The sequence below is a fragment of the Molossus molossus genome, unplaced genomic scaffold (assembly GCF_014108415.1).
Source record: "Molossus molossus isolate mMolMol1 unplaced genomic scaffold, mMolMol1.p scaffold_m16_p_14, whole genome shotgun sequence".
Taxonomy (NCBI): domain Eukaryota; kingdom Metazoa; phylum Chordata; class Mammalia; order Chiroptera; family Molossidae; genus Molossus; species Molossus molossus.
In genome coordinates this window covers 61,610,197-61,898,554 of record NW_023425349.1, presented here as the reverse complement: position 1 = coordinate 61,898,554, position 288,358 = coordinate 61,610,197, and positions in this window count along the sequence as shown.

Genomic DNA, 288,358 nt, shown 5'->3' with positions numbered 1-288,358 from the left:
GTACAATGGAAAGAGACAGGTTGGTCTCATGCCCATGTGTGTTGGACAAAAATCAGTAGAGATATCTCTGATGCGGAGGCACCCCTTGAGGAGCAAGGGGTCGCATCCCCACACCTGGTCCCCTAGCTTAGGGTTTCAGTGACAGGAAGAGTTGTCCCCATAACTTCTTGCTGTAAAAATCAGCTTGGATTGTGGCTGAGTGAGACAGAGGGCTACTAGAGCCTCAAATAGTTCCTCTTAAAGAGCCCATGCACAGGCTTACTCAGATTCATTCACTCTGAGTTCTAGTACTGCGGCACCAGAGATATATAGGGAATGAGCTAGAGGAGCAGCTTCTCTCAGAAGTGATGGCAGAGGCCATTGTTCCTTTTCTATGTCATTCCCCACAGAATCAGCAGGGGGGCACCATATTTAAGTCTCCATCAACTTTCTCTCAAACAAACAACAACTAGCCTCGGTGTGCCTCAGACCTCTTGCTAAGTGGCCCCAGGCCTGGCACTAGTGGCAGCCAGCCCTGGTTTGTAGCTTGACCTCTCCTGGGCACTTCCAAGCCCAGCACAAATAACCTGTGACCATCTACAGGTCACATTGTAGCTCATGCTGTGTGGTCCCAAGCAGGTGGAAGCTGACGTGGCCTGTACCTCCCTGGAAATCCCAGTGCCAGCAGACCCAGTGGATAGCTTCAGACCATGTCAAAGCATGACCCAACCAGCTCCACAAGGGGTGGACTCTGTGGGCACCAGAGCCCTGATAACATAAGTCTTCCTTCAAGGGGTTAGCCCCTGGTAGCTTATCCTCCACAGTGGTTAAAGCCAGTTCTCATAGTTAATAAGCCTGAGAGTAAATCCCTCAGATTGAGGTGCCAGTAGCAATCAAGGCTCAGCTACAGCAGGATGTTGTACACATCCCATACAGTGGTCATACCTGGAGTGCCCAGCTCAGGGTATCAGGAAGGCTTGAGGACTGGACTCCACTGGACACATACCACAAAAGGCCTCTCTATAGAGCCCTGGCAATGTAATATATAGAAACAAACACAGGGAGGCAAGCAAAATGAGAAGACAAAGAAATATGTCCCAAATAAAAGAATAGAATAGTCCTGGCAGGTTTGGCTCAGCAGTTAGAGCATTGGCCTGTGGTCTGGAGAGACCCAGGGGTTCCCGCTAAGGTTGCACTTTGTCCCCGGCCTTGGTTGGATTGCATGGGTGGCAACCACTCGATGTGTTCCTTTCACATCAATGTTTCTCTCTCTCTCCCCCTCCCACTCTATCTGAACAAAATATCAAAAAAAAAAAAAAAAGTCCATGGGTGAGGATAAAAAAAATAGGATAAAACTCTAGAAAAAGTACTAAACAAAATGGGACAAACAACCTACTGGATGCAGAGTTCAAAACACTGGTTATAAGGATGCTCAATGAACTTAGAGGAAAAGTGGATGAACTTAGTGAGAACTTCAAGATAGGAATCATAAAAGTGAAACTAGAAACCATAAAAAAGAACCAGTCAGAAATGAAGAATACATTAACTGAAATGAATATATTATAGGGAATCCACAGAGGAATAAATAAAGCAATTGATCAAATCAGAGATTTGGAACATAAAGTAGTAGAAAACACCCAATAAGAAGAGCAAAAAGAAAAAAGAGTGCAAAAAGGACAGTATAATGTGCCTCTGGGACAACTTCAAGAGTACCAAAATTCACATCATGTGGGTACTAGAAGGAGAAGAGAGAGAACAAGGAATTTAAAACCTATGTGACATGGAAGCATGGAACAGACTGATGAATCTCAGAGGGAAGGGGGGGCAGGAATAAGTTAACCAAAGAACATATATACATATATTCATAACCCATGGACACAGACAACAGTGCGATGAAGGCCTAGGGGGTACAGGAAAGGGGTGAAGGCAATCAATGGGGGAAAAAAGAGGGGACATCTGCAATACCTTCAACAATAAATATAAATTTTTTAAAAACTATATGAAAAAATAAAGACAGAAAACTATCCAAACCTAGTGAAAGAAATAGACATAAAGTCCAGGAAGCACAGCGAGTCCCAAACTAGATGAACACAAAGGGCCCACACTAAGACACATCATAATTAAAATGCCAAAGGTTAAAGACAAAGAGGGAATCTTAAAAGCAGTTAGTTACCTACAAGGGAGCTCCCATTAGACTGTCAGCTGTTGATCAACAGCAACTTTGCAGGCCAGAAAGGAATGGCAAGAAATATTCAAAGTGATGAAAAGCAAGGACCTACAACCAAAATTACCAGCAAAGCTATCATTTAGAACCAAGGACAGATAAAGAGCTTCCTAGACAAGATAAAACTAGCAGAGTTTATCATCATTAAACCAGTACTACAAGAAATGTTAAAGAGTCTTCTTAAGAAGAGGACGAAGAAAAACAAAAGATAAAAAAGTATGAATAATAAAATGTCATTAAATACATAGCTATCAACAATTACTTTAAATACAAATAATTTAAATGCTGTAACCAAAAAACATTTGGTGCTGAATGAATAACAAAATAAGACCTGCTGTCTACAAGAGACTGACTTCAGATTTAAAAATATACAGAGACTGAAAGTAAAGGGATGGAAAAATGTATTTCATGAAAATGGAAACAAACGAACAAATAAAAACTGGGGTAGCAATACTTATACCAGACAAAATAGATATAAAAAAAAAAAAGTAAATGAACAAGCAGGACAGAAACAGACACATAGATATAGAGAACATTTTGATAATTGCCAGATGGGAGGGATCTTGGGGGCAATGGTGAAAAAGGTGGAGTGATTAAGAAGTAAAACTTGGTAGTTACAGAATAGTCACAGGAATGTAAAGTATAGGGTAGGGAATATAGTCAATGATATTGTAATAACTATGTATCACCTCATATGAGTACTAGATTTATTTGGGTGAACATTAGTAAGTTATATAATGTCTAATCACTCGGTTGTACACCTGAAACTAATATAATATTGCCTGTCAACTGTAATTGAAAAACAAAAGATTATTTAAGTAAAAAAATAAATAGCCAGACTTAATGTTGTCCCTGACCGCTTTTAAGACTTTATGTAGTCTGGGTTCTCCAGAGAAATAAAATCATTTGGAGATAGATAGATAGATAGATAGATAGATAGATAGATAGATAGATAGATAGATAGATAGATAGATAGACACACACATACATACATACATACATACATACATACATAAGGATTTATTATAAGGAATTGGCTTAAGCAGTTTTGGAGGATAAGTCTCAGAATCTGCACTTGGCAAGCTGGAGACGCAGGAGAGCTAATGATGTAAATTCTTATCTGAGTCTGCAGGCAGTAGATGACCAATATTTTGGCTGGAAGACAGAGAGAGAAAATTATCTCTTTCTCTGCCTTTTTGTTGTATTCAGGCCTTCAATAGACTGAATGAGGCCCACCCACACTGGAGAGCTCAATCTGCTTTTACTCAGTCCACAGATTCAAATGTTAATATCATCCAGAAATAATCTCACAGACATACCCAAAGTAATGTGTAAGCAAATATTTGTCAAGTTGACACATGGCATGGACCATCAAGGTCCTCACAGAAATCATCCTAGTGAAACGAGAGAATGGAAAAGCATGACAAAGGAAACGCGAGTGAGAGGAGAGGCAACTCCCAGAGGGAATCCAGTCCGAGGTCCTCTTTCCTTGCCAGCAGGGCGGGACCAAAGTGAAAGGAAATCACTTCCAAGAGGACTTGTAGCTCTAACAGTGCCCTCTTACAATGTCGCTCTGTTGTCCAATTACTGACTCATCCTTAGAAGTAATTATTTTTTCTCTTTTTTCTTCCAGCGTTTTCTTTCTTCTCTTTCTTTCCTACAACTAAATATGAACGATTCCCTACTATGTGGTAGACACTCTCCTGGGCCCTGGGAGGGAATAAAACAAAAACAAAATAATGTTCCTGTGATTATGGAGCTGAGCATTCAGGGGGGGGGGGGGAGGAATGGGAAGGAGCAATCATTAACCAATAAATTATTATTAGTTAAAATTAACAGATATACCAGATGGTGGTGAATGCTATGGAAACAGATAAACTAAAAAAGAGGGATAGGAAGAGACAGAGAGAGAGAGAGAGAGAGAGAGATTGAATTTTAAGTAGTGTGGTAAGGAAAGGCTCTGCTATGAGGGGAGAGCATTCACAAATATATACTAATTTCTATTTAATTAACCAAGGTCAAAGGGAGACAAAAATTAATCAAGGGCAAAGAGAAAAAAAAATTTTTTCATTTACAGGTAGCATTTTAAATTAGAGCATTGTAAAATATATCATACTAATATATTTGTCTTGAGCTAGATATGAGCACAATCATGCTACATTAATAGATTTAATGCTTTTAGACACTGAAAAACTTCAGTGATTTATAATTATACCATTATTATGCTTCCTTCATTTCCACTGCCTTTTAGAACAATAGCAAGCACCATATATTCCATCCTGCCTTGTAGTTTTTAGAGAAGACACTCTATGTTACTTAATCATTTTCTTTCATGGTTTTCTTCCCATTTCTTCTTCTTTTTCTCTGCTTTAGGAAACATCATTAATTAATCTCTTAAACTCCATAAATAAGTAAAATAATATATTCACAGTGTAAATATTTTAAAACTTGGAAAAAAAACAAAAACATCTAGAGTCATTTGAGGAAGTTCTTTAGATACATTAAAACTAAAATGCTTCTAGCAAACTAATAGAAGATTTGAATATTCAAAAAGTAAGGATTACAATGCTTCTCTAGCTGGGATTTGGTTCCTACTGGCCATACTCAGAGCTGTGTGTCTTACGTCCCAGTTATCCCCGTGTTTCCTCAAGAGAAAGGGACTTCCTTGACATTACGGTTTGCCTATGTTAATTTGAAATCTCTCTTTTAAAAATATGAACAAATAGTATGTATTACCAAGTGCTTATAATTTAAATTCATTCTTTCATGTATCCTCCTTAATATATAGTTATTATAAGGCACATTGATACCATGTGTATTGTTAACTATACGTTGCTTTCTAGCCAAAATGTTCAAATCTTAATAACTTAGCAAAAGAATAGCATACTTACTATACTTATTCGTTGTGCACACATTCTAAATGTACTAAGATTATAAAAGAAAGAGCATGGTTGCCCAGCCAAGGCAAGGGGCCCTTCCAGGATGCCTTTGAGATATCAAGGATGAGGAAAATAGCAGAATCCAAATAAAATACCAAGGACTCATTCTTAAAATTATTAAAAATATTTCAAATTTTTTATAAAAAGATGGCTATACTGGTAGGTTAAAGAATATAATGTGAATATAATCTGAGGATTTATAATACTTTTCCTACTGGAACTTGATTGATTAGGGCTGCACTATCTATGTTATAGAAACATTATCTGTTCCTAGGAAAGGAATTAATCTTGCTATATATGTGAAACATTTTTAGTTTTTCGTAAAAAAGAAGTAAATGGAACAGAGAAACATTTACACCCACACAATTTACTGTCTTCAATAATACAAATTTGTAATTCTACTACCTTTATCAACATAACTTTATTACTCAAGGAAAATCTTACCCAGGAAGACAAAAGTGGTGATAAACTTAATTGTTTGTTTCAGGGACTTCTTGCAAAACACATTTAAATGAACATCAGACTGTACAACTTGATAACATCAAACAATTGTTTATTTTTGAAAACTCTTTGAATCCTCATATCAAAACCCTCCTTTTGCTTTTTCCATCAGTCCTAAACTATTGTACCAGAATACTTGCCCCATATGAATTAAGCCCCTGCATGGAAAAACGCGCTGTAAGCCAGATCCACAAAACTCATAAATAGCCTGACCTTGGCCTCCATGCTAAGACATTCCTAAGTCTCTGTCAAGGACATGCTCTGCTTCACTGTGTAACAATACACTCACTTTTGCCATATCCCCAGTTATTTTGTGGTATTGTCTGGGAGCTTATAATTGACAGAGATAAATTAGAACTGCTCATTTGCTCATTAGCATCTTGCTTTAACTTAAACTGTTCTTTGTCTCATCACTTTCCCCCCACCCATTTCACTGAGATATAATTGACATAAAACATTATATAAGCTAAGGTGTACAACATAATGGTTTGATGTATATATCTATTGTGAAATGATTACCACAGTAAGTTTAGTTAATATCAGTTACCTCACAACTTGTCTTTTTCTTATGATGAGAACTTTCAAGATCTACTGTCTTAGCCTCATCACTTTTTGTAACAGGGCACGTGTTTCAGATTGATTTTCCCATAAAGGTGATATGTTTGCATTCTATGCACATTTAATATTCCGTCCCTTCTCCAACTTCTTGCAACATCTTCAATCTCAATATCGCTCATCTTGAACATTTCTATCTCAGATGTGTTATGTATTTTGAAATACACTCTCTTTTTCCTGTCTTTGAGAACAGAGTTCTTTATTGCTTCTCAAAATTAATCTTAGAAATGTACCTTAGTAAAGTTGTTAAAAAAGTCGTCTTGGATTGGTGCCGCCCTGTTAATGTTCTCTCCCTCTGAAGTAGAGTGGGAGCAATTTCTGATGTGAAAAAAAAAAAAAAGGATTTGAACTTGGTTTTTCATTTTAACCATGTACGTATTTCTGTATGTATTTTTGAGAAATGGAGTGATATGATAAAAATGCTACCATAGGATTAGTGTAACCTTGTTGTGAACTGGGGAAGGGAGAATCAGGCCAGACATGGGCCATGGGCTGCAGTTTTCCATTCTCTGATCTATAGTCTTACCTTTAATTAGATTTGTATTAATAATCTGCATGTATTAATGAGCAGCTTTGTAGTCAGGGTACCTTCTAAATTCTAATGAGCATGATGATAACAATATCTAACATATATTTACACTGAAGTGTGCAGGTACCCTCAAAGAATTCAACATTATTTCTGTAATTCCCACAATGGCCTGACTTGTAGGAACTCAGAAGAGTAAACTGTGTTTCAGAAAGATTAACTAACTTGCCCAGTGAGGAGCGAAGAATTGAACCCAGGTCTTTAGGCAATAAACACTGAACCACTACCTACAAGGAAGAGGAAGAGCTGCCCCCTTGTTTTCATGGGACTTACATACTCTGTAAGAGGAGACACATACCAGCAGAACTGCTCTAATAAGCCAAAAAGCTAGAAACGCAGTTGTAGAGATTCACATTAAATGAAGTAGGGAGGATGAAATTTAGTTAGTCTAAAAGCTTAGCTGTCTCAACCTAGGCCCCAATTCTAGCTGGGTAAACAAGAATATACTGTTTCGTGTACTCACAACTGTAGACCTATTTTTGCCGGCCCAATAACGTACGCATATAACTTGTCAGATCTGCAATATAGCATACTAAACAAAACAATCTTTTGAGAAATCATCAGCCTCTTTCATACATTTTCACATCCAGAAGGATTACCATAAGCTGTTCAGTTATATCTGTTCACATTGGCTAACACTTAAAGAAATGAATCACTTGCAAGGTATAGCTTTCTAGCAAAAAATATGGTTTCCTTCTCCTTTTTCTAGCGGATTATTACCATTTTATAAGAAAAGTTTCTGTATATGTGTGTGCCATCATTATGAAAATAGGCCATAAATGTATACCTACTGGTTTAGAAACCCCATCATCAATAAACGAACTTCACTAAACAAATTAGTATTGGCAAAATCCCTGAGCATTTCTGATTATTTTCTAACAAGGTACAAACCTTATGAACTTAGAGCTGATTTTTTATTTCCCCTAAGGAAAACTCTTTGGTGAGCTGAAAGGATATTAAAGCTGTTAACAAATGCCATCTACTTGGAATTGTATAAACCAGTAGACTATTATTATAGATGGACTGTATGTATTAATCCATTTTTTATTTTATTCTGTTTTTTTTTTTTAAATAAATGAAAGGTTATTTGTAATATAACGATATTCAAAAGCATATGAATTCTGGCCCTGGCCAGAATTTGGCTCATCAGTTAGAGCATTGGCCTGTGGTCTGGAGAGACCTGGGTTCGGTTCCCGCTAAGAGCACGTACCTCAGTTGCAGTTTGTCCCCAGCCCTGGTTGGGTCGTGTGGGTGGCAACCACTTGATGTGTCCCTTTCACTTTGATGTTTCTCTCTCTGTCTCTTCCTCTCTCTCCCTCTCACTTTATCTGAACAAAAAACGAAAAAATGTCCTCAGGTGAGGATAAAAATAATTTTAAAAAGCATATGAATTCTGAAGAAAATGGAAATTTTCTCACAATTTACTTAGGTCTGTATGTGTGAATGACATTTCTCATGCATGCATTTGACGTTCATTCAATTATTATACTTTATGCATTTTAAAATTATAACCGAAGACCTTATTGGATATAAATACATCAAATAAAGCAATACTTTAATTTTATAATTATAAATTAAAATTCCAAACTACTTCCAGCAATGAAGCTTTCCTCAATCTAGATTAAGTCTGACATGTAACAGAGTCTTTTCTTGGTGAGAAGGGGTTGGGTGTTGAAATAGTTGCTTAAATGGTCATTGTAAGTAAACACTAAGAATTATATTGATAGGTAATAATGGTTATGGTCTGATGATTTTGCCAAAAAAATAATTGAATATTGTTCAGTTATTTTACCTGCTGAGGCCACTGAAGATGGCCAACTATTTTTCCGGGAAATCAGTAGCTGGTGATAGCACTTATGTCTTGCCATTCCCACTCACCATGGGGAGCCTGTGAGACCGTGAGATCAGAACGCACTCTGTGAACATCTTTAGTCTAATAATTTTCAAAATTTTTCTGACATTCCTTTTTTTGCTCACTCATGCTGATGTGTGAAAGCTAGATCTCACCTATGATTCTGTGTTGATTAAACGGAAACCACCTTAGAGAAAATTGAAACACACACATGAAGAGTGAAAATTCTCCCTTCACGGATATTCATAGCTAACGTTGCTGCATATGTACAGAACTCCACGCACCAGCAATATGTTTCATATCAGTTGCAGGTCTTTTGTTTTGCTTTTTTTTTCTTGTAATAGAATAGGTAATGGTAGGAAGGGGATTTTCCTATAGGATATGGTTGGATTTTCCTAGTTTCTAAAATCAGAAATGTTGTCGGGATTTCATACAGGACACAGTCAACCACAACTGTATTTACTCAAATCAAGACTATGAAACTTATGTAGATATGACATAACTATTTTTATTGTTTCTATCATTTTCCCTTTTACTCTACTATATTATTTGATATTTTACATAAATGTGAAATCATGACTAGATTGGATTATATTATGGCTTAAAAGTCCACTTAATCAGATCAAGAAAATATTTAATACATTTTAATTTTATAAAATTGTACACCTGAAACCTATATAATTTTATTAACTACTGTCACCCCAATAAATTCAGTAAATTAAAGAAATATATATGAGAGCTGCGGAAATTATAACTTTCTTATCCCATATATAAGTGCCAACGATTATTCTTATATCAAATTATATTTTACTCAAGATTTGTAATTTAGGAGAAATAATAACATTGGTAATTCTGAAGACTATGTTTTAGAACATGACACTTACTAGTCAGAAACATTGATCTAGCTAATGTGTTATATAATAGAGAATTTGTAAAATATTATAGTTTATGCTCTGACCAACGTGGCTCAGTTGGTTGGGTGTCATCCTACGCGCTGAAAGTTTGCCGATTCCATTCCTGGTCAGGGCACATGCCTGGGTTGTGGGCTTGATCCCCAGTAGGAGGTGTGCAGGAGGCAGCTGATTGATGTTTCCCTTTCACACAGATGATTCTCTCTCCCTTTCTCTCTCTCTAAAAAGAGTCAATAAAAAACTCTTTTAAATATTTATTCTGATAATGTTCATACAGTAATATAAGTTGATACAGTTTAATGGTATTAATATTCTTGGTACACAACAAGTATTCCTATCTTTAATTATGTATTTTATATTCTTATATTTTTTACATTTTCTGTTTCTATCCTCAAGCAATTGTTTTAAAATTTATTTGAATAAAATCATAACACTAATCAACTCAATTCTGAATTTCTGTAATTAAGTTTTACCAAACCATGTTATTGTTGAGTTCATTTTTATTTACTCATTTTTCTTTCCTACTTGGTGACATTAAACTATTGAGTTTCTATTTTATTGCATTCATTTGTAGATATACCCTGCTATTGCATCTTTATACATTTTATTTCTTAATCTTTTTTTTTCTATTTTTTTTTCTTTATTCATTTTAGAGAGAAAGGGAGAGAGTGAGAGAGTTAGAAATGGCATTAAGAGAGAACATCAATTGGCTGCCTCCTACATGCCCCCCCAACTAGGGATTTGGCCCACAACCTGGGCATGTGCCCTAACTGGAAATCAAACTGGTGACCTCTAGGTGCATGGGTCAATGCTCAACCACTGAACCACACTAGCCAGGCAAAACTTTCTTAATATTTAAATATAGTTGTATAAACTAATATATGTGAATGAGGAAGTTCTCAACCAGACATTTAGGACAGATGAAAAATTTTAGTATCAGTTGCTTTATTTCATTTTCTTATGTAGTGAATTAATTTATTTTTATACTTTGTGCTTTGACAACTGTAATTTTCTCTAATGTTTGCCCTGCTATTCTCATTGCGATATTATTATTTGTTTATTTTCTCCCCTCCGGGTCATGAACATTTACTTTTCTTGTTAATAGATATATAGGAAGTAAAATTAAATATCCCAAGTACCTATCACTTAAACAAAAGGATTATTTTAATTAAAAAGTTTCTTATTATATATCCATCATCAAAAAGAGATGCATCACAGCTTCTGACGGCTTTAGAAGTATGCCAAGGTCTCACAATTAAAATAGTGATCTAACATCTTACCATGGATACCTCATAGCATTGTCTCCGATTTCTTTTTTTGGAAGATTGGTTTCATAGTTTCTCCAGCACTTGCCTGCCAAGTCTATGCCCCTGGATAGTTAATCATTGGTTAATCAGACTTGTAATATAATTGCTCTTCTGATTTTTCACAAGCGAGGAGAGGTCATGACATTAGGTCAGTCCCAGATTGGCTCATACCATGGCCACAGGGTTTGGTGGACTTCACCCATGGAAGTGGAGGATGAGATTAAAGTGTCACCTCCCAGTACTGTTCTTCACTTAGTCCAGCCAGCTCTCCTCAGCACCGTAGAGGGCTGAGGAGGAGAGTCATATCCTAGCTGACTCTGTCAAAACACAAAGTAGTCTCCACAGAGACACTAACTGGCAAATGTGTATTTGGCCAGGGCTAAGGATCTGAGATTGGCCTTGCAAATGTGGGGCTTTTCCTACTTTCTGATATGAAAATATCTAATTATTAAGATTTAATATTTCATAGTTATCCCAAATATTCATAGATATTTCAAATGAGGAGCTAGAACATAAAATAATAATTTGTAGAATTTATACTCAATATTTAGCACTTGTCATTTATGTTCATTGGTTGATTTTTGATATATAGACCCCTCAAGTTTAAAGTCAAGCTGTATTTGTCAATAAATATATTTTGAGTGCTATGATTATTTAAACTGATGAACTAACATTGATAATTAAGCATAACATATTATTTTGAGAAAATAGATATAGAACAAAAATAAAAATAATAATAAAGAACTCATGCAATAACTCTCTTCCAGTGGTTCTTTACTGTTTTGAAAAAAGCATGAAAGTTTAAACTTTCTCTCAAGATGTTAAAAAATGCACCATCACATGTATTACACAGTTTCACAAAGAATATGCTGGTGCCTTGAATCCTACAAGTGCCTTGATACATCTATAATCATCCTCTCCTCTCTGCCCCTGGTTGAAAACCCCAGCTCCACCTGTTAAAATTATTGAAAATTTTTAATTAAAAAAAAATTTTAAGTGACAACTTTTTTTTAAAAAACCTGTCCTGAGGGTATATTTCTATTGATTTTTAGAGACAGAGAAAGGGAAAGGGAAGGAAGGAGAGAATGAGAGAAAAGGAGAGAGAGAGAGAAACATTGATTGGCAGCTTCCCATAGCAGTTGCCTCCAGTAGCACGCCGGCTGGAATTTGAACCTGCAAATTGAGTATGTGCCCTGACTGGGAATCAAACCAGTGACCCTTTGGTCTACAGGAGGACACTCCAACCAACTGAGCCGCACCACCCAGAGCTAAAGTGATTAAACTTTTAAAATTAAAATAATTTATGATTCGCCCAGCTTGTGTGGATCACTGGTTGAGCATCAACGCATGCACCAAGTGGTCATCAGTTCGATTTCCGATCAGGGCACATGCCCAGGTTGTGGACCAAATGCACAGTGGGGGGCATGCAGGAGGCTGTCAGTTGATGTTCTCTCTCACTGATGATTCTCTCTCTCTCTCTCTCTTTCTCTCACCCCCTTAATCTCTCTCTAAAATCAATAAAGAAAAAAATTTAAAAATAAATACAAAATAAAATAAATTATGATTAACTATTTATTTCTGTATGCTTAAATGTTTATATGATCCTTTTAACTTGGCTATTTAAAACATCAAGATTAACTTTTTTAGCCAATTGGTCTTTTAGTATATTTTTCTGATAACACACACATGCACACACACTTTGGCTTTATTTTTGTGCTTTCTTTTGTTTTTCTGTTATTAAAAAGTATAAATGTATCCTCATGTATATGGTCATGCGTGTTAGTGCTGCTGTATTTTAAAGTTTTTAGATTGACTGGGGAACTTAGCCTGAGAATAAAATTTTAGACCAGTTTTCCTCAGTAGTTTGTAAGGATTGTAAAACTGATCTGTGAGGAAGCAGGCCATTCATACAGTCAGAGAAGCACACCGGTTCACATAGATCGAATGGCTACAGAGAGACATTGTGAATGTCTAGAAGCCTACTCCTAAAGCTCTAAGGCAGTAAAGTCATTCACAGTTCTGAAGGCAAGAGAGGCCTTGGTATTGCTCCCACATTAGTTCACTGGAGGCCTTAGAAAATGCAGTGTCAATAAAATGAGATGAGTTTACGGTAGATTGGAAACTGTCAGAGATCGACTAAATAAGGTTGGAAAAATAATTTATTTGCACTAACAAATATGGTATTTCATTTATTTGGTAAAGATTTTTTCCTCTATGTAGATTAAGGAAAGGGAATAACTATATTCTTGTCAGGGTAACATTATTTACAACTTTTATGTTCATATACCCTGAAGTTAATAAAAAGATATTTTAGTGTGACTTTTACCACAAGGTGCTTTTACAGCTACTGCATAAATACTTTACATAACTTAGTGGATCTTCCCTTTTTCTCATCTTAAAAGTGAAAATTTTCATCTGATACCCAGTAGATAGGAAAACCTATCTCCAAATGTGTTCATGTTGTGATCACAGTTCAGGTTCAATTTACCCTTTAAACTATACCTTAAGCTTTGTGTATGGCTCTCTTTAGACTCTCAGGGACATCATCAAAAAGTTTAAGTGTTCTAAGTAATTTTTATCAGTTTTGCAACCTCAAGATATTTTTATGCATCCTCATACAATTATGTATTGCCTGGGTTTGTCCGTTAGCTAACCTGAATTTACCCAATTTGTATTTAAGATTTATTGCTTTACAAAACAATGGCTGGCCAATGATATACTATGTAAGGAATGGATACACCTTTTAAATTTTATACCCTTTGGTTTTTGAATTTTTCTCTTTCAAACCACGGTCATTTTATATGTCTGACTTTAGACTTAAGGCATATTTTGAAATCTCATATTGATTTCTTATAGGATAGTTAATTCCAGTTCTGTGTCTCCGGAATATGCTCAATTTCTATATTTAAACTTTATATTTAGGGCAATTAGATAAGTTAGAAAATATGATTATTAAAAATATATTAAAGTGAAAGTTTGATTTAAACCCAGGGCTCTGGAATAATTGGCAAATGTCTCATACTTACATATACCCTTATCAAAGTTGTACACATGAGAATTTTATTTTGTAAATTACTCAGAGTGTCCCTTTGTAAGTATAAAAAAATTAATTCTACATGATAAATTATCCAAAATGCATGTTTCTCAATCTTTTATTTTTATTATCCATCAAAGGAATCTTTTCTTAATTCTTTGAATATCCATGAAACTTACAAAACCGCAGATATACTGTTATATAATTGATATACAGTATATATTTGTTTACATAATGTGGTTTTCTGGATGGCCAGAAACTTCTCATATCTCAGATTTCTTGCCCTCAAGAACCAATACAATTCCTTTGAGAATGGTACTGTCCTCATTGGGAATGCATGTCCTTGACTATCTCTCAAGAGATTTCTTTTTTCAATTAATGTCTGCTTGATAGATTTACCCTTTGAGGGATTGCAGCAGATAAATTACTGCAGGTAAAATAGCACCTATCCCAGTCCTTGAGAAATTTATTATTTCCAGACATGATACTGCTGCGTTAAATAAAATAAAGTAGCATAGCTACAAGTGCAAAGTAAGATGGTTCAGAAAAAAAATTGAATGCATGGAGAACAAATGAGGGTCATTTTTAGGCAGAGAGTTAAAGCTTCCTGAAATATGAAAATCAAAGTATGTGACAACTCAAAAGTATTGATGGTAGGAGTTCTCATGGAGGGAAGGATGAGAAGAGCAACAACGTAATCATTAAGTAGGGATAACATTAAACACAGTGGCAGGAGTATAGGTGAAGTGTTTTATATTTAATATCTAAGCTAAATATCTAGGTCTAAAAAAATGAACAATATTAAGTTTTGATTAGGTCTTGACCTAATTGGAAATTGCTTTGGGGAGAAATAATTTAATGATAGCTATAGTGGATAGACTTGGATATGAAGCAGTATGTATATGGAGTAAAGACAGGAATTGGGGGAAGGAATGGGAATGCAAAGAAATATATCTGCATCACAGAAGAAACATGTATCCCCTAATTAAACGATCAGATCATTGCTTATGAGGGACCAAAGATATAAATATCTTAATTATAATGCTAGTGAAAACTAAGCAGGGACTAGAAAAACCACGTTTATAATTTCCACTTTTGAAAAATAAACTCAAGTTTAAAATGAATTCAATTTAGGAATTCAATTGCAATTTTAGTTTAGGGACGTTTTGATGACTAATCCTTTCAAACCTGCTAAATTTTCATCACTATTCCATTAATGTCTTTTACTCTGCCTCAACTGATATTGATACCATTGTAATTAGCTAGATATTAATAACAGGAAAAGAGCAAAGAGAAGGCCAGGTATTATAGACATGTTCCCTGCAAAACACTTGGGGGAGGGAACCATATTGGAAAGATAGATAGATAAGTACATGCCCAGTAAAGTTGGGGTCATATGGAGAAGATACTTGCCTGTCAATCACACCTGAGGACAGAAATGGTTGGCCAAAATGGGCGTGGTCACTCCAAGGGTGCAGAAATTTAAAATACATAATCTGTTGAACAAGGAGCTCGCACTGTTGTGCTTTCTGGACTCTTGGGACTCTTGTTGCTCAGGGCACGCTGTCTTGGTTCTCTTGCATTCACCTGTATAGCCCACGGCCCTGCGGACCCCACATGCAGTGAACTAATGGACTGAAGCTAGCCTGATGCTGAACCAGACCCAGCTCCAATATGGAAAGGAAACTCTGGACACTGGCCCTGCTTCTAGCTTTACTGAAACCCCGGCTATACTTTGTCTATGGCTAGACTAAGGAACATGGGACTTTGGAAACCCAGGGGTGAAATTCCATAGAAATAAAGCTTTCTATTATATCTCATCCTCCTGTAGTGGCCTCTGGAAATGTTTATTCCAGTGGTACCCCAAGAACCCCACCCCCAGCAGCAACTTGGAAAAATGAGGTACACTTCCCTCTGTTAATAATATAAAGTCAAAAGAATATTTTTACAGATTTATTTTATTTTTTACTTTGATCCCTCATGAATACATTTTGAAGTAACTTTTTTAATTATGGTGTTAGCATTGGCTTACCTATTATTAATTCACTAAAACCAGGAGTTACCTTAGTAAGAAGGAAAATAGTCAATTAATTGAGAAATTGTTTTATTTTACAGTTTAAAATACCCTTAGTATTGAATAGAGAAAATGATATAACCACATTAATAATTAACATTTATTAAAAATTTCTCTTTCTAAGTATTTGATATGTGTTATCTCCCTGAATCTTTACAACTGTCCTATTAGTGAGAACTAGTTGTATCCTCTTTAAGAGATGAGGCAACTGAATATTAGAGACTTTAATTGATTTGCCCAAGGACAGGGCTAGTACATAAGTGGAGGAGATAAGATTGAATTCATTCCCTCTGGCTTCTGTGAATATACATTTATATCCCAGTTCTGCTCTATAAAATATATAATAACTGAGTTTTTTCTCAAAAATGCAATTTTTGAGAGAATACTATTTTTAAAGTAAAAATCTGATTTTACTTTCCTACTTGTAGTGATTTAGGGGTGTCTATTGCCAACAGGATAAATCTAAGCTCCTTAAACTTTCATGTGAGGTCTTGCATGTTCTAATCCTACACATTGCATTAGCTATGCATTCTCCTGCTCACACGTTCTCTGTCCTCCCACTGCTCGTAGATTTTACCCTAGACACACTAAACTATTTTCTAGTTCCTTGAACATGGCATGATCTCAGTGCCTGAAACATCTTGCTCCCCCATATTTTCTATATAAATATTCCTAATCAGTCTTAAAAAGTAGTTCATGTATCACCTCTTCTCTAAAATCTTCCCTGAACCAGCCCCTACCCCGGCAGTTAATCTCTTCTTATTATTCTCCACATATCACATTCTTTTAAAAAATATTTTAAAATCAATGTTTAGAGAGAGAAGAAGGGAGAAGGAGAGAGAGAAACATGGACTTGTTGTTCCACTTATTTATGCATTCCTTGGTTGCTTCTTGCATGTGTCCTGCTGCCTGAGGATAGAACCTGCAATCTTGGTGTGTTGGGATGTCATTCTAAACAACTGAGCTGTCTGGCCATGGTCTCCATGTATCACTTTCTAATGAATTATATCATCAATAGATATTGTTGTTCCAGAATATATATGCCTTTATCAATGTTCTTAATGATAGTTTCATGCAAACTTTTCTTTTTTTATTCTCACCCAAGGACATTTTTCCATTTTTTTTCAGATAGAGTGGGAAGGAGAGAGAGGAAAAGAGGGAGAGAGAGAGAGAGAGAGAGAGAGAGAGAGAGAGAGAAACATCGACGTGAAAGGGACACATCGAGTGGCTGCCACCCGCATGACCAACCAGGGCCAGGAACACACTGCAACTGAGGTGTACGCGCCCCGAGTGGGAACTGAACCCGGGTCTCTCTGGACTGCAGACCGATGCTCTAACTGCTGAGCCAAACCTGCCAGGGTGACCTTTTCTTTATTTATATGCTCAGCATCCATGCTACTGCCTAAGCACATTATAGAAACTCAATCAGATTGTTTGCACTGAATATTAATATTTAAAATGTTTATGGTTCTTTTAAAAACAACAAAAATACACTTCAATATTAATCTCTTATTTTTGCTTAAGATCACTATTATTTTCTTTTAAATAATAACATACAAGTTTCAAACCATTTGATATAAAAGTGCTCAATAATGAAAATTTTAACATGGAAAAAATATCTAACCTTTTCCCATACTAAATCCAGTTTTATCAATTATCTCATATTTGCATATTCTTTTCTAATTTCCAAATCTCAGGATCTTCCAATTTGTTATAGTACAGGTCTTGATGTGTATATTTGATTTCTTGATATCACAGTCTTTGACAAGCATTCTTTGTTTTAGATAAAGACATCATCTCTGCAGGTAGCCATCTACTTGCAACTTCATTAGACAGCATGTTCTGTGGGAAACCCTGCAGAAGAGAAGTCTGAAATGTACTGAGCATGCTCTTTGTGCCATACACAATGTTGGGAGATTCCAGTGTGTGAGACAATATAGACTGTGGGTAAGAACACAACTTATGGCTCAGACAGCCTAACTCCTAGTTTCACTATTTCCTAGCAGTGTGACCTTACACAAGTTACTTACTCTCCTATGCCTCAATTTTCTCATCGCTAAAATGAGGATAATAATAGTATCCTCTTCATGGAATTGTTGTGAGAATTATATGATAGCCCTTTGACAAGGTCTTCATAATAAAGACACAATAAACATTAGTAGTTGCCATTGTGATGATCAAGATCATGATGATCATGATCATAACTAATATAAATTACTTCCTGTGATTCATCTGTGAAGTTGGTTAAAAGCAGGGTATTTCATTTGATTCTAAGCATCATCATGGAGTGAAATGTTTTTCATTTATCATTGTGTCCATAGTTTCAGGCTCAATATCCAGCAGATAGTAGGTGCTCATAGACCATTCTCGCTTCTGATGCCAATTGCAAGTTTGGGAGTCCCTAAGACCATCTTCATCCTTAATGATTCACTAGAAGTTTTGGTGGTACTCACTGAAAACTGTTATGCTTATGGTTATGATTTATTACAGCAAAAGGATACAGACTAACATAATCCAAGGGAAGAAGCACCTGGAGCAGAGTCGAGACAAGTTCATATTGTAAAGCTGCCAGTTGTCCCAGTGGAGTTATATACCTTGCTACTTTCTCCCAGCAATGACATATAACAATATACTGGACATATTGCCAACCAAGGAAGCTCACCCAAGCCTTGAGGTCCAGGGTTTTGGTTAGGTTCTGATCATATAGGTATAGTTGACTTTCTGAAGTTTTTAGTCCCTCCAGAAATTGAATTGATATTGCATGGCTCAAAGCTCCCACCATAAATCACACTGTTAGCATAGACTGTCAAGTGTTGTCCAAAGGCCCCAAATATACAAAGACATTCTTCAGTCAGGACATTCCAAGGCTTAGAGATTACCTTCTAGAACTGAGGATAAAAGCCATACCTCCTTTTTGGGCTAGATTAATACTTTACTACACAGTGTTGGAAACTAACTTTGAATTAATGAACTAGACTTTGAATCCAGGCAAGCAGAAAGAGAAAGAGAGAGAGTCAGATCCTCCCAAGGCTTAACACTGACTTAAGACTACTACACTGATTCTGATGTTCAGAGAGATTATAACAGACGATAGAATAGGGCAGTGAATCCAAGAATTCCTGTTTGTAAGTTATGTTTATAAGCTATAATAAATAAAAGGCTTTTGTACAAATAAATTGAGATAGAAAAGGTTATCACAAATCGATAGTTGTTTTTGTGACCCCTGTCATATTTTCTGTCGTAGTCACTAGGCTGATACATCTACAGCACAAGAAATAAAGAACACAAGTCATGCCTTGGCCCCACTCTTCCATATCTTCTTAGACTACAAGAAGAAAACTGAGTATAGCCCTGGCCAGATGACTCGGTTGGTTGAAACATCATCCCCATTCACCAAGGTTGCAGGTTTGATCCCAGTCAGGGCACACACAAGAATAAACCAATGAATGAATCAGTGAGTATAACAAGTTGATGTCTCTGTCTCTGTCTCTGTCTCTCTCTCTCTCAAATAAGTAGGGGGAAAAAAGTTAAAAAAATAACAGAACTGGAACTATGAATTGTGATTAACTATACCCTAATTTTCCCAGCTAGATCAAAGAACAATTCTGTAAGCCATTCCTGAAAGCTAAGTCCAACATCCCAGGGAAGAGGGCTCTTAGGAACCTCTGTTTTTATTTATTGACCCAGTTCTCCTCAAACTGGAATCAGAGAGAAATTAAGAAGTATACTTCTTAATTGTCTCGCTCAATTGATGCTCACTTTTCTCATGAACCTCCACAAATACTTATTTTAAACAACTGTAGTATGTATACATGAAAATGGTTAATATATTTGTGTATGTTTCTAGGTAAGCAGAGGGAGGCCAGAAAAATACTGTTTTGACTTGAGAGATGTTAGAATAATGTGAAATCTGTTCTAGCTCAGTGAATATTTAATTTTTTACCTGCTGCTAATGGATACATTGAAATATTTTCAAAACTGCCAGTTATGATTAATTAAGTATTGTTTGTTTTTTCTTTGTTCTCTCTTCAATAACGAAAGGACTGAGGTCAGAATTGTAATAGGCTATAATGGCAAAAACAACAATAATAATAATAGGTACCAAGTACAGAGCCTTTGTGCCTCATCACTTGCTGGGACATTTATATCTTGTTAGATTGGCACAATAAGTATGTGATAAATGTACTGTTAACATACCCAGTATGCAGCTAACAATACTGCCCTAAAAAAAAAAAAAAGAGTGATTTGACTCAAGTACGTATGTATTAACTCGTACAGCTAAGGTACATGACAGTTCTTGTTAAGCTTTCAATTTATACCTATTTACTTCCGTGGCCTTGCATAGAAAAATACCACGCTATTATTCCTGTAAGGGAGGGGCATGTTCCAGACAACAGTTAACCAGTGTAGTGTAGGGACAAGTGGTGTACATTTCTAAGCTACTTGCAAGGTTGCCCCATACAGACCTGTGGCTTCCCTGGCACATGCAAGATGTGCGACCAGCAGTTGTCTGGGAGGGTTATTTGGCTGAATATATCAAGAGCCTGATTTCAGGGCCTCAGGTATGGAGGAGGCTCCTGCAGGGTTAGCTATGTAATTTTGTTCTCAGCTCCCTTCAATCTATGCTGCCTCCCCACTGGGCCAATTTATACTGCAGTGTAAAGTAATGAACGGTTATAGTATCCCTGGGGAAAATCAGCAAGTTTTACTCAATATTGCATTACAGACAATTGTTATGTATACTTTCCCATTAGTCAGGTTGAGCAGACATAAATGAAATTCACAGATATTTCCCAAATCTCATTAGGACATCACTTTACCCTTATTTCCACCAAATCTTCTACTAGGTGGCTAGGAGATAACCATGCACCTTGATTTTAGTTTCAATGTCTTTGTAATTTTTTTTCTAGAATCTGGCAGAGGGATTAATAGGATTAAAGCTTATTTTGAAAGAATTGGCAGCAGAATAAAACTAGGGGACAAAAAGAAAGGATGATTAATAATTTAGATAATTAGGTACTAAATAAGCACTGTTATACAACCCTCCCCAAAAGTTCAATTCCAATAAACTGAGTAATCTTGAAGTATTACATGGTCAATTGCCTGGCCATCTTCCTCAACCTTCCCAGCATCCTTCCTGTTCAAAGCACAGATAATTTCTTCACCTACCTGTGATCATAACATTTCAGGAAAATTAAAATAACATCGCTATTTCTGGGATAAAATTTGGAGGCACCTGCATTTCTATTTAGACCACATTTATTTTAACTGAAACTACTCTTCATAAGTAAAAAAATAAAAATTTACCTTGCATTACCCTGGCCAGTGTGGCTCAGTTGGTTGCAGCCTTGTCTGGTGCACCAAGGTGGTGGCGGGTTCGATTTCCAGGCAGGGCACACACCTATGTTGTGGGTTCTATCCCCGGTGATTGGGGTGAGTATGGGTCAGGGTGTGTATAGGAGGCAACCGATGAATGTTTCTCTCTCTCTCTCTCTCTCTCTCTCTCTCTGTCTCCCTTTCCTTTCCTCTCTTTTTAAAATCAATAGAAATATATCCTTGGGTGAGGATTAGGGGGAAAAAAGGGGAGAAGGGTATACAAATCTGAAAACTTTTCATGCATAGGAATGCTGTCACACTCATGAGGGATTGGAACCCAAGATCAGAAAATCCAAAGGGGCCAGAAAATCATTTACTTCTCTCCTTCTCTTTATTTCTTCCTCTTAATATCCCTTTGCTTCTCTGGAACCACAGTGTTTCCGGGTGCTGTTACTTAGTCCATAGCCAGTTCATGGATTTCTTCTGGGTGTTGTACAGTTTTTACTGGTTTCTTTGCCTTTTTCATCTGTATTTTCTATTATTTCACTTCAATAACTTCTAAAAGAACTAGGCTCCTTATGTCAATGTAAATCCCTAGGAATGAGACTTGGTTAGGTCCCTTGGGTCAGCTCACGTATATGACTATCACACATTTGGTTGCGAGAGGCTGATCGTAGTATGTGGGATGGCAGAGCAACAATTAGTGATCAGCTGTGTACACACTGGCCTATCAAAGCATGAATATCTTTGATGTCAGTAATCATATTTTAGTTTTCATTGTTTCAACTGAAACTTGATACATTGCCGACTGAAAAAAATGACCGTGTGGCCAACTGCCCTTAGAAATCATGCAAAGTTGGAGGTTCCCAAGCAGACCTTTCAGCACTTATGATACAGTAGAAGAGCATATGTATATTGATGAAGTGCAGACAGCAGCACCCAGTGTCACTGACAGCTGGTCAGAATAATTGGTGTCACATAATGGGTTCAGTAAATGCACAGTTATGTTCATTAATACTATATTCTGTCAGTACCAAAGAACTATGATATGTTTGGAATAATCATCTTGATAAGTAGAATATTTTATATCTCTCAAGTATTTAATTTTTTTAAAGTCTGTATTAAGTTTATTATATTTATTTTCAAAAAGGTAAATAAAATTCTGCCTTAGGTGTTACAAAAGGCTATTTTTGTTAAAGGTTATTAACCCCATGACACTGTCATTATTAGGTTGTACTTGGTACTTGTTCAGGGAACTGTTGTATAGGTTATCTGTATTTGGAAATATATTGGGATTATGATTGTTCATGGTGCTCATTCTATTCATTCTGTTCTCTGCAGTCTCATTTAATTTATGTGGCAATTAGTTTTACTGACAAGGGATGTTAAACTTTGAGGGGTTAGATGCCTTTGACAGGATCATGTAGTTGCTAAGTAATGGTGTTAACCTTAAATACTCTTAACTTATAAGAAGGAGTATTCATTTGTTTCCCAGTCATTCAGGGTAGGTAGTTAAGTCAGTTATTTAAAAGTTGTAACTAATTAACTAAACCTGGCCTTTAAACTTTCAACTGAAAATAGGGCAAAAGAAAAGATAATTTTATTCACATAAAACAAATTAATATCTCTTCAAGGGTATGCCATAGTCAAGTGAAATGATCAGATTTGTGTTTATAATAAGTGCTTTGGAAACAGTGAAGAGAATAATTAAAAATTCCAAGATTTCCATGCTACTAAAAAAAGGAGACTATGGTAAAAAGTGTGTTAACTAGAAAATGTGGCCAATTAAAAGAAAATTCTCTATTTTACATGATTTGTCAATAGGGCACACTTGGTAGCTCAATTAATCAAATCCATGATAACAACTTACTCAGCCTTCATGTATGACCCACCAAGGCCTACCTTCCTTGTCTGTGCAAATGTATATGAAAATCTTGGATCTCTTACTACATGTCAAGTATCTTCAAAGATTTCTTGTTTTGTGGTTGTAACTATGAAAACAGTGAACTTGAAAACATATTTCTAATCAAGAAAGAAGTTGATTATGTAAATAACAAAAACTATCTAAATAAATGAAGTTTAATATCTGCCTAAATTTAAATTCTAATCCCAGAGAATTCTAGAAAATCATCAGTCCATTAACTGCTTAGTAAGATAAAACCTAAGAAGGAAGTTTGCTGAATTCAGCAATATTGATTAGGCTTTCGTTATCAATCTCAACCTGTACTAGTGCTCAAAAACACATAAATAAACAAAAGGATTTTAGGCAACTGACTTTATTAGTTTTTATTTTATAGACGTGTGCATTTTCTTTGAAATCAAAGGGAAAACAGTGCAATGGATACAGATCAGAACCCTGAAGATAATGGGCCTAATTTATTAACATCCTTATGAGATGGATCATAAGAAACACACACACATTCATAGCCTCTGCTCTCTGTGGTCTGGCCAAAAAGAAAAGACCAATTGTTGTTTCTTCTTTCATACATGTCTATTAGCTAATGAGCATATCTATTCTCTATAATGCTTCATCACCGTGGGATTTTTATCTTCAGATTTAAATGTTTTGTAATAAGTATATTGAGCATTAAGCTAGAACAGCAGGTTTCTGATGATCATCTATGTTGTAGTGTAAACCACAAACCCTCTTGTGAAGGCTAAGGGTGGGCATCAGGGGTTTAGTGTGGGAGCATTGGTGCAGCTGGTATCTGACTTGGAGCAGAGAGCAGGCAGGGCCTGATGTATAATAAAGTGAGGTCTGCATCCTGAGCCCTCCAAGTAGCAGAGCAGTGTTTGAGCTTCAGGAGTTTGAATCTTCCACTCCGAGTCAGATACCTGCTGCATCAATGCTCCCACACCAGACCCCTGGCACTCACCCTTCGCAGAATCTGCTCCACTCTTGCTAATGCAGCAAATGTCTATTTTTTTCCAAAGAAAATCTTCTGTCTCACATAGCCAGGATTTGCCCTTCCGTCTTAACAGCCCTCTTTGCAATCCTTTTTCTGTCTTTCTGCTGAACTCCTACTTACTCATAAAGCCTCAAGTTAGATATCACGTCCTGGAAGGATTCAGAGAGCTCTTCGTGGACTACCGTAAAATACTTTCTGTAAATCCCTGAGGGCAGTTTCTTCCTGTTATATCTTTTGTATCTATTCCCTCGGTATTTTCTTTGAAGGAAGAATTTTGGCTTACTCATTTTTATAATCACTGTATCTCATAAAGGGCAGAGATAATAAATTCCAAATATTAAATGAAGAATGAATAAAGGCATAGCTGGGGTACATTTTATGTCGTGGAGGTTTTGTTGCTCAAATTGGTCTGTTTTGGAGTGGAGCCGACTCTCCTTTACACAGTAATAAGGAGTTCTTATGTCATGAGGTGATATGAAATTGCCAATATTGAACAACCTAGACTTGCAGAAGCAACTATTTTAAATAGTTCAAACATGTAATCACATAGAATTAACCTGATCTTTATGTGGTTACTAACAAAACATATACTGTAGATATAGACTTATTCATGATTTAGTCTTTACTATGTGCTAGAAAAAGTTCTAAGCTCTAGGGATACAGCTGTAGCCAAATAATTGTATCTCCGAGCCTCATAGAATTTGCACTTTAGAAGAGGAGACAGAAATTTAACAGATGCCTATATAAATAATTTAAATCCAGTAGTGAAAAATGCTATGAAGAAGAAAAAAAGCATGATAGGGAAAGTAAGAGGCAGAAAGAATAATGTTTAAGGAAGTCTTCCCCAACAAGTAAACACCTTCATGAAGTATGGGGTGAGCTTTATGATGACCTGGAGGAAAAGCATTCTTGATAAAACATACGTCAAGTGTACAAAACCCAAGATGGCTTATATGGCAGTGAAAAATGTCTGAGAAATAGCCAAGAGTGAGATCATGTAAGGATTTTGGATAGTGGCCTGAGGATGATGGGAAGCCATTGCAGTTTGTACACAGGAGAGTTACATGATCTGATTTATGTTGGAGGAGATCATTCCAGCTACTAAGTGGCAACAAAACATTAGGGGACAGGGAAACCCACTAGAAACAGAGGTCCAGATAGTTAATAATTGTTGGGTGAGGTCTGTAGCAATGAGAGGTTTGGGAAATGGTCAGATTCCGGATATACGTTAAAGGACTAGCTCACAGGGATCTGCTGTTGACTGTCTCAGCTGTGAGAAAAGAAGAGCCAGGGACAGAAGGGAAGTATCCTTGTACTCTCAGTAGTGCCTTAGTGAAACGTGGAGTTTCTCTAGCATTCGAGGTCTAGGCAGATGTTTTCAGGTTAAGAATAAACTAGGGAGCAGAAGACCTACATCATATTAGGGGAGTCTATGACTATAATGGATCAAGACAAAAGTAAGACTATTCTTTGATCACATCCAAATGCAGATAAATACAGGGATATTGTCCAAACCACTAAAGTGACCAAACGTCCACCAATCCTACTGTGTGGCCACTTGAACAATCATAACTTTAGTTGTGCTTTGTCCTTTCTATCTTGCAGATAAGAATTATTCAGATATGTAAGAGTAGAATCACCCCTGTCTTCTAACTATATCAATCCAGAGAAAAAGTGTACTCTTTCTCCAAATAATTTAACATTTATATGTTTATTTCCATAAGCCTCTTACTGAGATACCCCAAAGTTTTACATGGTGAGCATTCTTCTCCATTGCAAAGGCAATAATCCAAATTTTACTCAACTAAACTGGTGGCCTTTGGCTGGGGGCTTTGACAGATATTGATAGTAGACCAATCATTTTATAACACCTTGGAAAATTTGGTTTTCCATTCATAAGCCTGAAAACCTACAGCAAGATCCATATTAAATCTTGTAGAAAAATATTTAATTTCAGGCTTACATCGAGAGCCTGCAACCATGAATCCCATGTACAAATCAGATGAAAGCAGGCCTGGGAGCAAATATACACCAAGGCATTTGCTATATTCGTACATGTGTTTAGTCTCAAGAACCTCGCTCTTCACTTGTTGCCTACTGTAAACAGAAAACTGTTTTCTCATCTCAGAGACAGAGCCAAAAATACTGTGTACATATTTTTTTTCCCAAGGAATTCCTTAAACGTCATAGGCAAACACTCATCACTGTTGAGATTAACTTGGGTTTCGCAAAGAGTGTTTGCATTCTCTAGAAAATGCCTGCTGTCTTGGCAAATTCTTAGGCAGGGATAAGGCTCCTTTGAACAGTTTTCTGTAAAGGGTATTGTTCAACTACTTTTACTCACCTGGGGAAGTGATGTCTTCCCAGGTTAATTCAGAGGAGGAGAGAGGAGGCTTCTCTCTTCCAGCCGGGTCTAACCCAGATTTCAAGCACCTCACGATGTGGTTCACTGAATACATTTAAGTGGAGGTGATGTGGTGAAAGTCAAGGGTTTGACCATCTAACACCTCATTCTGTGACTTGGGGTATGTCTTTTAACCATGGCAAATGATGATGCTCTTATCTGTGATGCAGATATAATTAAAGGAAGTATATGAAATAATGTATGAAAGTACTGTATATAGTAGTTAAGCTATATGTGTGTGTGTCCCTTATTGTTAGAACTATATTAACTTTCATGTTTGTTCCTAATGGTTAATTTATCTAAAATGTAATTGTAATTGTGAGCCACATAAAATTTTTAAAAGAAAAAAAAGATAATTAACACAAGCTCATAAAATATCAGCTGTGCATTGATTACAAAATCTCTGGACCCTCTAAATTAATAACAGAATCATTAAATCAAAATAGCCCCTGTCAGCAATGGGAAGTCCTACCTGTTTTCTTCTTCCAAAGGTGTTCTCAAAGGCAATGAAATTAGACCAGAAAAAAAAAAAAGGATTTGAAACACGCCACCAATTTAAAGTGAAATGGGAAAGCTGAAAAACTAATGTGCATATATAATTTTGCAAACTATTTTATGACTCATTGATTAAAATGATGTGGAGGCCCGGCTGGTATTGCTCACTGGTTGAGTGTCACCGGTTCGATTCCCAATCAGGGCACATGCCCAGGTTGTGGGCCAAATCCCCAATTGGGGGCATGAAGGAGGCGACCAATCAATGTTCTCCCTCATCAATGTTTCTATCTCTCTCTCCCTCTCCCTTCCTTTCTCTTTAAAATCACTAAAGGGGAAAAAAAATGATGTGGAGGTGAGAACAATGATGTGTAATATAGAGAAAGTCAAGGGTACAGAGTCAAAACAGACTCCAAGGCTATGTGTTCTGATTTGGGCGCAAGTCTTTTAACCATCTGAATGTAGATTTCTTTAGCTATATGACAGAGATAAGTAAATACAGTGCACAGAATATTAAATATGAACTATTTTATCCATTATAAAATACTATGGAGGTATTTATTGAAGAGTTCTTGGCTGTATGATAAAGAGAACAGCTCAGCATGGTGCCAAATTGCTCTGTGTGGATTTGGCCAGTGCAAATATTTAGCTTGAAGAGACTTCAGTTGAACTGGATGTTTCAAAAAATAGTTTGTAATGTTATATTAAAATAGTACTCTGATAGAAAGTAAGAGATCTAATTTTCAAAATGTCAAATCTGTTTCTAGGGAGTACTTCACACACTGGGAGAATCTCGCTGTGTCAGTAATATTTAAATGATTCACTGTTATTTGTAAACCTTTAATTGTGATAGCTAGCACAAAATAATATGTGAAAAATATGATTATATGCTTATCACTCTGGTTAATAGGGTTTACAGCCTCTATGTACACATAACAGCTGCTGGAGCAAGCCCTCAATTAATTTTACATAACAAGAGCAATTTTACACAATTACTTGAAAATCCTTGGCCATGTTCCATTTCTCTGACATAAACATATGGGCCAAAATCACAAGAAATGATTACTCCAATGGGATCTCTTGTAATAATAGTTATATTATAGTTAATATTTTTCCCAGGTTAAATCTTTCAACTTCTCTACAATCTCATTTGATGTTTAAAGGTTATATTCATATGGATAATACTTATTATTAATTATTATTAGAGCTAATATTTATTTTGTGCTTACTAAATTCCATACTCTCTGCTAAGCAATTCAAATGCAATACCTCCTTTCATCCTCACACTTCCTAAAGAATAGGTTCCAAAGATATGTTTTCTGTGAGGAGGAAACAAATTAAGCAAGGTTAGTAGCCTGTCCAGGGTCACAGTGGCAATAAGCAGAACCAGTAAACACCAGCTTGGCCTGTGTCTAAAGCTAATTTTCTTAATCACAAAGCATTCAGTTTCTTTTTGTCCCTATTCAAAGTGCTAGTTGTCAAAGCTAAATTCAGTACAAGCGTTTTTTTGTTTTTGTTTTTTTCTGACTATAATGACAAATTACTTTAAAATGCCTGTGTTTATTAGCGGTGACAATTAGTAACATCACTTAGGCACCATCAGCTATTTTTTGCTAATTATCCATTTAGAACTTCTTTCCACAAGTATTCATTAAACACCTACTATAGTCAGGCCTCTGTGCTCGAGTTGACATCTTTAGTCACTCCTCCTGCTGAGAAAGGCAGACCTGTCTTCTCTAGTCAGGAAGTATGTTTCTTTCTAATCATTTTATCTCATAATGTACTTCCTTCCCATTTGGGAAGGTAATAATTACAGTTGAGTCCAGATTGTATATATGACATCTATGAGTCTTCTAACCATATTCTTTGTGTTATCTTCCTATTCCCTTAAATGGCAAATGGCCATATCACAGCCTATATCACATTACCTTGTAATTTCTACATGTTTACCCATTGCCCTTTTAATCCATGAACTCCTCAAGGAGAGAGGTATGTTATTTATTTTTATGTTTTTAGCATGTAGATTATAATCATGTGTTTAGTGAATGACATTGTCTGAAAGAACAAATGAATAAACAAGTGGATGAATGAAATTCTAAGGTACACCAGAGAGTTTAGGATCGATACCTATGAGAATCCTAGGTTGAAGACACAAGACTTTTATTGCTGTGTTCAGTAGCGAGGAGCTCAGCTGGAAATGAGAGAAAGTGCCTCAGATGTGCCTAAGGTTCCATGTAGGGTGAGTCCTTTCGGAGGCTTCTACCTGTCATGTGCCAGGGCTCAGAGTGAATTGCACAATAACAAAAACGATGGTTAAAGTAATGGGCTTAACTGGGAAAATGTACTATTCGGGGGTCAGTAAGAGGGGAAGGCCGGCTTACTCAGGTCCGCTGTCATTTCCCGAGGAGGTCAGATGAGGCCTGGTCCCTCTGTGGAACACCTGGTTTACGGTGCACCCGCAGCCCAGGAAGGCTCTCCCTGGGAAGTGGATGAGACTAAGGGAACCCACGCCTTCTGCTCTGACTGAATCCTGGCTTGTACATTTTCCAGATGAAACCTGCTCCTTAACCCATATTTAGCCGTAGTGCCTAACTGGTAAACTACAAGATATTACCCATAGAAGGTGTAAGGAAAACAAAATTAACACGTGGTTCATTTTACTAAAATGACCATAGGCATTTTGAAGGCTTCCTACAGAGTTAGAGCACTGTGGTTCATGGCTGCTCTAATAAATTATCGCAAACTTAGTGGTTAAAACAACACAGATTTATTCTTATTTATCTGGAGGTAAGAAATCCAAAATGGGTTTCATGTAGGTAGGACTGCATTCCTTTCTAGAGACTCGTAGGGACAACCTGCCCTTGTCTCCTTGCCTTCTTCAGTCCATGAAGGCTATCCGCATTCCTTAGCTGGTGGCTCCTCCCGTCTTCAAAACCAGTGATGGATGATGGGGTCATTCCCATACTGTATCGCTGGGAAACAGGCTGTCTTCACCCCTCTTCCATCTTGTAAGGACCCTTCTGATTCCATTGATCCCACCAGGATAATCTTCCAATTCTAAGGTCAACTGATTAGCAACTTTAATTCCCTTTTACACTCACATCACATATCCACTGGTTTCGGGGATCTTCAGGTGGATATCCGTGAGGACCCGTTTTCCTGCCTGCCCTAGAGGTGTCTCTCTTCTCATCTGTCTGTGGCTCTGGTTTATGGAATTGGGGCTTTGTTATTAAGTTCTGCAAAGCATTGTGGCTGCCCCCAGCTAATAGGCTACAGCCTTCTGAGTTGTTTGCTGTGCACAGTCTCTGTGGGCAGCAAAATGAAATGCTCATTATCCCCAGACCTTAGTTACACCTTCCCCACGTGATGTAGATTTATGATTGGGGAGGAGAAGACATAGGGAAAAGGACTTTTCCCAGTATGAAGTTAGGCTGTAAAATAAGGAAACCGGGAGACCAAAATGTCCACTATATAGCAATGCGAGGGGGGAAAAGTCTGTTTCTATGGAGAAATGTGTCTGTTTGGGGTGAATAATGTCCCTCTACATGTGTGTGTTGGGTATCTGCCCCCTCAGGGTAAGTCAGAAATATAGGCTCACTATAAAACTTGGGTCTTAGCTTACCTCCTTCTGTTTCATCATATATAAAATATTTTAAATTCTGCATAATAAAGATATTCTGCTAAAATTGAATTTCATGATTTAAGTTTTTAAATTAAAAGAGAAAGTTTGAATATTAGGTCAGTTTATTTTTGTATCTTTTAAAGACAAATTTCAAAAGGTTTCAAAGGTAAATACTATGCTGACTTAGGTAGATAAATAATTGAAAGATAACTATTTTAAGAAAATGAAATATGTGATCTCCCTGTCAGTTTTCTTTTTTATATGTAAAAACTTAATTTTTGTTGTAATCATAAGATCGCAGTGTCTTAGGCTTTACTTTAAAGAAAAGAAATGAATGTTCAGATTATTAGCTATCTATCAACCCACCACAAGGGAATTTTATTGTAATAACCATCTGTGTGCCAGGCACCAAGCTGAACACTTCTCATATTTTTTGCCATTTATTCTTTATAATAAACTGTAAGTTAATTTTACCTATATTTTATAAGTGAATGAACTAAAGCTCTAAGGTATTAATTCCTTCATATTACATAGCATTTACATGAAAGCCAGGTCTCTCTGAGAAAAGAGAACCATCCCTATTCTACAACAATAATATACCCTGTATTTAGAAAATGATAGATTGAATGTATTCTTGTATTCTTCTAATTTAAATTATCAGTCACTGAAATGTACCACTCTTTTTCTTTGTCCCTCAGCATATAGATAAATATTTTCTGAATGAATGAATAAGATTTGTTATGTTCCCATCATTCATGATTTGAATGCCCCTCTGTATAGAACACATGCTAGAGGCTATAGGACAAAATAACTATTAACATGACTTTAATTCTTTGTGAAGAGTTTAAACTTCAGTGGAAAAGATAAGACACACACACACACACACACACACACACACACATACACACACGCTACCATTGCATGAGAGCGTATTGTATATTTTTCCCGTGAAAAGCACAAAGAACTTTAAAAGAGAGAGAAAGAGAATGAAACCGCTTTGGCTGGAGTGATCACCTTTTTTTTTTTTTTTAATTAATTTATTTTTTAATTAATTAATTTTTGTTACAGATGTTTCTCCTTTTTCCCCCACTGATTCCCCCCTCCTCCTCCTCCCTCCCTGCCCTGTCCCCAGTTTGTTGTTCATGTCCACTGTTCATGCATACATGCATATAAGTTCTATGGTTTATCTCTCCCCCAGCACGCACCCCCTCTTCTGGGGATTGTCAGTCTGTACCCCACTTCCACGCCTCTGGGACTACCCCAATTCTCAAACTGTTATGTTCATTATATTCCACAAATAAGTGAGATCATGATACTTGTCTTTCTCTGTTTGGCTTGTTTCACTTAGGATGATACTTTCCAGGTCCCTCTATGTCGTATCAAAGGATAAGAGATCTTTCTTTCTTACAGCTGCATAGTACTCCGTTGTGTATATGTACCACTTCTTTTTTATCCATTCGTCTACTGATGGACACTTGGGCTGTTTCCAGATCTTAGCTCTTGTAAATAGTGCTGCTACAAACATGGGGGTACAGATATTCTTTCTGATTGGTGTTTCAGGATTCTTAGGGTATATTCCTAGAAGTGGGATCACTGGGTCAAATGGAAGTTCAATTTTTAATTTTTTGAGGTAACTCCATATTGTTTTCCATAGTGGCTGCACCAGTCTGCATTCCCACCAGCAGTGTACTAGAGTCCCCTTTTCTCCACACCCTCGCCAACACTTGTTTGATGATTTGTTGATGGTGGCCATTCTGACAGGTGTGAGGTGATACCTCATTGTTGTTTTAATTTGCATCTCTCTGATGATTAGTGATGTTGAGCATTTCTTCATATATCTCTTAGCCATTTGTATGTCCTGTTTGGAGAGTTGTCTATTTAGTTCCTCTGCCCATTTTTTCTTTGGGTTCTTTGTCTTCCTTTTGTGGAGTTGTATGAGCACTCTCTATATATTGGACATTAACCCCTTATCTAATATATCATTGGCAATTATGCTCTCCCATGCAGTGGGTAGCCTATCCGTTTTGATGATTGTATCTTTCGCTGTGCAGAAGCTTTTGAGTTTGATTTAGTCCCATGTGTTCCTTTTCTCCTTTGTTTCTATTGCCTTAGGTGATGTATCAGTGAAAATTCTGCTGCCTATGATGTCTGAAATTTTGTTGCCTACAGTCTCTTCTAGGATTTTTATGGATTCATGAGTCACATTTAAGTCTTTTATCCATTTTGAGTTTATTCTTGTGTAGGGTGTAAGTTGATGGTCTAGTTTCATTTTTCTGCATGTAGCTGTCCAATTTTCCCAGCACCATTTATTAAAGAGGCTGTCCTTACTCCACTGTATGCTCTTGCCACCTTTGTCAAACATTAATTGAGCATATTGCCTTGGGTCCATTTCTGGGTTCTCTGTTCTGTTCCACTGGTCTATATGCCTGTTCTTGTGCCAGTACCAGGCTGTTTTGATTACAGTGGCTTTGTAGTATAACCTGAAATTTGGTAATGTGATCCCTCCAAATTTGTTCTTCCTTTTCAAGATTGCTGTGGCTATTCGAGGTCTTTTTTGGTTCCATAATTGAAGTACTTGTTCTAATCTGTGAAGTATGCCGTTGGTATTTTGATGGGGATAGCATTGAATCTATAGATTGCTTTGGGTAATATGGACATTTTAATGATGTTAATTCTCCCAATCCATGAACAGGGTATGTGCTTCCACTTTTTATATCTTCCTCTATTTCTTTTTTCAATGTCCTGTAGTTTTCTGTGAATAGGTCCTTTTTTCCTTTGGTTAAGTTTATTCCTAGGTATCTTAATTTTTTTGCTGCAATGGTAAATGGAATTGTTTTCTTAGTTTCTCTTTCTGCGAGTTCATCATTGATGTATAAGAATGCCATCGATTTCTTGACGTTAATTTTGTATCCTGCTATTTTGCCAAATTCATTTATTAAGTCTAGTAAATTTTTGATGGATTCTTTGGGGTTTTCTACATATAGTATCATGTCATCTGCAAATAATGACAGTTTCACTTCCTCCTTTCCACTTTGGATCCCGTTTATTTTTTCTTCCCGTCTGATTGCTGTGGTTAAGACTTCCAGTACTATGTTAAATAAGAGTGGTGAAAGTGCGCATTCTTGCCTTTTTCCTGTTCTTAAGGGAAATGCTTTTAGTTTTTGCCCATTGAGTATGATGTTGGCTGTAGGTCTTTCATATATGGCTTATATTATGTCTAGATATGATCCCTCTATTCCCACATTGCTGAGCGTTTTTATCAGAAATGGATGCTGGATTTTCTCGAAGGCTTTTTTGGCATCTATTGATATGATCATGTGGTTTTTATTCTTCATTTTATTTATGTGGTGTATCACGTTTATTGATTTGTGAATATTGTACCAGACTTGAATCCCTGGGATGAATCCCACTTGGTCATGGTGGATAATTTTTTTGGTGTATTGCTGGAGTCGATTTGCTAGTATTTTGTTCAGGATTTTGGCGTCTATGTTCATCAGGGATATTGGCCTGTAGTTTTCTTTCTTTGTAGTGTCTTTTTCTGGTTTTGGAATTAGAATTATGCTGGCTTCATAAAACAAGTTTGGAAGTGTTTCTTCTTCTTGAATTTTTTGAAATAGTTTGAGGAGAATGGGTGTTAGTTCTTCTTTGAATGTTCGGTGAAACTCCCCCATGAAGCCCTCCGGGCCTGGGCTTTTGTTTGCTGGGAGAGTCTTGATTACATCTTCAATTTCTTCTGTTGTCATTGGTCTGTTCAAGTTTTCTATCTCTTCCTGGTCCAGTTTTGGGAGATTATGTGTTTCTAAAAATTTGTCTATTTTGCTTAGATTGTCAAATTTGTTGCCATATAATTGTTCATAGTAGTTGTTAACGATCTTTTGTATTTCAGTGGTGTTGGTTGTTACTTCTCCTCTTTCATTTCTGATTTTGCGTATTTGGGTTCTCTCTCTTTGTTTCTTGGTGAGTCTAGCTAAGGGTCCATCAATCTTGTTTATCTTTTCGAAAAACCAGTTCTTTGTTTCATTGATCCTTTGAATTGTTTTTTTTGGTCTCTATGTTGTTTATTTCTGCTCTGATCTTTACTATTTCCTTCCTTCTACTTGCTCTGGGGTTTTCTTTTTGTTTGCTCTCTAGTTCTTTAAGTTGTGAGGTTAGATAGTCTATTAGACTTGTTTTTTGAGGTAGGCCTGTAGTGCTATGAACTTCCCTCTCAGAACTGCTTTTGCTACATCCCAGAGATTTTGTGTTGTTGTGTCTTCATTTTCATTGGTTTCCTGGAAGTTTTTGATTTCTTCCTTGACCTCCTCGGGGACCCATTCATTGTTTAATAATATGCTATTTAGCTTCCATGTGTTCAAATGTCTTTGTATGTTCTTGTTGCAATTGATTTCTAGTTTCATGCCATTGGTGATCACCTTTTTGAAGAAAAGGGTATTGGTCGTTCATTTTGAAGAACACCAAATATTGCAATGTGTAGACATGTGAGAAGGGACTGTAAGAGATTGGAAATCAACCGGAAGACCAGGACTGGTGAGCAGTACAGGTGGAAGAAGGAGAAATAGCATTGTGAGCCATCTACTTAGTAAACAGAAAGAGGAAAAGCCAAGAAGTGGGACTTTGAGACAAGACTGAGTTAAAAACCAAGGGAGAGTGCACATTTAAAATTTAAAAAAGAAATTCAAATTATGGTTTAAGAGATAAAAGCAACTATTTCTCACTTCATTAAAAAGATTAAGTTTTAGAAAATTTTTGAAATTCAAATTTACCTCTTTAAGAAGGAAAAGCAGCCTTTCTGACAAATGTAGAGGCTATTTCTCTATTTTTTTCAAAACTAATACATTTAAGTCCTGTATGCTTAGAGGGGCTTTGCTTTTATATCTTACATTGATAAACCTTGTTTCTTTATTTTTTCTTTTACTAATTTCTCAAATTCTTCTTCTTCTTCTTCTTCTTCTTCTTCTTCTTCTTCTTCTTCTTCTTCTTCTTCTTCTTTTTCTAATCCTCACCTGAGGATATTTTTCCATTGATTTTAAAGTGGGAGGGAGGGAGGGAGACAGAGAGAAAGAGAGAAACACAGATGTGAGAGAGACAAATTGATTAACTGCTTCCCACACAACCCAGACAGGGCTGGGAATAAAACCTGCAACCCAGGTTCATGCCCTTGACCAGGAATCAAACCCTGACTATTCGGCCTGCAGGCCGACACTCTAACTGCTGAGCCAAACAGGCTAGGGCTCACTTTTGTTCTCACTCCCCACCCCCACCCAGCAAACTGTGTAGTCCTCTATTCTGTTGACTAGGATTGGGGCCATCTTTTCTACCTTTTTCATTTCATAGGGATGTAAAATTCTTTATTTTTTTCTTAAAATTGTACTACAGTGTATTTTTAAAAAACATGATTTTACTCAAAATATGTGTTCTTGATTATGTTATTATTTTGTTTCTATCTTTTTTATCATGTGGAATGAGAAAGCTGTAAAGACTCCTAGAATGAGAAAGCTGTAAGGATACAGAACAATAACAATAAATCCGCCCTCTTTAATGAAGATTTCAAAATGATATTTTAAAACTGTCTTGGTAGGCTAAATATTCTTAAGATGGATAAAGTCTCTTTTTTTTTTCTTATGCTGTGATTATTATTTGTAGATGTTCGCATTTCCAAAATGATAATAGCTCATGCGTATTCTTCTTGTACAATCCTTTCTATTATACTAACTCCTGATTAGAGCCAGACAGTTGAATGCCTATGTATCTTTCAAAGTCTGTAGAATGACTGTGTCCTCAAATCTTATTACTAGAGATTTTGTCTTATCATTCAATGAATTGTGACTCACAAACAGTGCAGATGAAACACATTCAACACTGTAACTCTGTTGTACTGTGCTTCAATAATCTGTTATCATTTACTTACAATAGTGACTAAAAAAGAGAAGTGACTTAAAATAAGAACAGATGAACATGGGGACTGAATTGTGTTACAAAAGCAAGGTTCTTATGTGAGTGAAGCACTCGTCTTATCCATCATTTACATGGTATCTATTGTCAGGGAATTCTGCAGAGGAAGCATGAGATGTAGTCATGTTCCTTTAAATGCTTTATGAATGAGACAAGAAAATTAGGGCATGAGCATATGAACAGTAATAAAAATGAACGTACTGAAAAAATCTCTTTTGCCTAAAATTGCTTAGTTCTCAGGAATATTAAGTCCTTTAAGTTTAACAAATGTTTTAAAAGTGACAGTAACTTTTTACCTGGTAGTGTCATTTCTAAAACAAGCACACTTACAGCCCTTAATTAACCAATGTTTTACCTTTAAAAATAAATGAATAAACAGAGGGTATTTTGGTTGAGAATGTTTAGTCACCAAAATTAGAAAATTCATAGCTTCTACCATTTGTGAAGTAACTAAATACAAATCCAAACTAAGTGAGTATGTTCAGAATATGTTTACATGTACCCTTTTTATATGACATTTATGAAAAAATATAACCTATGTCTTGAGGCATCAGCGGCTTGTGAATACAAATGTGATCATATTAATAGTAGTGATCCAATATCAGTTGCTTTCCGTCTCCAATTTATTCAGAAGATCATCATTGCTGGGAGAAACAGGCAGACTGTTCCTCTCCCTTTTTCACACCACAGCTCCATACACGGGGCCCAGCTCAGATCCTCTTAGAGGCTTTTATTTATTTGTTTAAAGCCCCATTATAAGCCCTTGGCATTTTGTGCAAGGGCCATTATCTACCATTCTGGTTTGATTACACATGCTAATCAATGGATAGAAATAGATATCTTAAGGTTTCTTGAATACTGACTTTCTTAGATTTGTCTCAACTTGTTTCCTGTCACATGTATTACTATGATGGTTAACAAATGTATTTTAAACAAAGTTAAGGACATACTAGCCATGGGGATATGATGGTAACAAGTTATAATCTCTATTTTATCCTGTCTCACTGCATGGAAGCAGCAGCTCCCAGTTCAGTTTCTGGCTCAAGAATTCATGTGCCAGGTAATGCTTCAGTTGTGGAATTAAAAATGGTGATGACTTGTCTGTTCTCGTGGAGTCTAGAAGTTCCAGACAGACAAATGCAGTGCAGAGACACTGGAATGAGAAGTAAAGCATAGCATATTGAGGTAACTAGAAATAATTCAGTGTAGCTAGAGTGGTGCGTGTGTGTGTTAGCCTGCAGGAGGTAGAACACAGCCAAAGCTTGGCAGAGACGGGCTTTGAATGTCTTATTAGAAATGTGGAGATTTATGTGGAGTCAGTGAAATTAAATGACAGGGTCAGATTTTAGGTATTAGAAGGATCAATCTGCCATCATTGTAGAGCATTGAAGCCACCCAAACTGAGACTTAGAGACCAAATAAATATCTGCCTTAGACATGACAGTGGTAGTGGAGCAGAGAGATGAAGTGACTTCCTGGATTTGAATGATGAGGAGAGGGAGAAAACAGGAAATATTTAGGTTTCTTGTGTGTGAACAAGGAAGATGGTGGCACTGTTTCATGAGTTAAAACAGAAGGGAAGCATTTATCTAAACTTAGTGCATTACAGTAATTTTTTGATTTAGGTCTTATTGTTATCATATGCTACATGGGAAAACCTAAGAGCAACAGAGATTAATTAAATTATCCACCTATAACTCCACTAGCAAGATGTCTAGCTTTCATAATAAATTGCTTCTGTGTGTCCTAAGACCTACCATTTTCCCGCCACACAGATGCTATACAGATATAATAAATAAAAAAAACAAACAGACTCAAAGAATCTATAGAAGATCACTGTGTGTGATAAACAGTACCTAGTTTCCTGAAGACTTAAGTACTTACAAAAAGCGAGAAGAGCTTAGTGATTCCTCTTCTGTGCTAATATGTGTGTTTGTTAGATAGGTAACAGATTAGATTAACAGAACTTAAAATAGATACTTGGTTTCCCAGATGTCAGACTTGCAAGGAAATAATACTGCAGATCAAGGGCATACTATAAAGACCATAACTCGGTGCTTCCAGTCTCTGTAAATCTATCTGGCCCATTTCACTGTTAGGAAAGTGTGATAGGTAACAAGCCCATTGGCTGCAGTCAAATGGTCTGTGGAAGGCTCCTTTGACATAGCAATGAAGAAGCTGACTTACGAAGGGAATTGGGTGGTTAAATGAATTCCTTCTATTGCAGCAAAACCTTTGTATGTTTCCTAGGCAGCTAAAATATTTCAGAAACGGTGGCAGTTTAAGTGGCAAAGTGTTTTACAACTGAAATAAAAACACTCTTTTTAAAAAGGTGAGGTGTCGCCAGACAATACTAAAATGAGAAAAAGAAATGATTTTACTGAATGAGTAATTGCCCATGATGTGCAGTTGAGAGCATAATCAAAAATAATACAGGATTAAGGTGACTCCATTTTATTTGTATTTTAATTCTATTTTATTTAGTTGATTTAGTATTCTGCATCTCACAATTACAAAGTTGAACTTTATACTAATCTCCTTCTATTTTAAGCAGCTGGTGGATTTTTAAAATTCTCTACCATATGTCAATTCTCCTTGGAGTAACTGAGTGTTAAATCTACCTGTGAAAAACTATTTTCAATGTGTGAAGTGCATCTTTCAAACTGATAAAGATGATAAAATTATTCTGATCAGGGCATAATGGACCTGCCACAATTGAATTCAAATATACTTGGCACAGAATAGCAGGATATCAAACTAGAAAAAATGAAAGGTTGTTTGAATTTTTCAACTGGGATAATAAGGGTCTTAGAAATAATTTTACCATGTTTGTGTTCATATCTCAATCTTCAAACTGTTTTTAATCAGAAAGTACTAGGGCATTTTGTTTCAATGAATTTCATCACATTCCTGTAATTTCTCAATGTCATAAAATCCTAAATTAAATTTGATTAAACACAACTTTCTTTTTGAATAAAGGTTAGGAGACATGTGATGACATTTTTTTCTTTTAGTCAGGTGATATGAGAGACACCTCGTGGTGATTGTGGAAGGATATTTTTCTGAGGGTGCTTTGTTTTCAGAGGCTTGCTAAACCTGTGTATGTGAGGGAGCTAAAAATATCATGCCTAAAATTCAAGTGGATACAATATATTGAAAAACCATATTCAGAACCATCTTACTCTAATCGTTTCATCTTTGGTGTTTATATTGACCCAGAATCCAGTGTGTGTATTTTGCTCTAGTGGATCATTGATTTCCACAGAGTGTCCATGAAATCTTGAGTTTGCATAGCAAAGCCTTTTAAGAGAGACAGTGCTTCCTTATTGATATCATACTTTAACAAAATGCAACATCTCTATATGTTTCTTTGCGGTTCTCTTTAAAAATTAATTCAAAATCAAATTGGCAAAATAGCTTTCCCCCAAAAAGAGAAAAAAAGGTAAAGAAAAGGAGTCTTAGATTTTCTACCAATATTTTGCTTATATAAATAGAAGTTCTGTGATGAAAAATAAACAGACGTAAAATATGTTCTTCATAAAACACATAGGTATTTAGAAATTTCTAGATGGATTTGTGAGCAATTTATCACATGGTTTAAAAAAACACATTGCATGCTTGCAACATTCCTTATAGTAAACAAGCTAGAAACGTGGAAAAGTTGTAATGACCAACTCTCAAAGTAATGCAGAAAAATATTGTATGTAGTTTAAGCAAATACTTTAATTTTAACTCAGTTGCACTTTTAACATAACATGAATTGATTGAACATAAAATATCTTTATTTCTATAAACATTTCAAGTAGAATTTTATGCATGTAATATATTGGAAAGTTGGAATATGTGTATGATGTTGAAAAGTTTCTATCAAAAAAGCAAAAAATAAAATCTGACCTAACTGAACCTCAAGTATAATCATTTTTCAGTATTTACATAATGAAAATAAAATTGAGAAACATCTGCTCTGACAGAAAAAGTACATGGCCCTGCATTTAAATGGCACCAAAGAATAAATCACTTAATTAGCTCATGCTGTCCTGTCTAAGAAAATAAAGGGAAAATTTTCGGCCTGTCTTAATGTCAATAATAGTTTTTTTGGTTTTTTTCCCCCCAATCAACTGGTATAGTTTAATAGTATGGACACAATAGGTAACCAATCGTGTATTTCTTTTACATTGACCACTTAAAAATTCAGAATTAAGGTTGAGGCATATCTGTACAAGTAATTAGGATATCAAGGCATGCATTTAATGTATTAACATTACTTCTTAAATTTATCTGTTCTATAATTTCCCCCTCGCTCTAATTCCCTTATGCTGTGTATGTTAGCTCCTGTGTTAATGAAGAGAGTTCATAGTAGTTGCACTGTTCAGGCACAAGGCTTCCGGGATAGATGCAGCAGTGAAAGAAAGAGCAAAGTGGATGACATTAGCAGCCTGGCGAAGTAAGACATCCCTCCTTCATGTCCCTTCCTTGACAAAAATGTTTCATTCACACAGAGACAGCAATGCCTTTGTGGCAGCTACGGGATCCAGGACCATCTACTAAGGTTCTGGGGAAGAGCTTCGCTCACCTGTGCATTGAGTAATAGGCAGGTAGAACTCAGTCCTGGCTATGGACCCTGCACTGACCCATGAAACATCTTGGTTGTGGTCCAAGAGCCATGGGAAATCTTTATCTTAACAATGACCCACAGACAGGGAGCCTTTGCACTTCAGGTTTCCAGTGGAGAAGTTCTAGCACATCACTGGAACAGACTAACAAACAAACAAGTTTGGAATATGGAGAGAGTAAGACAATTTGACTTTTCCCACATCACCCCCTTCCCAAGGCAGTGCAGCTCAGGGCCAAGATTGATCTTCTCAGCCTGTGATTTCTCCCAGAGGGGTAGTGAGAGCACGCAAGCGAGTGCTCGGCTTCCCCGCTGCGAGGGATGCTGGCGAAGAAGACCGTTCCTTTCTTGCCCTTTCCAGAATACTGGATCATAAGCTACATGATTGGAGGTGGGGTGGGGGAGGCTGGGTGAGTAGCATATAGGACTTTCGAGACAATTAAAGGAAAACAGAATTTACTGTGTTGTGGACTCCATCAAGAAGCCTACCCATGAGCTGCTGGGGACAACTAGCCTGTGGATGCACCTATTGGTCCATGGACACTTGCAGTGCTCCTCATACCACACATACGCCCTGTGTATGGCTGGTTCCTTGAATCCACTCTTGATGGCAGCATGACTGAGGTTTGGCATATGGATAGCGAGCACGCACAGAAATCCAGCCAGAATTTAAGGGTTGGGGAGAGACCACAAACATGAACTTTAGTGGCAGTTTTAGGGGGAGAAAGGGGGCATCTGTCAGCACTCAGCATGCTATGTTGCAGAGAAGGCATGTAAGCATAAGAATTTTACCACAAGAGTGAGCAAGAAGCTTGCATCAGGTATGTCCACGTAGGGTCTGAAGAAGCCTCGGAATGCCTAGCAGAGCTGAATGGTGTTTCTCCCTTGAATTGAAAGAAATTAGTAGAATTGCCCGGCCAGTGTGGCTCAGATCCATGCACCAAGAGGTCACTGGTTTGAATCCCTGTCAGGGCACATGCCCAGGTTGAGGGCCCAATCCCCAGTGGGGGGCATACAGCAGGCAGCCAATCAATATTCTCTCTCATTGATTTTTCTGTCTCTCTCTCCCTCTCCCTTCCTCTCTCAAAATCAATAAAGGAAAAAAAAAAAAAGATAATTATGTGTGGTGATAGAGATGTTAAGTAAATCGACACTAATAATAACTTTGCAATGTATAAGGGTATAAAATCAACACCTTATACACCTTAAACTTATACAATGTTACATGTCAATTATACTTTAATAAAGCTGGAGAAAAACATAGAATACAGGTATATATCTGTAATCTGATAAGCACAATAAGATATTAACAACAATAATAAAATGGAACAATTATAATTACCTTATATTAATGGCTTTGGGGACAATATTAAGAAAAGTGAGGGTTAATTTAACACAGGCATTGAGACACCATGACAGTTGATCTGAAAGACACTACTAAGAAATACATTTTGTCATCACACATTAGCCACAACTAATCTCAACCTCTACCTACTACAACGTATTCTGAGGTATGTGGGATGCCAATGCTTCCTTCATTTGGTGACCATCACTTTCACTGCCACATTAGGTACTCGATGGGGTCTTTGGTGAAAGTGTTATGCAAATAAGAGTGTGTGACACTGTAACTAAAGGCAGAGAGCCAATAGTAGCGAAAAGTCCTAGAGACTTAAAAGAAATCTCCTTAGTATGTAACACATTTGAAACAAATGAAAGGATAAAATTCAAATTTAAAAGAGGATACGATAAACTAATCTCAATATTTAGAAAATTTTGACAAATAAGTGCTTCATATTTATTTTGAGTACTATCTCTTAATATCCTGAGGAGAATATCCAGGATTTTCAGAATCACTTAGTAAAGAATCTCAAAGGTTTTGAGAGAGTCTGTCATCACATATAACTTCACAAACTCTTCTCCTTGCAGGGAAAGTAACAAAGCAGAATTATTCATTGGGGATTATGGTGATAAAATATTCACAGTTCCTATTAAAGTTATAATGTGCCAGTTTTTAAATTACTGAACTATTCTGTTTGTTATTTCCAAGAGAATTTTATTAGCAAAGAGAGAACACACTAACATGATTTTGCTTTGGGATTCATCACATGTCTGATTAGAGTATATTTAAAAATAAATTTTGGCCCTGGCCGGTTTGGCTCAGCGGTTAGAGCGTCGGCCTGCGGTCCTGAGAGACCCAGGTTCGGTTCCCGCTAAGGGCACGTGCCTTGGTTGCAGTTTGTCCCCGGCCCTGGTCGGTTGTGCGGGTGGCAGCCACTCGATGTGTCCCTTTCACATCGATGTTTCTCTCTCTCTGTTCTTCTCCCCCCCCCCCACTGTACCTGAACAAAAAATGGAAAAATGTCCTCGGGTGAGGATGAAAAAATAATAATAATAATAAATTTTGGTTATCATCTTCTAACTTGTAATAAATAGGCTGAAATGACAATCAAGTGGTGTCAGGGTTATAAAATTTGGAGGACATGAAGGAATATTGTGACTTATGAAATTGTACCAGCAATGGACATAATGTAGACAGTAAAAAGAAACAAAAGGATCAGAGTTATATTTTTGAAATAGATTTAGTTTTGTGTGCATTGACTGACTCCCCCAAAGCATTCTGGAAATAATTTTAGCACACAGCATCACTTTGGTCCAACAACATAATAATATAAGTTCAGGGATCTACTTAGAAAGAAAACTTAGTCACTTACCCATGGAATACCCCTGTTAACTTTGATCTATCAATATCTGTCTTGTGAAGCAGAAAAACATAGTAGTATGTTTTTAACTTCAGTTATTGATTCTTCCAATTGACATGAAGGACGCAGTTGATATATGTAACCTAGATATGTAAGTCTGTAATTCCCAAAATTAAAAAAACATATTTAACTAGTTTAATATTTCTTTGCTGTGAAATAATTATATAAAATAAATTACCTGAGTTGCTTCAACCCAATATTTCAAAGCCTTTTCAAATTTTTTCAAATTGTTGAACACAGAGTAAATGTTCAGATCTGAAGATTTTGGTAACTGTTTGTACTTAGTAAGAGCTCACAAATTACTTTAGTATTGTTTTCAAATAGTCATACATACCAAGAAAATATATCAACTGATTGTAAAAAATGGATGTCCTAGTTATGAACTAAGGAGAGTTTCCTTTTTTTTAGTCAAGTGGGCCCTAACACAAGGAATGTGGAACTAGCAGATATTTGGAAAGCACAATCACAATGAATTACCACCACCCCCTTATTTAAGTTTTTTTTTTTTTTTTTTAGTCCTCACTGAGGACATGCTTATAGAGAGGAAAGGAGGGAGGGAAGGAGGAGAGAGAGAGAGAGAGAGAGAGAGAGAGAGAGAGAGATCTATCGGTTACCTTCTATACATGCCCCAGCCAGGGATTGAACCTGCAACTCAGGTTTGTGCCCTGACTGGGAATCAAACTGGCAACCTTTTGGTACACAGGACGAGGCCCCACCAACTAATCCACTCTGGCCAGGCCTCCCCCTTCTATAAAATGAACAGGAAGGGCCTGGTTGGTGTTGCTCAGTGGATTGAGTGTTGTCCCATGGACTGAGAGATTCTGCTTCACGTCCTGGTCAGGGCACATGCCTGGGTTGCTGGCTCAATCCCCAGTAGGGGGCGTACAGGAGAGAGCTGATTGATGTTTCTCACATCCAGGTTTCTATATCTCTCTCCTTTCCTCTTTCTCTAAAAAATCAATAAAAACATATTTTTAAAAAATGAACAGGGAGGAGGGAGAGGATTCTGAGCCCTGGCAGGATTAGGAGTTTCAGGTCTTCCTAAACCAGGTATTGATCTAGCAGTCTGTAAGGCCCTGAGGAATCTGGGGTCTAGTTCATCTGGTCAAGGGAGTGACAATCATTCTATGGATAGGTTTCAGCAGGTGGAGTGGCATGAGTATGGACCAGAGTGTTTGTCTTATTGAATTAGTCTTTCTCTGAAAGACCACCAAAGTGAGTGGATTGTCTAGTCATGGTGCTTATCAGGAGTAACCACATATTTATATGCACAATTAACCTCTTAATACAGCAACATCACTAGAACCAACCATAATCATAACTCATATTGCTCTTGCCCACAAATTCAAACATCTATAGTCTGACAAAATTTTATCACCTTGTGTATGACTTAGAGGCCACAATATCAGCTAATTTAAGAATGCTTTTGGTGACCAGAAAGAGAAACTTTTATAAGGAAGTATTTGCTTAGAGGACATAAGCCACTGAAGAGTTAGTTGTATTGAAATACATTGTAATCTGAAAATCAGTTGTAAAATTCTGTCAAAGTGCAGAAAACAATGAAAGTTATTTAAAAACATAAATAGGTTTTGAGTAGACTAAATTCACCTCGGTTCACCAAATGAAATCTCATATTCGAGTCTGTGAAATTGAATGCTTTAATCAAGTTTACACACAATCTAAGTTGGTTAACCTCATTTTTAACTTAATAGGTGTGTACTACCTTATATTGATTTTTATATAAAATGTATCAAGTTTAAACATTATGTATGCCTTTGGTTCTTACCTGTAGGCGTGTATCTAGTCATTTTGTGTAATGAGGTTTCATGCATATGAACATTAATGGGAACATTGTCTTATTGAAAATGCATGAAATGAGTAAAACTTACATTTATTCATTTTGCACTACACTGTGTGTGTGCTCACCTTGAGCCCGGCACTATGCTGGGCACTGAGGCTGTAATGGAACATGTAAAGCCTTAGAGCAAGAGGGTAGGCGGCAGAGCAGAAGGCAGAAGGAAAACGGCATAGGGTGAACAGTGTTAATGGTATACAATGATGAATTCAAGGTAAAAAGTACAAACAAGGATATGAGTGTCTCCTTTTACTAGTAAGTGGTATAACTACAATTCAGATAGGTATCATTGACAAACAAAATTTAAATTTCGTTAGAAATAGGTAAAATTTTCTGAAAACAAAAGGAAAATGAACAGAAACATGAACACATGTGACATGCTTCATGCTTTACACTCTAATCAGTAACAGTCAATCATGTAAACCTCCAAAGGACTGAGGCCAGTGACCTGTATAGTGTAGCATTCAACACATTGCTATTACTAATAAGAATACATGGTTATTCTATAAAGAGAGAAAAACCATATTCATTTCACTTTAAAAATTTGTTTATACATTAAGGCACAAAGAAATCACCATAAAATTTGCAAAGGACAAAAATGGATAAACTTTTATATGTGTAACAAAGAGGAAATGTTAACTATGAATTTATTTTCAAAATTTTTGTTATACTAAGCCATTATTCAGTCAAAAGAAATTATTTATTTATTCATTCACAACCTATCTAGGAAAAAGAAAATTAATGATACTACTCTATATCAAAGCCTCTAGGATACAGCCAAGGTTGAATACAAGCAAATTATAGCTTAAGCATGTTTTCAGTAAAAACCAAGAAAGAATAAAAATAAGCAAATTTCTACAAAATCAACCAAAAATCAGTGGATAGGACAGGCAATTTTAATAAAGCAGATGCATTAGTGCATTTCAGAATGGAACAAATCAAAACTCTATAGATTGTACTTAGATGAGTTTTCCCAATAAATAGGAAATTTACAAATAAAGTTCTAGGTAAACCTTAAACATTAAGTATTAAAAATGTAGGTGCTTTACATGTATTAAACATATTGAATATTTTGCCCTAAATGCACACACACACACTTATGCACACACACACACACACACCTATAAAATAAGATTCCAAAAGTTGTCAAACTATCTCAAATTGATTTTTAGCCCAAAAGTTCTACTCTTAATAATTTCTCAAAATGTTTCTTTCCTCATTAATCTGATAGTTGTGAAGACTATTTTCCTCAAGTAGGTGACTCTCATACAATTTATTCTTTAGTGTATGCTTAGACAATAATAGGTTCCCTCACTGAAATAACTAGCACTCAACTGAAACTAGCTTAGCTAATAACAAAAAAGGGGGAGAACACATCTGGGCTGGATGGGTTGCACACTTTGCTTTAGGAAGGACTACATCCAGGCCTTGAACACTTTGGTCATCATTTTCCCTTCCTTTCTCCCTCCCTCCCTCCCTTCCTTCCTTTCCTTCTTTCCATTTTTCATCTCTGCTTCTGATTTTGTATTGCCCACATCTTCTCCTACCACCATGGACTTCAACACTCCTCTTCCTGCCCACCCCTTCTCACAGTGAATGCGGTTGATAAAATGGTGGCTAAGCCATTAGTGTCATGTCCTCTGACTAAGAAATAGTTTGGTCATATCTGTGAACCAAGAAATAAAATAGATAACATAAGAGAATCAGGAAACAACATGGAATAAGACGTCTCACCAGCAGCACTGAGAGGAAGAAAGCAGCAGGTATATAATTCTGGAACGGACACCATATGCTCTTGAAATATTCCAAAGAAATGTTTTCTATTTTAAAATTATATTCTCAGCCAAGTTTTGAATCAAGTAAAATGATCTCTTTTCTTTGTGCTGTATTTCCAAAATTTACCTGCTGTGCATCTTTTTCAGATGTTCTGAGATCTCCTCCATAAAAAAGACAGAATGAACCAAGGAAGAGGGAGAGGTGACTTCAGGGAATAGGGTATCCATCAAAGAAGAGAGGAAAATAAAATTCCAAAATAATGATGACAGGAAGTCCTGAAATGACAGCTGCTCAACAGAGCTAGAGAAATAGCTAGTTCAGATTGGAGAAGGAGGATAATATTTTCTAAAGGGAGGAAAAGAATATATAACCAAGAGTGTTCTAAGTGGTACCAGAAAGTTTGGGGCCAATCTATTTTTTCAAATAAGATATGAAGAGCATGACAAAGCAGGAAGAAAAACTTGTATAAACAGAAAGAAATACAATTGTAGTGTACAGTCTGGCTCAGCTGTAAGCAATGTTTAGCCAACACTAATACCATAAACACTGAACAGTCACCTGACATGATTACATCATAATGCTGTAGTGGTGGAGTGGAGGAGATATAAATGTGAGTGAGCATGTATAAGATATTTAAATATTTATATTTTATGTTAATCAATATTTAACATTAAAAATTAAAAAGAATATAAGCTTATCACTTAGAAATATGAAGCTATATATATATACACACACATATATATAGAGAGAGAAGAGTGTGTGTATATATATGTGGTGTGTGTGTATATATATATATATATATATGCACTAAAAACATTGAAAAGTATGGTCACTGTAAAGCATGGATTGTATTAGATAGTTGAATGGGGGACTGCTCTTTTGCATTATAATTTCTGTTGTAAATTTAACTTTTATTTATTTATTTTTTTATCCTCACCCGAGGATACTTTTCCATTTTTTGTACAGATAGAGTGGGAGGGAGAGAAAGGAACAGAGAGAGAGAGAGAAACATCGACGTGAAGGGACACATCGAGTGGCTGCCACCCGCACGACCAACCAGGGCCGGGGACAAACTGCAACCAAAGTACGTGCCCTTAGCGGGAACCGAACCCGGGTCTCTCTGGACCGGACCGCAGGCCGACGCTCTAACCGCTGAGCCAAACTGGCCAGGGCGTAAATTTAACTTTTAAATGTCTTTACCTTTTTTATTTTAATAAAAATAATTTAATTAAATAATTCCTGTTTTAAAAAGAGACACATTTTCTACTAGCTTCATCAGACAGAAATACTGCCAACAGATCACATACCCAGCGCCTCTGAACACTCACTCAGAGCAGAGCAGGGGGTGGGGTTATTGATTGGGGAGAAACTCATTATATGTCTGCATTTGTGATCAAAGGGAAGAGCAGAGATCTTTTATTAAAAGACAGCAGCAAGGTGGGAGATGATCCTTTAGACTAATTTGAAAAAGACAGGCATATAGGAGAAATATGTTTTAATATTTAAGAAAACATGCTAGCATCTTAATATATTAAATATTTTTTAAGCATAGCATATTTTTGAGGATTTTGAAATGCAGTTAGATAAGTGAACCCTATTCTGTGTATATAAATTTTATAGGCAGACCTCAATGCAAATTGATTCTCGTTTAATTAATGGTTTGACTAGTCCAACTTATTTTAAAATTCTGCTTAAATGTTTCCCAAGGCCAAACATAGAAGTTTGGTAGAGAACTACAGTTGTCCCTCACCACTTCATGCTTCGACTTTCATGGCTTCACTCTATTGCGTTTTTTTTCAAATATATTCATTCAAAAGTTGATTAAGACAGTGAAAATGATACAGCGTGTGCTCAGTTGTCTGAGTCAATTATACACGCCTGTATTACAATTAAAATTACTGTACATATGGACTGTAGGTCTATGTATTTGAGCACCCCATGAATCCTTCAATGCCAGGTGCAACCACTAGAGCCTGGAACAGATTAACCGCGATAAACGAGGGATGACTGTATTTGATTTTTAGGTTGACGCAGAACAGTAAGCATTGTACTGTGTCCGTGAATAGTTACACTAAAAATAGAATAGCCCTAGGAGGGTAAAATATCTCATGGTATTAAAAGCTTCCATTACAAATTAAATACATGAACTCTCAGTTGAGATTTTTAGTGAGAATGGTTATGTGGCTAGTAGACATGTGTTATGCTTCTCCTCCTCTTTGATTACTCTGACATTTTTTGCAATGAGAAGAAAAAATAAGTCACAGGCTATAGAACATATGAAGAACAATGAAAATAAAGAATGTTCTGAAATATGTGGCTTGACAATGCTCTGCTGAGAAGCAGCATGGTGCGATTGCTGGAGTCTCTTGCTCAAGCCCTGTCTTTGCCATTCTGGGCTGTAGGTTCTCAGTCAGTGCACTTGATCTTTCTTCCCTTCAGTTTCAGCATGGCTAAAGAAGAAATTCTATTAGTGTCTGCCTCACACTGTGGCTATGAATATTTGAGGAAATAATACATGTAAAGTGTTAGGACCATGCTCGACATATAATTAAGCACTGACTGACTAGTAGCTATCATTGCTGCTCTTTTCTTACTCCTTTTGATATGACTTGCTAAATGTGCTTTCTTAAATCTTAACAGATTACTTTGTTGTTGTCGTTTGAAAAGATTCTGAAGTTGTGTAGTTCACTTCATGCTATTGTATTGGACAGTATTGTTGATTTATTTTTCATTGTTAGTGTCTGATCCAGAACCCTTTATCCCTGTGAAATACTCAGTTGGTACAGACAGGAACTGGGGTGAGTAGGCACCAGTCAGTAATTAGCACTTAAAAGAAGTAAATTAAAGGGACTGATATTCAGAAGAGAGGTGTTGCTACTAAATATGTGTGTTAAAATACCATGTAGAATCATTTCCACTGGCCTCATTCTTAGACATATTAGCAGACTTGGCTTTCAGAGGCATTTTTAGAGGCTTCTCAATACAATCACAGCTCTTCCTAGAAATAACAGCCAGACCTCAGCTTTGTTTTCTTTCTCTCTCTCTCCAGTCAGCCCCATAATTGCCAGCACACCCCTAGGACAAGGACACAAACTTTCAGGCTTCTGTCCTTGAAGTATACCTGTTATATCATGTTTAATGTTTTAGAAAAATAGATGCAATGTGCTAATTGAATACAGTACAAAGGATAATGGGACCCTAAGTCATTAAAATTGCTAAGAATTTTAGATAGTATTTGCAGGTGCCCAAATGCTTTCCAGGAGGTAAAATAGTTTGCACAAGTTTGAATATCTAGTAAATAACAAAATCAGAAATAGTATATGGATCTTTTGAGTACAACTTGAGCACAGTTTTTTAACATGTTGCATACCCAAGTTGAGACACGTAGTACCATGGCTTTAATTATTTTGTTTAAGTTTAGTAGATATAATAAAATATGCACATTCTCCACAACAAATACTACTTAAGCCACTAACATGAGTAAGATAACCTTGTCTTTTTGTGTTTTATTATTTCATCATGTCCTTCTGGCTAATTATTTATTTTCATGATCAAGAAAATTACTAATTAAATTAGGTTGATGGAAGTTTCTTCTATGATTCAACAAATGTCTGTATCATGATATGTTATGTATACTTTCTTTGCCATGCCAAACTAGGTCTAAATATGCCCAGGCTTTGTGCTATAACCTGAACATGATCATGTATGTCTGTGTACAGATTAGTCTAAGCTTAAGTACAAAGGTCTTTTCTGTTTCTAAGAAGTGAAACTAATATCTAGTGATCACAGTTTAACCTGAAGAGGGCAAATAATCTCTATTCAATTACAATACTTTTTGCTTTTTCTAATGTGACTCTGTCCTGCATTAAAACCATATTACTTTAATCATGTTGCTTTCATAGAAGCGTCTCTGATTGATTAGTTTAAATAAAATCTATTGGATTGAATTTATTTCTAGGAGAGTTGAGGATTAATTTATTGTCAATCATGGTTTATTTCACTTTGGTTTTTGAACTTAGAAAAGAAATAGAGAAAAAATTGATTTTATATATATATCATATGAATGTATATATATTTATTCTTATTGTATCCATAGGCAACAAGCCATCTCTAAGTCTCTCATTAGATATTTGTAGAAGATATTGTAACATCTGGTACCTCTGAGCCAGGTGACTTCCTTATATAGTATACTTACCATCCTTCATTCCTCATGAATTGTAAAATGAGTCTTGTTAATTATATACATTAATAGAACATTGTATATAGAAGAAAACTCATATTTTTCATGTTAAATATTTTAGGGAAGACTTACCAATATGTCTTAAGACAGTATATGCAATCTCTAAGGCTATTTTTGCTTGCGCTCAAACCACACTTTTCTGTAAAGCTGAGAATATACTTATTAACACCTGCTCTTACCTTTGGTTTTTTTCTAAGTACAGAGATAATGCTAACAAAATAACAAGAATAGTTGTTACTAATTAATCACCAGCAGCGTGCTGACATTTTATTGCTTATCTTCTAACAATCAAAATTCCCTGTAAAAGAGTCATTCATAACCCCATTTTACAAATATGTGAGCTGAAACAAGAGGTTAAGTATTTTCTTCAAAGATCCAGCCAAGGTCTGTCTGAATGTAAAGAGGTACCCTCTGCACCCCATTATATCTTTCTTAACAAAATAATTCTTTGAACACTTTGGATGTTTAGAGGAGAGGAGAATAAATGGAGTTAAAGGAAGGCTTCTTGGGTCCGTGAGAAAAATTTCTTATATCTACTAATCCCCCCACCTTCTCATTTTCTTCTTTTGTTCCTACTGATTTATCTTCTTTATCTCTTTCTACTTTTTCAATGATCGCACTTTAATTTTCCCTTTGGCTTATTGCTTATTTTCCTGGTTGGTTTCCAAGAGGAGTAACTTCCATCATTATATCACTTCAGTAAAACCGTTGTTCAGTTCCCATGGAGCTGTGTGTCACCCCAGTGGCACAGGCTAGCTTAAAGGGACCACAGTAGATAACATTGTGGGTAGGTGGGTGGGCATGCCCTTTCTTCTTACTATATTTCCCACTTCAAGAATGATCAAGATGATAACTTTCTGAACCTTTAAGAGCTTTTCATGAGGTAAATGTCAAGAATCTCTGTGTAGGGCTTTGGTGCAATTGAATTTTCTCCTTAATTCCTCACTAAATTGATCAGTTAAATGAAATGGTCTCATCATTACTCTACATAATAATTCGGGTTGTCACTAAGGAGGAGCTTCTCCGTACTGGAAGCCTATTTCTCTCAAGAGACCACAATTTATAAACTTCTTTGCTGCTGATCTTTCCCCCCTTTCTTGAAAATGAAATATCCATACAGAAAACATACAAATTATAAGTCTAAAACTTGATGAATTATAGCAAACTGATACCTGTGTATTCTTACCTACGTCAAAAAATAGGTCCACAAAGATGCCTTTTTGCCTCGTACTAAACAGTACGCCTCTAGTATTCCCTTCAAAGCTTAATATATATAGAAATATTTTCAAAAAGTTAATTTGTTAGATTATGAGGCTTTTAATGCATTCATACATGTGGCATCAAAACATGTCACAGGTGGTTGGGAGTAAATATGAACAAGAGAGGTCCTGTGCTGATAACTGCTCAAGCTGAGTTATGAGTAGATGAGTTATGAGTATATGGAGGTATAGTACTTCACTGTACTTTTGAGATTATTTGAAAATTTCCATGATTATAGTTATTAAAATATCAAAGATATAAAATACAGTAATTTTATATGTTGTCTTAGCATGTATCAGTAACAAAACCATTCAGTGTTATTTAACTACAGCCATTCACTAGTTTACATTACAGTTCTCTACTTTGCTCATCCCAAGACACTTAGCTAATAGATTTTTTTCCAGTTTCTCGTTCCAGGGTTTCTGGCTGTCTTGGGGAACAGAAGTAGTGCACATGTCAAACTAGTGCTGCATCACCATCTAGAGGTTGAGATGATAACTGCAAACCCCCTCACTTCCACGAGCCTTTCAAATAGAAGCCTTCCCATATGAATGTACATAGCTGTTTACATGAATATGGAAAAAAATAATCTGTTTGCTGTTGTCTCCAGTTGGGTATCCAGAAAGAGATCATAGCACAAAGCAGGAACAACCTGTGTTTACAGATGGCATAGAGTCACATACCAGCAGCTCTAGAGCATGTTTCTACCAAAGATGAGCCTCCCACATGTCAGACAGGCCACCTACACAAGGATCACAGCAGTGTCAGTGTTTTGTTTTTAGCACATTCTTGATAATAAAATCTATATTGAACTCAACGTGAATGGCTTTTATTTTCTCTTGGCAGTCAACGGCCTACACCAATTTGCCTTTGACTGTTTAGTCTATTCTCTTCTCTGGGTAGGCATGACTATGGGAATAGAGCAGACAATATTCTTGGAATTTATGAGTCTATTAATATATTTTTTACTCCCATTGTTATACTAGCTACAAATAATATAAGTTTTCATCCAAAAAGGAGATATTGTTGACATTAGGGTGTGTGAGGTGAAATGCTGTACTGTTATTTAATTATAATAAATCATATCATGTATGTTGATTATTCAATTATTTGTCCAAAAGTATTAAATATATTATTAATCTGAAATTATTGGTTAAGCCCAATTATTTATTTTCATCTTTTTTGTTTCAGAAAATATAACCTGAGCTCCTCCTATATAAAAAACAAAACAAAACTTTCTTATCTGCTAGAAAGCCATAATCTGGAAAGACCCATACAAAGTAAATTTAAAGTATAATAGGAAACTAGAAAGATAAAGTTGATTCTTCTAGTGAAGGTAGAAAAATGCTTTGCGTGCAAGGCTTCATCTTGAAAGATGAATAAAAATTGTCAAGCTAAAATGCAGACAAGGACATTCTGGACAGAACAAATATATATCTAATAAGAAGATTTTAAAGTCATTGTTGAAGTAAGAAGCTGAGGTAGCTTCTTGAAAAGAAATGGTTGAGACTGTGGCTTGAAACAGATGGTTAAATTAGAAATGGTTCTATATACCTCACTAGGTAGTTTGGGCTTAAATTTATAAGCAAGAATGGACAACATAGTTCTTTAAATTAGCAAGTCACAAGACTGTCTGTATGTGCTTCAGAAAAGCAAGTCTGAGGGGAAGTATCACAGAATAATTGGAGTCGTGAAAGTCATGAGAAGCTAGGAGGGTACTATAATAGTACAAAGGGCAGATGATGAGGACTTCAGCTGATGTTGCTTGCTAAGGTACAATTAATATTAGCAGGTGTATGACTAATATAATATGGGGAAAAAAAGAGAGGATTGTTGAGAATGTCTTTGAGGTTCATAATATACTAATGAGAAGATGGTACTATCATTATCCAACATAGGACTTCAGGGCAAAGGAACACTTTAGCGGAGGATTTTGACGTGTTTGCTTCTTTTTTACCATTGCAGAAAGCTGAGTGGGGAATTTAATATAAATTTGAACCATTATTTCTGAAAGTCCAGTGAGCGACAGAATATACAGATATCATCTGACGATAGAGGTAATAGATTAGTGTATTGTAGCAGAGCACGCTCAGTACAGCGTAGTGTGAGTCTAGGAGACTGCGTTGAAGCAGAAAGCCAGCCCTCTTTGCCCTCAGCATGGCCGGCCGCCCTTGGCACTCCTGAAGCCTTAATGATTCTAATTCTTAATTGAGTATTCATTTGCCACTTTTCTGTTGGCAATACTGTAAGTTGCTGGAATAAGTCTGATTCTTAAGGTTAATTGAAAATACAGTTGGATTAAATACTTTAAGTCTTTGGAAATTTTATATATTCTCCCTTAGAAATTCATGTTGGGAAATAGTTTGTTACAGTGGTTTAAGAGCACAGATTTTTGAGGCCAAACTGCCTCGGTTTGAAGCCTGGTTACTCTGTCAGTATGTGAGAGACCTTGGGTGACAAATTCAGTTGAGCTATGCCTTGGTTTTATCACCTATGGAATAGAGATAACAATAGTACTTATTCGTTGAGATGCTTGCATATTAAGCAGGCTAATATTCATATAACACAAAACAGTGTCTGGAACAAATTAAATGTAATGAAAGAGAGAGAGAAAAAAAACATTAATTTGTTGTTCCACTTATTTATGCATTCATTGGTTGGTTCTCTTGTGCCCTGACCAGGGATTGAACCCACAACCTGGTCCCATCGGCACGGAGCTCCAATCAACCAGCTACCCAGCAAGGGCCAGGTCTGTCATTTTCATTGCAAACATATAAAGGATCACTTTTCTTATTAGTTTATTTTAACAATTGTTATCTATTTAAACCCTGGAATGATTGATGAATCCCCAAAATCCAAAAACCACGTAGATATTCTGCCTTCTCCACTTTACTCTTAACTCTATGATAGCTTGGCTTTTAAAATTGTTAAATTTGTGTTTATTTGTGTTTAATCCATAGGGAAGAATATAAGAAAAACATTGACAGTTGGAGACATCCAAACAAAACCTCACAGTATGTCCCCCAGTAAAACTTGAAGAATTTCACATCCCATGTGACAATCATTCCAGTAGCAGTGAGAAATGCCACTTCTCAGTTTGTCCTAAAATAATGGCAGCAGTGTAAATGAGAAGGGGGATGTGTAAAAAAATAGAATCATGATATACATAATGTTTACATTCTCTGTTACTTGTTATGACTTTGAACTCATTTTGCTGAAATCTGAGTCACACCTCTCAGATGCTTAAGGACTTTGACACTCAGAGTTGTCCTTAGTCCAACAGTCTTGACCCCAACAGGCTTCATCCCAGACCCTCTGAGCTAATATCTACATTTTAACAAGATTTCCAAGTGATTATTTATAGATATTAAAAGTTGTCTGAACAATAAAATGGCAATGAATACATATCTATCAACAATTGAATCTAAAAATCAAAATAAATGAATAAGCAGAAAAGAAACAGACTCAGAGATACAGAAAACTTGCCAGATGGGAAGGGGTTATGGGGACAGGGGATAAAGGTGAACGGATTTAGATGTATCAATTAGCAGTTATAGTGTAGTCATGAGAGTGTAAAGTACAGCATAAGAAATATAGTCACTAATATTTTAATAACTGTGTTTGGTGTCAGATGGATATGAGATTTTTTGTGATGATCATGTAATAAGTTTTATAATGTCTAATCACTGAGGTGTATACCTGAAACTAATATAATATTGTATGTCAAGTGTAATTGAAAAATAAAAAATGATTTAAAAAATTTGAGAGTAACTGAGTAAGGACACCTGGAAATCAGTAATAGCTTAACAATAAATAAAGTTGTTGGAGAATAAACACAAAACAAACAACCCTCCTTGTAGCTCTACTTCTCTGAATTTCTGAAACAAACCTGCTTTATAACTATACAAATTATACTTATTTTAACTCCACAAATATTTATTAAGAATCTATTTTGTGCCAGCCACCTTTTTCTGAGTTCTAAAGATACAGTGCAAAACAAAATAGGCAAAGTTCTTTTACTGAAGGTATTAATATTTTAATGCTTTCCAAAAGAGCTAGAGGACATTTTTATTTAAGAGCAAAAATTAAAAGAAGTAAGCTTCTCCAGACATGTGGAATTTTCCTTGAAACACTTTTATATTTTTGTTTCTTGTGTAGCATTGCTCAGACTCTATAGCTGCTGAGTTATTGCTCAGATTCTGGGACCAGACTGCCTGGGTTAAAATCCTGACTCTTTGACTTAAGGCAAAACACTCAACCTTTCTGTTCCTCAGTTTCCTCATCAAAAAAAAGGAAAGAAACAGGACTGTCTACATTAGGGCATTGTTGTGAGAATCAATGGGCTTCATGTACAGAACTCAGGGCAGTTCCTGGCATTTGGGGGGCAATGTGAGAGGTGGTTACTGTTGTTGTTAGTGAAACATTATCAGTGGTGCCTTTCTCTTCTCTGAATATGAGTTTTAAGGAATCAGTTTAAATTTTGTTATTTGTGGAAAATCTGTAGTAAAACCAGTCACTGATGGATTTCCAAACATTTCCATTAGTGTTGACTAGATGTTGATGGAGAAGACAAACTTCTACAGATTTTATCCTGGGCTGAAAACCTGAACAAGAAGATACTGATTTTTAAACTCTTATTTGTTTCCTGAATTTTGCACAATTAGAAATCATTTCTTTTTTGTGCTCTGCACAGAGAAAGTGCATGTGCCCGTTTGATTTACTTTGTGCTTCACTCCCTTGCCCAAGCTCCTAAACTTTAAACCAGCTTACCCACTAGCCTAGTTTGTTGGTAAATGAGCAGGAAGTTAATTATTGCTTAGCTCGCTTTCATTTCTAATCTTTCCATGTACTTTAGTGAAATCTCTCCAAGTGATGACATTTTCCTTTTAAGTAGTATAATAATAAAAAAAACTAACAAAACTGGTGAGACCATCAAAGCAATCACATTGTGATTCTATCCACAGGAATTGCTTTTTCTTCTTATACCAGTGGAAGCAGGATTTCTTTCAATTAGTTCACAGTCCTTATTTGGAATGTTTACACATTTGGAATGTTTACTCCCGATGTAGCCTTTGCTTGAAATCAAGAACTTCAAGAACAATGTAAACCAGGTGTGTAGTATGTACAAGTGTATACAAGTTCACCACGGTCAGGGTTTGGCCCACCCCTGCCTCCCATTCCCTGCCCCAATTCCACCTGGTCACTGTGCCACTAAGAGCATTTTGTATCTTATCCCCACACCTTCATCTACACTAGCGGCTCTCAAAAAGTGTGGTCTGGGGATGAAACTTACTCAGGATATCTGTGAGGTCAAACTGTTTTTGTAACAGGGACCTGTGCGCCTTTTTCACTCTCATTCTCTTATAAGTGTACAGTGACCTTTTTCAGGAGGCTACATGTCACAATAGATCAAACGTAGAATCCACCAAATACATTAACTCAGACATAGGGATTTTCAAAAATGTAAAATAATCCCACTCTTCTCCTTTCTTCTGTGTTTAGAAAGATTTCAGTGAAAAATGTTTTTACATTAGCATTCAATGTGATTATTTTAATGAGTTCATAAAAATAAATGTTTTTAAAATGCTTAGTTTTAATTTATAGTCCAGTAACTATCACTAGGTAAAAACCATGTAAACAGAAGCTTTTAGGGGTCCTCAGTAATTATGACGAGTGTAAAGGGGTTCAAAGACCAAAATGTCTAATATCTTCTGGTCTACGCTGTTTCTTTGGCATGAGTGGGACAAGGGAGGAGCTGGTGTTGGGGTGGAGTCATTCCTCCCGTGTACTCGCTGACAGTGCTGTCCCTTCCCAGTGCTTTGCCTGTGCAGGGTGGGAGGGCAAGGCAGCAATAAAGGGAGTCAAAGGAAATATGAGATGCTGGGTGGCTATGTCTCCTCCTTTCTGGATCATCATGTGCCTACAGGATGGCATACAATGACATCAGACTTTTTTCCCGATTTAGTAAAATAAATAGAATAACAAAATTAATTGTAAGTGATTGTGACTAATTCTGTGAAGTACTTGAAGGAGGCTCTTTGAATGTAATATGAGTCAAAGTCCATGAATTTTATGGCAAAGAAACGGGTCAGTCTTTATGACAGGATCTGCTCTGAGTCCCCGTCCTCTTAGTGATCAAGAATCAGAAATCAAGGTTTTGGTCCCTAGTTTTATTCTACTACTAGGTATCTCACAAAAGTAAATATTTATCCATGTTTTAATCAGGATAAATAACGTGTATAATTATATAGAACTATATGCATGATAACTACTTCTCTGAATAAAAGACTAAAATATAAACTAATAAATCTGGAAAGGATCATTGAGAAAATATAAATGCTAGTATGTGTCCAAGATTACATACAGAGTTTCAACTTTAACTTTCAAAATAACATGCAATTTTTCCTATAATTTTGATAAATTATTCCATTAGCCTATAACACTCTTATTTTGGAGATACTAACAGTTTTATATTTATATCTCAACTTTTAAAACCATATCATTACCCATTCAGTTAACTGAGTACATTGATAAAAATCACAATATCCCCTGGTGTACACTAAAGTTGTGAAGCAGGATAATTTATGCAAATTACTTATAGAGTTAATATATGTTAAATATGTTTAATTACACTGCAGAACATAGTTCGCTGCAGCACACACAATTATTTTTAATTATAAAAACAGATATTTTGGAGATTTATGTTCAACCCATTGAGCTGCTAGTTAATATGCTTTTCTTCATTGCTTCCAAAAATAAAGAAAACATATTAATAACTTGTGCCAGAATCATCTTTGTACTGAAAAGCTTATGTGTATTTTATTGTTAACATTCTCCAAGATTTAAAAGCTACTATATGCTTTCTGGGCCTTCTTTAAAATACATACTTATTAGCATGAGATAGTAAGGAAACTAACAAAATAAACAACTTAAAGATGTAATAGTAATAATATTTACCTCTGGGGAGCAAAACTGAGGCGGATAAAGAGGAGGACAGCAACTTTTCTTTTAATTATAAGCTTTACTTTATGACTTAATTTGTAGTCATATAAATATTACTGTGATTAAAAAATTAAATGTGAGAAAATGCACCCATACTTACATAATAGTAAGGAACAATATTCACCCCCAAATCTTTCTGGTACTACATATTTTTGATATTTTGATTTATGTAGAAAGGATGGCTGAATGTTCAAATGTTGAAAACAGATCTACTGATATAAATAAACATACACATTTTCAGATTCTAGAAAAAATAGTCTTTTTATTGGTATTTTTTTTTACAATATGATATTAAGTACTACACTTACAATATATAAACAAACGCATATGGGCAACAAAATCGCATCTTAGCCAAACACATTTCAAAAATAATAAAGCGGTAACTTGATTTTTCAAGGCAAAGTGTAAGCTTACCACTGGCCTATGAACCTGGCTTGTGTACATCAAACCCCAATCCTGGCAGTTTCAAATTCTAATACAATTCTTACACAGAAAACGGTAAACTCCATGATTAGAAAGTGCATCATCTAATGAAGTTCAAACATATATACTTTTGATGGACTACTTTATTTAGTGACACTATCCTACTATTAAATAAACAAATAGTTATTTAGAGCACAGAATACAAATAAGTTAGTAAATAAAATTCCAGATTAAAGAATGTTTTATGTAGTGTGTGTATTTGTCTTAGTGTATACTGTACCAAGGGTGGAATAATATAATCAAATTAAATACAAGATATTTTTACAATTTTTATATCATAAAATCTATTTTTCTGATAAATCACTGTATGGAACATGATGCTAATACACAAAATTTCTCATAGTTAACCTACAGACAGTGCAACTGTTAACTGAGGAAGCTTTATGCACCAAAGAATGCCAAATGTGCAATTTAATTGAATGTTAAAATATTTAAAGGTTTCTTCAGTGATCAGTGAAATTATGTCCACAAGAAGGATGCCATGCCGAAGTAGCTCAGTTGGTTGAGCATAGTCCTGTGCACCAAAGATTCCAATCGATGTTTCTCTCTCTCTCTCTCTCTCTCTCTCTCTCTCTCTCTCTCCCTCTCTCTCTCCATGTACTTGGGTGAGGATTATAAAAAAAAAAAAAGGATATTATAAAAATAATAAAACTAGTACATTATTTATTTGCTATCTTTATTCCCAAGTAGATTTACTCTGAATTCTATTTATTCTACTTTGCATGATTAAAGGGAGTTGATTTTCTTTGGGAAGAATTTCTGAACAAAAATAGGATTTCTTGATGAAGACAAACCTGTGTTAATCTATTTTGTGACATTTCATCATCTCATGATTTTCTTTTGTTCCCTATACCTTGTTTTTTTGAATTTTATACATTAGGTTTCTAATGAGGTTTTTCTCGTCTAATTCTCCACTGTAGTAGGGGCTTTTGACTATAGAGCATTTGGAAATGGTTCATTATTGTTACTATGTCAATTCGTCAATATTACTGCATCTGTGGTTTTTGCATGGAAATGTCTTTCTGAATTCTTTCCACACTATTATCTTTCTATCTTTAATATAATTAAACACTAAATACAAACCTCTGATTAATAATAAAAAGTGTCCAGCGGTCATTCATGGACCTCTGCTGGGTTACCTCACATTAATGTCAGGGAACTTCCATTTCACCCTTGCATGCATCAAGTGTCTTTATCAGTGTTTTGTACATAGTAGGCATTTTTAGAATTATTTTAAAACAATCTTCCATTTCCAGTTGTCATAAAATGATGTAATAACACAAGGAATGCTTCTGGGCCCCTTGATGGCAAAGTCACCTGCTTAATCTTTGGCACAAAGATTTGGCATAAAGCAGACAGTTTCTAAGAGACAAATCATTTCCTAGAGGCACCTTCTCTGCCACTTGACTTCCTGCTGCCAGGGTTTCTGAAGTGCACTAATAGGCTTTTAGGAAGCCACACTAGCCTCTGGCCGGGCAGATTTGAGCTTGGTTCAAACAAACAAACAAAAAATCTGAAATGGAATTAAGTAGTTCTTTTTATTCATATATATACATACACATACACACACACACACACACACACACACACATACATATATATACACACAAACACACACACACACATATATATATATATATATATATGTTTTCATTGACTTTTTTAGAGAGAGAGGAAGGGAGAGAGACACTTCTATTGGTTGCCTCCTGCACGCCCCCTACTGGGGATGTAGCCCACAACCCCGACATGTACCCTGACTGGAAATCCTACTGGGACCTCTCAGTCCATGGGACAACATTGAATCCACTGAGCCCACACTGGCCCAGCAGTTTTCTCTATTCTTGAAAGGTCTCCTTTGACAATCAAAAAGAGAGATCAATTGAATTAATAATTTGACATGTGACTATATTCGGGTAATAGATATTACTATTTTTTTCTGAAAGTGTTGACACAATTCCCAGTGCACCTTTAATGTATTCTCTAAAACCACTGTAGATTAGCCTACTAAGCATAATTAGCAAAATTCTACCAATAATATTAACCTATATCTTAATATCTCAAATTTATATCTTAGTTAAGTAGGTATGTGATAGAGTTTCTTCCATTTTTCTATACTTTCTATATTTAAATATAAACTATGTTTATAAACTGTATCAGTTTATATTAGCATATAATTGAACCTAAGAAATATGGATATTTTGATTATTTCCCAAACCTGACTAAGAAAACATTTTGGATTTTGTTTGTTTGCTAACAAAGCAGGGAACTAAATTTTACTAAACAGGATAGAAAATAACAAGGTATATATTTCTCATTCATAAATTCTTCAACAAATCAGATGACGAGAAAATGCAAAAGTAGAAATAAAATATTTACAGATTTATTTTGCCAAAAGACCTTAGCTATTTTACCAAAATAAAATTTACCACAGTATAAATATATAATTATATATATTTCTAAGATAGCTGGTATTGTTTTCTGGATTACTTAACTAATAGAAATAATATAATATATTCATAAGCCTTTCAAGAAAGAATGTAAATTAATGTAGTGAACAAGTTTTAAAACTGGTCTTCCCATATGCCCACTACATGACAGTGGGACATAGGTTAAGGTCAGAGGAAGGTACCATGACCACTGTCAAAGTGATAATATCTACTATGCACACAAAGCTCACACAGTACACCTCACTCCCATGTCCTCCCTCCTCTCTACCAGAGTTATTTGATGCACATCCCATTCCTCACTGAAACATGACATGAAGATGGGGCTGACTAAGGAAATGAAGACATAATGTCAAACTAGCTATAGCCATATGTCATCATCTTCATAGGATTCCTTCCAGCAACATGACAGACAAGGCATCTCAAACCACCTCCCCAGTACAATCTGGATACAAAACAATTGCTGATTGAAATGCGGTAACCATTCCTGTAAACTCATGGTTGAGAGTCACAGAATTTCAGGAAAATCTCTGACAAAATCCTAGCAAGAAGAATCAAATGTGGCTCTTCTGGGCACATTTGTCAAAACCAGATTTGTGTTTTGCAGATTTGTCAACACTAGAAACCTAGAGACTTTGAGTGCTAAGGTTTATAAAGAGGGCAAGAGACATGATCTGTGGGATTTGAGGAATTCTACCCTAAACTAGATTGACTCTTATATATACTCCTACAAAAATGCACATATGCATACATTAGCATTTTAATAGTCAAAATTGGAGACATTCTAAATGTATCAAATGTCTGTCAGCATTTATATGCATATTGATATGCATAAATAAATACACATCATTAGATGCGTTCCATAGACATAAGGCTGAACAAATTGCAGAAGTATTCATAAAGAATGATACTATTTATATAAAGTATTAAAACAGCTAAACAACATTATTTCTTGTTTGGAGATATTTATATTTGTAGGTAAAAAAAAGTCTTGATTTTTAAGGAGTATAAGTTTATTTGGACTGTCTATTCTCATTTTTATTCTTTAAGAGGCTTTATATTAACGACTTTAGAATGTTGCCTCTGGAGGTTTTCGCTCATTCCCCATACTGCCCAAATCCTCTCTTCTCTGATGCTGAGGTTGAAGGGAGTGATAAGAGTTCATAGTATTGTTGAGGATAGAAGATAGTGAAATTAAAATAGTGTTTATTATGATAATGCAAACAAATTTATTGTTCAGTTCATACTGATGACTGAAAAGTACTATTGGGAAGTGGAGTAAACAAGCTCGGGGCTTGTCAAATGCCTGGGAAGGAAAATGTTTGGTTTTCTCATTAGTGGTTCCATGGGCATCATTGGACCATTACTGCATGTCTTTTCAGCATGTCTGTTCACAGAGACTGTTTAGCTGCAAATGTTAGGACCACTTCAACAACATTAACATGACCACAATTTCAAAACCCTTATTTTTAAGGATTTTTTTTTTTTTTATCCTCACCCGAGGACATTTTTCCATTTTTTGTTCAGGTAGAGTTAGAGGGAGAGAGAGGAAGAGAGAGAGAGAGAAACATCGACGTGAAAGGGATACATAGAATGGCTGCCACCGCACAACCAACCAGGGCTGGGGTGCCACAGAGGTATGCGCCCTTAGCGGGAACCGAACCCCGATCTCTCTGGACCGCAGGCCTACGCTCTAACCGCTGAGCCAAACTGGCCAGGGCGGAAAATATTTTTTAAAGAAGAATTTCACATATAAAGTTGTAACATAGCTCAGCATATAGGAAATTATTTTTTCAAAGATAGTTACAATATTTTGGATTCAAGTAAACAGGCTGATGAATTCAGTGAAAATTGGAATTTCTGATAAGTAGAGTCTTTAAAAAAAAAATTGCCATATGTGCCTTGCCCCACATACACAGCCAGTGTGGCCTATCAACTTTGAGAGGATTTTACTCAATTCTGAACTTTGTTGAATATAAGTAAATCCTTCAGGATATAAAAGATTGCAGCATTTAAGAATCTATGTTATAAATATTGTACAAGAGAAGCAGAGAAATAAGAGCTAATGTAAATTTCTCTAATGAAAATACTGTATAAAATTGTTTTATCCCAGTTGGTAAACCCTATACTTATCTTAATCACTTATGTAACACATTGAATATAAATATTATCGTGATGATGGTAATAAAAATGTGTCATTATCATATAATCAAATACTAATAGATTGTGAGAAAGGTGTATTTCCAACTCCTCAAAATGCTTGAGGAGGCAGTACAATCAATTACATATGCTCCTGGAATTATAATTCCACACACTCACACATGTGTAGCTATTAATTGTGGTGATCCATATTTTATTCCTTTAACCTTACATGTAAGACAATTGTCTGTTTTATATGCAGGACCTCAATTGCTCTGTCTACAGAGGTGATGTCAAATTTCGACTCGAATAGCAATAAATCATGTTAATTCAGCCCTAGTCAAGTGAAACATGGTAGAGAGGATGGAGAATGAATAGGAATGAAAATGGTCAAAACAAATTATGGCGTATAAGAAGTGCCCCCGTTGAAGTGATGCACTAATATTGGGTTAAGCACTTCCAGTTATGAAACAGGAACTCAGCTCAGCAGGAGTGTTCACATAATCATCATAATCTATTCATAGTTAAACAGGATCAACTAATTTTGTGTTTTGATTTTAGTAGTGTTTTCTTAGAAATGCCGTGAGTACAACTCAAGTAGTTTCAAAAAGAGGTGAAAATGGACCAGCTGCCAAAGGTTAGTGAGGAACAAATGGGCTGCTTTGGAAACACACGCAGAGGGCACAGATTGATGGAATAAGACCCCACCTTATTCTCTCTTCTTTCCACCACATTCTGTTCTCAAAGTCAGGCTTAATGAAGTTGGATTTACCTATCAATGCCTCCAAAATTAACCTATGTACCTAATATTGACTCAAATCTCAGTCTCACTTATAAACTGCTTTTCCCCTAAAGAGAGTTGCTGATCCATCTTTGCAGATCTGCATTTTTTAGTCTCTACCCTCACTATCAAAGTACCATCTGGAAAGTGAACATATGTATTATTTTGAATGTTTCTTTGCATTTCCTGTGTTCCCAAATATTGGTTCCTCAAAAAGCTTAATTAAAAAACAAAGGGAGAAATATGAGCCTTTTTTGTGCAAATCTGAACCAAAATTTTAGGAATCCCTTACTTGACAAATCAGATTTCAAATACCTGGGAGATGCTAACTCTTGGTTTCCCAGTATTATTTCCTGACTCACTTATAGCTTTTGATCCAAGCCTCTGCTTAGTTAAAGGGTATGAGTCCCAGCCATGACTGACTTCAACATGGCCATTTTGTACCCTGTAATCACTTCATGGCTTCAACATAATACCCTTTCTTAGGGATGGATAAGAGGTTCTATTTGAACAAATCCAGCCCCTTATTTAGAGACGTTTTGTGTGTAACTCTTAATCTCCATCAGAGTGTAATTGGGTGCTGAAAAAAACAGATTGGTTATTGTCAACTGTGTGACAAGCAGTGCAGAAAGCCAGGAAAAGACATGATTCATTGATTTTAATAATGTTCAGATGAACCATCCCAGAGAATATCATGCAAAATAAATATTATGTAATATAAAGGAAGTATTTTAGATACCAGAATTGTTTTGTAATGCCTACTTCTAAAACTGACATGGTCTGAATGTTGCTTTTTAGTTTATTTGACTGTATTTTACTGTAAAAGGAAATCATTTGCTGATTAATTGCTTAAACATTTATAAACTGATAAGACTGTCAAGGTACATCTTTCCTATGATAAATATAAAGAGGGAAATATATATATTCTGCAGACTTAATGTAATAGGTCTCTTTATTAATCCATAAAGTATTATCTAATCCAGGAATTTTCAACTGGTGTGCCACCGAATTTTTAAAACATGCAATATCTGGATATTTAGTCAGGGCTCTAACCTTCTTTTCTTTAGGCTGTCAAATAAAAAAGAAAAATGACAACAGCCAACATAATGATAGCCATCCGGTGTGAATGAATCAAAATTATACCTTTTTTGTTGGTGGTGTTAGATTGGCAAAAAGTATAATATATATTTTGGTGTGCTACAGAATTTTGTCAATTAGATTATGTGTATCATAAAGGAAAAGGTTGAAAATCTCTGGTCTAATCCATATTGTGCCATAGCCTATGAACTTGTACCACCCCCAGCTAATTCCACTTCTTCATCTGCCTTAACAAGCATCATTAGTATTTCTCTTTTTATTATTCAAAGGATAAAGGATCTGAAATGCTGAGTAGCTTTGTAGCAACATGATCCTGGAAATTTTCCAGTCTTACCAGGGTATATTTCTAGTGCCATCCAAATCCCATCTGCTTTTTTTTTTTTTTTTTTGCCCTTTTAAGATATACAGGTTTGTTCTCAATAAGTGAAACAGCTATATTAAATAATATTTCCTACATGGAAATAATGATGAGCTGGACTTCTAAACTGAACATTTTTTCTCTGTGAAGTGGCAAAAGAATAAAAGACTAGCATAAACCGAAAGAAAATATTTGCAAGACACCTCAGACAAAGGACTGTGTCTTAGGTCAGACTGCTATAACAGAATAAGACAGACTAGGTGGTTTAAACAGCAAACATTTCTCAGAGTTCTGGAGGCTTGGAAGTCTGAGATGAAGGATCTCTTTGAGGTTTCAGAATGCCAACTTCTTGTATTCTTGTAGCAGAGAAAGAGCAAGAAAATACCCTGGGTACCTTTTATAAGGACACTAATCCATTCATAAGGGCTCATCCTCATGAACTAATTAACTCTCAAAGGCTTCATCTTTTAATATCCTCACATTAGGGGTTAAGATTTCAATAAGTGAATTTTGGAAGGACACAAAAAATTCAGTTCACTGCAGGCTGTGATTCAAAACATATAAAGGACTCTTAAAAGCCAACAATAAGAAAACAAATAATCTTATTAAAATGAGCTAAAAACCTTAGAAGTTATCTCGCGAAAGAACATATGCAGATGGAACATAAGCATATGAAAAGATGTTCTACATATTTCATCAGGGAAATGCAAATTGAAACAATAAAAAGTACCTACATACCTATAAATGACCCAAATCCAGAACACTGATTGTACCTAATGCTCAGGAGGATATGGAGCCGTTGGAACTCTCATTCATCGCTGGTAAGAACACAAATGGTACAGCCACTCAGAAAGGTAGTTTGGCAGTTTCTTACAAAACTGTACATACTTTTACCATACCATGATCTAGCAGTCATGCTCTTTGGTTATTTACCCCAAGGAGTTGAAAATGTATGCCCACATAGAATTTGCACATGGATGTTTATAGCAGTTTCATTGATAAATGCCAAAACCTGGAAGCATCCATGTGTTCGTCAGTATGTGAATGAATAAATAAAATGTGGCACCTCAAGACAGTAGAATAGTATTTAGGGCCAGAGAGAAATGAACTCTCAAACTATGAAAAGACATGGAGGAACTTTAAATGCATACTACTAATGAAAGAAGCTAAATTTATAAGCCTACATACTGTATTATTTCAACTACATGACTTTCTGGGAAAGGCAAAACAATGTACATAATAAAAAGATCAGTGGTTAACAAGATTGGAGGGAGGGAGGAATTCATAGACTGACCACTATGAGTATTAGGGCAATGAAACTACTCTGTATGATTTCATCATAATGGATATGTATCATTATACATTTTTCCAAAATCATTGAATGTAGGATACCAATAGTGAGTCATAATGTATACTATAGACTTTGTATGATAAGGATGTGTTGATGTAGTTTCATGAATTAGAACAAAAGTATCACTTTGGTCAGCTCTGACTGGGGAGTTGATTTTTTGGGGAGGGTATACATGTTTTACCATAGGGAATAGGGGAAATCTGTGTACCATACCTTCCACTAAATTTTGCCGTGAACTTAATACTGCTCTAAAAAATAAAAGTCTATTAGAAAATTTTAAAATAACCCCTTAGGGAGCAAATAGTTTTATTTTATTTTACTTACTGTTTATTGAAAAGATACTGGAAATGGATGAAGGATTTGAATAGGCATTTTTTTTCTAAAGAAGATTTGCAAATGGCCAATAAGCACATAAGAAGAGGCTCACATTATTAGCCATTAGAGAATTGCTAATCAAAACTGTATTGAGATACCATTACAGACCCACTGAAATGGTTATAATTAAAAAGACAGAAAAAATCAAGTAATCCTGAGTATGTGGAGAAATTGGAATGCTCATACACATGCTCATGGGAATATAAATGGCACATCCACTTTGGAAAACAATTTGTCAGTTTCTCTAAATGATAAACATAGAGTTACCATATGATCCAGCAACTTCACTCCTAGGTATAAGCATGAGAAATGTAAACATACAGCCACAAAACTTGTACACAAATGTTTATAGTGTGGCTGCATTTCTTTCTGGGAGCTCTAGGGGAAATCTGTTTCCTGATCTTCTTCATTTTCTACAGCCCATTATGTTAACGGCTGGTAGAGCCTTTGTCAGATAGCATTGCTGAAATTCATACACTTCTACCTCTCTTTCTCACTTAAAAGAACCCTTATGATTACACTGGGAAAACCTGAATAATCCAGGATCATCTCCACCATCTCAAGTCAGCTGATCAGCAATTTAGTTCCATCTGCAACCTAATTCCCCCTTTGCCATGTGCTATAACATACTCATGGGTTCTCGGATTTAGAACATTGACATCATTAGGGGCAATCATTCTGCCTGCCAAAGATGACTCAGTTTTTCTATTTAATTTTTTTCATTTCGAAATGATCATTTTAAAATTAAGCCTCAATTCAGCAGATTTCACTTAAAAAAAATGGCCATTTATACATTTTTATGTTTTAAACTGTCATAAATTATTTTTTAATATAACAGCCCATTTTAAAGACACTCAAAAAATATTTAAGAACACGAAAACACTTTTATAATTATATCAAACAGAGATTTATATATATGCATTTGCGTGTAAGTGTTTGTGAATATTAATTTAGCAATTTATTTATTTAGAAATAACAGATGTGAACATAGACCACAGTGTGAGCTGGTATGATTTATCTACAGGGACTGGAATTAGAACTAGATAATATGTGTGTGTGTGTGTGTGTGTGTGTGTGTGTGCATGTGCATATTTGTGTGAATATATGCACATGCATTTTTATGCTTTTTCATATTTTAGTAATTGCATTTCACTCTCATTGTTAAAAAAATTAAAGAGAGTTTGAAACTGAAGAAATAATGCACCACATGCTATATGCAAATGAATGGGGTAAGCTATTTTTTGTTTTTAATAACGTGTAAAAGGGTGTATTTCTAATAAGGGATAAAAAGTTTTATATTGTGAGATATAACTGACCAAAAGCCTGCTATTAAGAATTGAGAGGCCCTGTTGTTGCTCAGAGGAAAAGAACTGTCCTGGTGATCAACACTAGGCATGGGGCAGTCTTTTAGCACTTGTAGTACGTGCTCGTCATTTCTGTTTTAAATCAGTAGGGTTCTATTTTTATCCCCTGACACTATTTTCTAACACTTCTTTTGCCAAAAATTAAATGGTGCTCTTAAAAATCTGGCTAACATTTCATGTTAAGAAAGAGGATCGTAGGTATATGTTATTGGCAGTTTTATATAATTTACAGTTAGAAGCTCAGACTGATTTCATATTGCCTTATAAAAAGCAATCGAAGAATAAAACCTGTAGGAAAAAAACAGAATGTACTCATGACAAGCTGGACTGGTCAGGGTCAGCCCCAAGGAAAAGCGTGGGGTGTAAAGAGAGGCAGGAGCAAGGAAGAGAAGCAACAAGCAGCTGGGTGGGAGTGGGGGCGTCTGTGGCTCGTGAGAAAGAAAGTGGACAAAGACTTCAGAGTGAGTGTGTGTTACAGCGAGGAAAAGAGGACACTTGTCTTCACCCCTGTGTATAGGATTTGACTACCTGACAGATATACGTATTTAAAAGTTTTTTTTTTTTTAATTTATTTTAATGACATCACAGTAATGCAGCACACAAAACTCAAACTCTGTTGCGACATTTCAAACAAATTGATAATCAGAGAGATGGACATACCCAAGTTAGTCAGAGTGCAACCGTTGCTATAAGGCCTCTGCAAGAGCACACATTCTGTGGAACTGTAGTCCCTCTCACTTTCAGATCCATACCTGTGCTTCAAATACTGTCTTCAACTCTAATCCTGGGACACTGACTTTAGAATGGAAAAGGGTACTGGCTCATCAGGGCATTGTTTTTAAACCTACTATTCAGCTATATTTTATATTTCTGGCGTTCTAATATCACTTATAGTTTAGGTAATATCATAAAACTATGGCACATACACTCTATGCTATATTAATTTAAATTACTATATCATCCATTTTTATAATGTGTCCAATCTTTATTTTGTTTTTCTGATATTTTATACACTTTTTTAAAATTTTAGACATTTTGGATCAGGTAGTTGACTGATTGATTAATGCATTTAAACATGAATTGAGTTCTCAGAATGAACCAAGTATTATGTTGAATCCTGGAAAAAACAAGCTCAATACACATATATTTTGCTTTCAAGGAGAAGTTCTTATTTCAGAGGATGTGAATTAAGAGCTAGGGGATGGATTGTGCTTCTAATCTGTCTTTTCATAGTTTCTTTCATGGACTTCTACTTATTTTTACATTGAAACATTTATTTCAACATTTTGATTCTAGAATACTATTTTGTTCTTTAAAATGCTATCATTGATTCTAATGTTTCATATTGAGTTGTTTGGTAAAATTGCTTTAATTTAATATAGTTTTGTAATGTCATATATAAAAGCTACTAAAAGATTACTCAAGCCCTGGCCGGTTTGGCTCAGCAGTTAGAGCATCAGCCTGCGGTCTGGAGAGACCCGGGTTTGGTTCCCACTAAGGGCACGTACCTCGGTTGCAGTTTGTCCCCGGCCCTGGTTGGTCGTGCGGGTGGCAGCCACTCGATGTGTCTCTTTCACATCGATGTTTCTCTCTCTCCCTCTCTTCCTCTCTCTCCCTTCCACTCTATCTGTGCAAAAAATGGAAAAATGTCCTCAGGTGAGGATAAAAAAAAAAAAAAAAAAGATTACTCAAAATTATCAAAATATATTTTCATGTGTAGATTAAAGTAAGAATTCTATTATGATTATTTATAACTCATAATAATAATTTTGATTAGTTTCTTTACCCAAGAAATAATTATTGAGCTCCTGCTTTGAGTTAGAAACTCTAGTGGATGATTGAACTTCATCAGTGTACAAAAAAAAAGAGAGAGAGAGAGTGAGAGAGAAAACAGATTATTCTTTTTGGCTTGAATCTTCACAAAACTTTCTTTCTAGGAGAGGTAGAGAAATGCAAGTAGGGCTCAGAAACAGAAAATTACATAATTGTACTACAATAAGAAAGATGAGAGATTTACTGGGTATAACAGCACCTAAAATAAATCTCTAACAGACAGGCCATAGCATCTGGGAATTGTTTTTTACATAATTCTGATGCTTGCTTGCTTTTTTAAAAATAAAAATTGTGGCATTTACAAGAGGTATGGGGATAAGGCTATTTAAATGAGAAAAATGCTTTATTTTAAAACAGTCATACCATATATATCATTATGCCTTTTTGAGAAATAGTGCTATTTTTCATTTGTTTTATAATAATTATTTAAATTAGAGTAGGAAATATACTATTGAGTAAACACCTAGTGGAATTTACAATTCAAAGGATTACTTAAATTGCTTTGCTTTAGTCTGTGAATGTCCCATTTCACTAGATAATTATGTAGGCATTTGTTGGAATTTATTACATATAAAATACCACATTGATGGAAAAGTTAAGACTAAACAAAATTATACCTTTAGGTAAGCATATTTCTTTATTTGAAGATAAAAATTAGGCTTTTTAAAGGATTATTCAAATAATTTGTCATGAAATATAACTATCCTGTGTTTTTCTAGCTTATAAATTAATTGCTTATATGTATTTCCTATTGCTTCAAAGATTCAGTAATACCCATTCTTCTTTGCTGTGTTGATGCCTTTATCATTTCTGAATTGATGCATATTTTTATCTTAAATATATAGAAATAGGAAGAGAAATAGGCCAGCAGCAATACTGAATTTTTAGAGCATTTGAGTGCTTATGTCCAAACGTGAAATTTCATCTGTATTCTACTTTATTAAAATTACTGTATTCTTTAGTTAACAAAGTAAACAAGTAAAGAGGATTTGTCACGTATAAATGACACAGAACAAAGTCAAAGGCATACTCATGATGTGGAGAGAAGTCAATATGGTCTGATGGTCTCCCAATAAAATGCATGTGAAGTCCATACTAATTAGCTTATAAATCAGACAGATACTTGAGTTTATTTGGGCCAGAAAGACTACCTACTGTCAAGCAATCAAGCACTACTCCTTTAATTGCAATTTATTCCAACAACCAGAATTTATTGATCCAGGCATTCACTTATGCCACAGCAGTATCATTATTTGACTTGATTTTAACAGCTTCTAAAGGTTAGAAAGTTAGAAACCACTGTGAAAGAGATCATTAAAAAGTTGAGTTGCTAACATTGCTTCACATTCTATGCTGAGCTGCACTACTATATATATGAAATTATATAAAAGGAGGAGAAAGGAACTAGTATTTATTAAGCACTTAATATGGTCTAGTGCTTTTTTATACAGAATAATACTTGAATTACAAAACACACAAAAGCGAGGAAAGTCAATGTTGTTATTTGCATTTTACAGATAAGCTACAGCTTAGAGAAGACAAGTAAATTTCTCAAAACTGTATATTTAAATGTTAAAGTGTTGGCAAGAGTGTGGAGAAAAGGGGACTCTAGTACACTGCTGGTGGGAATGCAGACTGGTGCAGCCACTATGGAAAACAATATGGTGTTACCTCAAAAAATTATAAATTGAACTTCCATTTGACCCAGTGATCCCACTTCTAGGAATATACCCTAAGAAGCCTGAAACACCAATCAGAAAAAATATATGTACCCCCTGTTTGTTGCAGCACTATTTACAATAGCTAAGATCTGGATACAGCCCAAATGCCTATCAGTAGACGAATGGATAAAAAAGCTGTGGTACATATACACAATGGAGTATTATGCAGCCACAAGAAAGAAAGATCTCTTATCCTTTGAAATGACATGGAGGGACCTGGAAAGTATTATCCTAAGAGAAACAAGCCAAACAGAGAAAGACAAGTATCATATGATCTCACTTACTTGTGGAATATAATGAACATACCTGACTGAGGAATGGGGTAGTCCCAGAGATGTGGAAGTGGGGTACAGACAGACAATCCCCAGAAGAGGAGGTTGTGGGGGAGAGATAAACCACAGAACTTATATGCATGTGTGCATGAACAGTGGACATGGACTACAAAGCTGGGGACAGGGCGGGGAGGGAATCAGTGGGGAAAAAAGGAGAAACATCTGTAACAAAAATAAATTAATTAATTAAAAATAAATAAATAGATGTTAAAATGATTTACCTGTCTCCAAAGCACATGTTCAATTTATTGTATAATTTCTTGCAAGATTTTGGCACACTGACCATTCTACAATATTGTGTGATCTTGACACACACTATGTGATATTGGATGAGTAACAACAGCTCATCCACATGACTTTTGTGCTAGGTATGGTCTTTAAAACATAAAACATCAATATCTAATATGTCTCATTTATTAGTTGTATTACTTTTCATAGCCCAGGATATTTTTTTCTTTATTGAAGCTTTAGAGTAGTGAAATTTCACAGCTAATTAGATAGTGTACACAGCATACCTGGAAGGTATAACTTTGATAGCTTCAAAGAAATTTTAGGAAATACTCAGTGAATATAAGAGTGGCTTTAAGTTTGGTATTTCATTTATTTTTCTCCTCCAAATTAAAGTGGCTATATGACTTAATTTAATTATTGACAATTAAAGATTACATGTATTAAGGTATGCAAATCAATAATTTGAAATAGATATACATTGTGAAACCTTCACCACAATCAAGCTAATCACTTCATATAGTTAGCATTTTTGTATGTATATATAGTGAAAACACTTAAGTTTTATACTTTTGGCAACTTTGAAGTCTATAATATAGTAGTAACAATAGCCACATTACTGTACATTAGACTTTTGAACACATTTATACTGTATAACTGAAACTCTATCCCCTGACCAGTATTTCCTTGTGTTCCACTCTCCCCAGTCTCTGCTAATCCCCATTCTATTCTCTGTTTGTATTAATTTGACATTTTGGAATTCATATATAATTTAGAACATGCAATATTTGTCCTTCTGCTTCTGGAATATTTCACTGCAGCATAAAGTCTCCAAGTTTATCCATAATGTCACAAATGTCAGGATTTCCTTCTCTTTTTTTTTAAGGTTGACTAAAAAATATGTGATATGCGTGTGCGTGTGTGTGTGGTCACATAGTCTTTCTGCATTCATCTGTCAATCTGTCATTATGGAAAAAACAGTATGAGTTTTCCTCAAAACATCAAAAATAGAACTACCTTATGATCTAGTATTTCACTTCTGGTATATATCCACAGTATACAAAAATAAATAGTTTGAAGAAATATCACTTTTATGATCATATCAGGATTTTTCACAATAGCAAAGATATGAAGACAACCTAACCAGCCCTCCATGTATGAATGGATACAGTTTGTCATTTCCGTTGAGCAGGTGTGGGGAGCGGGATGTCAGGTTGACATAAGTGACTGCATCTCAAATAAGAAAGCCATCTATAGATTGAAAGTAAACAAGTATAGTACGCATGCCCCACAATCCCTGCAAAGTAGCAGGTGCTTATCAAAGAAGTGATAAATAAATTGTAAGCATGTAAACTTGAAACACTGCGAACTGTGCAAAACAAATGACTTGCAAGAACTACCCAGAACTATATAAGCAGAGGCCATTGAAGAGGACTTTGCAGTCTGCCACACCCACACGTCTGATGCGGTGGCCATTGAGCTTCTGGGGTCTCCCTGTCTTGAGTGATAGCAGCAGACTGTGGGCACTCCAGCTGTGAACAGCCCCTACAGACACAGTCTGAGGACTCCCGTGCAGGATGAGGAACCAGACCAGTGACAGGAGGCAAGGCAAGGCTGGCCGGGACCGGGGCCACTCGAGGAGAACTCTTGGGACTCTCCGCTTACTCATGCCTGAGGAGCTGGAGGACCCTTGGGACTGTTGAGGCCTGGAGAATTTGTTAATGCTATATGACATTATGACATTTTGTGTGATGAATTGATTGAGGTCACTGATGCCCTGACTATTGAATGCTTTCAGATACACCTGTGTGAATAAAGTTGAGCTGCGTTGGTTTTCTGTGGGCTCCTTGTTGGGAGCCTAGTCCTCCAAGGAGGGGCCTAGGTGCCTGGCTTTGGCCAAACCGAATCTCAAGTATTTGGGGTTCCTGATGCCAAGTGACTTATAGGAAAAACTAGAAACACGGAGTGTAAAACCACTACTCATGTCAGAAGGTCCATGTGACTGACTAGCTATCACAGTTCTTCATGACTTCTCTGTAAGCACGTGACTAGATTTAAGCCAGGTTTAGTCTGGTGTACAGGAAGGGACCAACACATGTAGGCCCTGAAATTCCCCTTTGTATCATCTAGAGTAGCTCTGCTTTTCATGCTTTCTTTCTTTCTTTTATTATTATTTTTTTTACTTTTATAAATTTTATTTACATGGTAAATAAATGTCAATGATTTTTTTAAATTAAATTTAAAAATCATCGATCTAGTCCAATGTCCTCATTTTTTGCAGGTGAAGACATGGAGAATCAAAGAAGTAAAGGACCTGTCACAAAGTCACACTACTAGTAAGTAATGTCTGCAGATCTGGAATGAGATGTGGTACTGTTTGATCCAAGTTTTATCCATTGCATAATAAGTTTTTCATTTCAGGTACAGTGTTGAAATGTCTGTATTAAACTGTTTCCATTCCTGATTAGACCACATGTGGTCAATGACACTAATTAAATGTCACTGTGTTCACTTCTGCTGTATTCTTTGGAAGGTACTTAGAAAATGAGTTACAGTGTGTTCTTTTTAAGAAGAAAGAATGTAAACCATGAGGTAGTGCAGCAAAAGAAGAAAGCTGTCATTCATTTGAAGGCTTTCCATGTCCTAGGTACTGAGTCATTCCATTTAATTTTCACAAAAATGTTGTAAGAGAGATGGCTTTGTTCCTATTCTAGAAATCAGACAAAGCTCTAAGATGGTTGATTGTCCTAGTACATAGAGCAATTGATATCAGAGTTAATTTCAAATCTACATCTCTCCGACTTCAAGATCCCCACTTTTTGTACTATAAAATTCTGTACTTAAAGGCAGGGATCAACACAAATAGTATATAATTCTAAACTAGTGTGATATAACCAGTTGTACAATTCAGTGCATGGTGCAAGGTGCTAAGAGAAACTAAGTAGTGGAGGTCAATTTGGGTCGACACTGTAAAGATTGATGTGCTCTTGCTATTGACTCTCAACTAGCAATTCTTTTAAAGCATGTTACTATGAAGACATTAGATATAATGATATTTGTAAATGAGTGGAAAAATATTGGCAACACATATACATAATGACATTACTGCTAGAGACTGATAACTTGTCAAGATAACTAGAATGAGAGTTTAAAAAAGAGAGAAGCTTCACTTTAGCAGTTGGAATACGAATAGTTGTTAAAGTAAATGGCATTTTGAGTTGGTTGGGATATAGAAGTGTGGGGTTGGATACAATTTCTTTCAAGAGAAGAGTATGGGAAACATGGAGGTGGAAATGAGCTGGGAGATTTTACCAGTAAGGAACAGGCTAAATCATAGAATATCATAAGGAAGAATGAGACATTATTTCAGAAAGTTAGGCTGGGATCTTGTTGTTAGAAGTCTTGGAAGTCTGATCTAATAAAATATATTTTACCATATAAACAACAAGTAGTCATTGATAATGTTGGTCTTTCATTTTTATTTTGTGATTATTCATTGTTCCCATCTGTACAATGCTGTAGTCAGAACTGTGTCTTGGAAAATGTATGATAGCATTATGATGAGTGGACTACATGGGTAAAAAGTCAAAATTGAAGAGACCACGTAGTGAGTATAAAAAAATAATAATGGCAAACATCCCTACTTAATTTTTATCTGTTAAAGATAATAAGGTATCTCCCCTTCCCAGTAGCTGTAATTGTTATTGTCATAATTAGCTACTTAATATTAATAAAGTAAAGAAAGCAAAGGGGAGGCCAGACATTATAATGGTCATCTGGGCAACTTCACTAGGAAGCTAAAACTTCATGCTCCCCAGAGAACCATCGGCCTGTTCCCTGCAGGTCACTGGGAGAAGGGATGGATCAGAGGGGGAGATGGGCATGTGTGCATTGAAGTCCAGGTGACATAGGACAGCTGCTTGCCTGTCAGTCTAGCTTGGGGAACAATGGATTGGCTAGGGGGTGGGCCCTGTCAGAAGCATGTGGAATCTTGGAAAGTTAATTGGTTAAAGAAGCTCCAGGTTAAAATCCCCAGACAAAGGGTTCCCTCTTCTGTTCCCTCTCTGTTGTTCCCTCTGGTTCACTCTTGGTCCTCTCTTGCTCCATAACCCACACTCACCGTGTGCTCGCCTGCTTTCTCTCCATGGCTATGTGGCCTTAAGCAGCCACATGGCCCACGGCCGATGGACCCCGCTTGCAATGAATTGCAGCTGGGAGCACAAGCTAGCCAGTGCTGGACTGGACAGGACTTTAATGTGGAACAGAAATTCTGGGCTGTGTCCTTAATGCTGTCCCTGCTGAAGACAAGATTGGACTTCTTCCATGGTGAGACAGAGGCAATGGGTTCTTAGAGGGTAACCCCCTTAATTTTACAACATCAATAAAGCTTACCATGAAATCTCATCCTCCCATGGGCGCCTCAGGAAGTTATTTTCTTCATGATACCCCAAGAACTCCACTCCCACTGATAACATAATCCCTCAGATTTCTATAGTAACTTGAAGGAGAAAATGTTACTGATCTCTTATACTATGTTTTGTTTGTTTGTTTGTTTGTTTGTTTTTTATCCTCACCCGAGGATATTTTTCCATTTTTTGTACAGATAGAGTGGGAGGGAGAGAGAGGAAGGGAGAGAGAGAGAGAAACATCGACGTGAAGGGACACATCGAGTGGCTGCCACCCACACGACCAACCAGGGCCGGGGACAAACTGCAACCGAAGTACGTGCCCTTAGCAGGAACCGAACCCAGGTCTCTCCGGACCGCAGGTCGATGCTCTAACCGCTGAGCCAAACTGGCCAGGGCTCTTATACTATGTTTTAAGTCAGTCTTGCCTCAAAGAAACAAACATAAAATTCCATAGATTCAATATTCATTTTTCTTCAAATTGCCCCTTTCTTGATAAATATTTATTGAATAAATATGTAAGTTCCTTTTTTTTTCCATAGCAAATTACTTTACTTTTTCAAATTAAATGTATGGGGGTGATATTGGTTAATAAAATTGTGTGGGTTTCAAGTGTAGAATTCTAAAGTACATCATCTGTATATTGCATAAATCCTTTTCACTCTGCCTTGAAAAATTGCTGTTATGTAAAGGAGAGGATAGATGTCATGACAGTTGTTTATTATTACTAATGTTATTATCACTATTGTTCTAGAACCCTGTCTATACTTAGAGAAGTCTTTCTGAGTGAAAACTTCCTTGTGCTTTAAAGATTTCTGTTTACCTAATATTTGCACTCAGGTAAAAGAAGGGAAAAAGTAAGGGATATTTGTGTTTCTCCTAAGGGGCATAAACAAATAGGAACTAGCTATTATTCTAAAGCATTTTGATGGGATAACAAAGGAACCATAGTCATGAAAAGCTCCTTATGCAAATTAAGAATCATTTAGCTTCTTAAATGTCAACTGCTTGGTTTGATCACCCCTATAGGGAGACGAGAGACCTGAAAGTTCTCCTGTCCTTCTGTTAAATAAACAATACAAGGCAACTCCTGTTCTTAATTCCATTTTAAACACTCAGCACTTTCTTCGTTTTAGAGCTCTCTCTTCCAAGAATTATATGCATCCATGACCGAACGTGAACAATATCACCCCATACCCAGCTACTTTCCATGATCCCTCAAGTAATAGAAGCCACAGGCAGAACAATTTACTTTCTTCTTGCTTATTTAAATCCATACCTATGAAATGCTATTCAGACTTTTTTTTCTGTCTTGCATTATATATTTTATCCCAGACCCCCATTAGGAATTTAATTTATTTAATTTGCCTTTATGAAATGTATCTGCTAAATTCATTTCTTCTATATTGGGTCATTGTTCTGCTTTCTTAGAGAAAAAAAAAAAAATTTTTCCCTCCTACTCCAAACGTGGATTATCCCTCTCAAAGGCAATACTGCTGCCGTTAGAGATTTTTCTTGCTACACTGATACACATGAACATTTCTGAACTAAGAAAGCAGCACTTTGGTGTAGAGGATATGCAAGCCAGTCCTGCATATAAGATTTTACATTTTGTTTGGCCAGGTATTTGCAATGAAAAGGTGAGTTAGAGTTTTGGGTGGAAAGGAAAGTAGCAGGACACCTTTATTACAGATTTACCAACTTTTTTTTTTTGTCACTAATAAAAAGAAAACTTTCTTTTTAATCTTCTGTCATCTGGGTCAGATAAAAGATGGTCTGGAAATGATTTCCTTAACTGTTGGAACACTCATGCCCACTGACCCCAGGTTCTCTCCTTGTTCAGTTCTTTCTGCAACTGAATTTTGGCCAATGGGACATAGTTAAAGTTCTGTGCCCCATGCCCTGGCCCATACTGACCCCAAAATGATCTTCCAGTGCAGTTCTCCTGCAATAGCTTTGGGAGCCACAGAAAATCAGTGCTCTCCCCAAACGCTTCTGACTTCTGTTTCGTTTCTCTGACTACTCACTAATCCCCTTCCATCCAGATGCTGGGATTCAGTCTTGGGTTTCACCTATTTAAGGCTTAATATTGGTTAGAATTCTACAATATTTACTTAGCATTACGTATGCTGATTTAAATCACAAAGGCAAAAACAAACAAACAAAAACCAAGAACAAGGAATGATGCCCAGCTAGCCTTTTGCTGAGTGTAGCACATTTTATTTGTGTTTGCCTATTAGATTGACATAGACTTTTTATATGTTCTTTTGAGAAAGTTAGTTTGCCAGGAAGCAGAACCTACTAAATACTAAGCTCCAGTCATTTTAAGTGAGGCTTCCTACAGGAACAGAATTGAGGCACACAAAGTGAGGCTATTGGAAAGAGAAGGGATATTGAAACTAAAGCTTCGTGTCAATAACGTTTAAAGAATTCCAGGTTCCTGGAAGGAAGAGAAGCAATACTACATAAGTTCTGGGGGAAAAAAAGAGGAAGACGTTTAGAAGCATTTTCTTTGGAGTGGGAAGGGTTACCTTTTAAAATTTGATTAAAGTATAGCTATACTGGCCTATCAACTTATAATCTCTTTTCATAATTTTTATTAACTAAATCAAGACCCAGTTTCAGACTTTGTCCAATCTTTAGTTTACACCGACTTTTGTGTACAATACTTAGCTTTAGCACCTGGGCATCAATAACTCTATTTTGTGTACTAAACATGTATTTTTTTTATCACCATGTAAATTGTAGAAATCTACTATTTCATTTTGTATGTTAAAAATGAAAACCATAAAGACGTGTCGACTTTGATATGATCTCTGTAACATTTGGTGGAGGGAGAGACATTTTTTGTTATAACAGAAAATATCAGTGTCATTGCACTTAATGGATTGGTTCAAACGTGGGGAAGACAGAAGGCTGGGTCAGGTGCCCAGAGGTGGGAGCTGATGGCACAGCTGGCCCAGAAGCCTGGTTGGTTACAGCAAACTTCAACTGTGCAGAAGAAAGGACCAGCCATCTAGAACAGCGTTGTGCTTCTTGCTGTGATTTATTAGAAGTAGCAAACCACTTCAGAGTAAACTTGACATAAAATAATGTAGCATTCCTATGGCAAGTGAAATTCCATTGACTAAAAGGCAGGCTGAATTGGAAGATAAGCGATTACAGCCAAGCCTTTGCAGGGACGGAACGATCATAGGTGTCCTGGTGGGTGCCCTGAAAGTGGAGACCTTAATTAGAGAGGCTGCATTTCAAATCTCTCCCTAAGATTTCACCTTTTTTAAATGGAAGTAAATGTTGCCTCTCTTCCAGCCTCTCTGTATCCTGCACTCCTCAAAAGTGAAATTAGCACAGCAGATTCTACTTCATCAGGGCAGCCAATTAAATGGCTGAGGGTGTCTGCTTCTGTGTCGTTTTCAGAAACAATTGTATCATTAAGTCGCTAAAATTGTAGTGTCAGCAGTAAATAGAGCAAATAGCTGCCAAAGGGAGGAAAAATATGAACCATGCAGTTACTTTGATGTCTTCCTGCCCTGCCTTGCGGTGTCTATTGCTGAACAAGCTACAATCAAAATGCGAGGGAGCAAAGGCTAGTGCAGGGAGGAGCGTGGTGGCTTCATGCTCTTGCTGGGAGGCTCTGGCTGATCTCTCAGCTTCCACCAGAGCTTTTAGGCAGACCTCCTTAGTCAACGTTTCAGAACACAACATCCACTGCTCTGGCTTTTTTTCTCTCCAATTACTGTTCACTCATGGAATATACTCTCTCATCTCCTTATTTAAAAATTCATTCACTTATTTATTCAACAAATGGGCTGTTGAGCTCCCACCTTGTGCTAGGCACAAATCCAGCATAAGATCAGTGAACAAAACAGGCAGAAACCTCTGCGTTTAAGGAGATGGCTTGGAAGTAGTAGAAACAGACAATAAATTATATGCCTCATAAATCTGTCAATTATACGGTTGGGTAAGGGAAATCAAGAATCCGGGAATTGCAGCTTTTAATTGGGTAGACAGAATTTTGGGAGTGAGTGTTTAATGTGGTCCTGAGAGGCTCATAGGATAGTGGTTGATAACATACTTTGCCAGACTGCTGGGGTTGCTAATGCATCCAGCTCTGTCACTTACTAGTTTTGTGATCTTGGGAAACTTACTTTATTCCTCAAGACCTCAGTATCCCCATCTCAAATGTGGGGACAGTGTCAGTGCCTAATGAGTCTTATTGTATGTAAAGGAGTTGAAACATAGCATGTAGTACACAGTACATAGTACACACCGTGAGTACAAGAATTCTCTCTTGATTAATTTCTGAAGAGTGTATGCCTGAGACCTCTGAATGTGAAAACTCAAAGATTTTTCTTTTCTCCTCACTGATCTGAACGTCAGTTTCATGCTCATAAAAATTAAGATAGATTTTACCATTTAGAGCTGTTGTCAAGATTATAACAAACTTTGTATTATATATTCATAGGAGAGCCTTGTTCAATGTCATGTCTTCTCTTCTAGACCCAGTTGAAATGTAACAGCTTTGCATATCATCTCAGCTAGTGAAAATCTTAATTCCCCAAACATCACTCACGTTAGTTACCACATACCAGCTTGCCCTCCATGGAATTCCCTCGATTCTCAAACATCATGGATGATGAGGAACACCGCCATCATAACAGCAGCTTTTCAAAGAGAAAGTAAAAACACTCCCACATTAAATGCACCCATCAACTATATGACATGCCCTGATTTTTAAATGTGGACAATAAATGCATTATGGAATCAAGAAAATGTGATCGTTTCTGTTTACATTTTTCATTGCTGTTACTGTGTGATTAACTACTCTAGAAACTATGCAATCTTTTGAATCCTTCTCATTTCTTAACCCGCCACCTTACACATGGAAGGAGCTCAGTAAATACTTCCAAGACAATTGAATGGATGACTATATAATTCCTTAAACAAAAGAGTTGATTTAAGTCTATACATTGATGTTGAATGAAAGTGGGTTATGGTTTTTCAAGTAGGGGGCATTCTTCATTCAAAATTTCATAAAAATTACATATATATGTGTATATATATATATATATATAGAGAGAGAGAGAGAGAGAGAGACTTTTTAAAGCAATATACATGATGAACTTTGAAAAGATGTTTATTTCTGTTGATTGTATGATTGGTTAGGACTCTTTGATTGCAAGTTGGTGAAACTCAATTTGAACTAATGAGGAAAAGGGGACACTTTTCTGTGAGCATAGAGGATTCTAGAAGCATCGTGTAAAATGTAAAATTCAAGGGCAGGGATGCAGATGCAACGCTGCTCCTATTTCAGCAATGTGTTTATGAATCATCTCTCACTGTAAACAAACCACTCCCAGATGAGCGGCACAAAGCAGCCCGTGCCTCAGGATTTCAGATGGAGCAGAGGGGATGGTTTGCTTCTGTTCTGCAGTGTTAGGATCTCAGCTGGGAGAGTGGAGAAGCTGGCTTTCATTCATATCCTTAGGGGCTGCCCTCTCTTTTGTAAGCCCTCGCTGGCAGCCTCCTGCAGGCTAGTCGGGTTCTGCTCATGACCTTCTCAAGCCAAGTCCTTTGCGAGGTTTCTTCATTGCTGGGCCCAAGGACAATGTCACATAGCTTAGGTTTTTGTTGTAATAACGCCCATGTTCTATGATGTCTGTGTCAGTTTGTGTTTGGTCAGAGGAGCAGAATCACTATGATAATATGGGATAAGGATTTCATGATAGGGGTTTATAGAAGTTGGGGAGCCAATGGGATCTTGATATAGGCTGGTGCCTCTGCATCTGCTGTTGAGTCTGGAGTTGCTTTGCATTGGTTGGGCTGTTAGTCAGTGACCGGAGTGGAGGAGAGTAAGGACAAAGCTGGAACCCATGAGGATAAACTGGGACCTTGGAAGACAAACTGGAACTCGTGTGTTTCTCACCACCACTAATGCCGATGATACTCAGGGCCTGCAGGAGAGGTCAGGAGAGGTCAGCAGAGCTACAGTGCCCTCAACCCAAGCTCAGAGGACCTGAAGGAGCCTCCGTGCTGCCCTGTGCTGGTGATGTAAGTCAGCAGACCAGGGCACCTGCACACTGCCCCAGAGCCTGGCATCCTCTGCCCACAGGAAGGAGAAAAATGGCCCTCCCTCTGTACTTGCTAAATCATGTGTGGATTTCTCTTGCAGCCTAACTGGAAACCCTACAAGGAATGAAATGATGGGAAATGTAGTTCTAGTATAGCTAAGTGACTAGGTAAAAGACACCGCACGACCAACCAGGGCTGGGGACAACGCTCTAACCGCTGAGCCAAACCGGCCAGGGCTCAGGTGCCTAAGTTTTTAAAGCCTTACCTATAAGCAAGCCATTGAAAGTCTCACAGGAGCCCTGGCCAGTTTGCTCAGCGGTTAGAGCATTGGCCTGCGGTCCAGAGAGACCCGGGTTCGGTTCCCGCTAAGGGCACGTACCTCGGTTGCAGTTTGTCCCCGGCCCTGGTTGGTCGTGCGAGTGGCAGCCACTGGATGTGTCCCTTTTACGTCGATGTTCTCTTCCTCTCTCTCCCTCCCACTCTATCTGAACAAAAAATGGAAAAATGTCCTCAGGTGAGGATTAAAAAAAAAAAAAGAATAAAGTCTCACAGGAAAGATCTTGACAATCGCTGTGTTGACTTGATTCTAGGAGATAAAGAGGCTTCTAGGATAATTTTTCTCTTCTCTATGCACTTGTCTAAATTACTAACAAGTTCCTATGGGCAGAGAGAAGTTTGCAGCAGGTGTATGTGTCTGTGTGTGGGTGTGTGACTGTGTGCGGTGTGCGTATTAAAAATGAGACTCTTATACTGTCAAACCTTGAAAAAAATGTAGAGCCCTGGCCGGTTTGGCTCAGCGGCTGGAGCGTTGGCCTGCGGTACAGAGAAAAAAATGTAGAAATATTGCCTTAGTTTCCTCATTTTCTGCACCTCTTTCTTCTGTTTTTCCAGTTCTATAGTCTCTTATACATACACATTTTAAATTATAAAGTGTAATTCAATAGGCATCATGAAAACCTGAGTTTTTGCCTTAATATATATTAATATTCTTTGTGGAATGGCCCCAGGCTAGATAAATCACTGATTAATATGTTGGGCTATTAGAAGTCTTTAGGATTACTAAAATTTTCCTAATCTGTGTCGGGCCAATTAAATAAAGTTTTTCTTTTTTTTATGGTTGTTTTGTTTTTTAAATGGAAGCTAATCTACAGAGACAGTTTATATCAGGGAATGAAGAGGTCCTTTCCTCTGTCTCAGTTTAGTAGCAGGAAACTGTTATAATCAAGGCTCCAGAAAGTGTGGCTGCACAGTAATTTGTTCCCTGTTGCAAGGACTCAAGGACCATTCTCCCAAGAAATATTGAAGAGTGGGCTGGCTCTCTGCAGGAGCCCGGAGACTATCAGACAGTCATCAATGGGCCCTCTTGACAAGCCTGGTGTTGGTTTGAGTGCTGGATATTCACGTATTGACATAAAGGACAGAAAAAAAAAAAAAGATTGATTATTTTCTTGTAAATCCTTTCTCATGAGGTTTGGAAAGGGGGAAAATATTTTCAAACACACCTTTTGTGGATTTCCTGAGGTTTTGCAATGGAATGCTTTAGTTCTAATGCAAGCTGTAAGAAGTGCTTTAATAGCATTTACTTTATGCAAAAACTCTACACTCTGTTACATTTGTCCAGCAAGTGGCCTCTGAACCTATTGTCCTGATATGTAATATTCTAGAAATTAGTGCAAAATAGAGTTAGTTTCATTAAGTCTATGTTGTACATATAAATTTAAGACCGGAAAATAATTTCAGGTATTATAAATAATTAGGAAATGATAGAGAATAATATGTAGACACAAGCACATTTTAAAATGATTTATATCACAACTTAGAGTTAACCCACTGAGTGATAAATGATCTGGCTGTTTCAGATAAGTTAATTTTTTTATGATAATAGTATTTTATTTTAGGAGAAAGGTTCACATTAGCTTTAAAGAAAAATAAATGTATGGTTTAATTTTTTATTTACCAGGCTGTGAGAATTAGAGAATAAAAACATGCTGTCTTTATATATAGAAATATCTATACATCTATATATCTTTATATATAATATTTTATATATTTTTATAATATCTCAGTAATATGCTTACATAACATATGCAATGTACATTATGTGTGCCTGCTAACATGCCTAGAAGATAAACAGTGAAAGGTCAAACTAATTAAACATTATCTACAATAATCACAAAACTTGGGTTATTTAAACCTAGATTGTCAGTAGTGCGAATGTTTTCTACTACAGCACTTATTGATGTTTTGACTTTCCATCATTATATTGTATTCAAAAGAAATTTTAGATGGGAAGGAAGGACATTGCATTGTAATCTTAAATGGGAAATCAGACTGAATACATTCGAAGTAAAAAAAAAAGAATTTTGGCAGTATAGAGTGCATGTTTATATTTAGAAATATTCTAATATATACACACACACACACACATATAAAGAATGAAAGTGAATCCTGATAATACAATTTACAAGCAATTTTTCCTTCATACTTTTTCTTATTTCCTAGTTTCAAAAATTATTGTGTTTACTTTTACAATAAATATGCTAATAAGACCAAAATGAGAGACAATTTGAGAACAAAGAGTGCGCAGGAAATAAATTGTGAATCCTGTTAAGGACTGGATATAAGCAAAGGCAGTCTAAGCTAAAATAGTTTCCGTGATACAAAGTTGTATTTGTTTTTAATGATTAGTATATAAGTCAGTAGTAGGAAATTTAAGCTCTACCAAGAATATTTATCTTTCTAATTCCAGGATCTCATTACTACATTTGTAAACTGGTTTTCTATAGACAGATATTATGGCTTGTAGCAATGTCAGCCTATCTATAATGTGCTTTTGTTAATTTTCTCATGATATCTAATAACAACAACAAAAATTCAAATTTGAGATTTGCCTTGATTAGCATATTTTATACTATCCTATTCATTTTTATTATTTTGAATTAAGTTCTCTACTATGAGGGTACTTTGAACTTTGTTTAATTAATAAATTATTTTTCACAAGAAGAACATCAAATAAATGCCTTCCAAATATATCCTTAAGTCTCTGCATAATCAGATTTCTAACTGGCCAAGTAAGTACGGAAGACCTCCTTTTTTAATCTAAGCATTTTACCTTAATTATTTGGCAGCTTGTTATTAGGGAACACAAAAATTGCTGAGTCTAGCTGACAGATTTTCTTATTTGGATTAATTTTTTTTTTTTAATTTTCCACTCAAACATGGTACATTACTTTTTCATTTTGCTTTGTTTTGTGTTTTTAGCTTAGGGAAATGAGAAAATGTATGTTAAGGAAAGAAATATGTCTACCTTAGAATTAATCAGTGGTTCAAATTCAAGATTTGAACAAACTTTCTTTTTTGATATTTGTTCTAATATTTTCCTCAATATGAAAAGCTAATTGCCTTAAAGCAGCTTCTATTTGTTGCATAAAAATTATTACATGCTAGGTTGTGAATTTCATATTTGCTCTTCCCAGTTAAACGAATGAAAAATATACTTAATGTTTTATGAGCGTGGTACCATACATCAATAGTCAATAGTCTTTTTTTTTTTTTTTTTTTTTAACCTAGGCCAATATTTTTCTTTAGTCATTATGCTGAAACATCTGACAACAATTAACTAATTATTGTTGAATGTGAGATTAATCTCATAGGTTGTGAACAATATACTCAGCTAGAAATGTTGGTTGCTTCAGAAGGTTTGATTGTTGTTTGGTGTGTTCAAAAATAAAGATTTTCATTCAATGCCTCTTTATGTTCTTTGAGTTTCTCATAATAAAGCTTTCAGAGTAGCAAAGAATTTCAGCAATGTAAAAATAAATTTAGGGTACTGTTTAGCAGTGTGCATGTCCTTATTTACTGACATCTCTCTTTTTAATAATGGGATAAACATAATTTAGTGTTGTTTATGAAGATTATAGGGTTAAAAATTACATATAACCCAAAAAATAATCAGTAAAGTAATGTGTACTTACTCAGAATTTATGTTCCCCAAAACAAAAAGAAGTATGGCCAGAACAGAGATTTAAGTGCTACATTAGTATAATATAGCCTTTTTTGATTATCTAATGTGTGTGATCCTTGCATGTTCAAGTGTGGCTGGGATTATTACCAATAGTATTAGCACCACCCAAAAACTTGTTAGGAATTAAATATCAGGCTCCAGCCTAACCTATAGAAGTTACCTGCATTGCAACAAGACCCTCAGGTGATTTGGTGCATATTAAAGTTTGAGAAGCAGTTTCTAGAACACCTGTTCTCCATTTTGCACTAAGTAGTAGCTTGGAGACCAAGAAAGTAGCTTTGAAATCTAGAACCATCTGGCTGGCCTACGTATCCATTTTAATGCATAGTATTTGAATGACATGTCATTTAATCTGAGTCTCCTTCATAAAATGTGCTAATAACAAAGCCAACCAAAAATAGTTGTTATGAGCCTCATTTATGTAAATTAAAAAGAGGTGTTTTGCATATTAAGATTAGAGATATATTAGTATTATTTGTAATTCAGATGTCTTGTTGAATTGTATATTTTATTTTTGAATATTTCCAAAGTTTTGAGTAGGCCGCATGCAGATTTCTGGTAGTAGATCTTATAGTTGGTGAGGCCTCATTATTGGTACAGTATTTCAAAACTAGAGGTCTAAGCTATGTTTTCAAAATCTATTAATGGACAAGAAGACATTGAGTGCTTCTTTGAAAGCAAGGATTCTCAAAAGGGTCATCCTGATTACTGCAGATTCTATCTCAGAAAATGTGTGGCATTTGGGGAATATGAGGATTTTGGAGAGAAACGTATAAAGGCATTGCAGAAAACCCAGTCATCTGATTAAACAATGTGAGCAGCTCAATTCGACGTGGAATCAGTGGTGTGACAGCTGTTTCAGACAGAGAAACTCTGCATATTCATTTAATTGTGCTAACATTAGCAATGATAGCAACCTACCTATTGACCAAACAGGGAATATGCCTTGTCCTTGGATGTTTTCTTGCTGTGAAATCATATCCATTTAATTATCATTGATTATTTTTTGCATTAAAAAGAAATGATATTTTCTAAACTTGGTATGTTTAAAATCTTTGTTCAAATTAGTATCAATGAGACATTGTGTGAGATTTTAAAAATCTATGTTTATATTGGTTTAAATGTTTATTTTTTCAACTGAGAGAACAATCTATCAGCATATCTAGTACCTGGATATTCTTCTTACAATGGGTTGTGTATTGATAAACTCCTTTTGTAAATTCTGTATTCCTTCTCTTGTAAATAAGATTCAATCAATTCCCAGGATTATAGGAGAGCTCTCATACTTTAACCTAAAATTCTAGGAAAGTTCAGGAGGGGGCATTATAATTTACCAAGAGCTTGCTTTGTTTATAGAAAGACATGAATCAAAATATTTACCCATTTAAGTGATTCAAGTTCTGTTAACTTATTTCAATAAAAGGCAATCATCCAATGTATTTTTAATTTCTCTTAAAAAATTATACAAGTGCATTCTCTAGACTATTTCCTCCTTCTTTAGATGCTGGTCTGATCTACCCCTCTACATACAGTTTTAAAATCTTTTTTTTTTTTTTTTGCAAGGTCACTTGTAAACATATGTACATATGGTACAGTATAAAATCAGTATTTATTCTAGTTTGTCAGATTGGTCTAGGACAATGGAGAAATCCTTAGTTTATATTTGAAATAGTATAATTTGAGTGTTAGCTTGTAACCTCCTAACTCAGCTAGCAATGACGTCTCCCAAACACAGCTTATTTTATAACTAACTTTAGCTCTCATTTGTTGTTCTGTGCTTTTCATCACTTTTATTTTTACACACAGTTAGGATGTGCCAACACTGCACTATTTTATCATGCATAATCTTCTTTATGGGTCTGTCATGCATTAAACTGTCGGCAAGATGTTCATATTCATGGTTGTGAAGAGTACATGCTGGTCTTTCACATCCTGATCAGATATTTAATGGGGTTTTGGTTTGAGCTTGTTGGAAATAGTAATGTTAATAACCCTCACACAGTTTGTTCAGAACGTAATTTTTTCTCACTTCGTCTTTTCATATGAGTATGTTTTGATTCCTGGGACAGAGCCTCCACCATCCTTCATTTTCGTCATTATAGTTAAGGTTTCATTTACAGAGATGTGCATCTATTAACTGATAAGTGTTCCTTCTTGGCTTTTTCTGAGACATTTATTTCAAAGCTAAAATGCTTAAAAGAGTGAAGGGGGCCCTGGCCAGTTTGGCTCAGTGGTTAGAGCGTCGGCCTGCGGTCCAGAGAGTCCCGGGTTCGGTTCCCGTAAGGGCACGTACCTCAGTTGCAGTTTGTCCCCGGCCCTGGTTGGGTCGTACAGGTGGCAGCCACTCGATGTGCCCCTTTCACGTCGATGTTTCTTTCTCTCTCCCTCCCACTCTATCAGAACAAAAAATGAAAAAAAAATGTCCTCGGGTGAGGATAAAAAAAAAATAAAAGAGTGAAGGGGATTTATCTTTAGGCAAATTTGGAACATTTAATGTATGATGATATTGTGTAATGTTTTCACTGGGATCCTGTGAGTGCCTTAGGAGTTAATCAGTTCAGGCAGCTAGGTCTTGATTCTATGTACAGTTGTCCCTGGTTTATCGCGGTTAATCTGTCCCAGACTCTAGCAGTTGCACCTGGCGTTGGAGGATCCCTGGGGAGCTCGAATACATAGGCCGACAGTCCATACGTACAGTAATTTTAACTGTAATTGTAATACAGGGGTCTATAATTGACTCAGACAACCGAGTGTGCACTGTATCATTTTCACTGTCTCGATCAACTTTTTAATGAATGTGTTTGCGAAAACCGCAATAAAGTGAAGCCGCGAAAGTGGAAGGGCAAAGTGGCAGGGACGACTGTGTTGCTTACTTGAATGTCAACATCAAACATAAAGTTAGTGTATGAATATCCACCATAATTCCTTTTAAATCATTTAATAAACAAAAGTAAAGAGTTGCTTTTGTTTTAATAAAGATATGTTTCTACCTAGTTGACCCCCACTTTTAAGCTCCCACAAAGTCCTCCAGTTGCCCTAATTTAGGTTGAAGTCTATAGCCTAGCAGTCCCTGTACAACATTCTGTTTGGTCTTGCTCTGTCTTCCAATGTAATCTTATTTCTCTTGCCTTCCAAAACATGTTAAGCTTCTCTCAGTTTTTTTTTTGTTTTTTTTTTTTTGGACACCCTACATTTCTTTTCAGCTCTTTGTAGTTCTATTTTGTGTGTTTGTTGCACCTGTGGTTCAATCTGCTTTTATGATAATATTTTCAACCATTCTCTTGACCAATCCCCTTTCCCGTCTTCATATTCCAGCTTAAATCTTATTTCTGCAGAGAGGTTATTCTCTGATTCTACAGGTTCTGTTAGAATCATAAAGAATATACTTTTTATAGCAGATGATATTTCTCTTTGGAGCCATTATTATAATTGTAATTAGTTATTGGCTTCAATGATTATTAGTGTAAAGCCCATTATTTGACTAACATGCATGAAGGCTGAGGTTGGCTGAGGTTGTTTCCATCCAATGTTTAAGTGTTAACCACTATTCTGTACTATTCTGTACGAGTGAATAAGTGAATGGAAGAAGCTTCAAATAGCTGTGCTAAGTAGTAGTTTCTAAAAACCCATAAAGAGAAAACAATATAATTTGCATTTTAAGAATGTTATTAACATAAGGGATTGGCCCTGTCTGGTTGCTCAGTGGTTAGAGCATTGGCCCATGGACCAAAGAGTCTCTCTTGGGTTTGATTTCCTGTCAAGGGCATGTACCTGAGTTATAGGTTCAATCCCTGCCCACGTTGGGGTTGTGCAGGAGGCAGCCAATCGATGTGTCTCTCTCACATCAATATTTCTCTCTCTCCCTCTCTCTCCCCCTCCCTTTCTCCATTTCACTCTGTCTAAAATAAATGAATAAAATAAAATATCCTTGGGTGAGGATTAACAATAACAAAAAATGACATGGGATCACTGTGGGTTTTAGTGTTGAATGCCTTGGTAATCAGCTGAATTTCTGTACTAATAGAGAAATGATGTAATATCAGAAGATGCATGGTTTTTTGCAAAAGGTGTCTACCAAGCACATGACAAAGCAGTATCTTAAAATAATTTATCTTAACCTTTTAGAGGGAAACCTGGCCAAGCTTTGCTAAATTCTTTATCCTTATATTAATAAGGCTTAGTGTGATTAAGAGAGAGGATTTTCAAGCTTATGTAGTCAGCTCTTTTTTCCTCAGCCAAAGGCTTTGCTGACTTAGCAAGTCTGAGACATTATTTATCAATATTAAGTGCAGAACTATTCAGTTGCTAGTTTTTCATAATGCAGTGTATATGTGTAACTGAAACTGTTATTTATAATTGAACTTGATTTTTTAGACCTCCCTTGCTAAATAGCTGCATTGAGATGTAAATTATTCTGTAAAAAGTCAAGAGTTTAGAACATAAAGCAGAAATCCATACTAAGTAAAGATTTTAGAATCACAATTGACAAGCTACTTACTGATCCACTGAAATGTCAAATAATGCATTTCAGGCATTTTCATTAGAATTTCCATGGGAAATAACATTCGGTGGCTGGGAATAATTCACTGGAAAAATATATAATTCACTGATTGAACTGAGTACGTTGATAATACTATGAATTCAATTATAGAAGAAACGAAAATATGTAATTGCCAAATATTTCATCTAGAATCCCTGCCCTCACATCCTGTGTTATAGTCCTCAATTCTTGCATATTTTATCTCTCCTTCAGGATATCTCTTGAAATATGCTTTATTTCCAAAAAAACAAAAACAAAAAACAAAACAAAAAACTTTAGTGGTGAAAGGTTATTTTACATTATGTGTGATTCTCTTTGTAAAATAATTAAAGAAAAAAATCTCAATTCTACAACTTGGTGCCCCTTGCAAAAAAACAAAAAACAAAATTCGGAAACATTCTAAATTAACCTGATAACTGAGCTTGTACAGCGAGGGTCTAGAGATCACTCACGGAAGTTGTCAGCCACATCGTGGGGTAGATAGCACCTCACATGTATTATAAATTTCAGAAGTACTTATAAGTTAAAGGGAATTTCAAATGGGAAATCTAATGTAGTAACAGACTGTACACCACAGTATGAAACGATCACTAATTCATCCACAAAGGAGAAGGCTAAGTGCAGTTGTTTGCAAGCTTGGGGAGACAGAATGAGAAGGTAATTACAGTTTCAGAGACAGATTAATAATGCATTACAGCTTAGGTAGGCACTGTCCCCTGCCCATCCTTTTGAATCATCTTACAGTAGCTCATGCTGGTAGTTTGCCAACAGACACAGTGTGCTTTACCACCTTTATTTCTATTTTTCTATAAGAGTTGATCATAAGATTCTAAAAAAATAAGATAGAGGAGGAAAAGGAGAAAGAAAAAGCAGCTACAGCAACATGTTAGTTAGCCTGACACACAGCCCTCAGAAGTCTTCTTGCTGTGAAACTCAGCCTCGATCCAGATGTGTGAGTGCAGTCAGGCAGGCGTTGGGAGATGCCTAACAAGGATATGTACCTGCAGCGGAGTCGCTGTGTTGTGGTCATAGCAATTACAGATTAAGGATACTCAAGCAAGACATTAGGGCTAGCCTAGACCTCTGATGCTTTTCTGAGCAAACTCTGACTGTTCATCTTTTGACTTTTTCATATGTGAGAAAATTAACTGCCTTTATGTTGATGTCACTGTGGCTGACTTAACCAAATGTAGTCACTGCCAATCCCCACGGATGCAAACGTGTGAGGAATGGAAAAACAGCAACTGTCTCACCATTCTGCAAAGGCCATGACTTATAAGCACACACCTGTTCTGTCAAACAGTGGACCACACTTCACAAGTTTGACTTAGTTCCTTTGGGAAAAAGCAGTAGGAACTTAACACGTACAAGGTGTGTGAAATTGCAAACAGGCTATGTTTTAGATAGTTCATCAAGGAAGAGAGTTTCATACTCTGACTTAAATGCCACATGTAGATTGAAAATATGAGAAATGAAGCTGGAATTAGAAATATATTAGCTGCAGTCTGGCCGGTGTGGCTCAGTGGTTGAACGTTGACCCATGTGCCAAGAGGTCACCGATTCAAATCCCAGTCAGGGCACATGCCCAGGTTGTGGGCCAAATCCCCAGTGGGGGGCATGCAGGAGGCAGCCAGTTGATGTTCTCTCTCATCAATGTTTCTGTCTCTGTCTCTCACTCCCTCCCTCTCTAAAATCAATGAAGAAAAAAAAAAATTATTAAATAAAAAAAAATATTTTAATAATATAATCTTCAAATTTTCACAGTATCATTTAACAGGAGAAACTAATTCAAATCTAATTGCAAATAACAGCATAAAAATTGAACTTAATAAATTAGAAAGATAATATTGACAAGAATAGTCTCCTCAATTATTTTTTTTTTATTTTGTCCCTCTCTTAGACTGTAGATAGCCAAGCCTGTCACATTGGTGTTTCTAAAAAGCTCAGAATGTGAAGTTCTGTAGCTTGTATCACCAGGGAAATAAACCCACAGTGTATGGAATTACATTTTCCAAGTTATGCATTGGTAAACTGATAGGGATGTTTGTACAGAAAATAGAATGTGCTTGTTGTATGAATACATGTGTGTGTAGTTGTTTTTTGTTTATGTTTTATAGGTAGTTAGGACTATCTAAAGAAGACCCTGGGATTAGGATTAAAGTCTTTAATTAAAACATTCACCACAATGTAGATTGTTAGCTTCTTATTTACCTGAGAAATTATTTTCCTGTTATTGAATCTGTACTTATGATGCCAAGACAAAAATGTTCTAACTGCACCACTGAGATTTGTTACCTGTGTCTCCCCCGCCCCGTTTGCCCCCCTTTCCTCCGGTCATCACCAACCACACTGTTGTCTGTGCTGTGGGTTATGCATAGATAGAGTAATGTATTACTCATAAGTTTGATAGGAATTGCTGTTATTAGTGTGTGTATGGAAAAAGGTAAATGCATGTCAGAAAAGGTGCATTTAAAAAGCACCTAATTGCCCAGCCGGTGTGGCTCAGTTGGTTGAGCACTGTCCCATGCACCAAGACGTTGCCAGTTCAATTTTCATTCAGGTTACATGCCCAGGTTGTGGGCTTGATCCCCAGTAGAGGACATGCAGGAGGCAGCCAATCGATGATTCTCTCTGATGGATGTTTCTCTCTCTCTGTCCCTCTCTCTTTCTCTCTCTATAAAATCAATAAAAACATATTTTTATATGTATCTAATTAACATTCGAAGATTGTATTGATCTAAGGTAATATAATCTAATATATTTTGTATATATATAATATACGTACTATAATAAAATACAGTGTTAATGATCTAATATAATTTTAACATAAAACAGTGCATTTTCTAAGATAAATTAGACCAAAATAAAATTTTTCTCAACTTAAAAATGGTAAATATGAACAAAGATATCATTCCTGGTTCTCTTCATCCTTTTCCCATTCATATAGGAATAAGCAAATACTCTTATTTCTTTACTTGTTCTTATTTATTTTCTGTTATTCATCCACAGTGCTTGATCTCCAGTAACATGAAATATAATATGTAACCCACCCAGGCAAAGATCATTCCATGTTGGTATTTTTCTCAGTCATTTTCACTTTAAGTACTATTGTTATTATCATGGCAGTTATATTTTCCTAAATTTCAAAGGCCTTTAATGTCTATGATTGAAGACAACATGTTTGTTTGTTGAATTATTGGGAATACTGCACTATTACTTTTCTGTTTTGTAAAATAATTTACAGTGGTCATTATCATACCTATTTGGCATGTAATTCTAGGGTAATAGTCATCTGCTCTCTCTCTATCTGTATATCTGTATCTATCTATCTCTATCTGTCTCCTTATTTCTGTCTTTATCTATCTCTAACCCTGTCCTGTCTCCCATTTTTGGAATTATCCTGGCCTGGGTTTGTTCCCTTTACATAATTTAGCCAGATACGCCTCCAACTTATAGAGGAAAATATTAATTAGGTATTTGAGATTTTATCTTGAAATGAGGCTTACTTTGGAAATCTGACAATAATGTTAGAACATATAAGGAGTGTGACTAACAATGCTTTGAAGCTATTATGAAATATATTTCACCATTGTGGATTCAAACCCCCAAATAGTATGTTTAGCACACTTTGTGTTTTAAATTATCTCTTGTTTTCTTATAAATTTCAAAGTAGCTTATCTGGGCCCAGAAGAGATTCAGAAACTAACAAAATATGATGAAACAGATGCAGCATGAAGATGCAGCAAGGCCTGGGCAAGAATCAGCTCTGTGAATATACATCTATAAATGGCATAAGCTGCCAGCTAACAGCTGAGCCACTTTCTGGGGATCAAGCAGCTTGAGTGCAAAATTGGGAGAGGCTGCTGCAGGAGAGTTCATTCTTCTCCCTGTTTCCACGGGGCCTGTTGCTGCACCCTGCAGAACTGTAAAGGGCTGATGGCATAGAGTATGTTATAATTTTACTCACACACATTGTTTGTATTACCTTGTGGGAAAGTTTGAGGAGAAACTTAATGTCAAAGAAATTTATGATAGTAAGATTGAAACAGAAATAGAATGCAAGTACATTGTTGGGAATTTCCAGACATTTGGTTTTGAATTATTTCTGTATTACATATTATAAATTAAAAATAAACCCCTTACCCAGCCGGTGTAGCTCAGTGGTTGAGCATTAACCGATGCACCAAGAAGGTGCTGGTTCGATTCCTGGTCAGGGCACATGCCTGACCCCCAGTTGGGGGCCAATTAGTGTTCTCTCTCATCGATGTTTCTATCTCTCTCTCCTTCTCCCTTCCTCTTTCTCCAAAAATCAATAAAGAAAAAAAATGTATAAAAAATAAACCCTGCTACATGTTTAATACTTTAATTACATTTTTTCACGTCTACATCTATAAGTCCATATATACAGTATGATTTCAGAAGAGGTAAGTGTGTTGGTGACTCCAGTGGAATTAGGCCATTCATGATGCTGGTACATAGAATTTGCAAAAGTAAAATAATATTCTCCTGCTTTTCTTTAGATTTGTCTTATGCTAATTTGCATGTGTGCTGTACATCAGCTTCTCAAATCTATGGTTAACCTTATTTAAAAATATATATGTTATTGGGATGAATTTAATATGTTTAAATGATAAAATTAACATAAACATAAGACATTATTCTAGATGCTCATAAAAACAAATTATGATTACTGTATATTTTCTTGTCATGCAAATGAACTACATGTGCAGACATTTGAATGCCAACTTGGTATCGGTCTTTCTTTTCCATATGTTTGCAAATCTTTTCTACCTACTAACTCTCACACCATTTCCAGGTGCACAAGTTCCCATTAACCTGTCTCAGGACCCAGGAGTAGTTTATGACCAAGGCCTCAAATTCTGGAGCAATCCTACAATTCGGAAAGGGTGGTTGTGATACCGCACTATGTGGTATTGTCAAAAGAGACAGAACATAGAATTCAGAGATCAAAATGCCAATTCTGCCTCAACCATTTACTTAAAACATTTTTTAAATAATAGATGGTATCTTGGTCATTAAATAGTGTTGATTATTCCAGTTGCTCTCTTGAAAGTCTTCTCCCATGGCTTCCTGTATACTTGCGGTTCTTTCCCTATTTACCTCTACATCACTTTATCTCTCTCCTACTTATAATTTCTCATTGCCACTATGAAAACTGCAGTATATATGTGTGTGTGTGTGTGTGTGTGTGTGTACGTGCGCATGTGTACACAGAATTCAGAGATATACACACACACACACACACACGTACAATATATATTGAATTTATAATGTAATGTGTGTATGTATGCATGTGTTTCAGTCTTGAGTTCTCCAACTCCTGGACTGCATTTCAGGTTGGTTCCCAGCCTCCTCTGATAGTGCATGCCACCATGAACTCAAAGTTTCTGTGACAAGAACTACACTTACCATCTATTTCCCTGCCCAACATTACCTGATTTACTTTTGTTTAACTTGCCCTTGATATATCTCTCTTTATTCAGACTCAAAATAACATCACTTTACACTTTCTTTTTTAAAAGATATGTTTTTATTGATTTTTTAGAGAGGAAGGAAGAGAGAGAGAGATAGAAACATCCATGTGAGAGAGAAACATGGATCGGCTGCCTCCTGCTTGCCCCCTACTGAAGAATAGAACCCGCAACCCAGGCATGTACCCTGACCAGGAATCCAAGTAGGACTCCTACTCTCAATTCATGGGATGATGCTCAATGCACTGAGCCACACCGGCCAGGCTATTTTCTCTATGCTTTCAATCTCACTCTTCATATCTATTAAGATGACAAATCCCATTGATTCCATTTCTGAAACCTCTGGAAATTTTGCTCTTTTCATTCCAATAGTACCCCCCCTCTTTTTTTATGATCAAACACAATGATTTATTAAAATAAAATGTAAAAATGATTTTTGTACGTATGCTTTCAAATTTCAGACATGGGATCCAAGTAGTTTTCATAGAAAATACTGTAGCCAGGTATCAATTCCTTGCAACAAAATAAACTAATCCCCACCCCAGTCTCTAGCCAGGTTTTGCTACAGAATCAGCAAATCCACTCCCTCCCCCAACAACAACAAAAACACAAATTAGAACAAGACATTTTGCTAATATAACAATGACCAAGGTCCAAGTAATATCTTTTCCTGTAATATTGTAGTAATTCTCTATCTGGTCTTCACACTTATATTATTCCCTACATAAATGAACCCTGTAGGTATCTACCATATCAATATTTTCAGAGGATAATTATGATTGTCTCTTCCCTGCTCCATAACATTCAGAGTTCCCCCCGCCCACTAACCTCAAGATTAAAATGCAAATTCCTTTGGCTGAAACCAAACTTTTTTTCAACTTTATCTCTAACTCGGAGCTTCTTTCTCCACCACTTTTTCTTCATCTCCACTGATAAAATCACTGCAGCTCAGAGACCTACCCCTCTATGAATTTAAACAAAAAGTCACTGTAGTAAGAAGTAACCTTTCTAATCTCAACCACAAGAAGATGTTGCCTGTATCTTTCTTATGGCAGCTGTGACGATGGTCCTTGTAGATTTTATAAAGTCCCTTGCAGCATAGGAAGAAAAACTATTATGGAAGGTGTTAGTTTCTGGGAGGTATTAGTTTAGCTGAATTTTGATTGATGACTGGAATTCAACTCACAGAGAAAATGCATGAAAACATATTGGACCCAGAGGGAACAATACTTGCAAATGCATCAGAGTGGCATGTTCTGGGACCTGGAACTAGATTTCCATGCCTTATGTATACAGATATGGTGGGAGTTGATGCAGAACTCTAACCCTGTAGCTACAGAGAGACAGCTTTGTATCTCTTGCTAAGAAATGTTACTTCATGTTGATTAAGAGCTATTTGAAGGATTTTAAAATTTTCAATTCTATGATTAAAAGTTAATTTTGAAATAATCATCAATAGTTGTTGTATTTTGGGATAACCATACTAATGGCAGTGTAAAGTGAAGATAAACACAACTGGCATTTAGGTATTACTTTTATCATATGTATATACTGCCCTGTCCCCTGTCTCCCCACATGTTGTATATATTCATTTCAAGGTTTTCATTCTCTCTTTTTTTCACATTTCTAATTATTAGCTACAGTAACCTACATGAATAGTGCAAGGCAGATATAATCTAGGTTTTCCCCTTGAAGATGTGCTAAGCATCAGGATGCTTTCCTGGACGGAATTGTATAATGACAGAAATTCTGCTACTTGCCTCTTCTTAGCAGCACCTCTTCAAAATCCTGTCCCAATTTGGAGGTTACAAACTGTATACCCTGTATAGGAGACAGAAAGAATTTAGAGCACATACATCCAGTCACTATTTATAGTCATGATATGGCTGTTTTTCGTCAACCATCATGGGTCCATTAAGACCCTTGACAGACTAAATGATAGGCTTTGTTGTACTGCATATATCTTTATAATTAGCAAAAATGTTTATGTTCTGACAAAAGCAATGAAGATGACAAGGCATTTTTTATTTCATAAAATTACATTAGAAACCTTTCACATTTGTTCCTGAACCTTAGCACAAATGCAACAAAGTTTCTTTGTCCATGTCAGTGGAATTGCACCTTTGAACCCCATTCTTAGACTGTTTTTTGGTGACTTTCTACTTTAATTTTGTTTTTTTGTCTTGCTCTCACCCTTTTTATATTTTTCTCAAGTTTGTATAGTTAACACACATGTTTTAGAGAATTTATATTGATATATACTAGTATAACTAGTATGAGGTTATATACTAGATGGTTACATAAATGTAGAAATTAAGGATATTATTGGTCATTTGTTTTCCGTATCGGGCAAAGGATGTAGATGAATCTTTTCTTTAAAGAATTGATTTATAAATTTTTAAACTTCGAACACAAGTTGTTATAAAATGCCTAGAGTTTCTCTTTTGAAAATCCATTCTTAATCCAACAAAACTAGAAGGCAGCTATGTATTCTACTTCTATTAGTCATGATCAATACCTGCATATTCCTCCAATACTAAAATGCTGTTTTAATTGTATATGTGCTTACTTTACCTAGAACAAAATCAATCTTTTAAGATCAATGTTCTTTACAAAATAGGCTCAAGTGGATGAGGAAGAATGAATGGCTCAAATATGCAGAAAGAATTGACTGCCTTTTTATATCAATGTTAGTACAGGAGTATGTAATGAAAAATCAATTACAACATAAAATCTCATAATAGGCATTCAAGTGTTGTCTCATCAAATGCGAGTACAAAACAAAATCTGACTGCTGACTATATTCCATTTCACAAGACACAATTTTATTTTTATTTCCCTTAAGCAGGTGTCAGAGGTGCATAATAAAAGTGAGGTATGTAAGACCTTCTTTTGGTCATTGTGGGAGGTATCCAAGTAAGCAACTGCCACAAACAGATGTGTCTACGCATGTGGGAGGAAGGAAGAGAGAGAAAAGAAAGGTGGTAAATGAAACAACGAAACATTGTGATATGTCCCCCAGTGGTCATTCCTCATAAAAGTGTTTTTTATTGTATAAGTATTACTGTGAGCGGATTGGGAAATCCATTATGGTGAGCCTAGGTGTCCTCATACTGTAAATTGATCCTGTTGTATTCCCTGAAGTAGTATCTGATTACATAGGGAATGATACAACTACTATCAGTACCCTCTGTCTCTGCTGTCTCCTCTCTCTCTCTTCTCTCTCTTCTCTCTCTCACTCTTTCTCTCTCTCTCTCTCTCTGTCTCTCTCACACACATTTTCTTAGTAGTTGCACAGTGATGGTTGTATTTATGCCTACTGGAAATAAATTGTAGTTGTAGCAATATCTGATATACGCATAACTCTTTTCAGTTGGTTAGTTATATATGTTTTATTTTTCATGTGGTCCTCATCCTCTCAGCCAATCAATGTCTTCCACATAGTAGGCACTCATTGAATAAATGACACATTTATGAATGAAGAATTAAATGAGTATAAAAATAGCCCGATGAGATAGGCAATGAAATTGCATTTATCTTCATTTTGCAGATGAGCTGAGAGCAAGATAAAGATGTTATGAAGGTTACTTGGCAAAATGAGCAGCAGGGCCAAACTAATATTTTGGTTTACATTCCTAGAGCATATTGCATTTATGTTTAGATTTTCACCAATTTGTGAAACTGTCATTTATCTTTCAGGTACATATATTTATGTGCTTTAGTTCTTTCATAATCAGTAGGATGATTTGCTTTGCACTTGGAAGAAGTCACTGTGAAAGCTAAATATTTTTCCTCCAAGTTTAGAATATTAAGAAGGGAAAATCAGGACAGTATAAGAAAAACCATCCCCTCCACGAGGCGAAGGGAAGGCTAAGAATTGCATACTAAATTTAAAGTATAACATCATCTCCATAAAGCACAAGCAAAATAAAAAGCAAAAAAGAAACTGTGTAAATGTACTGAATTTGAATATCCAAAATTGGACCTTGCACCCACTTTTATGGGAAAGGAGCCAAGTGGAGAGTGCAGTAAAAATTGGTTCCCATTTGCTGCACATGCTGCGTCTGTGACAAAGATTTGAGAAGTATGTTCAGCAGGTGATTGGAAGAAGCAGCTTATTCTCAAAGCTATTTTGCACTTGACTGTCCTTTGCCCAGAGCAACAACATGTTAATGGAGAGACCATCATTGCAGTCTTTTGTGTTTAAGAATCATTCAGACTTGTCTGGATTCCAGTATAGTTGTTCTTGTTTGAAGACAGTGTTACAAGGATGTCTGTTCAGAAACGTATAAATATCCCAAAGGCTTATTGACAAATGGTAGGCAATGAAGCTTCAGCCTGAAGCTTTAGAGTCCATGGGGATTGTGGAAATATTTTCAGCAAACAGCTGGGCAAGATTCAAATTTCCATTCTCCTGTCCCTTTAAAACAACACTCTTCTTTTTCTTGTTTAATTGGCAGAGACTGTGTCATTTCCTTTTTTTCTTTTTTTTTTTGTCACATAGACAGTACTTTCTTCATCATCCTGTTTCCTAAACTTATAATTCATTTGGATAACATTGACTTCTGGAACTGGAATCAAGTTTGTACTTGTTTATCAAAATAGGAAAGGCTAGTAGTGATGATGGAGATTTATATTTTTTCTTTTGATATGCTCCTATACTACTAAAATTACATGACTGAAATCTATTTTTGTTTCAGTTTGTAGGAGTTGGGAAAAGGTGTATACATGTTTTAACATTTATTTGACTACACATTAGTGAATAATACATACATATTATATATATATATACTTTATATATATATACTTTATATATATATACTTTATATATATATACTATATATATATATATATATATATATACTTTTTTTTTTTTTTACTGCTTTTTCCCTTAAATGCCACATACATCTCTCCGCATACCATTTTTAGATTCCTGGGTTTGACCTTAAAACATATTCAAAGGGCCTGGCATGGATTCTTCTGATTTACACTATTCTTGCCTTATTTTAAGCCTCATACAGGACACTTGTATGCGTAAAAAGAGAATAATTTGTTAGTGAAACCTCATTTCACAATTGCAAAACTCCCCACCTTAATTGTGTGATGACTTATAGTGTCTCCATTTGTCTCAGTCAGTATTCGACTCCCGGCAAAATATTTCACTGAGAGCTGCATTCCTTGCTGCACTTTTGGAACAGAGGACAGGGGACAAAATCAATAGCACCCAGAGATCCGGCGTTAACACCACTCCGAATAATTTTGTCAAATATTAGGTTAGCCTGCAAAATTGGACCACTCTAAGTATGTTTTCTCTTTTCCTTTTAAATGTATTTCATTTCCAAACTTTTCTGGAGAAAATTAATGTTGACAAAAAACTATGTCGGTTACATTAAAAATGAAGAAGCTCTTGCCACAAAGGCATCATTTGAACTTCGAAAGAAGTACTTATGAAGTGGCTTTTCTAGAAAATGAAGTGATAATTTCTTTTGTTGTATACACATAGCAATTTTAAAATAAATGTTGGGAATGAAAGAAAAAATAAACAGGAAGAAAGATTTGAAGAAACAAAATAAATGGAGAAAAATTAATGCCAAGGACATCTTTATCTCCCCAAGTTCTCTTGATTTGTTAGTTTAAAAATTCAGGCTGAAAAAATTGTCTTTGAACTTCACTAACATATGCCTTTATCGCTATTGAGAATTGAATGCATGGCTTGGCAAGGAACATATCTGTCCTATAATTGGAACCAGTGGAACTCTTAATTTGGCAAATAGGCTTCCTGTTGAGTACTGGATCTTTCAGACAGTATTTCTTTTGGAACCTATCACATGTTCTTAAGTTTGATTTTTTTAGGGGAAGTAACTTGCCTTCTATTTTAAGGCACAAGCAATTACTTTACCTATCAGGATAAAAAAATCTATTAAAAAATATCACTAATAAAAGCTGATAAATAAAATAAAAAGGTGTTATTGGATTTAATAGTGATAAAAAATAGCTTAATGAGATATATTTTCATCACTTTAAAGGTTTTCTCTCTAGTGTAAGAACCCCCAAATTTAAAAACAACTTCAGACTGCATTTTTTGTGTTTTACATATGTTTTGTTTCTTTTGGGAACCTTCTTTCTGCTTAATGTTTTGGATAATTGCATTTATTCATGTGTGTATTCTTTAGCCCTGCTTGCTGTGGAATGGTGCCATAGGAAATGAAGGATGACCTGGAAATGCCTGAAATGTTTCCAAATCATTGGAGTAAAGCCCACATAACCAGAAGTAACCATTCAAGCAGATATTTGCCATATCAACATTCCTCTATCACTTTCTCACTGGTCTAATTCAATGGTTAAGGTTGAAAGTCTTGGTTTTACAAAACCTCAACACATAGCCAAGTATTAACTGTATTACTCCATATACATTCAATTTATTGATGGACAAATTGAGTATTGATTGATTGATTTGTTTATACCTGAATCTATTCTAGAATGTACATCAGCAACTTGTATATTTTTAGAGAATAACTGTTTACAGAAGTGGGCTGTCTCCAAACATTACACATCGGTATTACTGAATCTCACCCTAGTTAATCCACTTTCCTTCCTGGAAGGAAAACCTAGCCCAGATAGAGTATGTTTGCCTGAATCCTGTATTTATCTTGGAACTATAGGGCAACTGAAAGAGCATAGTCTAAGTCTATGCCTTGTAAGGGAGTATATAAAACTGGAGAACAAAATGATGAATTTATTTTTATTTAAAATACTCAAACATTAGGGTAAATAATGTTATAGATAGTTCCACAAATTAAAAAAAAAAAAAGAAATAAAATAAATTTTCTTATGTAAAGTCTCTTGAGATGTGCTCAGGATATTGTGGGGCCTCAAATTTACTGTACTTCATTATTACAAATTTATCAGTCAAAAAGTTTGAGTAGCATTGGTCTGAGTGGATGGGCATTATTATCTTAGTCTGTTCTCATGAAGATGGGAAATGCTACTTATTAAAAATAGAATAGATAAAGTCAGTGACTTTAGGAAAATTTGAAGAGATTGACGATGATTTAAGAGGAAACAAACAAACACAGGTCACAGTATTTATGTTCTTGCTGCCTCAGAAGCAAAGCCAGTGAGGACCGTGGTTGGAATTTGACTGTATTAAACAGAGTTCTACAGAGGCCACCCTGCTTATGTCTCACTCCCAGATACCTGCGGGTAGGGTTCTTTCCTGTGCTAACAATATTATTTAATTAAATAAATAGAAATTCATAGAATCTGAAAGTGAATTTTGAGCTGGAAAGAATGAAGTTGAGGATGAAATCATTGAGTTTGTCCACAAATGAAGCTAGTTGAGCGTGAACACTCTTAATCATCTGCATACAGCGTGAACTTCTTGTTTCTCCTCTGTCTGTGGTCCAAGTTCAGTGCAGAAAACCAGGCACAGGCTGTGTTGCTATGAGGTTCTATTCTTTGGAATCACTTTATAAAGAAAACTTAGACTGAGAAGCTACAGATTATTCTCTTGGTCAATGTGGACAGTTAGTCTTGAATTAGAGCAAGCAGCTAATTGCTGCTCTCCATGCCCAGAGAGTCAGCCTTTAAAGGCAGTGGCAATAGACATGTTAACATGTGCAAGGATTTTATAGACATAATCTGTGTATTAATTTTGGTAATCTAAACCTCACAAATCCAACCTCTCTTACTCTGACTCCTCTTAGATGTGCTTTTATTTTTAAAATGTCTAGCTGTAACTGAACTCTAATATAAGAAATTGAAGTATATGTTAGCCCTCTGCAACGTATCACAAAAGATAATTTTCAGTATGACACTCAATACTGTTTATAATAGACCCTGTGTAAAAAATATGCATGTTTTGTTATTATTTGGATAATTTCATACTTACAGATGATGAAACCTATGTAAGAAATTATATTTTCTTATTTGTTTTGACTGATAAGATACTCAGTGCTAAATCTATATTCAAAAATATAACTTGCTTTTTCAAGTTAGGGATCTGCTGTTCTTTAATCCCATTTTATATCTTTGTTTTGTTGGCCTCCAACTTTGGGTCTTATTTTGAATTGCTTTTATTGTAAATCATGTTATGCCCTTGAAAATAGACTATAAATAAATCAACTTAAAATAAGATCAAGGATGTAGATAATAGAGCATTATATTCAATCAATAAAGTTGATTGATCATCTCCTATGTGAAAAGCACTGTGAGAGACCAAGGATATCATCATGAGTAAGGAATCATCTATGATCATAAAGAAGTAAATCTACTTGTAGTTAGTGTTTTTATAAAGCTAAATCTTACTTTCAATGCTAGTATAACATATTACCACAGAATAAAACAATATAAATTCATTATCTCTTAGCTCTGTAGGTCAGAAGTGTGTGTTGGCTTGACTGGTTTTTTCCATTGGTTCTCAGGAGGCCAAAGTCAAGGCAATTGACTGTCTGGGCTCTTATCAGAGGACTATGGGGGAGAATCCTCTTTCAAGCTCATTCAGATGGTTGGCAGATTGAAGTTTCTGGGGGATTTTGACCTGAGTTCTTCATTTCTTTCTGGCTGTGACCTGGACGCCTTGCTCTGCTCCTCAAGGCCACCTGGATTCCTAGTCTTATAGTTCCCTTTCTATTTTCAAAACAGGAAAGGTATATAGCCTTCTCACACATCATATTTCCTTAACTCTACCTCTCTGCTTCAGCCAGAGAAAGTTTTCTGTATAAAAGACTCATGTGAATAGATGGGGCCCATTCAGCTAAAGATAGAACAGGATAATCTCCACATCATAAGGTCTATTACTTTACATCTGCAAAATCCCTCTGCCATATAAAGTAACATCTTTATAGGACTCAGGAATTAGAGTAGGGATCCATCATACTAAAGGAAACTCAGAGCATAAAAGCTTAGAACCAAAATAGGCTAAAGGGGGCTCACGTACAACATTGTTCATCATAGATAATGGAAGGAAAAACTTCTAAATCCTGGTGATTATATGGTATGAGAAGAACCTGTTCTTGTGTTGGAGTGAGCCTAAGAGAAAGCATCTTTCAGTCAAGCTGGTGGCATAGGACTGTTATATTTATTATTTTATATATTTTTTGGCTTATTACAAATACTTGAGGAACTGTTTCTTCTCTTACATTGGTTGTAGTTGATTTTCTTAGTAATCTCTCTGTGTGATAAAGGGAGGTAGTTCACTTCTCAGTGGATCTGGAGGTCATCCATAGCTTCGGTGAAATTAGAGTATATATGTTATGACTCATGTTCTTTTATAGCAACAAACTAATTTTACATCTTTAACTGTATAATTGAAGGGATAATTGAAGTCTTCAAATATCCAGAATTGCTTGATGCTCTTTGTTTTAAGAAAAAGAAAACAGATTATGGGACAAAAATATAAAGACATGTCGTTTTTTTTACTAAATATGTTATTCTTTAGAGTATGATAACCCAGAAAACCATGCAAGGATGTTCCATATGCCTGTCACTAAGATAATATATTCATACAATATCTTTTTAAACATTTTTCAACAATTTAAAGAGAGTTTTTTATCTTTTTCCCAGTATTATAAATAATCATAAATTAACTAAGTATAATTAATCTAACTAGAAAGTTACGCTGTTTTCATTAATATTTTACTTATCCTTAATAAAGATAAATAGATAAAAATTTATTTAATATACTCACATGGTGTTACAAGACCTATTCTTCCTTTTTTTTTTTAATCCTTACCCAAGGATATTTTCCTATTTATTTTCAGATAGAGTGGTTGGGAGAGAAAGGGAGAGAGAGAGAGAAACATTGATGTGAGAGGGACACATCGACTGCTTGCCTCCCACACGACAAATTACAACCGAGGTACACCCTTGGCTAGAATCAAACCTGTGACTCATTGGTCTGCGGGTCATAGCTCTGCTGCTAAGCCAAACCGGGCAGGTCTACAAGACCTACTCTTCATTATATTTATTAATTTAGCATTAGTAAATACAAACGCAATGTATTATTTATGGTACACATGTTCAAGATAGTAGTGTGAAATGAAAATAGCACTGAACTTAAATCAAAAGGTATAAATGTAAAACTATCGCATTTCTGCCCTGGCTGGTTTTGCTCAGTGGTTGGAGCATTGGCCCATGCACTGCACAGCCCTAGGTTTGATTCCAGGTCAAGGGCACATACCTGGGTTGCAGGACTGATCCCCGGTCAGGGTCGTGTAGGAGGCAGCCAATGGATGTGTCTCTCTCACACTGGTATTTCTCTATCTCCCTCACTCCCTCCCTTCCACTCTTGAAGATCGAAGGAAGAGAATCCTCAGGTGAGAATTGACAATAAATAAATAATAAAACAATCTCATTTCTGATGCACTCTAAGTCCATAATCTGCCTCTCAAATAATCTGAACATATTTATATATCACTATAAAAGAGAGCTTTAGATTAAAAAATTCTAAAGTCTTCTCATACTATAAATATCTAGAATTTTATCATATGGTAATGAAATGTCCAGGGAAATATATGAATAAAATAAAAACAAACTGTTATCTAAAGGATTTTTTAAGAGTTCAACTATTTCTCAGTTTAAAATGCAAATGCTTTCCAGACAAACAACGCTTTTAGATTGAGTTGATTTACAGTCATTATCCAAAATGGGGAAAAGACCACAAAAAGTAATTGTTTTTAATGGTTATTATACTTTAGCTTGTAACCACCCAATAATGTGACTTTTCTTCCTATCTTTCTGCCTCTTTCAAATTAGATGCTTTATCTTAATGGGAATTTTTTCTTCCTGTGTTTTCAATAGATGGGCATCTCTGTATTTATAACCACTGAACATTATCAAATTCATTTGAGGTTTAGCCTGCCTGATATCTCTCTAACTCTCTCTTGATAAACATGGGAAAAGAGGGAGAAAATGTTTCGGTAGTGTTTACTGAAAAACTCAGTATAAAAAGGAGGCATACATCATTTACTATCAAGGGACCGGATTTTGGTCAGAAGTTTCACATGTTTTGCAACAACATTGAAAGAGTTTCACAGATTCCTGGATTCTTCTCAAAGTTGATACTTATTAGAGAATATGCCACAAGTAATGGGAAAATCAGTGAGAATACATCACTTTTTAGATTGTGTGTTTACAGGAAGCAGATCACTGAGCCACCACAGTGAGAATGGCAGAAAACAAACAATATTGATTCTGTGTTGTTCTTAAGAATGGAGAATATTCTGACCAGATTAGTATTGAGATCTATCTAACTCCAAGTATCACCTTGGTCTCTCTGGAAAAGTCACCCTTGTAACGTGTGTGGTTGTTCTCTCTTCAAAAGGAACTAGAGTCATAATTCAAAACATTTTGAGTAGCATAATTTATGAGTAAATTTTTCAATACTTTTGAAAATGAATGTATGCTATGCTAAATTTGAGGAAAGGAGATTTGTAAAATTACTGCCTATCTTATGATGGACTGCATCTAAATGGATTTTATTTTATTAATTGTTTTTTCTTTGTTGATTTTAGAGAGAGAGAAGTAGGGAGAGGGAGAGAGAGATAGAAACATCAATGAGACAGAACATCAATTGGCCACATTCTACATGCTCCCCACTGGGGATTTGGCCCACAACCTGGGCATGTGCCCTGACTGGAAATTGAACCAGTGACTTCTTGGTGCGTGGGTCGATGCTCAACCACTGAGCCACACTGGCCTGGCCATTCTTTCACGTTAATGTTAGATTTTATAAACACTCAAGGAGCGCCCTTAACCTAACGATGGAGCAAGTGAATAAATAAAATTTATGTAACAAAATTTAGTACTCTGCAAGCTTGATTTTTCAGCCCTTTTGTTTATTCCTTGCTGAAGGATCTAAGCCTTTTGTCAAATGCTAGCTCCTTCACCTCCAAAACTTTGATAATATTCTATACCTTGAAACAGTTGCCATTATTGTTATTTTTTCATTGAACTATAGAGGACCAAATGCTACAATGTGAGTCTAGGAAAAGTAAAATAATTTTTTTACAAGATAAAGAAATAGTGAGTGTTCCAGCCTATGGTTCTTTCTGGGGATTCCCAGCACTTTGTTGAACTTTCTGGTTGTGATATTTCATTTTGATGTGGAATCTTTAAACACAGAATTTGAGGCCAGTGACTTTCATAGCAGCTACTCTGTAATCTTGGCTGTGCTGCTTACATTCTAACATTTAAAATAAGATGAGAAATACCTCCTGCGTAGGTGTCCTAATCAGTTTGGGCTGCTATAACAAAAATGCCAAAGACTAGGGGGCTTTAACCACCAAGATTGACTATGTCTCAAGCTCTGGAAAATGGCAATTGGAGATGAGGTTGCCAGCATAGCTGGGTTCTTGATGAGGGCTCACATTCTTCTTTACAGAGAGCTGCTCTCTTTCCATGTCTTCACATGTCAGAGGGAAAGATCTCTCTCTAAGATCTCTTCTTATAAGGACACTAATCTTATGCATGGGGATTCCACCTCTTATGACCTTATGACCTACGTCCCAAGTGCCCTACTTCCAAATACCAACATTCTAATTTGGGAGAAACACAAATATTCTGTCCATAGCAACAGTTTTCTTATTGGTATTTGTTTTATATGATTTATGTGTCTAATTTGTGAGAAATCATTCCTTTACTCAGAAAAAATTAAATGAACCTTTCAAAATAAGCAAGAATATCTGGAAAACAAAAGTGGGTCGTGTTGGCCACTATTAAGGTCATGTATTCCTTCATACAGTAATTAATATAACATCAGTTTATACACATGCGTAGTAGCTCTCAATAGGTGTCCTCACTCATCTGGCATTAAGTGGGAAAGACTGTATTTTAGGTGTTGAGGATTCAACAGTGAATGAAATACATTTATAGAGTTTATATCCATGGGAAGAGAGCCAGAAAGTCAAATGAATACGTTAATGTATGTCAGGTGCTAAAAATGATCAATAGCCCTGGCCGGTTTGGCTCAGCGGTTAGAGCGTCGGCCTGCGGTCCAGAGAGACCGGGGTTCGGTTCCCACTAAGGGCACGTACCTCAGTTGCAGTTTGTCCCCGGCCCTGGTTCGTCGTGCGGGTGGCAGCCACTCGATGTGTCCCTTTCACATCGATGTTTCTCTCTCTCTCTCTCTCCCTCCTGCTCTATCTGAACAAAGAATGAAAAAGTGTCCTCGGGTGAGGATTAAAAAAAAAAAAATCAATAAAAAGGAATACTTTGCCATATTTCCCTGCATTTCATTAGATTGTTCCAGAAAGCAGAAGCATTATACTTTCAAAAAGTGAAGGTGATTTTCTCTCTTATGTTACACATCAACCTGTGGGACATTGTGAATCCATTTCAGCTCTGGGCTTGTGTCTTCTTTCTTCTGGAATACAGGCTGTAGAGCTCATGTGGACTTTTAGACAACTTTGGAGAATTTGGCTTTTATTCTAAGACAGAAAAGGAGATAATAACATTTTTGAGAGGAGACGTGATCTGATCCATTGTCTATTTGTAAAGGATCATTCAGCTCTCTGCGTAGTATGGGTAGTATCAGGAAGAGCAGGTGCAGGCTAACAGTGTAGTGTTAGGAAAACGAAGCAGGGAGGATTGTGATGGAGGCACCAGGGCTGGAAGTGTGCTGACAGAGTATACGTGGGGGTGAGACAGAAATGCATTCAAGGTGGTTCCCCAGTATCTTTCTTTTGCGTAATTGAAAATATGGCAATACCTTCATTGAGATAGCTTTTAATGTTGGTTATATAAAATTGTGATAAATGCTTTAGTTCTCCCAGGGCTGTGATCAATACCTTAGAACTTCTAATAATATACATCCTAAAACTATTTAAAGTAATGGGGAGTTTAAGGCTACATTTGCATGGAGATGTAGGACAAGAGCCAGTAAAGTCAGCATAAAAGACAATCTACTGAACAAATTTTTGCCAGAGAAAATGGTCACCAATGCCACTGTGATAACCTGCACCTATACCATGCAGGACTGTGGTTATGTGGCATCAACATAGATTCATTTAATGGCCTGTTCACATCTTTCCATTTGTATTGATGTTGCCGATGGAAATGGGGCTCTTTCCCAGGGTTACAAGGAAAGCATTTCAAGGAACCACATATGGGACGGTGTGGTAAGATTTATTTGGGTAGAAACAGAAGGCTGTCCCCAGGTTCCCCATGTCCCATCTCAGTCGGCCCCACCATGAAGAATGTCCAACCTTGTCTTCATCAAGCCCAGAACAAAGGACGAGATCCAAACATTCTGAGCCATGCCGAAGCTTAGTCTTAGTCTGTCCCCATCCCTCTAGCATAGTCTGTTTCCAGCTGTGGTCCAGCTGGCGCTGTATCTGCCACAGGCCCCAGGCGCTGCTAGGACCACACAGTTGCTATGGAGAGAGAAAGAACAGACAAATGGGCGAGGGCAACGAGTGCACATAGAGAGAGGGAGAGAGGGAGGAAGAGATACAGACAGATGGGGGGGAGAGGGGGAGAGAGAGAGAGAGGGAAAGAGGGGGAGAGGGAGGGAGACAGACAGGGAAGAGAGAGAAACTTTTAAAGCTGGGATTATGTATTATCTTGGGCTTGGGAAGGACTAGGCACCCTTTCAAACTAACCTGTCAACTTCCCAATTTTCTGTGGGCCGGCATTGGGTCCTCCCCCTAACCAATCCATTTCCTAGATCTTTCGGGGTTCTGAGTCCCTTATCCAGTCTGATCCTTCCCCCAAGCTCCACAGACCAGCCTCTACGGTCACCATCTTGGATTCTACTGCACATGCGTCCTGCAGAGGAATTCCTCCGGCCGCTTTTATTCCTCTGCAGTTAATGAATCTCCCTGCCTTCTCAGGGGGGTAGGTCCCAAGGGCAGAGGATGCTCTGGAGAGTGTGTGAAGCTGTAACTTCCTAGTGAAGCAAGAAGGCTTATTGTCCAATTCAGCTCCCCAATTTAGCGGGCTTGATGTTTGATTCCTCTTGCCCCCTTTCTTTATAATATCTAACTTCCTATGCTAACATCATGTTCCTTTTGTTCCCAGAGAATTGCGTGGATTGCCCTTCTCTTGCTAATGAGCATGGGGCTCTTGGGGCACCACTGGAATAAGAATTTCCGGAGGCCCTCAGGGGAGGATGAGCTGTGGTAGAAGGCTTTATTTTCATGGAGTTACAGCCTTCAGTTTGCGAAGTGCCATTTCCCTTAAACATGTCCTGGAAAAGGTACAGCTGGGGCTTCTGCAGAGCTAGAGGTAAAGCCAGTGTCCAAAGTTCCCATTCCTTGGTGGGATTGAGTCCCATGAAGCATCAGACTAGTCACAGTCCATTAGTCCATTGGGTGGGGTCCACGTGGCTGTGGGCCAGGTGGTCAACTGCAGAGCCTAAGAACACCGCAAGCCAGGAGTCAGGAAAGAACAGCAAGAAAGAGAGAGCCCCTTTGTTTAAGAGTTTAAATATCTCAGATTCCGTGCCATTGCAGTGGCCACGCCTGTCCTGGCCAATGACCTGTTCCCAGGTGTGGCTGACAAGAAAGCATCTTCCCATGTCACTCAAACCGTACTGGGCATGCGTCTATATTGCCTTCCCTTTGCTCCTTTCCAGTGATTAATAACCAGGTTGCTACACCAGCATCACTATGGCTGCTACAACAAATTACCACAAATGTAGTGGCTTAACACAACACAAAATTAATAAATAATATTTTACAGTTCTGGAGGCCAGAAGTCTGAAAACAGTTTCACTGAGTAAAGTGAAGGTAAGTCCAGCGTCACCTTCCCTTCTGAGACGACAGAGGAATGTTTGTTACCTGGCTATTTCAGGATTGCAGAGCTATAGTCTCTGCGTTCCTTGGCCCCTGTCTCCTTCCTCCATCTTCAAAGCCAGAGGTGTAACATCTTCACACCTTTCTGTGCTTTCTTCACTTTATGATCTCCTCTCTGTGGAAAAACAAATCTCCTTCTCAGTGATTACTTTAATGTCCACCTAGATATTTCAGGATCATCTCCCCACCTCAGTGTCCTTAATGTAAGGATTTCACATCTGAAGAGTTTCTTTGTTCATATAAGAAAGGAAACATTCAAAGGTTACGAGGATTAGGATGTGGCTCCCTTTTGGACCCATAATTTAGGCTACAGGACGATCTTTCTCCTCTGCCTTCCACAGCCAGGTGGCTTCACCATTCAGATGCCGTCCATGGGCTGCACAATCGAGGAAGGACACGGAGACAGTCGTCTTCAGAGGAAGAAAAAGAGGCTACATCTGTGGAAGTGTCTCCCCTAGTACCTTTTCTTCAGAACTCAAGACTAATCACACTACATATTCATCCCTAAATAAATCGCTAATGGGGAGCAATTAATTCAGATTCCCTGAACAATTGCATTTGTTAGAAAAAATGGGTCAAACTGTTAGATGTTGTCAATACCAGATAAACAGCCAACATGAGGCATTTCTCGAGCATTAGCTTAGTGTTTCTATATTAAAAGAGTTTAATTCACATGCAGAAGTTTCTATAGGATTTTGTGCATGTGCATATGATTTTTTTTTTTTTTTTTTATCCTCACCCGAGGACATTTTTTCATTTTTTTTTTTGTTCAGGTAGAGTGGGAGGGAGAGAGAGGAACAGAGAGAGAGAGAAACATCGATGTGAAAGGAACACATCGAGTGGCTGCCACCCGCACGACCGACCAGGGCCGGGGACAAACTGCAACCGAGGCACGTGCCCTTAGCGGGAACCGAACCCGGGTCTCTCAGGACCGCAGGCCGACGCTCTAACCGCTGAGCCAAACCGGCCAGGGCTGCATATGATTTTTTTAATCATTTAATTATGAAATGAGCTAACACTAAATGCTTCATAATAACACTGACCCTTTGTGACCTTGACCCTTATTCATTATACTTCAGCATGTGTAGAATGCTACCTTTTAAAGTTTTCTTTTTTAATCTGTACTTAATGGATGCTAGATATTTTAAATGTTTTCTTTTTTTTTTTTAAATAACACATCTTCAGTGGTCTCATTGTTTAAAACCTGGATCAAATTGGAATGTCAGAAAGATTAATCCAATGTAGGAATCAATACTATTATTTCTTATCTTCTTAATCAACTTATATATCCTAATGTATTTTAGTGGAATCTGTCATTTCAAACATATGGAAGAAAGCAAAAGAGAATCTTTCCAATATTAAGCTGTGCAGTGATACAACTACAGCTTTCTCGTATATACTGTAATCCCCAAAGCAAACATCTGACATTTTCTTTCTTACGTTGGAAGCTGATTTATGGGTTTATGCCTGCATCAATGCTTCCTTTAGATCGCTGCAGTGTGAAAAAGGGTAAACCAGCCGGCTTCAGATTGTCTTTGTTAACAGTTCTAGAGAAATAAAAACCAGCCTGTCGTACAAAGGAAACAAGACAGAAGAGGTATGGGGAAGAAAAATCTTGACTTCTGTGGAATGAATGAACAGTATTTGGATGGCTGATAATGTGAAATGTGCTGCCAGCAGTAACTAGCAATCCCTGCATACTGCTGTCCTCACACACCTTTGGAGAGGCCCCTAGAGTTGATTTGAATATTGCAAATTCAGGAATATAACATGGTTATCCTGTCTCAAGAAAAGTTTTGACCAATAGCTCTTATTTTGGAATTTTATTAAGTGACAAGATTTTAGGATAAATTCAAGTTGACTAGAATGTCCACTTTTAATTTTCTCTGAAATGCATATGTGAAAATGTAACTGTAACCCTGTTTCCCCTGCCTCTCCTTGATACTCACACACACATCATAAGAGGTCTTTCTATCTCTAAACAGTCCTTAACAATTCATTTTTGGCCTCTCTTCTTACCTATTGCATTCTACTCTTCATTACAATTTGTTTTATGCATATCTTATTTCCATTACTATATTTTAAACTTTGTATGTATATATAGAGACAGTGTCTTGTATACAACAGGTAATTTAAAATATATATTGAATAAATGTTGGTTCCAAATCACAGTACAGTATTTCCTGTCCAGTCCCATTTTTACAGTGTCCTAATGAACTCGTGTGATGAATAAGAACCTGTCGACATAGAAGTCCTCTCCTGTTTGTTCTTTTCTCCATGCGTTCCTAGTTGAAGGCCAGGTGCCGTATTCGCATTAATGATCAGGGTGAAGGGGACTGTCCCTGCCAGGTTACTGCCAGTTCTTCAGATTTCAAAATGCAGTAACTTATCATTATCGTGGCTAAAGATGTGGTTTTAAAGGAATAATTTGTAGCATCTCTGATGTAAGATAGTTACAGCAATGTGAGCAAGGTGTTTGCCTCTGCTCACCTTCGCATCTCTAGCACCGGAGCTTGCTCCGTGGTTCACAGTAATAGGTGTGTATTGAATAGAAATGTTTTAAACTTTATCGCATGGTCTCTGGGAAAAGAGAAACTGAAACATGTTGAAGCTTCTAAGTTTATTTGAGCAAAACTTAATTTGCATTGGGCAGCTCCAAGCCAGAAGTGGTCAGGGGTGCCCCATGGACAGGAGCTCAGGGAGAGGCTTTTGCAGAGAAAAGGAGGAAGCGCAGTAAGGGAAGTAGTGGTTGGCCACAGCTTCAAGCCTAGTTGCTGTTTTCAGTTGCTTGTCCACAGGTTTTCCTTTCACAAGCTTGAAGCAGGTACTGACTTAAATTTGGGTTTGCTTATGTAGCGCACCCCCAGCTATAGCAACACTTGAGTCGAATGACCTCTTTGTTTAACTATTATAATTACTCTTAAATGACACTCTTTTCAAATTTGAATCTAGCCTGCTTTTCCAGAGACTATAAGAAATTAAAAAAAAAAAAAAAATAGAAGAAGGTCACAGAAATGCCCATCTTGATTCAGAGGATTTAAATTGGCATTGTTTTAGTTATCCCACATCATAAATTCCTTGTCATAGGACCGATACCTTGTCCTATGGTCAGTTTCCTTGAGGACAGATAAATATGAGACAGGACCCTCTATTACATATTTTCTTACAACTTTGTTTTAGCAACTCTGAAATAAACCCCCCCGGAAGAAAAAGAAAATGTTTTTCTTTTTTATTTTATTTTATTATTTTTTAAAATCCTCACCTGAGGATATTTTTTCCATTTTTCTTCAGATAGAATGGGAGAGAGAGGGAGAGAGAGGGAGAGGGGGGGAGAGAGAGAGAAACAGATGTGAGAGAAACACATCAACTGGTCGCTACCCAGGGCCGGGGATGAACTGCAACTGAGGTACGTGCCCTTGACCGGACTCGAACCCGTGACTCATTGGTCTGCGGGCCGAAGCTCTAACTGCTGAGCCAAATCGCCAGGGCAAGAAAATGGTTTTAGTTTTCCAGTTCTCGTCTGGGTTGTTGGCTATCTGTATTTTAGGAATTGTAAAGTAAATGAGGTGGTGAGGAAACATTCCGGCCAGAGACACTTTTAAATACCAAGTGCATGTCATTCCTGTCGAGTTTCGTTTTCCTCCTAATTCTTTAATTAGGATAAGAACTGCATCTCTTCAGCAAATTCCCCAGCTATTCGTTCCAGGCTTGCAGAGGACCTTGTATTTGCAGACGTCATATTTTATTTGTAATGGACTTGCCTGAATTGTGGGCTTTGTTCTTTCATCTTAGCCTTGAACACCAAGTGGTTCTAGGTTCTGTGTTCCTAAAAACAAAAGCTACATTGTGTCACCTTTTTTTTTTTTTTACTTGGGTCAATAAGTTAACAGAGAAACTGATGTTTTTCAGTTCTGTAGAGAAAATGGAAGAAATAATCTTATAATGTATTTGAGAATGGGAAATTGTAGGATTGTTTTTAAAACTAATGACTTGGGAGCTAAGTGAGGCATTAGCAACCACAAACAGAAAATGTTCCTTCTAAAATAGTTTTAATAGGATAATACAAACAAGTTTTTATTCCTTGTTTTTTTTTTCGTCAAAAATTTTAAGGAAATTTTAAGTTAATTAAACAAAAATTATTCCTAAAATAATGAAACCAAAATCAGCCACCATTCCCCTCCATGGATTTTGGAAGTAGAAGTCAGTTTGGTTTTTCTAAGTCTTCCTGTGGCCGGAGGGAAGAGGGAGCCAGATGCCTCTGCCACTCATGGTGGGGGTTCTTGCAACAGCTTTGGGAAATGAATTTTCTAAGACTCACATGGAAGAATGGATGGTTTTTATAGGTGTGGAATTACACTTCTGGGGTTGTAAAGTCCCATGTCCCTCAGTCCAGTCCTGGAAGAGGGGCAGTTGTGGGTTTAGCAAAGCAAAAAGCAAAGCCAGAGTCTAGAATGTTGGTTCCACGGTGCAGCTGTGTTCAGATTGGTATCAGTCCAGATTCAGTCCATTTGTCCATTGTGTGGGTCCCACATTGCTGCGGATGCATGGGGAAATTCAGGGCTGGCAGGCAGTTGGGAAAGGGCAGCAAGAGAGAGGGGGAGCAGAAGGACAGCTGCTTTGTCTAGGAGATTAAATATTCAAGTTTGGTGGCCCTTGAAGTGGCCACACCTATTTTGGCCACTGACTGTCTCCCAGGTGTGATGGACAAGTAGGCACCTCCCATCATTCAGATCCCACTGGGCATGCATCTAGACTGCCTTTGTCCAGACCCTGGAATATTAATTGCAAGCTTCCTGGTGAACAATAATAGCCAAGTCATTGTGCCAATAACATTCCAAAAGCGCTTTATGGTCAAGCTATTTAAAATATTGTAGAGTAAATTCTTGAACTCCTTTTTTTTAAAATTAATTTATTTTTGTTACAGATCTTTTTCCTCCATTGACACCCTCCTCCCATTCCTGCCATCTCCCCCAATTCTTGAATTCTTAATTGATTCATAATTGTCTCCTAACTTTGACTATAGGATTGCTCCAGTCAGTGTTGAATTTGAAGCTTCATAGGTTATTTTAAGTTCTAAAAACATAAATCATGCACCATGGTACTGGAGGAATAAAAATTGGGAGTCAGGAGAATAATGCCTCTTAGGAGATTAATTTTCCTCTATTTAGCAAAACCCTGTTGGTTATTTTGGCTGAAGAATAGCCTTTAGGATATTGTGCAGTGATCTAGGAGTGGCAAAGCAACAAAGCTTTCCTGCATAGGCAGTGCTCCTAAATTGGAACAGTTGTTTGTAAATGCATTAAATAATAAAAGAAAGGAAATCAGCGGTGGGAGGGACATGGCAGGACTTGGAGCCCACACAGAGAGGGTCACCAACAAAGACCTGTCCCGTGGAAGGGAGGATCGACTTCTGCAGCACTAGGTGGCTTCCTGCTTCTGCCTGTCACTGCATCTCGCCTGGCACCTGCCTGGTGCTGAGATCCTCCTGAGGGGAGTGTGAAGCCAGAGTCAGGACAGGTGCAGTAGCCATGGTGGCATCACATGTGGATTTTGTTTTTATGATGCTTAGAATCTCAAGAGGGCATAAGGTCATTTAACTAGAAACAGTCTGGAGGGCTGGATGCATGAGGAATATGACCCGTTCGGAGAGGATTCATTTGTGCTGCATTGTGCAGGTTTTACTATAAAGAGACACCAACTGAGTGAGTCTGAGAGTCAGTTTGGCTCCATGCACCGAGCCTCCTTACAAGACCAGGCTGGATCTCTGCCTAGTCTTTGGGGCACTTTGATCTAAAGGTAACCCACTCACACACACATACCATACCGCACAATGATCATGGCCCTGCCCTTGTCAATGACTACTCTAGACCCAAAGAAGGAATTTTCAGACCTGAACCATAAAATACCTGCTTGCAATGAACAATTAACAAGCCCCTGGATTAGATTAGAAAGGTGGTGACTTGGGTAGAACACCCTGACATAAGCAATGTTCTCTACTTTCATTCCTTTCCATGACTCTTTTTCTTGATAGCTAGCTAGCTAGATATTGCTATAGATAGCTTGATATGTATATAGGTACATACGTGGATATATAGACATTTGAATATATACACACATGCATAACACATATGTTTGTGTATTGTGTGTATTATAATGGTACACATGGCACAGAATAAAGTAACACAGAAGGAGCACTGGCCCCCACAATTCTTGACCAGCAATCCCACTTTCCGGAGGCCAATGCTGGTTTTCATTTCTTTCATGAATTACCTTTAAATAATAAACAAATATCTTTATTTCTCAATTTATCAACTTAGGATGGTAGCTTTTGACTTTCATCTATGAAAAATAACTGCTGTGCAATTATATTATCCTACTCACCTTCCTCATTCTTCTCAATATTGGATAGAGGGGTACTTTTTCTAATGAGTCTCTTAATTAATTTTGCATATTTTCATGCCTCATTTGAACTCGGTTTTCTGCACTGTCAATCTGGGCAGCATATTGAGCATCCCCGGTAGAGTAAATGAGAATACTAGTGCCCTTACTTTTTCAACGCTTACTTTTTCAACACTTCTCTTTACTTGCTACTCTTTACTTGTTTTCTGAAAGACTTACCTTTGCTTTTATATTTTCAAGTTAATTAAACATGTATTCTGTGTTCCTACCATATTTGAGTCATTAGTGCATTGTGTACATGTGGATCATGACCATGAAAACAAGCACTCAGAGTAGTATTGTTAGTTGCAGTAGGATGTAGGATTATGTATCCTTTTCAACAGTTTTAAGGTTAGGAACTTTTGTGTCAGGAATTTAAAAAAGATTGTCATTATTTTTGTCTCACTATGCTTTAATATTTGTTAAAGGATTTCATGTACACACAAGTCTGAAATTATAAGATATAAATTTATGTTTATATGGATTAAAATATATAACTATATATTTTGCACACATACACACACACACACACACACACACACACACCACGTGCCAGTTTCTTTCTACATATGTAGAAACAGATTAATTAACTAATTTAATTTTCTATTTAATCTTATTGAGTTTGACATCTATTATTATACATTTCATTCATGAAGATAATGAGTCCCAGGAATGATAAGTAACATGTCCAGTGTTAGAGAATTGGTGGATTACTGATAGCACTGGGATTCGAGCCCAGGAGTCTTGCTCCAAATGCTGTGATTTTGTTAATTATCATACAGTGTTACCATAAGAAGAATTACATTTGAATTTATGTGACAATATGGGTATTTTACCATAGACGATGAAATTTGGGTGAGATTAGGTAATATCTTGATGTACTGAATCTCTTCAAAGCATCTTTTTATATCTGTAATACAGGGGGAAATAAATCAAGACACAGTCATTTTGCAGAGACTTTCTTTGACATTTTTAATTTCTTTATTCTCTCATGTGAAAACAAATAAATTGTTTCTTTTGCCAATTCTGAGTTTTAAAACATTGCATTCTTGCAGCATCATGTAGAATTGATAAAAAAAACAAGTGTATTTGGGACTAAGTCATTTACATTTTATTTGAGAGCCTTTTTCAAGAGATACTTAGAGTTAATAACTGACAAAATCCTTTATTACAGTAATTAGTCCAATTAAAAGCAAATTCTTCCAGTAAGTAGTTAAAATGAAACATTAATAACTTTCATAAAATGTTCAAAATGATAATTGAAATTAAACATTAACACCATTTGAAATACTGTCCACAATGGAGTTCTTACGTAGAAAATTCATGCAGGTTATGTAGTAGACCATGTGCGAATTGGTGTGCAGAATTTTGAGATGAACCTTAACGCCCCACACCCTCATTGAGTGCCTCTCTCTTTTAGTTTCAGCTGGGCCTGCTACTGCGTCAGTCCATTGAAGGTGGCAAAGTGAAGGTATTTTTCCGATGTAATTCAAGTCCCTTATCAGGTGACTTTAAGTTAATGAAAAGGCAGGTTATCTGATGAACCTGACCCAATCAGTTGGGATCTTTCAAGGGGCTCAAGAAGTGAGAGACTGAAAGCTCAGGCACCCTCTCTTTCCTGCTGGACTCGAAGAAGCCGGGTTCTTTGAATTGTCCAGCTAAAATGAAGTGAATTCTGTTAACAACCACAGGAGCCTACAAGATCCCGAGCCTCAGATGAGATTGCAGCCCCAGTCAACACTTTGTTCTAGCCTTTTGAGACCCTAAGCTATGAACCAACTAAGCTGCACCTGTAGTTCAGACACACTGGATTATGAGATTAGAAAATGAATATTATTTTAAGCCTCGAATTTTGTGATAATTTATACACAGCCATAGAAAACTAATACAATGAACTCTTTGTTAGGGGGAAAAGAGTAAAATATTTTTTAATAAAATGTATTTCTAACTTCTATCACATTTCATCACATGCACAGACACACAAATACATGCTCCCATGCACGCACGACTCATGTATCTAACTCCTCAGAATTTGTAGTATGAAATCCAGTCTCAGTGATTATAGGTAAATAGTTCTAATAATCATAGAATTTTAGAATTAAGCAAAGAGCTGAGAATACATTTATCCTAAACTCTTTGATTTTTAGCTAAAAAAATAAGAGCTGCAGAAAGGTGAAGCACCAGCCCGCAGAGGAGTTGCTGGGTCGGAGAAGAGCCCAACCCGTGTCCCCAGAACCAGACCGAGTTTCCTCCTGGTACACGTTACCAGAGATAACTTGCAAAATCTAGTCAGATTGCACCTAACCCATACAGAATGGCAGATGACTCATCTTTATGGTGTGTAGAAATAAGATTCTATAATCTTACAATGAATGGGATTGAAAGGATTTTACTTCACAACATACACAAACCTAAAGATAATTAGGTCAATCAGCTGGATGTTTTTATCCTAAATGGCAGTTCTCAACGATTAACTGTACATTTTGACACCAAAGAGACAGTTTTAATCTCCTGCATGTCAATCAAGACCCAATCTCTATCTTCAGATGAATAGATTGCAGTGCGTGAACACATCAGGATGATTACACCATAGTGAAACAGTCACAGAAGAAATGCACAACACCAATAGACACATGAAAAGATGCTCCGAGTTGCCAATAACTAAATAAGTGCAAAGTAACAATCACAGCAAATATTTTCATTGTTCATTATTCAACAACTATTTATCGAATGCTTATTGTGTGTTAAGCACTTTGAGTTGCTTCCGAACATAAATAGCAAAAGCATTTTTCTTGCCATCTTGAACCTCACATTCTAACATTAGAAATAGACATTGAACAACAGATCACACAATTTTAATCTTATGATGTGATTTTGAGCTTGGGAAATTGGAGAATGGAGGTTTAATGGATGCATGAAATTAATGCTAAAGAGCAGGCATTAATGAATAGAAATGAATTCAATTTTGAACAGAGTTTGAAGGGGTTATGTGACATAGACAGATGGAAATAAGATAATAGATTTTGGGTGAGGAACCTGGAGGATTCTGTGAGTTACAAAGAATCCTTAGCTTGGGGAAAAATGGGATTTTTGCTAAATCTGCTTTTAACTTTATTTATATGTGAAGCACTTATGACTTTCCTTTAGGGTGTTGTTTTACAACCCTGACTACAATGTGATCATCATGCAACTTTAAAGGAACATTGATACTCACACTGTATTCCACAAAGAATCTGACTTACCTTTGAGGCGTCGGTTTTTTTTTAAGGTACTCAATGGCTTCAAGCAAGACTTGAGATCCATAACCTTTAGACATTTATTAGCTAACATTATGGTAGTTTATCTAGTACAGAATCTTAATATAATTTAAATTGAGAATTTCTTAGAGCAGCAATTTAGAATATAATAGAATAATAAATAAGTGTCCTGGGAAATATCCAATTCAACTCCTACAATTTATAAATGAATCTGAAGGCTAATCTTGTCTAAATTAATTATCTAGGGTAGAAAAGAAGCCTGGCTTTTTTCAGTTAAACCTATTTTAAACATAGCACATGTATGAAATACCATATTGAACAATTAAAACACATTCTTAATAAATAGGTCAGTGTTCACTGTGAGGCACATTGTTATGTAATTAGATGCTAATTCAATAACTCGTCCTATAAGGAACCACCATTTACTACTAAAATATGTATTTTATTGTCTGTATAACTTGAACCATAATGATACCTGACTTGTTTTTATTCATTCACAAATGTTTGAAACCATTTTTATTTATTATTAATTCATCAGAATATTTATTTAGTAGTTCACATTTAACCTAGTGCTTTTTATTTATTTTTTCTTAAATATTTTTATTGATTTTTAGAGAGAGAGTAAGGGAGGGGGAGAGAGAAACATCGTTAGGGTGGAACATGGACCCGCTGACTCCTGCAAGTCCCCTACTGGAGACTGAGCCTGCAACCCAGGCATGTGCCTTGACCCGGGAACCAACTCAACCTTTTGGTTCATAGGACGAGGCCCAGCCAGCTGAGCCACATGGGCCAGGGTTAACCTAATGCTTTTTAGTTATTTATTTTTAAACTCATTTTTATTGTTGAATGTATTACAGATGTTTCTTCCTTTTTAACCCATTGACACCCTTCTTCCCGATCCTGTCCCCCTCTGGCCTCCCCCACGCTATTGTTGGTGTCTATTGGTTATGCATGTATGCATAGAAGTTCTTTGGTTTTTCTCATCCCACACTCTCTCCCCCCTTTCCTTTGAGGTTCATCAGTCTAACAACCAATTTGTACTTCTTAATTCCTTCATCTTTTTCACACATTCCTCCAGCTTCACCAATCTGGCAAGCAACAAAAAATTCTCTGCATCTATGAGTCTGTTTCTGTTCTGCTTGCTCATTTTCTCTGTAGATTCGATTGTTGATAGATATGTATTAATTGCCATTTTATTGTTTATATTTTTGGGGTTTTTTTGCCTTCAAGAAGACCCTTCAACATTTCATATAATACTGGTTTGGTGGTGATGAATTCCTTTAGCTTTTTCTTGTCTGGGAAACTCTTTATATGTCCATCAATTTTAAATGATAGCTTTGCAGAGTAGAGTAGTCTTGATTGTAGGTCCTTGCTTTTCATCACTTTGAATATCTCTTGCCATTTCTTTCTGGCCTGCAAAATTTCTTTTGAGAAATCAGCTGACAGTCTTGAGACTGTCATGGGAGCTCCTTTGTAGGTAATGGACTGCTTTTTTCTGGCTGCTTTTAAGATTCTCTCTTTGTATTTAACCTTTGGCATCTTGATGATGATGTGTCTTGGTTCAAGTTGTTTGGGACTCTCTGTGCTTCCTGGACTTGTATGTCTGTTTCCCTTACCAAGTTAGGGAAGTTTTCTGTCATTATTGTCTCAAATAGGTTTTCAATTTCTGGCTCTCTCTCTTCTCCTTCAGGTACCCCTATGATGCGAATGTTGGCACACTTGAAATTGTACCAGAGGCTCCTTATACACTATCCTCATTTTTTTGGATTCTTTTTTCTTTTTGTCGTTCTGGTTGTGTGCTTTCTGCTCTTTTATATTCCAAATCGATGGTTTGCTTCTTGGCTTTACCCAGTCTCCTATTGATTCACTGTAAATTATTCTTTATTTCAGTTAGTGCATCCTTAATTTCTGTCTGGTCCTTTTTTATGTTGTTGATGTTCTCACTAAGTACCTCAAAGTTCTCCTAAAGTTCTTTGAAGGTCTCACTTTTTAAATACATGTACATATATGTCTACATATACAGCAGGATACATATAAATACATATATTTTTATACACAATCATTTCTGAGCTGGTGCAGGCTCCAGGGCCAACCTAAGAACTGTGGGGACTATGATGGGCATATAAATCAAATAAAGAAACACTTAATGCAATGCTTAGTACATAATATAGGAAAGTGATTACACAGTATGAGAAAGTAGTGTATCTCTAAGGTGAATCTACATGAATCACGTGTCTTATCATTTATTTAATTTAAAGAATTCACAGATAATTCTTATTTCCTCTGTGTGTAGGATACTAAGGAGATGATTTTCGTGATATGGATGCTTCAAGGAATTTACAATTTTCTTGGGAAAATTAGAGTATCATAAATGAAGAAAAACTACCAGACAAATGTGCTAAGTTATGTGTATAGTATATTGTTTTCAGATTAGTGGTCCTCAAATGTGATTCCTGAAACAACAGCAGCAGCTTCACCTGGGAGTTTGTTATAAATGCATATTTTGGGCCTCAACTCAGACCTGCTGAATCAGACATTCTGGTGTATGGACTGAGAAACAGTATCTTCAGGTGATTCTGATACGGTGAAAGTTTGGGAACTGTAGATCTTATCTTTTTTATTTCTACTATTTTAATTATCTGTACTTATTTTTACTCTAATTATTTTGAAATTGGTGGAGACTTGCTATGTGTTTTTCTTCAGTTGTATTAAGATATAATTGACACACAACACTGTATAAGTTTAAGGTATACAGCATAATGATTTGACTTACATATGTTGTGAAATGATTACCACAATATTTAGTTAACATCCAATATCTCATGTAGATAAAAAAGAGAAAAAAAGAAAATGGTTCCTTGTTATGAGAACCCAAGATTTATTTTCTTAACAACCTTCCTATATGCCATACAGCAGTGTTCACTCTAGTCAACGTGAGGTACAGCACATCCCTAGCATCTACTTCTGTTATTATCTGGAAGTTTGTACCTTTTGGTCGCCATTAGGCAACCCCTCCTGCTTTAAGCCCTCACCCCTGGTAACCACCAATCTGTCCTTTGTTTCTTTGACTTTTGGTGTTTGTTTTGTTCTATTTTGTGTTTTGAGATTATTCATGTAAATGAGATGTACTATTTGTCTTTCTCTGTCTGACTTATTTTGCTGAGCATAGTGCCCTCACATTCCATCCATGTTGAAAATGACAAGATTTTTGTCTCTTTTATGGCTGAATAATATTATTTACACACACACACACACACACACACATACATACACAATCAACTTCTATATCCATTCATCCAGCAATAGACACTTAGGTTTACAGCTCTTGTAATCAGTGCTGCTGTGAACATGGGCATACACGTAGCTCAGACATGGTGTTTTTGTTTCCTTTGGATTTCCAAAAGCAGAACTGCTAAATCATGTTGTAGTTCTGTTTATAATTTTTTGAGCAATCTTCATATTCTTTTTCAAAGTGGCTGCACCAGTTTGTAATCTCATTACTAGTGCTCAAGGGTTCCCTTTTCTGTACAATTAAACCAGCATTTGTTATCTCTTGGCCGTTGTAATAGGCCTGAGGTGGTATCTCACTGTGGTTTTGATTAGCATTTCTCTAATGATCAGTGAGGTCCAGCAACTTTTCATATACCTGTTGGCATTGCTGTATGGTTTTAGGCATCTTAGGATATGTAAATATTTTTTTCTGTTTAATTTTCTTCTCATCTTTCCAAGTATGCTTCTTTGAAGCAGGAAAAATCTCAAATCTCAGGTAATCAATAACTACTGGATTTAACTAAGTTTACTCTTCATTAGAAAAACTTTTTATAGAATTCTGAAAAAAAAAACACCTAGAGATATTTTAAAAATTCAAGACTTTTCAAGCTACACCCTCTGATTCAATTGACTCCCTTAATTATATCTATATAACTGTTCATCATAATCAACATATATGTAACAACAAAATTTATATTAAGTACAGAACGTGGCCTTTGTTCTCATAGTATCATAAGACACTGAAATCTAGGATTTAAAGAACTGAATAATTAGGTTGAAAGATGTGGTCAGCAGGGGGATTGTGGGCAGGATGGAATTCCCACTGCTCCTCAAAAGAGGATAAGACTCCACAGCTGAGGATAAGAGAACATTCCTAGACAAGAACATAGGAATGAAATGATAAAAGTATCAGGTTAGGGATACTCATGGTAAATTTTTTGCACTTCTTGACTATGACTTTTGAGACTAAAATATATATGTAGATTATTCTATCTACTCTACACCAATGATACAAAAGTCTAACATGAAAGATGAAAAGTATGTTGTAATTATTTTCTCATATATATTTTAATAACTTGTGTGATATGTGTGTCTGGGGGCTACAAGGAAATCAAAGTGCCCTTTTAAAGTACTTCTAAGGCACGTGGCCTGAGAACCAGTTCCCAGAATCTTATTGGAGATGGGTATAGATTCCATTTTACTCCACTATGTAGATGATTCTTTGAAGATCAAGCTAAGATACACAAAGTACAAGAATATCAATAGAGTGTATTTCAGTTTAATAATGAGGGTTTTCCTACTAGAGGGATGAAGTCTACAGTACAGTGTGAGTAAGAAAAATGTACCTGAAGTGATACAGTATGGCTCCACAGTTGTTTGGTTCCATTGGAATTGTGCTCCCTTCTCCCCAACCTTCATGTTTACCATGTCACACAGGACTTTGTATAGTGGTTGCACTCAACAAATGATTGTGTTTAATGAAGTATCATATCACCTTCTTGTACATTGTAAATGCATAGCTCTTTTTTCTATTGAAATTATAAATGTAAATATTTAAAATTTTTCATTTATGCCCTGGTCAGTTTGGCTCAGCGGTTAGAGCATCAGCCCTTGGACCAAAAAGGTCAGGTTCAATTCCGGTCAAGGGCACATACATCTGTTGCGGTTTGTCCCAGGCCCTGGTCAGAGTCATATGGGAGGCAACCAGTCAATGTGTTTCTCTCACATCAATGTTTCTCTCTCTCTTTCTCTCTTCCTCCCCCTCTCCCTTCCTCCCACTCTATCTGAAAAAAATCAATGGAAAAATATCCTCGGGTGAAGATTAAAACATAAAAATAATATATATATATATAAATTTTTATTTATAGTTTATAGACAATACTCCCTATATATAAAATTATGTTATTTTCACCTATAATTTTTGCAAATGTGGGAATTTACACAAATAAGTCACCTTTAACAATATATAGATTCCTAAAATTTTAGAGAATCAAAATATTTAAGTCAAATTAATTTAAAGAGTGTCTCTTTTATAAAAGTTAGTGAAACTAATTGCCTGGATGTAGTTTCATGGGGAACATCTGGTAGAATATACATTCTCTTACAAGTCTTGTATACCTTGACTTCTATGTTGCTACTTCAAATAGTCTTCATATATAAACCCCATTTCAGCATTTTACTGTGGCTGAAATAAAAAATAAATTCTAATAAAGCCATTAATAATCTGTTTTGATATTTAATGTACAAAAATGACCTTTCTGTTTGGGTGTGAAACTAGTGAAAATAAAAGTTCTTGTCAAGGTTTTTCCCCAAAATTTTATTTTACTTGTATTCTGTATGAGAAATGTAGAGTTTTTGAAATAGAGTTTCTGGAACTCTCTCTTACAAAATGTGGACACAAAAGTTTGGTAGGACAAGTTACCTAAAATGTACTTGTTCAGATATGTGAGATAACCTGCAGATGAGTCACCCTTGCACTTGGGTATGCTTGCTGTTGTGAACATTCACCAGCACAGGATGCACCCCATCAACATTTGGTTCAGGTGTTGAGACTGATGACACCACACACACACACACACACACACACACACACACCAAAAGTGTATAAAAAGCTTTATTCCTTGAAGAATCAGGTGAGGTAGATCAGGGCAGGCTCTTGACCCAAAATGCCTTGAGAGAGCACATAAAGGAGGTGGGCTTGGGTTTTCACTGTGGTTAGGGAGGGGAGCCAGGGTGAGGGTTATTGCCCTGTAAGTCAGGGCTTCATCGTTTGAACACCTATGGGTATCAAAGGATGAGCACCCAGGCCTTTTCTTTTTTGTTTGCCAAAACTGGGGAAGAAGCAGAAGAGAAGGTGGTGAGGTTAAATACTAGCAAGTGTAAAAAATCAAACACAAAGAATTTAGATGATTACACAATTTTTGCTCCTTTTTAAAAAATGAATAAAGTGGAAACATATGTTCTTGGCATTGAAACTTTCAGAAATTATTTCTGATTCTTCATGCTGGAAAGATAGTCTCAGAAAAAGTGAGTAGAGATCTATTGGTAATTATATCAGAAGCAAATTATGACCAGGAAGATGGCATCAGTCAAACTCAGAGAGCAGGGCATTTTAACTCCCAGCATCAGCTTACTTTTCACTTGCAAGTATTAAGCATTTTGTATCAGGCACACAGCTAATCATTTTATATTATTATCTTGTTCGAACTTAAACCAGGCATATATGTTAGGCTGTATGATTTTTCTCAATCTACAGTTAAGAAAACTTTCACTTAGAGAAGTAAAGGGATTTCCTTCCTTAAAGCTCTCATTGTGGACCAAGGTGTCCAGGCAGGCCTCACATGTGTGCAGTTAATCACTGTAGTTTTCTGCCTTCTGAAATTCTGAATTCTGATGGAAAATAAGTAAGGAACATGGATTTAACTAACTAGCAGAATAAATTGTGGAAAATGCATTGCACTTAATCTCTGGGACTTCAGCTGAGATCCAATTTTGAAGTAATAGAAACCTTCGTTATTTTATATTGTTTAGTATGTTTATAATTCAGGGTTTTGCTGTTGTTACTTTAAGATTTATATCAATTACTCCAATTACACTGAAGGTTCATGGGTTTGATTCCCAGTCGAGGGCATGTACCTGGGTTGCAGGTTCGATCTTGGGCATGTGCAGAGCAGGAGGCAGCAAATCCATGTGTCCCTCTCACATCAATGTTTCTCTCTCTCTCTCTCTCTCTCTCTCTCTCTCCCCCTACACATCCCTCCCCTGCCCCTTCACTCCTTTCCACTCTTTCACTAAAAATTAATGGAAAAAATATCCTTGGGTGAGGATGAACAAAAAAGATTAAAAAAAAAATTAAAAAAAAGAAGAGCAGAGATAGTCATGGTGATCTGGCCAACAACTAGAACTTGAGATGTCCCCACCCCCAATTCTTAAGCAGTTAGGGTTACTGTTTCCAAGGATGGGAATACTTTATTTTTCTAGACATAGGCCTGATACAATATATGTGCTCTTTAATTAATTCAGTAGGTGTATAATATACAAAAGTAAATTTTATAGGCTTAAAATTCATACCTTTATCTGCTATGAATTTTTATATTAGATTATAGAAGTACTTAGAGGCTAATGCAATGAATGTGTCTAAAGATTTGTTGCTCAAATGAATTTTTTTTACAATAATTTTAATGACTGTGTTGATTTACCAAGGTACTATGCATACTGAGATCTGATCATTTCTCAAATGGCTGGAATTAGTTATCACTTTCACCTACGTTCTATTTTAATGAGAAAGTCAGTTCCTCTTTTCTTGCCTTGGTCTTGGAGGTAAGTGAGAGGGGTATCAAAGGAAGGAGGGAAAGTGCAGAATTGTGCATTTGTGTCAGGTAGTTGGTAATGAGCTGACCCATGACATTTCCCAAGGAAAATTAAATATGCAAATGAAGCAGTGGCTGAATGAAAGGCTTTCCATGTGTTTAACATGAGATCCTCTGAAGAAATTATTTTTTAAATTACTATCTTATAATATTTATTTTTTCCACTCCTGTTACTCATTCCGATGGCTTTGCTGCAAAAGACTCAGAAGCGTATGTGTCCCAGTAGGCCTGCACCAAGCATTCGTACCGGGCCCCAGGGCCCCAGTGAAAGGGGCAAGATAACTGGAAATCTGTCAAATGTTGATAAACATACTCAGCTCGACAGCCTGAGACACAAAATAAGACACTTCATTTTGTGGCCCCAAGGCCCCATGTCCCATTTTGATTTTGAGGTTATTTAATCTAATCTAATTATAATACCCTTCGTGGATTTTGTCCAGGTGGACTAGCGCAAAATATTCCTAAATCATGTTGGACTTCTAGCTTTACCATTTCCTGGCTCCAAATTGCATCTGTCTGATTTGTTAAAGGGGCACTTTTCATGTTTCTATCAGTCATCCCCGGTAATTCTGGGAGAGGGGACCTTGACCTAAATGCTAGCAGACACTACTACCCCTATGTGACCTTGAAAGAGGAAGAGATGCTGCCTTCTTTATGATTGTCTATTCCTATAGTGAAATCGAATCTTGCCTTTATGTGTACTCCCAAAATAATACCGAGCATAACACTATTTACCAACACCAGCTTATATAACCAGTTATGAAGTATTTAATGTATACAGGCAATGAGATTTAATCTTCAAATAAGCCTATAGCATAAGAACATTAACTCTCTTTTTAACCAACGACAGAAATAAGTATTAAAGAAATTAAATACATAGTCTAAAGATGTGTTGCTTGAAAATAGTATATCTCTGCTTAAGGGCCACTTGGAGCCCATATGGTATTTTGTGCAAAAATAAAAATAAAATAAAATAAAGAGTTCTCTTTACTCGAGATACTTCTGTCTTTAAAAAACAGAACAGAAAGGTTTTATTGTAATCTATAATCTATGATGGCTATGTCATGGTGCTGTCTCCTTAGATACATTATCCTTGTGAAGTCAAGAATCTGCATAAATATTCATGGAAGCCCTTTTGGGATGTAAAACAAGTGCTCTGAGTTCAGAGACCTTCTGCTCAATTGTGCCACAAACTCAGAAATATCTCAGTAAGACCTAATCACATTGTACATATACATTTTCTAGGTAAAACTGTTCAATGCTTTCTGCCCCTACCCCAGTCATTACAAAGCACGATATATTTCTAAATAACTAGTGACAGCTCTAATACGACTTGATTACCTTAGTGAACTATATCAGCATAACATGGTTATGCTACTAACTAGTAGTCATTATTGGTGCTGCCAAGGAATTTTATTTTAGTAACACAATACATCATACAGTCATTCCCTCACTAGGTATCAGCAGCATTTCTGTGGCAACTTGGTGCATCATTTTCTTCTTAGTGGTTCTCTAGGTAGAGGAGCCATCTGCATTTTTATCAGCTCACTAAAGTTGCTTTGTAATGGACCAGGTATTGTGTTATAAATGACCTTGTAATATTTTGATTTACACCTAGGAGCCCCATTGAGATGTTTTTGACAAAATAAAGGCATTTATACAGAATCAGAATTTTTGGTTTGAAATTCATAAAGTTAAACATTAATTTGTATGCATCTGCTTTTTTTCTTTTAATTTTCATCTACCTCTAATATACCACATATAATGTAGTCTACCACTTTAAAAGTCCTAATTTCTACCATCATATTAAAATATTTTTCCCATAGGATTATAAAAATGTATTCTCTGTAATATTCATCCAATAAATATTTATTTAAAATCTAACATGTGCCCCATGATTTAGCAATATAAAATCAGGGCATCTATAAACCGATGAACCAAGGAGGACACAAATATATTCTAGAGCTATATTTGGTCTCAAAATGGCACTTCCAAGTCCTCACATATGTCATAGCTCTTTAGTGATGATTCCCTTGTGGAATTCTGCATCGCTACATTATGGGTACATCATCTGAAAAGGGTAAGTTCTTCTCTGAATATCAGAATTATAAATTAAAGAAAAACATCTGCACATAAATTGTGCCAATCATCAGAGCATTTCTGAGGAAAGACAATTTTTCCTGTGGGCTTGCTCATCAAATCTTTCTGCCTGTGTTTGACAGTGACATCAGGCAATTGTCATTTCAACTGAATTGCAACAGAATACTGATGGATAACATTTCAATTGCTCATTCCACAGAACAAAGACGTTTATTACAAGTTAAGATAGGAAGAGCTCAAAGATTTCACAAGTGATGTGTGATACTCTTAGTTTCTTAACCATATGTTAAACTTCTAAATAGCCAATATTTCTGTTTATAAAAAAAAAAAAATGTTAGGTTGAATAGAAGCTTACTTAATTTACTGCCTTTTAAACAGTGTCTCAAATTAAAACAGGATCAAAACCACTACTTATTTTAGTTCAAATACTGGTAGGATTTGTAAAATGGAAAGTAAAACTGTCATTTGAAATTATGTCTTACAAACTTCAAAAGAACAAAGTGTAATGTTGTCTCTTGAAAAAAAAAATACAGTTGTTTTTTTTTAGCCGTTAAGAAAATAGAAATTACAAGAAGGTAATGGGATACAAACAATGTGTTTAGCTGTGAAGTCTTCTGTTTTCAAAAAAAACAAAACAGTCCACTTCTGGGTATATATTTACAAGAGTGAAAACATGTCTACACAAAAATCTGTACTTATATGTTCTCAGTAGAGCTCTTCACAATAGCCAAAAAGTCAGAACAACTCAAATGTCCATTCAACACATGAATGAATGAAAAAATATGGTATAAGCATACAATGGAATATTATTTGGAAATAAAGAAAAATTAAGTGTTGATACATGCCACATGAATGAACCTTGAAAACGTTATGCTAAGTAAAAGAGGTCAGTCATGAAAGACCATGTATTATATAATTTCTTTTATTAAAATGTCCAGAATAGGCAAATAAATATAGACAGAAAAGTTGATTAGTGGTTTCCTATGACTGGAAGGAGTTTAAGGGGAAGTGATGGGCGATGCTAAAGAATACAGCGTTTCTTTTGAGGGAATGAAAGTGTCCTAAAATGGATTGTGGTGACAGTTGCATAGTCTGTGAGTATAGTAAAAACATTAAATCATATACTTTGAATGGTGAATTGCATGGTATGTAAATTATATCTCAATAAAGCTGTTATAAAAAAAATATTGTTGACAAAAGCCTGGAGACAAGTTCATAAAATCAAAGAAAGAAAGAAGTACTTCATATCATAAGAAACATTTGAATTGATAAGTATTGACTAGTAATTGCTTATTAATTTATGAACAAACACTTGAGATGGTAATTATGAATAATTTTATTGTTATTTTTGAGAAGTTCATGTTCCTAGAAGGTTTGGATTCTCAGAAACCACGAAGAAATTCTTAGTGAGTTGATCTTTATATTTCTTTTTGTTTTACTTTTCAATTACAGTTTACTTTTAATATTTTATATTGGTTTCAGGTGTACAGCATAGTGGTTAGACAAGCATATAGTTTACAAAATGGTCCTTCTGATATTTCTGGTACCCACCTGGCATCATACATAATTATCACAGTATTATTGACTGTATTCCCTATGCTGTATTTTACATCTCTCTGACTGTTTTGTAGCTGCCAGTCTATACTTCCTTTGTCGTTGTTAATCCTCACCCAAGAATACTTTTCAATTGATTTTAGATAGAGTGGAAAGGAGAGAGAGAGAGAGAGAGAGAGAGAGAAAGAGAGAGAGAGAGAGAGAGAGATTGATTGGCTGCCTCTTGCAGGACCCCAAGGGCAGGGAATCAAGCCTGTAACCCAGGTATGTGTCCTTGACCTGGAATAGAACCTGCGACCCTTCAGTCCTTGGACCGACACTCTAACTGCTGAGCCAAACTGGCCAGGGCCAAGCTGCACTTCTTAATCCCTTCACCTCTTTCACCCAGTTTCCCAACCTACCACCCCCTCTGGCAACTACCAGCTTTCTCTCTGTGTCTATGAGTCTGAAATCTTACCATTTGCGACAGCATGGATGAACCTAGAGCATATTAAGCTCAGTGAAATAAGTCCATCAGAGAAAGACAAATACTATATAATTTTAATTACATACAGAATTTCAAGAATAAAATAAATGAACAAAATTGAAAAGGCTTTTTATATTTCAATTGTTCTTAATCAACAGTAGATGAAATGTATCCTGTGGATACTTTTCCAACTGTTAAATAGTAATTATGACTACTAAAAATAATAATGCAAACTTAAGAAAAGCATAATTTTTTCTAAAATCATATATGAAATTTATGAAAATTTTTGAAATGAATTTAAAGTAGCAAATATTTAGAGTTAAATGTCAGTGTTGAAAACTATGACTCAGATATTGCTCCTCTTCACTTTATCTATTTAAGTATTAGACCGAAGAACTTGAGCAACTTTAGAAGAAAACATTAAATTTGGGGGAATTTTTTTTATAGGATCATAAAGTACTTTCCATTCTAGCAGGATATTTGAAAGAAAAATGATTCCAAGGTAGATTCAATATGCATTAAATACATATTTTTATGCTTAAAAATACTGCCCTTGAAAGTAAGTTGTCATATTGAGACCAAGATGCTTCCCATGGAGTTGAAGATCAAGTGATGTGCCTGATGTGGAAGTCAGGTCCTTGTTTTGGTCTCTGTATGGCAGTTCTGCACTTTACATCTTACTCAAATCGGGTTTTCTCAATATCTGGCACAACCCTCTTTGACAGATAAAAATTGCTTTGTAAATTATAGAAAGCAAAAAACACATACACAACAAGACTCATTTAGTTTGCTTTCAAACTCTTTAAAATCTAGTTTGAAATTGTGAGTTATCTCTTGACTCAAGATTCACATCTTTAACCTGAAATCCATTGCTTTATCACATTCCACTTTTAAAAGTATGATGTAATGAGAGTGCTAGACCAGTATAATACATTTTATTTCCAAAGTTCTGTAAAAATTTAAAAACATTTAATATGATAAGCCTTATGAATAATTTGATTAAGGAAGATACATTTTAAATTTTTAAAATATATGTGTAATTAGAAAACTCTTCATAGGGTTACATATGTTCTAGACACATAACTATTTAAAACATACACACACATTTACACAGATACAGACGTAAATACTACGCATTAGAAATATAATTTTTACCATATTACATATCAGCAAAGTATTTAGCATAAGTGTAACAATTTATTTTCTCAAAGAGTTTATATTTAGTCTTTTCTATATTTTTCTAATTCTTTCTTAAAAACAAAACAAATGAACAAACGAAACATAACGGAAACAGATCCACAGACGTCGAGACCAAACTCATGATTTCCAGGTGGGAAGAGGTGGGGGGAAGGGTGAAAGAGGTTACGAGGAACCACGGTATACAAGTCTAGGTATAAAGTCAGTAAGCCCGTGGATGTATGTGTGGAATATAGTAAATAGTCTCATCATTACCGTGTACAAGGTTAGGCCTATAAAAGCTGAATAACTATGTTATACACCTGAAACTAATGTTATATTACATATTAACTATATTTATAAAAATCAAATAAAAAGGTATTTGGATCTAAATCTGTCCCTGATGTCAAATTAATCAAAATATTAAAACAATTTTTCAGTTTTAAAAGGTTATTTTTAAGAATTTAAATTTTATAGAACAAATGGAATTTATGCTTTTCAGAAGACTTTTTATAGAGATTGTAAAATATACCTTTGTGAAACAAAAAAGGAGCACAGTTTATGCTTAGTGATTTAAAAAATTTGGTAACTTATGTTATCCTTTAAGCAGTTGCAGGCAATAAGGAACTCTAATAGAACTTGCCAAAGGAGAATTTAAGATCTGTAGGTGGATAAAAGTTGTTGGAAACACACTGCTTGCCTTTAAGCAGCTTGCAGTCTTAGTAAGCAGAGGAGAAACTGGAGGACAACTGAACCTCCTCTCCCTTCTGGGAGCTCAGCATCTTTCCTCGGCGGATAGCTGAGTGCCCACAGCCAGCCTGCAGGGCAGTTTAGTACTGGCCCAGCTCTTGTTGGTTCACAAAATCTATTACACTGATCAAAGAGATTAGATCATGGTCAGGGTAATTAGGGATTGCCTCAGATTTCTTATCAAAGTTATTATTTTGAACAGTGAATTTTCCCCCTGAAGTGTTTGTTTAATCTAGCAGGTTTGAAGTTTAAGGTTGACATTGGTCAGTTTGTGGACTGAGAGCCTTTTGAATGGACAAACAAGAGTTTTGAGAATGTGATTTTAATCTTTAGGGTCAGGCCAGGCCTTTAATAGTTCTTCCTAAATCTGGGTTCTCAGCTTTGGTGATTTCTCTCTCTGGGGGATGCTTGGTAGTGTCTGGGAACATTTTTTTGTTGTGACACTGGGGGGCGCTACTGCTATTCAACGGGTGGAGGCCAGCACGTTGCCAAGCATTCTACTATGCACAGCATGCAGGGCTTAACAGCAAAGATGTTGATCATGCTGAGGTTGAAAAACTCGGCCTGAGATGAGCAAACTTATTTACTCCCCCCCCCCCTTTTTTTCTCCTGTTTTAGAAACTGGTTTAAGTTGTGTTTCTATCATAGTTGAACAGGCAGCATGTGACTGTCAAAAGAATTTGAGTATTGTTTAGTGCAGTGGGTATGCAGGGCTTCTGGGATGTCAGGATACTAGGAAGAGGATTTCAAAACAGGAGACAACTTCAAAGAAGCAGGTGAGTGTTCTAGGTAAACAGATCTGAGCAAAAATCCCTTGTCTGGAGACATGCAAACCTAAGACTTAGAAAGTGTTATCAGTGTATCTGCATTATGTGGAAAAAAAAAGAGTGAAGTTGGATTAAAAAAGAAAAGAAAGAAAGAGAGAGAGAGAGAGAAGAAGGAAGGAAGGAAGGAAGGAAGGAAGGAAGGAAGGAAGGAAGGAAGGAAGGAAGGAAGGAAGGAAGGAAGGAAGGAAGGAAGGAAGGAAAATGCTTGGTAACAGATTGTGACCAGCCTTCAGTGTCAAACTAAGGAACATTTAAGAGTTTTTGAGCTAGAAGGAACAGTATTTTCTGAAACCTTATTTCTTAACTCCATAAAAATAATGCTAGTTTCTGGTTGCACATTTAGAAAATTTCAAAAGTGTGAAGGAATAAATGCTAGCACTCAGGCATAATTATGATTATTACTTTAGCATATTTTCTGACAGATTTTTATGCAGCAATAAATATTTTATAGATATCAGATCATTATATGTGTGTGGTTTCTATTTGTGTTTATCCTGTTCACCTAATAGGTGTCTCAGATTGTTAAAACTCTTCAGAAATTTTAAAGACCATATAAAGCACATTAATTGTATATGCCATATTTTACTTAACCATTTTTAAATGATGGCCTTCCTGTTTTTAGTGTAGAAAAATTAAATAAGACTGTAATGAATATCTTTGTGCATAAAATGTTATAATACTAGTGTTATAAGTAGAATTAGATGAAATATATAAACATTTTAAAATCTTGATAATTGATGCTGAAATGTTTTAAGATCATTGTACCAATGTATGTTCTTTTTAGTAGTCCACAGAAATAACTCCTAGTTATTCATAAAATGTAAAGCCATTTTTTTTTTTTTTTTTTTAGAGTGGGAGGGAGAGAGGAGGGAAGAGAGAGAGAAGAGGAACATCTATGTGATACAGACACATCGACTGGTTGCCACCCACACGACCCCAACTGGGGCCAGGGACAAACTGCAACCGAGGTATGTGCCCCTAGTGGGAACCGAGCCCGGCACTCTCTGGTCTGCGGGCCGACGCTCCAACTACTGAGCCAAACCGGCCAGGGCTCTAAGGCTGTTCTTAACCAAAAAATGTCCCATGTAAGAATTGTCTTTCTTTCCAATATTTTGTGAATAAGTTCTAATTATTTTCTCATTGTGACTGAAACACTTAACCATTAAACACAATTATGAATCAATCCATTTATTCATGAATCTCAACATAAATATACAAATTTTTCATTGTTTAAATCATAGTTACTTCTTCTATAATTTTCTAAATGTGCAACTAGAAACTAGTATATAGTTAATGTCTGGTGTTAACATGCTAGTGTTTTTGAGATACTACCTATCATTTGTACATTTTTTAAAGATATATATTCAACCTTCTTCTAAAAATGTTGGTTCATCTGCCTGATTTCTGACTATGTACTCACGAAGGCAGGAATTATTCCCTTAGTTTCTTCATGAGTTCTAACAGTAGTGTGACAGCTTCCAGAGGGTTCTTAATGGTCCTAATACTCTGAATTTTTAACCCAGATAGGATGTAGCAGTCACTTAGCTATGTAGAAGACTTTTTTGTTTTTTGTTTTTTTTTGTTAAATTAGTCTTTGGTGCAGAGCTGTTTTTCCTCTACTTGAAACTGCGGTTTCCTCTCAAGTGCAATTTGACCTGTAATCTTTGATAAGTGCTGAGCACATTCAGCCACCCTCTACTCCATGCATATATAGACTGTGCCCAGAACGTTCACAGGGTATCTGTAGATTCTATCACACTTTGAAAAGGAAATGTATTTTAATAAATAGTGGCTTTATAATTTTTCAAAGTTGTGTATACATTTTTTGGGACACCCTATATATGCACTTTTTATTTTTTAATTCTCACCAGAGGATATTTTTCAGTTTATCTTCGGATAGAAAGGGAGTGAGAGAGAAACATCGATGTGGGAGGGAAACATCCACCGGTTGCCTCCCGCATGACCCTGACCAGGGCCAGGGATGAACCACAACCCAGGTACGTACCGTTGACTGGAATCGAACTTGCGATGCATTGGTCCACGGGCCGACACTCTACCACTGAGTCAAACCGGCCAGAGTATATATATATATATATATGCACTCTTGATGTTATCAGTTCACGTTTATACTCAGATATTTCTCTCAGTTAATAACATTAACTGGATTTTCTTTGATATATATTCTGCATAAATTAAAAGTGACATAATTCAGGAAAAAGTATCCTCATTTAGCACTCAAGGACACATAGTTCTGTTAGAGCTACCGTGTTCCTCAACAGCACCCATTCTCTTAGCTACCCTGTTTACTTAACTCTTAATTTTTTATTTATTGATTTTAGAGAGAAGAGAAGGGGGAGAGAGAGAGAGAAAAGGAAAGAAACATGAATTTGTTGTTCCATTTATTTATGCATTCTTTGGTTGCTTCTTGCATGTGCCCTGACCTGGATCAAACCCGCAACCTGGTGTTATCAGGTAAAGGCTCTAACCAACTGAGCTATCCGCCTAGGGCTAGTCTTCACTCTCATACTTTAGAGTTACATGTACAACTGGCACATCATATGAAGGACCATATTTGACATTTTGTATTACATAATATATATACTATGCAAAATATGATATTTGCAAATTTGGTTTTCTTATTTTAATTTTCCTTTACATGCCTTGGTTCAGGGGGTTTATAATTTTCCTTAGCAACAGTATTATTTAAAGCATACTTAACTAGTGATTTTAAAATGTGTATTCTAACTGTATGACAGTGTTATCTCATAGGACCAAGGAAGAGATATTGGGTGAAATTTCAGTTATATTTACATTTCTAGTTGATATAATTTTAGTTCTACATCTGAAGCTTTAAGCAATCACTTGTACCGAAAATGAATTTCAATTGAAGGAAAACTAGCATTTTCTATTCTATTCAGTGAAAAACTCTTGTTATTTTTGTGGCAGATTTTAATTAGAATAATGTAATGCTGATTAACATGTTTGCAGAATTGATTTTCTCATTAATAATTTCATCTTGATCAAGGTATTAGTTTTTCCTGCATAACAAACCACACCAAAATGTATTGGTTTAATAAATTTGGGGCCAAATCCAGGTGCTGCACTTTTTATTTTTTCTTCCTGTTTAATAAATAAAGTTTTATTGGAACACAAGCATACCCATCTGTTTGCACTATGACTGCCTTTCTGCTGCAACAACTGGGTTGAGCGATTGTAATAGGGATTGTATGGCCATAAAGCCTAAAACATTTTCTGGCTGGCCCTATACAGAAAAACGTTTGCTGAGCCCTGGCAGAAAACAGCAAGCCTTTGCTACCTTACAATTTTATTGGTGAGCCATGTGAGCTGAGGTCATCCAGGTGGTCCTTCTGATGGTGTTTCCTGGAGTCACTCAGCTACAGTCTGCTGGCCCCATTTATATGTCTGAGAGTTGGGGCTGGCTGTCAGTCAGCTGAGCTGGTAGCGATCGCTGGGTCACAGGCCTCAGAAGGCTAGCCTGGGATTAGTGATGTTGCAGTTGCAGGACTCCCAGAAACAGCAAAGGAAGGGAAGCCCTAGGGAGCAAGGAGTTTTCAAGCCTCTGTGTCACATTTCCTACTGATCATGTGCCAACGCTAGGCCAAGCATCAGTGTACAAATGTACGGACATAGGGAGGCAGGTACAATCTGGGAGCTATCGCTGTAAAAATATGCCATAGTCATTTCCTACTGTTACGGATGAAGAAAATGAGGCCCAGAGAAGTACAGCCTCTTGTCCATGCTCATATAGCTGGTCAGTGCCTAAGCCTGTACTTGACCCCAAATCTCCTGATTTCCAGTAGCAATGCTCCTATTTCTCTTCTTCTTCTTTAAATGCCCTTCAGCTCATCGTTAGTGAATAATTATGTAGCCCAGGGGATGCTGTTGTGCACAGCAAACAATATTGACTTGGATTGCAGGCTTCAGCGTTCATCCTGGCTTCACTACCAGGTGATTTTGAATAAGGAACTCACATCTTCTGACTGTATTTCTCTCCATACATAAAGATAACAGAGCCTGCCTCATGAGCGCATTTGATGAGTGGGATGAACTATGTGAGGTATTACTAAAGTATCAGATCAGTGTAAGGGCTCAAAAATGCTATTTACATTATTGTTCTTATCCTATTGCACATTTCATTGTGCCTTTTATTTATATTGAGTACAATGTTTGTCTTTAAAGTTTCTCATCCATTCTTTCAAACTCCAAAATTGGTTTCTCTCTACTTTCACCTTTCTGGACCACTGGTTTTTAAGTAGCTTAGATTTAAATTTTTTAGAGCCTAGTTTGCCAATTAAATGCTTTGGTGTGTATATAACAGGGGTCTTTCCATATTAAATAGCATTTTTTGGCCTTTGAAGGTCTTCTCTATTTGATCAAGGCACATTTTCTAGAGAGGAGACATTATTAGTAGGACAGATAAATCCTCTAAAGCTACATATTTAGCCTCAATATTTTTCAAGGAAGCTACTGAGTTTACTGGGTCCTAGGAAGTACAGCTTATGCCTTTATTCCCAGCAGGACAGTAAGCTCCAGGCTCCTCGTCATTTACTTTGCTATCTGGTGAAGAGACAGCTCTGTTTTGTTGTTCCTGTATGCATAAACTCACATTGCATTATTGTCATTACCACTTTTCCTAAAGAAGAATTGAATCTCAAGTCGTGAATCTCATTTCTTTTTCACAATCTTAAACCGTATTATTTTAGATTCTCTGATTTGATTTTTTAAATGTGAAAAACCACACCCACCATCATTACAGTTGGGTAATAAATAAATATACGAGTAGTATCTTCATGGCAGCTTAGATTGGATCAAGGTAAATGTTCCCAGTTATTTTACTGAGTATTTATATTATTTTGTTTTTTGCAAAGTTATGCTGTCAACTTCTTTCTCCATATTTGAGTTCATGTCTGATTGCAGTGGTCTAGTTTCAATACTGTACTGAGGAAATTCAGTTTCAAGCGTCCATGAAATTAGCAGTAACAGTCATTGAGATAATTGACGTAGTATTTCCAATGACATTTGGCTTTTAACTTTTTTCCTATTTGAGTGAGCACCTGACATGTGAGCTGCAAAGTAAATTTGCAAGCCCATGTCGAGTTTCTAGGATCCTGTGTAGATGTTCCCAGTTGTTCAGATTTATTTGAAATTGGTATTTAAGGAGTGAGTTTCATTTTAATGACAATGGATATGGCTTATATAGAAAAAATGACCATATGTGTGCCCTAAGTAATATAATTCCTTTGAATACCTACGAATTAAAAAGAGAAGCAAGAAAATCACACTTAAATTCTTAGTTTATTTTTTAAACTACTGGTAAGGAACAAAGAAGGCTATATTAGTACAGACGTGCAATCATGTTCAGGAAAATACTGCCCTCAAAAGAAATGTTCAAATGCAAGAACAACCCTCCTTTTGTTAATTGTCTCAATAGGAGTTTAAGTAGTCTTCTCTGTTATGAAATCTGGGGAAGTGTAGAATATTCTCCTATTTCCAGGGTAATGTCACCTTGTAATGACATTCACAGACACACTAATGCGTGACTGTGACTTCCGCGTCCTTTAAGGCTTGGCTCTCAGTGTCCTGGAAGTTAGAGGGCCAGGGATTTAGGCTCGTGGGATAGAACCTGGATTTATATTTAGGAACGCTGGGACGTGAGGGAGAAATAAATCTTAGTTTGAGATAGAATCTAGACTTAAAGATACCATTGACAGTACCTAGCTGAAACTCTGTATCTGTTAATGAAAAAAAAAAAAAAATGAGATTTTGAGTAGAGAAACGTTTCACCAAACAGCAGGGGTAACTATTAGTAAAAGAAGGACGCGATTAGGAGGACTATCAGCACTGTGGGATCTGACATCATGCCAAAGTGCTTTCTTGGGCTGAATAAGGTTTTGATATTGCCAAGGGTTGTTTAATTGGTACTGGTTTACACTCTGGACCCAACTGCCCTTGCCATTAACAAATCATATTCACACGTGAAATCACGGGATCCCTAGTTAAATCTGTATTTCGGATAAACAGTTTTTTCCAGTGTAACTTTGTCCCAGTGTCTGACATATCCTAACAGGCAGCCTTGACATGTATTTGACCTGCTACCTAGAAAACGGAGCGAACAGGCAGCAAACATGATATCAGGACCCAGGCTGCCAAGATGCTGCGTTTGGGGCAGATTTGTAACCGAATGAACAGTAGTGGTGGATGGGGACACTAAGGTAGGGTCCCATGCTTTATGAATTAGGTCAAAACGATGACCATTTAAAGGAGAGTTGTAGGGAAAGGCTGTGACTGGAATGACTGAAATGAAAATCATCCCCTGTGGCACTGTGGCCTTCTCACACCGTCTCTTCTTGGTTTAGGTTGGCTCCGGGACTGAGTGGGGCTGTTCCTCAAGATGGAAAACAACCGCAGCTCCCACCTGGAGGGTTTGCTGACTCTAGGGAGTCAAGGTCACAGCAGAGGACATGAGGCCTTCCTATATAAAAAGGCATGATCTGTGGGTTCCATATTAAGGATAGTTTGAAGTTAGCGATCAAATTACCACACACCGGTGAGGAGGGCAAAGAATACCAGTCCTACTAAGTTGTCCTACAGATAAGAAACAGATACTTTCAATAATCTAAACAAATCAAAACACATAATACTGTTTTAAAGTTGAATTCATCATCTTTTTTCATGTAGTGATCCATTCTCCATCATTCAGTAAGTACTTCTAATGAATTATAGATTAAGCATGAAATACAAAAACTATGGTATATTCAGTTGTTTTTCCTACTCTTCAAGTTCTTAACCATAAATTGTTTTTCTTAAGTGTATGAAAGAGAGAGAGAGAAAGGAAGAAAGTCAACACCTTATAAAACTGATGCTACACTCAATTGCCTATTTGTATACTTTCTACAAATTTGCAATAGAAACAAAATGTAGGTGCAGATAAGTATTCTGAAGTGAATATCCAGATGAGTATTGTTGGCTTGCCAATAGTATGCATACACATTATTGCTTACTTTACTGCTGGTTTTATAAACATTGACAAATGAAAGTGTGGGCATAAAAAGTCCTAGATAGTTTACACGTATTGCATCGTTTAATGGCGATCTAAACACATTTAGTGGTCAGTGCTCTTTGATCAAGGCAGGGTCTTATGACCCTTTTCCTCTGTTCTTTTACATTATAATATCCTACCTTCAGGCTTTCTCATTGTTCACCCTGGTGAAACCATGTTAATGCAACATTAAGCAACCCTTCCCAAACCCTACACAGGGAACCAAGTAGAAGGGCTGCCTGAGCAGAAACTCATCACAACCTGGGTCCGGGATCAAGGCCTTAAATTTTTATATATATATATATATATATATATATATATATATATATATATATATATCCCCACTGTGGTCTTTTTGTTCTCTCTTAACCCAGCTCCCACCAGTTTGAACAAGAAGAGATACATCATTGGGTTACATATCTGGTCCTTGGAAAGGACAGGCATGGAACAGGCTGGAGCATGGCTGGTATTAAGGGGAATTAAAATCTGGTCTGTCTGTCTGTCTGTCTCTCTCTTTCTTTCTCTCTTTCTCTCCCTCCCTCCCTGCCTCCCATTCCCTTCTTCCTTTCTCTGCTTTTTCATACATGGCCACAAACACACACAACCTCCTTCTATGCATACCTGTTCTGTTATTTTTCTACTACCGAAAGCAGAAAGTGTTTCTGTTTGTTTGTTTTAAAATGACCTGTCAAGGTGGTTAGGCACTTGAATACCAACGGCTGGCTCAGGCGAGGTATCCCCTTAGATCTTCCACTATTCTAGCAGAGGGGAGCATAGGAAGGTATACTGTACTGTGGCACCATGTAAATCAGTTTGAACTAGGCAGTCAGCCCAAACTGTACCCCCTGCAATTCTCTGGGATATTCAATTATTTCTCTTTCTCACACTTCTGTGCCTGCCTAACCAGTTGTCTATGATGCATGCTGTTTTCCTCCTGGCCATAAACTCTTCTCTCTGACAGTGATCATGACGCCTTGCCTTAGCAGTGTGCCCTGGAGGATGCTCCTGGTTTGGTGTAGTTCCCTGGGAGCCTTTCCCCACTAGTACCTCCTCTCCAGGTGGAGACTTAACACTCAGTTATAGAAAGATTTGGGTGGAACCAGCAAAGTAACATTGGGCTTTGTGCTTGTATATTTTAGGCAAGGTGTGAGGGAGAAACTACCTTCTACCTTGTATCTCAGGCAGTTAAATGAGAAGCCAAAACATGTCTAAAATCAGTATATGTTAATACTTTAAGTTAGCATAATTTATCTTTATAAATAACATTAATTTATTGATAGAAATTATCATTATTGATTTATCTTTTGATTTTAATAACATAAAATAATACTGAGCATTATGCCAGCCATTTTACAAATTGGAGAAAAATTAACATTTCTTATATGGCATTATGAAGTTTTTCGTTTTGAGGAGACAGATACTCACCCAAATTCACTTCAATATGGGTGCTGTAATGTATGAAATGTGTTGCTATGACAGTGTATGATGGTGTATATGGTATGATGGTATGTGTTTATCATAATGTGAACATAACAATGAAAAAGTGGTTGAGGAGGAGGTTGAGCTGAGATGTGAGGAACAAGTTTGGGTTAAGTAAGTGAAATGGAGTGTTTGCCGGGAAGGGGATTAGGCCTGGAAATTACTGGGGAAGGAGACTCCAAGGACAAAGGTGTTGCTGAGTTTTCAAGAGAGACATATTGAATAGTTAGCCTGGTGAAGGAGATAGAGCATGTTAGTGACTGTCATGGATGAGAACACGTTAGAGACGATGCTGGTAGCAGTGTTAGCCACTGAAGGTTTTTAATGGAAAGGAGACTTGGTCACACATGTAACTGATTACTTGAATTTCTCATATCATTGACACAAAGTCTGAGGCAAAGATAGCCCAAAGGAAATAACAGGAAACACTTGACAAAGTACCATTGAAAGCATCACTTCATGATGCTTCAAAGTACTTTGAGGCTAACAGGACTAGACAGAAAAGTGCTTCTTTCTCTGTCTGGCAAATTAAAGATCCTTACTAATTGTTGTTTCTCCTTCCATTTCTTTGTCTAAATGATCATGTTTTCTCAAGACATATTATAGCTACCAAGATTTTAATAAATAAGAAATTTATTTATTAAATAACAAAGCATTCAAAAAGCAAAGAGAAAAACTGTAATGCATATATATATTTTAAAGTCATCAGAGGAGAACAGAGGCTTGGTCCTTTTGATCACCAGAGATGACACTGGACGATGCTTGTCAGGAGTCTTCTGGGAAACAGGCATCTGCCAGAATAACACATGTATCCACAGAAATTGTGCCCATGTGTGGTCCTTGTGACTCCATCTGGCAGTCAAAAGATTCCCCATTTTTCTGGGAACTTTTAGTATATTTGTAATGCAAAGACCAAAAAAATAATAATAATAAAAAGTCCTCAGTCATCCTGATTGTCACCAAACAAAACTTTCTTGAGAGAGAAATGGTTTTTGGGGAAAAACCCTTTTTATGCTTGATTTGTTTGCCATAGAGTAAAGATATTAAAACATATATAGAGAGATGGCCATCAGTCTGGCAACAGTAAAGCAGAGATTAAGTTTTGGCTATTTGGCAAACTAAAAGAATCACTACTGAATAATAATAAATTGGCTCAAATATGAATCAAATGTATTTCATTATGTAACTCATAATGTATATCAGTAGGAGAAAGATTCAATCACTACTAAGCACTTTTTTTGGTAAATCAAATCCTTACCTTTGTTATTTTTGGATTTAAAATAACTGATTTTTATATTCGGTTCCTTACTATTATTTTTATATGATTCCACAAATGATTTACCAGCATCAACAAATACCTATATATAAATGATATCAGTAATTAACTATTTAAAACAGCGTGTGAGGGAAGGTATATGACTGTGAGCAGTACTTGTTCTCAGTGGACAGCATGATGATTAAGTAGAACTTTTTTTTTTTTTAATTTGCTGAGATAAGATGCTTTCTTTAACATTAAGCTCAAATGGCAACATTTTATTATCTTCAACATAATTACATTTCTATAGCTATATAATTAGGATTCATTTATCTTATTTAATGTTCTATTTACTTCCCTTTGACATTTTTTTTTAAGCCAAATTGCTGGTAGGGGTGATATTCTGTTTTATAAAGTTATCATGGACTTCTTTTCTGATGGAAAAACATTTTCTCAAAGGGAGAGGAGAATGAGTGCGTTTCATTCCCTGTGAAAATGACAAGGTTTGCACAGCCTTGTACTCAAGGAATCTCTCCCCTTCCTTCTCACCAGTGCTTTTCGTGCAGTAGCTTCTCTCTTTACAGAAGCCCACTTATGGGGCCTGATTTTACCCAAGTAAGTGCCACTCTGTGAGAGATTTTTTCTTTCTTTGTTCAACAGATCATTCTTGAAACAGTTAAAGTTTCTCGCCTTTATATGTAAACCTAGGTGATGAGACTGAAGTATAATTCAGTAGTTTGAATTCAGATAACATCACTATGTTTAAATTGAAAGAGAAAGATTGGTTTTTAGTTTTATATGTTAAGACAGTTGGTTGGTTACATTTCCCTGAGCCTCCAGCTCCTAAATGAATGGCTAATCTCAAAGGATCTGGGCGCTTGGGCGGCACCTTGTCTTGTCTTCTTTCTTTAAGAGTCAGAACTCCTTCCAGTTAGCCCCCTAAGAGGAAGGACATTGAGTCTCTGGTACTGTGGCAATTGATAATAGAAGTGACCTTCTTCCCTTGAGCTTAGGATGAAGCCCCTAAAGATACATTTGCCCTTTTTGTTCACCATCTTATGCTGAATCTTGCTCAGACTACTGCTGGGTTATCCCGTTCTTTCTGGGTAGCAGAAAAATGAAACAGTGTCATTCAAAGTAATTGTGACTCTGTATCTGCATAAGATCTATTCATTTAGAAGAAAAAGAACATATTTCAGCACTATAAGCAGATTTTTAAAAAATCAAACAAATTTAGGAACATGCTTAATTAGCTTAGTTTTCGTAAAAATATGGAAAAAAAAAACAAAACCTTGGTGACTTTGCTGATTATCTAATGCTGTATAATAAATCACCCACCAAACAGTGGCTGAAAACAATCATTTCCGGGTTGGGGCACTGGGCTCAGCTTGGTGGTCCTGGCTCAGGGCATACCATGAAAATGGAGTCAGGTAGCAGCTGAGACTGGTGTTATTTCAACAGCTTTCTCATTCACATGCCAGGCAATCGATAATGGCTGTTGACCAGGGATTTAGCTATGGTTTTGCAGAGAGAGAAAATGACAGAAAGAGAGAGAGAGACAGGCAGACAGAGAGACAGAGAGAACTTTGGACATCACATAACTTCATTTCCATGAAGTTCTATTCTTGTTACTGTTACCAGATTTCACCCAGTTTTAAGGAAGCAGATAGATTCTTTGATGGCAAGGTCACATTGTAAAATGAGCAAGTGGATTATTGTTATGGCCATTTAGGAAAATATAATTTGCCTAAAGATCAAAGATGAAATTACTAGTAAATTTAGATAACCTCTATTGTATACTTACCATGAGCTCTATGACGTTCTACATGATTTACATATATTGCCACTCAGCTCTCACAATATTCATTCATTTAATATGAATACAATTGCTCCCCCCCCCATTTGAGAGATTAGAAAACAGACCTAACACATTCAAGATTACACAGCTTGAATTGAAGAATTATATACACTAAGCTGTTAACCTCTATCCTATACTGCTTTTCACTAGACAACAAAAATAGACTGGGGAAAGTTTAATATTTGAATTTAGAGGACCTACAGTTTAGCCATATGACATTGATTTACTTCTTACTTTCCACCTGCAAACCTTAGAGATCATGTCTAAAAATCTGAATAGAGATACTGAACTTTTAGGGTGATAGTCAATGTTAATTTATAATGTTCAAAAAAAAGTGCCAAGCATAGGGCTGGACACACAATTGTTACCCAGAACTGAATGTTATGAACAGGCTGTTTCATCAAGTTTTTTTCATTAATTCCTTTTAAAATTGTTAGTCTGTTAGTTTCAAGTCATTCAATACATATATGGAGAGTAATAAACAACTTCATTTTTTTCAAGGCCTCCTATTTGACCCTGCTCATTGAATTGCATTGTTACTGATATGGTATCATACATAATGATATAACCATTCACATTTCTGACAAAGAAAAAAATATTTTTAGCACTAAACTGCAGTACATTTTTTTATAATCTGATATTTTTCAGGACTCATAAGTATACCACATTTTTTGGTCCCTTTAAATATATGTATATTTAAATAAATTTAATATATGATATATAGTTAGGTGAAATTATTATATCCATTATATATTAATATGCATATATTTCACACACACACACACACACACACACACACACACACACATTTTCTTCTTTGTCTCTCTTTTACTCAGGGCAGTAACCCAGTCTGTGGCAGATTCCAAGTGAGTTGACTTAAAGATGAAAATTTCCTTTTTTTTTTCCCTTACTTTTTCTAGTCTCTCATGTTGTATGTTCAATAAGTATTTGTTGGATGATCAAAGGACTTTATGTCTGAGATTAAGCTTAAAGAGGGATTCTTTCTTAATTGTCTCTTGTTAAATATCAATTTGGGAAAAGTTTGAGATTAACCAAGCCCTATTTAAAACTGCAGTTTTGATCTGGTGGTAATCTAAACTGTATAAAGACATTCTGGGCCATTGACATTACAAATGGGGTCCCCGTGCATCTTGTCTTGGCAGGAACCCAAAAATGTAGATATCTTATACAATTATTGAGGTTAATTTAAAATTTGGTTGCACAAATGGATGAGAGCTCAGAGAACATAAATCACATATATTTTATTATCCAAAACTTGAAGTTTGAAGGAAATTACTTGCTTTTTCACTTTTTTATAGTCTCTTTTATCAGGATCTTTATTTCCCATTTCTTGATGTAAATGCTTTAAAACAATAAATGTTCACTTTATGCTGTGTTAAAACTATCATAATTTTCAAATAATAGATACTATGTACTCTCATTTACATAGAGTTTAACAAGTGCAGTAACTGGATAAAGCCAAGGCTTTGTTCCTTTTCCCCCAACAATATTATTTTTATCCAAATCTATGAAAGATTTAGATGAAACCTTTATATATTTATTTTAAAATATGTTTTTATTGATTTGAGAGAGAGAGAAAGGGAGAAGAAGAGAGAGATAGAACATCGATGAGAAAGAATCATCGAAAGACCTCCTCCTGCACACCTCCTACCAGGGATCGAGCCCACAACACAGGTATGTGCCCTGACCAGAATCAAACCAGTGACCTCTTGGTGCAAGGAATTCCATTCAAACACTGAGCCACACTGGTCGGGCTATGTGGTCTTTATTTTTTATAATGCACATAAGTGATCAAAATCAACATTTTTCTGAACTAGCAGATATAAGCCTGTGTTTATAGGGAAATATTTAAGCATTTACTTTTCAAAAGTGGCAGCCTATTTCCATAGCTTATTGCAGGTTTTATCATTTATAGACTTTGATGCTAATCCTACATGTACTTGAATGTTTCAGTAGCTAAATCGTATTTTTGTTACCAATCCCTAAAGTGCAAGACAACTGCATTTGTAGTGGTGCCATTTAAATATTGCCTCATTGGCCCTGCCAGCGTGGCTCAGTGGTTGGGTGTTGACCCATGCACCAAGAGGTCACTAGTTCGATTCCCCGTCAGGGCACATGCCCAAGTTTTGGGCTGATCCCCAGTGGGGGGCATGCAGGAGGCGGCCAAGTGATGTTCTCTCCCTTTGCCTTCCTCTCTCTCTAAAATCAATAAAGGGGGAAAAAATTAAAATAAATAAATATGCCTAATTGTAGAAACAAAAGTCCTTTATGTTAGTACTTCTCATAGAACAAACAAGACAATGTTTTTGAAGTAATGTTACGAAAATCAAATATAAAACATTAATTTCTGACTTAACTCTGCGTCATGCATTCTATTTTAGGTAAGTCCCTCTACCTACTTTATACTTGACCAAATGCCCAGTGTTCAGGAGGTCACCCTTTCTCTTGACAAAGGAATTACCCAGATAGCTTGCTCTTGCTTAATGGTGTCAAACCAGCCACAAGACAAGGTTCGATTTTGGCTATGACCAGATCAAAATGTAAGCTCCTTTTCATGGCTCCAGTAGATTTTGAAATAAAAAGAAAAGCTGAGAGTCACCATAAATGTTAGTCACAGAAAAAATATCAAGCGCAGTATTGTCTTTTTTTGCTGGGAAGAGATTTCCGATCCAACAGGAGAGAGGGAGTTACTTTCCCAAGGGTACTCTCCCAAGAGAACGCTCACTTGGTCTTTCCTTCACCGACAGCTGTAAAGTCTCCCCTCAGCATGCTGAGGTCAAGCTTTGCAGGAGAGGGAAAGCAGAGAGGTCTTACATCACCTTTAGTCTTTCATCTGGTGGCGAAGATGTTTACATGCAGGTGGAATTTGCTGACTTCAGATCTGTAAGGTTTGCAGAAGTCACGTCTTGACCAGAGAAAGGAGCGCAGACGCACGGGGACGCGTTGCTTGCTTCAGAGTTTCCAGAGGGCGGCCACACAGTCCTATTCCCTTAGGAGTACAGATTCCCGGGAATCGACTAAGAAATTGAATTTGAGTGGAAATTGAGTGTTAGTATTGCAAAGGAGATCACACATTTCTTATGGACAGAAGTCGTGTTTGAATCATTCTTGAATCCCCGGACACAAGCTTTCTGAACTAACCCAATCTCTTCAAAACAATCTCGCTCCATGGGAGAAGAGCATGCCCTTAGAATAATGAAGGGATGTCCAAAGGCATGCCTCAGGACATTTCATGTGCAGATTTAGACGTTCTCTCGTGAAGTGACCTTGATTTTGCTTAACCTACAATCTCTAAACTGATTTATCGGTGTTTATTTTTTCCCTAAGTGCTCTTTGAAATTAGGTAGATATAATGATGAACACAGCTCACACTGGAAAAGTTATATTTCTTGGTTTAGTGAGGGGGCTCATTTTTGCCCCATTCCCAGAGGTTCTTTTCCGAGCAGTTAGTTCTTTAGTTAAGTTCTTTATCTGCCCAAGCATCCTAACTTAGAGTCAGAGGCTGTGATTGGGGTATGAGATTAATTCTTCATGCATGTTCATAAGTCGGGGGCATAACTGTTAAAGAGTTACCTAGGAGCACCCCAGGAAATGGTGACTCAGAGCCTCCATCCCCTCCCTGCCTCCTCTTGCTGCTACTTAACCCTGTTTTTGGCCTCCAAGCTCTCATTTTATGTCTTTGCCATTTTTCTTCCCCTACCATCGGGAACACAATCCTCTTCTCTCTCGCCCTCTCCTCTCTTTCCTCTGGCTTTCAGAAAAGGCAACCGGGATGGAATGCAAATAAATATGAGGAACAATGAGATATATTATTTTAAATTTTTTTCTACAATCTCATAAACCAATGTTAAACGTTTAGAGGGAACGATCTGAGAAAATCACACAATGTGACAGCAACTATAACTGGGAAGGATGCTGAGTCATAAAAATGTTTACCCAGAAAATGCTCGGAGTACACGGTAATGTGTGTGTAAATTACGGAGGTAAAAATTCCACTGCGGCATTGTTTGAAAGTTACGGTACAGAAATAGAGTTTGTGCCCAACTGATTGTTTTGTGATTAACTTTTCAGAGAATTAATAGAATTTTAATAGGGATCTTATTATTTTAATTTATCTAGGGAAAAATATGCATAGCTTTACTTCAATTTTCTGAAGCATGGATCTTAATCATTTCTGATTAAGTTCAAGTTACAACTTTGTGAACTCAGGAAATATCATTTAGACATAAAAATCTGAGATGCCATGGTCTCTCTAGGTATACAGGTTTCTCATTAGTAAGGACAAATGATGATAATGACGGATGGAACTCCTTTTAATTTATGTAACACATTTTAATCAAAGATTGAAAATGTTTAATTTTCTAGTAAATTTTTAGTTACATTTTAATGTCTGCAAAGAGAACTTTTCCCTTTAGAACAGCCTTGTGTCTCTACGGAGTACCCATGCAGTTAATGAGTATTTATTTTGTGCTCACAGTACATCTACCAGCATTAACTGCCTAAAGATAAATATTGGAAATAGCTTTAACTCCTGCATAGTACAAATAAACAACAAATAAGAGCAGAAATATTGTTTAATGATAATGATAGAAGCAAAAGAAGGAGGAAGAGGAAGAGGAGGAGAAGAAGAAAGGGGAAGGAAAGAAGGAAAAGAAAGGGAAGGAAAAGAAAATGAAAAGTAGCTGCATTTCTTTAAAGGTTTTAGTTTGTACTAGGGATTGTTCATGTATTTTTAAATAATCCTTTAAACAACCAAGTGAGTGAAGAATTAATCTTTCAATTTACCGATAAGGAGACTCACGCTTAAAAAGATGAAGTAAATGTCCAGAGTTTATATGCCTAGTGATTTACACAGTTGTGTTTCAAACTTAGGTTTTCTTTAACTGCTCTTGTGGCCATGTAATTGTCAGAAGGCTTAGGAAGCAGGGTCAGAGAGAAAGATGCTCAAGAGACCAAATGAAGTACAAAATAGGGAATATCCATTTCTAATGTGGTTTATATTTCTTTCATTTTCAATACTTGCTTTTTTTTTTTTTTTTTTTTAAATCATCCTCACCTGAGGACATTTTTCCATTCTTTGTTCAGGTAGACTGGGAGGGAGAGAGAGGAACAGAGAGAGAGAGAAACGTCGATGTGAAAGGGACACATCGAGTGGCTGCCACCCGCACAACCAACCAGGGCCAGGGACAAACTGCAACCGAGGTACATGCCCTTAGCGGGAACTGATCCCGGGTCTCTCCGTACCGCAGGCCGATGCTCCAACCGCTGAGCCAAACCGGCCAGGGCTATACTTGCTTTTTTATAGAAAGTGTTACACTACTGGATTGGCTTATAATATCAGTTAAATTTTATTCTTGCCCTGGCTGGGTGGCTCAGTTGGTTGGAGCATCGTTCAGTATACCAAAAAAGTTGTGGGTTCAATTCCCGGTCAAGGCACATACCTAGGTTGCTGGTTGGATTCCTGGTCCCAGTGAGTACAAGAGACAATTGAGTGCGCTCTCTCTCTCTCTCTCTCTAAAAATCAATAAACATATCCTCAGGTGAGAAGTAAAAAAAAAAAACATTCTTTAAAATATCTCATATACCACCCTGGCCTGTTTGGTTCAGTGGTTGGAGCATCTGCCTGCAGACCAGAGAGTCCAGGGTTCGGTTCCGCCAGGGGCACATACCAAAAATAAATAAATAAAATAAAAGATCTCATATATCATCTCATTCTCAAAATATTTTAAATTTTCTGACTTGATATTCTTTTTGCCTTATTTGAGCTTAATTAACTTTGGTCCCTTTATGTATGCTCTCATCTACTTGATCAATCTCCTTGGTTCATTTCAACCCCCATCCCCCACCACCCTTCAAGGAAGATGAAATGCCTTAGTAGAAGGACTATTTCTTATTCCATGCTTTGTTCATGTATTTCATTGTTCATTTATTCATTCATCTACCAAGCCTGTACTAACCACGTAAGTTTAAAACTTAAACGCCTCCTTTTTCTCCAGAAGTATGTAATGGGAGGAAGGGCCAGTGCACCAGTATTTATAACGCCACGTCTGTGCAGTCACCTGGCACATTTTATACTTAGTAGGCCATCAGTGAGCATTAACTGAATAGTCAGTTATGTCCTTTGTAAGCAATCAGTTCACTGAAAATGCTGTTGTAATCCTACTTAGAAAATAACAGGTAACATTTCAAATTGTTAAATTTTTTATTTTTTCTTTATTGATTTTTTTTTTTTTTTTTTTGAGAGAGAGAGGAAGAGAGAAGGAGAGAGAGAGGTAAACATCAATGAGAGAGAACATCGACTGGCCGTCTCCTGCATGCCCCGACTAGGAATTTGGCCCACAACCTGGGCATGTGCCCTGACCAGGAATCAAACCAGCAACCTCTTGGTGCATGGGTCCAAGCTCAACCAGTGAGCCATACTGGCTGGGCTCAAATTGTTCACTTTTAATTGTCATATTAAATATGTACCTTATGACTTTGCATTCTAACCTCAGGTCATCATGTACTTAAAGGACTATATATATATATATATATATATATATATATATATATATATTTATTAAACTTAATGATATTTCTGCTGTGCACAGGGTTCTATGACATATGACTAATGTATCCTAGGAGGAAAATTGACCAAGAGTATATTAAAATTTATGTTTTTCTCAGCTGAATTATATGATAGAATTGCATTTTTTCACTATGTTTAGGGTAATATGCATGTCAAGAAAGTGGAAAATGGCAAACCTTAAATTAGGTCATAATTATAAAAAACATTTATTTTTCGGGAGTCAGGTGCACTGTGTTAATCTTCTAGCATGCTTTCATTAATAAATTGTTTCATTTCTGTTATTAATTATTAAGAAACTAGAGGATGAAAAGCGTATCTCAATATACTTATAATCAAAATGAACTGTGTAATGGATTGTCAGGCAGACTTAAAGCACACGCCTGGAGTCTAAAGATTATGCCTTGGGCTTAGACAAGTCAATATAGAATCAGTAGAAAGCAGACTGCTTGTAAACGTAGAGCCCTGATAAGAAGGGCAAGCATTCTAAAATCATTGTTCAATTAAAGAAGCAGCAAACATAATTTTTTACCCGTGTTTTAATCATTGTTTGAATTTCAGTCCTTTCACCCAACCTTATTTGTAGGGATCATTCCTTTTTCCCCAGGGACTCTACAATCGGAACTACTTTGAAACAAATTTTCCATTTGTCTTTTGGTGGGACGATTCTCTATTCATACCCAGAATCCAAGAGGGATGTTTAGTGTTCAATCTCATAACCAGCTTTAGTAAGAGAAAGGAAATCTATCTATATAACCTCAGATCTCTGTGCCTACCTCTCTCTTACTCTTCTGTGTTCTCTTACCATGCACTTTGCTGTATTTGTGAAGACGCGCCCAGAATCCTGTATCTAACGGACATTTATTAGCCATCTACCAGGTACAGGGCATGGTGATAGGCACAGGGATGTGTAGCAGTGTGGATCAATATCTCTGCTCTGAGGGAGAGTGCAGGTTAATGAGGCTGCTTTGGAACAAACAGAGCAAATTGAAGGGATGTGGAGACGGAGGTTTGGTGTACTTTGAAAACGCAGAAACAGCATGACTAACCCTCCAAGGAGGGACAAGTAGTGATTCACAGAGAGGCTGCTTTTGATCTGGGGCTTAAGATATGAGTGGGATCCCGTTAGACTACAACAAAGAAAACAGTTGTTAGTAGTAAACGATGATTGAGGGCTCTGTCTTGACGCCAGTCTTAGTCCACGCACTTTACACATGTCGCCACATTAAACCCTTCTGAAGCAATGAGGTAGCACAGTAATTATTCCAATTTAGAAATGAGCAAACTGCAGGGAGATGAGGTAATCTACCTACTGTCACATATTAAGTGACCAAACATTGGTGTAAATTAAAGGTTTACCCTTTTAAATCTAGCAGTTTGGTATAAGGTCCTGATTCCAGACAGGAAAAAAAAAAAAATCATTTAACCGAGGACATAATGACAGGCCTGCATGTACCCGGTCCTGAGGTTTGGGATTACGGGTTCGCGGGCTGGATGACTGGTAAACATGGCAGGTCAGGTAAGAGGCGGAAATGTGAATGGTTTTATATTCCATGTTTTTGTATTTATTACTGTCACTAGGTATATATTAATTGGTGAAGAAAATATATAGTATATAATTTTTTTTTTCTTTCTGGTATCTTATGAAATGTCTGAAGGAGACTGACGTGTGGATCTCACAGGGAAGTGAGCAGAGCGTGCTGGTTGAAGTTAGTCAAGGGAACTGTCATTTGTACAGGGGAAGCTATTGATAAGGACTCAAATTAAAACAGTGAACACAAGCCTGGCTTAGGAACACAAGATCTGATGGATCTTATGATCAGACCTCCACCTCCCAGAGGAACTTTTATAATAGACAAAGTAAACAAAGTAATAGACATAAACACCATTAACATTTAACAGGAAAAGAAAATTAAACCTCTCTCCAAAGCACTAGCCATTTCAGCTATGGCCAAATGCTTTTACAAGATAGAATATAAATGTGGAAACCATTCAGTTTTCATAATCAAAGAAGCTATTATCCTCAAAAGCAGTAACTTCGGGAAGAAATAAGCATAACATTGAAGGAGCCTCCCGTTGAATAACTTACTCCCCAAGAGTGAACAGCCTTGGACTTCTGACGGGTATCAGGAAAACTGCTCATCAAGTATAAAAGTGCAGTGGGGAGTGAATTGCCTCAGGCTGTGAGAACAGAAACCTGAGTTCAGAGGCAGAAATGTGTCTATTTGCATCAACTTTTAAACTTTTTGTTTTTGAAACATAACCATTTTTTTTTCTGGTCCTTTGACTGCCTCTCCGCTCTCATATATGTATGTACATAGTTTTGTTTTCACTCCAGCCCAGACACAGTGACATTGTGCCTCTTCTGGCTATTTTCTGCTAGATAAATGTTATGTCAAGTCTCTAGATCACATCCAGAGAGAAGTAGCAAGGTTGTAAAATATATAGCCATCCACTCCCTTAATTAGAGGTTAATGATACTGTTTCCTCAACCACTGGAGAGAAAAAATATCCATTGATCCTACCCAAGTGCTAAATGAGATATTCTTTTAAATCAGGTAAATCCTCAAGCTGATTAATTTACATGACACTAAAGAGGCAGCATGTTACCCTCAGCAATGCAAAGGTAAATTTGGATTCATTTCCTGTCTCTAAGTAAAACTGCACGCATCACTGTAGCCTGGGATGCAGCAGAATGCCTGACACATAGTAGCGAGTCCTAGGTTTCTGTTGCATGAATAAATGAATTAAGTCACAGTGTCCTAATCTGTGATGAGAATTGATCGATTACATGTAAGTATATCTAAAATGAGTCTTGGTACTGCTCTATTCGAAACTCTCATTAGGCTTACTATAGTCAAGTAGCTTCAACATTTTCGTCTAACATTATTTGCTAAGATGAAAGTTTATATGGGAGTTTAAAGAAATCGAATGAAAAGCAGCACTTTTGTTGTTGAAAAGAGGTTAGAGAGCTCATATGGGTTTCAGGAAAGGTGGGAGGGGGCAGGGGATTTGAAAGCTAATGGTAGAGCAGTATTTATTTTAAATAAATCACCACTTTTTGTACTGTCTATTTCAGATTTTCTTTTTCACAGATCATAGTTGTAAATTCAGAACCCCCTCCCCCATTCATTTCTTTCAGCATTATACTTCAGTGAGGACAGGAAAAGAGACTTAGTGTTTTAAATAAATTTCCAACAAAGTGAGTCAATTTACAAATGAGAAATATGGCTGTGGTTTAATTCACCATTAGTTATGATAAATAGCTGACTTCTTACCAATTTACCTTCATAGATAATCAATTTTATAGCTGTATTATAATATACTTGATACAATAAATTGGCCCTATTTGATGTGTATGGTCGAATGAGGTTTAGGAAATATATTCATCTATGAATCATGCCCACATTAAGATAAGGAATATATCCATCAACCCCTAAACATTTCCTTGTGATCCATTATAATCTCCCTTCCTGCCAAACAAGGTCCCTGCAAACACTGATCTGCCTTCATTAACTTTATTTTTCTTTTATTTTTGTTACAGATGTTTCTCCTTTTTTACCCCATTGACACCCTCCTCCCCATCCCCTCCCCCCTTGCCCCGTCCCTGGCTTTGTTGTCCATGTCCATTGGTTATGCATACATGCATATAAGTTCTATGGTTTATCTCTTCCCCCCTCCCACCACCCCGTCTTCTGAGGGTTGTCAGTCTGTACCCCTACTTCCGTGTTTCTGGGTCTACCCTATTCCTCAAACTGTTGTTTTCATTATATTCTATATATAGGTGAGATCATGTGGTATTTGTCTTTTTTCTGCTTGGCTTGTTTCACTTAGGATAATACCTTCCAGGTCCCTCCATGTCGTCTCAAAGGATAAGAGATCTTTCTTTCTTACAGCTGCATAGTACTCCATTGTGTATATGTACCACTGCTTTTTTATCCATTCGTCTACTGATGGACACTTGGGCTGTTTCCAGATCTTAGCTATTGTAAATAGTGCTGCTATGAACATGGGGGTACATATGGTGTTACCCCAAAAAATTAAAAATCGAAGTTCCATTTGACCCAGTGATCCCGCTTCTAGGAATATGCCTTCATTAACTTTTAAGTAGTTGCTTTTTCTAGAACTTTATGTAAGTGAAATCATTTCAGTATGTACTACACTTTTGTATAGTTTTTTTACTCATCATTTTAAGAGGTATTTAGGTTGTTATGTGTAGAAATAGCTGTTACTTTTTATTGTTGAGTAGTAGTAGTTCATCGTATGGCTGTAGTATACAGTCATGCACTGCTTAGTGAGGAGGGTACCTTCTGAGAAAAGCACTGTTAGGCGATTAAATTGTTGCGTGAACATCAGAGTGTACTTAATACATACCTAGGTGTATGGTGGGCTATGTCATACTACACTGTATGGCACATTGCTTTTAGATTACATACCTGTACAGCATATTGTTGTATTGCATACTATATATAGGCAATTGCAACACAATGGTAAGTATTTATGTAATGTATTGCACTACAGTGTTATGACCTCTATGAAGTCACTAGGCAATAGGAATTTTTCAGGTCCTTTATAATCTTAATGGACTGCTGTTGTGTACACCACTGACTGAAATGTATGTTATGCGGCACGTGGCGGTAATTTGTATGTCTTTTGCTAAATTATCCATGGGCATTTCATTTTTTGATTCTTTAATTATATTGTTTTGCCATTTCAATCCTGATTGTTCATTGCTAGCATATACAAATAAAGTTGATTTTTGTACCCTGAAACCTTTCTAAACTTGTTTATTAGATCTAGGTGTCTTGTGGATTCTTTGACATTTTTACATAAAGGATCATATTGTCTGAACATGAAGACACTTATGTATCTTTATTTTCAATCTGTGTGTATTTACTTTCTCTTGCCTTATTGTCAGTCTTTCTTTGTTAAGCACGCTATTAACTAAAGTTGTTTGATTTTTCATGAATTTTGAGACAATATGATTTTTTGTCTACCAATATGATAAACTGTATTATGAATCATATCATGAATTTTTACATGCCAATACTACCTTAAATTCTTGTCATAAATCCACCAGGTCACATTGTATTATCTTTTTTCATATATTGTTATGGAGCTTCTAAAATTTTCTTACTAATTTTATGTTTTTGTTCATGAGGAATGTTGATCTTTAGTTGCTTTTCTTGTCATTTTCAGAACATTACATCATAGGTAATCTTTTTTTAGTGCTCTTTTTAGTCCCAGCTTTTATTCTCTGGACTTGACGTATTTGCCTTCACATTTCTTCCCTGAAGGTCTTATTTTCATAACATTTTAACTGTTGCCTTCTATATTCTCCAGATCAAAAGTCAACCTATTTCTTTAAGATTCACACCACTAAACTCTCATCGATGATAGTGCATAAGATGTCCAAACCATTATTACTCATCTGCTGTAACAGCTGCCCTAAATCCTATTAGACCTGATGCATTTTATGTTTAAACACATATTCTGTAGTTCCCTTTCCCAACCTGGAAATGAAATATAAGTTTACATATCTGATTAGAAGTCCATAATGATAATGGAAAGCAGAAATAAAGGGTGAATAATTTATAGTGAAAGAATTTCATTTATTTTATTAATGTTTAAGCTATACTATTACAAAGACTTAATACAATAATCAGTTGTTTGCACTTATAATAGAATGTCTGTAATGGGTCAGCTACAAATACAGATTTATTAGATTGCAACTCAAACATCATGAACAGTATTCCCATGCAGGTACTAGGATTATACCTAATAGCAAAGAACTGTAGGTTTAAATAGTCTTTTTAAATGTAATCTTTCTTAATTTACGTACGGGTTACTTTGTGGAAATTTAGTGTATACTCAACATGTGAAAAATGCTCTGTGTTCACATGCCACAGAGTGTTGTGTTTTACTCGGGTAAATATATAGATTTTCTCCCTCTTGATGCCAGGCCGGACACTCAGATCAGATAGGACGCACAGTCTCTGCTGTGCCAGACTGTCCTGCACATCGCGGGACTTTCCGGGCTCTCCTGACTAAAATGTTCAGGTTGCTCTAAATCATTCCAGTAACCAAAACACCAGGTTTCCACCTCTTCTCCACGAGGAGGTACTGCCTCTGTGGATAGTCACTGGCATAAAGTTTAAATAAAAATTACATTTGAACTGACATTACTTAATTATCCCATTTTAATTATTTCTTCAGAGCTCAACATTTAAAAATCGAGTTTGGAGAAGAATCTTTCTAGATATAAAACAGTTTGCTACCTATTGTCATCCACTCTGTTTGGATAATTTTTTAAATGTCTACATAGTAGTCCCATGAATGTAAGTGAACTAGCCTCTTGAGGGATCCTAATGAATTTTTTTTTCAATTTAAAGAAAAGTACGTGATTTCGATAATGTTAAAATAACTCTGGGTCTTCTGTGAAGTGATACAAAATTGCCCAGTATTAGTTGTTTTTATTTGAGATTAAGAAACTGTAGTTTTAAAATAGCAAAGGAGTACTTGGTTCCTTCTCTATCGTTAACAGGCTGCAATGTTGTAAATGTACATTTTTGATTTAAAAATCAAGCTTATGTTAAATGTGATGAGCTCTCATAGGCTCTTCGGGAAACTACCTTTAAGACAGGATTTGTGTATATTTAGAAGTCTGGACCCATATGCAGACTCAGTCAGACTGACCAGGCTCTGTCCCTTTGCTTTTCCTGCAGTGGCTGTATGACTTTGCTTAGCTCTCTTCTGGATATATATTTGTTTATTTTTGGATTGGAAAGTAATTAAGTTTTTAATGGTGAATCATTTAGAGATCTGTTTGAGGTTAATGATAGCTTTTAAACAAAATTAACATTTAAATATTAAATATTATAATTGCAGAATTATGAAATAACCTAACATAAAATATATTATGAATTTTTAAAACTAAAATGTGAAGGATTCTTGCAAAATAGAGGCATTACATAAGTTTGAGAGATGTTACAATTGAGCTTAAAGTGTGGCAATAGATTTTTAGTATATCCCAAATTTCTAAAGCTTTCAAGTGCTAAATTTTCCGGGAGGTCCACCTTGTAGGAAAAATGGGAACTTAATATATTTATATAAACTTTTTCAAAGTTAAATTCTAAGGGAAACCTAATAGACTGCAAATATAATAAAATATACTGGGAAAATGCAATTTAAAAAACTGTGGTAGTCAAGTATGCAAATATATCCATCTGTTGAACAAACCCTTTGGGATAACATGGAACTGATGGAGAGAAGTGAATTAGTTTTCAAGCATTCCTGTCAGAAGTCATGTATTTTAAACCTAACTGAAGAAATGAACACCTTCAAAAGATTCTTAGTAAGGCAGAAACCTTCCCTGATCTGAAAGACTTACTTAGCAAGCCCAAAAGATAGACCAAAATCTAGAATAAAGTCAGGCCCATTTGTTTCACTAAATCTGCATCAAACTTGAATCAATTCAGTCTTTCAAATGGTCTCGTCAATGGCTTAGCTTCCTGCAGTTCTTTGTAGAGTGCAGACCTGTCTATCTTCCAGACACACAGAAGGTAGGACATAATATGCATTGTAGTAAGAAGCCCTAAAAAAGCTGTGTTTTAAAAATGACTTTCAGGGCAGTAGTGATTGTAGGAAATCTTTTACAAGAGTGGAAGCTGACATTAAATCATAGCTTTCCTTTTCCTGTTCAGGTAGGTAGTTATTGGAGTCATGATGGTTGAAAACAAATATAGACCCTGAGAGTCTGAAATGCACAAGAATCATATCAAAGGTATATTTCAGTCTACTAACACGAGATTTCCCTACTTATCTCTTAAGTGGCATTATTCTGGGGCATTTTTATATTGAATCTTCAAGACCAGTAATTCTTTTTTTGTTTTTGTTTTTTATCTTCATCCGACGACATTTTTACATTTATCTTCAGATAGAGTGGGAGGGAGAGAGGGAGGAAGAGAGAGAGAGAGAAACATCTATGTGAAAGAGACACATCAAGTGGTTGCCACCCACAGGACCCCAACTGGGGCCAGAGACAACCAAGGTGCCCTTAATGGGAACCGAACTCAGGACTCTCTGGTCTGCGGGCCGATGCTCTAACTGCTGAGCCAAACTGGCCAGTAATTCAATTAATTACTTAAGTATGTATTTGTTGTTATATAGTCTATAAAGTAAGTCACCTGTGGATAGGAGTGTTTAATGACAAATGATTTTTGTCACATGTAGGACAAAACTCTAAGCGCTCATGAATGTTAACCACCAGACCGACCTGGGGTTTGCCTCTTTTGGTAGCTCTCTTTTGTAACTGCATTTGTTTTTTCTGCGGGAGTCCAGAAATAGACTGAAGTGGTATCACCAAGTGTCTTCTAATTTTGTATTTTTCCACATGTGCTAGTTAATGGTCAAATGGGGTACCGTAACCTTCGTGGTTCCACCCATTTTTGACATGAGCAGAAAGCTGTACCTTTCAATGCACTGAACCTTTCTGATGTACCACATAAGAATTGTTATTAATGAATGGAGCACTGTGATGATTATTTATAAGTGGTCCTAGTACATTTCGGTTCACCTAAATTATTTCACACTGGATCTAACACTGTCTCTTACATTGCACTGTTAAACTAAGTTCATGGAAATTAAGAGGCTTTTTAGAAGAAAAATGTAATCCATAGAAGTATAATGCTTCACTATTAATCTACAATTAAATAAATTCGCACTTATAATATTTTTTTTATTATTGAAGTAACACATGGTCATTGTTAAAACAGGATATAAGAGAGAGAAAGCAAGAGATAGGTAGAGAAATAAAATTACTGATAATCTCAATACAAAAGATATACTTTAAATATTCTATAATAATTAACTCAATGTTTTTATACATATATATCTATATATCTATATATCTATGTCTGTTTCTATATCTATATATCTATATCTACATCCATAACCATGTTTCATTAAAACATTTTAATGATCTAATTATTATAATCCTGTTTTCATAAATTAGAGAAACATATCAAAGGTTCCATCTAATGAAAATTTTAGACTTTCAATCATGAGTTATTTGATCTCTCAAACTCTATATAGAAACCCATAGTGATAATTAAAGTATATTTCAGTTTGACTCTTTTATTGCTAAAAGATAAGCAGTTAGTATTGACTCCATTCTCCTCTGACCCCCATCTTACTCCAAGAAGTAAAAAAGAAAGATTTTGATCACGTATATATTTAAACAATAGTTAGGCATAATTTAAAACATTTACAAGATATTCAGAAGAACTATTATTTAACAACAATTATAAGTTTGGAATTCAGTAGGGCATTTCCGGCAATTTATGTCTTCAACTAAATTTCTTGAGTGATTGTATAAAATATTCATTGTTCCTTGTTTGTAATTTTTATTGCTACATTTATTTAATAAGTTTGATAAATTCATAATCTGATTTTAGGTGTACATGTAAGCCACTTCTCTCCCTGAGGACTTAATTCTCTTGATCAATGAGCTAAAAATAAAAATATATGTCAGGTGTAATCTGGAAGGTGGGGAAATATATATGTCAGGAAATAAAAATGCCTGGATGTTTTGAGAACAGCAAAATCTACTAGAATATTTTCACAATATGTGTTCTGGATATCACTCTGTGTGATTTTTGTAGGTCCGTTTAAAAAATAATTTTATTAGATAATTATTCTAATCTTGAGGGAATCTTCATTTATTTTAATGTTAATATGTTTTCCTAATGGAAACATGTATTGGTTCTACCAAAGACATTCATAGCCAGATGTTACCCAACATATTTAGAAATTCGTATTTGGTACTTGAGAGATAAAACACATTCTATGGCAGAGTTGCAGTGAAGACCATTAGCATGGAAAAAGCGTCAACTTTATATGCAATCTTTTTCCTCAAGGGAGTTCTTTCTTAGGCCTTTTAAAATACGTTGTAGATCGGCCGGTGTGGCTCAGTGGATGAGTGTTGACCCATGCACCAAGAGGTCACCAGTTTGAATCCCGGTCAGGGCACATGCCCATGTTGTGGGCCAAATCCCCAGTGGGGGGCAAGCAGGCGGCAGCCAGTTGATGTTCTCTCTCATCGATGTTTCTGTCTCTCCCTTTGCCTTCCTCTCTCTCTCTAATATCAATAAAGAAAAAAAAATTAATATATATATGTTCTATACTGTCATTCAGTTTCTATTTATTATTATTATCAAAGAATTGAGCATTATATTTACTTTTGATTTTATTTATTCTTATATTTCGTAAGTGTTGAAATCTACATCTTAGAGTTACACTGGGAATACAATGATTAGTAAGAAAGAAAAAAAACATACACAGTGCTATAGTGTTTTTTTGCTTTTTTGTTACACACTAATCTCTCGATTTCAAATATTGAGTGCAGGGGAAAATTGAATAAACCTGACAACAAAGGGGTGCTGGGTGGGACATTCCCATTATATTCACCCATTAGATGCTGGTTTTACTTCACAGGTCTGGTATACTTCAACAACCTTAACACATGTGTTCCCAGAGTTATGATAATTCTTGCCACCCTTTTTGCTTAATGTAGTTTAGTACTTCTCAAAGTGAAGTTCCTGCAGTATCAACATCCCCTAAGGATTTACTCAAAATCCAAATATTGGGGCCCCACATAAGCCCTACTGAATCAGAAACCCTGGGGGTGGGGCTTAGTAATCTCTATGCTAACATCTTCCAAGACAAATTATTCTAATGCATGCTAATTTTGAGAACCACGGGTCCATACTAAATTTTAACATTGCCACCACAATCTGCAATGGATTCTAACACCACAGTGGATATGTCATAACTCACCAATCAATTGAACCCTGAGGCTCTAAAAGACTTGCATTCCAATGAAGCATTATTTTGCTGCACTGATAATGAGTGCATCCACAAAAGTATGTAAAATTAACCAGTACTTATCATTTGGCACAGAGAAAGCATCAAATTCATGCCCATCAAACTTACAGTTTGCCTTCTCAGAGTAGGAGGGCCATTCCAGGGTCTTCCAGAGCCCTGGGAAAGTTACTCTCACCATCTCAACGTTCCAAGATGGGAGACTCCCTGAATGGGAAACCTGAACTTTACTGATGGTGGCCAAGGGGAGGGGCATTGGGGGGCTGGTTGAAAAGGGTGAAGGGGTTAAGAAGTACAGATAGTCAAAGTGATGTAAAGTACAACATAGGAAGTATAGTCAATGATATTGTAATCACTAAGTATGATGCCAATTGTGAGCTAGAAGTATCAGGGGGAACACTTTGTAAACTATATGATTTTCTAACCACTACGCTGTACACCTGAAACCAATGCAACATAATACAGAATGTAAAGTGTAATTGAAAAAAAAAACTTAAAATAAAATAATTTTGAAAGATTAAAACAATTTAAATAACCTAAAAGTTTTAAGCAGCAAAAGATCGTCCGTATTCACTGGCAGTAATAGTTAACCTCTAAGTACAAAATAACAATATGAAAACGGATCATATTTTAATTAAATCTTTTCATGCTTTGTATAAACATTGAGTTTTATTCTGTGGAAGATAAAAGGTTAGATTCATTTCGTAATTAATAATTAAGCCCCTATTATGAGCAGGTTTATATGCAAGTGGCTGTAAAGTTAATTAGCATGCCATCATTAGTGTCTTCAAGAACTGAGAATTTAGTAGGAGAAATGAAATACTCATGCATAGCTCTAAAACATGGGCAGCGTGTGATACATTTCAAAAGGGCCGAATATAAACTATGTGAATTCAAAGGCAGGGGGAAACTCTAATCTGGACCTTCTGAGTTGCTTTATGTTGAGGGGCCATTTGAACTAAGGCCATTATGCCTAAAGAGTGAATTGTGTTTTGAGAGGTAGAACAGAGAGGGCAAGGGTTTTCAGGAAGAGGAAAGGGAATAACCAAAGGAAGGGGGTGGGATAAAGCCTAGCGCCCTGTGTTTGGAGAGAATCGAGGAGTGAGGCTCATTAGAAATAGAAGTATGTGTCTGAAATAGTTGGACATAGTTGGATAACACAATAGTTGGATAACACAATAAGGAGAAACAGTAGCAATGATGGACTGTTGAGAGTTTTGTGAGGAAAAGCAAGTAAGACGATTAAAAGTGCAAACACACATACATGTCTGTTCTTATATACAATGAATTAGAAGAGAAAAATGATTGAGTCAGGATGAATAATTAGACATTTTATTAGTTCTGGTCTCAGGAAGAAGAAATTAGACCCTGAGCAAGACAAGGAAGAGGTGTGTGTGAGGGGGTAGGGAAGAGAGCATAGGTCAGGGTCACTGAGGTAGCCTTCAAAAGTTCATGTTCTTGGAAGAATGGGAGAATGGGGGCACTAAAGAAGGACACATGGGGACTGTCACTTTGGTGCTCATTAGTACTGTGTGTTCACAAACTGAATCTCTTTCCAGATGGGTTTTTAGTAACGAAGCCATTCCTTTGTTCAACAACTATATATGCCCCCCTACCCCACTGTATGCCAGGCACTGTTCTGAACTGCAGGTGCAACAGTGAAGAATCCCTTAGATCCTGCCTACATGGTGCTTACGTTCTAGCTGGTTATTAAGAATAAGGAAAGTTAGGAAAACACATATAGGCATTATTTTGAGTTAAAAGTAAAACATTTGATTTATCTCTGAGACCTCTTTCTAGAGCGACCCATTTTCAGTAGGAGATACTGATTCAAAGTAGGCTACTCTTTAATTTTCAGTTTCTAAAAATGGTCCATGTATTCGGTTGTTTTTTTTTATCCTCACCCAAGGACATTTTTCCATTTTTTTATTCAGACAGAGCAGGAGGGAGAGAGAGGACGAGAGAGAGAGAGAGAGAGAGAGAGAGAGAGAGAGAGAAACATCGACATGAATGGGACACATCGAGTGGTTCCACCGGCACGACCAACAACCAAACCAGGGCCAGGGACAAACTGCAACCGAAGTACATGCCCTTAGCGGGAACCGAACCCAGGTCTCTCTGGACTGTAGGCTGATGCTCTAACCACTGAGCGAAACTGGCCAGGGCCATGTATTAGGTTTTTAACAATACTCATTCCAAGACTAAATATAACATCATCTGAAAAAGTATCTTAAAACTGTCCCAATGTTCTTTCCCATGTGTGACAGAACTAATAATGTTTATATACAGAACTGTTGAATTTACAGGTAGCAACATTTGTGTCGGCAAGTAAACTATAATGAAAAAAATCTCTCCATTTCTTGGTAAATTATTGCTCATAACTTGGCTTTCTTGAACAAAAATGTTCATATTTTATTTAATGTGATTTTAAAAAAAGGGGGTGGAGGGAATGAAAACCAAAAAGGAAGAGACAGAGATCTCAAGCTGTTGGGCTTTGAAATTTTGGCAGAGAATTATCTTCTCCCAAAAAAATGTGTTGGATGAGGATTCAAAACATCTGCCTCTTCAGCCCTATTCAGACATCCATAATGCTGCCGCAGAAGACACAAAACAGTGAAGGGCCAGCCTTGTCCTACTGGGAAAATCATGTGAAGTGTTGGCATAGAAGCAGAGCAAATTCTAGTGACTCCTGTGTACATCCAAACCACTCACTTTCATTCTTAGACCTCAGTCACTCTCATTTCTGTGAAACCAACGAATTCTCGGCATTGATATGCAAATGAATGCACCAACAGTAACCACAGTATTTACTTCCCTTGTGCTTTGCAAGGCAGCATTCTGAAAGGCTTCCAACAATATAATACACAGCACCTTCAATGAATTCACCTGAAAACTGGCAACCGGCTTCACATACATTAGACTGTACAGACCTTGACATATTTATTCCTCAGGATCATTTTGCTTAAGTTAGTTAAATGCCACTGAGGTTTTTTTCTTTAAATACATACAGTGGTAGCGAGGCAGAAGAGAATGTTTAAAATCTTTATTTCTATTTCTGCTCTTTTAGATCACATAAAATGTATGGCATAGCTGACATTTGAGCTGTACGATCAAAGGGAGCAGGCTGGCCCTGTTTTTCGGGAGCTGCATGTCTTTTTCAGCAGAGCAATTAAATGGTCTCTAGCACTAAGGACTCTCAATGCCTCTCGGCCTGTTGAACACTTCTAAGAGTAATGAAAATTGAAATGGGATAAAGATTATGGTAACAGAACTAAAAAGGAGGAGAAGCAGAAGGAATTTACCCTTCTTTTCTTTTTCCTTCGTCCAATTCTTAATATAATTAGAAGACTCTGGAGCTGTGAACATCTTTATAATATATGCAAAACGCCATCTGCTGGAAGCATATTTTGTAAACCTGCAGGGCCTGGATATGAGATACAAAGGATTTAGTAAAAGTGATACTTTGTTGAACTGTTTAGTTCCTCAAGTGCTAGACTTTTCTGTGGTGTCCCAGAAGCTGTTTCTAAGAAATTAAAAGGGATGTGGGAAACGTTTAGAAAGAGATTTGATGTCATGCAGCCCCACTGTCTCCATGTCTTTTTACTAATGCCCTGAGCAGAGAATTATTTCTGGGTTAATGGATCATTCCAGTTATCTCATTAACAAAGTTTTTTCTAATGATTTGTAAATCAGAACAAATTGCATAAGTGTGACTGGCTAACCAAAGGTCATTCATTCAGCCAGCATTTATTGCACACTTATTGTTTGTCCGGCAGTTTGACTGAGGACACAGACGGAATCACATAGGCACACACATGCACGCAACAATGTACACACCTGCACATGCACCCCCCTACACACACACACATATACCAATTCTCCTCTTCAGTAACTCACTACCTTGCCCTGGCTGAGTGGCTCAGTTGGGTGAAGTGTTGTCCTACACACCAAAAGGCTGCAGTTTGATTCCTGGTCAGGGCACATACCTAGGTTGCGGGTTCGATCCCAGGTTGGGGCTCATGCATGAGGCAGCCAATAGATGTTTCTCTCTCTCCCTTCCTCTCAATTAAAAAAAAAAAAAAGGCATATCCTTGGGTGAGGATTAAAGAAAAAGAACTTACTACCTAGCTTAGCAGAGAGTATACAATAGACCCTGAAACTTTACTTAGGTTTGAATTTTGTAGAATCATTAATCTTTTGTATTTTTTTCTACCTTCTCAACCTCTATTTAGTTATCATTTTCATTTTTTCTATTTTCTCTGAGTGCTTGTCCCCCTCCCAGGCTTTCTCTCACTAGTCTAGTTGCTATTAGTCTTACTTTCCTTTCTTCTTTCTTTTCTTCTTTCTTCTTTCTTCTTTCACTTCTTCTTCTCTTCTCTCAACCAAATATTTTCCTTTTTCACTTAACATGAAAGTATTCATTTCTGTTATACCTGTTTTAGGAAATCTAACAAAAATCCACGTTAGATTTCACTGTTACTTTTGTTTGTAATTGATCTTCTCCAGGGACTTGGAAATTTACCAGATTTAGCTTTTAAAGCTTCTCCATCTTCCACAGTATTCTCTGTCTTTTCGTGGGCATGTTGTAAAGCAGATGACCAGCAGTCTCAACACCTCCTTGTCATTGTCTTAGAGAATCAAGGGCACCTTAAGCAGATTAGATCTCTGATTATCTACCACGATACATGACAACCTAGAATTACTAGCATCAATATGTGAAATAATCTTTAAATACTGTTATTAATAATATTTAAATACTGTTGTAATAACAGGAAAATAACAAAGAAAAGCTGCAATTTAGATGCATGCCCATGAGGTCTGGGTGATATGGGAAGGTGCTTATCTGTCAGTCATATCTGGGAAGGAGTCATTGACCAGCAGAGGCATGGCCACTGCAAGGTGCAAAATCTGAGATACTTAACTCCTAAAAAGGAAGTTCACTCTCTTGGCTTCTCTCTGGCTTGCTCATGCCCCTAGTTCTCCTGTTGCGGGGGGGAGGGGGGCGGGTTCCCCTGCATTGGCCCGCATGGCCCACAGCTATGTGGACTCTACATGATGGACAAATGGACTGAATAGCCTGATGCCTGATACTACATCATACTGACCTCTACCATGGAAAGGAAACTCCAGACACTGGCTTTGCTTCTAGCTCTACTAAAGACCTAGCTACACCTTTCCCAGGACTAGCTTAAAGGAAATGGGACTTTAAAAACGGAGGAATGTTAACTCCAGGGAAATAAAGCCTTTTACCACATCTCATCCTCCTGTGAGGGCGTCAGGAAATGCTTAATTTAGTGGTGCCTCAAAAACCCACTCCCATCAGCAAATGAGAAATTCCACACACTCATTTCTCAGGTAGCAGAGTCAATATAGGCTAAACAGTGCCCTTCCACAACTGACCCAAATAAGTAAAATCATAGTTGCTGAAAGCTTTTGTTAAATTTTGGTACACGTATTAAAAATGGTTTTACATCCTATTGTTTATCTTTAAAAAAATAAGCTAATCATTTAAAGGACAACCAAAACAAGTTTGGGATTTCAAAGCTGAAAATAACCAGGCTCTGCTTAGTATTTAGAACATATTAGTAAGATGGAAAAGATGTTTAAACCTCATGGCCAAAGAACTCCATATTGCTCTGTCATGCTTCATGAAGGTTTTTATGAGTAGAACCATGTTATTATCAGGAAAGAGAATGATCAGCTAGGTCCTCAAGGTTACAAATCATATTAGTTTGCTAGTGTTGCCATAACAAAGTACGACAGTGTGAGTGTCTTAAACCACAGACATGTATTGTCACATAGTTCTGGAAGCCAAAATTTTGGGATCAAGGTGTTGGCAGGGTTGCTTCCTTCTGAGGGCTGTGAAGGAGAATGTTCCAAACCCACTCCTGGCTTGCTGGTTTGCTGGAATCTTTCACATTCCTAAGCTTCTGTATCATCCTGGCCTCAGCTTTTATCTTCACATGGTGGTCTTTGTGTGCATGTCTATGTCCAGATTTCCCCTTTTAAGACACCTGTCATGTTGGATTGGGGCCTCAATCTGCTCCACCATGACCTCATCTTTAACTAATTAAAATTGCAGCAACTCTGTTTTCAATAAGGTCACATCCTGAGGTACTGGAAGTGAGGAATTGAACATATAAATTTTGGAGGACACAATTAAAACCATAGATTTCCATATGCCTGTTAAAAAATCCAGTGTGGAAGACGCGGTTACACTGAAGATGTTATCACTTAGCAGAGAATGAAATCATCCAAGGGCTTGTATCTTTAGCTGAACACACTCAAGATTCTCATCTCAAAGGTACTGTCGATCAAGGGTTTGATGAGTACTTCAGTTTACACATGAAAGGCATTATGATTGGGAGCATGACTTGAAAATTGAAATGCATATTTATGCTACAAAACGGGTCACAAGCCATGGGCAAATTCCAAATGGACACCAGTAAATTCATTAGACTATATTAAAGCTTATGAAGCTCAACTAAATGATATCTATATTTTTCTGATACCATAGTCATTGCTTAAAACTGGTTACTACTGATCTCATGTAACTGCAAAACACTGAGCTTTATTCTTAATCTTTCTGAAACGTCAGCTATTGAGGACATTACGAAACAATGCCTCTGTTACTGTGTTCACATTCTTGCTGTAGTCATTATCTAGTAATTGCAGCTTGACAATAGTCTGATGCAAATATAAAGTTAACAGCAGTTTAATTTGGAAATGTCTATATTTGAGTTTAAATTTATATATATATGTAACATACGTGTATGTTCACATGTACATTATGCATATATTTTGTAAATATGTGTCTTATACATAGAGGATTTATGTCTTATATACATTTATATAGTATACATTTATACATTGTATAAAATGTATAATGTTTTATATAATATATAAACATAAAATACATATATATAATGTATAATATAGGTTTTATATAAAGGTGTATCACTTATAGAGAGAATTACCCTTTAATGAAAAAGAAATGCAGAATTGCTTATAGGACTGATTAAAAATCCTACTTCTATAACAACTGTGACAAATAGGTAGCTAAGGACAATATTGACTATGTTCCAGGAGTAGCTCTAATGGATTTTGATATATTCAAAAAGTCACTTTCTACTTAACATGGTTAGCTTCATGGTTAGAGCTAATTATAGTTGTTGGAATTCTATGACAAAGCAATAGATAAATACCCATTATCATCCAGATAACAATCAATATTAAACCTAAAGGCTGGCTAATGCTGAGTGTTTAATATAAACAAATATGCTGTGGATGTGGGAACACACCTTCTCAATCCCAAATGTGTCTTCCCTAATTGACTTAATGTGAAAACAATATACTAGACATTAGCAGGAAAGCTTCCTTGAGGTTTCATGTGGGACTCGAGCCCATTACTTGAATGGCAATTTCCACAGATGCTCAGATCTCTTCTCTTCCTTGTGAATGAGTCATATTCCAAGATTTCATTTGAAAGCAACTTATTTGAAACTTGAGATATTTTTTTCTATTTTTTTTTTTAAGTTTTAGATACAGATTTACTAGTTATATTTTGAGTCTAGAAGTACAGCAAATGACCGCCTATGTTACAATCAGAATTTGTGTTCTAACCTTAGGTGGTTGTAGTAACATGGACACTTTCCAGACTTCTCTGAATGACCAAAAAGGGTTTACACCATTTCCAGATTGTGAAGATATGATGATGTGTAGGGAAATGTCTTGCCAGTTCTCAACCATGCAGGCCCAGGCAAGTCAAATGTTAACTCTGGCCTGAAACAGAAAATAAATGCCCATTTCCCATTCATTCATTCATTCATTCACACATACATTCATTTTTTAGTGTTTAATGAGCATTTTCTGTTTCCCAGACATAACACAGATGAAACAGAAACAAGCAGCTAAACCAATAAACAAAAACCACAGATCTTCTTCTTGAAGTTGCTGAGAGCTAGGAGGAAGAGAGGATACTTAACAATGTAACATTGAGTGCTAATACTGAATGAAAGATGTGTGCAGGACTCCTGGGCAACAGTGAGGGGAAGCACCTTACTTATTCTGGAGGTGAATTGTGGTTAAGTAAAGAGAAAGTGATCTTTGAACCAACTCTCAGAGAGCTGCACCACTGAGGAATTGTATATTAATTTAAAAGTGTATTGTAGAGAAAAAGAATATTGTTTTAATCATAAAATTAAAACAACTTTGATATAAATATGAAATTGGTCATACAACTGATTTAAATTGTCATGGTCCTCTGAGGATTATTTGACCACTGATTAGTGTATTTGTGTAATGTTTTGCAGAATGTGTGTAATCCAACATCATTATTGACCTTTGACTACTTCAGTGATTTTGTAGAAGCTGTAACTCTCTACTTTTCATACCATTTTTCGGTGAAGTGCTTCTAGACATGAAATTTCACTTTTATTTTTTTTAAAGTGTCTTTATTTCTTTAAAAAAAAAAACACACCATAATTTTGAAGGGAAAAGAGAGAGAGAAGCATGAGAAGCATTGATGTGGGAGAAATATCCATCAGTTGCCTCCTGCATGTGTTCTGACTGGGAATCGAACCCACCACCTTTTGGTGTATGTACGAGATGAGGCTCCAACCAACTGAGCCAACTGGCCAGGAAAAAATTTCACTTTTTTCCTAATCACACTAGACCAGAGATAATGATGATAGTAAGTTAAATCTGAATAAATGATTTTCACATTAAAATATCTCTTTGGGTATGATGGAAACATTTTGACAAGTTAAAATATTAACTTCCATCTTGTAACTTTTCCTGTAAACTTCCCATGGTAGTCATTATTGAGCTTGATAACACATGAAAAATAGACAGAGATGTTACCATTGCCTACTGGCTGATATAACAGAATTTTGATAGGTTGACCAAGTGTTTTTATGTTTTATTCTTCCAAAACAAACTCTATGCTCTTTATATCTATTTCTTATTCTAACTTAGTTTTATTTACTCCAAATAGATGAACTATAAGGAATATACTAAAACATCTTCCATTAATTTAAGAGGGGGGATGATAAATATTTATGAGTGATGAGATGTATAAAAAAGTTAAGTTAGGGTTTTAGCTACCAATCCACCCCTCCTCCTACACACACATGCATTTTATCTCATGCTAACAAATGGGACTGGATAATTTTTCCATCTGTAAAAGGGGAACTGTGCTGACTTCATGGGAATGTAATGTCTTAGGTAATGAAACATGCTCTGTCCCAACTCCTGCAACCTCTACCTCCTTGGAATCTGAGATGGCTTCTCAGTTGCCTCGTATGTGCTCACCCTCTCCTTCTGTGTCCCCACCTATGTAACTACTGCCACTTCCCCTTCTGATGGCAACTGAAGACGGGGGGGGGGGGGGGGGGCATGTTCCCATGACTGCCCTCTTTTCTCACTGGGGATCTAGGTATGGGTGCAGGGCCAGGAGGGGTTGAGCATGTACTTCACAGTGTTTCAGGGCAGGGCAGGGACATGGAACCCCCCCCCCACACACACACACACACACACTAGCTTGGCAGCAAACTTTCAGCAGCTGATTTGGCGGGGACTTCTCACCCATTCTCATCCAGGTACTGAGTGCATTCCAGCGCAGAGGTTGCAATCCTTTTTGGAGTCATCAATCTACCATGGGTTGGGGTGGCAAGCCAGTGGGAAGGGGACATTGACTGCACCCTGGCTGGAGTGCCACATTTTCATTTTGCCCTAGAACCCACAAATGATAGAGCAGGCTCTGAATGGAAATGATGTAAAACTTACACTGTGGTTGGAATGAAATAAATTACATGTGCAGTACTTAGCATAATGACTGGCATAGAAGAGGTTCTCAGAAAATTTACTATTCTTCCCAAAGTCACATTCCTTTTCTTATTTTCTTCCATTAACTATATAAGCCAGATCTGTATTAAATGTGTATATTAATATTTTTTTAATCTTCACCCAAGGACAGACCCTTTTCCATCTATTTTTTTCAGACAGAGATGGGAAGGGGAGAGAGAGACAGAGAAACATCAATGTGATAGAGACACATCGACTGGTTACCTCCCACATGACCCAACCAGGGCCAGGGACTGAACCGCCACCTAGGTACGTGCCCTTGACCGGAATTGAACCCGCGACACTTTGATTTGTGGGCTAACGCTCTAACCACTGAGCAAAACCAGCCAGTGTGGTATACTTTTTTAAATTCCAATCCACCCAAACTTATTCCCTTGTGATGCCTAAATCGAAAAGCAAGAATATTAGCTCTTAAAAAGAGACATTACATTATTTATTGAATTTGGTTGATACTTAAGATATATTTAAGAAACACTCATCAAGGAGGCATTATCCTCAGTATGAATGTGGCAGTAAATGAGCAGGTTGGTGTTATTATTGGAGCAAGTTTTTCACTGCTTCTAGACTCCCATATTCAATACCTTTTGAAAAACAAATAAGCAGAGACTTGAATCAGGTCTCAATGAAACCAACTAAACAGGCAGGTTGGTGTCACAACAGTCTCTGCTCATGGGATGCCATTCTTCTCATGCTCCATGCCCTGGCCAGCAAAGTGGCACCTGCCCCCTACGCCTATAGAATACTCCTAGCTCTCACACCCACAACACAGATCACTGCTCGCTAGTTTACTGTCTCTGGGAACAATCATTGGAAATGGACTCTCCCAATTAATAGTGCCTTCTTGATCGTGCTTAGGAGGCTGCCTACATCAAACCTGGGGAAAATCATGGTGGTCAGCACCTTAGACCTGTGTGATGTAGCTTGTTTTGTTGTATCAGTACACTTTATAATCATGGCAACCAGAAAATCAAATTATTGTGGGGTTGTTTTTTTTTACAGTGGAAGTTTTATAAAATGTCTATTTATTATACACTATTATTAAAATTCAATGATATATGACTCAATCTGTTTTGAAAATAAAAACAAAGATTTGAAGTTAAATTTTGTATGACTTTCTGTTATAGATTCATAATTTAGAATAGTTACAGTTTTCCTTCTAGAATGAAACCATCATCATTATATGAAAAAAATGGTTGAATAGCTTTCAGATTTTAAAATATTGCAAATGGAGAGGCATGGCACAATTTTGATTATTTGATGAATGTTGAAGCAGCGAAAATTATATGATAATCTAAACTCTGCTGCATTACAGAATTTTAAAGTTTGACCCTGTCTCTTCTTTACAAGCAGACAATGGTAAGTTCTGGAGTTAATTAGACATTGGTATGGATCTGCCCTCTAACACTCATAACCCATAGAACTGAATGCACATTGTGGAAACTTTATTTAAACAACTTGTTTACCTGTCATATCTACCTCAGAGGAGTTTTGTAAATGGGATAATGTACAGAGTGCTTAGTATAATGCGCATTCAACAAACAGAACAAGGTATAAGATTCTTCTTAATATTTTATTGGTTTTATTATTCCCAAGAGATATCTAAAGCGATATTATAGACTTACTGTTATATGAGGATATTGCCATTTATTGTTGCCCTGCTTCAGAAGATATGATTTAACCTATAATAACATTCAAATCAAACAAATAATATTAGCCATATACTGATAAATTCTGCAGTAAGTTCTGGTCTACGCAAAGCCATTGTAAAATCTAAATCAGTACGTATTTACTGTGATTAAAACTAGAGTGGATGGATTAAATTGTTTACATTTTGCTGTTAGCTCTTTCCAGGATTTGCAAGAACATAGAAGCTGATTATTATTACAAATAAATTCCAATTTGCTTTTGCTTATAGTATCTGGATTTTTTATTGCTTGTTTTAAGGAATAAGTTGGATTAACTGCTATAATAACCAAGACTTACAATTTAAGAACACCAGGTGGTGATAATTTTTAGTCTAATATTACTTTAGTGCCGGGATATGGACCCATAAAGAATCAGGGGAATGGGAAATCAGGAAAAGGCATTTAAAAAAGAAGAAAAAATAGAGAATGGAAAGCGAAGCCACATTAGGAAAATAAATGAGGTAAAGACGGAAGCATAAACACAACAAAAATAATTGAATAGAGTAGTGATAACTTTTAAAAGGAATAAAAATAAGCCTCGTTTCTTTCCTACAATTGTGGTTTTTTTTCACCATCCGTTCTCAGGCTTTAACTTCTTTCCCTCTGGCCTGGTGAGCCCCTGGCACTTCCTTCTGGACAGCTTCTGCCCTGTCCAGGCTGGGCCAAACAACCAAACGGGAACACACACAAACAGCACGTTTTCCTCTTTCCTTGCAATTTTCTAAAGCTGAGGTGATTAAGAATCTAGGGAAATAAAGTGTCCTTCCTTCCCCCACCCCTTCCTTTCCTAAGCTGTCATTTTATTGTCATTTCAGAGCACACAATTGGCAAGAATTTTGTACATTGCAGAAGTACACTATTAAGAACTGGACAAAGTCATTTGACTTTTTTTTTTTTTTTTTTAAACTCATAGATGCCTTTGCCTGCATGAGATCTTTAGGTAAATCTTTTATGGTTTCTGTGTATTGTGTTCCTACAAAATAAATTAAGAGTATTAATACAGTTTGGTAACGATGATATGTCATAATGAATAGGAAAAGTATATTCTAAATTGTAAGATATTTTCAAATATCCACTGGTATTATTTCATTACATTAAAATGGTTATACAGCCAGTTTATTGAAATGCAAAGTAAAGACAGATATTGATCATACAGAATGCTATTAAAAATGCTTAGGAAACTTAGGTAAATTTGACCAAGATTTTTGATTTGTTTTTGTTTTACAAATGGTATGAAATGTCTATTAATATTATGATTCACATAGATTTAGAACTGCTATGTTAAAAAAAAAGTGTAGCAAATATTTTTCTATAAGACTATTGCTTTGTTATGTATAAATTTTTCCTGGCTGAAAAGTTGTCACAGATAAGAAGGAAAAGTTTGAGTTAAAAATAATTTCACACAAATATTTTCTGATATTTTTAACTCTCCAAATAGTCAATTCCAGTAATAATAATAATAAAAAAGATGATTTTACAAGCTGTGGTGGTATGCATTGTGATAATGGGTAATTTACACTTCTTTAACCTGAAAGTTTAGCAGGTATTTTTTTTTTCTCACAAATTTTTATGTAAGCTACAAATAATGTTTGATTTGTTGGAGAAGATTGTTGTTGTCATCTCTAATTGTGTTTATTGTAGGATTTTCCAAGTTTACTATAAAAAGAATATTTAAAGATCAAGGTAATACAAAGTATTTGTGGTCTTACTGCTTAATATTTGCTTTCAAAATTGCTTGTATTATACAGATATACCAGGTGGGAAGTGAGACAAAGAAAAATAACTATATGGCAACCATGAACCCTGGTCTAAAACCTTAGTTGCTATATATATTGCTTTATAAAGGTTAGAAGAAAATCAGTTAAAAAGAATTGTAGATGTACTTGTAATGCTTCTTAAAAACGCATCTATTTATACACACCAGAAAGGAGCAATCCCTTAACTCTAATATAAAGAAATTGTATGCAGTATTACTCTTAATGTATTCATAAAAATAAATATATACATATGGGCTCAGGGACTCTAAGGAATAGTGGATGAATAATAAATTGTATACTACTATTTCAGAACTGTAGGAAACCTTAAAACTTGGTGTTCAACATATTCACTTTTATTGACATGAAAATAAAATTGAAATGAAAATGAAAACCAGGAGCTTATAAAATTCCCTAGAGGAAAGTTTAGTTCTGAAATCCATGTTTTAGACTTCTATTCTTAATATTCTCCCCACATTATAAAATTGATTTTGAGTATACAGTGTAACTCCTTTCTCTTTTTCACATATTTATGGCATGTATATTCATGGGTTTTAGTGTGTGTTCAAAGGTATGGATAAATGATTCCACTTGAGAACAAGATATAGTAGCAATGGAGATTAAAGATCATTAGGAGAAGCACAATGCAAATAAGTCGAGTATCGGTATGGCTAAGACTGCATTCATTCATTCATTCATTCATTCATTCATTCATTCATTCATACATTTATTATTTTAGAGAGAGAGAGGAAGAGAGAAACATCCATGTGAGGGAGAAACATTGATCAACTGCCTCCTGCTCGCCCCCTACTGGGGATCGAGCCCATAACCCGGGCATGTGCCCTGATGGGGAATCGAACTGGGACCTCTTGTCCATTGGAGGATGCTCAGTCCACTGAGTCACACCAGCTGGGCTAAGACTGCTTTTAAAGCAATACATTTAAAAGTTTTAAATCTATCAACTCTCTTAAGAAGAACAATTATTAAAATTATCATGGTACCTAAGTCCCAAAAGACTCTTATATTTAAATGAGTTAAAGCTTCCATAGAAACCATCTGATCATATGTAGAAAAATAATCATAAGACAAAGACTTCAGTTGAAAATTTTTGCTACACTAAGAATAACCTTAAGTTTGACTTTTAAGTGTATGCTATTAAAAGGTACAATTTTATGTTGTATTTTTTAAAAATTATTTCACATAAAAATAAGCAGAATGTGAGGAGAGTTGGGTTATAGTAACTTTTGGGGCAGGTGATTTTTTTTGGACTTCCACTTACATCGATTTTATTTCAAGGTATATTCAGGATCCATCCTAAACATAGGACCGTCAAACTGCTAAGGGCTGGTACAAAGGAAAAATAAAAATGAATACCACAAGGGATTCACAATCAAGTGAGGTGTGTGTGTGTGTGTGTGTGTGTGTCCTCCCATTCAGACCCCTTGCACACCCATTAGTGAGAAAAAATAAAAGGGAAAAAATAGTCTCTCAAGCCTTGCCCAATTATGTTCAACAGCGCTGGTAATGAAATATTTTGCCAGCATCTTTCCTGCTCAGTTTCGACTCTATGATTACATTGGCCGGCACATTTTACTGAATCAATGTGGAGGGAAAGAAAACAGCATCTCAGAAGCTCACTAACTCTTCTTACCTTTAACATTGTATGTGCTCTTCACAGTGACTTCCTGTGTACTGTTTTTTTTTCTTTTTTGTTTGAGCTCAGACCATGAACCAAGAGGTCGCCAGTTCAATTCCCGGTCAGGGCACATGCCCAGATTGTGAGCCAAATCCCCAGTGTAGGGCATGCAGGAGGTGGCAATCGATGTTCCTCTCTCTACCTCTCACTTCCTCTCTCTCTAAAATCAATAAAGTACAAAAATCTAAGTGCTCGCCAATGCCTAGGTGTCCTACTTCAAAATTATGTAAATTTAAATGTGCCTTCAACTTATAAATTTAATAAAAAGGAAACTCAGACAATAAATTTATATATACAGATATAAAGATATATAAATATAATTATATGTATGTGTATTTAATAGTGTATATAGCATAATTATATGATATAAGGTAAATTTTATAATTACACACACACACACACACACACACCCATATTCTTTTTATAATGCACCATTATTGTTTCTATGAAGTTCTAGAATATTTTATGCCTCAGGCAGTTGCAAGTCATATTTAACTTGGAATTTTTTAACCATTTGGTAAATATGTTCTCAGTGTTTACTTTTTTATTTTATTTTTATTGATTTTTAGAGAGTGAGAGGAAGGGGGAGAGGAAAAGAGAAACACTGATTTTTTTGTTCCACTCATCCTTGCATCCATTGGTTGATTCTTGTATGTGCCATGGCCAGGATCAAACCTGCAACCTTGGAACATCGGGACAACGCTCCAACCAACCGAGCTACCAGGCCAGGGCCAGTGTTTATCTTTTTGACAGTAGGGCACATTGAATAAGAACTGGACACTAGAGTCACACTGTCTGAGTGCTCTTTGTATTTCCACCAGTTATTTCCTATGTAAATTTAGGTGAGTGACTTAAAGTATTTGGCTTTCAGTTTCTGATTTTATAAAATGGGCATAATTTCAGTAAATAGTTCCCAGGGTGGAAGTGAGGGGTTGAATTATTAACATATGTAAAATTAATAATTGTGTCTGGAGAGTAGTAAGCATTCAATAAATGCTATAAATTTATTGTCACTATTTTTTTACTTGGAATGTAAAAGTAGGCCCTAGTATTTAATTAATTTGGCCAGTGGCCAGTTGTATTGCAATTTATTATTTAGTACACTTACAAATAAAAGAAATCCTAAAGTCAATATTTAAATCAATGATTGCTAATGCTAAGATAGTTTTTTTCTTTAAATTGAGATACTATTTAATATAAATACAAATTATAAAAATACATCTAGGTTATATAAAATTCTGTTCCAATAAAATCTTCAGTGGATATGAATCTTTTATTTTGATTTTAGTTTATTTCTACTTTCTTTAGTTGTTTTAAATTATAGAATACAAATAAAATGGGGGTTTACAATAAATGGAGAAATATATATTTATATAAAATTCCAAGTATTTTTAGAAACATTATTGATAGTATTTAATTTGTTTGGTCAGTGGCTTTAAATGGCCTACATTGTTTGATTTGCCAAGTTTCTCTCAACTCTAAAATTCTGCGCTTGTTTTCAAAGAACAGGAAAAGCAAAATCTGCAGGATCTAGAGCAAGATCGGCAATGCCAATATTGCTGGTGTCTAAGGGGAAAAATGAAGAATAAAGAATGTAAGAAAACAGGGATGATGTAGCAGAGATGAACCAGGGAATGTAGGCAGTGTACGTCATACCTGTCAGCGTGGAAATCCGTTCGCTGGGTGTTCACGTGCCAGGCACTGTGCAGCCTGGAATACGTCATCCCAGGTGTGAAGAGTACATGAAAAGTCTGTATTGTCTGCTCAAACCTCAACCAAAATATTAGTTGTTTATATTTTGTTCAACCAAAACACTTTATTTTAAAGATATGAAAAGTAAGCATTGTAGTTTATAAAGAAGAGCTCTGCTATCTAAATAAAAGTTAAAGAAATGCAGATCAAATAAAGACGAAATGCCCTGCAGCTTACCTTCCTACAGTTTTACTGATAATTCATTAAAAACCATTGGGAATCTTTCATTGTATATGATATGCTTAATTATGGGATACTTCTTAAATACCCTAAGGCCTTTTCTATAAATCTAGTATATTGAGTTTATACTGTTTAAAGGTTTTGACTTGATTTCAATTTTTAGTATATTTTTAGTAGTAGTTATCCAATAATTTTATTGAATAAAGGCCATATTTTTGTTTCTGTGAATTCCTGGTGGACCTGCAATGCATGCATAGGTGTAATCCATAGTTAAGCAAACCTTCTCATTTTTGTGTATAATTTCACCACACAGGTCCATCAAAGCTTACGAAAACTAACAGTGCTGCCAGATGACCCAGATTTAATATTTTAAAATTAATTATTACCAATATAACCTACAGTGAAGTTGTAATGGGTTTATAGGTTCTAAACTATGGTATCTCAGTGGAGCAGGAAAAGAAATCCAAGACACAAAATCATTCAAAGAATATTAATTGGTTTATGAATGCTCCACAGTTGAGTAGATTACATCAGATTGTCCTATTTAGAATAAACACATTTATGCTGAATGGTGTGCCCAGGAGAAAAAATTATTAGTATATGAATAATTCAGAGACTGTGTCTAGACTCCTTCTAAAATGACAACCCAACTTCACTTTAGTAAGTATTTAGAAATTAATTTATGTTGAACATTTCTGTATATTCCTTTATCCTCCTTTGAAATAGAAACGTTTTGCTTTTGCATATTTTTATCTCTTTTTTTACACTTATGTTTTACTCTTTTAAGAAATATCTTTTTTGATGTTTCCTGGAAACCTTTATTTATTTGTTTAACATTGGGTTTTAAAGAATAGATAGATTTGATTTTCAAATCCCAGGGTAATAAAAGTATTACAATTCTTACACTGACTGCTGGAGTCTCTTTTTAAAAGTGGAGGTTTATAAGCAGTGCATACCTCATCTGATCTGCAATAGCGACATGGTTGAGAGAACGAAAAGATAAACCTCTAGACCAGTGGTTCTCAACCTATGGATCGCAAGCCCTTTGGGGGTCAAACGACCCTTTCACAGGGGTTGCCTAACACCATCAGAAAACATGTATTTCTGATGGTCTTAGGAATGAGACACCTCTCCTCTGTTTCCAGACTGGTCCGCCCACATGCAGATACGCCCACGTACAACATGCAGAACTGTATTAAAGGATCGCGGCATTAGGAAGGTTGAGGACCATTGCTCTAGACTATTAAAGTATGGTCTTCAAGTCTTAGAATTTTCTGCCTTGAGCCAATCCCACACTAAAACACTAGGCCATTACCAATGGCTACCTTGCTACTGACAACCGGATAGCTTTTGAGTGACGGAGCTGCCCCTGGCTACGAGGAAGTCATTGGAGAATTCTTGGCCATGTGAGTCCTGGAAGTGAAGCAAATATATTTGATGGACTAAATCAGTTTTTTTATTCATATGTTCAGTATTCTAGAAACATTGATTCTGTGCTTGCCATGTGACCTCCCTTATGCTAAAATTAGAGATTCTGACTGGTAAGCACTATGTCTCCTCTCAGGATGCTTTGAATCTGGTTTATGAGACGCATAAGAAAGAATGACACAATGTTAAGTGTTTTTTTGTTTGTTTGTTTTCCCCAAGGCACTGTGAGATCACAGCAGAAGAGAAATTCGGTTTTGAGAGCAGGTAGAGTGGTAGAAGAGTAAGAAAACACGATGGTGTCTGTAAGGTTTCTTGGAGGAGTTTATATCTCTTGGAAAAATACCAATAATTTAGCAAGAAGGACTTCTCTGATATCTTAATCCTATTTGCCACCATGATCTTTATAATAAGGTATATTTGCATCTTTTTTCTGGGAGGATGCAATTAACTGTAAAATAAATATAAGTTTGTTACTTCTGTGTAGATTCCTGAGGAGTAACGGCTGCTTTGTTCATGGGGCACACCTCTATCCGGATTGTACATTGAGATGTTGCTCTTTTGCCACATATTTTTTTCCTAATAAAAAGAGCATTCTGGTTTAATTCACCATTTTGTCACTCCTGTGTGGCTAATAATTATTAACCACAAAGCGTAACATAAGGGAAGGGAAGTGCAGTTCTCAAAAAGTCAATTTAGCCAAAGTTTGTCCATAAACAATGAAATAGATGCATTAAAAACACTAGAGAGAGAGTTTTGGAATTACTTGTGCTTTTTTATAAAGTTTTTAAAAAGTACAGAATTAATATTTTTTAACTTAAAGGTTTTTTTTTTGAAGATTTTATCTGATTAATAAAAACTATAGAACCAATTTAGGAAAACCTTTTCTAAAAGCTTGCTATTCAGCCCTGGCCAGTTTGGCTCAGCGGTTAGAGCGTCGACCTGCGGTCCAGAGAGACCCAGGTTCAGTTCCCGCTAAGGGCACGTACCTCGGTTGCAGTTTGTCCCCAGCCCTGGTTGGTCATGCAGGTGGCAGCCACTCTATGTGTCCCTTTCACGTCGATGTTTCTCTCTCTCCCCCTCCCACTCTATCTGAACAAAAAAAAAAATGAAAAAATGTCCTCGGGTGAAGATAAAAATAATAATAATAATAATAATAATAATAATAATAATAATAAAAGCTTGCTATTCAGTTTGCAGATGCTTTCCCTCCCCACCACTACTCTGAAGGAGTTAACTCTAGATAAGTAGGCCTCTCTTCCCTCCTAGAATGTAAATTATATTTCTTTGCTGGCACCGAAATCAGAAGGGGGTAAACTCAATTAATGCCAGTGATTTCAGCGCCAATACAAATTAGCTCCCACACCTCAGGCTGCAAAGAGGGTTTCAGACAGATTCATATCTACAGAACGTTCCTGTATGAACACAAATAAATATTTGCATACAAGAGCTTATCATGTTAATGTTTAGAAAATATGCTATAAAATCAGGGATAGACTATTTGAAATAGCTCTTTCTCTTAAATTACCTTCACTATAAATATTTATACAATATTGAGAGTTTTATTTATTGTTGAATTCTCTTTGACAACCTAGATCAAGTTTTCTTACACCTCGGTCCACTTTTTTTTTTTTTAATTTGAAAGATAAATGAAGATGCCTATTGGACCGCTCTTTACCCTTTTCTAAGATATCATTATTTGGAAACATCTTTGATTAAGTAGTTTGGCTTCTGGTACAGATACTAATTTGCACTTTAATTTTTCATACGGTGCCCCAGTTTGTTATTGAGCAGAAGGTTTGTGGGAAAATAAAAGGCAGCAATGAATTTTTTGTTTTACTTTTAATGTTCTCTTTGTATATGGTTAACTAGGTCAAATGCAGTATTCTTACTATATTGTTTAATGTCAAGATTTCCCTGTTAACACATTGCATTTTATTTTGTTTCATAGGAATAACCTTATTATTTTCATAATGAATATGCAACTTTTATAAATAATTCAAGCAACACAGAAAAGAATAGGAGAAGTGTTATAAATCTCTAAGAATCCCTATCCATAAATAACCAGTATGTTTGCACTGTGATCATCATTCAGACATTTCTGTATGCAAATAGATAGGTTAAACTCTCCAGTTATCATGTGAATAGATCCAGGCTAAAGACTCTTGTGTGATTCCAGTGATTCACTTTCATGCAACGTATACACCATAGCTCTGAAAGCGATTGACCTTGCTTCCGAAAAACCCCAGAACAGGGCATTGCTATTGAATAAGGCTTATCAAATCCATTGCCTAATTAAAAAATAAATAAAAGCTTAAAATTTAAAAGTGAAAAATTAAACTGCTTCTTCAAGACACATACCACATTTTAACATCTTTATTATACAACCAAAGTTTAAAAAAATAAAAGTAACCAAGCTTTTTCTTTCAGACTTCTTGAGTTTTGAAGATTAAGAGAAGATTAGGTACAGATAAGACAGGGAAGTTCAGAGAAGACAAAGGTTAGTGTTTGAGGTTTTTGTTTGTTGTTTGCTTGCGTCACGTATCTATTATATTGTTAATATTTTTACAAATTGCTCTACAAACGCCTTATATGTGAGAAGAGTGTTCAGAGGTATGCAAAGGCTACTTTCAGAAGCACCAACTCCCTGTGTCTTCTTGTATAGTGCGTGTGTGTGTGTGTGGGGGGGGGGGATCATTTCTGGCCACAATAGAAGCTCCTTAATAACTATAATGCTTCAATCACTAAGTTTATGTTTTATTAAAGAAAATGAAAAATAACCAAAAAGAAAGGAAAGAAACAAACCCACAGGACTGGTACGTCTCAACATCTCGACTTGGTCATGTAATAAACCTTATAAATATGAACATCCAAGAAAAGAGTCAGCTTTTCAAACCACTTGACTGAAGCTAGGGAACCATTTCTGCTTTGGAAAAAAAAAAAAAAAAAAGGTTCAAAGGGCCAATGAAGCATCTTGGAAGCTCTTCAAGCTGCTACTTTCTTAGTTATAACATTTTCTACCATCTATATTCCCCCTTGCATCCCCTTCCTAAATGGAGACCCGTGTTCGCTAAATCCCACTGACCTAGACATACAATGTCATAATATATACATGCGGGCGCGCGCGTAATGATTTCTTATGTGATGACTACTATGAAGATTTGACTTGATCTGACATGTACACTTAGGATATATAATTCAATGGCATTGCCCTTGTTCTCATTGGTCAGTGAAGGCAATTAGTCTCTGTCAAGCACTGACTCAGATGGATTGGTAGTGACCTCCTGCTGTGCTTTTCTGAGAAGTATTTTGATGCATTTTTATGGCTAAATGGAAAGAATGCTGTGATCAATTTACAGTGTTTGCTATGCTGGAAAAAGGTTAAAAGAAATATACTTGCCTTCTGTTCACATCCCTGTTCCAAGTCCTTCGCTTTGGGGGGCTCACGCAACATTCACTAACCTGCTTTGAAGTTTGAAAAATGAGGTTGGGTTGAGTTTCTAATTTGTTTTCCGATCTTAGAAGCTAAGTTGTGTGTGTGTGTGTGTGTGTATCCACTTTTGTATGTGCATGTATATGTTGGCCTGCAAGAGAATAGTAAAATGCAGTGCCAACCCCAGGTATGCCAGTAGCAGAGTATAACTTAAATCCAACCCATTTAAATTGTTTTCAAAAGCAAATACAATTTGTATTGACATTTGGAATAAAGCAAAGAAAAATCTGGTGGAAAGCCAGTTTCAGTAATACAAATTCTTTCAATGCCACTTGATCACAGAAATAGTAGGTAATAGAAATAAGGAATGAAATAGTTAAGTAATTGAGCAAGGAAAGGCTACCCTATGTTGTGATAGTAATTTTCCAAGTTGTGACATTACAATTGCATGGCCATTAACAATAAAGAAGAAATTACCGTATTGTGAATGTGTCCTTGATTTTTACTTTTTACCTAGTGGGGAGAAAGAATGCCAAGCTATTTCTGGAATGAACATCCCTATGGAAGTAAAGAATTGAATGAATGACTTTCATTTCTCTAATGAACAAGGTGACTGGATAATTTTATAATGAAATAGAGGAAGAGATAGAAATACTACATTTGCAGCTCAAGACTGCTTTCAAGAATTTAGGAATTAGCGAGGCCGGAGTGGCTTACTGGATTGAGCATTGTCCCATTTGGACTGAGAGGACCCTCCCTGTTCGATTCCCAGTCAGGGCACATGCTAGGTTGCAGGTTCAATTCCCAGTTAGTGGCATGTAGGAGGCAGCTGATCAATGTTTCTCTCTCACATTAATGTTTCTCTCTCTCTCTTCCTTCTTCTCTCTTTCTCTCTCAAAAAACAAACAAACAAAATATATATATTTAAATTGAGGAATGAATAAACTACGGTTGGACTAAATTTATTCCTTATATATCTAACTCCAGAAAAATTTAAGGAAGCTCTATTGTGTACAGAAATAAGTTGAATATTTGAATAAATTGATAGCAGTTGTGGATTTAAAGAGTAAATGTTATTATGTGCCTTTATGTTAGTGTCTTCTTAATATCAACCCAAACAAATATATAGTTGATATGTTAAATAATAGTTTATACTAGTTAATATATACATAATAAACTGTAGATTTCTAATGATTTATATATTAATAGTACATATTTATATTTATAGCATATGATTTAACTATAATTAAATAACCTTTTACATTTGTTTTAATTTTTAATATACATAAAATCACTGTAACCCTGGCCAGTTTGGCTGAGTGGTTATAGCATCAACCCTTGAACCAAAGGGTCATGGATTCAATTTCCAGTCAAGGGCAAGTACCTGGGTTGTAAGTTTGATCCCTGGGGAGTAGGGATCATGTGGGAGGCAACCAATAGATGTGTCTCTCTCACATCAATGTTTCTCTCTCTCTCCCACTCCCTCCCTTCTCCCTCCCTCCATTCATCCCTACCTCCCTTCTACTCTATCTAAAACTCAGTGGAAAAATATCCTTGGGTGAGTATTAACAAACAGACAAACAAAAGACCATATATGAGCTATATGTACAGCTCAAAGAAAAATAATAAAACAGACCTCTCAATACCTACGACTCAGTGTAAGGAACAGAATATCAATATTTTTGAAGCTCTGTGTATCCTTCCTTCTAACTGCAGCTGTCCCAGGGCTAGGGCTAACAGGAAGCAACGAATCACATTCTTCAGACCCCAAAATTAAAGTGGCACCAAAAACTCAGTAATCCAGATAAATAATATTTTAATGCAATGTATTAAAATAATCAAAATGAATGCAAAACACCCTACAATGAAAAATAGAGCAATATTTTAAATAGCGTCAGTAAAAAGAAAAGAAGGAAAAATTAGTAATGTGATTGTTTCTTTACTTTAAAATTCTTTCTGAACTTTGTGTTAATTATACTTTAACTTTTCTTCAGTGAAGCTTCTTCAATCTCTGTACTATTGACATTTCGGTTGGAAAATTCTTTGTGGTGGGGGCTGCCCTTTGCTTTCGAGGATGTCTAGCAGCATCCCTGACTTCTATCATGTTTTGAAACTGATCCAATTTTCTTTTGTCTTTGTTTTGTTTTTTCCTTAAAATGTTGCTTTTATTTTTTTTAAACCTTTTAATTAATTAATTTTTGTTACAGATATTTCTCCTTCTTCCCTCATTGACACCCTCCTCCAGATCCCCCACACCCTGTCCCCAGCATTGTTGTCTATGTTCATGGTTATGCATACACACATATAAGTTCTGTGGTTTATTTCTTCCCTCCCCCTTCTTTAACCCCCTCTTCTGAGGTTTGTCAGTCTGTACCCTACTTCTGTGTCTCTGGAAATTCATGCATGTTATATGTGTCATATTAAAACATATATGCCTCGATTTAATTGGACTTTCTAATATTGATAGACAATTAGATTGTTTCCATTATTTACTACAAACAAGGCTACTTTGAACATTCTTGAGGCACATCTGCAAACCCTTCGTAGGGTTTATGCCTTTGTATATATATGTAGGTGTCCATGTTGTAAATAACTAGATGATATCAAGCTATTTTTTTTTTTTTTTGTACAGATAGAGTGGGAGGGAGAGAGAGGAAGAGAGAGAGAGAGAGAGAGAGAGAGGGAAACATCGATGTGAAAGGGACACATTGAGTGGCCGCCACCCGCACGACCAACCAGGGCCGGGGACAAACTGCAACCGAGGCACGTGCCCTTAACGGGAACCGAACCCGGGTCTCTCAGGACAGCAGGCGGACGCTCCAACCGCTGAGCCAAACCGGCCAGGGCTCAAGCTATTTTTCACAGTTGTTATTTAAGTATTCATTCTCACTGGAACTACATGAGTCACTTATTGTTCTATATTCTCAAATTAATTTTGTCAGACTTTGCAAAGTTATCCCAATCTGATGATTTTTAAATGCATTTAATTGGATTAAATGTGCATGTTCCTGATGTTGGATAAAGTTGAGTATCTTCATCTTTTAGGTCCATCCCTGTTTCTTTTTCCGTAAAGTGTCTAATGTGCTGAATATATGCCCTATTTATTGAGTTTGTCACTTTTTTGGCACTTTTTTTTTCTTTTCTTCAAATTCACTTTGTCTATTTTTATAGTCTCTGTTCCTTTGCCATATCTTCAGTTTGGGAGGTTTGATTCTGTACTATTATCTTTTTCTCTCACTTGCAGTGCTTTATTTCTTCATCTCTTTTGTGATTTTTGATGATGACCGCTATCTTAGAGTTATTGTGATCATTAAATCAAAATATATTTGCATAGACGATGACACTATGATTACATAGTAAATGCTCAGTTAATGTAATTTTTCTCTCCTTCCTCCCAAACTTCTCAATACTAACTTCAGAATGTTTCCTTTTATGAATAGTGTATCTGTATACTTAAGACATTCTAATGTGTCTATATGATACATGTTTCTAGAAATCCCATTTGTTCAATGTTTTAATAGGGTTTATTCTTTGTTTTAATTAATACAACTTTCCATTGTATTACATAACATTTACAAATGCCTGGTTAACGTTTCTGAAAACAGGGTGAGGTTAAAGTGTAGACATATCATGCATGGGGAAGTTCTAGAACATTTTTTTATATATAGATACATGGACTGTTTACGTTGATACCTTTGCTGCAGATCTGCGTTGGAATTGTAAGGTACAAAAGGCTGTTGTGCATGGAGGCAGGACTTACCTTTGGGGAAGGGCAGGCTATGCTCTAAGGACAGAGTGTGGAATCAGCTTCTACCCATGTTATGCAATGTACGATTGCATTGTCAGTCCAAAACAGCTCGTCCAGCGCTTGCCCCTTTCCCGACAGTGCCCCAAAGCTTCCACTTCTACACCATTCCTGGGATTACAAAACCTTCAGAGGGAGGCATCTGACCAGGGCCCTTTCATATACAGTGTAAGAATAGCCACACTAGTCTTGTCCCAACAGCAGGAGACCCAGGTTATTGTATTAGGTATATGTTGGCAGAGAAACTAATAAGAAAAAGGATCAGAAAAATATTGGTACAGAAGGGTTGCACTCCGGCAGCTCCCTCTGATTTGTGATTCTCCCTAAAACCTGCTCTGCGGCAGCAGGACTGAAGGGTTTTTATACAGCCAGCCTTGCATTAGGTGATCAATGTGTGAATGGAAAGCCACAGCCAGAGCCAATTTCCCTAAATAGAAACAAATTTTCCAGTAAGAATTAATAGTCAGTGAAGAAGGTAGCAGGATGTCATTGATATCAGTTGATGGGACTTGCCATGTTTTTCTAGCTCAATTTAGCAACATAATGTATACACTTAAATAGAAAGATTGCATAGATAAGAAATGGAAATGAAAATGACATTCACTAATAAAAGTCCTTTAAATTAAAAACATAAAGGTACACTTGTAAAAAAAATAAAAAGCACCTTTTACCCATCTGCAAGGCTTATTGATGGATCCGGTGCAGGTGTGCTGTTCCTGGTGGTGGATAACTGTGTGCTTGAAGTAGGGAAATAGAGAGCCATAGAGACAATAGGCTACCAACATACACACTTAGGGAATAAAGGCATGTTATGAAACCACTATAACCTCAAGTATGATAAAAATAGAAGGGATAATTTAAGGAATCCTTAAGTATATGGAAAGAGATATTATGCCATAAGATATGAGAATTTTACCTGTATTTTGGTAACAATAAAGTGTTTAGATATGTGATGTGCTTCAGGACTCATTATTTCAAAGAAAAACTTACTTGGGTAAAGAAGATGAAGTCTAAAACACAGAGTAAAAATAAAAACGCCTGTTATTCTCTAGCAAATGAAACAGTATGTCAGCATTAGGCAAAGTTTGTTAGAGAGAGGCAAACTGCTTTAGCAAATAAATTCCAGTGCATCAGCCGTTTTCACTTTTCATTTCCACTGTTCTCCTCTTTCTCTTCGATATATTAAATATAGAGGTAATGAAAATCACATCTTGCTCTCTTAACCATTTTTGTGGCAGGTGGCTTTCCCCAGACACTTGATCCAACATTCCCAGCTCTCGGTTCTGCCATCCTTTAGGACTTGAAGGTTTTCTGCAGACAGGCAAGGAGGACAATGAGGAAGCACAGAGGTGTCTTAAAAGTAGTGGCTCGGGAGGGACACACATCATGGCCTTTAAGTCTCGCGTCCTCCCTGAGGCCTCCTGGGATTGTCCAGGGCCACTCCCTCCGCTCTCTGCTCTCCCAGGGTGCTTTGTCCATAAGTCTACTTCCCATGTTGTTTTGACTCCTTTACTTTCTCTATCTTTATCTTGCAATGTCCAGTTTCACCACCTATCAAAGTGTCTTCAGTCAGTTCTGTCAGAACAAATACATCAACTGTCCATTTAGTTTTAGAATATTTAATTTGAATCATTTAGCTATAAGGATGTGTGTCTTTATAAAATCTCATATGACCAGCACAATCACACTTGAAGAGAAAGGTTTTATTATACGCATTTTAAATAAGAGGATGAAATTCAAAAAAATTACAAGTACTTTTCAACTTTTATAAGTAGTGGAGATTAAAGCTGAAGTCAGGAGACACTAAACTGTTTTATCACAAAATAATTGACTAAAGTCTAAAGAAAATGTTAAATATTCTCTAAAATGTCACTTCTGATGACCTGAGTCTCTGTTTTCACCCACTTCTCACGGAGCTGCTCCCCCGTTGGGGAAGGAATGCCACCATCAAGCAAGGCTGTTTTGAATGTCCCTTCACTGATGGGTTGTTAATCGGACAAGAAGATGTACACAGATAGCTTTACCCATAAAAGGTGTATTTCAATTTATTTAAAAGGTTGTCTTTAAATGCTGAAAGGGGAAAGAGTGACTCTTTAAAAAAACGACATTATTAGGCTCTGGAGATTTGCAGTCCCATAAGCTAATTTGAGATGTCTTGGTGTTTCAATGACATTTTTAAAATACACTTTCAGGAGACAAATTTAGTGTTATGTATTTTTTAAAGTACATGGAAACCTAAATGCTATTTTTTTAAATACTAGAACATATTGTTCAGAGGCTTATGGATTTAGAAATACTTTGATAGTGCCATCTAGTGAATACAATACAGAAATCCAAGTGAAAAAAATCTGTTTTGCTATATATTTATAGTAACATTTTTCATGATATAAAGAATGTATCTCTCTATGGTGCTGAAAATGTATTCACTTGAAAAATTGTGTAGCTTTAACATGTCTTTCTTTGTTATGCATTTAATAGAGTTTTAAAAGCCAAACAACAATGGAAAGGGTAACTATTACAAAACAGTGGTTGAGCTTACACATTGTGCAAAATTTTAGTAACAACTTCATGGCATTCCAGAGAGAGCTGTCTGAGATAAATAGCTCTGTCATACACATCTGCCGGCATTCCTTAATATTCTCCGACATGCAATCACTCAAGCTGTGCGGGGAAGGAAGAGTAGGTTACAAAAGTAGGCTGGTTGATCCTGTGGGTGAAGGACTCTCACTAGTTCAGCTCTGTCTGCCTCTCAACAAGAACAAGGTTGTAAACTGCTTTGAACAGAGGTTATGGATGCTGACCGGGATGAGAAGAAAAGGACTACAGTACCTATCCAGAAAGTGATGAAGGGATTGGAGATACTTATTTTTCATGCAATAATGAGTAATAGTATATCTGATTATTGTCTTTGATTGAAGATTTGAAGTGTTTAAACTAAAAGGAAGTTATGATGATGATGAGTAGTGAAATTCTCCTGGTGGAATCATACGGTCCCTATGAAAAATAAATAGCATAATACGTTTAAATTTTATCTCTAATGTCATTTCCATACTAGCCTGGTCATAAGGATCAGTCATATTCTCTCTGTTGTTGGTCCAACAGCCTTTTTCATTACCATTTACCTCTCATAGAAGACCTTTGGCCATGCATTTATGCTCAGCTGCTACCAACTGATAAATTAAGATACCCTGACATCAATTTCCTTGTGTTCTATTCTTGCATGGCTTCCTTTCTCCAGCCGATTTGTTGCCTTTGCCTACACAAACAAGTTACACTTATATTAATGTATGAAGGCTACTTGATCAATGGCTTATGGCCATATTAAGTGAGTGTCAGGGCTGTCAAAACCTTGGAAGTTATCACCGAGAGAATAGTACAAGTACAAATTACATACTGGCTACGAGATAGAAGAGGAAAGGTCATTCCACTGGTTACTGTCCTTTAAATCATTTTTAGCCTTCCTTAGCAATGTCTACTCCCTAAATTACATCCTAAAGTGCAATAATAGCACCTGCCAAAGGTGGCCTGCTGCATCTTTGACAAGTTGCTGTGTGTGTTCTGCATCATCTGTATGGGCAGAGAGGGAGCAAGAGAACATGGGATGCAGCTTTTTCTTTCAGCATATTTATTGAGTGGCATTTGCCTGTGCTGCTCGCTGCTTCACCCAGAGCCCTCTGCTCAAGAACTGCAGGTCCCAGGCCAGCGCTACATGACCAGCTGCCTATCTTGAATTTAGAAAATTCAAAACTCATCTTTGAAAGCGGAGTTTTGGCTAAGTCATGCATGAAATTTTTCATTATTATAGATTTGTCCTCGGATGCATTTGCCCTTGAAGATGCATTATTTATCTCTGTTTGGGAACTTAAGGCTTTTGCCTTTGAAGCACTCTTCAGGCACTTAATCAAAGACAGTTATTTCTGTTACTGTGAACTTCTATTTCTTCCACAGATGGCATTATAATAAAAATGAAGAAAATAAAGAAATTACTCACCCCAAGGCATCAGCTGTTTCCATTTTTCATTTTCATGGTTCTCCCCTTTTCCTTAGATATATTAAATATAAAGATAATTATATTCATATAGTAATTACCGAAGTATATTCTGTATCTTTCAAATAAATCATGTCATTAAATTTTTGCACTATGTACCCTGCTTGTCATTCTTTTATTGGCAGGGTATATAGGTCAGTTTTATGGAATAATCTACTTTGTTTTGCATCAGCTCTGAATTGGTAATCTAGAAAAATATATCACATACCAGTTCAAGCACTCACCTCAGAGTGAAAGTTAGTTGTTTAATTATATATGTATATCTTTAACATGGTAAGATTAAGAGTCTCCGAATATCATCTTATAATGACATCAGCAGCTCCACTGATGCTGGGTAGATAATGGAACCACACCCTCCTTCCCACTTCCCCCCAGTTCTCAAGGGCTGGAAGGTATTGACAATAGCCTTCCTACTGGTTGATACAGTGTCTACAAGATGCTACCGTAATTATTAATTTATGGGTCTCCTTATATTCTGGATACTTAGTCAAATGCCTGAACTATATTTTTATATCATCTCTCTATCTCTTCTCACTTTTACTAACATTCCAACTTTTTTCCTCTCTCTTCTGTGTGACTTTGTGTAGCAAGCCCTGCAGATGGGATTCACTTATGTGTATCACTCTCCTGATGGCAATTGATAAATTCTCAATAATACAAGTTGTAAAGAGCACTCCATAGTTTCACAATCACATTTAATGTTGGACATAAAAGTCATATGAATTGGTAATTCACTTACAATATAAATTTTTAGAGATTAATATTGTTTCTTATTTTTTATTATAATTTTTGGCTAGATAAAATTTTTCACCTTTTGTAATCTTTTCCTTAGTACAGATTTACTAAACTGAGGATACAAATGGTAAGTTTACTCTTGATACTAATCATTACATTGCTTTCCAGGGAAATTACCCTTATTTGCCCTACTCAGAATAACAGTGCCAGATTGACCTCAGCATTTCTGATCTTTAATATTCTCAAATTTAGAAGAAATAAACTTGTAGATTGTATTTTTATTTTTATGAGTGATTTGGAAAACAACAAGCTCATAATTGCGTTTCTGCATTTTTTGTTATTCATTGTCTTTAAAGGACTTTGGTTTTTTATTAATTTTTTTAAATAAGTAAAATAAATAAAAGGTATGAGATCAAAGGCACTGTGTACTACTTTAAAATTAAATCCCAATAAAATCACACAGTAAAATATATAAAGTCAGATAGAAGCATTATAACAATTTAAAAATATAGCTGAGTGAATAAAGATCAACTGTCAATCAACATTATTATATCTAGTTTTATATCATAATGCAGCAACAAAAGGGAAAAAAATGAATTGATTAGACTACCCTAATGGCTCATTATCAAATTGCCCAAATGAAAAAATTCAATTTCCACTAATCTAAGTAGAAATTAAACTTGAGAAAGGAAAGCACTGGTTATCACCCAGTCTCATAAGAAGACTCTCAAGTTTTATTTTCTTTTTATTTAAAAAAATTTAGTGTTATATAGGTTGGGTATAAACACCTAATCAATTGATATGTGTTTTCATAGGGTTCTCTGTCCAGATCTTTTACTTTTATCTGAACACTTGCTATTACTATGGACTCTTTGTAAAAGTAGATTCCATATTTAAAGCAGTGCTATCTATCTTCTTGGCATATTGTTTGCAACAGAACTTCATAAATAATATTTTAGTCATACAGTTCCCAGTAGAAGAAAAATATGAACTGGAGAACCCATAAAACTTTTAAACATGAAAGTCAGATTATTCCTTAGAAAAGCAGGTAAAAGTAGTGCTCAGAATTTGGAAATCTGAAATTTTGTTCTTCATATATTTTTGCTCTGACATCTTTTCTAGTGCACAAGGTGTCTGTTGCATAATAAATAAATGGTCTGGTAGGATGAAAGTTGTCTATATTCTTCACAGCTGGTGCAATGTACCATGGTGCCTTGTCATCACCTGCCCACATTTAATTAATAAGCATCTGTTTCCTTTCAATACTTACTCAAGATAGTTGCTTAATTTTGTATTCTTGATTTTCTACTTATTTCTGGTAATAAAGGAATGTTTTTTCTATTCTTTCTCAAACAGCTTATATTGACAAAACTTCAGGGCATGTTTGTTAAACCAATATGGGGAAACAGGCAATGCCAAAGAGATTTGTTGTGTTACAAATTAAGAGATGAAATCACTTTTGGATATAACAAAATTGAATTGGATTGTATTTTAGCTGTTCACAATTTATGTTCCTGTTCAAGTTGTTTTAGTTTTTTATTATACTACCAGATGCAGTATATCTATATTAAAAAAAAAAAAAATAGAGCGTGTGATAAATTATAAGGTAACACAATTGTTACCAAGAGAAGATTTTAACAGCAAAGCCTCCATTAAATAGGTTTTGTGGTTGTTACTCTTGAGAAGCAAGGGTTTGACAGCCTGAAGCTATATTTAAGCTAATGATTGACAACTTCTGATTCTCTATTTAACTTGTGTATATGCAGGTCCAATGGAGGAAACGTTAATAATCAAAAGTTTCTCCAAGGAAACAATTCCAAATTTATCGAAGTTGGTTTACTGTTGATTGTAGCAACATAGGTATTTTTTGTTATAACCAGATATTGTATGCCTCCATACAAGAATTTTGAAGATTCTTTTGTTAACGTTTGCTAATTTTGGAATATTTGTACCCACTCTCCTGAATCAAGTAACTGTCAACCATTAAATTAAGTACAGGTGATTATTACTGCAGAGAAAAAGATAAGATATAAATGACAATTGGTTGCTCTTTATCAAAAACTAATTTGTAAAATTATACTTTTTTTTTTTATTCTCACCCCTCACCCAAAGACATTTTTGCATTTATCTTCAGACAGAGCAGGAGGGAGAGAGAGAGAGAGAAACATTGATGTGAGAGAGACACATCCAGTGGCTGCCACATGACCCCAACTGGGGTCAGGGACAAACTGCAACTGAAGTACGTGCCCTTATTGGGAACCAAACCTGGGACTCTCTGGTCCACGGGCCAATGCTCTAACCGCTGAGCCAAACCAGCCAGGGATGTAAAATTATACTTTAAAACTACTACTAACATACACTGTATGTCAAGGAGTGTCTTATTTGAGATAATATTTTTGTTAGAACACCATTACTATTTGGTTACAACTGAGCTTTTATGATATCATGTACAGCTGAACAACATGAAAGTGTGATGAAATTTTTGTTTGCTTAAAGTGTAATGGCATGCGCAGTCTGTTTGCGGATGTTTCCCGAGTTTCTAGTCTCTGCTACCCTCTGTCTCACCTCCTTTTTCTATCTTCAGTACTTTGTTCCAAATCTGCATATCAACTAATGACTTCTTAGTGTGTGTATCCAACTAGAACTCTCTTCTGTAATCAGGACCTAAACACATCAAACTACCCAGAAATTAATACTCTCTGGATATTACACATATGCTTTAACCTGTGCACCTAAAACTCAGATCATTATCTTGCCTTACAAAACTTCCCCTTGTCTTTGCCCTAGATAATTGGTTCATAAGTCCCCACGGCTTCACAAAAGAAGATTTAGAGCTGTTCTTGTAGCTTCCCCTGATACATCCAGAGGTTTTCTAGTTCTGTTAATGCTAACTTCAATAATATATTTTTTTATGCTTTTCTTTCTATTCCATTCATTTTCACAAGAACTATTTCAATAGCCTCAAACCTAGATCTGTCCTACTTCCTTCTGACCTGCTCTATATTACCAATAGTGTGATTTTCTAAAAGGTGAGTCTACTGTGAGGTGGCTCAGCTTGAGAATTCCAGGTGATTACCCAATGCCTTCAGAAACAAAGGCGTGCATGCCTTGGCACAGGGCCTGAGACCTGCCCTTTACACAGTCTGGCATTGACTAACGTCTCCTGTGCTCTATTCTACTACTTGGCTTTTATGAAACTTACATCTCCGAAAACAAAACCCCTTCCAGGGTCCCAAACACGCTGTGACATTTCATTCCTCTTCGTCTTTACATGTGCTGTCTCTGTTGCCCGAGTGCCAGCTGCTCTTGTCTGCTAGCCAGCCACTGCTTTGTCTGTAAGAACCAGTTACCGTTCTCCATGCTCTGTGATGCCCTCCCTGGTATTTCTGAGTCACTAATACTTCTTTTTTAATCATAAAGCTATTAGTGGAAGTACTCATATATATTTCTTACTAGATTAGAAGCTCGCTGTGAGCAGGCTGGTATCTGATTCATGTTTTTTTCCTCCGTACCGAGGACAGGAAAGGCACAGGTATCAAGTGCTATCTCTTGAGGAAATGAAGGATAGAACAAAATATAAATAATGCAATTAACCCCATTTTATAAATTAGGCACCTGCATTTTGCTTCCGGTTATTGTAAAATAGATTGTTTAAAAATTCTAGATACGTACTGTGTTGTAAATACTGGTGAATATATAATTATTATTTGTGCTGAAACATGAATTTTATTTCAGTGACATAGATAAAACAAAAATGTGACCACAAAGATTAATGTTTTACAGATGTGTTATTTTAAAATAGTTGACCTTTATAAATTCTCAAGGTTTACTTATTCTCTTTAAACTTAAAGTTATTAGATATTTTGCAGTTGTAGAAAAAAAAATGTTTTGAAAAAATCTTTCAAGATAGTTTCTAGGCCATAGATGAGCAAAATTTAATATTATAATTTCCATAAACTTGATAAAACTTGTAGCTGCAGGTACAAAGAATGTATAAATAAGTTAATATATAAATAGATAAATGAATACATATAGCATTTGGGGAATGGGCTCTGTTAAACAAGTGAAAAGCTTCCTGAAAATAATACAAAGCTTTCCAGAGTTTAGCAGAAGAAAAATAAAAATGTGACATTCAAAGTAATAATTGGTACCTACTCTTCATTATTTAAAACAATATTTAGTAAGGGAATTAGATTAGGGACAGTGCTTTACAGTTTCTAGTTTTAGTAGCAAATAACTCTGGAGACAAATCCTGGATTGTTGAGTAACTGTATTTCATCCACTACATTAAGGAGAAAAATGAGTTTATTTGACATCCTCAGACTTGCTTAGATTCGATGATAGAGTCTCTGATAAAATTAAATGTATCAAATGTTAATTTTGCTGAATATACACTTCATTCTTCTTAGGTTGCAGAAATTTTTGCAACCAATTCTTCTTCCAGTAATACAGTCTTGAGCAGTCATCTTTTTTAGGTTGTCATCAATCTTGCCTTTGTCATCGTCATGTACAACATTCTTTGGCTAGAAAAAAAATATTGAGTCTCAACTTATAAATCAGTACAGATGATAGGTTCTCTGTATTTATTGTAGCAACACTATCATCTCGATGTATTTGCTTATTCAACAAATACAAGGTGGGGCAAACGTAGGTTTATAGTTGTTTGTATGGTAAATGATATAATAAAAACCCAAAATACAAGAATGAATTGTGTTTTTTATGTACTCACAATTGTAAATCTACTTTGCCCCACCCTGTGTTTAAAATTTTTTTTCTTTATTAATTTTAAGAGCAAGAGGAAGGGGAAGGGAGAGAGAGATAGAAACATCGATGAAAGAGAGCATCAGTTGGCTGCCTCCTGCATGCCCCCCACTGGGGATTTGGCCCACAACCTGGGCACATGCTCTGACTGGGAATTGATCCAGCGACTTCTTGGTGCATGGGTCGATGCTCAACTACCGAGCCAAACTGGCCGGGCCCACCCAGTGTTTAATACTAGCCAGGCAGGAGACGGACTCCAGCCGAGGCCCTAGAAACACAACAGGGAATGAGATCCTCTCTCAGATGGGCATGCGTGATAAAACTTAGTTGGCAGATATCTGGCTTTATTCTAGTATTTTAAAAGTTCATGGTATGAAAGGGATGCTCTGAGACTCAACTGGTTCTGCAGAACATATACAATGGGACAAACAGCAAATTCAAATAGATGTTCCTGTAGAGGGAAAAATATGTATGTAGCTGCTGTGCACACTGGAAAAGAAGAGATCATTCTTCAAAGCAGAGATGAGCATTCACATTGCATAGAGGCCAACTCCTGCAAAACTAGGCATGGAAGGTCCAGGAGGAGACCTAGAAAGTCAGAGATTCAGCAACAAGGCACAGGCTGACAAATTGGAGATATGCTTCCCCTGACCTAGAAACAGTTTTATTTGGGATTGAGGAAAGAGGAGGATGCATTTGGGTTTACAGCTTTGTCATCAAATTCTGCACACAACTGAGGCAGGGCTAGAAGTGATAGGATTACCTTCAACTTAGCCTCTGTGAATTTTTCTCTACTTTATAATTTATGAGTTAGCAAAATAGCAGTGCAATCTAATAACTTAAGGTGAACTCATCTATTTTCATTATATGTTATTACCAGACTAGACCAAGACATTTATAATATGGAATGGTTCTGCAGTGTCACAGACATACACAAAAGCAATTTTTTTTCCCATCTGAGGCATGTGCATGCATTAAAGATAATTGCTCATAGTGAGACACAGAATCTCTCCCCAATTACAGATATGCATTTCTTAACCTGGTGAATAAGTGATAGAATCCTGTATTCACACAGCATGTCTGGTCTCTTGTCTGTGAACAAATGGCTGTCAATAAAACTTGTTTTCAAATCACAAGATGATAAGAACCACTGGTGAAGCATTTTAAAATATAGATTTCTTAACCTCTTCATTGGAGCTTCTGTTTCAGAATGTGGGTGTGGCTTTTGCATCTGATACTTTACCAAAGCTTCCACCAAGTGTCCTGGTGTGTAGCCAGAGTTGACACACCTGGTATGAAATAGCGATCAAGCTGACATTAGCTGATGTTAGGTTTATTTCTTTGTGAGCTCCAGGAAAGCTAGTTAGTTTTAAAGCAGCCTTTAATTTACCCATCAATGATTTATTGAGTGCTTCCCAGGTACTGGCACTGAACTGTCAGGCAAAAACTAACACATAAACTCTTCCTTCCGGAAGCTCACAATGGACATATAGAAAATGGAAGATAGTAAGGAGGAACTAGATTTTTCAGGAACTCACTTGGATTTAATTCAACAATATCCCTTTGCTATGGTCTATTAAACAAGTTAAAAGCCATTATCCAAAATATCATTAAGTATTCAGAAAAGAATAAGGGTTTCACTTCATAGTGGTTGAAACTCTTTCTTTTAGGTTTTAGGTTACATTGCCTGTAGAAGGTTAAAATGTGTCATATATTAACATATAATTAACCCATATTAACCCATCACTGGTGTGCACCACAGGGTGCGGCAAAGGTAGGTTTATAGTTGTTGGTATGGAAAATAATACAATGATTCACAAATAAATAATTATACCAGAGTAAACTGTTTTGCATAGTCAAACTATAAACTTGCTTTTGTCCCACCCTGTGTACCCAAATGAATTTGTATAAATTGCCAACCAGGTGCGGTAGGATTCAAAGCACCCCTCAATGCAACCCTGTCAACTCCCCAAATGAGTATTTGAATCATGCCATCAAAGGGTGATTTGGAAAGGTGTACATGTTTGCAAAAGCTAAATAAAAAGATGTGATATGGTCGCTTTATTTTATTTAGCATCATTTCTAAAGTCAACTCTGTGCTTGCTGTAGCATCTGGAAGTGGAAGGGAATCTTCGAGGTGACCTACATTCAACTCCCACCAAAAGCTAGGGTCTGTTTAATAACATGACTGGCATAAGGTCGGCAGCCTCTGTTTGAAATTTCTGATATTAGGGGTGCTCCTATTTTTTAAGAAAGTCAAGGATGCTATGGCTAGTTTGTTGGAAGTTCTTTTTTTTTTTTTTGGTAATGAGCCCAAACACTTTTTGTCAACCCTACCAGTGCAGGCAGTCGTCTTGTTTTTAAAGAATATATTTCACTACATTTCTTTACATATAAAAGCAATGAAGAAATTTGAGGAAAACCATCAATGTCGTCATGTACCTTTTCTTTTCCACTCAAAGCCCTTCTGTATTTGTAAACACATCTACTTTTCTCACTGTCTAGTTTTCTATCATGGATGCTTATCATTTAGTCAAAATCTGTCAGAAAACATCTGCCCAGCAATTGAATTTCAGTGTTGCTCCCTGTTGGCTTCAAGACTGAGGGAGAGCCATATACTTTCCACGCTTAAGTTTTCAATATTCCCCACAGCTGAGAAATGAGGAAAACAGCATCTGTAATGTTTGAGAATCACATGAGATGCCGTGTGACTCCACCCTGTTGCCTGACACTCTGTGGATTCTCGCCATTGTCAATTCCTGGGTCCTACCCTTCATTTAAAGATAAAATAATAGTTTCTAGTGCCTAACATTTTCTTGATAGTATAGAAAACAGAGATGGGCAGACTCCTTTGAGTAATGTTAGACCTTTTATAAATATGTATCTGTGAATATTGATAGTTTATAAGATTCTGTTCTCCTTATGTGTAGATCGATTGTGAGGGGTGGGGATAGTAAAAAAAATAAAATGAGCCCTGGCTAGTTTGGCTCAGCAGTTAGAGCATCAGCCTGCATATCAGAGAGGCCTGGGTTCGGTTCCCGCTAAGGGCATATGCCTCAGTTGCAGTTTGTCCCGGCCCCGGTTGGGATCATGTGGGTACCAACCAGTCAATGTGTCTCTCTCACATCGATGATTCTCTCTCTCTCTCTCTCTCTTCCTCCCTCTCTCCCTCCTACTCTATCTGAAGATAAATGCAAAAATGTCCTCAGGTGAGGAAAAAATAAATAAGAAAATGAAATGATTTACAGATGATAGATATAGGTTACAAAAACTAATTACACACTAAACAATTTAGGGTAAGAAATTGAATGCGTGCAGCCATATATTGTTTTTAACAAACACACGAGGAGATATGTTCTATTAGATAAATAGAACCAGTTCAAGGAGTGTAGTGAGTGGTAGTAGGCCTGTTCTTAAGAAGTCTAGAGCCTTGCCCTGGCCGGTTTGGCTCAGTGGTTGGAGCGTCGGCCTGCAGTCCAGAGAGACCCGGGTTCGGTTCCCGCTAAGGGCACGTACCTCGGTTGCAGATTGTCCCCGGCCCTGGTTGGTCGTGAGGGTGGCAGCCACTCGATGTGTCCCTTCACATCGATGTTTCTCTCTCTCTCTCTCTTCCTCTCTCTCCCTCCCGCTCTATCTGAACAAAAAATGGAAAAATGTCCTCGGGTGAGGATTAAAAAAAAAAAAAAAAAAGAAGTCTAGAGCCTGACCTCTGCTGTAAAAGGAAACAGGACTTGAAAAGCTGAAGGAAAAAGGAAAGGAAGTCGGGAAGAAGTAGGGAAAGGAAAAATCTGTGCAGATATCTTATTTCAACATGATGGATTGTCTTCACTAACTCTACACTTTAGCTAAAACTGAACCAAAGGGACAACTGTGAAATTAGTGACCCTTATGCTTTGTTAATATGCATTTTTGATTCCCATATTATAAAACATCATTGAACATAAATCTCACATTGCACATTACATTTATAATTATAACATCCCAACTGATTTTGGAAAGAATCATATTGTCATAGGCTAAAAATAAAATGATATTAGACATAATGCCTTCATATAATTTAGTTTTGCTATTTCAACATCCATTTTTCTACCTTTGAGAACTAAATAGGCATATTAATCTACTGCAGAATAGATGTATTGTTAGGTAAACCTCTCTAGTTGTTTATCTGCTTCCAAAGTTTTGATTAAGCACCCTCATCGAAAATGAAATTTCATTTCATCCTTTCAGTGTTTCCTTTGTCCTTGCCTCTAACAGTCCTGTAATGGATTCTGCTTCTCATTTTTTTCCAATTATGCCTTTAATGCTAATGCCTTTAGGCATCAAATGTCCTGTGAATCTTTTCTGACCCACCTCTTCAGGCAGGCATTCCAGCTTCTGTCACTGTTCTCCGTCTGGGAGAGCCGATCAGAGTGGCCATCGGTTGTAAGGTGCCGCTACTCGGTCTTCCTCTCGGGCAGCCATTCATGCCTGACCACTTACTCCTTTGGTCACAGCTTATGATCTGATCATCGGCATTCCTGTGCTTGAAATTCTCGTTCTGTACCTGTTCTTTCCTTCAGCTATACAGTACTATGCTCATGGGAAATGCCTTCTTGCCGTCTTTCTTTTTTTGTTTTGTTGTTTTATTTTTTGCATGGAGTTAATTCTTCCAAATAGTTTTTTTTTCTTTAAGAAAAATTATAATATACCTCAATAAAAGAGGAGAATAATAATTTTTACATAAGCTATTTATTAAACAGAAGATGTTTTCTTCTATTCAATTGAGTAATATTAAACTATGGATGAAAGAGCCCTGGCCCATGTGGTTCAATGGTTAGAGCATCTGCTCGAAGACAGAAGAGTGGTGGGTTTAATTCCTGGTCAAGGTACCTGGGTTGCAGTTTTGATGCCTGGCCCTGGTCCCGGAGTGTGCAGGAGGCAATCAATCGATTTGTCTCTCTCTCTCTCTCCTCTCTCCCTCTCCTTCCCTCCCTTCTACTCTCTAAAAAAAAAAAAAAAAATCAATGAAAAATTTCCTTGGGTGAGGATTTAAAAAAATCATATATATATATATATATATATATATATGATACTAATAATTTCAAAATATGGAAACATCTGTAGATGGGGAATAAATAATTCCAATCTTAGATTTTTTTTTGAGGTTCAGAAGCATGGTTTCTATTTTATAGAAAATTTAAGTCATATATTATTGACATGATGAGATGTCTTAAAGCTTCTCTGTATGTTATTTTCAGACTTTGCTTACTTATGGCCTTCTTTCCAGTTATTGCTTCTCTGTCCACTTTTCCTCTGCACCTTCTTTAGGGACCCATTCCTACTGTGGCCCAATGGGCCTGTGATGAAAAGTTTTTTTCCATGTCTCAATTTACCACTTGATCTACCCAATAAGCATTCAAGCCTCAACTCTTTCTGAAGCTTCTCCCAAAGCAAATACTACCTACTGGTGTCATGAATTCTTAGATCCCTGTATCTCTGTCTAATTGTGTCATGCAGGAAGGTCATTAACCTTTTCAAAGGGCTGATTTCTTAAGCATAACATCAAAGCTATAACACAGCCTTTATACCTTACAGAGATCATTTCCCTGTAAGAAATGGAGCATGAATTTGTCTAAAGGAAAACTATCGTGAAATTAGGGAGAGAGTGATGCCTCCTATAGTGTTAATTTTTTAATGTGCTGTAAGCAAAAGGGATCTTATTCGATGACAGGGAATAATCTCAAGTTTCTATCCTATCAGAATTCGTTAATATCCTCAATTTATATGGCTGCTATCATATTTTAGACCCAGTTTAATCCCCACCCAAATTTTCTCAATGACTCAATTTTTAATTAGATCCTGTGCTTTATCCAAAATAAAATAATTCACCCTAGATAAAATGCATTAAAAAAAGGTCAGGCTAGGGCCAAATAGTGAAATGGGTTTGAGGGAGAGTGACAGTCATTCAATTTCAAATTCTTGGCTGTTTGACAATACATCACAAGTTTTATTCTGTTCCTGTGTGTGTGTTCTTACATTTTTAACCATAATGTGAACATGCCTATCATAATGTATTATAACCAGATTGTTGAGTTGAATTTTTTCTCAATGTTATATGCATTTTCCCTTTAAGGCGTTTACTTGGCAGGTAGTACAGGTTTAATACTAATTTGCTACCTTCTTGCCATGGGTTAAGATCTTCTGTCTTTTCTAAATAGAAGGTGATGAGACATTATAAGCTTACCTGAATTCTACATAGAGAGGTACTAGTTAACATTGTGCATTTGAGGAATATTTAGGTCATGTAAGAATGGATTTGAGTGATGGTAGCAGCATCTACACAGTGTGTCCTTTGGGCCAAGCATGCTCTCAGCACGTTGCATACGCTCATGCCCTAGAAATAGAACGTGATGAGTGAGGTGCTCTTCCAGCTCCACTTTCCTGGGAGGAGGCTGAGGCCCAGAGGGTTCGGTGCCTTTTCCAAAGTTCCAGGTCATAAATGAGGGAACCGGGGTGAATGAATGTTTCTCTAGTTGATGTCTTCAAGAATCTGAGCATGGAGCTCTCTACAGAGGAATTAAATAAGTTGTGATTTTGTATAAAAGCAATTTGAAAAAAAAAAGGGGGACATAAGAACTAGAACTTACAATGTGCTACCTGATCAAATTTACGTTGACAAGACCCATTTAGTTAGGGAGAGTGGTGGGTGAAGGTGGAAGAGGACATAGAGAGGATAAATGGTGATGGAAAATAAAATTTTAAAAAAAAGTAAAAGAACTACTTGGCAATAAGAACTTTAAAAAGTCCTTGAATAGATTAGTTTATATGTATTTTCTTATACACTCAGACAAAAGATGTAGCTCTCTAGAGTTCTAAGTATCTCTAAGTATATAATTTTAGACTTCTCTGTATTAATGAGTAAACTACCAAATCACTAGTTAATTTTGCTTGAGTGTTATATTTCAAATTTGTAATCCACATAGCTTATATTGTGAAATGTTTATTTAATGGCAGAATTACTGACTTATGAATATGAACATGAACTATATTTTTTAAAAGACAGTGTTTTGCCCTGGCCCGTGTAGTTCAGTTGGTTGAGCATTGTCCCATGCACTGAGAAGTCACCGGTTCAATTCCCAGTCAGGGTGCATACCAGGGTTGCAGGTTCATGCAGAAGGCAGTGGATCAATGTCTGTCTCTCTCTCTCTCTCTCTCTCTCTCTCTCTCTCTCTCTCTTATTTTCTCTCTCTTTGTCTCTCCCCCCTTTTCCTTCCTCTCTCTCTGAAATCAATGAAAACATACTAAAAAAAAATTAGAGACAGTGTTTTTCCACCACCTCATTTTACTCCTGCCCAGATTATTGCTCTTCATGGTATTTTTAAAGACATTAAAGATCTTATAACTGATTATTTTAATCTCTAGATTGGGTTTAGAAAATTTAGAGGCAAATTGTGATTCTCAGCTAACAAGGCTACACAATAAATAGCTTACATAGTTTATATATTGCAGAAGCCATGATTATTGAAGTATTATTTGCATTCAGTAAAATTCATCCTTATATATGTTTTGGTTATATATAGACTCATGAAAGAACTACTACAGTCTGATATAACATCTTTTCATCTCCCTATAAGTTCTTTATAGCCTTTCTGTAGTCAATTCCCCTCCTCCACTCCCAGACTTCGACAACCGCTGATCTGATTTCTGTCACCATGCTGCATTTTCAACAGTGTCGTAAAAATGGAAGCCTACATTAGGTAGCCTTTTGTATGGCTACTTCATTCAACATAATGCTTTTGAGAATCATCCATGTTATTGCTTACATAAGTAGTTTGTCCTTTTTCATATCTGAGTAGAATTGTATTGTATAGAATCTAGCTTAAGTTTGATAACTAAATTATTCTTGGCATTTTCCCCCTTCCCTTTGGCTTCTTCACTGCTATTTTATCTCTTTTGTATCATACCCATTTTGCAAATGAACTTGGCTTATTTTTGGTGCAAGGCAAAGCATAAATGGTTGGATGATAGAGTGGTAAATTAGACCTTATAGTAAAATTGACCTTGTAACAAAAATTGGCAGCACAATAAATAAACACTGAGGGGAGTAAGTTACTGGGTGCCCTTACATGTTAACTGGCATTTATTCCTCATTTGGGGAAGAAGGATAATAATTATGCCTGCTTATTTAGAGCTGCTTGTAGTTTTTCTTAATAGCCTTTGTCCTTGTCTCCCCTTTTCATAGAGCCCACCCCCAATTTTAGTCAGTTAAATGCCCCCCATAGTAAAAATTGTATTTCCTAGCCCTGTATTTCCTAGTCACATTTGTCCATGTGACTATTTTATGGCCATTATATAGAAACTTCTGGAAGTTTGGGTCTTTGGCATCATACCATTCCTAGACCACCTACCTAGATGTTTATTTAATAGGGAAATAAATCTTCAGAGTGTAAAGGCCTGTTCTTTTTGTCAGTCACTGCTGCACTTAAGTCTAACTAATATGACACCTCATTAGACTCATGGCTGTTGAGGGAAACAATCCATAGGAAGCACAGAAGAGTGATTGAAAAACTACGAGACCTCAACAAACTTCAGCTGTTATTATCACTGGAACTGATAAAATATAGTAATGTGCTCTTTTATGTCCAGATATTTGGAACATTATAGCCAAGATAAAGGTATGGGGCTCTTTTTAGAATTAGCTCTACATAGAGAAAACAATTTCAGTGTTCCTTTTAGTATATGCGATGGGCTGATGTGGGGGTGAGTTTGGTTCACCTGCTCACAGACTGAAGCAAAATAAACTAGTTCTAGCACGTATTAGTAGCACATGACTTCAGCAAAGAATCTAACCTCTCTCAACCTCTGTTTCCTGATCAGTAAACAATTCTGATTTTGCAGGGTTGTTAAAAATTATATAAATGTAAGTATGCATATTAATATAAATATACATGTATAATAGACTATCAGTAAATGACAGTTAATCTTGTTGCTATTGATTAATTTATCTGATATTTTTAGAAAATGATAGTTAACTAGGAAAAATGTTATACCAGTCCAGAACGAAGAATAAGTTAAGAAGCATTGGGAAGAAGTAATAGTGACAATAAAAGTGTAGAGACACAGCCTGGCCAGTGTGGCTCAGTAGTTGAGCATCAACCCATATACCAAGAGGTCATCGGTTCAATTCCCAGTCAGGGCACATGCCCGGGGTGTGGGCCAAATTCCCAGTGGGAAACGTGCAGGAGGCAGCCAATCGATGTTTCTATCTCTTTCCCTCCATTCCTCTCTCTCTAAAATTAATAAAGAAAAAAAAAAAAAGTAAGTTTAGAGACACAATAGTGATACTACTTTTATCCTTCCAAAACTATATTTTGGCTAAATTCTTGCTTTGAATACTGACTGTATATTGTCATTTTGTCTTAGAGAACTTTTGGCAAAAGAAGCAAAAATAGATTTATGTGAATAGGAGAATTTTCCATTTGTTTGCCTTTGTTTGACATTTAAGCACAGCAGTAATTGATCACTTTAACAATTACAGTGATAAATAGTCCAAAGCATCTGATCAAACATGTATTCCGATAACTTTAGAGATTTTTAAAATAGTTTTTAATTTAGATTTTTTCCCTTCTTTAGTGCACATTGTAGTGCCAAACTATTATTTTAAAGTAATGGGAAACTGTTTCTTTCTTACCTACAAAAAATCCACAAACTATTTTCCTGAAATTTCTTTCAGATACTCTGCATAGTACTCAAAATAAAATATTCTCTGCTTCACGAAGAAATACTAATAGAATTTTAAAAAGAAATTTTGTATGCGATTATTGGCATCCCGAAAGGACTCTTTTCAAATGTATTCATAAACACAGTTTCTTGACATTTTAGAACTAACAACCCTCGTTCCTGTGTCCTTTCACAAAATGCCGCCAATGATCAAATGTGTTCATATATTTTTTTTTTTATCCTGCTTTACATTCATTTGCTTTAGGATACTTACTATGCTCGTGTGATGGCACTTTATTTAATTTTCTACCTCTCCCAGGTAATCACCAAGTCCCAGCCCCAGTACACACATACCCCTTAGATTCTAAAGATAATTAGGGGGCAGCGTGTCTGATTTTTCCTCCAGACCAAAATTTAAAAGTCCTAAGTGGAGTGAAATTTTGCCAAAACAAAAAACAAAAAACACACACCAGTAAGTTACTTCAAGGTTGAAAGAAAAGGAAAGGAAAAAAAAAGAAAAAAAGAAACAGAGTCTCCAAAGAATGGAGAATGTTTACCAGTGGAGGGGTCAATAAAGGAGGGAGTGAAAGACAGAAGAATATCTCTGAAAATAGCCAAAGCTAATTTTATTGAACGTACCTCTGAATAAGAAACCGAAACTAACCTATGTTATAATAAAAGAAATTCAAATTTTATAAAATAGAAAATAACACTAGAAAAAGGTTTCCATGATGCTTTTGGATCCCAGTTCTATGGAACTCTTGAGAAATAAGGTAGATATTTCTCTGCTTAGGAAGATTTAGGCTCTCATCCTTCCTGGAATCATTACGTGTAGACTTACAGATCTCTGTTGTACCGTTTTGCTCTTGTGATTCTGAAATCCTCATTAACATTGCTTTCAGACTAAGCTTACTTCTCTCTACTGGGATCCATAGAAAGTGATTATGTCCCTGTGGCAGAGAGATTCTTTTCCAAGCATGTGTTTTCATGATCTGAGAAGCAAGGTTAGGATGTGGAAACTGGTGACGAGTAAAGAGCACCAGGTCTGCATAGCCTGTGTGGCTCAGTGGATTTAGCATGTCCCATGGACTGGGAGGTCCTGGTTGGATCCCTAGTCAGGGCACATGCCCGGGTTGCGGGCTCGATCACCTGTAGGAGGTGTGCAGGAGGCAGCCGATAGATGTTTCTCATATGGATGTTTCCTGTTCTCTCTCTTCTTTCTTCTCTCTCTAAAAAATAGTAAAAAGATATTTAAAAAAAGAACAAGTTCAATGACTCAGGTTGTCTTACATAAAATTTACCCAGTTTTAGAGCATAAATCATTTGAATACTACAGGGCTTTTGTATCACTATATTGGCAGGGGGTGGGAGTGTTATTGCTTATGTGACAAAGGGTTATCATTCTCTTGATACTTTTCTCATAAAGCCTACTTTTAGCAAGAAACTGTCTTTTTCTTCTCAAATCAACAAAAATTTTATGTATAATGAAATATGTATTATAGACCTTGCCAGGTAAATTAATGGTCTAAAGAGTTTATCATTCTTAATCTAGTTTTCATTTTGTAACCCACTAGATTATTTACAATAGTTCAACAAACTGTGATTAGCTAACTACTACCATGGGCACCAAAGACACAGTTCAGTACATCTTGGTTGACATGCACTTTGATATTACTTCTAGAAATCATTCAGACAAACAAATTTAAATAGTCTCAATGAAGTAAAGAGTAGAAAAGAAAAATTTCCAAATAGTTAAAAACAATATAATAAGTGCTATTGCAGTTGTGCATAAAAATTATTATTAAGACTATAGATTTTCTGATATTAAGAGATTTATGAAAGAGTAGACATTAGATAAAAATTACTTTTCAATTTACTCCTTTGCTTTTTGTGCCAGTTCCCCAAATGAGTGAAACATTTCTTCTCACCCTCGGAATGACCATAGCTAATGAAAAAAATAGTCTCATTAATCTTCAACATTGTGTTATTAATAATCTGAGGTCTAGATTTTATTTTAATTTGCCAACACCCAAAAATGGAGAAGTTGATTAATATTCAGATGGTCCAATATCCTTTGACGTTTTCTCCAACATGGATCTTCACTTAACTTGGTTTTGTCAACTAAACAAAAGGATCTCATATTGTGTGATTGCTTTTTCCTATTCCCAGTGATAAAATTTCATTAATCAGATGAACATTTACTTAGGCTCTCATCCTTCCTAGAATTTACTCAATGCCTTCATGATGGCAGGCTGCTGGCCACGGAAAAACTTCATGTCTTCTGCATTACTTGACAGTCTCTATGCTTTACTTCAAGACTCATAATCCAGCCCTGGCCAGTTTGGCTCAGCGGTTAGAGTGTCAGCCTGCAGACCAGGGAGTCCTGGGTTCCGTTCCTGCTAAGGGCACATACTTTGGTTGCAGTTCATCCCCGGCCCCGGTTGGGGTTGTGTGAGTGGTAACAAGTTGATGTGTCTCTCTCACGTCAATGTTTCTCTCTCTTCCTCCCTCTCTCCCTCCCGCTTTTCTGAAAATTCATGCAAAAAAAAATATCCTCAGGGGAGGATAAAAATAAATAAATAAATAAATAAATAAATAAATAAATAGATAGTCCTTACTTGGAGCTCTGTGTTACATCCACCCAGAGTGGTTTTTCTAAAGTGGAGATCCGAGTAGCATGTTGATTTTTCTTACCTGTTAGTAGTTTTCCTATTATACTTAGAATTTAACTCTTTAACATAACTGCCATTGTTCTTCAGATCTGGGAGACCTCTTTCTTTCCCTACTCCCACATTGTGACCCTCCTCAGAGTGGGCATTGTCCTCCTCTCTCCTCCATACTTGCTTTTGCTTCCAGGCCTTGGTGCGTGCCCTGCTGTTCCTTTAACGTAGGAGACTCCCTCTCCGGTCCCCTCGTGGTTTACCAAACTCCTGCTCATTCCTGGGTCTCAGGTTATCTTTCACTTTTCTAGGAGGAAGTTTCTAATTTTACACTGTCTAGGGAAATACCACTGCTGTATATCCTTGTAATGTCCTATAATTGCTCCTTCTTAAATATTTGGTATAGAAGTTGCCTCTTTGATTGCCTTTCTGTCTCGCTGACTTTTGTGAGGGCATCAACCATATTTGTTCTCTTGCTTGTTGTAGGAGACAGCAAAATATGCTAAAAATGTCTCCCATGAAAACCCTTTCTCAAAGTGATATTGCACCTCTTTGTTTTAAGAAGTGAATTCTATTTTTCCACCCCATTGTAGCTTGGCTGGATTTATGACTTGGTTTAATTTGTAAAATGTTCCAGAGATTGTAGCCATACACTTTAAAGGGATTACAGAAACCAATCTCAAATCTTTCTAACCTGAGACCCCATGTGAAGAACCTGGGGTGAGCTTCCTGGATGATGAAAGACTCAGGGGGAGAGGCTCAGCCAGCACAAACTCCATGCACCCCTGAATGAGACCACCTCAGACTCCTCAGCCATCGTCTTGCTGCCGGATGATTGCCACAGCCTGAGTGATCCCAGTTAAAATTGCAGAACAGGATCAGTGTACACAATTATTACTGTCTGAAGCCCCAAAGTTGTTAGGTTGTCTTGCATCAATAGGTAACTGACATAATTGTGTGCACAGTGCCTGTCATGGTTTCCTGGCACATGGTAGGATAAAAGTTAATCAACCTGTTGTGCACTTCTGCCGAACTTTCTGTCTGCATTTGACGAAGAAATCATACTCTGCAATGGCAATGGCATTGCACCTATTGAAGTATCTATTTTCCAGAATCAGCGGTATTATCCTCAAACTTGTGGATGCAGTTTTGTTTGTAAAAATGCATTATTTCTCAATGTATTATATAAAATGGAAATATATGTGTGTGTGTGTGTGAAAGAACTACTTATTTTTTAGAAAACTAAGTTGAATGATTTAAAAAGTAAAAATAAATAAATAAAATGTTTTAACAATGCTATAAATTAGGTGTAGCCATGGCAACCCCAAAGCATTGGGGAAAATTACAGAAATTTTTAAGAATTCTATATTCAGATTGCTTTTCAAGTAATTTTTCTTTATTCTCATCTGAGGACATTTTTTATTTTTATTTTTTATCTTCAAACAGAAGGGAAACGGGGGAAGAGAGAGAGAGAAACATCGATGTGAGAGATACATTGAGCGGTTGCCACCCACACGACCCAACCAGGGCTGGGGACAAACCACAACTGAGGTACGTGCCCTTAGCGGTAACTGAACCCAGGACTCTCTGGTTCACAGGCTGATGCACTAACCACTGAACAAAACCGGACAGGGCACTTTACAAGTAATTCTTATTCCTTTTTAAACTCTTAGAGGATGTATTTATTATAGGTGGTATTTCTACAAAACAGACAACTCAAAAGCCTTGTTACAAAAGAAGTCTTGGCCTTACATCAAAAGATTCTGAAGTGAATGTAAATATGTAGACTTTAAAACTAAATGAAATATTTAAATATGCCAGTATTATGCCTTTATGTGTTCTGCTTTAATAAAATTTTTTAGTTAATCAATCACTTAAAATCTCCATCATGCCATCTAAGATATTTGGCTTATACATATCCAACAAGTGAATGAATATAAGTAAAGAGAATCGAGGATAAAGGGATGAATAGCATTTCTGGTTGGAACAAAGTGCATAAATGAAGAAACTCCAGCAGAAAATGCCATGGGAAGCCAAATAATGTTAACAGCATGGTGATTGCCAGAGGGAAGGGGAGGAGGGAGCAAAAGTTGAATTGGGGGTAAGGGGTGATGGAAGGAGACTTGACTCGGGGCGATAAACACACAATACAATATGCAGATGATGTATTGTAGAATTGTATACCTGAAACCTATATAATTTTATTAACCAATGTCACCCCAATAAATTCAATAACAATCAATTTAAAAAAGGAGAGAGAACAACAACAAAAAAAAAACACAAAAGAAAATAATGTTTAATAATGTTGGACAGCAGGGATATAGAAGATGAGGAGAAATAGATTCATTAAGTGTTGCCGGGAAGATGTATCCATGCTCTACTATAGAGATCTTTCTATGTCAAACTAAGGAGTTTAATAATGATTCCCTAAAATAGGAAAGCCTTTGCTGACTTTTGAAAAGAAAACTAAATTGTCCCTACTACACGTTAGGAAGAGAAACTCTAGCCATATTGCAAAGCACAAACAGTAGAGTCTGGAGAGACCAGTGGGAGACATTTGCCGTAATACAAGAGAGAGGTGATGAACACATTTACGAGTCACTGGTTCCCTAGACGTGGTAATGACCCATGAAAACGGAGGCACGTTTCTGAAAAGCAGAGGAGCTCTGCCGCCCCGGCCTTACACCCTTACCCCCGGCGCACAGGAGGGAGAGAAGCTCCAGTGTTTGAGGGATGCTGTTTCTGTATTTTTTTGGAAATATGAGTTAATGTCCATGCAGAATGAGAGAGAGTCTCATGATCAGTTAAAACTTGAGATTTGAGGGGTCCAGCCTCCAAACTTCAATTCACATTTTATTAAGAAATATTTATGAAATGTCTAATTAATGGCATTTTAGAAGTTCTCAATAGAATATAAAATCAGGATTTGGAAGATATTCACCAGTGATCAGAAAATTGAGTAATATTGGTTAAATTTGAATCTTTAATAAGTGACATAGAAACCAAAAGCTGTGTTATATTGCTAGGTTGAAAGGAGAGGGATAGAAATAATTCGTCTACTCAATGAATATATATCCTAGTCCACATATAGTTCTGTATTGGATGCATGGAGAGAACAAGATGTAGAAAAATGTAACATTTTTCACCATGAAAGAGAAATTTAAAAATTAAACAACCAATCAAAGTAAGAACATATTTTTAAAAAGACTATTAACAAGAAGAGAGTTATATAAATTGAATTAATCATATTAGAATTTTTTTTTGTACAGATCACTAAGAAAGCAGAATATGTTATATTTTCTGTTATGGGATGGAGATATTAGGATCATTACTTCTCTCCAAAACATTAATAATGGAGATTCTTGAAAATAGCATGAAGTCAGTGGGTTTACCAATTATGGAGTTATTTAACATGGATGTCAGTAGCTTAGAGTTTTCTTGAGCAGTGGTCTTTCTCAGATATCAAAATTTGAAAAGTCAGTTGTGTTTTGTGACAATAAGCTGGGTACTGGCATACAAATGATTTACTCACTTGAGAATACCATTTTGTGCAGTATGCTTAAGGTTCCACACTTCAGTGATTCTAGGCACTGCATTTTTATAGCATTTGTGATTTTATTTTTTTTCTACCAATGTTATTTATAGACTTAAATCCTACCTTGGCAAGGCTAGTCATTTTAGAAACCTAACTGGAAATGGTTCAGTGTTAATTTTGTTTAGGTGAGGATTTGTAAAAGATGATAAATACACCATGATATACTAACATCATCCTTTCATCTGTCATATTGTTAAATCAAATTGCAAGTGTTGCATTAATGAGAGTAAATGCTTTCTTCTTATTTTTTCTTTTAGTCAGTTAATAACTAAGATTGAATGAAAAAAAAAATGGATCCAAGTAAACAAGATTGCAAAAATGTTTAATCTATGGACCAATAAATTAAAAGCAAAATAATTAATCATGTCTTTGAAGTCTCAAATTATGAAGAGAATTCTAATGATACCTCGCACATTGGTAGACTGCAGGAGTATAATTGACCCTCAGGCTGAATTCAGTTATGCTGAACTTTTCTGATAGTCTGTTTCTTCACTCCCAAATCCTCATCACTCACAGGGCTATTCTTCACTCCCAGCACCACTGTCTCTCACCATTCTACATTTTTGGTAGACAAATGAAATGGTTATTATGACATTGAAAACCTGAGCCATTAGTTTGAAGTAGTGTTCAAATGTTGACAAATAAATGGATCTGGTAGAAATTCCTCAGAAAATTCTCACTTTTTATGCTGAAATATTTTTATTAAACATTTGTCATCACCACAGGGAACAGACTGCAGGTTTTATTATCAATCCTTGCATTATATTCTGATAGAATGTTATAATGCTTCATGGGTAATGAGTTTGGTCATAGCCCACATAAGTAGATTTCATGAGCAGCAACAACAGAGAAAGACAATACCCGGTTCTACAGCAAATTCTTCTTAATACATCAATAATAATCTGCAATGTAGATATGACAAGATTTATCACCTGATTAACTGACATTTAAAAAGCATGAGCTTTAGAATCAAATTAGCATGTGCTCTAGCCGTTATCTGGAATATATTAGCTATATGACCTTAGACAAATTATTAAAGCACCCTAAGGTGTTTATAAAACTCAAATAAATCCATTCCATAAGGCTTACATGAAGATTAACTGAGATAATTGATATATATTAAGCATCTAGAATAAGCTTACCACAAAGGAGGGAACATGTAACTCTTTCTCCCTTTTCCTTCAGAAGGAGTCACAAGACTCCTCAAAGCAGAAAGTAAGTTTCTCATTGTAACAGAAGATTATGCTTTATTCCAAAGTAGAAAACATCATTAAAATTATTGCTCCACATATTCAATGGTTTTTATTTTCTTCTTTTTATTGGTCCGAATTATATCCTGAACATTGAAAATCATCTGTTGAATTTTTTCATTAAATGTAGTAAATCAGAGTTCACAAGCAGCTAGGATCTCATACAGAAAACATTTAAGTTTTGTAAAGATTAACAGTGAGATAACCTTGAATGCTGTTCTGGTAATAGTGTTATGAAAGAGCTAGCAGAGATAAAAAGTGAAATCCTTGACCACTTTTAATCTGGATAACATTAATCTCCTTGTGGTCTCTGTTTTTGTACACAGCTTTAAAAGGTTATGAATGAGGCGACCACTTTCTAAATTACTGCTGTGATTATAGCCCTTTATTATATATACTTTCATCCTCACTGCCCTTCAGGTGTGATACCTAGAAAGGAATCGAAAGAGCTCTCTCAGATTTTGAAGTATCTATTCTTATGTCAGATAGGATGTCAAGGGTCTCACAAGCATTCTCTTCTTTTATGCTCAGAAAACCTCACATTTTTCATTTTGACTGACTGAGGAGAAAATCCTGGCCTTGCCCCCACACGTCAGTTCTTTTATAAGCCAGAAGAAACATGAAAGCAACGAAGAGAGTGGGGAGAGAAGCAGAGTCTTCACCAGGGAAAGGGATGGGCGTACTTCTACCGCAGAACACAAGGCCTCTCCTTTCAGCACGGCGTTGCTCTCCAAGCCCAGCACACATTTACCAAGCACACACCGACGACGCTCTGTGCACTGTGCTGGGGGCTGGGGGTACACACAAATGCACCCTAATTCTCACTTGAGAGTCTAGTGTCAAGGTTACTGAATTCTCACTAGGATTTTTTTTCCATTTAAACCAGTGACTTATCTCATTATTAAAAGGTTCTGGAATCATTCTCATCTTACCTTATTCTTTTTTTTTTTTTTTTTTTCCTTAATAGAAGAATAATAACTTTAGTTCTGAGGGAGCTTTGAAAGTGACAGACCCATGAATGTGGCTAGATGTGCTCAATTGTGTAAAGTATGAATTAAACATATTTAAAGATACTCAGAGTTATTACATGTAGAAGGATACATTTTGTTGTATTTCCTTATGAGCACTCAGTGGGAGCATAGTAATAATAGTTCTCTCCCCCTCGCTGTTCACAGTTTTCTACTTTTTAATGAGCTTTTTTGCATTTCCTTGTTTGCCTGCTAGTTTCTTTACAGTGAAATGGGATTGACGAGAATGGTATTCCTGGAATATTATATTTCCTTTTTTCTTTAAAAACTTTACAATTGTTTTCTGTGTCCTCCCTTTGACTCCTTCACTCAACGCTTTTTTTTCTCTCCTCTTTTTTCTCTCCTTTCGCTCTTTCATACCAAATCTAGATGCTGGTTAGCTCTGAATCCTTGAGGAAAAGTATAGAAACAAATGAATAAATAAAACTATTGCAACAACATATTATTTGTTCATATTAACTCTGTCTTAATTTCTAATGTTGATTTGGTCAATGTATATTAAAAACAATGTAGAAGGATACATTTTCAAAATATTAAGAGTTTCTGCAGTTACTGACCACTTTGAGCATTCAAAGATATGCAAATCTAATTTTTTTCTCTCTTTATATTTTCATGTGAATACTTCAGTTGCACAAAAGATTGTAAGAATGAATTGGTCATGAACCTACTTCATGGTACATTGTCATCATCCATCTGTGCAAAGCAGTTTTATTATTATCTTGTGTTTTTCCTCTTCCGTTCTCAATCCCAATCCTCAGTGGTATCCACCCTAATGTGTTTAGTATAACTCTGTGTTCAGGAATGATAAAATGTTAGTCGCTTTTACTTTTTTTTTTTTTTAAATTCTCACCCGAGGACATTTTTGCATTCATCTTCAGAGGGAGAGAGGAAGGAAGAGAGAGAGAAACATCGATGTGAGAGAGACACATCGAGTGGTTGCCACCCACACAACGCCAACCGGAGCCGGGGACACACCTCAACGGAGGTACGTGCCCTTAGCAAGAACCAAACCCGGGTCTCTCTGGTCTGCAGGCCAACGCTCTAACTGCTGAGCCAAACTGGCCAGTCCTGTTTGTTGTTTTTAAAATAAGATGGAGACTATGAATTAAATGCTCTCTATGTGCCAAGATCTGATCTGAAAAGATGTCATAATTATAATCTAAACAATGCTAACAGACAGATGTTGCTATTATTTTTTTTTATCATTACCATTATTTCATTTTGCCATTTTTTATATAGACACCAAGGAATTTAAAAAACCCAGCCAAGCTCAAAAGCTAGTATATGGAAAATACAGCATAATAGCCCAGGAATGGACTTGCTGGTTGATGCACATACGGTGTCATGCAGTATTTCCAGATTGTTCCCAGGGCGGCTGCACCACCTTGCAGTCTCATCTGCAGTGCAGGTGTCCACACTACATTCGTACCTGGAACCTATCGTTTTCCTGTTTTGTATTTTTTGCCAACTGATGCATATAAAGTAGAAATCTATGCTTTTAATTTGCATTGATCTGTTTTCTAGTGACTTTATTTATCTGCAAAATACATATTTGTCACTTTGATTTTCCTTTCTGGAAATTATTATTATTAAATAACTAAATAGCTCTTATAGGCATTACTGATTAATAGTAAGGTCTTAAAATCAGTTGTGATTATACTTATTATTTTTATATTTTTATATTTTCTATCTTTTTCAGAGGATTTAGAATAGTTACCAACCCCTATAATTTTTAGACATTCCAAATATATTCTCCCAATTTTTTATCCAGCTAGTGGTTTTTTGTTTTTTTTTTTTCCTTTGATGCCCTTTGGTTAAGAAAGCTATAATTTTAATGTATTGAATATACTCTTTATTTTTGGTGTTTATGGTATAGTCATATCTAAGAAGTCTTTCTACCTCAGAGCTCCAATAATATCATATTATTTTCTGTTATATATTTCATCTGTTTAAAGATAATTTTCATATATGGCATAAGACTGGGATTTTTTTCTCCATATAATGAAACAATTTTTCTGACATTATTTATTAAATAGATCATCTTTTTTTGCATATATAGATGTATGTTTCTAGGAGATCAATTATGATACTCTATTCTATTTGATAGTAACTGCATGCATACCATGCTATATTAATTACTATGCAAGAGAAAAACTGTTTCTCTTGGTATTGTCAAAGGTATATTACATTTTCTGGTTGTTACATCTTATATACACAATTATATTAAGGTAAACTCCTCTATTTAGCTATAATGATTATGTAGTTATCTTGAATTATCTATATAAAAAGTCATATAAATTAATAAATGCTACAGTTTTATCCCTTAGTTCCCAAACTGTATGATACTTTTTTAAACTTGACTTATACTGCATTACCTTGGACCTCCAGCTCTGTGCTAAACAGTAGTGATGATAGAAGACAAGCCTTATAGAGTCGCTGATCATAACAATCTCTCTCTCTCTGAAGTTTATTCATTGAGGATGATGTTTACTTATCTGTGTAGTAGTAATCTTTATCCTGGCAAAGCTGCACTAATGACCATAATATTTGCTTTCCCTTTGCTTGTTTACTGTTAATTAATTACAACAGTATCACTAACACCTTCATCCACCTTACTTCCCATACCGCATTATATCGCTTCCTCCTAGATTTATTGATCTTGACACTGGCAATATCTTCTAAAAGTTATTTGAAAAGGATTTCTGTTGTGTATGCCTTCTAAGACCTTTTATACCAGAGCACACATATGTTTTATCCTCAAATTTAATTTTTAGCTGAAAATAATATCCCTAACTCTAAGCTTTCTTCCTTTGACACTAAAAATATTGCATTGTCTTCTTGAATACATTACAGTTGTTGATATGGATGATCTTTAACTCTTGTTTCTCTAATTCTAGAAATTTTTTTTCTGTATTTTCTCACCTCTAATTTTTGTTTTTTCTTTTTTGAGACTCATTGACAGTTATTTACATTTGTACTTCTCTTATCCAGAAATCTTAGTGGTTCTCCACTGGGATATTTCTTCCCCAGGGACATTCGGAAAGGTCTGGATATTTGGGGTTGTCATAAGTAGAGGGTTATGTAGGCATGTAGTGAGAAGAGACCTGGGATGCTGCTAAACATCCTATATTGTACAAGAAAGCCTTCACAAGAACAAAAAATCATCCAACTCAAGTGTAAATAATGCCAATGTTTAAAATCTATGATAAATGTTATTTCTTTACTTATTATTTTCATCTTTTGATCCTGAATTCTCTGAAAAGTCCACAGACTGATCTTCCAACTTTAGAGTTGACTTCTGTACTGAGTACATGCTACTTCTTTACCATCTACAGAAATCTCTATTTCATCAATTACATTTTTCATATCTGGTTTTCTTTTTTGTCTCACTGAAGGAATTTATTGTGTCCTAAGTATTTGCATTCTGCCCTGCTAATTTCTGCTCCCTTAAATACATTTTTTCTCCCTTTTTATTTAACCCCAAAGTTCTCACACCCTCAGATGCTTTATATTTTTTCTCTGTGATTCCATCTTTTACTTCCTTGAGAATATCAGATGCTGGCCAGGCAGCATGTGGGTAGAGAAAGTAGTGGGAGAGGGACAACATCCAGGGACCTAGCTTTCATTTTTCCAAATGCAAGTGTGGGGTTGGGGATTACTGTAGTCTTCCTTTGTTGACTCTCAACTTCTTTGTGCCCCACCCCCACCCAAGGCAAGTAAGTGTCTCATACTTTTGAAACTCATCTGGTAGCCAGCCCCTCTCTACTATAATTGTTCACTTATACAGTCAAGGGATGAAGTAGGGGAAGCACAAGGAGGGAACATTTAGAGCCAGACAGCCCCAGGATGACCACAGGGCAAGAAGTCATCTACTAGAAAGAAAAAAGAAAGATCATTAGAAACTAGAAACCTCTCCTCTTGTTCAGCTCATACTATCCTCCTACCTCTTCTCCTTTCTCATTTGTATTTGCAGTATAACATATGTGGTACCTTAGATGTAATAGAGATAATATTTTTCTTAAACATAAGAGGCATTGGATAGTAGATAAGCAATTTCAAAATGTTCAACAAAGAGATCTATTGGCTTGAAATTTACAGTTGGGCCAACATTTAAATTTAAAATAGGCAGAGCTAGGGGAAGAAGGAATCATCATTGTCCGTGAGGTCATGCCACAGTATAAAGTTAACAGTCAATTATTGAGTCCTGTTAATTCTAAACTTTAAAATATGGCTTTAATCCATTCACATATTTTCATTCTCATTACCATTTGGCTAATTAAAACTACTGTCATATTTTATCTGAAATATGGGCTAGCCTCCTAACTCACCTTTTTCCCTCTGGGCTTGCTGCCCATTTGTTTTCCACACAATCACCAGTGAGATCTTTCAAGTTTGTGGGTTTCATCATCCACTTTCCTTTGAAAAAAAGTTTTAATAGCTTTTCTTTGTCCTGAAGTAAGAACTCAACAGTCCTGCTTATACGCCACCTATCATAGCTTCTTGGTTTCCTGCCTCTCCTATCTCTTTGCCCTCTTCACCTTGGCCAGTCTGGATTTATTAATTTGGAATTCTCTCTTTTTCTTCCCTGGACTTTTGTGTTTATATTATTTTCCTTAAACACTTACTCTCATTCATCTCTCTTCGCAATTTCTTACTTTTCTTTTAAGTCTTAGTTTAAATATAGGAAGCAGTCCATGATGAAACCAAGTATATTGCCCCTTTCTAATATTCATCACCATGTGAAGCATCTTTTTATTTCCATTTACTTTTTTATATCTTCTTTTAGAATTTAAGATTTGTGACAGGAACTTAATCTTCTGTTACCCCGAGCAACTAGTATGGTGGTCACAACATGGCTACGTTAAATGAATGAGTGAAAAAATGAAAAAAACAAAATGAAACAAAAACAAAAAAAATACCAAGAATGCATAAGAATTCCACCATCCAATAAACATAGTGTGCTTGCCTGCTGGTCTTTATAAAAATGTACTTTAGTGAATAAATAAAGGAAAAATTGATCCCACGCAATTTTTTTATAAAACCAAACATTATATATTTACTTCATATTGATAGTACATTATATTAGCTTTTGTATTCACAGTTTATTTCTTTCGAATATAGTACTTACATGGTTTATTCAATGAGCTTGTCTTTGATAGAGGTGATGGGGTAGCTTACAAAGATCTCTGGAAGCTACCCCTAAAGTAGTTCACTTCCTAAGCCTCTGTCACCACACACAGATAATTATTTGCATGATTTATACGTTTGCACCTTTGTTCAAGATAACCTTTTCCAATCACTTTTATTATATACATGTCAGAATACCTCAAGATTTGGGGATCTTTTGCTGCCTTTGGTTTATTTACCGGTATAATAATACATGTGATATATAGATATCAAAGTGTAGCTGCTCTTCTTCCCTTGGTTCTGAACAATTTTATGGCTGATCTGAATGGTTTGATTTGGGTTTTTGAAAGGAAACTGCCTGTCTTTTTGTTTTATAAAATGCCTAAACTATTAACATTCTGCAAATATAGTTAGAATTCTATCAAATTGTCAGTAGGAAAAACAAAACAAAACAAAACAAAACATTAAAAATCTGTTAACCTACCAGGCGGTGTGGCTCAGGACTGAGTATAGTCCCATGGACTGAGAGGTCCTGATTCAATTCCCGGTCAGGGCACATGCTCGGGTTGTGGGCTCCATCTGGTAGGGGGTGTGCAGAAAGCAGCCAATAGATGTATCTCTCTCACATCCATGTTGCTATCTCTCTCTCCCTTCCTCTTGCTCTAAAAAAATCAATAAAAACATATTTTAAAAAATATACAAATATCTTGTAGCCTTGCCCTGCTCAGTACGGCTCAGTTGGTTGTGTGTCATCTCATGCACCAGAAGGTCCCCGGTTCCATTTCCAGTCAAGGCACATGCCCAGGTTGGGGGTGTGATCCCTGGTCAGGATGCATGTGGGAGGCAACTGATCAATGCTTCTCTCTTGCATTGATGTTTCTCTCTCTCTCAAAAATCAATAAAAACATATTTTAAAAAATATTTTAACCTTGTGCTGAAAAAATTTTAGATTAAGAACTATCTGAATAAATGGTGTTTAAATTTAAAATTGTATTTACATGTAATAGTCAAAGATTAATGTAAACCATTTTGCTATTTTGAGTAAGAAGTATTTAAAGTAATGTAACAATTCATGATCCTCAAAGGAAAAAATTCTTTGCTTTTATGGCCATTTTCCACCAAATAAAAGAAAATGGCCCTAACAAATAGTGTTTCTACTACACTACATTTCAAAGGAGTAGTTGGAACTATAACAAGCCATTTGCAGTTTAGTTTTATGTGTATAGTTATTCTACTTTGCAGCCAAAAGAATATAAAATGCATTGCAAAATTCTATTAAAAAATAACCTTCTCTTTATGTTTTGCATTATTTGTGCTAAGATTTTTTCTTTAGTTACTTTTTTTCTCTTCTAATTCCAGAAGAAGTTGTGTTAATATATTGAGTATTACATTATTTGTGACAATCACTTTATACCAAGGCCATATAGAATCATATTTTGTTCCATACTTTAACTACCTTAATGAATTGCTTTTAAAGAAAGTTTTGCAAAAATTATAAACAATAAAAAATATTTAAAAAATATGTAGGATTTGTATCCTAGTGTGACATTAGTTCCATAATGAGCCTATAATACAGATATAAGAATTGCAAGGTTTCTCACTGCTACATTCAAAGGAAAGATACAGATATCTTTTTTTTTTTTTTTAGTCCTCACTCGAGGATATTTTTCCATTTATTTTCAGACAGAGTGGGAGGAAGAGATATATATAGAGAAACATCGATGTGAAAGAAACACATTGATTGGTTGCCTCCCGCACAACCCTGACCAGGTGGGGGGACCAAGCTGCAACCCAGGTAGGTGCCGTTGACCGGAATCAAACCTGTGACTCTTTGGTCTGGGGGCTGACACTCTAACTGCTGAGCCAAACCGACCAAAGCAAGACACAGATATCTTAAACTATTGTACAGCATAGTTCCTATAGCTAATAATACTGTATCCTATACTTTAAAATTTACTGGGATGGTAGATCTTATGTTAAGTGCTCTTATCACAATACTTAATAGTATTACTAATATTAAATAAAGAGGGTGAGAGGAATTCTTTGGAGGTGGTAGACATATTAATGGCATAGATTGTGGTGTTGATTTCATGAATGTATATTTAGCTCCAAATTCAGCAAGTTGTGTATATTAAACATGTACAGCTTTTTATATGTCAATAACTCCTCAATGAAGTAGTTAAAAAATGTCAGGCCATCACTACCTTTGTTATGCTATCTATTATAGAAAGTGATTTGGTATTCTAAATTGTTACATCATAAGGTAACTATATCTGATAATAGATTATGTAAATATTTTATTTTTCTTACATTTTTAAATGTAGGTAGACAATTGTTTTGTTCTTCAGTGGATGTAAACTCATATTAACAAGAGCTACCATTCATTGAGAGCCCTGGCTAGGCCAGAGGCTTTTTACAAGATTATTTCTAATGCTTAAAGTTTTCCTTCTGAAAATAGTGGCATACTAATTATCCAAAGGAGAAGAAAAATGAAGTTCTTGTGAGGTTAAGTGACCACATCCAATTAACACAGCTAATAAGTAGTAGTTTGTGGAAGGGACAACGGTTTGGTGTTTGTTCAAATGATATAGTTTGTTTCACCAAGTGGTCATCACCTCTCTTCACCTGAGGGACAAAAAGCAAGGATTTATTATCAAAAGAAGAGTCGTCCCTCATAATTAACTTAGCAAAGGAATCTAATCATTACTACTAACTGATTTAATAAACATATTTAATACTTATAAAGATTAATAATCTTAAAGTAGATATTTTATAAGTAAATTTTAAACATTTATTCTTACTAATATAAATAATTATTTTGATCACAAAGCATCTTTGTATTTTAAAAAAGCTATGACCTACTCTTTAATTCCCGAATCAAATGAAAGAATAAAATAAGTTTAACAGGAAGATTAAGAGGTACATATAATATTAAGTTACTTATTTTATTGCTAAATAAATAAACTCTTGATAAAAAAAAACTCTTGATAAATTATGTCTAAATTATGATCTTTCTGTCACTATTTGATATATTACTATATATCATATATATGCACATTTCATTTATGATTAGTTGTGTACACTTCTTTTTGGAAATAAGTATAAACAAACTGTAAAAGGATTCACCTTATTCTTTAAATGTCAAGCTCTTGGAAGGAAATCTAGAAGAAAAAATTATCTTTTGTTGATGCACTATAACCAAAAGTTAAAAGCATTTTGTGAATGAAATTATTTCAACCCACCTCTGCCACATTATGAAAATAGTCTTACTTTAGGAAATGATGCCAAATAAAAACAAATTACTGCTAAGGCAAAAAGTTCTAAATAAAGCGTCTAATTTGTATGCATCTACATATGGCTGGCAGTTATTTTTGCTACTGGTAGAAAAGAAGTTTCCCCAAACTTGAGTACAGTAAGTGCTACCAACACTATTATAGTATCAAGTCAAACCTTGGCTATCTTAAATTTAACATTCACAATTTAACTGTTCATGTGAGACCACAAGGCTCAAGGCATGTTATCATTAACCTAAGACTAAGCTTTTAATCTAGTGCTCAGTGGGGGTATTAGGCACCAGCCAAGCATTTACCTGAAGGATGAGGCTAGACAGTTGCATAGCCTTAGCATAGGCATCTCTGTGAGTGTTATTGTTTTCTACTTATCCTGGGGTGTGATAGTCTCCTGTGAGGTACTAAAATCTTTTATGTGTGAAAAAAAATAACTTGAAAATTTTTGAAATTTTTTTGATTTGGGAATATTAAGATAAAATTCATGCCTCTGTTTCTATTTTGTTCGTCAATTTATTTTGTTCATTAGATATATTGGCAAAAATGTTGCTCCAAGAGTTGTCTGAGATTTTGCTACCTTTGTTTGCTTCCACTATTTTTATGGTTTTGTGACTTACATTTAAGCCTTTTATTCATTTTAAGTTTATTCTTGTATATGGTGTAAATTAGTCTAGTTTAATTTTTTGCATGTACCTGTCCAATTTTCCCAACACCATTTATTGAAGAGACTGTCTTAACCCCATTTTATGTTCTTGCCTCCTCTGTCAAATATTAGCTGATTTCTGGTTTCTCTGTTCTGTTCCTTTGATCTATATGCCTGTTCTTATTGCCAGTGTCAGGCTGCTTTTATTACAATGGTCTTGTACTATACTTTGGTATCACGTATTGTGATACCTCCAACGTTGTTCTTTTTCAAGATTGCTGAAGCAATTCAAGCTCTTTTTTGGTTTCATATAAATTTTTGGAATATTTTTCTAGATCTGTAAAGTGTGCCATTGGTATTTTAATATTAATTGTATTGAATCTATAGGGGCTGCTTTAGGTAGTATGGACATATTAATTATTCCAATCCATGAACAGAGTAAATGCTCCCACTTATTTGGATCTTCCTCAGTTTCTTTCTTCAATGCCCTATAGTTTTCCAAGTGCAGGTCTTTTACCTCCTTGGTTAAATTTTTTCTGAGATGCCTTACTTTTGTTGTTGTTGCAATAGTAAATGGGGTTGTTTTCTTAGTTTCTCTTTCTGATAGTTCATTATTGGTGCATAGAAATGCCACCTATTTCTGGATATTAATTTTGTATCCTATTACTTTGGTGAATTCATTTATTAGTTCTAGTATCTTTTAGGTGGAGTCTTTAGGGTTTTCTATATACAATATCATGCCATCTGCAAATAATGGCAGTTTCATTTCCTCCTTTCCAATTTGGATGATTTTTCTTTCTTCTTATCTGCTGATGTGACTAAGACTTCCAGCACTTTGTTCAATAAGAGTGGTGAAAGCAGACATCCCTGTTTTGTTCTTGATCTTAAGGAAAACACTTTTAGTTTTTGCCTGCTGAGTATGATGTTGGCTGTGGGTTTGTAATATATGACCTTTACTACCTTGAGGTATGTTTCCACTGTTCTCATTTTGCTCAGAGTTTTTTTTTTTGGTTTGTTTTTTTCTCCATCGTAAATGGGTGCTGGATTTTATTAAATGCATTTTCTGCATCTACTGATTTGATCATGTGGTTTATATCATTCATTTTTTTATGTGATGTATCACATTTATTGATTTGTGGATATTGTACCAACCTTGCATCCCTTGAATAAATCCCACTTAATCATTGTGTATGATCTTTTTAATGTATTGCTGGATCTGGTTTGCTAATATTTTGTTGAAGATTTTAGCACCAATAATCATCAGGGATATTGGCCTATAATTTACTTTCTTTGTAGCGTCTTTATCTGGTGTAAGAAAACTGAAACACTATCTTATTCTTATAGCACCTCTGAGAATTAGGTGGTGAGATTGTGTGTGTGTGTGTGTGTGTGTGTGTGTTTAGGCTGGAAGAAATTTTGACTTGTCCTTGAAGTTAGATTTAAGCACTGACAATCTACCAAAACCCAGATAATAACTACTACTTAAAAATATCTACTACTAAAATCAAATAATTGCTTTCATTATGTCAGCCTTTAGATTTGACTCCTTAAGATGACCACCATGTCTAAGATAAAAATATTTTTACCACTCCATTGTTGAAATAATTTACCAACTAATCTTTGGAACTTAAAATAAATTCTTCTAGGGATGGAGCTGTGACAACTGCTGCCTATTTAGATAAATGTGCTGACATATTTGATGCACCAGTATTTCCATATCATTCTTTAGAATTCTTGATATGCCAAAGTCCCACCTAAATTCTGTGTTGCATGCCAAATTTAAGGAATTTCTCTCTTGCATTTTGTGATAGAAGAGTATTGTATTGATAATGTATTTTACTCTAGCCCTTGGATATTTTCTTCTTTACTTACTTAAATACATTTATTATAGCTGCTTTGAATTCCTTAGTGGCTAAATCCAGTAACTAGATCCACTTAGAACTACTTTTTATTGCCTATTCCTGATTTCATTGCATGTCTACGAATTTTTGTTTGAAAACTGTATAAATAACTCATTTTGGAGATTTCCAGCCCAGTATCTTAGCTGTGTGTGGCACCTTTTACTAGTAAGTTGCTGTATTTTGTTCTGATATTTTCTGCAGCTGTAGCATGGAGGTTGGACAGAGCCCTTAGGCCAGAAAGCGACAAGTATACTTAAATAGCTGGGTTGCTTTAAAACATTATATCCAGTTTATAATTGTTACCTGTGGAAGGCTTAACCACCTCACTCCTTTGCCATTACAATAACTCTTTCATTTGTATTCATTGGTTTTTCTCTATTAGGGTTGAGATATGAATTCATAGATTGGAGTGGAAATTTTAGGGATCAAAAGCTGTAACTACTATTTTCAGAATCTTTCCTCCATACCGAAGGCTATCTCTATATTTTAACCAACTTGTTTCCCACTATTTTGGGGATGAAATATTTCCCATAAGTCTCAATTGTTCTGTAGTAAACTCCTGACAGGTTGGCTTGCTTCTTTCAGTCTATTAGAAATAGCAAAAGCTACTGGGATCTACCAGGGGTGGGGAACCTTTGTTCTGACAAGGGCCATTTCGATATTTTTAACATCGTTCGAGGGCCGTGCAAAATTATCAACTTAAAAATTACCCTGCTGTATTTGGTCAAACACTGAATTAACTCACCCCTGATGTGATGACTGAAACTGCTTCTCTGGTGAGGCGTGTGATGTCAGCTGGTATTGATTTGGCAGGCCTTAGATGGCCCGCGGGCCAGACCTTCCCCACCCCTGGTTAACCCAGGATTAAACTGTAGTTATTCTATTTTACTGTCATATTTCCCTTCCCTTAAGTCTAGATAAGGTAAGCTTTTTAAAATTTAATTGCTGGGCTGGGGATATATAGAGAGAGTTTTTTGTTGTTGTTGTTGTTGTTTTCCTGAGAGAAAGCTTAAAATTCCAGCTTACTTTACTTTTGTCTGATACTCATAGAAAAAGTAAGTTTTAACCTAATGTCGTTATTCATTGAATTAGTAACAGATCTGTTTTCTTTTAATAACTACCCTTTGGGGTAATAACTTTATATTGAAAAGTGAAAGATTAAAACATTTTTCTTTCATTCATTTTTAAATATGGGAACATACCCCGCTGCTCTGGTGTTGCCGGAGAAAGAGAAGCACAAAAGATGCTGTTCTTGTGATTTTTCTGTTAGATCTCCACAGAGGTTTTAAAGGCAGATGTGAGTAATAAGAGCCCACACAGAGGCGAGGAGTCAGAAAGGACATGGCTGGCTCCAGGCAGACAACAGCCATGGAAACAGCACTTCTGCCGCGGGTACTGGTGTAGGTCACTATGCAGATTTTAAACAGCTCTCCCTTCTACAATGAACACTGGATTTTTATTTACAACAAACTAGAAATAAAAGATCTTTCAAATCTCATGATCCAGTAAATAAATTTCCTGATTCAGCAAATAGCACAATGTGCACTAAATGATGAAACAAAAGTCCAATTGTAAAATACAGATTTTACTATATCATTATATGAGATTTAAAATGTATTGTATCAAATACAATGCTTATTTTATATACTTTGTAATAATATTTCAGAAAATAACCATCTTTTATAAACATAAGTACTACTTAGACCTTCATTCTACAAATTTTTAAAAACATACTTTCAAGGAAAAAAAACCAATTTTCTCCATTAGCTCTCCAGCGATAATGGCCCGCACTGTCTGAGCTCTGCTTGTCAGGGACAGATTGGTGCTTCAGTCACCATGCGCCTTCTGCAGGCTCCGCACAGGGCTGAGCTCAGTGCCGGTTTTGGTTTCCTCAATCACTTGCATAGCACAACCCTTGCAGATACCTTGAGAAAAGGTGAGTTTGGACTTTATCTATCTTCCCCTGAAGCAAAAATAATAGCCTCAGAGATTTTTGAGGTAGGCCTAGGAGAATTTAATACTACACTTCATAAGTCAACTTTTAAAAAACCCAACACATCTACTTCTCACTGAAAGATATCCCATACTGTATGCACAATGCTTTCCTAAAAATTATAATTCACAAAGGAGAGTCCATTTCTTAATAGCTAAACATGTGATAAAAGTCTTTATTAGATCCCAATGTGTAAGCAATTTCTCTAACAATCTGTGACTTTAGAACATTTTCATATATCCTTAAATAGGATATATTTCTTCCTAAATGAACACATAGTCCACCTGCATGTCCAGCTGAGATGAAAGATTTGCTCCCTTCTGCACGTCAGAAGATTTAAAACTTATTTTAAGTCATTAATTTTTTCGGTTCCTCTACTTCGGTGACAACTAACAATAATTCTCAATGAACATTTTGACCCATTGTGTAAAGAAATAGAAGGTAATGATATGAAATATTCAAAATTTTCAGATTCTACTGTTTAAACAAAGGTAATGACTCTGACATTGACTTACTGCTGTGTTGTGGGGTACTGAGACCCCAGTTCACGTATTTATTGTTACTTTTTTGTAGATGAAATTAATGTAGATTGGGGATGTTTAACAACTCAGGATCACCTGTGATATGTCACAGATATATATACAGTTGTGTGGGCTACATTCAAATATCCTTGAATCCTCAAGAAAAATCAATGAAAGAGATTGTGCACTGTATCATTTCAATATGTTCCCTTGTTTTTTAAGGACTGATAATTTTTTTGTTGTTGTTCCTCGCCTGAGGATACTTTTCTATTTATCATCAGATAGAATGGGAGGGAGAGAGAGAGAGAGAGACAGATAAAAATAAATGTGGTAGAGCCACATCGACTGGTTGCCTCCTGCATGACCCGATGAGCCCTGGGAATGAACTGCAACCAAGGTACATGCGCTTGACCGGAATTGAACCCACTACTCATTGGCCCTGGGCTGACGCCCTAACCACTCAGGCAAACCAGCCAGGGCTTGACTGATAATTTACTTACACAAATATGCCGGGGCCAAAAAATCTCCAGTTCCAAATGCAAGCTTATGTTTTCATAGTTTTCAAAAATATAGGAGTTTGCAAAGTAAGTTTATAGTTGTTCATATTGAAAAAGACATGCAGGTTAGATTATTACAATAGATTTATTAACTCTGTGTTTCGTGTACTCACAACCATGAATTTACTTTTCCCCACCCCTGTGGATGAAGTTTAGTTCCATTATTAGTAGAGAAGGGTCTCTAAAGAGCTGTCTCTGACCCTGGCCAAATGGCTCAGTTGGTTGGAGCATAGTCCCATCCACCAAAACAGTGGTTCTCAACCTTCCTAATGCTACAACCATTTAATACAGTTCCTCATGTTGTGGTGACCCCCAACCATAAAATTATTTTCGTTGCTACTTCATAACTGTAATTTTGCTACTGTTATGTCTTAGGTGATCCCTGTGAAAGGGTTGTTCGACCCCCAAAGGGGTCTCAACCCACAGGTTGAGAACCACTGCACCAAAAGGTTGCAGGTTGACTCCCAGTCAGGGCACATACCTAGGTTTTGGGTTTGATCCCAGTTTGGTGTGCTAGTGCTCTTGGCACTTATAAGGGAGGCAACTGATCAATATTTCTCTCTCACATCTTCTCTCTCTGTCTCTGTCTCTCTCTCTCTGTCTCTCTCTCTGTCTCTCTCTCTCTCTCTCTGTCATCAGCAAAAATGTATCCTTGGGTGAGGATTAAAAAGAAAAAAGAGTTGTCTCTGAAACCCTCCTTCAAATTCCCATCAGTCTTCATCCTACTCCATCGGCTACTGCTCGCCGTATGTTTATTATGAGACTAAGCACCTGTAATATCTAAGTGGATCAATGCTGTACTTCTATAAGACCGTTGGATTTGAATGCTTACTAAATATTCTGAAAATGAGTAATTTGTTTTAAACCCTAATTCTATTTATATGTCAAAATTTTTTTGAAGTACAGTAATAGTCTTATAGACTCTATTAGTATTTTAGGGCACTGAACATAACGGATTATTTCATACCTGCAAGGTGTAAAAGAAGTTAGCATTACATGATTAAAAGAAAACTACTAAAAGCATTTTGGAAGCAGGTAGTGAATGGACAAAGCATCTGATACAGTGAGAATGCCTGATGCCTTCCCATCTCGATTTTATTTCAGCTAAACATATTAGCATCCTTAGTTTCTTGAAAATGTGTTATTTTTATCTTTCTCCAAGTGCTATTGAAGAACAATTTTGCTTACTCCCAGGTGGTTTAAATTTGATTTGAACTCACAGCAGTTTACACTGATGAATAGCTTTTCATTGAACATGAATAAATTGAGAAATTCAGATTAGTCAGCCACTTTTTTTTTATAATTTAAATTCCAGAGAAGCATTTAGCAAAAATAGAACACAAAGGGCTGTGCAGTTGATGAATTGCACCTGATGACTAGCTGAATTAATAAAACTATTAATGAAGTAGACACCAAAGTTTCTTTTCAAAATATCTATGAGAGCAATTGTTTTAAGTAAACAAATAAGAGAAGCAGCACTGGCATAAAAAAAAAAAATCACATAGTTTGTTCAATTGTATGCAGACAGATATGATATTAGAGAGAGATGCAAGATTTCAAACATTCTTTTCTACATTATAAATGTTCTATTTTGCTTATAAGTGGCTTAACTACTAATTATCTCTAAAAATTAAAATTAAACTCAGATATTCTCTTTCTCTCTCTCCAAATATATATATATCACTTACTTTTTACAAAGCTCATCCATTTAAGAGTTTTAGATTTCTACAAATACATAATCATGATATTATACTTAAACAGGTGTAAATATTTAGGATGTTTTCATTCAGAGAAAATATATCTATTAGTGTTAGAAATGTTAGAGAAAATCTGTATCTGTAGCAAGCATTTGAATTTATCTTCTACTTATTTAATACACTAATTAACTGTTCTAAGACTTTACAATTGTGATACAAAATTTGGACATAATATAATATTAACTTGAAAGTACTGAATCCTTTAAGATATTGATCTTTTACTATTTGTCAACTAAACAAAGCATTTTATGATATCACAGAACTAAAGGAATGCTCAGGGTCTGATACCTACAGAATAAGAAACTCAGTTCAGATATCTAAGAGGAGGAACCCTCATGTGTATACACACACACACACACACATATAGATATACACAATTACTGAAATCCATGATGTGAGACTCTCAGTGAGGATAGAAACTGATTTGAAAGTATTCAAAATCACTCTTGGCAAATAAAAATAGAACCTTAACTGTGAAAGAGTTAACTAATCTTACTTTCAACCCAATAAAGACATAATAGCCCGGGCACAGGGTTGTAATCTTTTGATCTGTGTAAATGAAGGCTCTAGGTCAGCACTGTGGGTTCCTCCTCTTAGATATCTGAACTGAGTTCTTATTCTGTAGGTATCAGACCCTGAGCATTCCTTTAGTTCTGTGATATTTACTATGACTTCTAGATGCACATGTGTTTCAGATCTTCAAAGATGAGATGCTTTTGTTCCTTCTTTTGTTATCCTTAATGAATTTGGGGCAGTTTTGGTTAAACCATAGATCTAATATTCCAAATTCTTAATTCAGATGTATGCTATTAAGTATTAATTATTTCTTGGCCAACCTAATTCCATGGTACTTATATATAAGAATAAAACATATTATTTTGGGTACTTGCATTTGAATAATATCTTTCAAGTAAATCTATGACTCCTTTACCTGTGAACCACCCAACTAACTGTACAATTACTTCTAGACTTGTAAGGACAATACAAATCACACACAATGCTTTCTATTGTACTGTATTCTATGCAAACCAAATAAAGAACCTCAGAACTATAATATGAAGTCAGATGTATATTGTGATCCTAGAACACACACTAATAAATATTCCATAATGAGTTTTTTCAGTTAGTATCAACAACCTCAATGGAAGGATATTGAGTGTAATGCATTGATGGCAAACTGAGTGTAGTGGAAAACAAAACAACCAATCTGGAAAACTCATGGCTAGAAGCAATAAGTAAGCTCAGTTGAGCAACCATACAAATTCATGGTCAAGCTAATTGATTGGTTTAATAAAATGGCAGTCATTTCCATTTATAAAGGGTTCAATGTCATAGGCCTCTTGAAGCCATTTAACAAGTGCTAAAATAGATTTGTAGGTTTTGTAGAAATGAAAACAAAAGAAAGTGATTATAACTATCCTCTGGTAGATATTTGATAACCCCTCAACATTCTGAAATAATAGTCTGTTCATTTTATGCACTGAAATCCAGATATCTGTTGATTATTATTTTTAAACTGTATTTTCCACTTGAAAGCAAAATGATAATAACATTACATCCTGTGCTTCAGTTCAGGGCAAACCATTTTTTAAATTGTGTGTCTATGCATGCGTGTGTGTGTGTGTGTGTGTGTATTCAAGTTAGTTTATTGCCATATGAGTTACAATATATATTTATTTTAAGCTAATATTATGAACAACTCTTCATAAAGTATCAAATTTAAAAGAACTATTCCAGTTACAAAAATGATAATACTAAATAGCCCTTACAAGAAGAATGTCAATAGATTTTCTCTGTCATACGGTTACACATGCTTGATGACTTGGATCTTTTGGCTTTAGTTCACATCAAAATAACAATCATCAGACATACTTTATTTTTTATGTATTTTTGAAGAGGATTACCTTGAAGAATATTCTTCAAAAATATATTGTTTTGAGATGGTGACCTTGGTCAGCTCAAGTAAAAATTGTTGTTCTAAATTGTCTCCCATTTGAAATATACTGAATTGATTTTTTTCAATCTTGTCTTTTGCTCTGTATATGAAAAATAAATTCTATAGCTTGAATTTGGAAATAAAATATGAAATAAAAATATGTTTCAGTATATAAAAGTAACAGCAACTTTAATGGAATTGTGACTGATTGAGCCATATTTATTCTAGTCAACTTAGAAACTCACTTTTAAAAGTGAATATATTCCCATAAAAATACATTTAAATGCAAATATTTTAAAATTCTATCATGGTTAAAGGATGTCTCTGGTTTATATTTATCTCAAAAGATGACATAATATTTTCTAAGTAATATGTAAAACATGTTTGAAGATTGTATTTAAAATCGAGTTGCGTTGAAGGATGGATTCAGAGTTTAGGAAATGGATAGCAACAGTAACAGGCCTGGTTGAGAAATTTACAAGTTTGGTAGGGAAATTAGAACAGAATAAAAGTTAAATAATTTTAATTATAAAAATCTAAAAAATTACATATACCAGGATAAGTATGTGTTTCAAAGTGTAATAAAATTAATTTTTAATTATTTTATTTATTTATATTATCTCTGTTTCGATAGATAAATATTGATATATTTTTGTATTGTATATTTCCTTTGGAGTCAAACTCATTTTTTACGTTGAGTAATACATCTTTCTTATTTTTTCCCTAAGCAATGCTAATTAATAAAAGAATACAAAAATTAACTTATATGCATGTATGCATAACCAGTGGACATGGACAACAAAAACGAGGGATGGGGTGGGGGAAGGGGGAGGAGGGTGTCAATGGGATAAAAAAGGAGAAACGTCTGTAACAAAAATGAAATAAAATAAAACAATGTTTTAAAAAAAGAATACAAAAATTACAAAATCAAACAACCCCAATTTTTTAATCTATAGCAGAGCTTAATAAAGTAAAAAAAAAAAAAAAAAAAATGCAGTATTGAAAGGCAATTAAGCCTTCAGGTCTAATGCCAGACTACTTGGGATTAAATAACAACATTCTCACTCACCGAATATGTGACCTTGAGCAATTATTTTGTATATCTATGATGTTTCAATGGAGATAATTATATGATTATATTTTATTATTTTCTTCAGAAGATTTTAAAAATATTCAATGAGATAATGCATATATCTGGCCTAATATAAAGGATGTGCTCAAAAAGTGTTAGTTATAAGTAATTAGATCTTGTTTTAAAACATAAACATGCATTAGGTAATCTTAGGGAGAAAAATGTTATCTCCTGAATCTCAATATTTTAATTTTAAACTGAGACAAATTCCTAGTTTAGGAGTGTTGAATAATATTAAAATGACAGATAAGTAGCTGATTCATATTGTGTATTCAAATAATTTGGCATATTCCTTTTCTTCTTCCCCTCCTTCTCCTCCTCCATTTTCTTCTTTATTATTTCCTCATTATTATTATAAATAAAATAATAGAAACTTCCCACAGAACATTGCTGGAAGTGGTTCAATAGGGAGAGAGCTATTTCTGGAAGTTAAAAATAAAGGAGTAAGATTGAAAAGGAGATGAAAAGGGCAGGTGAGTAGAATTATACCCTTTTTTAAAAATTGGTGAAAAAAAGTTCAAAGGACAATGCAGCTAAGAGTGACAGATATGGAAAGAAAAAGATTCCAAATAGGGATTTAGCAGACAGAGAAAATGAGATCAAGAGGGCTAACATATTGGAATTTGAAGTGGCAATGCTTGTTCTTAAAACACAAGCAAGAACTGATCTGATAACCTAGCAGTGGAATGGTCTCCTTAGTCAGTCATATCAATCAGCATAAAGACTGAAGATTAATGAGACTCACATGAGAACTGCCAAAGCATTCACAAATTTGTGAGCCCCATGATAGCAAATTAATAAGCAGAGAAATATAATTTTTAATGACTTACCTCTTGATTGGCTAAGCAAGAGAAATTAGTTTGATGAATCAAAAATTATTTGATTCATGTGTTTTGCATAAGTAAACAGGTAATAGTGTATGCTTATTATACAATGTATGCAAATTCTAAAAATCAAGGTACTTCTAAAAATGGATTTTTATATTGTCTTTTCTTAGGTTATATTTGGGACTACTGTACAGTTATGATAATAAAGTTATTCAGTAATTTCAAAATCAAGAACTTTACTGCCCAACTTTGTGACTTGAATTATGATATGTTGTATTGATATTTTAAGTAAATAAAGTATTTTTCTAATGCAACATATATTACTTTATATTTATTGTTATAGTTAATAATTTCATAAATGCAGAGAGAATAGATCATATAAAAATTGCCTTTTCAGACTTTAGTGGGAAAAAGAACCCCCATGAAAGTAGCATTGCTTTTATTAAATATATAGATACTCCATGTTTCTAACAGGGAATGGACAATGTGCAGTCAGTAAGATAGCAATTCTAAGAGTTCAATGGACGACCCTTTCTCATTTTGTTAGGAAACGGTTAGCAATCGATGGTAATAATCCCTGTATTCTTCCTTCTTTTTATTTTTATACTTAGGGATGTTTAATAACAGATCTCATCAAAATCACATTTGGGGAAAATATAATTTTTTCTTTAAACTAAACATTGAACCAAAGAGGTAGTATTTTGTGAATAACTCATTCTTATTTACATTTTTCTTTTTTTCTCACTGGCTTTTTTTAATTGCTAGCTTACATATTATGCATTTTTTTAAATCATTGTTTTATTCCAAAACTGTATCTATTAAAATGTTTGACATATAGCATGTACCAGAAAAAATGCTTTTTGAATGGCTTCATGGATAGGTAGAAGAATGAATGGATAAATAAAAGACAAAACAAGGGGAATATCAGTGGATACATAATTCCTATCCAAAAGGAATAATAGAAGATACAAATTACTAATATCAGGAATGAAGGGCATCACTACAGATCCCACAGATATTAAAAGGATACTAAGTGGTATTATTAGTAACTTTATATAAGTAAATTCCAAAACATATTTGAATTGTACAAATTCCGTGAAAGGTAAACACTACCCAGAGCTCACTCAGGAAGAAACTGATAACCGATAACCTCAGACCTATTAAAGGAAACTGCGTTCAAACGGCTTTATTCATTGCTTCCACCAATTGTTCAAGGGAAAAAAAGATTATAGCAATTCTACATTAACTTTCCAACTAATGTTATAATATGAACTTTATTCTGACACCAATACTAGAGAAGATTCAAGAAAACCATTGTTCAATATTTCTAATGAATATAACTGTAAAAAATTTTAACAGAATTTTAGCAAAACAAATCAACAATGTTTTAAAAAGGCAATACTTTATGACCAAGGTGGGTTTATTTTAAGAATTCAAACCTGGTTAAATATATAAAATAAATGACTGATGTATCTTATCAACAAACAAATGAAATCTACATAATTATTTTAGTACATGCAGATACTTTTACGCAAAATTTAATATCTAGTCCATATAAAAACTCAGTATATCAGGAAGAGAACATCCTGAAATGGATATAAACCATTGGAAGAAATCCTTGGCTGTAATCACACTAAGAGGCGAAACACTATGTATTTTTTGCCTAAGATTGTAATAAAAGATAATATGTCTTTCTTACACTCTTATTCATCATTATAATTGAGATTCCAGCCAGTGCAAAAAGGGAAGAAAATAAATAAATAAAAAGAAGACAAATTGGAAACGGAGAAAGAAGATTGTTTCTATAAGTAGATGATTTTTATTTAGAACCCCCCCCCACATTTATACCATAAAAAGCTACCAGATCTTTTAAGTGGGTTTACCAATGTCAAAAGATACAAAATCAGTATACAAAAATTAATTGTGTTTATAAATATGTACAATTAACTGCTGGAAATTAAAATTCTAAAACAGAACTACTTACATTAGTGTTTGAAGCACATTCAAAATACATGAAGTCTTTGGGTATAAATGAAATAAAATATACCCAATATCAAGATGCTAAAATTTTATCTTGAAATCAAAATATACTTAAATAAATGGAGAAACATACTACACTTATGGGTTGAAATAATCAGTATAGTTGATACGTCACTTCTCTCTAAACTGATTTCCAAATTTAATGCAATTTCTTCTTTTTAACTTTATTTTTACTGTTTATACTATTACAGATGTCCTCGTTTCCCCTCCTTGGCTCCCATCCACCCAGCCCCCAAACCCTCCCTCTGGCCATCACCACCCTGTTGTCTGTGTTATGAGTTATACATGTATGTTCTTTGGTTCATCAATTTCAGTGATAATTCTAGCAGAATTTTTAATCTACAAATGAATTCTAAAATTTATATGGAAATACAAATACATTAAAAATAGCCTTAACAATTTTAGGAGGGTAAAAAGAGCAAAAGTGGAGAAATCACATTACCTGTTTTGAATACTTTCTGTAAAACAACACAAATCATGGATGGCAATGCTGTACTAGGAAAAGGATAAATATATAGAATAATATAATAGAATGGGCCATCCAAAAACAGTGGCACAGGTAAAGATGAGAAAGTAATTTCATAGAGAAAGTTGTATTTTCAACAAATGTGCCAAATAGTTGAATATTTGTATGTCAGAAACATAAATAAATAAATAAATAAACCATTCAATCCATATCTCATAACAGGTATAAAAATCCACTCAAAGAAAATCATCAACCTAAAGATAAAGCCTAAAATGATAAAACTTTAGGAAGAAACATGAGAGAAAGACCTTAGTGTCCTGGAGCTAAGCCAATATTTCTCAGGTACAACATCGAAGCACGATTCATAAAAGAAAAATTAAAAGATAAATTACACTTCATCAAAACAAATAATTTTTGTTTATTTGAAAGGCCCTGTTAGGAGAATGAAAAGACAAAAGACTAAGAGAAACTCTTTAGGAATTACATATCTGATAAATGATTTGCAACCAAAATATAAGAAGAACTCTCAAAACTTAAAAACAAATTATATAATTTAAAAGAGGCAAAATGTATGAATGGACACTAAGGTTAAACAAATGACGTAATAAGCACATAAAAAAGAAACTCAAAATAATTTGTCATTAGGCAAATACAAATTAAACCACAATGAGAGAGCTACAAATAATTATTAGAATGGCAAATTTTTTTAAAACTGATTATCACCAAATGCTGCCAAAAAATTTCTCATATGGGGGTTTGGCAGTTTATTACAACATTGAATATAAACTTTACTATAACATCTAGGAATCTCATTGTTAGGTGTTTTTTTCAAGTGAAATAAAAAGATATTCACAGAAACCTGTATGCAAATCTTTATAGCAACATTAGTTATAATTACCCCAAATTGGGAAGACCCCAAATATCCTTTGTTTGGTAACTGGATAAATAATCTGTGGTATATCCACAGAATGGAATACTGCAAAGTACTGAGTCACACAGTGGCAGGGATGGATTTCCAGCACATTATGCTAAGTAAAAGCAGTCTATATAGTGTAGGATTCTGAAAGAGAAACAACCATTGTGACAGAAAGCACATCAGTGGTTGCCTGGGCCTACAGATGAGAAGAGGGGTTGACTGAAAATAGATTAAGAGGCAAATTTTGGGGGTGTTTATACAGCTTATTGGCATGTATTACACAGCTGTATGAATTTATCAAAACTTGCAGTACTTTACATTAAAAATACTGAACTTCATGGAAATTAAACCTTAATTGAAAAAAAATAAAGAAAACTTATACATAAGAGTCTAGAAATTATATACAAGTGTGCAAATATTATGTTTATTTTATACCCCCAATCTACCTTAAATAATATAGTATTGATGGTTGAGTGACATCAAGATTAGGCTTTTAAACAGATCACTTCCTATGTCCAAAAGCAAACTTAAAAATTATAAGAGAATTTAAGGATACAATATTTATTGGACTTTGTGAATGTATTAAATGACTTTTGTTTTAAAGCAAATATCCCACTACCCACAATCAATATTCTGAGGGAACTTTTAGAAAAATCATCTTTTCTCATGAATACCTCATATTCCATTGTATTGATTCATCAGAATTTATTTAACTATTTCCTGTTTGTAAACATTTATGTTATATTGAGTCTGTCAGTATAAATTATAAATGTTTTGAGTATATTTTCTTATCATAAACATTCTGCATCTATTTCTAAATGCTGTATTTCTAAAATTTAGTTGCACATTAAGTATTTATAAAGTGGATTTTTTTTTGTAAATAAGTTTCAATTATAAGAGCAAAGGACAAGCCTGGGTGGTGTGACTCAGTGGTTGAGTGTCCACCCATGCACCAAGCAGTCGCTGGTTTGATTCCTGGTCAGGGCACATGCCCAGGTTGTGGGCTGAATCTCCGGTGAGGGGCATGCAGGAGTCAGCCAATCGATGTTCTCGCTCATTGATGTTTCTATCTTTCTCTCTCCCTAAAATCAATAATAAAAAAAAAAATTTTTTTAAAGAGCAAAGGACAAGATCTTGTGCCAGACCATTTTTACACGTGATCTCATTTAAATTGTCTATGATTAGGAAATAGTGAGATGTGATTATAGTCAACTCAGTCTAGTCTCAAAATTTGGGTCTGTAATCAATAGTTCAAATGTCTTGAACTCAACGATGGAGACTAGAAAATGTATCTGAGTAAGTGACACACCAGTTAGAAGGCAAAGGTGACCTGGAAGGCAGCATCTTTCCTACATGTGCCATCAGCTATTCATCTACAGCCAATTATTGTCATGTAAGAACACAGACCAATCTAGAAAAAACGAGATACTAGAGTGTGTTAATGTTTTAAAGGTGGAAAACTTTTTAAAAACTGTATACATAAAACAAGACATATCTGTCTTTGGGGATTTCTGTTGGGTAAAACTGGTCCAGAGTCCACCATGTATGCTCTCAGTGGCAAAGTTTGCTATCTTAAATCATTGAGGTTATATTCTAATTAAAACACTGAAGAACAAAGTAGCAGGTGAAACTTGTGTTTTAATATAACTGCTTTAGAATGTATAACTTCATGGAAATATCAATATCTAAGTTCATTTTGGTGTTTCTAAATACTGTAAACAAATGACATATTCTCATTCCCTTCTACAATGAGTTAAATGCTTCTCTGAACCAAATGCATCATGGCACTGAAATCCCATTCATTTATTGAGAAACCACATCTCTGTCCTCATACACCACAGTGTCTGTTACTATTCAGCATTAGTAATATACAGAAAAGCTGAACATAATCCTGATTATAGCAAGCCTATATTCATTAATGAATGAATGTTTTAACATGTGTCTAATGTAGTAGTGCTCAAACTTGACTGCACACTGGAAATACTTGGGGAGATTTAAAATATACTAAGCCCTGATTCCTACCCCAGAGGTTGTGATTGAAATGACCTGGGTTTGTTCTGGGCATTAGGATTGTTAAAAGCTCCCAGGGGATTCTAGTGTGCATGATTGAGAGCACTAATCTAATGTGTGTTCTACAACATAGTATTTGATAAGTAATAACAAATAAATAGTATCTCTTATAATTTATAATTATTAACAGCAGTATTTTGATATCTGCATTTAATCAATATCCTGTGTTATTCTTTTTCCTCAAACTTTCTCAAGAACTGGTACATAGAACACAGTGATGCCATTTTTTTTTATGAAACCAGAGACCTGATTAATTATATTGAAAAGGTGAAGTTCTGCCAGATCAGTGTGACTCAGTGGCTTGAACATTGTCCTTTGGATTAAGAGGTCCCAGTTCGATTCCCTGTCAGGGCACATGCCCGAGTTTTGGATTCGATCCCCAGTGGGGTACATGTAGGAGGCGACCCATCGATGTTTCTCTCTCACATCGATGTTTCTATCTCTCTCTCCTTTTCTCTCTTTCTACAAAAATCAATAAGAACAAATTTTTTTTAAAAAAGAAAGAAATGGTGAAGTTCTGTCTATTTCCATTGTCTCACATATTTGCGAGACAATAATCTCCTTGAAGGAAGGAAATGTGTCTGTGTTTCTAACACTTAACATCATGCCAAACATACATTCTGTGCTTTAGGAACTATTTGTTGAACAAATGAGTGGATCCATTCATTGCTCACAAGTGGCAAAAGGAAGTCAGGTGAAGAATAGAGAGAAAATACCTGTGAAGGTGACATTCTTTCCCTGCAAGCTACTGAGAGCTGGGAGAACAGGAGCAGGAATGTAAGTGATGCCATCTGTTTCTTGACTAGTTTTCCACAGTTATCTCACTTGCATGCACTTCCTTTTCTCATCAGAGCTGAAAATAAAGAAACATGGTGAGTGGGGCAGAATCGCCTAGTTCCAGAAATACCATCTCTTGATTTCAGGTATCTCGGAAGAAAGAAAATTCAGGTCAAAGCCTTTGATTATAACTTTCGAAATTTATAATGAGCTCAGGACTGGTAACTCTGTACTCAAGTTTGCAAAGTAAATATGGCTTTTACATCTCTGTAGCTCATCTTCCTCCTGGACATTTCCTATGGCTGAGATAAAATAGCGTTTAGGCTAATAGAATAAAATTGTCTTATTTTATAAACGAAAGCATTTCGTTATGTAACTCGGCCTCTTAAAATGAAATGTTTATATGTTGGACATGTCTCCTCCTCCCATGGACCTCTTGGAGGTGGCTTCTGAATGAATAGGTCACATGCTTTCTACTGCCTGACAACTGGACAGGGAAGAGGAAAATGTGCACCTTTCTTTACCTGGAATCCTTTATACCCTTCCTGGTGTTCACTGTAAGTAGGTCTCGTTTGCACCTGTGTTTGTGACTGTGACAAGGGAGTCCTAGTCATTTATTTTTAGCCTCAAAGTCACCACTCACATCTTTGATCTGCAGCCTCTGCTTATCAACTGAAGCTTCACCTTCAGCAGCGCACCTTCATACCGCCAGTGCTCCATGGCTGCCCCGAATGCACTTTCTACTTGTAAAGACTCCCTGGCCCTCTCAAGGAATTGCTCCCGGTTGGGGATCAGGAGTAACTAGGACTTTAGAATTTCAAACCTTCATCCTTCCTGTGTCTGTCCTCTTCCACAATAAAACAAAGCTGAGAGGAGGAGCACCTTTTGTGTGGTGGTTGTTGTTAACCCTCACTCAAGGATATTTTCCATTGATTTTTAGATAGAGTGGGAGGAAGGGGGCGAGAGAGAAACATGGATGTGAGAGAAACACATTGGTTGGTTGTCTCCTGCACGACCCTAACCAGGGCTGAGATTGAACTTACAACCCAGGTATGTGCCCTTGACCAGGAATCAAACCCGCGGCCTTCAGTCCATGAACCAACACTCCAGCGGAGCCAAACTGGTCAGGGCAGGAGTAGCATTTTTAATGCTCAACTTCTTACCTGACTTTTCTCTATCCAGTTGACCAGGGCCAAATAGCTCAACTTTATACATCCTAATTAGACGTTGTTAGAAGCCTCCCCCTTTTACCCATCAGGAAACTAGCTTTCAAATCTATTTACTAAGAAACAAAATTGATCTCTGATTTTTAACTTCTGGGAAAGACTCATTTTCTCCTTCTCTGAGGTCATTAATTCCAGACTCCTGGAAAGGGCCATTTTCAGACTAAATATTATTATCTGATATTATTTTTATATATTTTGTTATTTATTCATTAGATGTCTCCCTCCCCAACAAACTAGAAATTAAATGAAATAATATATTTTATTGGTTTTATTAACCGTTGTATCCCAATCACATAGACCAGTGGCTTTTTAAATATACAGTATCATTAAACTGTTCATTGAGTATATGTATGTATGTACAGATGGATGGATGGATGGATGGATGGACGAATAGATGCATGGATGGGTGCATAGATGGATGGGTGGATGACTGTATGTCTGTATGTATAAATAAATGGCTGTACAGGTGTATATACGAATGCATTAATTAACATTTCAGCTTTTTACTGAGAAGAAACTAAGAAAACATAATATAAGTAGAAAATAAAAAGGCATGGATTTCAAAAATATCATCTCTGCATATATAAAAACAGTAGGATATTTGATCTTTAAATTTTGGAGAATCAATTTTATTTATATTTGTATTTATAAACATGAATATATAATTATATAATTGGTAATATAATACATTATATCTGGATGGAATTTTGAATAATTTTTATATTGCCATTATATTTTATCTATTAGATTTTCTACCATGACTATATTATTTTATAAATATATGTATGCACATTTAATTTATCTGAACTTTTATGATGTTTCATAATCTATTAGGACACTATCCTAGTATAAAAATTTTCAGAGTATTTTTGGCATAAACTTTGTGACAAAAAACTCTGCGTTAAAATGGATGCATTTATTTTTACATTTTCCTTTAAGAAAAGAGGCTATTTCTATTTTTTTACAAAAATGGGCTATCTAGTCTCACTAGATATTTTTTCTTGTTAGTTATAACACAGTTCTATAGTTTAAAACACTGATTTTTTTTTTTTTAGCTATTGAAAGAAAAAAATCATGATTAGCCCAGAAATGTATTAATGACATGCTAAATTTCATTCTGAAGTGAAAGTGTTGTGAGCATGTTATAATCTATTAAAGAAAGAGATTTATAACAGAAATGTGTTCCTGTGCCATACAGAGGCTTCCTCAGCTGAATCATTAATATCTAACAAAGTCAGGCGCGTGTCTTTTTACAATCAAATTCTTCCTCCCCGGTAGAGACAGGTCAAAATATTGAAGAAGCCCTGTGCTCTCCAATAGAAACAAAACAGATGATGCTGACATCTCCGTCGGTTTAATGAGAGTGTGGCAGCAGCTGCTGCTGGATCGAGCCTTTGTCAGAGTGGACTGAGGCCTATTTTTAGACTATGTGGGTTGCCTTTTATATTCACCCCACCCAGTAGCACAGGGAATGCAGCAAGTTCCTGTGTAGAAATAGAAAAGCAAGAATAAAAGCAGCCCTGATTTGATCTGCTCCTAAGTCTACCTGAGTATCATTGATTTTTTTGCCTTTGCTTAGAAATTTCCTTCTTTGTCATCCTTTTTTCAGTTCGAAGACAACCACTATCCTTTGTTTAATGTATCAGCAACCCAAGTGCGGTACCCCATTAAAATACTCTGTTTTGTCATTTTCCCCCTAGAGGTCCATGTAGTTTGTAGGGAATACATGTTGGTTTGACTTTTTTTTTTTTTTTAATAAATCTATTCTGAGAGAATTGGGTATGCTGTCTTGAGATTTTTAAAAAGTTATACTGCAGTTTGCTCATATACTAATTTATATTTAATGGTGGGAACAATTTAGAAAGTGCACAATCAGTATTGCTAAATGAGTCTTGCCTTTAATGGGGCATGTGTTAATTTGGGATCTGTGGAGATATGTGCCATTTTTATGAGTTTTCATTGCAGATCTTATTGTGTGTAAGTGGGAAAACTAGACTACAGATTAGGACATCTGTATGTTTAAGTACATACACACTAGAGTGATGGGTTCAAACCCAGCTAACCACTTACTGAACAGTAATCCTTTCCAAGTGATGTCACTGCTGTATGCCTTGTTTTTGTAATTGATGAAATAACACCAATAACAAATTAACACGTGAAAGGTGCTTAAAGCAGTGCTTGTCTCATCAGAAATACTCAACTAACTTTTAATTTAAAATAAATTTTATTATACCACTAAGTCTATACATTAATTAAATTTCATAATAAAATTAATGAAGTAATTCTTACATAAAATTTAGTTTCTTATTTCTAATAAGCTAGCAGTCATTCACTGTTTTTATTGTTTTCATAAACAGGAGGTACCCCCCCCCAAAAAAATAGGATACTTTCTGTAATTCTCCAGCAACTTTCTCTCTTCACATCTGTCTCCCTCACACCTCTGAGTGCAGTTCCAGCACTGCACTGTCTCACCTGGACATGCACCTCCACTCCCGGGGTGCCGCCCCCAGATCTTCCTGTACCATGCATGTTGTCATTCATCAACTTTACCCCCGCTGATAGACAATGAAGGCCCTCCCTGAGCATGTACTAGAGGCTTTATATACTTTGCTACATGGACGTTTTCTTAGCTGCCTGAGTGGAGAGAGAAAGAGAGAGAGAGAGAGAGAGAGAGAGAGAGAGAGAGAGAGAGAGAATGCCAGAGACAGAAGCCACGAACTTTTACTATCTAATCTTGTACGAGACAAATGAGCACATCTGCTGTGTTCTATTTGTCACATAGACCGCGTGGGAGGGGCTTCCACGAGGGCAGGAATGTCCGGAGAAAGGGGTGGATTGCTGGGAGCCGTCTTAGGGGTTGCCTACCACAGTCTGGCCTCTGACCGGCTGGGATTGGCTCACATATACAGAACGTGCTCAATATAATTACCTCCTCTCAAGGTTACAAGAGGCAGAAGTATGACCTACTACAAATCTCCTGCCACATTATGGACTTCCATGTATCCGATTCTTATTTGTGGACACCACCTCCATCCCCTAGAACCCGCGCGGGTGCACACACACACACACACACACAGACACAAGCACTTTCTCTAAATCAACCAACAAATTGTTCCATTTATTTTGACCATAACAGAGTCATCTGTGCTGTGGATCAGCTAATGTTTTCATTTCTACCCCAAGTAGAGTTATCACATTTTTCTCAACACTAGTGACTATCTTCTTCAGGAGGAGTCTACATCTTGCTACAGAAAGAATGTATTCTCATCTCAGCACATTCACATCTTTAACACAGTGCTGACCATATGGCAGGTAAAGGTTTGCTAAATTAAAATAAGTAAGTATTTCCAAATGAGTGATATATATTTAACTATATATATATTTTAAAATATTTCTTATTGCATCTTGTGCAAGAAGGCAAAACAAGTGAGTATAAAAATTATGAGAACCTAGGAAAACTCTTAGCTATAATGTTGGTCAATGATACATTAGAATGGAGTGTAGGTGTAAACAATATTTTGTAGCAGGAAATTTATAATTTCTGAAAAGTTTCATGAAATTTCCATTGTTCTATTTACAGATTTTTAAAACTAATATTCTATAAAAATAAGATGATAAATACCAACTGTATTAAGAATAAGCATTACTATATTTAACTACTGACCACTAAAGTAAATGGGCTCAGTGATGATTGTTGCCTAAATTTTTTTTATTCAGTCTTTTATCACTGTAGTTATATTTATATATTTTAATTTTACCTGTTCCCCCATGACACAGCTTTTAATAACCATTAGCTTATTCTTTATATCTATGAGTCTGTCTCTGTTTTTTTTTTAATTAACTTATTTTGTTTTGTTTTTTAGAATCCACAGTAAGTTAAATCATACAGTTTTTATCTTTCTCTGTCTGACTTTGACTCAGCCTAATATTGTCTAGATCCATCTATGTTGTTGCAAATGGCAAGATTTTATTTTGTCATTGCTGTGTAATATTTCATTATATATATATATATATAATGTTTTCTGTATATTTTCTGTGTGCATTCATATATGAATGGACACCTATATTGTTCTTATATCTTGGTTATTACAAGTAATGCTACAATGAACGTAGGAGTGCATATTTCCTTTCGAGTTAGTGTTTTTGTTTCCTTTGGATAAATACTCAGAGTGGAATTTGTGAGTTATATAGCAGCTCTGTTTTTAATTTGTTGAAGAATCTCCATACTGTTTTCCATAGTGGCTGCACCAATTTACAATCCCATCAAAAGCATTCACTTTTATTTACATCCTCTCCAGCATTTATTTGTTGATTTTTTTATGGTAGTCACTCTGACAAGTATGAGGGGATATCTCATAGTGGTTTTGATTTGCATTTCCCTGATGATTAGTGAGATTGAGCATATTTTCATATGTCTATTGCCCATCTTTATGTGCTCTTTGGAAATGTGTCTATTTACTCTATTTTCCCATTTCTTAATAGAATGTTTTTTGGTGTTTAGTTTTATGAATGTCTTTTGGATATTAACCCCTTATCAGATATATCACTCGCAAATATTTTCTTCCATTTGGTAGGTTGTCTTTTTGTTTTGTCGATGGTTTCCTTTGCTGTGCAAAAACACTCTTTTTAATTTAATATAGTCCAATTTGTTCATTTTTTGTTTTATTTCCCTTGCCTGAGAAAACATATCTAAAAAGATATTGCTAAGAATGATGTCAAAAGGTTTACTACCTATGTTCTCTTCTAGAAGTTTCTGATTTCAGGCAGAATTTTTCTCTAATATTCTACAAATCTTAGCTAAATGTTTACTAAAATGTAACTAAAAGATTAATTTGACAACTGTAGTTATTTTAAGTAAATAACAGAATAGCGTGGAGTTCATGGGGTGCCAGCCCAGTATACAGCAGAATCTTTCCTCGGGGTCTCTTAATTTTCAATATGGTCTATATAGTTTCAACGTATTTTTGATTTTCAGATTATAATTAACTGCATTGTCATCTTACATGAACTATGCAAATATCCTCTAAGGTCTGAATGGGAAGGTTGATGATCAGATATACTTCACTGCACACTAAAAAGCCAGCTTTAGCAGAACCGAGTATCCTCCACGCCTGCCCTCCACATTGCTGTGCCTTCCCTACCCCGGCTCACTAACTCCCCCTGACATAAACACTTCTGTTCAGTCATGTATCAGATAGCCAATTATGTAAGAGATCGCGGTATAAAGAAAATGCCTAATTAATTATATCCTTCTCTATATAGAGTTTGCAATGATTGGTAGGTATGTAATATATAATGCAATCGAAGCATTTGTGAGTCAGTTCTGTATTTGGGGACAGGAAAGCCTTGCAGGAGTCTATGAGACATAGCATGCTTTAAAGACGGAAAATAATAGCTAATATTTATTAAGCACTTTGCGATACAAGGTCTGTGCTAAATGTTCTATCTCATTTTATCTTTCAAAAATGCTCGGAAGTACCGCTAATTTTTCTGCTCTACGAGAAGGAACCTGATACATAAGCAAGTTCTACGAGGCCATCAGCTCCTAAGGGACAGAACTTGGAGATGAGCCCAGTTATGTTTTTACCTCAGAGCTTTGACTCTGCAAACACTATCAGATACTGACACCAGATGACCAAAATGAAAACACAGCAATTGTCTTTCTTAGAGATTGGCTTTATCTCCACTCTCGCTCTCTCCCTGACAGCACAGCAAGTCTTCGACCTCCTCTGCAGCCCAGCCTCCAACACATGCAATTCTTCTAGCTCTTGTTTTGTGCTGCTTGACATTACCATCACCTCTTACTTCCTTTTTCTCTTATTTGATCCCAGCTCATAGAACTTGAAGGGATCTATTCTTTCCTTTCTTTTCTGAATGTTCTGTGCTCTCAGTCTCCCCTTTTCTAAGAAGTGCTGACCTATTTTGTAAGATTCTTTATAAAGGAAGGTCTGGGAGTCTTGTTTCCCAGACTGCTTTAATTTCCATTTCCAGCCTCTCTGCCTGCCGTGAAGTATGGTGTGGCTCCAAAGAGATAATAAATCTGCTCTCTGTAGTTCTAGTTTATTATTATTATTATTTTTTTTTAAATTTTGTCTTCAGTGTAATGCCTTTTCTTAATTCATGTTTGTTATTATTTATACCATTAGTGTCAATTCAGAAAATATTTACTGAATGAATTTTTATTTATAATCACTCTATATTTTCTTCTCTTTTTTTTGCATTTTTCAACTGTGTACACACAGAAGACAGATATTTTCAGCCAAATTCAGTACAGTTCTGCAAATACTAAGTGATGTCAATATGTTGTGGATTATATTTGTTATGTCAGGTAGACATTGATACTTGACCACAAGAAACCCACAATTCAGGAAGGAAAATATATTTACAGTGAACTATAGACAAAGCATGCTGTGATCATTGCTATAAAAAGAAGATAAATCTGACCTATGCTAATAGGGAAAGGTTGATGAAAAAGTGAGATTTTGATATAAAAAAAGAAAGGAGGAACGTTACTTCCTGTGAAAGAACCCTCTTTGAAAACAATCATAGACCCTGAGGTAGGAATCTCAAATGTTTAAATGGGTATTAAATAGGATAGTGCAATGTAAGTTATGTGATCCAGTAGAGGAGAAAGAACTGAATAGATGAGTTTGAGTCAGTTTGCATAAGGCTGTAAATACTAGTCTAAGAAATTTATATAGCAGGAATGGATAGCCATTTAAAGTGTTTGAAGTCTATATATCCTTATCAAAACCCCAAACCAAATCAAAATACACTTTTATGTGTACAGGTTTTAAATTAATTTTAACAATTTCATTTGTAAGTGAATATAGTGGGGAAAGTCTTACTGTGAAAGGAGAGGAAAAATTTATCTGAAACTTTTTTATATTATTTCCACATAAAAGAGCCCAAGTCATGATTTTTATTGTCGAATAATATTTTTGTTTAGACATGTTTTTCTATGATGTTGGGCTTTTATTCTATAATTACATTATAGTGAAATATAATTGATGACTATTTATCAACAGTGCTGAAATCCAGCCAATTTAGATGATCAAAGTAGGATACTGTGGGGGTACCATGTAACTTTAAATATGCAAAATAGTCTATTTTACTACTGACAGAACAGTAGTTGTGACTTACCAACTTGTGTACAGACCAAGGAACTGTTGGAAATGTGTTTCTGGAACTACAGGTACACATTTGGGTATCATCCACATTAATGTGGAAGATGAATCCTTGAGAATGAGTGGAAAGGTAGACACTGGAGGAGGAACCAACAAAAGACAAGAAAAAGGAAGGATTCGATAAGTAAGAAGAAAATCAGGAAAGAAAAAAGAGAACAAATGAGAAAGAAGACAATATTTTAAGGTGTAGTGAGTGGTCAACCATGTCAATTGCTTTATAAATGTCAATAGGAAGAACAGTGAAAATAGAATATTAGACTTGAAAATTAAGAGGGCATTTGGAGACAGTTATAAGAGTACTAAATATATTACAATGATTAAAGAAATAATTCCTTTTTTTTATGAATTTTTATTTATTTTTTTGTTACAGATATTTTACCTTTTTACCCCATTGGCACCCCCCACCCCACCCCACCTCCGGCCCGTCCCCGGCTTAGTTATCCATGTCCATTGGTCATGCATACATGCATATAAGTTCTGTGGTTTATCTCTTCCCATCCCCCCACCCCCCCATCCCCTCTTCTGAGGGATGTCAGTCTGTGCCCTACTTCCGTGTGTCTGGGTCTACTGTATTCCTCAGACTGTTATGTTCATTATATTCTGTATATAAGTGAGATCATGTGGTATTTCTCTTTTTCTGCTTGGCTTCTTTCACTTAGGATAATACTTTCCAGGTCCTAAAGAAAGAATTCTTCAAGTGCCTTTGAATAATCTGCACTTGCCATTAGTATTTTGGACTTTGTGAAGTCTATCAACTATAATTTTGTTTTCTTCCATTAGTACAACAAAAGTAATTCATAAACAAAAAAAGATGAATGTCACCAAAATAGTAGGTTTTAAATTTATGAACAAACAGAAAACAGAAAAGTCCAGTCACTTCCTCTTTCAAGAGATTTGAAATAGATTACTATATTAGAAAGTGTATTTTTGCCCTGGCCAGTTTGGCTCAGTGGTCAGTGTCGGCCTGAGGTCCAGAGAGACCTGGGTTCGGTACCCGCTAAGGGCACATACCTTGGTTTGCAGTATGTTCCCAGCCCTGGTTGGGTCGTGTAGGAGGCAGCCACTCGATGTGTCCCTTTCACATCCATGTTTCTTTCTCTGTCTCTTCCTCTCTCTCCCTCCCACTCTATCTGAACAAAAAATGTAAAAATGTAAAAATGTCCTCGGGTGAGGATAAAAAAGAAAGTGTTTTTCTACCCTTGTTGATTCTAGCTATTACTTTATTTTCATGTATCCCTTAGCTTTGTGTGTCCCCAAAGCAAATGTACACATTCTACACTACTACATATATCCTATGTTGATGATAGGGACCACAATGACACTCCAATTTAGCTTTATGTTTAAATATTTAACATTAAATCGAGAGTTTGTTTTTTAAGAAATGAGCAATGTAGCATGTGATTTTTTTCCCCTAATGAATTATTAAGTGCCTGTAGGTGTTTCAAAATATTAGAGTTTGCCAAGAGCTCAGACAACTGCTGAAAAGCAATCTGTGAAGGTTACAAAACTTAGGCTAGTTCTTAAAAGGAGAAGGAGTCTCTAATGAAGGCCCTGCGGAAAGAACAAACACATGGAGATGCAGAAGGGCTTAGTATGTTTAGAGATCATACTTATTTGCTAGGGATGCCAAAACATAGTACCAAAAACTAGGTTTCTTAAACAACAGAGATTTATCATCTCATAATTGAGGTGGCTAGAAGTCCAATATCAAGATGTTGGCAAAATTAGTTCCGTCTAAGGGTTGAGAGGGAGAAATCTGTCCCATGTCTCTCCTAGCTTCTGGTGTTTTGCTGGAATCTGGCATTCCTTAGCCTCTGCTGCATCACCCTGACTTCTGCCTTCATCTTTAAATGGTTTTCTCTCTGTGTGCATGTCTGTGTCCCAGTTTCTTATTTTTAAAAAGACAATAGTCACATTGGATTAGGGGCCCACACCACTCTAGTGTGACAATCTTAACTAATTACATCTGTGACCACCTCATTTCCACATAAGGTCTTATTCTGAAGTATCGGGGATTAGGAATTCAACATATGAATTTTGAGGGGACACAATTTAACCCATAATAGAACTCAGTGAACAAAGCATTTTGACCAAGACAAAGGACTCTCATACATGACAAGAGGTAGAGAACATTGGAGGGAAACTTGAGATCAGAAAGGGGAGAATCTGTGCCCTGGCTGGTTTTGCTCAGCGGTTAGTGCATCAGCATGTGGTCCAGAGAGTCCTGGGTTCGGTTCCCACTAAGGGCATGTAACCTTGGTTGCAGTTTGTCCCCGGCCCTTGTGGGGTCGTGTGGGTGGCAGCCACTTGATGTGTCCCCTTCATGTCGATGTTTCTCTCTCTTTCTCTCTTCCTCTCTCTCCCTCCCGCTCTGTCTGAATAAAAAATGAAAAAATGTCCTCGGGTGAGGATAAAAAAAAAAAAAAAGAAGAAAGGGGAGAATCTGGAGTTTAAAGAGATCAGATTTGATCCTAAAGACAGCTAACAGTAGTACCTTAACAAACATTGTAGCTACAAGGCCTTTCTCTAACCAGAGGGTCAAACAGAGCACAGTACATAAAATGGGTAAAACGGAAGGCCTCTCTGATTGTAGTCAGATGTGAAATCTATCACTCGCCATATTCCATTCCCAAGTGATCTCTGCAAGAATTACAGGAAACATTTGGGCTCCCTGGAGCAGAGTTTAAAAACTTCTACTTTTGAAGATTAATGTAGAAAAACATATTAGGCAGAGAGGAACAGGAGACCAAAATAGATTACTGCACTAGTACAGGAATGAGAAAATGAGGCCATATTGGGATGGCCCCAGTGAGAAAGCAGAAGTTAATGACTCTACTAATGCACATTATACTGTTGGTACAATATTTGAATCATAGTAAGATGCTAGGCGGAAGAGGAAATAATAGTAACATGATTAACATTGTTAATTAATAAATAATTACAATATATTAGGTTCACACTCCATGTCAAGCTGTGCCCTACTTGCCCAGTTCATTAAATTAATATACTGGGATTTGACTATAAAGATGGGATGGAAATCTTTATTATAGATTGTTACAATAGATCTTATTCTTTATTATAGATCTTACTTGCTCTAAAAGATCACTCTAATATTTTGAATGTGGATGCCTAGCTAAAGAATGTTAATAACATTTGTATAATTATGAAGCATTTGTGTTTAAGGTAAAAGAGATCTTGACTGCAGAGCAAGGAGTCTCAGCCCTACACCAGGTCCCAGAGCCCAAGGTTTCAGGGCTGGGAACAGAAGTCCCCATAACTTCTGGCTATAAAAACCAGCAGGTATTAAGGCTAAATGAGACAAAAATGCATCTGGAGTCTCAGAAAGTTTCTCTCAAAGGGCCCAGGCATGAACTTACTCGAACTCACTCACTCTGAGCTCCTGTGCTGGGCAGCAGCTTGAAAGGCAACAGGGACATATGGGGAAAAACTAAATTGTCTGACATCAGGGCGAGAGTTGTGGGGGTGGAGCAGTTTTCTGCCAGACAAAAGTTCTGGCAGAGCCATTGTCCCTTCTTTGAGACCCTCCAACACACACACACACACACACACACACACACACACACACACACACACAGCCTGCAGGCAGGTGCCATATCTGAGTCTCCATCAACTTGGCTCACACTGTTTGCCTCACCCTGGTGATTCCCTGAGACCCTGCCTCACCCAACTTGCAGTCCAACCCAAGCTGTTTCCAGTGACTTTTCCACACAAATAGCTTGTCTCGCTCATGCTTCAGACTTCTTAAAAGCTCTCAAATAAGCAGCATCTGCCTTAGCGTACCCCATATCTCTTGCTAAGTGGCCCCAGGCCCAGCACTAGCAGTAGCCAGTCATGGTTCCAAGCTTGGCCTTTCCTGGGCACCTCCAAGCCCAGAACAAGTAGCAGCCATCTGCAGATGACTTTGTAGCTCATGCCAGATGGCTGTGGGCAAAAATGTGGCTGACCTTGTCCTGCATCTCCCAGGAGGCACCAGAGACAGTGCACTGGGTGTACAGCTTCAGATCACATTGAGGCACCATTGAACTACCTCCACATGTGACAAACTCAAGGGGCAGACTCAGTAGGCATCAGAGCCCTGCTAAAGTAAGTCCTGCTCTGTAGGGTGGGCTCCTGCACAACCACTCCACAGTGGTTGGTGGTCACAGCCAGTTCTTGCAGCCCACTGGCTTTGTGTGTGGGAGGGAGTGGGGGAGTAAATTCCTCCCATTGAGGTGCCAACAGCAGTCAACACTCAACTACAACAAGGGGGTGTACAATGCCCACACAGGGTCATACCTGGAGTGCTCAGATCAGGCAATCAGGGAGACTGTGCCATTGGATCCTACAGAACACCTACTGCATAAAGCCACTCTACAAGCCTGGGAGATGTTGTAGCACCATGTAATACATAAAAAAAAAAAAAAAAAAAAAAAGAATCACAGGGAGGCTGCCAAAATGAGGAGTCAAAGGAACACATCCCAAATGAAAGAACAGAACAACACTCTAGAAGAAAGATCAAACAAAATTGAACCAAATAATCTACAAGATTTAGAGTTCAAAACACTGATTATAAGGAGGCTCAATGATTTCAGTGAGAACTTGAACAATGATAGGAAACAAAAACAAAAACTAGAAAGTATAAAAATGAACCAGTCAGAAATAAAGAATGCATTAACTGAAATGAAGAATACATTACAGGGAATGAACAGTGGAGTAGATTAAGCAGAGGATCAAATCAGAGATTTAGAGGATATGGAAGAAGCAAGCAACCAATTAGAATAGCAAAAATAAATAAATAAAAGATTCCAAAATATATGAGGATATTATAAGGAACCTCTGGGACAACTTCAAGTGTACCAACATTCGCATCATGGGGGTAGCCAGAAGGAGAAAGAGCAAGAAATTGAAAACCTATTTGAAAAAAATAATAACAGAAAAGGGGGACATCTGTCATATTTTCAACAATAAAGATAAACTAAGAAGAAGAAGAATGGCAGAAAACTTCCCTAACTTGGTGAAGGAAATAGACATACAAGTCCAGGGAGCACATAGTCCCAAACAAGATGATCCCAAAGAGGCCTAAACCAAGACATGTCATAATTAAAATGCAAAAGCTTAAAGACAAAGAATCTTAAAAGCATTAAGAGAAAATCAGTTAGTTACCTATAAGGGAGCTCCAATAAGACTGTTGCTGATTTCTCCACAAAAACTTTGCAGGTCAGAAGGGATTGGCAAGAAATATTCAAAGTGATGAAAAGCAAGGACCTACAACTGTGATTACTCTACCCAGCAAAGCTATCATTTAGAGTCAAAGGACACATAAAGAGCTTCCTAGACAAGGAAAAGCTAAAATAATTCAAAACCGCCAAACCATTATTACATGAAATGTTAAAGGGTCTTCTTTAAGAAGAAGAAGGAAAAAAAAAGTCTGGCCAGTGTGACTCAGTGGTTGAGCATTGACACATACACCAAGTTGTCAATGGTTTGATTCCCAGTCAGGGCACAAGTTCAGGTTGTGGGCCAATCCCCAGTTGGGAGCATGCAGTAGATAGCCAATTGATGTTCTCTCATCAATGTTTCTGTCTCTCTCTCCTTTCCTCTCTCTCTCTAACATCAATAAAAAAAAATTTATCTTAATAAAAAGAAGATTAAAAAATATGAACAATAAAATGGCAAGAAATACATATATATTAAAAATGAATCTAGCCCGGTTGGTATGGCTCAGTGGATTGAGCGTAGCTCTGTGGACTGAGAGGTACTGGTTTGATTTCCGGTCAGGGCACACACCCAGGTTTCTGGCTCGATCCCCAGTAGCCAATCGATGTTTCTATCTCTGCCTTCCTCTCTCTCTCAAAGTATCAATAAAAGTATATTTAAAAAAATGAATCTAGAAATACAAAATAGAACAAGCAAGCAGAACAGAAACAGAGTCATAGATATAGAGAACATTTTGACAGTTGCCAGATAGAGGGTGTTTGGGGTATTGGGTGAAAAAGATGAAGGGATTAAGAAACACAAAGTCATTGTTACAGAATAGTCATGGGGATGTAAAGTACAGTGTAGGGAATGTATCCAATAATATCCTAATAATTGTGTATGGTGTCAGATGGGTATGGGATTAATTGGGATGATCACTTAGTAAGTTACATAATGTCTGATACTCATATACTATTGTATGTGAAATAAAATTTAAAAATAAAAACAATTAAATATAAAAAAATAAAGGTAAATTTTCTTCTACCACATTAATGGCAAGATACCTAAGAAGCAACGTCTTAGGGGTCATTACAGACATGAGAATTGTATTCAAGACAGAGGTCTCATGTGCCAGCACTTCTAATACCATTTGTGTCAGTGACTCCACTGTTGTCCAAGATTTAGCTTTGCTAGAAGGACTCACAGGATTCAACATTAGTTGTACTAATGGGTGATAACTATTGAGCAACATATTAAGGATACACAGCTGGCTGACTGAGGGACAAAGATGTATCAGATGGCTTCTGGAGGAATTTATGTACCCTTGACTCATGCTGTCTCTGTAGGTGTCACACCAAGAGTGCTCTCCCTCAGACATGAAATGGAAAACCACACGTGCGGTGTCACTGCCCAAGAGAGTCCATATGAGAAGAAGAGTTTAAATAATTTGGGGAATGGCCACATAAGCAATCTCTGCCCATCCACAACTATCAAATTCTAGAATTTCAGGAATAAAGCTAAGGTTCACCATAAGTCACATTGTTTGTACAATCTAGTCAGGCCTGCATGGTAAAACTATCTTAGCAATTAATGATGGAGGGAATAGAGCAAAAGCCAAGTTCCTAGATGGCAGCCAGTACTTGTCCTTGTTAGCAGGTCCTTCTAAAGATCTAGACTGCTATGTGAACTCTTTCCAGCACATCGTGTTAAAAAAAGGGTCTGGAGTTACTCATGAAAGCTCAGTGTTATGTCAGCTGTTAAATGAGAAATGTAGAAGAGAAATAACTCGTGGGTTACAACCATGCTTAGGAGGTCAATTATCTATATAAAAGTGGTAATACATTGATTCTAAAGTTTGAGTTGATGAGGATATACAAAGTAGTATTATTTAAAGAATTAAATTTGTCAATGATTTACTTCCTGAAAAAGGAGGAAAGACTGTAAGGTATAAAAAGGTTAAAAGTCTCAAGGCATTATGAAATATCAAATAGTAATGGCCTGTTGCACAGTATGTGAATAGCACATATTTGTAAAACAAGTAGAGAAAAAGGTCAGGATAATTAAGTTCAATTTACCCTAAGTTTTATAACCATATAAATTTACACCCACCCTTTGCTTCACAGTCCAATTCTTACATTGTTAGATTGATATATGACCCCTAATTTTGAATACATGCCAAAGGCTACAGAAAACATGACCTAACTATATTGCTTTAAAAACTAAATGTAAAAATTCAAGGGATAGCCTCTTTACAAATTGTTATTTGTTGTTTTGTAAGTTCAACAATAGCATATTTTACTTTATAGTGAAAATGTTTATGCATCTTTATTCTTCTTGGTCACAGTATTTTATCATAAATTTCATGAATTGTGCATGCTACGATCTATATCTTAGTTTATATCTATATTTATGTCTATACCAACATCAGATTTTCCTGTTGCTGATAGTTTTGTTAAGATTTAAAAAGAAAGAAATAACTAACTGGTTTTCCTTTGATGACCACATTCACCCTCACAACCACTTTAAAGATACTACATATATGTTTAAAGAAGTGTGAGGCAATCAGGTGCATTGAGAAAACAACTAGGAATATGGCAATAATGGTGTCTCAACAAAGGTAATTGATTATGTTGCCTTTGACAGATTCCCCACCTATGGGACTGCAGGAACCCTAGTTTCTTTCCAATCTATTCTGCCTCAGAAAATCTTCAGCATGTGTATCAAATATAACCCTAAGTACAGTCCCGAAGATAAGCTAACACACAACCATCTTCTGTCGTAGGGATGAATACTTGATTGTGGCTTTGATGTCTTTCATTTCCTCCATGGACTGTGTGACTTCACAGCCTCTAGCTAGGGTTCTGTACCATTTCTGAAGATGGTTTTTCCAAGAGCAGTGAGCTTTGTTGACACCATTGCCTTCAGAGTGCGCCTCCTTTGTTTCATACTCCCATATATATTTATTTCTGCTGGAACACCAAACATAAATAAATTCCAGAAAATCTGACTACTCTGAAAAATTATATTCTAAATAACAATGCTTATTGGGAAAATCTGGTTGACAGCTGAGCACTCAAAACCCAAGCAACTTTATTATCACAGCATCAACAAAAACAATAGTAATTCTAACAAAATAGTACCATACTTTAAAGGGCACACTAACATCCTAGTAAGCAAAAGTTAAGTGTATAGAAAAAATTTTTTTGCCCTGGCCAGTTTGTCTCAGCGGTTAGAGTGTCGGCCTGCGGTCCAGAGAGACCCGGGTTCAGTTCCCGCTAAGGGCATGTGCCTCGGTTGCAGTTTGTCCCCGACCCTGGTCCAACCAGGGTTGTGCGGGTGGCAGCCACTCGATGTGTCTCTTTCACATTGATGTTTCCATCTCTCTCTTCTTCTCCCTCCCTCCTGCTCTATCTGAACAAAAAATGAAAATATATCCTCGGGTGAGGATTAAAAAAAAAAGAAAAGAAAAAAAAAAAAGAAAAAATTTTTTTAAGCAGAAGAAGAATGTATGTAGTTTGACAAGAAAGTGTTCTAAGCAAGGGTTAAGACTTCTTAACTATGGCTTCTAGGATAAATGTCAAAAATTCCAGGAAACTGCACATGTACTTCCAATTCAAAACATCTGGCCAATGTGCACAAAATGAAAAATACAGGGTAAATGAGCGCAGTGTGCCTTCCTGCACACCGTGCTGCATTTAGCTGTGTTGTACATTCTGCCTTCAGAAACAGTGTTTAATGGCACAAAATATTAATGTGCTGAGAAAATTATATAATAAAATATTGTTTCTATCTACCAATATATGAACTATTTTTATGCATTAAAACAGCAACTTTTAATTTGTGTTATGTTATAATAAAAATTTTGTTTATAGTACAACAAATTATATAACAAATCATTGCTAAATTCTGTGCTCTGCCTTCCTATGACTCAGTTTTTTTGATGCCTCCTACCTCAAGACTAAATCATAAGTTACAAAGGCTGGACAAAAGTCTGTTCAAGGACTGTGTTCAAGATAAACTCTTTCTTTCTGCAACCAATTCTTGTTCCATGACCAAGTTTTACTCCTCAACCTTCTCATCCATCAAAAAGAGGGTACTTGGCCCTGGCCGGTTTGCTCAGTGGTTAGAGCGTCGGCCCATGGACCAAAGAGTCCCAGGTTTGATTCCTGCTAAGGGCATGTACCTTGGTTGCAGTTTGTCCCTGGCCCTTTTGGGGTCGTTTGGGTGGCAACCACTCGATATGTCTCTCTCACATCGATGTTTCTCTTTTTCTCTTTCTTCCTCTCTCCCTCCTGCTCTATCTGAAAGAAGATAAATGCAAAAATGTCCGTGGGTGAGGATAAAAAAAAAAAAAGAAAAATAAAAAAAAAAGAGGGTACTTGGTTCCTCAAATGAGTAAATGATTTTCAAGTAAGTCTGACTGGCCTTCCAAATGAAGCCTGGGTGCATCTAAATTTGCAGTAGTTATAAAACAGACCTTCATTCTAGTATTTCCACACCATATTCAAAATTACATAGTTCCACACCTATGTTGTTGGCAAGTTGTTGTTATGAACACATTTTCTAGTAGCATGGATATTATTCAAATTCACAAATATCCATTCACCAGACACCTGCTATGGCATTGGCACTCTAGGTGCAATATTTATACACAGTAGGTGATCTTCAGCTAGCTCACTCAACTGTTTAAGCCATAATGGAACTAAAATGCAGCACAGCAATAATGCAGAATCCAACATCGTGAATATTAATTTTTGAGAAAAGACACATTTACTTTTCCAGATTAGAGTGACATGTGGTCATTTTCTCCATCCCTGTTCTCCAAAATAATGGTGCCCATTTCTTGATATGACTACATTTCCCCCTCATCTTAAAGGCCAGATGAGTTGATGAATTCTTTTTCAAAAGTTACCTTTAACCGTGGTCATATAACAAGATAGTGGATGAGTGACAGAGTTGTAGGTCACAGAATGACTGAGAGAGAAGGTTTGGAGGATCAATCTAGGGCCATCATCTAGTACAACCCTTTACTGGTTCTTCTGAATCAAAATAAAAGACAAATACAATAAAATGCTATCAATTATAATTTGAGACTTCTTAGGAATGATTGCAGGGCAAAATACAAAAGACTAGATATTATAGTCTGGAAATTTTAAATGTTTTTTTCACCTCACAAACTCACATATATTAGCATACCACTCATTAATCACTATGCAATTTTTATACTTATATTCAGTCTAAAAGTTGCCATGTCAACGAAGAAAAATTAAAGTTTAGGTTGGAGCACTTGTGTAGCTCCAATTCACTGTGTACCCTTACTCAATGCCCCTGTGCTCTGGGGAACTTCTACTCAGCAATAATGTCCTACGGGACATGTCTCTGTTGTCTTAAATGTCTGGCTTTTTACTATGCTTTGCCTAGACCAGGTGTTTGCATTTGGTCCTGTTCTGGGGACGCAGGCAACATGCACAATCACAGTAGCAAATGTCCATCTTGCACAAGCATGTTTGTTAATGAGAGAGTTGCTTAAAGATATCAGCTTGATACATGCCACAGCTCTCTTTAAACTACTGTTTTTAGGCTGCCTTGGGTAAGGAAAGTCCTCTCCACCAACAGGGTTCACTTTAAAGTTGCTCTCTAGTCCCTGTGGTTAGCCAATTGCCAGGTGATGGGTGGGGGTGTTGTGGAAGTATCAGTGTGATTTAGGTCATGAATGTGGCTGGTGGGGCACAAGGCTATTTCTCAGACTAATTTTTATAGAGAAAGTATCTGGCTGTGGTCCAATCTCACTCTTTAATTCCAACTTTAGCTGTGGTTTGGATGCAGAAATTATAAGGATGATCTAGAGAATAGAAGTTTCTCACCAGTGTTTAATTAAACTTAAAAAGTCTATCATGTTAATCAAGTTTTAACTGATACTCTGATGTTTATTATACAGACGTAATTTCCAGTTAAGCATGATATCTACCAAAAGGATATTTTGTGGTTATTCTTTATAACCTTCCAATCTTTCTCAAACATCTCATTGTCTTCAACCAAACTTAAATAAATCCATACTTTCCTTGGTCACCCTTTGATATCTGATAATTTCTAGGTCTATCTGACATAAAATCATTTTGACTGGATACATTATTTTGATTAACTCCTTTAATGTGGTATTGAAATACTATAATTGAGTAATTGAAACAACTTATCCTGTGCATACAACCTTGGGCTACAGTGAACACCTGATTTTACTGAAGATTAAGGACTAATGGAGGGAGATTATAATTAACAAATTTAGCACCAAATTAAAATAGAGTAATGGAAAAATTAATACTCATTTCTTTGGAAGAGAAACACCTGTCTACCAGAGACAAATCCAGGTTTTCTGGGGCTTCAAACTAATACAAGTTGTTTACCTCTTTAATAATGCACATATACAAGTTTGAGCCCAGTGTGTTGGAGGAAACTTTATAGATGGGAAGCCCTGATATTTGTTTAATTAACTTTTCTCTCTGCTCTCTACTCATTTTTGTCCTTATCTCTCAATTCCTGAGTTTCCTATCACCCCCTTAGAACCAGTTGTTAAGAGAGAACTCTAAGATTTCCTTTTCTCTAGTATGCAGAATTATTCTTGTCTCTAACTCTCCCATTGAAACTAACCCTTCCCTTTCATAAGATAAGAGTTTTCCCAAAACAAAGCCCCATCTACTCCTAAGGTACTTTCACATCTTCATCTACATAGTTAAATCATAAAATGTAGATGCATTCACCCAGTGTGAGATTTATTTTAAGATTGTGTTACATGAGTTCTTGTTGCGAAATGTTCATGGTTTGGGGGTCAAAGTCAGAATGGGAACTCCTTTGGAAGGTGGTAGTAGAAGATGCCATACATTATCCTTAATCTTTGTGGTTGAAGAAAAAAAAAAATGATCCTTGAATTTCCCTTTGCAATCAGTAGGACACCTAGGTTGGTCTACTCTAGTACTAAGGTAGAAATGCTGAAGTTATAGTGTTATCGCTTAACGGAGGATGTGGGACTTAATGTGTAATTAGGACTACTGTATAAATACAAATAGGTGAAAGTAGATTATTACAGACAGAAACAACAGTAACTGAGCAGGAATTAATGACAAATGAGAGCTAACTCTAACAGATGTCATAACTTGGATAGTCTTTTAAAAAATTTGTTATTGAATTTATTGGGGTGACATTGGTTAATACAATTATATAGATTTCAGGTATACAATTCTATAATACATCATCTGTATATTGTATGGTGTGTTCACCATCCAAAGTCAAGTCTCCTTCTGTCACCATGTATCCCTCCTCTACCCTCTTCTACTTTCCCCACCCTTTTTTCCTCTGGTAATCACCATACTGTTGTTTGTGTCTATGAGTTTTTTTGTTTGTTTGATTAATCCCTTCACCTTTTTCACCCAGCCCCCCAACCCTACGGCCCAGTGATTCCACTCCCAGGAATATATCTTAAGAAACCAGAAAAACTGATTCAAACGAACATGTTCATTGCAGCATTACTTACAATAGCCAAGATTTGGAAACAACTTAAGTGCCCATCTGTAGATGAGTGGGTAAAAAAGCTGTACTGTATGTACACAATGGAATACTACTCCACCATAAAAAAAAGAAGGAAATCTTACATTTTGTGACAACATGGATAGACCTGGAGAGTATTATGCTAAGTAAAAGAAACTGGATATCCTTGAGTAGGTTCTAAGTTTCCTCCTTAAGTCTCTTTTAGTGTGGATGTTCTGTTGTTATTTGTTGTGATGGTTGTTTTAGCATGACATCCACATGCCTGTCTGGAGTGCCCTTATCAACCACACCATCTTGGACCATGCCACCTTCTGATTGAATAATATTTACCTATTTTAATTGTAGCCTAAGCAAAATGTAATTAGAGGATAAATCTGATTGCAATTAAAATACATGCCAAAGCCAAGTCTAAATGATGTTGGAATCATTCAGTATTTAGGATTATCCACACCACTACCTCCTTCCAATTACATGGTTAAACAAAGATAATTTAAAACACAATCTGCATGAATTTGGCATATTTAGTCATTAAGGCAGAAGCTAGATTGAATTACCATTGACAATCAAAACTGATAATGCTGTTCAAGCTAATAATAATATTTATCAAGAATATTGCAAAATTAAAGACATATTTTAAAACATATTTTAAAACATAAAATGATCTGTTTAGGTAGAAATCAGCAAAATTCTACAATTCTATGTAGTCAATAAAAAATAATCAATATATTTTCTGAAATGTAAATAATATTTACTGATGGTAATGGATTTTGCCTCTCTCTTCCATCTCTACCTGAGCTCTATCCATTTCTCCTGTTTTGCTTAGCCTATAGGTTCGATTACTTTGGAAGGAAACACGAGGGAGGTGGGGGGAGGGGGGTTCGGGTTTAACATTTGATCGTAATTATTCTTTAAGGTAAGTGAGTCAGAGAAAACCCTTTGCTTATGGTTTAATTATTGACTTTTTGAGTGAATTTCTTGAAGAAGAAATTTGATATTTGGTTGTTATTTTTTTTTTTTTTAATTTTTGTTTGTGAGCAAATTGCTTTTGAAATTCATATAGTCATTGATGGCTATTTAAAATAATGGGAACTTTTTTGAAATGCTCTCATGTTTAACATTTATCTTTGTGATTCTAGGAACTTCATAAGGAAATAATTTTGTAATTCTAATAAGGTACACTTCAAAGTGCATTGTCATTATGACCTATCATAGTTTAGTTTAGTAGTATAATAATTACAGCCACAGACTTTGTATTCAGAGACATAGATTGAATTATCCATTGTGTAACTTTGGCTAATTAATTGACCTCTCTAATTCTCAATTTCCTCACAATAAAGTGGGGATAATAATACTACTTAAATGACAACAGTGGCTGTGAAGATTAAAATAGATAATACACCCGGCCAGTGTGTCTCAGTGGATTGAGCATCGTCCTGTGCACCAAGAGGTCACTGGTGAGATTCCTGATCAGGGCACATACCCAGGTTGTGAGATCAACCACCACTAGGAGGCATGCAGGAGGCAGCTAATCTATCTTTTTTCCTCAAGAAAAGAATCAGTAAAATATATTTTAAAAAATAGATAATTCTTCAAACAAGTACTTGACTTTCAGTAACTGTGCAACTAAATTGAGATGCCATTATTGTTGCTTTTGTTATTTCTGTTGCTACAGTTGTCTTATCATTACAATTAGGAAAATTATACTTCATAAAAATTTACATGAATTAGCACAAAGTCTGGCATACAGAGAACACTCAGTAATTATTTGTTGCTGTGTGTGGTGTCATGAAGTTTAAAATGCTTAGCACTAAATGTGCTAAATTCAATGAGTGTGTTTCCTTTTGTGTTTCTTTGCAATGAATAGACATCTCTGGGAAGCTGTATGTCCTATTGCAGAGTGCCATGATCTTTTATGCTGAATAGACCTAAGTTTCTATTACTCCTTTGCTAATTCCCAACTATGTGCTTGTACAGTAGGAATAATAAACTCTTGACGGAAACATTGGGAACAAATTTGAAATTGCCCAAATGGGTGTCTTCAATAAAAATCTAGGTGTTGCCCTGGTTGGGTGGTTGGAGCATCGTCCTGTACACCAGAAGGTTGTGGATTTGCTCTCCAGTTGAGGCACATGTGGGAGGCCACTGATCCATATTCTCTTCCATCAATGTTTCTGTCTCCCCCTCTCTCCCCCTTTCCCTCTCTCTCTCTCTCAAAACAATGAAGGCATATGCTCAGGTAAGGATTTTTTTAAACAACAAACTAGATGTTTTCTATGTCCTCCCAGTTGTGTAATTTTAATGAGCCTCTGCACCTGTAATTGTCTTGGAGCTATTTTACAACTCTGTGCATTGTAGGTAACTGATGACAGCGCAAATGATCATTTTCCATAGACATGAAAAGATACTTTGTTCAAACAGAATGCAATTGATATTCCTTCCTCCCTATGAAGTACATTGGTTTTGCAACTATTTGTAAATTTATTTTATTATTTGTTTGTGTGTGGAGTAAGGGTTGGGTAGAGGTAGGGATTGTTTGAATTCTCCAGGGAACAACTTGTAATATCTCACTGATTCCCTCATTAGTTAGTAAGCTAAATAAAATCTTTGACAGATGTTTATTTTATATCTGTATAAGAGTTAGGATTATATGATTATACTCTCTTCTAAAAATGACCTTTTTGCACACTCAAAACATATTAGCTACTTTTCCTATTAGAACTGGTCTATGCATTTCTTCATGTTTTAATTTGAAAGTCAGATGCGCTCCACTCTGGAGGCATGGTGTCCTTTTAAAAAAGACTTAGATGTACTCAACCCAGTGTACCATAGAAGGCCAAGACTATACATGTGGTTAAAAGAATAAATTTAGTATTTCTAGTTGTTTGACCATGGGCACATCACTTATATTTCCTCTGCCAGGAAATGGAAATAATAACCTCTGCCTCATAGAATTGTTGTTGAGATTGATTACAATAGTGGAGAAATGCAGTTAGCTCATGACCAAGCATTTCAATGACCATTTGTTATCTTTATTATGGAAATTCGGTGTCTGACCAGGCAGTGCATTTGACTCCTCAACAGTTCTCATGCTTAGCTGATGCCTCTTAGATAAAACCCTAACCCTACCTGTTGCACCACTAGTTTCCTAGTTTGCATATCTGTTTTGTATTGTTTTATTTTCCACAGGACAATAGTACACAGTTTTTTAGTACAAATGCTATTTTTATTCTGAGTGTGTGTGTGTGTGTATATATATTTCTAAAACATAACATACTTTTTTTTTTCTTTCTTGATTTTAGAGAGAGAGGGAGGAAGAGGGAGAGAGAGATAGAAACATCAATGAGAGATAATATTGATTGGCCACCTCCTGCATGCCCCCTACTGGGGATCAGGCCCACAACCTGGGCATGTGCCCTGGCCGGGAATTGAACCGGCGACCTCTTGGTGCATGGATTGACGCGCAACCACTGAGCCACACCAGCCAGGCCTGAGTATATTTTTAAAGCTAAACATCTCCTCTGTTTTCATCTGTTTTTAAAATGGCTTATTTCCCAGATTCTTTGTCTTCATGGTTCTTGTCGTTTGTAAAGGTCATCTTCAATATTTTGTCCCGAGATCTCAGCACCAGTCCTACTTGTGCTCTGAACTAAAATGTGTGTTAGACCATCACTGATCAAGGCATATATTTATTTCCAAGAATTTCATCCTATAAGAATACTTTAGATTTACTAATTGTGATATTACATTTTGGCTCATTTTGACCTTATAACCAACTAACACATCCAAGTCTTTTTCCTACTTACCTTTTTTTTTTTACTTGCACACTTGACATTTTGAATTCCAAGTTAGAAATTTAACTCTCTCACCTTTGATAATAGTCAATAATATTATGTAACACATTTCACACAAAAAACAATCCTTTAATGCTGGTGTTCTGTGGACTCAGATCAAGTATATGAAACATGTATTATTTCCTTTTGGCAAGTAGGAGGTACTCAATAAATATTAGACACTTTCTTCCGCCATTGATCACTTAACCTCTAATTTATTGCTTCCCTAATCATTGCCATCGAAAATCCCAAGGAAGGTGACCCGAGTTGTACTCTAATCTCCATCTGGCTAGCCACAATTGACCTACTGCACTGATAGGAAGAACGTGGTATTCATTCATTAGTCATCTCCTATAATTTTTTTCCAATGGGAAAAATAGCAAGTCATAGTTCTTGGTTGGCAGTTTGCTTTCGGCTTGAAGGCTAAAGGTCGATTTGCATTTATTTGCTTTAACCATTTAGAGCTTTGGAGGCCTGTTCGCAACACTGCTGTGTCTCCCGTTTAAACTTGTGAAAGCACTGTTAGTAATGATGAACCCTTTTTTGTTTTCTTCAAAATCAATTAGAAGATCCTCCAGAATAATGAGGCATATCATTCTATGAAATTATTAAGAAGACATAATGTCCCACTCTGAGGACAAGGTAAATAAAAATATCTAGTTTTTTTTAGGCAAACATTTTTGGAGCATTTTTTTTTGTCTTTTGTAGTAAATTATGCTTTCCAGAAAGATCTATCCAAGTCCTAACTTTAGTATTTGTGAATGTGACCTCATTTGGAAACAGGTCTGTTTAGATATAATTAAAGATCTCAAATTAAATCATCCTAAATTTACAGTGGGCCCTAAACCCAAGGGCTGGTGTCCTTAGAAAGGAGGGGGAGATTTGATCACATGGGAAAGAAAGCCACGTGGAGATGGAAGCAGACTGGTGTCATGCGGGTAAAAAACAGGGAACACTGCCAACACCATGATTTTGGACTACTGGCCCCCAGAAATGTGAGAGAATAAATCGTTGTATTAAAAGCCACAAATGTGTGATAATATGTTGTGTCATCTCTAGAAGACTAGTAAAATAGTCCCCAATTCGTCTGCAGCTTTACTTTCTGCATTTTCCGTTACCTGCAGACAACTGCATTCTGAAAATATTAAAGGGAGAATTCCAGAAACAAGCAATATGCAAGTTTTGAACTGGCCGCCGTTCTGTGTAGCAGGATGGAATCCCGCGCATCCCGCTGCCTCCGCCGCCGTAACCAGCCCTGTGTCCAGTGTCTCCACGGTGCACACCAGCCCGGCAGTCACACAGCAGGTGCTTCTCTAGTTCTGAGGTCACCTGTTGCGGTATCACAGTGCTTGTGTTCAGATAACCCTTATTTTACTTAATAATGTCCTGGAAGTGCGAGAGTAGTGGTCCTGGCATTTGGGCTGTGCCAAAGAGAGGCTGCAAAGTGCTTGCTGTAGGTGAAAAGGTGAATGGTTTCGTCTTAATAAGGAAAGAAAAAAATGTATGTTGAGGCTGCTAACGCCTGCAGTAAAAACAAATCTTCTATCCATGAAATTTTAAAGACAAAGAAATCTGTGCCAGTCTGCTGAGAGATCACATTCACATAACTTTTACTACAGAATATTTCTGGAATTGTTCTTTGTTGTTGTTGTTATTAACCTCTTACTATGCCTAAATTAAATTTTATCATTGTTATGTATAGGGAAAAAAACAGAGTGTGTGTGTGTGTGTGTGTGTGTGTGTGTGTGTATATATATATATATATATATATATATATATATATATATATATAGGGTTCACTATTGAGGGTTTCAGGCATCCACTGGTGGTGTTGGAATGTGTCCCTTGCAGATAAGGGGCTACTGAACATCTATAGATACTTGTAGTCAACCAACATGATAAAGGAAATAGCATTAATTTTCTGCCTAACTTACAAGGTCCTACATTTAGCATTTGTGAAAAAGGGGCAGTCATCTACCGTTGTAGGGCAATTTACCCTGTTTTCCAACCATTCTCAAAGTGTCATTTATTTTTACATATTATTCTTTCATTTCACAAGAGTATATTGAGCATCTCAATACTCTCTGATACTCTGTTGAACAAAAGAGAAAGACACACACATGTGCATGCACACACACACACCTCTGCTGCAAGGGAATATATGTTCTAGGCAAGGGTAGATGGAAAATGAATAGTAAATTGTGGAGTATAATTAGCAGAGCAAGGGAAATGGGGTTGTATGGAGGGATGTGGGTATAAATAAAAAAGTATAGACTGGAATGAAATGACATTTGAAAAAAAGTCTAGAAGGAGATGAGTGAGCACAACGTGATTTTATGTGAGGGAAATAAGTCTGGTCAGAGGGAACAGCCAGTGTAGTGGCTCCGAGTTAGGAGCATGCCTAATATATTTGAGAAACATAATGATCAAGTGGTGGAAATCAAAGGACAACAGTGACTTCACTCTGAGTGAAATTCATAGTCATGGAGGATTTTCAAGACAAACGTGACATGACCTGATTCATGCTAAAAACAGGCGTTTTTAATCATTTATGTGCCATGAATTCCTTTGGTGAAGCATATGGACTTTTCAGAAGAATGTATTAATGTTCATAACATTAAATGTGCAGAGAATACAAAGCAAACCAAGTCACAGCTTTGTGATAGAGTAGAATAGGTGATTCACAGAAAAATCTAGCAGTGTGTGCATTACACACTGCAAGTTTGAAATAGTGATGGATGCAAATGATATTTCAAGATATCTGTGGCAACTTCAAAGTGATATGAAATATGTGTAGTTTATTTTGGTGACCAAAACATAGATATTGTTAATTCTACTGTGGCTTATTACCTATGTTCATAATCAATGAAATGACTTTCTGAATTCTGTCTGGATTAATAACCATTAGTTTATATGTATGTTATAGTGAATGAAGAATAGACACAGAAACACTAATAATCCATGTATCATAAGATTTATTTCGGACTTCATTTGGTCACTGAGAAATATAGAGGTTTTTTTGTGATGATGTGGCTATTTCAATATGTAACTGCAAACCTCCTCTGGTCTTAATGTTTAAATGTAGGAAAGAGAAAAAGCAATTGTTTTCATTTATATTAAACTTTCATCCCTCATGTTAAGTCTAACAATTATAGATACAAATGTGGAGAAAATAAGATTTTGTTCCCCAACAAGCCATAATATAAATATATTCATATCTATCATTTCCAGCTAGTTTTTCCCCCTATATGCTGGGTGTTTCAAAGAGCAACCAATTATTCCAGATTCGAGCTGATATATGCTACAGGTAACTGCATTTTACCCCCAGAACATAATTATTTAGGAGATACACACAAACACACACATATATTTTATTTCCCAATTTAAAGAGACTCTAGATACGTCGGCCTGCAGTCCAGAGAAACCCGGGTTCGGTTCCTGCTAAGGGCACATACCTCGATTGCAGTTTGTCCCCGACCCTGGTTGGTCGTGCAGGTGGCAGCCATTCAATGTGTCCCTTTCACTTCGATGTTTCTCTCTCTCTTCCTCTCTCTTCCTCCCACTCTATCTAAACAAAAAAATGGAAAAATGTCCTCGAGTGAGAATAAAAAAAATAAAATAAAACAAAGAGACTCTAGATAGAAAAAGTAACTCAATTTAAATATTGTCAATAATACTACTTTTGTTACATTATTCCACTTATAATCCAAACCTAATATAGTTTAGTTTTCAAAAGGAAATACACCTACACAAATTTACACTGAGTATTTGTCCTTAAGGGGAAAAGGGGGGAAAAAAAGCTAATTACATTTCAACAAATATTATTTCATTCTTTTAAATACTTTACTCTTATTTAGGTCTTGTTTTAAGTAGAGAGTGAACATAATTCCAGACCTTAAAACAAAAGAACCATTTGGTCTGCTTTTCAATGTGTCTTGATCAGATCGTTAAGAAGCAAATGATCTATTTTTGAAATTTCATAATGTAACTAAAAACCTCAAAATAATTTTAGTCACCTAATTACCTATAGGCAATGTAATTTTATTGACCTCATTTAAATGGTTCACTCTTTCAGAATGTGCTAGAACACAATGCCCATTGCAGTTTGCACTATGACCTTGTACAATTCAGTAAATAGATGGCACACCCACACATGTTCACAAAGGCTCTGTTAAATATGACATTAAACATATGAAATGTATATATTTTCTTGATTGTAATTTGTATACTTTTACTGTTCTGTGTGTTCCACGTTTCAAAACATCTGGATACAGCAAAGGAAATGTAGCATGTGGTGTTTCTTCTTCATCCACATCTTTTTACTGCTCCTGTAATAGGTGTCAGCCTATGCCTTGTCCTTGCCACAGGCTGTGAAAGATACTTTGAAAGTGTTTTCTTTCTTTCTTTTTTTTTTTAATCCAATAAGGCATGGCCTGAGAAAGAAGCTGAAGACCCTTCTTTTTTTAAAAGAGTAATAAAATTTCAAGCAGGGTTAAGACACAGTAATAATTGCAGACCATTATAATTCCTTAGAAAATTCTGTATTAAAATTCTGTATCTCTTCATATTTCTATTGATATTCTAAGTAGAATTTGAGATTTAAAAGTTGGGTATATAATATGAATCAGCTTAACATTTAAGAACATGCATTATTAAAAAGGTGTTGTTAAAATGTCATATTGTAGGAACTACATTAGCATTGTTTCAAAGGTTAGCTATATTACATGTGTCTTTAGATTCTCAAGCAATCTATACAATTTAACTATATATGTATTTGTGTATATTTTATATCTGCAAGCATATACATTTTATATATACAACCATATGCATACACATCAGCACACACAAATATATCTATGCATATTTGTTTGTGTATATAAAATACATATATACACACAGAGAGAGATTATCATTTTATAACAGATGGGTATTGGCCCTGCCTAGACAGTAAGTGCATAGAGTGAATGTAGTGATTTTGTAAATTGCCTTTATAGCCTAAGAATCAAGAAAATATAGGAAAGCTTTTCTACTGTTTGGGCCGAAAGTGGTTCTTGGCTGGATCCATATCCTATTTCCGTTGACCCCTTGAATAGGGTGGCTCAGCTGTTCTTTGCTTTCATGTCTTATCTCATTTCATCCTAACAACTCTGTAAAGGCACATATTATTCTCCCCAGGTTATGGGTGATAAAACCCCGGGATTGAATGCCTCCTATAATGACACACGGCGGTACTTTCCACCTTTAGTCCGCTTTGATTTCCGCAGCATTTTCAGTATTTATCAATGGAAAGTGGGATTGAGGACTATCTGCCTTAGAATCAAATCACTTAAGATTGCTTGTGAAAAAAACAGATTTCTGTTAAGTGTCTGCATCCTGTCAAATGAAAATCAATGAGAGTGGACACTGGAATTTGCATTTTGTGCAAACTTAGCCTCTAATAAAAGGCTACATTTATGGTTAACAGTAAATAAGCCCCAGATCCTAGATTGCCAGATCATTTCCTAGAGCCTTGCTTCTCAAAATGTGATATGCACCAACAGCATTGGAATAAGCCAAAGGCTTGTTAGAAATTCAGAAAAGCAGGCCCCTTAGCTGAGTGTTAACACGCTCTCAGGGGGTTGGTGTGCATATTGAGGTGTGAGAAGCACTGCCTTAAGACTTTCATTATTCACTTTATTTGGTGTTTTCCAAATACTTCTTATAATAATCACCACCTGGGGGCACTTGTCAATCATATCTACACCCCCCTCCCCCTACACTTCTTTCTAAATATTGTTTCTCTAGGTTGGGGGAGTCTGGGATCTGTGTACTTTAAAAGCACCCCAGGTGATTATCATCTTTGGATAAGTTTGAAAACCCCACTTTCATTATCTCTAATAAAAGTCTCCAGTGTATGTCCTTTGAGTATTGGAGTTGAATTTGGGGTTGGTGTTCTAGTTGTTGATCAGCAGTTGTAGCAAATAACCTGGTGTATCTGTGCAGTGGCCGCATGGAATGGACACAGGAGCCGGTGGCCTGGGTGTGAACCTGGTAGGACCACGTCGCTTCTGTGTCCCTTAGTTTCTACATTTGTAAAATGAGGGCAATATTAGATATACATCATAGGTTGTTGTGAAGACTGAGTGAGTTTTTATGGAAAACAGTGGAAACAGTTACTTTTTTACCTGCTTGACGGACACCTCGCCTTCCTCGCCGAGACCCCCTATAATCCGGCCCTTGATTTCGAACTTGTCTCCAACCCTGCAGGTTGTCTCTTTGCCGCCTTTCTTCCCAAGAACAAAACACCACTGCTTTTTCCATGAAAGCTACGTATTCTCTATATTTCAAAAAGGAATTGAGGATGTGTAGAGAATTAAGCAGTATGCAAATTGAAACATTTTAGAGAAAAGGTGAAAGGTGATAAATTAAAGTTTATATTATAACAATTTTGAATGCTTATAGTGGGGCAGGCTTTAGGAATTTTACATGTATTAACTCATCCAATCTCTAAAGTATTATTCATTATTATTGTAGCCCTCATTCTAAAGATAATGAAATTGAGAACCAGGGATGTTCATTAACATCCTAGGGGTGCACAGTCAGGGCTGGTGCTGGCATTGGAAAGTATGGAGCCCAAATCTAAGTCTGAGTTCTTAACGTCTGCACTGCACAGCATCCCCAACTGCCCTACACAGAGCTCCCAAGTGCATTTTTAGCTTTTAAACAGCTGGGCAGCTAGGGGCAAAAGGGAATCCATTAGAAATTCAACTTTTGATTATTTGCCAAGAGTCGATATATCAGTTAAGTTGCAGAAATATTTTTCTAGGGTTCCACTTAAGCAAAGACATTTTTATATGTAATGAGCCATTTCCCCCTGATTTAATTCTGCTTCCTACCACTCATGTCCATGAGATCCCCAGGGTCCTAGAAAGCAGTGAGGTGTACTGCTATAGTACTGACAGTCATGGGCAAATATCTTTTTAAGCAGTGAAGTATATTTTTCTAATATTTAAGCATTGTAGGATACTTCAATTTCTTCAGGTTTACTTTGAAGAAAGTGGGAGTTGAAACTAAAGAAACTTTGAGTGTGTCACGGAGAGAGTCCCTCCCCAACCCCCAAAACCGTTAGCAAGGGCAGAGTCAACCCTTCCAGTGTTTGGGCAAGATGAATCACCACTTTTGGAAAATATTCTTTATGTGTTCCTTCCAGCTTTTAAAATAAGCATAAATGGCTTAGGAGAAGGCTAGCTCTCAGACACCAGAAGACTGATGTATCCCGGTTACACATGGTGGGGAATTACTTTACGGGAAGGCGTGCACACCAGGCCATTCTTGGGAAACCAGGAAGAGGCGAAGGGGAAATTATTTGAGAGACATTGTTCTGGTTCTTCATAGCAACTGGATTATCACGAGAAGATTGAAAGCCAGCCCATTTGTATTTTGTTTAATTTTAGCTTTCCTGTTTCTTTACTGTGACTTTTATAATTTGCATCCACCTAAATTAACTTGATCTGAGAAATCTGCTTCCTCCACCATGTGGGTAGGGTTAATCACACCCTCCTAGGCAGTTAAGATTTATCACGGCTATAAAAGTGAATTGTGTATCTGTTCCTCTTCCATTCCAAATTTGATATTCCTGGAAAGCAGTGACCTTGATTTTCTCAACAACAACAACAAATCCCCAGTGACAGGTATAGGGCTTAACATAAATGTGATAATTATTGGTTGAACGGGTACCACATCAAATAAATCTGTAAAAATAATACATGCATTGTTTTCTGTGAGGTCAACACACAGTGCCTGTACCTAATGAGCATAAGATCGTGAGAAATTAGGCTGACGTGACAAGTACACGCTGCACGTCAACTTGGAGCTCAGCTGTGACCTGTTGTTTTCCTGGCTATTCTGCTGTTGGCTGAGCAAAGCAAGCTAAGTCCTCACAGCTGCTCACTCTGAACAGGGGACTGGCTTGTCAATTTCAGAAACACCAACCAGCACTTAAGACAAAAGGGGAAATCTGGCATGTTCCTCCCTTTCAGGGGTACGGTGTATCCATTGCTCTATTTACCTTGTTTACCCACCGTTGTTCAGTCCACTGTAGTCAATCAGACCTGTATATAAAAATTACACAGGAGAAAGCACACCTGCTGGACTTAGAGCTGAACTGAAAAACTGATAGAAATCAAGAAAAAAATTTAAAAAAGAGTACATCTAATCTGAGTATACCATTTTCTGTACATACATAATCTTTCTGGATTCTCATATTTCCATTTTATGCATGAAAAAATGAGCTCAGAGAGGCTAAATGGCTGGCCCATGATCACACAGCTAGAAAGTAGAGAGGTGAAGATTTTATTGTAGATCATTTTATTCTAAATTCTAGGATCAATTCATCTGCAGAATGAATTAATCTTTCTATTATAACAAATCTTGATTGAAAAATGGAGAGCCAGCAAAAAAACTTCTCATTCAGTTGTCAAATTCCACCTGAGAAAGAACGATAAAAGAGGGCGGAAACTCAGTCGTCACTGGAGGAATAATAATGGTTATGATAATAGAGTTCAACCTCTACTGATATGAGAAACAAACTGCAAGTGCACACATCATAACCACCATTTTCCTTTACATAGAATCTTTCACAAAATGCCATGTTCACTAATTTCACCCTCATAAAAACCATAAAACATTGATTCTCTCCATTTTACATTTAAGACAGATACAGACACTCAAGAAGTGTATGCAAGGCCATGCAGAAACTAAATAATGCTAGAATCCAGGACTTTCTCGTATGTTGATTCCAGAATGTCACCTATGCCCAAATTGAACATCCTCCCGTGTCCAATACAAAACTAATAGCACTTCAGTTCGTGAGGGTCTGCATAAAAGATTTCATAAAATTTTGGTTGAATTTTAGTTGTATTAAAACTCAACTGTATGGGAAATTAGATGTTTTATGTATTCATCATAAAATTCTACTTAGCATTTAAAGAGAGGGACTGGTCGATACTTTCTTACTACATTATCTCAAAATTAGGCAGGAATTATTTCTGTGTTAAGCGACTTTCAAACATAAATTTTTGCCAGCCTTTTCCTGATTTCACAGGCTAATGCCCATTCATTAGGCTTTGGGGAGGGTGGGCAAGATATATCCTCTAATTGACCTTGATTAATGTGGTAAATTGAGACAAAATTACTCATCTCCCCTTTCTCATTTTAAAAACTCAAGCAAGCAGTCTTTCTCATGTTATTATTTTTTTCTTTCTCCTTTTATTTTCTCTTAAGATTCTCTTTTTTCTCCCTCAGATCACTCTTCCATTAATTAGAGTGGAGTGTTTGTTTTTTGGGTCTTTCCCCCCCTCTGATGGAGTGAGAGAGACAGCTGCATTATAATGGAGAGCACATGTATTTTAGAGTCTAGTAGAGCCCGGTAGGTATGGCTCAGTGGATTAAGCATCATCCCATTGACTGCGAGGTCCTGGTCGATTTCCGGACAGGGCACATGCCTGGGTTTTGGGCTTGATCTCTAGTAGGGGATGTGCAGGAGGCAGCCAAATAAGGTTTCACTTTTACATCAACATTTCTCTCTCTCTCTCTCTCTCTCTCTCTCTCTCTCTCTCTCTCTCTCTCTCCTCTATCTCTAAAAAATCAATAATATATATATTTTTAAGGTGTAGAGTCAAGTAGATATAAAAGCATGGTGACACCACTCGAGAGTCATGCAATGTTGTTCAAAGGACTAGACTTCTCTGAGATACTCTTATCATCCTACAGAATTGACAACAATAATAACAACCTCACAGGCTGGTTGTGAGAAGTAAAATTTCAAATTCAGTGCAAGCATATAGGAGGCACTTAATCATTGGACTTAATGCTGTAGATGAAAGAGAGTTATATATTTTGTCTTTTCAAATTTGAGTCAGTAAATACTTAATGGAAGGCTTGGGACAGGGTGTTCTGACCCTCTTATAGGAAAATGTAATCTGTCCTTAAAGATAAAAGTAAACAGCCGTGGCCAGTATGACTCAGTGCTTGCAGTGTCAGCCCAGGGACCAGAGAGTCCTGGGTTCGGTTCCCGCTAAGGGAATTGTGGTTCATCCCCAGCCCTGGTTGGGATTGTGCGGATGACAGCCAATTGATGTGTTTCTCTCACATTGATGTTTCTTTCTCTCTCTCTCTTCCTCCCTTTCTCCCTCCTGCTCTATCTAAAGATAAATGCAAATAAATAAATAAATAAATAAGTCCCCGTGTGAGGATAAAAAAATAAAAAAGGTAAAAGAAAATGATGAACAATCTCATCTACATCATTTCTTACCCCAAGCACCAGATATGTTGACATCATCTTTGAGAAAATAAACTTTTCTTCCATTATTTTTTTTCTTTTTGGGATAAATCATTGTCATATATCAGGAAAGCAGCTATAAGAATCCTAAGATTTTGACATTTTGGTGCTGCTTGTCCTTGTTTTTTTATTCCTGTCACCATTATTCTCTAAAATAGTCTCCTTGCAACAATGAAAAAAGTTTATAACCAGTAGTTCATTTTCCAGTCCTGTTTTCCACCATGAGTTCCAGAAAATTGGACCCTAGAGGCCTGGCTTTATCAACCACAAGGAAAATTGCCGTGGAAATGCTATCAGACACCCCGTCACTCAACTGTCAGGTACCAGCACCGGCAGTGAACATATCCACTTAAATATGACTAGACGTAAAGAAGATGATCATAATAATAGTTAGGTAGTCAGTTCCTCAGTAGAAAATCTGAACTAAAGTTGTTAAGTAAAAGTAGATTATTTGTATTTGCCCTGGTTTAATGTTTCAAATTTGGCCAAGGCTTTCTTCAGAAGGAATTCATTTAGAATAGTAGGTACCTGATAGGGTATCCATCTAATGCAATAGGATTTGGTAATTACAGTAACATGTGTGATTGTTTTTTTCTTAACAACAACAAAAAATCTCGAAACGTTTTAAGAAAAATTATTTTGCCCCCTAAAATATCTATGAGCCAGACAACAACATTAACTGTGCCCTTACTTGCCGGTCTATTAGCTCGTTATTCTCACCAGCCATCTCTCTCCATCCCAACGGGAAAACGGTAGTCTTCTCAGAAACAAAGTTTCCAGAGGCAGGCAATCAAAATGCAATAACAGAAAGAAGTTGCTTATAGAAAATTTCTTTTTAGCCTCCCGTTTCATATATCTCTGTCCTCTCTTCATTTACTTATTTTTATACTAGTTGGTGTTTTATATGTCAGAGTCATTTTGAAATCATGAAAATGCAAATGCTACTCTAATCCTCGTGGAGATGCCGAGATGTTTAAGCTAGTGAATGTGGAAGGGCTCTTCCACGGGCAGCTGAACGTGTCAATCGGGATCGGCTAAGTGATGCTGTAGCAACAACAACACACAAAGAAACAAGCAAACACAAACCCAGACTCTTATTGGATTAAGTAACAGGTTTATTTCTTGCTTGTGGTACATGTCCATGTGAATTAGGTTTTGCTCCAAGAATTAGGCTGATTGAACACCTGCAAGTGTGGCTTTGTCTCATAATGGACTGCCTGAGCTGGTCACGCGGGCTCTCTCAAGCACACGAGGGGACAAAAAGTGTAATTCTATCATTTGCCCCAATGTGGGGAGAACCATTCATAGTGGAATGATCAGATGGATGACTACCACACTAAAGAAATTATTTATAATGCCAGATATAAAGGATAACGTTTGTGCGTTGCTTGAACTAAGGAAGTGGAAAGTACATTTAGGCGATGGGGAGCATGTCCTCAAGGATAACCCAGGATGAACAGTACGTTTAATGATATTGTAGCTGGCATTTCAGTGTCTATCTTTTCACAGCCCTGAATGCAACACATGTTTATTGAGCACTTACTACATATACACCATTTACCAGATACTGTGTAGATAAACAGATTAAAATTCCATTAGTCTGCATTCCACTTATGTTTATTAAACATTTATTGTATTACAAATTGTGTCAGGTATTGTTATATGCATTATCTTATGTATTCTCACTACAAATAAAATTAAGTTGATGTTATTGTTCTTGTTGGATAGATGAGAATACTGGTTAAGAACAGAATAAACTTACCCAGGTGTACATAGCTAGAAAGTTGCAGAGTTAATAAATAACCCCTGGTCAGTTATTTTCTTCTCTGTTTTTATTTTAGGCCAAGTCTATTTTTAGTTCCATTATTCCATGAATCTTAAAGTTTTAGGTTAATTTATAAGTTCTTCACAAAAACTTGCATTTTTCTAATTTATAGTTCCATCAGTTGTCAAAATAGGTTCTTTTTCCTTAGGTTCAACCCTTATCTTGTTTGAAGTCCCTCCCCCCCACATTAAATCAGTTCAAAGCTCCTCCTTCACATTGGTTCTTGCCATTTTCCCTTCTCTGTCAACCTCCCACTAAAATCTCCGTCGTGACATCAATTCCAGATTTTTGCTGTGGCTTCCATGCTCCTTTCCTGCCTGCGTGTCGTGTCTAACAGTTTCGGTGGAGTATATAGACACTTTATATGTAGTAGAGACATTCGAATTCCTCTGTATGTTGGCCTAACAATCCTTGTCCTGCTCGTTTTCCACTATGTCTTAAAACAAAAACAACTTCCATTCGACTCCAGTGGTCAGTTATTCTTCCCACAGTGCACCTCAAACGTTCTTACTGCTGTCCCTTTGATCATGCTATTTTTATCATCTGGAAGGTCCTTTCTGCTCCGCCTACTGTGTTAGTCCAAGATTAGATTCACTGGTTTTCTTTTTTAAAGAAACATTCTGTATCCCATTGACAGTTCAGTAATGATCTGTGTGTGTGTCGCTGTACTTTTTGCTCCATGCAAGCATGCCTTATTATGCCTGGCTCCTACCATTTCTGGATTGTAGACTAGCTTCTTGGACACAGTAAGTAGACTATCAGTGTGGTCAAATTATTAAATGATAACGTTCTGGATGCCAACTGAGCATTTGAAAATTGTTGGAAATTTTTCTAAAATGTGGATTGTCTTTGACATCACATTTTCACTTCAAGGTGACCTTAGACCATTGTATTATGTTATTGCAAAATAGGAACCAACTATTCTGCATGAACTAGGGGTAGAAGTCTTGTTAGAACATGTGTGGTCTATTCAAAAATTTGTTAGAAACACTGTAGAATAATATTTAATGCAATGGAATAATGTCAAGGTTAAGGTTGGAGGAGGGGGAACAGTTCACACACAAAAAATGTTCCTTTCTTATAAGGCTATGTGGTCCACCAACATTCCTATTTCTTCTCTGGCCACTCACCATCTTGTAGTTATGTGTGGCTCTAAGGCTTGCCAATAATATGTGAGTGGAGGTGACATGGGTCATTTTCGGGTAAAGTACAAGATGGAGTGGATGAGTTTGTTTGCTCCCTCCTCCTGCTGGCACAGCTCCTTAAGACAGTTTCTCACAAGTTGGCATCATAAAATAGTGGTGCAACCATCAGATCAGGACCCCGAGTCACTGAACCTGGCTTTCTGTTGTACTGTTTAGGTTGTGAAAAATATGGGCAAATATTTTAGGAGTGTCTCATGTAACATAATAAGTGTGCAACTAGCGTGTTAGTAATGCAGATCTCTTTTGATGTTAACAACCTAAAGTTTTAAAAAATGCAAGTTGACTGAGTGACAGATGAGCAAATCACCTATTGTCACAATCACAGAGCTGCAGAAACTTGAAGGAACCATCCTGATGAACTCCTTCATCTTACAAATGAAGAAGTGGGAAGCCAGATGAAGTGTAGATAAAAGGGGAGAGGCAAGGCTCCTGTGTCCCTGCCTACTAATCCCAAGTCGTACTTGGCATACACGTCCACTGAGGGGATGGCGCTCCTCTCTTCCCTGAGCTTGTGTCTAGCTATCTAGCTAATTTAATTAAAAGTTATGTTGCAACCATCATCAAAACAGTCGGGTAAAATGGACTGGGTCATTAGAAGTACACTTCAATAACAGATACTCACTTTGAATTCATGATTAATTGTTGTGTGGTTTTAAAATTATGGGCAATTGACTAATATTAATCTGTCAAAATTCTTTGAGTGCCTAATGTATAGAGTATTTCACTAATCGTTAGGAAAAACACAAAATAAATAATAATAATAATAAAATAAAACTGCCCATCCTCAAGGAATTCTCAGTCCAATGGAAAATAGAAGAAGCGTCCTTAATAATATGCTATATGTAGTGATAGTTCAGAGTTATATTCCGGGCATTCAGGGATCCAGAAGAGAGACTGGTTCCGGGAAGATATTCCATAGGAGGAACTAATTGAACTGATACTATAAACAAGATGGAGAGGAGTTTTTCCGGTATCTGGGGCTGGGGATGTGTTCTGAAGACGCTGAGTGTGCAAAGGCAGTGAGAAGTCGGACCGCACGATGCAGCTGCCAGGAAGTGAGGCCGACTGGACACGTTGCAGGAAATGAGGCCAGAGATAAAAGCAGGAACACAGTCTGTGCTGAGGCCCAGTAGAAACCTTTTGTTTCTTAGACTTTGATTGACCCTCACCTACATGTTAGATTTTAAAATACTTTTGAACAAATCATTTTGAACATTTTACTGTATTGACTTTGAGTTTTTAAATAATAATTTGGGGTAAATAGACAAACTGGCAGACGAGCGTCAAAAATGTTGTTATAAATGAATGTCTTAAATGACATACGCAAAACAGAGATCTAAAATGTTCTCACCACACACACAAATGGTAATTATGTGAGGTGATGGATGTGCTAATTAACTTAATTGTGATAATCATTTCATAATGGATGCATGTATTGAATGATCATGCTGTACACCTTAAAATATTTTTGTACAACTTAAACGTATACTTATAAATAAATATAAGTAGGTAAATGACATGTATAAGAACAACAGAAATGCTAATAAAATTGCATTTATAAAATTAAATATTATATACACAATTACTATAGCAAACTGATCTCATTGTAGTTATTTTTATTTATTTTATTTTTTATCCTCACCCAAGGACATTTTTTTTTTTGCATTTATCTTCAGATAGAGTGGAAGGGAGAGAGGGAGAGAAACATTGATGTGAGAGACACATCTACTGGTTGCCACCCACACAACCCCAACCAGGGCTGGAGACAAACTGCAACCGAGGTACATGCCCTTAGTGGGAGCCGAACCTGGGACCCTTTGGTCCACAGGCTGACGATCTAACCACTGAGCAAAACTGGCCAGGGCTGTGGTTATTTTAATAATATTGGTGTAATGAGTTGCATAAATGACATTGCATGAAATGCATAATTGTCACATACCAGATAAAATGTGTGACATCTATTATTATAGCTCTTTATTGTGTGTGTGCAGTAAACTGAAGTAGATATTTTAAAGTATTTCTCTGGCCATTAAGTTCTGTAATTCCACTTTTATCCCGAATCTTGAAAACACCAAGCAAGAACATAATAAATTGCCATGTGGACAAAAGCGTAGACTAGTCCTGACTCTGCTACAAGTAAGGATCAGCTTCCCTAACTCCAGAGCTCCATTTGGGAAAAGGAAGAAAAGATCCATTAGAACTCAGTGTGTGTGTTGGAAGCCAGGGGTGGCGTCAGGGAGGGACAGGAAACCCCTAGACCTTCAACTTGAACGTCTCAGAATGATACATGAAACAAAACCACAACTATATAACCAGAAAGGGCTTTAAG